Genomic DNA, 278,883 nt, shown 5'->3' with positions numbered 1-278,883 from the left:
ACCTGATTGGGTTCAGGCTGCAAGTTCCTATGAGCATTGTATGGGGTTGGTTTCAATGTCAGTTCCATTTTCAAAGTGTGCTGCCATGCAGTGTTCTCTCTGCAACTTGAAATGTCCCACAATTCAGTTCTCAAGGCCTATAGTGTGCTGTTTAGGGTCATATCCATAGGTGTGTAGCTTTGAGTGAGATCAGTGATTTATAAACAACTTTGTGGGGTTGCATTCCCAAGTTCCTTCCTCTGTGCAATCTCACTAATATTTTCTAGTTCCCTAGGACTCCCTTTTATTGTTTTTCTAGCCCCAAAGCTGGGATTTTATTCACCTCTCTCTGCCACACACTTTATGCAACTCTGTACATTAAGGGCCCAGTATCAGGAGGACAGAGAGAGGAAAAAATGGGGTTGTCCTACATTCCAGAGATAAGGTTCCCCTCAGAGTTTTAGGCCTCTGCCATCACTGCTACCAATCTCGTTGCCATGGAATTGCTTGGGGGCTGAGCATCAGCAGAGAAAAGGAAAAAAACAAAAAGCAAAAACAGAATTTCTCCCACTGTCTCTGAGCATCAGGAGGCCCTTTTCCCGTTGCTCAAGTCAACAGTAGAAGGGCTTCAACTAGAGCTACCTGTCCTTGCCAATACCCAGTTCAGAGTTTCAGGCTGCACCAACCAGCCATTCCTCTGTGCCTCTCTATCTCCTCAGGCCTCCCTATTCCCTGAGACACAGCAATATTGAAATTAGGCCAGTTAATAACCCTACAGTGGCCTCTAAGTGTTCAAGTGAAAGGAAAGGAAGAGTTGTACATCTCTCACTTTAAATCAAAAGCTAGAAATGATTAGGCCCAGTGAGGACAGCATGTCAAAAGCTGAGATAGGCTGAGAGCTAGGCCTCTTGTGCCAAAGAGATAGCCAAATTGTGAATACAAAGGAAAAGTTTATGAAGGAAGTTAAAAATGCTATACAAGTGAACACGTGAATGGTTCACTGAAAGTGAAATAACTTTATTGCCCATATGGAGAAAGTTTTAGTGGTTTGGATAGAAGATCAAATCAGCCACAACATTCCCTCAAAGCCTAATCCAGAGCAAGGCCCAAACTCTTCAATTCTATGAAGGCTAAGAAAGGTGAGGGAGCTGCAGAAGAAAGATTTTAAGCCAGCAGAGGTTGGTTCATAAGGTTTAAGTACAGAAGCTGTCTTCATAACATAAAAGTGCAAGGTGGCCGGGCACGGTGGCTCACTCCTGTAATTCCAGCACTTTGAGAGGCCGAGGCGGGCTAATCACGAGGTCAGGAGGTTGAGACCATCCTGGCTAACATGGCGAAACCCCGTCTCTACTAAAAATACAAAAAATTAGCCGGGCATGCTGGTGGGTTCTGTAGTCCCAGCTACTCGGGAGGCTGAGGTAGGAGAATGGCTTGAACCCGGGAGGCGGAGCTTGCAGTGAGCCGAGATCACGCCACTGCACTCCAGCCTGGGCAACAGAGTGAGACTCCATCTCAAAAAAAAAAAAAAAAAAAAGTGCAAGGTGAAGCAAGTGCTGTTGGAGAAGCTGCAGCAAGTTATCTGGAAGATCTAGCCAAGATTATTGATGAAGGTGGTAAACAGCAGATTTTCAATGTAAGCAAAACAGTCTTATATTGAGAGAAGATGCTATCTAGGACTTTCACAGCTAGAAAGAAGTTGATGCCTGTTAGACCTAAAACCATAAAAACCCTAGAAGAAAACCTAAGCAATACCATTCAGAACATAGGCATGGGCAAGGAGTTCATGACTAAAACACCAAAAGCAATGGCAACAAAAACCAAAATAGACAAATGGGATCTCATTAAACTAAAGAGCAAAAGAAACTACCATCAGAGTGAACAGGCAGCCTACAGAATGGGAGAAAATTTTTGCAATCTTTCCATCTGACAAAGGGCTAATATCCAGAATCTACAAAGAACTTAAACAAATTTAAAAGAAAAAATTAACCCCATCAAAAAGTGGGCAAAGGATATGAACAGACACTTCTCAAAAGAAGACATTTATGCAGCCAACAGACACATGGAAAAATGCTCATCATCACTGGCCATCAGAGAAATGCAAATCAAAACCACAATGAGATACCATCTCACACCAGTTAGAATGGCGATCATTAAAAAGTCAGGAAACAACAGGTGCTAGAGAAGATGTGGAGAAATAGGAACACTTTTACAGTGTTGATGGGACTGTAAACTGGTTCAACCATTGTGGAAGACAGTGTGGCGATTCCTCAGGGATCTAAAACTAGAAATAGCATTTGACCCAGCCATCCCATTACTGGGTGTATGCCCAAAGGATTATAAATCATGCTGCTGTAAAGACACATGCACACATATGTTTATTGTGGCACTATTCACAATAGCAAAGACTTGGAACCAACCCAAATATCCATCAATGATAGACTGGATTAAGAAAATGTGGCACATATACACCATGGAATACTATGCAGCCATAAAAAAGGATGAGTTCGTGTCCTTTGTAGGGACATGGATGAAGCTGGAAACCATTATTCTGAGCAAACTATTGCAAGGACAGAAAACCAAACACCACATGTTCTCACTCATAGGTGGGAATTGAACAATGAGAACACTTGGACACAGGGTGGGGAACATCACACACCGAGGCCTGTCGTGGGGTGGGAGGAGGGGGGAGGGATAGCATTAGGTGAAATACCTAATGTAAATGACGAATTAATGGGTGCAGCACACCAACATGGCACATGTATACATATGTAACAAGCCTGCACATTGTGCACATGTACCCTAGAACTTAAAAGTATAATATATATATATATAATAAAAAATAAATTGCCACAGCCACCCCAGTCTTTAGCAGCTACCACCCTGTCAGTCAGCAGCCATCAACATCGAGGTAAGACCCTCCATCAGCGAAAAGATTGTGACTTGGTGAAGTCTCAGATGATTGTTCGCATTTGTTAGCAATAAAGTATTTTTAATTATGTACATTGTTTTTTAGACATAATGCTATTATATACTTAACAGACTACAGGATAGTATAAACATAACTTTTATATGCACTTGGAAACCAAAAAATTCATGTGACTCCCTTTATTGTGATACTTACTTTATTGTGGTGGTCTGGAACCAAGTCCCCAATGTTTTCAAAGTATGTTTGTAACTTCTAGAAGAAAACATAGGAGAAAACCTTCATGATCTTGGTGTAGACAAAGATTTATTAGATAACATACAGAAATTATGAACTATAGAATAAAATAATGATAAATGTACTTCATCAACATTTTGAAAAAGTCATTGAGAGCTTTTATGAAAGAAAAAGGCAAGCCACAGACTAGGAGCAAAATATTTATAAAATATAGATCCAACAAAGGGCTTGTATTTGGATTATGTAGAGAATCCTTACCAGTCAACAATAAGAAGACAAGGAACCCAATAAAAAATGGGTAAAAGATTTGAGCAGATGTTTCATGTTTGCCAATAAAAGTGTGCATTTAGCAAAAATAGCAACATAAAAAGATGCTTAACATCATTAAGTATAGAGAAATTCAAATTAAAAATACAGTAAAATACAACAACACACCCATAAAAGTGGCTACATTTAGACTGACAATACTAAACGTTGGTGAGAATGTGGAGCAATAAGAACTTTCGTACATAAAGGGTAGAAATAGGAAACCACTTTGCAGTTCCTTGTTAGGTTAGACATACACTTGCTATGTATGTTTAACTTACTATGTACTCTTACTATATATTCCCATGATTTAACTCCCAGGTAAAACACAAAGACTCGTGTGAAAGGCAGCTTTATTCATAACGCCCTCAAATTGGAAAGAACCCACATGTCCATCAGAAAGTGACCGGATAAATACATCGTAATACATTCATACAATGAAATACTATTTGGCAATGAAAATGAGTAGATCACTGACAAAATTCAGTAACATGGGTGAACCTCAAGATCATCATGCCAAACGAAGCCAAAAAAGTCCATACTATTTGTGTATGTTCATAATACGTGTATGAAGTTCTAGAAAAGACCAACCTAATATGTAGTGATAAAAAGCAAATCAGTGGTTGGCTGGGGTAAGGGTTAGTAGTTATTGGGAAGGGACACAATGGGACTTCTTAGAGTAACGGGAAGGTTCATTATCTTGAGTGTGGTGATGGCTACAGGACTGTATGAATTAGTTGATTCATCAATCAGTCATAAATCAAAATGAATACCTATTTGGTGCATTTTATTATATGTAAATTATACTTCAAAATTGATTTTTTTTAAAGAGACGAGGTCTCACCCTGTTGCCCAGGCTGTGTAGTGGTGCAGTCATAGATTACTGTAACTTCTAACTCCTGAGCTCAAGTGATCCTCATGCCTCAGCCTTCTGAGTAGCTGGGACTACAGGCATGTACCACCATGCCCAGCTAAATTTTTTTTAACTTTTTGTAGAGTCGAGATCTCGCTTTGTTGCCCAGGCTGGTCTCGAATTCCTGGCCTCAAGTGATCCTCCTGCCTTGGCCTCCAAGAACGTTGGGATTACAGATGTCAGCCATTACACGTGGCCCAAATTGATATTTAATTAATGCTCAAAGTATACATTGAACAGATACCAAATGGTAGACACTGGTTGGGTGAAAAGTATGTAACAATAGAGACTGGGGATGTCACATGTTTCTAGCTAAAGTGGCTGAAGACAGGATGAATGAAGGGAGATGAGAATCTAGGTAGAAGAGCAGGTCTGAGGGGTGTGTGTGTGTGTGTGTGTGTGTGTGTGTGTTTATCCAGAATTAGGCATCTGGGATGCAGTGTCACAGAATTTGCCCATTAGCAGACTGTGATTTTATTAACTCTCCTGATTAATCAATGTTTCCCATTAGCACTGGCAGACTGTATACTTGGGTTTCATTCTTTAGTCCCAGCATGACACTGCCATGTGAACAGTATGCAGGAAGAGATGTGTAGGAATTAGCTTCCAGCACTACTGATGGCTTTATTTCTGTGATTTGAACCACCTGTCTTGGGCTCCTATGGGCTGTACCAGGTCATCTATGACCCTGGCCACCCAGGTTTCTCAACTCCTTCAATTTCCCTCCAGATTCAAAGATGATCCATGATTGTCGCATTTGAGGAGCAACTCAGTTGCTCCGTTTCACTTCTGTTGTCAAGCTACCTGCCACATGAGTGGGGAAAACATTTCATCATATTATGGCTTTCTTGGGAGCAGTTTCTATCTTAGGAGTGAATGCAGAGTGGCAGTTTTGTTCTTGTTTGGGGGCTGATGAAAATCCTTGGGTGAAGTCACTGCAGGATGTTAGCTGTGCAGGCTGAGTGGATGTAAGTGAACATACTCGGTGCACCGCTCCTGGCAAACATGCTGTGACTCTATTGCCCCAAATTGTCTTCTTAGAGCACAAAATGTTTTCTTAATATGTTTCTTTTGTGTGATATAAGTGACTATGGACTACTGAAGACTTCAGCTGTTCCCTGGAGGTTGCCTGATTATACTAGGTAGGAAACATTCTCTGCCTTGTTAACTTGCCTTCATCCCTTTCTACAGCAAGAAGCCTGTGATGATTTTATAAGGTGGTATATGTGACTTCTTTAAGCTATAAGTCAGTGAATTCATTTAATACCATTGACAGCCTTAGCTAGTCCCATGCTATGGTGTTAGGAAGTCACCCTTGTTTATTCGGCCATTGTTGTGACACAAGACCCAGTCCTGCATAGGGGATTATGTGTGGTCTGCACCCTCAAAGAGTTTATAATTGACTGGGAATACCAGGCACAGGTAAACAGTCAACTGCACAGATTAGTTTTGTCATGTGCAGGGAAGGGAATGAATATTGAATTCTGCAGTAAGCTGAAGTCATGCTGGGTTTATACATTCATCTAACCATCTCAACAACACTACAAAATACAGATGAGGAAACTGTCCACAGGGAGAGTGGCCCTCCTTTGGAGCCATGTTTCACACCTCAGCCTGTTGATTCCAAACTCATTCTTTTTCCACTTTATCAAGGCAGCATGAGATAATGTTAATAAATTAATAGGTAGGACTCAGTTTATATTTCATGTGATCAGAACATTTTACCCGTTTTTGGACAGGTTTAATTTGTCTGCCATCTTTTGCTCATGAAAATTGCCATAAAAAATAAACAGTTTGAAAGGTATACATATTTAAAAGCAGAGACCTATCCTCACTTAGTATTTCTTCTACTGATGGAAGTCTCAAAGTGATCAAAGACCATGCTGTGGGTTTTACAGCTCTTCATACAAAGCCCTCAGGCATAACTTCTCTGCCGTCTGTTCTGGTTGTGATCTTCAATATAAAGAGCCAGGACTCAAGTCATTCCCCAGCTGCGACAGATGTCCAGGGAATGCACCTCTTGCTTATTGGGAGAATAGGGGCTTGCCCCATCTGCTCTCGAGTCACTCACTGCTGCAGGTTGCTGCTGGATCTGTCTGCTTCTCTTGGAACTCTCGGAACTCATATTGCTTCCCTGCTGCCCTCTGCATGGCTCTCTGTGCCACCTAGCCACTTTCCTCATGGCCAGACATCTCTTTCAGCTCAGTGCTAGGACCCATATTTATATATTTTAATCTCTAGGAAGTTAAGCCATTTTCCATCTATGTTGTAAGTGGGGGGAAAACCCACAAGAAACAAATGAAAAGAAAATGCCTTAACTCACTTTTATCTGTTTTGGGCTTCAGCCAGAAGAACTTGTTTTAGCATTTCTCGCAGGTCTGGTAGAGACTGATTTCCTCAGCTTTTGTCTATCTGTAAATGTCTTTATTTCAATTTCATTTTTGAAGGTTATTTCTGCTGGATAGAGAAGTCTAATTTGACATTTTCCCCCTTTCAGCACTTTAAGGATGCAGTTCCTTCATCTTCTTGTTTCTGTTGTTACTGATGAGACATCGGCTGTCGCCCTTATTGTTTTCCTCTTATGTAATGTATCTTTTTCCCATTCTCTGCCAGCTCTTAAGATTTTTCTTCTTTATTTTTAATTTTCAGCAGTTTGGCTCTTATGTACCTATAGATGTTTTTCTTTGTACCCATCCTGCTTGAGCTTTACTGAGCTTTTGGATTTGTAGGTAGATGTCTTACACCAAGTTTGGAAAATTCTCAGCTATTACCTCTTCAAACGTTTATTCTGTCCATACTGTCTCTCCTAGAATTCCAGCTGCAGATGTGTTAAACTTCTAATGTCCTACATATCTCAGATTTTTAGTTTTTTCCTCTTTGTTTTTCAGTTTGGATAATTGTAATTCAGTTTGGATATACTGTCCTGTCTTTAGGTTCACTGATTATTTCTTCTACTATATCCAATCTTCTGTTAAAACTATTAAATGAATTCTTTATTTATGAATTGCATTTTTCCTTTTTAGCATTTCTGTAGGTTCTTTTTTATATTTTCATTTATCTGCTCAAATTCCTCCTCTATTCTCACATAACATCCACCTTTTCCTTTAGACTATTTAACATATTTATCCAAGTTCTATAGCCCCTGTCTGTTCCCAACACCTTGGTCATCCCTGTCTGCTTTTATTGAACGTTTTGAACGTTACCTCTTATTGATGGGTTACATTTTCTTGTTTTTTGACATGTCTCCTAAGTTTGCATGTCAGGCATTATGTATGAAAGGATAGGCTGAAGAAAGGGCAGGCTCTGCCCTCCACAGGTAAGGTAAGGGAGGGCTATCCAGGACCCTGGGGTTGGCTGCCCATTGAACAGCTTGAAGCCCAGCGCTCAGGGTGTTAGTGATTCTCACGACCTAAAGTAGAGGCTGAAGTATTAATAAATAACATTTACCCTCCAGAAAAAGAGTGTTCCTCCTTTTCTGCCCATGTGTTAGTGTGGGTGGCTCAGTCGTTCCAAATGTAGCCAAGCTGGGCTGGGCTTTTTTTGCAGTTTTAGTCAGACTCTTCTCCACAAACCTCACATCTTGAAAGTGTGATCAGGACTGACCCATCGGCAGGGCTTAGGATCTCAGCACTGGAAAGACTCCAGCCATCTTCATGCTTTCCAGCCTGCACCCAGCATCTGACCACAGGAGACTTTTCTCTGCCTTACTGAGAGCCCTCGGCCCTGGGGACTGCTTAGGCATTCTTGTTGCTCTCCAGTGCTGCCTCTGGGGTCCCCTTGTGCCCTGCGCCATGCCTCCAGTCTTTGCTGCATTGGAGGGATGCCTCTTATCAATCCTGTTCCGCCCTGTGCATGGGTGGAGAACCAGGGTGGGTGGGTGCCGACCTGTCCTGGGCTGGGGCTCCTGGGGATTGGAATCCACACACCCACTCCCCATGCGTTCTGCTGTGAGCATGGCCGGTTTCTCCTCCCCATCCATAGTGGGCTCCTCCACTTCCAGCCCTTTACCTGGAGGAAAGCAGCTTCCGGCCCCCTCCTTCTGAGCAGGCTTGTCACTTTTGGGGATTTATTTTAGTCTGCCTTGTTTTTGCTTTTGTTTTTGTTTGCATTCTCAGCTCTCTGGCGGGTTACAAACAAACAATCATTTTGTCACTTAAGCAGACTGTTTGTCTCATTAAGGCAGGATTGAGGATTTCCCTGTGACTTCCTCCATTCAGCAAATGTTTACTTGCCAGAAATACCATGTTTCACATAAACTGCTCCTTACAGAGCCCTGGGTTTCATAGCAGAATCCTAGCCCTTTGGTTTGCAGCTGTGTGTCGGAGGCCAACCTCTCACTTCTCTGAGTTCTGCCACCTTTTCTGAGGAGCGCAGGCAATGAGAGTCACTAACACCCTGAGTGCTGGGCTTCAAGCTGTTCCGTGGGCTTGAACAGGGGCCTGGCTAGCCCTCTCATACCTTACCTGTGGAGGGCAGAGCCTGCATTTTCTTATCATGGGAAATAACAGAATGGCTCACACTAGTCCGTATGTTTTATGGTAAAATACCAGGAAAACTGCTTTTAAAATCAACAACAACAATAGCAACGATGTATTGAGCTCTGTGCCAGGCACATTTTCTGCGTCTCATTTAACCTGCACCGCAGCTCTCTGAGGCAGGGCCTGTATTTAATTGTCAACTCCATGAGACACACAGGAAGCAGATGAAGATTTATAAAACTTGCCCAAGGCCCAGAGTTAGTAAGCGTTGGGACTGGGATTTGAACCCAGGCAGTCTGTCTTCTGAACCCAGGATGCCAGCCTGTGATCAGGGACTGCCCACCTTAGCTCTTGGTTTGCGGGAGGACAGGAGATGCCACCACACACAAGAGAGGGAGAGGATGGAAAGGAGGGTCCCATGTGGCATGCTGCTGATCACGGATCCAAGCCAATGGGGACCACCAAGGGGAGTGTCGGGGGTGCCACACAAAGCTGCTTCTCTGCTGGGGTTAGTGCAGGCTGAGTGTGCAAAGGGGAGGACATGGCGTGGACAGAACCCCAGATCTAGTGGTGGCTGTGTCTGGCCTGCAGAAAGGAGCAGGGCATGTGGGTGGGGCAACAGCTCTCTGTGAGCCCCTTCTTCTGTGGCTGGTTCCTGCTCTACATGTTTGTCAGGGTGAAATGTGGTCATGACTATTGCTAAGATCACAAGGGAGAGACCCCAGACGAAGCAGTGTGACTGAGCACCTGGAGAAGTTGGCCAGGGCTGGAGCCCATCCCCTGGGAGGGCACAGGTGTGCAGGGACTGCTTGAGGGCAGTTTGGGGATCATCAGAGGCCCAGTGAGGGCAGCCCTTCTTCCCCCTTCATCCCTTTGCCCTGCGTTGCAAGGGACTCATCTAGCAGGTGTGTCGTCTTTAAGCCCACAACAACCCTGCCAGGAGGCATGGCTTAGTCCTGGCCTCCATTTGAGGAGACTGAGGGTCAGGAGGTGAAGGGCCTGCCCAGAGTCACACAGCACGAGGCACAGAGCAGGACCAGGCCCCAGGTAGGGGGACCAGAGCCCAGGCCTCTCTTCCTCTAGGTGCAGCTCTCCAGGGTCGCCCACTCAAGGATCGTGTGGCCCTGGCACTGGGTTGTGTGTTGTTAGATTTTGTGTGTGGATCCCTTACCTGCTGCCCAGAACCAGGCATGGGAGGCCAGGCTTTGTTCAGGGCAAGGGGCAGGGCACCAGAAGATAAGGTAAGGACATGGGCGTGGGGCTGCCCTCACCCCCACCAGGAGAGCAGTTCCTGGTGCACAGCAGAAGAATTAGGGAGTGGGGGGTGTGGAGGTCACTCGGGGCAGGAGGAGGGTGGGCAGAGCATTATGGGATGGTAGTGTGGGGGCTAGTTCGTGGGCTGGTACTTTGAGGATGGGCTTTTGAAGACAGAGCCCAGGGGCTGGTGGGGTCAGCCCAGTGTGTTGGGGAGGGCGGACTTGGAGCGCAGGGCTGCCCTCTGGGTGTTGGGCAGCCTTGAGACCTAGAGCACTGCCTCCAAACTGCAGTTGTGATGCCCCCCACTCCCCTCCCACCCTGCCCAGGGACACTTGTCAATGTCAGAGACATTTTGGTCACCACAGCTGGAGAGTTGGGAGCTGCACTGGCATTCGGCTGGGAGAGGCCAGGGATGCTAAACATCCCAGAAGCATGGGCGGCCCCACACCAGGAAGGCCAGCAGTGTGGAGGCAGAGACCCCAGCCCCCCCGCTCCACAGCCCCGGGTCCTCCTTAGGCACTGTTTTCCCCTGGCCACCCATCTAGGCCGCAGCTCCCAGCACACACCCTGCCTCCTAGCACACACCACATCTACAACCCACATCTCAGCGATTGGCACCTCCATGCTGCCCTAGCAGAGGCTCGTCCTTGACATTTCCTTTGCCTCCCCTCCACATCCAACCTCTCAATTCCACATCCTAAGTCCCCCTGTCATGTCCACCCCTCCCATCTGTCCTTCCCATGTCCACAAATCTGATGATACTCTCCTGCTTAAAACCTTTTAAAGATACCGTTTCTTTTGGATTGCATAAGAATAGCAAACACCCACCCAGCCTCCCAGTGTGCAAGTACCATCTGAGGACCTCCACAGCCATTTCATCCTCCCTGCAACTATGATTGCTTGCATTTGACAGGTGAGGAAACTAAGGTGAGAGAGTAAGTAATGCATCCAAGGTCATGCACTGGTGAGTTGTGGATCTTGACTTTGAGCCTGTGTAAATGACCACCAGTACTCTGATACCACAGACCAAAGTCCCTAGCATGGCTCAAGGCCCTGTCTAGTGGGGGGCTGCCCATCTTCCAGCTACCCCCAGCTCCCTGCTCTCCAGCCAGGTGCCCAGCCAGCCAGCTCTGCACTTTCTCTGCCCACAGCCCTTTCCCTTCCCCTTTATCTAATCAATGTGTACTCAGCCCCCACCCACAGAGAATTTCCTTCTTGGTTATTTGGTTCCAGTCTGCCTCCCCCAGGAGGCTGCATACTGCGTGGGAGGAGGGCCTGTGTCTGGTTTGCTCATCACTGCATTCCCAGCTCCTGATACACTGCCTGACTCCTAGTAGGTGTGCAACAAATATTTGTGGAAAAGAGTTTAATGAATTATGTAGAAAGAACCTCTAACCCTAGGAGAACAGCTGCTGGGCACACACCTGCAGTGGTGTGTGGTGAGCACAGAAGAGGGTGCCTCCCACCCTGGTGACTGCAGCACCTGCCCTTGGAGGGGCTGCCAAGAACCTTCCCCAAGCTGGACACATCAGTGTTCGTAGACCACATTTAATAACAGGCAGAACGGCCAGGCACGGTGGCTCACACCTGTTATCCCAACACTTTGGGAGGCTGAGGCGGGCGGATCACGAGGTCAGGAGTTCGAGACCAGGTTGGCCAATATGGTGAAACCCTGTCTCTACTAAAAATACAAAAATTAGCTGAGTGTGGTGGCGTGCATCTGTAGTCCTAGCTACTCGGGAGGCTGAGGCAGAAGAATTGCTTGAACCCATTGAAATTTCTAGTTTTTCCATATCCTCAGCAATAATTCTTTATAATAGGCATTAATGGGTAGAGAGTGGTGTCTCACTGAGGTTTTAATTTTCATTTCTCTAATGACCAACAATATTGAGGGCCTTTTAGGTACTTCTCAGCCAGTCATATACCTTCTTTGGTGACATGTCTTTTCAGATCTTTTGTCCATATTTTAACTGGGTTGTTTGTTTTGTTATTTTTGGGTGATAAGAGCTCTTTATATTATTTGGATACCAGTTATTTACCATATATATGATTTGAAAATATTTCCTCCCCATTTGTGGCTTGTTTCATTTTTATAATGGTGTCTTTAGAAGCACAAAAATTATAATTTTGATAAAGTCTGACTGTCAGTTTTTCCCTCCTTTGGATTATGATTTTGGTATCTTATTTAAGAATTATGCCTAATGCAAAATCATAAAGTTTTTCTCATTTTTTCTAGAAGTTTTATAGTTTTAGCTCTTATATTTTAGTCTATGATCTATTTTTGGTAATTTTTGTGTATGATGTGAGCTAAGTTTTTAAGTTCATTTTTTTGCCTGCATATATCTAATTGTTCCAGTACCATTGGACAGAGTACCCTTGAAAGACTGCCTTTTCCGGCCGGGCATGGTGGCTCATGCCTGTAATCCCAGCACTTTGGGAGGCCAAGGTGGGTGGATCACGAGGTCAGGAGATCGAGACCATCCCGACTAACATGGTGAAACCCCGTCTCTACTAAAAATACAAAAAAATTAGCCAGGCGGGGTGGCAGGCTCCTGTAGTCCCAGCTACTTGAGAGGCTGAAGCAGGAGAATGGCTTGAACCTGGGAGGCAGAGCTTGCAGTGAGCCGAGATCACGCCACTGTACTCCAGCCTGGGCAACAGAGCGAGACTCCGTCTCTAAAAAAAAAAAAAAAAAAAAAAAAGATCGCCTTTTCCACATTTAATTGCACAGCACCCTTGTCAAAAATCAGTTGGTCATAAATGTAAGTCCAGAAGGACTCTTAATTCTGTTCCATTGGTTATTCTTGTGCCAGTAACACACTGTCTGTCTTCATTACTTCATTACTGTAACCCTGTGTTACATTTTGGAAGTGGGAAGTGTGAATCCTTCTATTTCGTCCATTTCCGAGATTGTTTTGGCTATTTTAGATTCTTTGTATTTCCATATAAATTTTAGGATCAGCTTATCAGTTTCTGGGATTTTGCCTGGAATATATAGATCACTTTGAGAGTATTTTATCTTAATGATGAAATCTCAGTATGTATGATCATGGAATGTCTCCCCATTTATATAAGAGCTTTTTGAAGTTTTCTCAGCAATATATTGTAGTTTTCAGGATACAAGTCTTATACTTCTTTTATTAAACTTAGTCTCAAATATTTTATTCTTTTTGATGCTTTCGTCAATGAAATTTTCTTAATTTCATTTTTGGATTGCTCATTGCTAGTATATAGAAGTACACTTGATTTTTGTATATTGATCTTACAACTTGCAATCTTGCTGAACTAGTTTTATTAGTTCTGGTAGTTTTTCTAATGAATTCTTTAGAATTTTCTAGGTACCAGATCCTGTCACCTGCAAATAAAGATAACTGTACTCCTTCCTTTCCAATCTGGACAGGATTGTTTCTTTCTTCCTGGTTGCACGACCTAGAACCTCCAGTGTAATGTTGAGTGGAAGTGGCCAGAAGAGACCCCCTTGCCTTCCTCCCAATCCCAGGGGAGGCATTCAGTCTTTCATCACTGAATGTTCTATTCCCTGTGGAATTTTCACAGCCACCCTTTGTTGAGTTGAGGATGTTCCTTTCTATTCCTAGTTTATTGAGAGTTTTTATCATTTAAAGAGTGTTGGATTTTGTCAAAAGCTTTTCTCAGTCTACTAAGATGATCATTTGGGTATTTCAGATCAAACAAATTTGGAGATTTAGGTATCTTTCTTTACTTTCCTAATAGTTACAAAATCATTAAATTTCAGAAATATCTAAGGAACCTTAAAATTCCTTAAGTGCTGTGTTTCCCAAACTTCCATCACTCCTGATTTCTACCAGTCACTTTTCACCTATACTGTTTACCTAGTAATTTTTTTTTTTTTTTTGACATGGAATTTCGCTCTTGTTGCCCAGGCTGGAGTAAAATGATGCGATCTCAGCTCACCGTAACCTCCACCTCCCAAGTTCAAGCAATTCTCCTGCCTCAGCCTCCCAAGTAGCTGGGATTACAGGCATGCACCACCACGCCCAGCTGATTTTGTATTTTTAGTAGAGATGGGGTTTCTCCATGTTGGTCAGGCTGGTCTTGAACTCCCGACCTCAGGTGATCTGCCAGCCTCGGCCTCCCAAAGTGTTGGGATTACAGGCGTGAGCCACTGCACCTGCCCTACCTAGTAATATTTTTATAAATCAACTCACATTTTATGAATATGTACTTAAATACATGTATTTTAAAAGGAAACAATATTGCTATGTGAAAGGTGTCAATGAAAAGAGTCAAACTGTAAAATATTTGAAGAGATTATTCTGAGCCAAATATGGGTGACCAGTGTCCAAAGAGATCCTGAGAACATGTGCCCCAGGTGGTCAGGACACAGCCTAGTTTTATACATTTTAGAGAGACAGGAGACATCAATTGAAAACATGTAAGATATACAGAGGGGCTTCCAGGTTATAGGTAGATTTAAAACTTTTCTAATTGGTAGTTGTTTGAAAGAGTTAAGTTATTATCTAAAGACCTGGGATCAATAGAAAGGAGTATCTGGGTTACGATGATAAGGGGCTGTGAAGACCGAAATTTTAACATGCAGATGAAGCCTCCAGGTAGCAGGCTTCAGAGAGAATAGAATATAAATGTTTCTTATCACACTTAAGGTCTGTGTTGATGTTAATGCTGGTCAGCTTTTCCTGAAATCCAAAAAGGAGTGTTATAGTATAGGTAGCTAGTCAGACATGAGCATGGCAGGAAAGGGCCTCCCCACCAGGAATGTCAGGCCACCATCAGGTGATGGTCAGGCAGTTGTGAAACTGTCTCTCTAAAAATAATAATTGGTCGCAGCCAGTGCCAGGAAAAGGCAGTCTCCCAATAGATAGATACAGTCTGAAGCTGGTGAGCAGCAGCTTCCCGATAAGGTCTCTGGAGTTGGGCGAGTGGATTCAAGCATGTGCACTAAGAGGCAAAACGGTGGAGTTTAAAACACTTGACTGGGAGGGAAGAACACCTCAAGCGAGCATGCGCACGGTTTCAGTAAACACACCACACCCGTGGCCCCTCCCAAGTTCTGGCAGGCCACTGCTCATGCAGACAGCCCGTCCCAAGGGAAGAATCAGAGAAGGGATGCAACCCTCCGGGAGCCTGCCAACATGTAAGCCCCAAGTCAGTGGTCAAACCGTGCACTTGATCTCTCAAGACACCCACTTGTCCTCTTCCAAGTATACTTTACTTCCTGTCATTCCTGCTCTAAACCTTTATAAAAAGTATATAAACCTTTTAGTGAACTTTCACTCCCGCTCCAAACTGCCCTCTGTCTCTCCCTTTGCCTTATGCCCCTCGGCTGAATTCTTTCCTCTGAGGAGGCAAGAACTGAGGTTGCTGCAGACCTGTACTGATTCGCCACCGCTGCTAACAGGAAGATGGTATGATGAAGCATGTTCAACGCTCCCTTCCCATCATGTCCTAAAACAGTTTTTCTGGTTAACTTTGGAATGCCCTGGTGGAGAGGAGGGGTTCATTCAAATGGTTGGGGAGCCTTAGAATTTTATTTTTGGTTTACAAAGGAAAATAAAACTGGGACCCCAATTCACTCTGCCTAAAGGAAAAAATTAAGCTGAAAGCCGAGTCGTGCAAGAAGCAGCCTTTCCTTTTGTTCCTGATCAGACAGTAGCAGATAAAAGTTAAAGAGCTTCACTCCATGTTCACCTTATCTTATAGTGAGCACAGGATGAACACATAATTGACCATTCCCCTACCTGCTCCTTTTCTCTTGCAACATGTGGATTCAGTAATGAGACCATACCCTCCCTCTGTCCCCTCCAGCAGGCTTTTCCCCTTTAAATATTGAAGCTGTTAAAACCATCTTTGGAGAAAGGCACAGACCTGTCTCCCGGGATGTGTCCTTAACCTTGGCAAAAATTGATTGGGACCTGTCTGAGATACTTTTGGTTTACAACTACCGTAAAATGAAACCAATCTTACTGCCTTAAACAGAAAGGAATTATAATAGTAACGGCACAGAAGAAAAGATATATAAGATAAAGTGGACCTCTGGGTTAAGAAGGTGGATTGAAAACAAATGTAATAATACTGTCTACCGAAGGTCCTCTCAGATTGCAGCAGGATGTTTCATGAAAGCCTAGACCCGGAAGAATAGGAGGATAGGAGACTGCAGCAGCTGACCTCTGGAAGCCAGAGCTGGATGAGGGACCTGAGCGAGAGGAGACTTGGGCAGCCGGAGCTGAAAGCTGAGCAGCAGATGCCACCGGAGCCTGTGAGGGCACGATTGAGCGTGGGGCTGGCTTGCTGCTGCTCCCACACCACTGCAGAGGCGTCCTCTCTGGAACATGGAGACAAGGTTTTTCGACAGGGGTTTCCCAGTACCCTGGAAGAGATTAAGAGACTACTGAAGATCTCCAGGGCACTGCAAGCCAGATCTGTACCCTCCACCCAGGAGAAGGCAAAATGTCTTTCTGGAGAGCCTGGGCGGCCAGAGGGGAAAGGCCAAGAAACCTATCCTGGCCCTGGGAAAGTGGAGGGTAAGGCAGAGCCAGCCATGAGAAAGGATGATGTTTGCCCAGGCATGAAATGTAAGTGATGAATGCTGATTTATCCAGAAGTTCTCCTGTAATTGCTTTAGGGGATGAGATAGGGCATGGAGGCCAGTTTTTAACAGCTGAGTCCTCATCTCCCATAACAGGTATCAGCGGATGATCTCTCACATGGAAGAAGCCAAGGCAGCTACACCCGATGGCTTAGCAATAAGAAACACCAAACCAGACAAACACCACTGCTGCTGGGAAAGGGACCTGGCAGAAGGAAAAGGCTGTTCAGAGAGCAGAGGTATTTCGTGTGAGCCTTTTAGGGCTTCTTGTCTCTTTAGACCACATGCACATATTACTTGTATAAAATAATGCACCAGATACAAACAATGAAATGCAAGTGCTGAGTTCGATAGACTCATACATCCCTGTTTGAGAATAATGCTCCCCTGTGAAGGATGGGAATGTCACCATTGGCCAGCTATCAGGGGATTGTTGGCAGGCATGGCCTGAGACAGTAGGCACAGAGGGTATGGCCTTTGGTTTTGGTGAGCAGCGGGGAGCACCTGCCGCAGTGCGTGGTGGGGCAGGGGACAGCATGCCACTCACTATGCTGAGCTTGAGTCAGAAAAGTCATTCCTGAAGCAAAGCAGTGTGCTGGAGGTTCTGTTTGCTCCTGCAGACACCCCCCACCGCCCCCACCACCAGCCCTCCTCCACCTGCTTTGTGTCCCTGGAGATGACCTCCAGGACTTGTCAGCAGGACTCCAGCCTTGACCTCCACTCAGGTCCAACCCATGGGAGGCACCAGCAGGAGACCAAATGGGGTGGGAGCCCCACAGCCACCCCACAGCCACCCCAGGTGGGCAGAGGCTGTGACCTCCACCCAGGCCGCAGCCCTCAGGCAGCTCCTCCCCGCTGACATGGGGTGCTAACATTTCCCGCAACTCTCCTGGTGAGTTCACCCTCAGGAGTGGGCCACCTGTTGCCTCCTGCCGGACCTGACAATGGGACGATGGGGGAAGAGCCCCCTGCTCGTGGAGGGTTATTTCAGGAAGGCTTTGCGGCTCTGGGCGCTGCTGCTCTGCTTGTATCAAGTGATTCAGTGAGAGCCGCAGAGTGGCACTGGCTGCTGTTGTCCAGTTAGGAAAGCCAGGGAGGCCCTGTTACCAACCCTCTCGCTTGAGCAGCTGCCTCCAGGAGCCCTGCAGCTGACAGCCATGAGCTCCTTATATGTGAACTGCTTGACTCTTTAAACCGCATGAAATAATGCGACGACACACAGTGATGGACCAGCAGAGAGTAGCGCGTATGGGAGACTTACGAACATTGAAGGGACGGAAGGGTGAGGCGGCTCCAGGGCCCAGTGTGCTGTCAGCCACCAAGCAGGGCCCTGAACACAGTTCGTCCTTCTAGTAGCCCCAGTTGACAGGGCCTATGAGCTGCCAAGGAGCCTCCCTGGCCTCTGAGCCCGTGAAATGAGTCTGCCGCCATCTCTCCAGACTGCTTTCAAGACCCAGGCCTTGGCTGTGGATGGTTTCCCCGACCGCTTCTGCCAGCCCAGCCCCTTCCAGGAGGCCCTGTGCTGTGTGAGGGGAGGCAGTGAGGGTGTGTGTCTGGCTTCTATTCCTCCCTTGCCCTCCCTTCCGACCCTTGTCCTCCACCCCAGCCACATGTCCCTCCAGTCCTTGTCTGACGGTGTCCAAGAGCCCATGTAGGCCACACACAGGTCTATGAGAGCCAAACCAAGAGCCCAGCACTGCAGGCTGCTCTCCTGCTCTCTGGCCACCCCCGGTGCCCTCTGCAGGCCAGGATGGGCTGTTCTGCTTCATGTGTCAAGACTGTCCAAATTCCTGCCTGGCTCACACCCCAGCCGGTTGGGCGGTGAGGTAAACCTTCCAGCTCCCCTCACCCCAGGAGGAGCTATTTTCTCAGTTTGCTGAGGAAGGGCCTGGCAGGGCACAACCATGGTGGCCTCCTGGGTGGTCACGGGGTGGCGGTGGGGTTGGGCACTGAGAAGGGAGGTGCCTGGACCTGGTATCCACATGTGATGGGACTAGGCAGGGCACAAGCTGCAGGAGCAGAGCAGGGCTCAGGGCCCATGCCCACCCTGCCAGAGGGTGCAGACAGGCGGGAGCACCCAGCTTGTGTGCTTCAGGGCATGGTCCCCCAACTAGCCTGGCTGCAGGACCCAGGGCAGTAAGGGCCTGTCCGGAACCAGCTTCTGCTCTGTGTCAGGGCATGCTCTGCTCTGCTGGACACATAGCACCAGCATTGGCGAGGACCCTCGAGCCACCAGTCTGTTGGGGAACTAAAGACCAACCTGCTTAGAGAACAGGCCTCTCATCACTTTAGAAGAGCTTCCTGCCAGTTCCTGCTGAAGCCAGTCCCTGCTTCTTCCTTTTAGGAGGAAAGTCTCGGCTGGGCATACAATGCCAGCTAGAGACCATATGTCCAATGTCCCTTTGCAGCTGGCATGGCTGCCAACCATGTGACTAGGTTTGGGACATGATGTTGCAGCTTCCACTTCAAGTCCTTATATGTGAAGTTTTCTGCCCTCCAGTTCCTCTCCTCTTCCAGCCCACAGGCGGGAGTACAGGTGTGAAAGGAGCCAGCTGCGGCCATGCACCTCAGGGAGAGGCGAACCACAAGGAAGGACCAGGGCTACTGAGTGACCTCACTGGGCACAGTCCCACCAACGTGGGCTGCTCATCTTTAGAGGGTTAGGAGAGGGAGGTGCCAGCTTCTGTGTTTCGGGGCCACTGCATTGGAGGTGTCTTTGTTGCAGCAGGTGAGTGCTGACCAACATGCCATCTCCGTGTGCCAGTTTAAAGGGCATTTCCAACCCCAGGCATTTGGAAGACAGACTAGCCTCACAGTCAAGCAGTCTGAATTTCTTCCTGCAGCACCTTGAATGCACCTGTGGGAACCTGGGGCTCTGTTTTCTTGTAACCCCTTGGATCACCACCAGCATACCAAGGACGGCCCAGCCAAGTGCAAAGGCAGCCCGGCTGCCTGCACTGGAGAGCTGCTGCCCTGGAGGAACAAGCCTGGGCCTCTCCCAGCCCTGTCAAGGCCCCTTCCTCTGGTGTTTGGGGAAAGGGGTTGGACTCACATCTTCTTGGACAGCTGCCTGACCCCAGAGCTGGTGCCCTGCTCTCATTCCCTCCATGGAGATGAGGCCAGGACTCAGGACCACCCTCTGCCTCCAGGGGACACAGCTCCCACCACAGGCTCTGGCACAGGGCTGGCGCCTTTCAGGTCACAAAAGGACTTCACATACAAAAGCTGTCAACAATATCAAATGTCCCTGCTCCTACAGCCATGAGCCACGCTCTAGTCTGGGAGGGGCTCACTCATTGGTCCCCCCTGCCGCCTCTGTGGTCCCCACTAAGTCCCCCACTGCACACAGAGCTGTCTACTCTCAAACTTGAATCTGTTCTCTGTATTTAAAAATATGCAATTTGAGTTTTCTCTTTAGTGGACTCACAGGCCCCAGGTTGGACTTAGGGCAGAATTCAAAGCCCCACGATCTGATGTCCCTGACCCCTCCTCCCCAGCAGCCTTGTATGTGGTGAAAGGAGGGGATGGAAGAATGACCTCTTACTGTTCCCAAAGCAAACACCATTACCCAGGCAAAATCCTGGGTCACAATTGTAATGTGAAAAAAAGAATGTAAAATAAGAAACATTGAACAGGACGGAGAGGGTTTGTTCTGTTTTATGAAGGACACAATCTACACTGGAGTCATAAGCATCCTGAACCTCTTTGCACCTGTGCCGGGAATGATGCTCCAGAAAATCTGAGGGGAGAGGTGGTTTCAGCCCTCGCCCACTCGGTTCATCACTGCACCACATGCATGCCTCATCAGAGAGCGCAGGCCTGCTGGGCCACCCCCTCCCTCTGATATTCAAAATCTCAAGGGCTGCAGTCCCAGAGCGGGGTCAGCCAGTCTTCCTGCCAAGCCTGGAGCCCGTGCATCCACCTCTGCTGTTCCCTTTTGCCAGCACACGATGGCACCAGGGAAAGCAGAGCCCATCATGTGGCTGGGAGGGGCTGGGATTCCTGCACTGGCCACAGAGGCTTCCAGAGAGACAACAGGGTGCTATTCCTGCAGATGCTCGCAGGCTGCCTCCAGCTCAGGCTCCCAGGACACAACCCTTAACCCCAGTATCACTTCCCCCCTTCTCTGTCCTGTAAGCCGTTTAGGAGTCAGGCACAATTTCTTTCTGCTCATACACCCTTGGAGTCCAGCGCTGACACAAATGAGTGAAGCAGCCCAGGTGTCCAGAGAGCACATGGGCCTTGTCAAGGGGCAGTCTCCACTCACCTGGCCCCCTGTGACCACCTGGGTCATGCGGGCCATGGCAGCTGGGTTCCCTGAATAGTGGAGAAATGTGAAGTCTCTTTCAAACATGGGCAGATAGTTCTATTTCCTATCCGCTTTATTGAGGTAGCCACCATGATGGTTATATAGAATAATTCTATAACCCCAAAAATGTTCCCTAGTGCCTATTTGAAATCAGTCCACTCCCCTTCAGTACTGACCCCTGCCAACCACTGGTCTGTTTCTGTCACTATAGTTTTGCAAGTAGAATCACATGGTATGTAGTCTATAGTGGCTCATTTTGTTCATTTAGCAGAATGCATTTGAGACCAATCTACATTGTTGTGGACATCAGTAGTTCGTTTCTTTTTGTTGCTGAGTTAATAAAATACAGATTGTCCCTGATTTGACCAATTCAAGCTGGTTCTGGGTCATTTTGAAGTGTCCTCATCACTCTTTGATCACTGACTTGCTTTCTGGCAAACAAGATGTTCTAGGCTCATCTGTGTGTAGGGGGCGGTGGGTGGAGTTGTGTTTATTGAGATAAATTCACATGAATTAATCATTTTAAAGAGTGCAATTCAATGGCATTTAGTACATTCACAATATTGTGCCACCACCACCTCTTGTCAAAATATTTCCATCATCTCAAAGGGACACCCCATACCCATTAAACAGTAACTCCCAATTTCCCACCTCCCCAGCTCCTGACAAACTCTATTCTACTTTGTCTCTATGAATTTGTCTATTCTAGATATTTCACAAAATTGGAATAATATATGACCATTTGTGCCTGGCTTATTTCACTTAGTTTAATGTTGTTGAAGTTTATCCTGTTGTAGCATAAACCAGCACTTCATTCATTTTCATGCTAAATAATATTCCATTGTATGGCTATAACACATTTTGTTTATACATTCATCTGTTGATGGATACTTGAGTTGTTTCTGCCTTTTAGCTATTATAAATAATTCCGCAACGAATACTAGTGTACAAGAATCTGCCTGAGTCCTTGTTTCAATCATTTGGTAAATATACCTAGGAGTGGAATCGCTGGGTCTTCTGGTAATCCTATGTTTAACTTTCTGAGGCACTGGCGGGCTGTTTTCCACAGCCACTGTACCATTTTCCATTCCCTCCAGCAATGTGAGAGGGTTCTGATTTCTCCACCTCCTCGTCAACACTTGGTTTTTCCTTTTTTTCGGCTAATAGCCATCCTAATGGATGTGGAGTAGTATTTCCCTGTGGTTTATTTGCATTTTGCTGATGCCTAACAATGTTGAGCATGTTTTCATTTGCTTGTTGGCCATTTGTATATCTACCTGGGTAAAATGTCTATTTTAGTACTTTGCACCTTTTTAAATTGGTGTTTTGTTGTTGTTGTTGATTTGTAAGAGTTCTTTATATAATCTGGAATGTTAAACCATTATCATATTTGCAAGTATTTTCTCCCATTATATGGGTTGTCTTTGGCTTTCTCGATAATATCCTTTGAAGCATGAAAGGTTTTAGTTTTGACAAGGTCTAGTTAATCTATTTATTATTTTGTTGCTTGCACTATTGATGTTATATTTAAGAAACCCTTGTCCAATGAAAGGATATGGAGATTTAAACCTATACTTCCTTCTAAGACTTTTATAGTTTGGAAGACTCCTTTTAAGAGTGTTATATTCAGACTTTAGATCTGTTTTTAGCTAATGTTTGTGTGTAGTACAATGTAAGGGTCCAATTTAATATTTTTACATGCAGATATTCAGTTGTCCTAGTGCCATCTGTTAAAGAGACAATTCTTTCCCCGTTGAATGGTCCTGGTACCCTAGTAAAAAGACAATTAATGATAGATTTATGGGTTTATTTCTGGACTCTCAATTCTACCCTATTGATCTATGTCTATCCTCATGCTAGTATCACAATGTTTTGATTAGTGTAGATTTGTAGCCTGTTTTCTAATTAAGAAGTGTGGGTTTTCCAACTTTGTCTTACTTTTTCTAGATTGTTTTGCCCATTCAGGGTCTCTTGCCTTTCCATACGAATTTAAGGATCAGCTTTTCCATATCTGCACAAAATGAATGGGATTTTGATAAGTATTGCACTGAATCTGTTCTGATAGGGATGACATTGAATTGGTGGAACATTTTAGGTAGTATTTCCATCTTAATATTAAATCTTCCAATCCATAAACACAGGTTGTCTTCCCATTTACTTAGGTATTCTTTAATTTCTTTCAGGATAGGAGAAGAGACAAACAGTCAAGCAGTGAAATTTTGGAAAGAAAAGCAGTAGATGAGTGGAAAATAACCCAGCATATAAAAGAAAGAAAATTCTGAGATGGTATGGGGAAAGTCAAGAACCCATTCTGACTTTATATCAAAGTAATCAAAATCTCAAAGTGCTGACACCATGTGCCTCTGGAAAAGGAAGTGAACAGGTTGGGGTGTGGTGGCCAGCTGAGATAAAGTAGATTCTTTGAAAGTTTACTTATGAGACAATGGGATTCCCACCTCCCACCACCTTTCAGGGCATTTTCTGTACTGTCCAGAAGGTTATTTTCTGGAGAGGGTTAAAACCAAGGATCTCTTGACTACAAGGCACTAGGCACAAATGGAGACATGGATGCTACACTAGCACAATATTGAGATGAACAAATACTTCCTGAATCCTCAGACCTCTTCTCTCACTCACCTTCCACAACTCTGGCAATGAGCCCTTCACCCTTGCTCTAGCCAGAGATTGGTAGTCTTATAGGCCCCTAAGGGAAGACTTAAAGATACTGAGTAAACGTCCTTAAGTAAACTTACCCAGTTAGATTATCTGACAAGGAAGCTCAAATTCAGTAAGCCATGAACGCATGCTTAGAGCCTTCAAATGCTGTTTTTCTTTTTAATTTTTAAAAATTAAGACATAATTTACTTATAATCAAATTCAGTTTTTAGGTGTACAGTTCTGAGTCCAGAAAACACAATTGTAAAACTACCATTAGAATAAAGATAAAGGACAGTTCCATGTCCCCCAAATCCAAACATCTTTTTAATCTCCAACATTTAATATGAGTAGAGAAAGATCATCAGACTTGAGAGAAACAGGGACTATTACAGAAATCCTCAGAGAGAATGTATTACAATCATGACCTGAACATAGAATATATTATCAAAAGTAGCATTCAGAGACCCAAAGATAACTATTAGAAATATTAGAAATGTGAATTTTCTCTATGGCCATACCACCCTGAACACACCTGACCTCATCTGATCTCAGAAGCTAAGCAGGGTCAGTCCTGGTTAGTACTTCGATGGGAAAAATGTCAATTTTGATGGTAGAAACTAAAAATCCAATGGGTGGGCATTTATCCCAGAGAAATGAAGGCTTATGTTCATTTCTGTGTGTATCTGAATGTTTGTAGCAGCCTTACTTATAACAGCCTCAACCTGGAAACAACCAAAATGTCCTTTAACAGGTGAATAGTTAACCAAACTATGGCACGTTCATGCCAAGAAATTTACTCAGCAATAAAAATGAATGAACAGAAATGACATTATGGGAAATGATGGCATAGGACATGCCAGGAATCCATCCCTCTACTGAGATAACAATTGAGCTGTCAGGAAGTTTCCAAAGCAGCTATTTTGGAACTCTGGAGTCTAGTTGAAAACTTGCATCATCCATGGAAGAACCTGATGAAGAAGCTGGTGAATTTCCATGTTTCTAATAGTGCCTAATATCCTCCATTCCCTAGCAGTGTGGCAGGCAGCCATGGGATGACAGCTTATGTTCATGGTGTGACCTGCTGGTGCCAGAGTGGGCCATAAGGACCTTGTCCTTCACAAACCAGGATGTGTGTTTGACTGCTGATGGCTGCATTTGGTTGCTGGGGGGATGGCTCAGAGGCTGGTCATTCTTTCAACTCCCACAATCTGAAACAGCTTCTCTGCCACAAGGGTAATTAGAGAAATAGTAATTTTTAAGAAGAGATATTTTATTTTTATTTTGCCCTTTTTGGGAGCCAGACATTTAAGGAAATCTTTGTCAAGTCACTGGCTGACCACAGAGAACAAACTCCAGCAACCACACTCCACAATGAATACACACTTTATAAAATTTTCAAGAAGTCACAAATAGGTGGCTCCAACCCTCAATAAACAAAAATAATTCCTGAGGAGTGGGAATATGTGGTTTCCAGAGTTTCCACATTACAGTACTCAGAATGTACAGTTCTCAGTAAGACAAAACCAAAAACAAAGCATAGAATTAGTTTGCTAGGACTGCCATAATGAACACAAACACATTCAGTAGCTTAAACAGCAGAAATTTATTGGTTCACAGTTCTGGAGGCTATATGTCCAAAATGGCAGGGTTGGTTCCCTCTGAGAGCTGTGAGACAGAACCTGTTCCATCCTTCTCTCTTACCTTCTGGTGGTTTGCTAGCATTATTTGGCATTCTGTGGCTTGCAGTTCTCTGTCTTTATCTTTAAACAGCATTCTCCCTAAGTGTGTGTCTACATCCAAAATTTTCCCTTCTTATAAGGACACTAGTCATATTATATTAGGGGACCATCCTACTCCAGTGTGACCTCATCTTAACTAATTTGCAATGATCTTATATCCAAAAAAGTGATACGGTGAGGTGCTGGGGTTTAGAATTTCAACATATAAATTTCAGAGGGACACAATTCAACCCATAACTTGAAGATAAGGCAATAAAAATTATTGTTTGAATAATATAAAGAGAAAATATGAAAAATGTGAATAGAGGCTGAGATACCTGTGGGACACCATCAAGCATAACATACACAGCATTAGAGTCCCAGAGGGAGAAGAGAGGGAAAGAAAGGGACATAAAAGAATATTTGAAGAAACAATGGCTGAAAACTTCCCAAATCTGATGAAAGACATAATAATACACATTCAAAAAGCTCAGTTCATGCCAACACACATTATAGTCAAACTGTCAATACTCAAAGACAAATGGAGAATCTTGAAAGCAGCAAGAGAGGAGCTACTCATCACGTACAAGGGATTCTCAATAAGATTAGCAGCTCATTTTTCATCAGAAACCATGAAGGCTACACAGGAAAGGGATGCCATGTTTAAAGTCCTGAAAGAAAAATAAGGTGTCAACCAAGATTTCTATATTTAGCAAAATGATACTTTAAGAATGAAGGAAAACTTCAGACATTTCCAAATAACGAAAGCAAAAAAGGGGGGTTGTTATCAGTAGACTTTCCCTATTAGAAATGCTAAAGGGAAAAGGGAGGGTTTTAGCAGAAATGAAAATATGCTAGACAGAAACTTGAAACTATAATACAAAATAAGAACACTGGTAATGGTAGTTACATAGCTAAATATAAAAGTCAGTATGACTGTAATTTTAGTATATAACTCCTTTTTTACCTTAGGAATTAAAAGTTAAGTGCATAAAGGAATAATTACAAATTTATGTTAATGGGTGCACAATGTATAAAGATGTAATTTGTGACAATCAATATAAAGTGGAGGAATGAAGAGATATAGGAGTAGAGTGTTTATATATAATTTTAACTAAGTTGCTATTCATACTAGGAGGTTATAAGTGTAAGGTGTTGATTGTAACCTCCAAGTTAAACCACTAAGATAGTAACTAAAAACTATACTGAAAAAGACTGAAGAAAAGACTCAAAGTAGTACGCTACAAAAATCAAGTAACTTTACAGCTTAGGCAGTAATTGTGAAATTGAGGACCAAAAAACACATGAGACATAAGGAAAAGAAATACTAAATGGCAGAAGTCAGTTCTTTCTTCTCAGTAATTACTTTAAGTGAAAGTGGATTAAATTATCCAATTAGTAGGCAAAGATTAGCAGAATATATAAAAGACCCATATATGTGCTGTCTATAAAGAATCACTTTAGATTCAAAACTCATATAGATTGCAAGTAAAAGGGTGGAAGAAGATATTCCATTAAAGCAGTAACCAAAACAGAGCTTGCATTGATATGTTATTGTCAGACAAAATAGACTTTAAGTCAAAAAGGTTACAAGAGACAAAGAACATTAAACATTGATAAAAGGGTTGATCCATCAAAATATATAGCTATCATAAACATATATGCACCTAACAACAGAACCCCCAAAAATATGAGGCAAAAATTGATAAAATTGAAGGAAGAAATAGTTCTACAGTAATAGATGGAGATTTTAATACCCAAATTTCAATAATCGATAGAACCAAACAGAAGAAGATCAATAAAGAAATAGAGGCTGGGTGCAGTGGCTCACGCCTGTAATCCCAGCACTTTGGGAGGCTGAGGCAGGTGGATCACCTGAGGTCAGAAGTTTGAGACCAGCTTGGCCAACACAGTGAAACCCTGTCTCTACTAAAAATACAAAAATTAGCTGGGCGTGGTGGTGGACGACTGTAGTCCCAGCTACTTGGAAGCTGAGGCAGGAGAATTGCTTGAACTTGGGAGATGGAGGTTGCAGTGAGCTGAGATCATGCCACTGCACTCCAACCTGGGTGGCAGAGTGAGACTCTGTCTCAAAAAAGAAAAAGAAAAAGAAAAAGAAATAGAGCACTTGAACAACACTCTAAACCAATTAGACCTAACAGATTATATAGAAAACTAAACCCAACAATAGCAAAATATACATTCTTAAATGTACATAGGATGTTCTCCAGGACATATTAGGCCATAAAATAAATCTTAATAAGCCTAAGAAGATTCAAATCATACAAAGTATATTTTTTATCACAATGGAATGACTAGAAATCCATGACAGAAGGAAAACTGGAAAAATTACAGTATTTGCCTATTAAATAACACACTTTATGCAACCAGTAGGTCAAAGAATAAATCCACAAGGGAATTTAGAAAATGCCTTGATGTGAATTAGGCCAGGCATGGTGGCTCACTCGTGTAATCCCAGCACTTTGGGAGGTTGAGATGGGTTGATCATTTGATGCCAGGAGTTTGAGACCAGCCTGGCCAGCATGGTAAAACCAAGTCTTTACCAAAAATGCAAAAATTAGCCAGGCGTGGTGGCACCTGCCTGTATTTCCAGCTACTCGAGAGGCTGAGGCATGAGAATCACTTGAACTCAAGAAACAGAGGTTGCAGTGAGCCGAGATTGCGCTACTGCACTCCATCCTGTGCAACAGAGTGAAACTGTCTCAAAAAAAAAAAAAAAAGAAAAAGAAAAGAAAAGAAGGAAAGAGAAAGAAAAAAGAAAATGCCTTGATATGAATTAAAAGAAAAACTCAACATACCAAATGTTATGGTATGCAGAGAAAGCAGTGCTAAGAGGGAAACTTGTAGCTATTAATGTCTACATCTTAAAAATAAGAAGGATCCCAAATTAATGATCTAAGTACACAATTTAAGGAATTAGAAAATGAAGAGCAGACTAAATCCAGAGCTAGCAGAAGTAAGGAAATAATAAAGGTTAGAGTAAAGATAAATCAAGTCGAGAATGGAAAAACAATGGAGAAAATCAACAAAACCAAAAGGTGATTTTTGAAGTGATCAAAATTAACAAAGCTTTAGCTAGACTGACTAAGGAAAGAAAAAGACTCAAATTAGTAAAATAAGAAAGGAAAGTGGGAGGTATTACTACTGACCATACAGAAATAAAAAGGATTATGAGAGAATACGCCAAAAAATGTCACGCCAACAAATTGGATAACCTAGATAAAATGGACAAATTTCTAGAAACAAAAAAAAAACAAGACTGAATCAGGGAGAAATAGAAAATATGAATAGACTCATAACTAGTAAAGAGATTGAATCAGTAACGAAGAAAAGCCCTGGGCCACATGATATCACTCGTGAATTCTAACAAACACTTACTAAAGAACATACATAAATGTTTTTCAAAGTTTTTCTAAAAGTTGAAGAGGTGGGACCATTTCCTAACTCATTCTGTGAGGCCAGCATTGCCCTAATACCAAAGTCAGACAAAGACACTACAAGAAAGGAAAACTAGGGGCCAATATCCCTTATGAATACACATGCAAAAATCCTCAATGAAATATTAGTAAATGAAATTCATCAGCATATTAAAAGTGTTACACACTATTAACAAGTAATATTTATCCCTAGAATGTAAGGATTATTTTTTCATAATGAAAATATCAATGTACTACGCTACATTATTAGAATGAGGAGGAAAAGACATGATCATTTCAATTGATGTGGAAAACACGCTTGACAAAATTGAACACTCTTTCATGATAAAAACACTCAACTCCTTAACATGATAAAGGCAATATATCCAAAAATCCCACAGCCAACACCATACTGTATAGTGAAAAACTGGAAACTTTTTCTCTAAGATCAAGAAGGAGACAAGGATGCCCACCTTCCCCAGTTCTATTTAACACTGTACTGGAAGTTCTAGCCAGAGCAACTAAGCAAGAAAAGGAAATATAAAGCATTCGAATTGGAAAGGAAGAAGTGAAGTTACCTCTGTTCACAGATGGCATATAGAAAACCCTAAATAAGCCATAAAAACCCTGTTAGCACTAATAAGTAAAAAGCCGTAGGGTATAGCAGACAGTGGCACAGGCGAACAGCACTAATAAGTGAAAAGTCGTAGGGTACAGTAGACAGTGGCACAGGTGAACGGCTGAACCACTTCCAGTTCAGCTCCTTCACTGCCTTCTCCTTCCTCAACCCCCTGCAACCTGGTGTCCACTCCTCCACAGAAACAGCTTTTCTGCAGCCTCAGTGTCTTTACCTATTTCTGGGCGTCTCTTCTGTATGCAGAACCTGAACAGGGAGAGGTCTCTGCTATGAAGAGTGCAGATGTGGATGCTTCTGTCTGGGTGCGTGGAGCTGAGAGGCTGGCCAGCCCTGGCCCATGTGCTGCTGACTTTGCAGTCACTCCCTGGGCCAGAGGGGCTTCAGGCTGGAGTCTGAGCCTCATGGGTCAGCAGCTGTGATGTCACCAATTGTGACCTCAAGGGCTTCTGACCTTGCAGTGAGCTTGTTGGCACTGCCTGTCCGGGGACCCTGGGGCTGCTGTTCCTGTGGTAATGTGGCAGCTGGGACCATGGCCAGCTTCAGTCTGCCTGGCGTCACATAAGCCAGCCCACAGGGTCCTGCAGCTTGTCCTTTCTGGCTGGAAGCTCTGGGCATAGCCTGGGACTGGGTCTCTCCAGAGAGGGCTGTAGCCAGGGCCCTGCCAGCCTCGGGGGCCACAGCGGCTCTCACACCAGCATCTTGCTGGATAGGAGCAGTTCCAGGACTCTCTGATCACACCTGATCATCGTCACTGCCAGAATTCAAGGTAGCTGCCTGGTGAGTGTTAGCAGCCTGTGTGGCTGGAAAGGACAGTCCCCAAGTTGGTTAGGGACTTGGGAAGCAGCAACAGGGTGGCGGAGAAGAGCCTGGGAAAGGGTCATGATGGCAGAGGGCAGCCCTGGACTCTGCAGCAGCCCTGTCCCTGTGGGGCAGATTCAGCAGTCAGCTTACAGGGTCATCTCCATGACCTAGGGGTCAGGTGGGAGGGTATGGGGTGGGGCTGAGGGGCGCTCCTGTCTCCCTTGATCCCTCAATTCCTGTGGTAATGCTGCTTCCCCGGTCCAAGACTGTTTGAGGCTGCGTGGCCCAGCAGGAGGAGCACAGGCCACCCATCCTGAACCTCTTCCCCGACTCACTGTGTGAATGCAGGCAAATCAGTTAACTTTCCGGAGCCTCAGTTTCCTCACTTGAATTATGGGGGTGAGCATAATACGTTCTCCATCAGGTAGAAAAAAAATGAAGTGAGGTTATGCATAGAATGTAGCAGACACTTAGAGGCCACAGGCACCATTCTGCAGCCTTCTGCTGTGGCCCTGCTGCCTGTCCCGGCCCAGGCTTCCCCTGCCCCACACTCCTCAGGGTTGAGCCTGGGCTGGAGGTGACTCACCCAAGTGCACCTGACAGGAAGGGGCTGAGCTGGGGCCTGGCCCAGGCTGTGGCTGCAGGACTGTGGGCTTAGGCCCAGCGAAGGCATCCCAGTGTCCTCAGAACAGCCAGGGCTGCAGGGGCGGAGGCCACCAAGACCCCCTTTAGCCAGCACTGGTGTAGAGAGCTGCACCCTGTACTAGACTAGTGGGCAAGTCAGTGGGGAAGCCCGCCCTTCAGGGCCCAGGGACTTCTTGGTGTGGGCAAGGGACAGGTCGTGAGCAGGGCTGGCAGTATTTCTGGGCCAGGGCAAAGGCCCTCTGGATGGCTGATCTTCCAGAGTCAGAGATGGGGCACGGAGGCGGTGGGTGAGCGGGTGTGTTCTGGCTCACAGACAGGCTGGTCTCCCATGCCATGGCCATGGTCCCAGTGGCCTGTGTTCAGTGTCCAGTATGCAGCCTCCCGCCTCGGGCCTTGAGTGATTCCACACTTGGCAGCAGGCAGCCTCCCAGCTAGCCCAGTACCCCGCCCTCAGAGGGATGGATGAGCAGCATGGCACATTATGGGATCACTGCCGAGCAGTCTTGCCCGAGCCCACCGGCTTTTGGAGGACTCCAGAATCCCAGATTTGGGAAGGGCTATCCGTGTTCCCCAGGGGCTCCTCTCCAGACATCATCGGATTTTGAATCATGCCAGGTGTGGTAGTAGGCCACGCCAGCTGCTTTGAATTGGGAAGGGAAGCAAGGTGCGTTATGGGCTGGTGGGGGCAGCCTCTGCCTTGGACCAAGGAAGCGAGGAGCTCCCAGGTCACGCAGCAGAGGATAGGGACAGAGCTGAGGCCAGCCACACCCAGATGGCCACCTGCCTGTGTGTGGGGGTGTGTATGAGGTCAGGTCTGAGTGTGAGTCTGTAAGAGTGTCTGTATGTGTGTGTGAGTGTGAATCTGTGTGCGTGTGAATCTGTGTGTGAATGTGTGAGTCTGTGTATGTGAATCTGTGTATGTGTATGTGAGTTTGTGTGTGTGGGTCTGTGTGTATGTGTGTATGTGTCTGTGTGTGTATGTGAATCTATGTGTGTCTGTGTGTATGAGTGTGTGAGTGTGTATGTGTCTGTGTGTGTGTCTATGTGAGTCTGAGCATGTGTGTGAGTCTGTGTGTGTGTGTGTGTATGTGAGTCTGTGTGTGGGGGGTGTCTGTGTGTGTGTGTCTGAGTGTGTATGTGAGTCTGTGTGTATGGGTGAGCCTGAGTGTGTGTGAGTCTGTGTGTGTGAGTCTGTGTGAGTGTGTGTATGTGTGAGTCTGTGAGTATGAGTCTGTGTGTGGGGTCAGTCTGTGTGAGTGTGTGTGTGAGAATGAGTGTGTGTGTCTGTGAGAGTGAGTGTGTGTGGGAGTGTGTGTGGGAACGGCAGTCAGTGAGGCGAGGTGGGAAACCTGCTTAGTGGCCGCCTTCTTGGCCTGGGTCCTCTGAGGCTGGGGCATTTGCAGCGGTTGCTGGGCATGAGTGTGTAGATGTGCAGTCCCCAAGCAGGCCCTGGACAGGTGCAAGTGCAGAGCTGCACTTGGGAGCTGCACCCAGGAGGCGCTGAGAGGAAAGTGGGATGTGGGGAGGGAAGGGGAAAGGAGGATGCACTCTGGGGTGTGCTCACCATGGCTGCAGCTCAGCCAGCCCCCACAGGCTGCTGTGGGTGACTGTGCAGAGCACAGCTCCGAGCTGCCCCCGAAGAGGGGCAAGGGAGCTGGGGTATTTATCCAATTCCCTGCCCTCATTGGTGAGGGGCTGCTGTCACTCTCTGTGCATGGCCTAGTGCATCTCTGCAGCCGGAGGGAGTCAAAGGCCTGGCCTCCAGGTGTGGAGGTGAGGGCAGAGGTGCTGTGCGTGGGCCCCTGACAGCATCTGCTGCAAATCTCAGGCTGAAGCCAGGTCCTCACTGGCATGCAGGCTCCCTGCTTCTGGGGCATCCCCACCAAAGCAGTGCACAATCCTCTAGGCTGAGGGCTTTCAGTGGAGCACCAGGTAGGATGGGACAGGGTGTGATGTGGAGGGGCTGGCAGGCCTGTGAGCTGGGCTGTCCCGATGTTGCCCACCAGATGTGGGAGGAGGCAGACATTCCTCAGGGCCACACCCCTGCCCCTGCAAGGCACACTACATGGCCCTGTCCATCAAGGGACCTCCCAGAGGGCAGTGGGGCTGGGGGAGCCTGCGGAGACAAAGCTGGCACAGCCCTGGAGGGGCAGGGTTATGGAGCAGGAAGGTAGGGGGTGGCTGGCAAGGGTGTTAGAGGGTCTTTGAGGCCAGGGGGTGGCTCTAGTCCAGTGGTCCCTAACCTTTTTGGCACCACGGTTTCATGGAAAACAATTTTTCCATGGACACTGTGGCAGGGGGTGGTGGCTGGTTTGGGGATGAAACTGTTCCACCTCAGATCATCAGGGATGAGCTAGATTCTCATAAGGAGCATGCAGCCTAGATTCCCCACATGCTCAGTTCATAATGGGGCCTGCGCTCCTATGAGAATCTAATGCTGCTGCTGATCTGACAGGAGGTGGAGCTCAGGTGATAATGCTCACTCACCTGCCACCCACCTCCTGCTGTGCGGCCCAGTTCCATGCTGGAGCGGGGTCTAGCCTGCACCGTGTCAGGTCTCCTGCGACTGTACCGTCCTGGCCTCAAAGGGCGATGGCCCCCAAAGGCTGCCCATCTCTCCTCTGAATGGGCAGGCGATGCCTCCTCAGTGTCATAAACACGGGGCTTCGGCACAGCATGGCTGGTTGAGAACCCCCAGCAGCCAGGGAAGCACGCATCAGGGGTCACCTTGACCAAAGGGCTGGCCTTCCTGAGAGAGGACAGGAGCCAAACACTCAGGCCTAGGGTTCTGGTGAAGTGCAGCCTCCAAGCTTGTTGCTGGAACCACACCCAGGGAAGCAGCAGACTTCCTCCGAGTGGCCAGACCTGTGCTGTCCAATGCAGCAGGCACTAGCCATGAGCAGCTAGCTGTTCACAGTTATTAGAATTAAATACAATTGAAAACTATTCAGTCCCTCAGTCATGCTCAGCTGATAACCTCATGTAGCCAGCAGCTGCCGTCTCGGACAGCACGGACCTAGGGCATTTCCATCATCTCAGAAAGTTCTACTGGATGGTGCTAGTCCCAGAGAAAGGCCACCATCTGGCTAGGCCACAAGGACCCAGCCCCCCAGACCAGGAATCAGCCCCACTCCCTGACCAGGGCTTCACTTGTCAGCTCAGGGGACAAAATGTGGCACCTGGGGAAACTAGCAGGCAGTCGGCATTGTCACAACATGCTTCAGGGTCCCGTGTGGTGGCATGCTGGCTGAGGTGGCTACCATGAAAACACACCAGTGAGAAGGAACAGGTGACATGCTGCCACAAAGGACACCAGGGGTCAGACCTTACCCTCCAGTAGCCTCAATGCTCACCTAACTCTGCTCACCTGGGGTGCTTTAAAATGTATGTACAGCCGGGCCAGGCGCGGTGGCTCACGCCTGTAATCCCAACACTTTAGGAGGCCGAGGCGGATGGATCACCTGAGGTCAGGAGTTTGAGACCAGCCTGGCCAACATGGTGAAACCCCGTCTCTACTAAAAATACAAAAATTAGCCAGGCGTGGTGGCAGGCGCCTGTAATCCCAGCTACTTGGGAGGCTGAGGCAGGAGAATTGCTTGAATCCGGGAGGCAGAGGTTGCAGTGAGCCAAGATCATGCCATTGCACTCCAGCCTGGGGACGAGAGCGAGACTTCGTCTCAAAAAAAAAAAAAAAAAAAAAAAAACAGAAAAACAAAACAAACAAAAAATGTATGTACAGCCTGGGCAACATAGTTAGACCCCATTTCTACAAAAATATATAATTAGTGGGGCATGGTAGCACATGCCTGTGCTCCCAGCTACTCAGGAGGCTGAGGTGGCAGGATCACTTGAACCCAGGAGGTTGAGGCAGCAGTGAGCCGTGATCAACCACGGCACTCCAGCCTGGGCGGCAGATCAAGACCTTGTCTCAAAACAAACAAACAGAAAACTAGAGATGGACTTACCATATGAGCCAGCAATATATCTCAGAGAAATGAAGACTTATTTTCATGCAAAAACTTACATCTGAATATTAACAGTGGCTTTGTAAGTGCCCCAAGCTGGAGGGCTGAGAAGCTGCACAACCACACCCTAGAACAGTGCTCAGCAGCAGGAGGGACAGACTGTGGGTGAAGTTTGGGCTGATCTGGAAGAAATGGATGAGAAGGAGCCAGTCTCAGAAACACACCTCGTGTGCAGTTCCTCTGCATAGCGCTCCTGAAATCACATGGCTGCCCCATGATGAGGACAGATCAGTGGCTGCCAGGGTTGGGGAACCGGGCTGTGGACAGGCGTGGCTGTGGAGGGGTAAGCGTGAGAGAGCCTTGGGGAGAGCGTCTGGTGAGGACCTTGATTATGGTGGTCACAGGAAGCTACACGCAGGAGAAAATTGAACACAGCGGTACATGCACAGGGCAGTGATGCAGGTCATTTGGCGGCCCGCAGGCACCCCCAGCCCTGCTGGGTACTCATCACTCTGCCTTCTGCCCCCCACCACCCCTGCCCCCTCTGACGCCTCCTCTTGTCTTCCAGCCATGGCTGAGAGGTGTGCCTCAGCTTAACCCACTCAGTGATGGACTCCAGTGCCTGCAAGAAGTTTCACCAGAGTAAGAAGTGGAGGATCCAGGCCCAGGAGAATTTTGCCAAGAAGTTTCCGTACAGGTGCGGGAGGCTCACACCTCTGGAGACAAGCCCTGCCTCCCCCAGGTCACCCCAGCATCCTGGGAACTCAAATGCATTCTGTGGGGCTGCAGCTGGGAGGGGGTTTTGTCCACAGGGAGTCCCTTAGCAGCCCTTGCCCAGCTGACAGTCTGGGGTCCGCCTTCGTTACCCCCATCACAGCCTAAGCCGAGGGGCCTCTGGGTGGGCTCAGGCCTCCCTGGGTCATCCCAGAGCCCAGGCCAGCTGCTTCCCCAAGTCACGCGAGGAGCATGGCCACAGACGACTGCCCCTCCTGAGCTGTGTTGGAATTGGTGTGCTGGGCACCCATTGTTTGTGAGCTCCTGGGACTCACAACTAGCCAGGATAACGGGCAGCCCGAGGGGGCCTGGGCCAAGTCTCCACAGGGCACTTCACATAAGGACAGAGCCACGGACCAAAGAGGCAAAACAAATGCAAGGGAAATCTTGCCAGCAATGCCTGGGGCGCAGGGCAGCTGGCCTCCCACCCGCAGGACAGCAGGCAGCACCTGGCACTGGGGCTCAGCTTGGCACCGTGCAACCTCAAGCTTCCCACTCCATGCTCATCCCCCACCCCAGAAACAAGTGTTGTGCGCCCAGAAGTGGCCCTGGATGCTTGGCAGGGCTACCCACAGGGACCACGGGGGACCACGAGGGCAGCCACGCTTGAGGGAGGTGGGGACGATGAGCTCCATGCTGTGTCCCTGTGCCGGGCCAGCTGAGCACCTGTTCTTGTCCTTGCCCCAGGAGACTGTAGCCATAACCTTGCACCCCATTCTGTCCCCCACCGCAGACACCATCACATGAGGCCCAGGTCGCAGGTACACACCACACAGAGTGGCCTCAGGTTGAAACCAGGGGAGGCCAGCACCCAGGGGCTCAAGTGCTCTGCACCGTTTGGCTGCTGTGGCCATGACAAGGCTCTGGAGCAGGCTGCAGCTTAGTTCCCACCTCCTGGCTGTGGAACCTCTGTGCCTCAGTTTCCTTGTCTGTAAAGTGTGGGTAACACCTGCCTCACAGCATGCTTGTCAGCTGACATATGGGCTAATATTTGTGAAGCACTTAGAACAGTGCCTAGCAGATGGAAAGTTCCAGATGAGTGAGAGTTACTTCAGGAGGCTGGTGGATGGTGGCCATGTTGACATTCCAAGTGCTGTTGCAGGTTGTCGTGGCTGACAGAGCCCGACCCTGAGCCCCTGCAGCCCTGGGAGGTCACAAACGACTCGAACACGGTGCAGCTGCCCCTGCAGAAGAGGTTGGTGCCAACGAGGTCCATCCCAGTCCGAGGGTAAGTCCCTGCCCTGATGCCACCGCCCCCACTGGCTGTGTGCATGCTGCCTGGCTTTCTGTCCCCCAGTTTTGCATGCAGAAGTTCATGTTATCCTCCCAGCACGCGCCACTTTAAAGCTGAGGAAACTGAGGCAGAGAAGGGGGACGCTAAAGCCTGATAACTGTTCCCACAGCCAGGCAGCATCCAGGCAAGGGCACACAGAACCTTCCCTGGGCAGGGCCCAGGCCACCGGGGTTAGGCCTAGTTGGAGGAGTGGTGGAGAAACTGGCCTCAGTGCAGCAGGAGTTTAGCCAAGTCCTTCACATGGGAGAGCAGCAAGGGAAGGAGCCAGGAGCTTCTGCACTCAGTGCGGCTGCACTGGGCCGGCTAATGCTGTACTCCAAGGGTGGAGGCCCTGGCAGGGACCTCTGCACTGGGTGGCCCTCAGCTGACCACAGCACAAACTCTCATGCCCCCTTGTCACCCCATGCATGGGGCGCTCAAGGAAACCCTGCACACCTTTGGAAAGATCCAGCCACGGAAAAGCAGACCCTCAGGCACACCTACTCCCTCCTAAACAGATGTGGAGAAAGAAACAGAGCTTCTGACCTGGTGTCTCCTCAGTCATGCACGGCACGGGGAACAGCTGTGTGGCACTGAAGGGCTTCCTCCACCAGCAGTGCAGGACCCCTAGCCTCCTGAATGCCCCGGCCCCACTGATGCCTTGGCCCCCCGCCCACTCCAGTTAATGTCAGGGGCAGGGCGGGGTCTGTGTTGACTTTTCCATGCCCATTGTTTGATATAGTGCCTGTCAACTCTGGCCAGCCATGAGGATGCACACGCGTTCCCCTGAACACACACCTGGAGAGACAGTAGTGCCACGCACACACACACACACACAAAGAACAGACTTACACGCACACCCAGCACACAAACGGCCCTGGCCTTTGCTGGGCCTCACTCCCCGTAGTTCGGCTACAGGAGCATCAGATCCCCAGGCTTTTGCCCCACATCGCCGAGCTGAAGCGATGGGGCTTAGCAGCCAGGGCTGGGCTCTGAGAGCTCAGATGTTCCTGGTCTCAGATTCTACCCATGCAAAATGGACTGGCTTAGCGTCAGGGGCAACTGTGGGGTCAGAGCAGAGGCCTGGGGCTGAACCCCTGCTGCTGGGAACATGTCAGGGAGCTGAAGGGGGCAGTGGGCTGAGCCAAGGCTGGGGAGAGATAATTGACCAGGGACCAAGCGGCTCCCAGGGCCCAGCCACAGCAGGGAGTTGGTCCCATGCCAGGGCTGGGGGAGTGGGCATTGGTGGGTTTCCACATCTCTACGGCTGGGCCCATGAGCACAGGAGGTAGGGAGGGGGCTGTGGGTGTCAGCCTCAGTCAAATGGCAGCAAAACAGTGGGGAGCAGGCAGAAGGGAGCTTTCCCACGCCATCCTGTGGGGGAGCTGCGGAGACAGTCAAGCCTGTGGGTGGCATGCTGGGTCCTGCATGTAGCTGCTGGGAGATGGGCTGGAAGGAGGAGTGGGAGACAGAGGGTGGTCTCACAGTCAGGTTGGCATGGCAGAGAAGTATGCCTCTGGCAGGTGCTAAAAATAAAGCTTGCTTAGTGGATGGGCAGGACTTGAGACCACGTCCCCAGCCACTTATGGGCTGGGGCTCAGGAGGCACTGGGGAGGCTCCTAGATTCTGGCTTGGATGTCAGGTGGCTGGAGGAGCCTGTGTTGGGGGGTGAGTGTGCGGTGCCCCCATGGCTTCCTGGGACATCAGGTGGCAGAGCCTCTGTGTGGAAGGGGCCAGGTCAAGCCTGGTTGGGAGTAGATCTCAGTTGGAGCCCTCCCAGATGTGGCCCTGGCTGACTTTTCTGGGCTGCAATGGCTGCAGCCAGCAGGGGTCCTGAAGGCCAGGCGTGGCTCTGTGTGGCTTCTCTAGGCTCGGGGCTCCAGATTTTACATCACCGTCTGGCTCCTGCCCGGCACCACTACCAGCACCATCACCACCTCCACTGTGCAACCTTTGGGAACTCAAGTTGCTGAGTCGCCGCCTCCCCAGACAACTCGCCTTCCTGCTGTCCACCCAGCACACTGAGGCTGCCTGCCCCCAGACCAGCGAGGCGGCAGGGCTGTCCAGGGGCCTCTCCTAGAGACTGGGCTCTGTGTGTGGCCTTCTTATTGGCCACCTTCTCCTTGGCAGGCTCTGGGCAGTAGCCACAGAGACTTTAGTAAAGGGATCAGCCTTCATGGCCATCATAGACCGGGAGTGGTTTGTGGTCCCCCCAAAAAGCTACACCAAGCTAATAAACTGCGAGTTCCCACCCCACTTCCAGCTGGAATGATCACTTTGCCTCCCTGAGCCTTCATTTTCTCATCTCTAAAATTGTTGTAATAATGTTTAATCTTGCAGGGGTGGTGTGAGGATTAAAAAGAGTATGAATGTCACTTCTAGGACTTTATCCCAAATGTACACTCACACAGGTAAGTAAATGCTGTTCACTCCAGTGCTGCTGGAAACAGCGAAGGATTGGAAAGCAGCTAAACTGTTTCCTAAACACTCACAGGAAGCTGCTAAATTATACGACTACTCCCGGAAATCTTAGGCAGCCATTCAAATGTAGAGGCAGATCTTTATAGACTGATCTGAATGATGTACAGGTCTGTTACAATTTTTGTTAAAAAGCACAGCAGAAGAGTGTGTCTGATATGCTGCCATCTTGTGTTTACTAAAAACGGTGTGTGTGTGTGTGTGTGTGGTGGATGAGGAGCAGGCAGCAATCATTACCTTTGAGGAGGAGAATGGGGGACCTGGGGACGGGACCGAGAGTGAGGCACACCATTTTGTGGGTTGTCATACATGAGCCTAATGCAATATTCCTGTATTACAACATCAGTAGTGTAAGGAGCGTGGTGTGGCTGCTGGAGGCTGGTGATGCCTTTGTAAAGCAAGACAGCAGCACTGGGCAGTGGGGTGCCTGCTGAAGATTTAAGGGTCCCCCCACTGTGTTCTACAAATACAGGGGCTAGAAAGTCACCTTGGAGTCCTTGGGAGGGTGAATAAAATCAGGACACTTTGCAGCCTTCTCCCTGGAGTGGGCTGTGGCTTTATTGTCTTCTCCCCAGGTGGGCAAGTGGCTTTATTGTCTCAGAAAGGAAGTGAAGTGAGGACCCTTGTGATGAAAAGATTGAAGGGGGTTGGCTTCCCAGGCCCTGGGGGCAGGACAGGGATGGGTTCCCAACCTGCACGAAGCAGACCCTGGAGTCACATCTGTGGTGTTCGGGGAAGGGTGACCGGGCTGCACTGTGCCGCCCCAGCCAAGACTCCAGGCTCCCTCCCCAGCTGGGACCCCAGGTCCAGGCAGGGGACTCACAGCATTTGCCTGGGGATAGAGTACAGCTTCCAGCAGCACCCACAGACCTGCAGGAAGCAAAGACCCCTGGGGTCCCCTCCTGTGAGGGTGGGAGCCAGGCTGATCTTCATTTGGACTGTATAAGCTTCAAGGAGGTTGTCTCTGAGGTTTAAGCTATGCACTGTTTGATATAAGCAAAATACAGCAACGCATGTTTACCATGCAGCATAACCAGGGACACGAGACCCACTCTTATCCCTGCTGGGTGCTCCTTCCCCCACTTCACCACACCCTGAGTCCCTCGTCCCCTGCCCATCAGGTCACCACATCTTTCTCCCCACTTAAAAAATGTTATAATTTGGCCAGACATGGTGGCTTACGCCTGTAATCCCAACACTTTGGGAGGCTGAAGGCAGGTGGATCACTTGAGCCCAGGAGTTCGAGACCAGCCTGGGCAACATGGTGAAACCCCATCTCTATTAAAAATACAAAAATTAGCTGGGCATGGTGGCACACGCCTGTGATGCCGGCTACTCAGGAGGCTGAGGCAGGAGAATGGCTTGAACCCAAGAGGTGGAGGTTGCAGTGGGCTGAGATCGCACCACTGAACTCCTTGAAATAACACATTGTTTGCTTTTTTTCAATTATATAAGACTGTATCAAACTCTGTGCAACTTTTTCCCCTCCACAGCAAGTTGCTAAGAGTCATGTGATGATGATGCTACTGCTGTAGTTCCTTCATTTTCCACTGTTTCTCATTCCATGATGTGTCCATTCTCTTTTGGGTAGATGTCTGGGTTGTTTCCACTTTGTGCTACTGTGGGTGCTGCTGCTCTAGGCATTCCTGTCCCTGTCCCCTGGGGTGTACTGTCTCCCCTCCCCCACCCAGGATAGGATTTGCTGGTTGGTTGGTTGGAGGGCTCCTGAACACCTCCTTTATCAGCTCGTGCCAGACCAATTTCCAGAGAGTTCCCAGCCTCTCCAGGTTCCCTCTGGTCCACACCTGCACTACAGGCAGGGCCCAGAGCTTTTGGGACTGGAGCAGGAGGGGTCGCTGGCTGCCTGCTCTTCCACTCATGATAGCAAAGCTGGTGGTGGTTTGTAGAAAAAGTTGGTAACTCATTACCTGAATCCAGAGTCAATTATAAAAACGTACATGGTCTTTAATTCGTGCCTCCTCTCCTGGGCGTTTAAAGGAAGAATCTGAGGGCAGCTGGGATGTGTTTGCAGCCCCTGCCTTGTGCACTGAGTTTAGGTTTATGTGCATGTTATTCCTGCAAAGAAGAAAATGAGCCCCCAGGAAGCTGCACCGCATGGAAGCCCTTGCAGAGGAGCGGGTGACAGCTGAAATGTTTGACAGGAGAGAGATGGTGCAGCAATACTCTCTAAGCACAGCTACTCCATAAACTTTAGAAATGCTCACACAGTGGCCCAGATAGCAACATGGGCCCTGTGCCCTGCATCTCTGAGGCCATCTGGGTCCCCATGTGCCCTTAAGCTGTGAGCAGTTACAGTCAAACACAGATCCACAGGTGGAAAGGATGAGGCACGGTGGAGGTGCATTGGGGAGTGTGGAACCTCTCCCAGGAGTTTATCCTGCAGTCACACTCACACCTATGCAGGAGGAGGGTATGCAACAACATTCATGTTGGCACTGCCACAGAAAAGGATCCAAACTAACCTAGCATTTAAGAGCAGTGGAACAAAAGCAGCATGTCATCATGGATTTATGGTTGATTCCCTCTTTGCCTCAGTCCCGCAGAACCAGCTCTGGAGGCAAGGATGGAGTGTGAGTAGTTTTTGTGAGAGGCAATCCCAGTTAGCCCATAGAGAAGTAGGGAGGAGACAGGGAAGGGACGGAACCAGACAAGGAATGTACCCTTGAGCTGGCAACCACGGCTTAGTCTGCTGGGACCACCGTAGCAAACACCACAGGCTGGGGGGAGTTAAACAATGTTCATTTTCTCCCAGTTCCAAGGAATGCTGGACGTCCAAGGTGAAAGTGCTAGCTGCCTTGGTTCCCTGATGGGGGCTCTCTTCTCTCTTCTGGGCTTGTAGATGGCTGCTTTCTCCCTATGTGAGAGGGAGAGGCGGGGAGGGAGAGAGAGAGAACTGTCCAGTGGCTCTGCTTATGAGGACACTAATCCCACCATGGAGACCGCATCCTCATGACCTCATCTCAACCTGATCACCTCCCAAAGGCCCCATCGCCAAATAGCATCACATTGTGGGTGAGGGCTTCCACATAAGACTGGGGAGAACATAATTCAGTCCACAGCAGCCACTGAGGGCATTTGGTGCCCAGTCCCCGTGGGGAAATCTGGGGCACCATGCAGATTGTGTCTCAATGTCCTTCATGCAGGGATAAAAGCTGGAGCATTTATCGCCCGACTTCCAACAGATGTAGGTGAGGACTGCTTCCAGGGGGCACTAACTCCTGCACACCCAGCCTTCTTGTGCTCAGGCCAAGAGGCCTGGTGGTCAGAGGGAGCCTGCGGGAGGGTTGCAGATGCTAGGGAGCGCATTGAGGCACCCGACCTAAAACTGGCTGTCAGTTCCCAGACTCCCTTGCCACTGGGAATACAGTGGGCTAGGTTCAGGCCGATGGCATTGCACTGGAAATGGAATGGACTGTCCAGTTTGTGTCTTTAAAGCCAGCTTGGGTGCCCTTCTTTTCCCTTTGACATTGGGATACTTGAAAAGTGAATGGCTCACTCTCATGGAAAAGGGCCAGGCCCTAGGTACTAGGGAGCAACAAAAGAGAAGGATCCTGGGCTCCAAGTGGCCCATTGGAGCATCTGTCCCACCAGCCCTCAGCCCCCTTCCTCTGGATAACAGAAAACACCTTAAACGACTGTCATCAAGCCTTTGTCCCAGGCAGCCACACCTTTATCTTCATGCAGGAGCCACAGCATGATGGGGAAAGGTGGCATCCTGAGATCTGGGCCCACTGACCCCTTGGAGTGTGCTGGTGACACACATTTGGAGCTGCATGCAGCAGCCCTGGGCCTTGCCTTCACCCTGCTACTGTCTTACTCGTTGCTGAAGCCCACAGATGCATTCGGCTGTGCTTCCAAAACAATAATGCATTACATCTCGCTGTTTGTGAGAAACCAGGGATTTATTTTAAATTTTAAGCATTGGAAACATCCCTCTCAGGAAGCTGCCTGAATGACAAAGCCACAGAATAAAACTGAAAAGAAAAACAAGCCCTACCCCATAACTGCAGAAAGTTGGTTAACATTTTCCTGACAATGAAAGCCAGAAAAAAGCAAAAGAGCACTTACACTTACTTTAAAGAAGTCTGTAACCCAAACCAGCAATGGCACCCCATCCTGGGAGGTGTCCTGCCAGCACTATCCAACTTTAAGAGACTGAAAACCTGGGAAGTAAAAGACAATTTCAAGGAAGTTAAAATGCCGCGTGACCTTGGGTTTGTGCCATCAGCCCTTGTGGGCACTGGACTATGGTTTTAACAATCACTTACCTGAAGGAGGTGCCAGATGGAGAATCACCTGGGCACCCCCCTGTGTTGTCCAGCTCTGCACATGTGACCCTGTCTTTCTTGGATCCTCTAGTGATCCAGCTGGGATCCCACAGGGTGGTCAGCCTGTGATCTGTGAGGACACAGACGTTCTGGCACCAGCCAGAGAGGAAACAGACCACAGCAGGCCAGAGCAGGTGGAGTTCCCCAAGGACAGCCTCCAGAGCTGCCCCAGCGCCCTCAGTCCTCGAGGGCCTGGGCTGTGGCCCTGCACATACAGCAGAGGGTACAGGGCTGCATGTGGTGGGCACAGCGTCTGGGTGACACTGGGTGCCTGCAGCGTGTGCACATGGGGGCATCAGTGGGGAAGCAGTGGAGTAGCTGCCCACACAAGGGACTGTGAGTGTGATAACTGCCAGCATGTCCAGGTGCTGAGGGCATGACAGCAGGAGGCAGGGCACATCTAATTGTGAGACACCTGGGAGTGAGACATCCAGATGGGTGTCAGTTTCAGCAAACAGGTCCCATCGGGGGCTGTGTGGGAGCCGAGTGAGCTGGGAACAAAGGCATGTGTCATCGAAATGGGTGTGCAACAATTGCACACACAGTGGCCTAGAACACAGCATGTGTGGCCTCTAAGGGAGCATGTGAGGGCCAGGGAGCCCCTCACAAAGACAGTGGCCCCAGTGTGGCCAAGGCCCCACCCTTCCCTCCTCAGCCTGTCTCTAAACAGTGGGGCTCTGGCCAAGTACCTTAGTCCCTTTTCTGTTACTTGTAACAGAGCTCCTGAAACTGGGTAATTTATAAAGAAAAGAAATTTACTTTTTACAGTTATGGAGGCTGAAAAGTCCCAGCATTAGGGACTGCATCTGGTGAGGGCCTTCTTGCTGACAGGGGCTCTGGACAGTCCGGAGCTGGTACAGAGCATCACGTGGTGAGGGGGCTGAGTACACTACCTCAGGTCTCATTTATTCTTCTTATAAAGCCACCGGTCCCACTCCCATGGTGACTCATTAGTCCATCAACCCATCAATCCAGTAAACTACCAATGGATTAATTGATCCGTGAGGGAAGAGCTCTCATGACCCAGTCACGTCTTAATGGTTGGGTCATCTCTCAAGACTGCCACATTGTGGATTAAATTTCAACATGAGTTTTGGAGGGGACAAATATTCAAACCATAGCACCCAGGGAACGCTGGAAATGGTGCAAGGCCCTGGGCTTTGTATGTCCCTCCAGTGGGGGAAGGGCCCAGGCTGGGGGAGGCCTCATGGGGAAACCAGTGGCAGCTGCAGCCCCTTCCCAGGTCCACTGGAGTTGGCCACCCCATTCCTGCTGGCAGGGCCTCTGGACACAGCCCTGGGGGAGCTCAGAGACAAGTGGCCCAAGACACACCAACACTCACACATTCACACATACACATACACACAATTCCTCTCACACACTCATGCACACATGCACACTCTTACACTCATATACTCACTTATGCACACTCTCACTCATATACTCACACACTCATGCACACTCTCACAGTCACACATGCACAGAGGTGGGAGGCAGCACAAGGCCCAGGGCTTGGCTGAGCTGGTGTGGGCTTCAGTCCTTGGCCCAGGTCAGGGTGAAAGAGTAGATTTTCCCCAAGTTGTCAGTGCCAGAATTTAGCACCTCCTACACAGTGCACTCTCTTCACCTTATGCCCCATGTAGCCCCTCACTCCTATATGCACCACTGGGAGGTACCCAGGCTCTGTGGGCACTCTCATCTGATCTTCTTATGCCACTTGGCAACAGGGAAACAAAGGCTTGGAGACGGAGTGGTTTGAGATCAGACAGCTGCAGTCTCCCAGAGAAAATGGCCCAATGAAGCGATAAACTCCAAAAAATCAGAAATTAACAAAATACATTTATTTCAAAACCATGACCGCCCAGCTCACCAAAGTCCCATAAAACCTGTGACTGCATTGCACCAGGGGCTCTGTTGGCATGGAGCCTGAAGACCCAGCGTCTTGCCAGACTGAGACCGAAGGTGGCGCCTGGGCAGGGCCAGCCGCGTGGGAGAGGAGAGGAGACCCGATGGCAGTGGAAGGCAGCTACCACCTGGCTCCTGGGACGGCCCCATCGTGAGGCCAGCCAAGGGAGGGCTTTTGTCCTTGGCCACAGCTGTCCTTGCCGAGGTGGGGAGGACACAGGCTCGGGCCACACTGACACCGGTGTCAGCATTCTGTTCTGATGCACCATGAACAGGTTCAGGGGCAGGGCTGACCCCCAAAATGGCCTTTAAAAGCCTAAAACCCTGGTTATCAAGTCCTTGCCCATCTACGGGGCCTGGAGAGGTGCCTGTCAGCTGGAGCAAGTGGAGGAAGCAGGCCTCAAGCGACAGGCCGAGGCAGGCACACGCGTGCAGGGCCACCTGAGATGGGCTGCCCCTAAGCCTGGCCAGGTGTGCCCTGCGCCCGCTGGCCCGGCGGCCAGGTGAGTGCACGCAGTGGCTCTTGAAGAGGGGTCCTGGGGCCGGCAGCACCTGCATTCCCCGGGGGTCTTGTCGGAAAGGCACTTGCCCCGCGTGGCCACAGGACCTCCAGGACCGCTAGAGCAGCCGCAGGTAGGAGGGGGCGGAGTAGTTGAAAAGCAGGAAGTCCATCTTGTAGAGGTCGAAGAGGCGCCGCTGGTAGAAGGGGCTGATGTCCCGGAAGAGGCGCGCTGCCAGGTCGCGGGAGGCGGCGGCTCCCCGGGGCCGCGGCGGCCCAGGGAAGCTCAGGTCGGATGCGCCCGCCAGGCCCAGCACGAAGGCCGCGTCCTCCGCCAGCGTCTCGAACTTGCCCACGACGTCGTAGCGGAGGCGACACGGGTGGCAGAGCGCGTGCGCGCGCTCCCAGTGCTCGTTGAAGGGCTCCTCACGCCGCGTGCGCGGGTCCAGCAGGTAGGCCAGGAACTCCGCGAAGCGCACGTCGTGGCCGCGGGCCCGGGCGTCGGGGAGCGCGCGCGGCCGCAGGCGCTGAACGATGCGTGCACCGTAGCGCCTCTGGAAGGCGGCGCTGTAGGGGCGCGCGAGCTTGTTGCGGTAGGCCGATGCCAGGCGCTCGAAGGGCTCCCGCACGAACAGGAAGGCCAAGTAGGCGCGCAGGCGCCGGTTGATCTCGGCGGGGCTGAAGTCGGCCAGCGAGGGCAGGCGGCCGGGCGCGTGCGCCTCTTGCGCGGAGATGGCGCGCGGGTCGCCGCGGGCTTGGCCGCTCAGTGCCAGCAGCACGCGCTTCCAGTTGGTGCAGGCCACCTTGGGCACGTAGCAGTAGAGCAGGCCATGCGCGTCGTCCACCAGCACGTGCCGCAGGTCCTCCGGCTGTAGCAGGCGCTGCCGGCGTGTGTGGCGGCTACAGGCGCTGTTCAGCAGGTCGCGCCGCTGCCGGTGTACCTTCGCCAGGGTCGAGCGCGGGTCCTGTGGGCGACAGGAGACGGGACAGGGGGACGCGTCAGGGCAGCGCGGGCTCCCTGACTCTGGCGCTGCCCCGGCGGGATGCGTCCGGGAATTGGGAGCAGGAGCTGGGCCGGGCACCCAAATTCGAACCCCAGGGCTGTCACTGATCACTGTGTGGTTTAGGGCCCGGGCATCTGTCCTGGGCCTGGATTTGGGAGAAACGGATTCTGACTTTGCTGAGGTTGGGAAAAGGACGCGCTGGGTATGTATGCCGTGGGGCACTCAGAGGAGGCACTCTGAGTGATAAGGAATTGTGGCATCAGAGTGCGCTCCGTGTGAGTACGGGCACACATGGACTCTTCAATGTTTACTAAAAGCAGGAGGCTGCATAAGAAGCAGCGCTGTTTAATTCCACACCCAATTGAAAACTGCAGCCGCTTGTGGGCTGTCGGGCTGCTTTGGCTCAATAATAAATGGGCTGATTCTGTACTTACCAATCAGCACTCTCTTTTGCACCTTCACTCCTTTTATTCCCCCAGCAAATTCTTATCTCAGCACTGGGACAGGAAGCCTGCCCCTTCTGAGCCTGTCCCTCCTATGAGAAGGAATACCGACTGGCTTTAACCTAGCACCTGCTGCGGGCCAGCAGCCTCACCGCTCTCCGAATTAGGTCCAGAGCCCCTCGCAGCCTCAGCCATGTAGAGACCCAGGCCAGCGCTTCCATGCTTCCAGCTCCCCTTTCTTCAGATCCCTCCTGCCCCACCCGGGGTTCTTATCTCCAAGATTAACACCCCTGCCTATGATTTTTTGTGTAAGAGTTCATAAAAGAAAGTGTTTTAACTTCTTAAAATTACATTAAGAGCCTTCAGGATATAATTAAAAAGACAGGAATTGGTGAGGATGTGGAGAAAGTGGAGCTTTCACGAGTTGCTGGTGGGAGTGTAAAGGGGTGCCGTTGCTGTGGAAAGCAGTTTGGCAGTTCCTCAAAACCAGTAAACATGTGACTCAGCAATTCCGGTCCTAGGCATATTCTCAAGAGAACTAAAAACTTGCATCATGCAAAAAACTTGTCCATGAAGTTCATAGCACCAGTATTCACATTAGCCAGAAAATCCAAGTGTGCACTGCTGAGTGGGCAAATGTATGCGGCCATCCATGCAATGGAATATGACTCAGCCATGAAAGGAATGCGGTGCTGACACATGCTGACACATGGGCTGACCTGGAGGGCGTTATGCCAAGGGAATAGTACAGTCACAAAAGGACGAGTGCCAAACAGTCCCACTTAGTGAGGTCCCTAGAGCAGTCACATCCAGAGAGACCAAAACTAGAACCTGAGTGAACTGTGGAGGACTGCTGATAGACACTGGGCTGCTGATGGACACTGGGCTGCTGATGGACAGACACTGGGCTGCTTTTGAGGGTGATCACAATGTTTGGAAATTAGACAGCGGTGATAGTTACAAAACCTTATAAAAATGCTGCAAACCAATTGTAGGGTTTGAAAGAGTTGTATGGTATGTGAGTTCTCAGTTAAGAAAAAAGGCTTCAGGTGTTTCCATTTCAGAGGAGGCCAAAGCGGCCTTTGGAGGAACACCAGAGCCAGGGCCTGCTTGGGAGGGTCTGACGCCAGTGGGGTGGGAATGTGTGTGTGTGGTGTGCGTGTGTGGTGCACGCGTGTGGTGTGTGCCTGTGGTGCATGATCTCTGGTGTGTGGTGTGCATGTGTGTGGCATGCGTGTGTGGCATTTGTGTGTGTGTGTCATGCGTGTGTGGCATTTGTGTGTGTGTGGCATGTGTGGCGGGTGTGGCATGTGTGGCGGGTGTGTGGTGTGTGTGGTGTATGTATGGTGTATGTGTGGTGTGTTGTGTGTGGTGTGTGTTGTATGTGTGTTGTATGTGTATGGAGTGTGTGTGGTGTGTGTGTGGTGTGTCTGTATGGTGTGTGTGGTGTGTGTTGGTATGCGCGTGGTGCGTGTGGTGCACACTTTTGGTAGGTGGTGTGTGTGTGCATGTGGTGTGTGTGTGGTGCACACCTGTGGTGTGTGTGTGTTGTGTGTTGTGTCTGGTGTGTGTGGTGTTTGTGTGTATGGTGTGTGTGGTGTGTGTGTGTAGCGTGTGTTGTGTGTGTTGTGTGTGGCATATATGGTGTGTGGTGTGTGTGTAGTGTGTGTCATGTGGGTGGTGTGTTTGTGGTGTGTGGGAATGTGTGGCATTTTTGTGTGGTATGCGTGTGGTGTGCTTGTGTGGTGTAGTGTGCTTGTGTGGAATGTGTGGTGTGTGTGTGGTGTGTGGGGGGGTCCATGTGTGGTTTGGGGTGTGTGTGTGTGGTGTGGGGTGTGTGTGATGTGTGGGTTGTGTGTGTGTGATGTGTGTGGTGTGTGTGTGGTATGTGTGTGGTGTGTGGTGTGGTGTCTGTGGTGTGTGGTGTGTGTGTGCTGTGTGTGTGGTGTGGAGTGTGTGTGTGGTTGGGTGTGTGTGGTGTGTCTGTGGTGTGGCAGTGTGTGTGTGGTGTGGGGTGTGTGTGTGGTGTGGGGGGTGTGTTTGGCATATGTGTGTGGTGTGTGTGTGGTGTCTGTGGTGTATGTGCTGTGTGTATAGTGTGGGGTGTGTGTGGTGTGTGGGGTGTGTGTGTGCTGTGTGTGTGGTGTGGAGTGTGTGGGGTGTGTGTGGTGTGGGGTACATATGTGTGTGTGTGTGTGCAGTGTGTGTGGTGTGTGTGCGGTGTGTGTGGTGTGTGCATGGTGTGGGGTGTGTGGGGTGTGTGTGGTGTGGGGTACATATGTGTGCGTGTGTGCAGTGTGTGTGGTGTGTTTGTGGTTGTGTGTGTGTCCATGTACGCTCCTGCACACATGTGCACACTATGCTCCTGATGCCTTTCAAACTATCCCACAGCTGTCTAAGATACACTAAGTGGGAAAACCAAAGTGCAGAACAGGGCTTAACATTTATGTTGAAAAAGGGAAAGAAATAAAAAACGTTTCACAAAGGGTGGGTGGAGGGAGACTTATTATTTTAGAGATACGTTCAGACATAGTCACAGAATCCACAAGGCTGGGACTGGCTTCGCAGTCATCCCAGGTGGGAGTAGGTGGTGGGAAGGTGGGGGTTCCTTGAACTATTCTCCCTTCTTCTTGCATATGTTTGAATTTTTCAAAATGAAAAGACAGAGGCAGACAGACATAGGACATACATGCCTGTAGGTGAGATTCTCAAGAAGTTACTGTAAGCACACGGCAAAGCAGTGGATACTACTTACACGCCTAGAGCATGTCTGGGAGGACACCCAGGGACCTGGTGGCCTCCGAGAGGACAGGTGCTGGACAAGGAGACCTACTCTTCACTGTGTCTACCCTTCTGTAGTGTCAAATGCCATGTCATGTGCTTACATTTTTAAAATCTCACCATTTTGAGAAAGAGTGAACCCTGAGGACATCATGCTAAGTGAAATAAGACAGTCACTTAGCCACCCTCACCATGGGAAGGCTGCCAGGTTCAGCTATGCCGTGGGGGTATGGGGACACCAGGGAGACCCTGTTTCCACCGTCAGGACTGACCTTAGAAGCCTAGCTCCACATGGTGCCAGGAGAGGCTGTCCTCCCGGGGCCCACAGCCGAGGTCTGCTTTCAGCTTTTAGATGACCCATTTCTTGTGGCAGGGAATGTTGGCCATCCGACCACCTGTCAGTCTTCCTCCTTCCTTGCTGGCCGACCCCAGCTGTGTCAGGGCATGAGCCCCGCTTCAGGGAGCCAGAACTTCAGCTTCGTGTGTTGTTGCTGAAGCACGGGGTCCGGGGGTTCAGGGGGAATGTGGCCTGGCTCTGCCTGAGGCGATATCAGGGGATTAGCCAGATGACTCCCAGGAAAGACTCCCTTAGGGTGAAAAGTCAGGGGAAACCCTTACCCCACCACTCACTTTCTGCCTGGGATGCCCTCCTGTGAGGTGTCTGCAGCCCTGGCAGTCCTCTTATAGCCAGGAGGCCAGCTCTATGACAGAAGTCAACATCTGGAGGACGATGGTGGGCAGCTGGCTGCTGCTGAACCATGGGCTGCCAGTCTCCGAGCAGCTCAGGAATGGGCACTAACTGTCCTCATGGCTGGAAGCAGCTTGGGCTGCCACTGCTGTTGCTCATAGGCACATGAATACCCATTTTACAGAAGAGAAAACTGAGACTCAGGGGAAATGAGTTGCCTGAGGTCACACAGCTCTCTTTGGGGAAGCCGGGGCTCCAACTCAGGCCCCTTGGGACTCTAAAGCTGGACCTATGTCCACTGTCCGGGGCTGCACCTACAGCTCCTGTCCTCACCCCCACAGTGTGGCTGCCTGGATTCCTCGCTGGCTCTAGTCCATAGAAGCTCTGTGACCTTTGCAGGGCACTTGCCTCCCCATGCCTGTGTCCTCGTCTGTAAACAGGGACAACGGCCCCACCTTATGGGTTGCCGTAATTAGTCCACAGAACTAAAGGGCCTGGCACGTGATCAGCACTTGTTGGCCAGATGGTTTTTACTATGTTATTTCTCCAGCCGCAAGGTGCTAAGCCTCCAGGGAGTTGACACCCAATGGTCACAGGGTCCCCAGGCTGTGAGGGGCCATCTGCCCCTCAGAAGCCGCCAGAGCTAGTGGAACCCAGGGCCCTACTGAGTGCCTGTCCTACCGTCAGCCTGCTGTGTGGCCCAGGGTCAGTCAGTCACACTCTGCGAAGGAAGGCCTCCCTACCTGCTTGTAGGCTTGGGCCAGATGAGCTCCACAGGCCCCTTCCGCTCAGCCCTCAGGATTTGGGGAGCAGCCACCTACCCAACACCACCCTGATCCTTCTCTACACAGCAGTAGGGATACCCCAAGGGTGAAAATCTGATGCTGTCCTTCCTCGCTTAAAACCTTGCATGGCTCCCCGCTACCCTTGCACACCTGCAGGGCCTGCGTGCTGCCCACTTCTCCAGGCTCCCCTTGTGCTCCCTCTCCTGTCCTCCACTCCCCGCCAGGCCTTTGGCACAGCTGTTTCCTCTGCCTGTGGCGCTTGGCCCTTCCTGTCTGCCTGTTGACTCTTGCTCTTCACCTCGGCTTCAATGTCCCTACCTTGGAGAGGAGTTGCTCTCCCCCATCTAAACTAGGATCCTCTCAGGAGAGCTCTTGTTGCACCTCATACTCCCCTTTAGAGCAGAATTAGTTAAGTATTAGTGTGGGTGGTGATCAGATGACATCTTCCCCTGCTGGACTGGTGGCTCCACTAGGGGAGGGACCTGGCCAACCTGCTTGCTGCTGGATCTCAGCATCCTGACCACAGCCTGCATGCAGTAGGTGCTCAATATGTGCTGTCCGAATAAGTACTTGTGTGTGTGTGGGGTGTGTGTGTGTGTGTGTGAGAGAGAGAGAGAGAGAGAGAGAGAGAGAGAGCCAGAGTGTGGGGTTCTTGGTGGTGGGGTACAGTTGTATGTGTGTGTTTGGGGTTGTGTGTGGTCCCTGCAGGCCCCCAGCTGAAGTTAGGTGTGTGGGCCAGCCAGCCCCGCCTGGTCCATCTGTTTGAGAATCACGCCGGGGCTTGGGGTCCCTGCACACCTCCCCACTGCAGCACGCACTGAGATTTAGTCTCCCACCAGACTGTAAACTTCCTGAGGGCAGGTACAGGATCTGTTTTGACTCTTTTTTATCTGCAACACAAAGAACTATGCCTGGCCTCAGATTGTTGATGGATGGGAAGATAGGTGGGTAGAGACCCCAGGTCTCTCATCTTACCCCCAAGATTTGCCCTTGTCACTGCTCTCTGACAAAGCCTGGTTTGGTTGGGGAGGATGCCCTTCTGTGCCCCAGTGTGGGGTCCAGTCTCATGCCAGCAGGTCTGCACTGTTGCTGTCAGGCTCCTGGCTAGGATGGAGGGGGGCATGCCTGGGTCGAGGGTCTGTCCACCTACCTGATCCAGGTCACAGAGCTTCTGCAGGGGGCTTCTCTTCTCCCCACCAAGCCAGCTGGAGCCCAGGGCTCTGTTTCCAAATGCTGTGGGCATAAGGAGAGAGATGTCGCCACCATATCAGAGGGACTTGCATGGACCTGGGGGTTTGGCCAACCCATCTAGGCACATTTGACCCACCTCTGGCACTCAATTTCCTTCCCGGATCTTGCCTACCTCCTAGGGGCTTGGTGGAGTGGGGGATGGCAGGGGGTACTAATGGGGCAGAATTACATCAGGGTAGTATCTTGTGTCATTCCTGCTCCCATGTCCTACCCTCCAAAGTTGGAGGGTACTAGGCAAGAGGGGACAAGTGGGAAGGTGATACCCAGCCCACCAACCCTCTAGGAAAGGCCAGATCACCCAAACTCACCCACTGCCATCTGCCCTGGCCTCATGCCCCAACCCTTGTGGGGTTCACCAGGCTGGCTGGCTGCCCAGCACCCTCAGATCCTGTGTATGGGCAGCCAGAAAGGTTTGGGCAACAGTGGAGATGGCACAGTGGGCTGTAGCCTCTCAGTGCCACCTTGCTAGGCTGGGTGACCCACTGTGGATGCCTGTGACAGCAGTGCTTCCCCATCAGGGAATATGCTGCTTCACATGGAAGCAGGTTTAGCTATCTCCAGATGAGAAGAGGGATGCTGTCTGTCTGTCTCCAGCTGAGGACAGTGATGCTGTCTGTCTGTCTCCTGGCTGAGAAAAGTGATGCTGTCCGGCTGTCTCCCGACTGAGGAAAGTGATGCTGTCTGTCTGTCTGTCTCCCGGCCGAGGAAAGCGATGCTGTCTGTCGGTCTCCCAGCTGAGGACAGCGATGCTGTCTGTCTGTCTCCCGGCTGAGGACAGAGATGCTGTCTGTCTGTCTCCTGGCTGAGGAAAGCGATGCTGTCTGTGTGTCTCCCGGCTGAGGACAGGGATGCTGTCTGTCTGTCTCCCGGCTGAGGACAGGGATGCTGTCTGTCTGTCTCCCAGTTGAGGACAGGGATGCTGTCTGTCTGTCTACCAGCTGGGGACAGCGATGCTGTCTGTGTGTCTCCCGGCTGAGGACAGGGATGCTGTCTGTCTGTCTCCCGGCTGAGGACAGGGATGCTGTCTGTCTGTCTCCCAGTTGAGGACAGGGATGCTGTCTGTCTGTCTACCAGCTGGGGACAGCGATGCTGTCTGTGTGTCTCCCGGCTGAGGACAGGGATGCTGTCTGTCTGTCTCCTGGCTGGGGACAGGGATGCTGTCTGTCTATTTCCAGCTGAGGACAGTGATGCTGTCTGTCTGTCTCCCAGCTGAGAAAAGCGATGCTGTCTGTGTGTCTCCCGACTGAGGAAAGTGATGCTGTCTGTCTGTCTCCCGACTGAGGAAAGTGATGCTGTCTGTCTGTCTGTCTCCTGGCCGAGGAAAGCGATGCTGTCTGTCTGTCTCCTGGCTGAGGACAGCGATGCTGTCTGTCTTTCTCCAGCTGAGGACAGTGATGCTGTCTGTCTGTCTCCCAGCTGAGGACAGGGATGCTGTCTGTCTGTCTACCGGCTGGGGACAGCGATGCTGTCTGTCTGTCTCCCGGCTGGGGACAGGGATGCTGTCTGTCTGTCTCCAGCTGAGGACAGTGATGCTGTCTATCTGTCTCCCGGCTGAGGACAGGGATGCTGTCTGTCTCCCGGCTGAGGACAGCGATGCTGTGTGTCTCCCGGCTGAGGACAGGGATGCTGTCTGTCTGTCTCCCGGCTGGGGACAGGGATGCTGGTCTGTCTCCCGGCTGGGAACAGGGATGCTGTCTGTCTCCCGGCTGGGGACAGGGATGCTGGTCTGTCTCCCGGCTGGGGACAGGGATGCTGTCTATCTGTCTCCCGGCTGAGGACAGGGATGCTGTCTGTGTGTCTGTCTCCCAGCTGAGGACAGGGAGGCTCTCTGTGTATGTCTGTCTCCTGGCTGAGGACAGGGATGCTGTCTGTTTTTCTCCTGGGTGGGGACAGGGATGCTGTCTGTCTGTCTGTCTCCCGGCTGAGGACAGCAATGCTGTCTGTCTCCCGGCTGAGGACAGGGATGCTGTCTGTGTGTCTGTCTCCCAGCTGAGGACAGGGATGCTCTCTGTGTGTGTCTCTCTCCTGGCTGAGGACAGGGATGCTGTCTGTTTTTCTCCTGGCTGAGGACAGGGATGCTGTCTGTTTTTCTGCTAGCTGAGGACAAGGATGCTGTCTGTCTGTCTCCTGGGTGGGGACAGGGATGCCGTCTGTCTGTCTCCCAGCTGAGGACAGCGATGCTGTCTCCCAGCTGAGGACAGGGATGCTGTCTGTTTGTCTCCTGGGTGAGGACAGGGATGCTGTCTGTCTGTCTGTCTGTCTCCTTGCTGCACTGCTCAGTTTTCCTAGAACTATTATAAGTAAAAATCCGTTTACCTATAAGTGTATTCCTTTACTCAAAATCTGTTTTAAGGAATATCTTTTTATGCATAGTCAATTAATATTAATATGTTCTCAGTAATATAGCCTATATATGATCATATGCTTCTGGATCCCATTTTCATGAATATGATTATGCATATTAATAAACTAATAAGGTGTTAGGCGATCTTTGAAAAGATCTCAAAAACTGGCAAGACTTTTGCTAGACTGACCAAGGAGAAAATAGAAAAGACTCAAATTACTAAAAACAGGAAAGAAAGAGGGGATGTTACTACTGACCTTAAAGAAACAAGAAAGGATTACAAGAGAACTCTGAACAATTGTAGCCCAACAAATGAGAAAACATACAAGAAATAGACAAATTCCTAGAATGACAGAAATTCTTGAAATTGACTCAAGAAGAAATATAAAATCTCAGCAGACCCATAACAAGTCAAGATGTTGAATTAGTAATAAAAAAAATTCCCACAAACAAAAGCCCAGGATCAGATGGCTTCACTGGTAAATTTTACTAAATGTTTAAAGAATTAACACCAATCTTTCATAAACTCTTTCAAAAAACAGAAGAGGAGAGAACACTTCCCAACTCATTACATGAGGCCAGTATTATCTAGATGCCCAAACCAGACAAAGACATCACAAGAAAAGGGAACTATAGAGCCATGTCCCTTATGAATATAAGTGCAAAGTTCTCAAAAAATATGGGCAAACCAAAAATAACATCCTATGAAAAAGTTTATACACCATGACCAAGTAGGATGGATCCCAGGAATGCAAGATTGGCTAAATATACACAAATCAATCAATGTAATACACTATATTAATAGAATCAAGAAAAAAGCCCACACGCTCATCAATAAATGCAGAAAAAGCATAGGACAAAATCCAATACCCTTCTTCATGACAAAACACACTAAACAGCTTAAGAATAGAAGGAAACTTTGCCAAACTGATAAAGGGCATCAACGAAAAACCCTCAGATAACTTAACAGTGAAAGACTGGAAGCTTTCTCCCTAAGATCAGGAGCAAGGCAAGAGTGCCTGCTTTTGCCAGTTCTATTAATTGTACTGGAGGTTTTATCCAGGGTAATTGGGCAGGGAAAATAAATAAAAGGCATCCAGTTTGGAAAGTAATAAATAAAACTTTGTCTATTCATAGATGATATAACCGTATATATATATAGAAAACCCTAAAGAATTCACAAACTGTAAGAGCTAATAAATGGGTTCAGCAAGGTTGCAGGATATAAGATTAATATACAAAAGTCAATTATATTTCTATATACTAGCAATGAATAATCAAACAACATCAAAAATAATAAAGTAATAAAGAAGAAGTTGGTAACAAAGGAAGTATAAGACCTGTCCACTAAAAACCACGAGACATCGTTGAAAGAAATTAAAGACCCAAATGAACAGAAAGACATTTCAGGTTTGTGGATTGGAATACTTACTGTTGTGAAGATGGCAATACTCCCCAAAGTCATCTACAGATTCTTTGCAATTCCTGTCAAAATCCCAGCTGCCTTTTTCTGCCAAAATTGACAGCTGATCTTTAAATTCTTGTGGAAATTGAAGGGATTCAGAATATCCAAAAGAATCTCAAAAAGGAACAAAGTTAGAGGATTCGCATTTCCTGATACCACAACTTTACTATACAGCCACAATAATCAAGACTGTGTGGTGCTGGCTAGGAGAGACATATAGATGAATGAAATAGCATTGAAAGTTCAGCAACAAACCCTTACATTTGTGGTCAGTTGATTATTGATGAGGGAGCCAAGACAATTCAATGGGGAAAGGACAGTCTACAATAAGTGGTGCTGAGACAACATGAGATATTCACATGCAAAAGAATGAAGTTGTACCCCATCTTCATACCACATACAAAAACTAACTCAAAATGGATCATAGCCCTAAACATTGAAGTTAAAACTATGAAACTCTTAAGTGAAAACACCGACATAAATCTCCATGACCTTGGATTAGGTGATGATGCATTAGATATGACACCAAAAGCACAAAACAACAAAATTTTAAAAAATAGATAAATTGAACTACATCAATATTAAAAAACATTTGTGCTTCAAAGCACACTATCAAGAAGGTGAAATGATAATCCATAGTTGGGAGAAAATATTTGCAAATTATCTCTCTGGTAAGGAACTAGTACCCATAACGTATGGAGAACTCTTACAATGGAACAACAAAAGACAACTCAATTTTTTAAATGGGCAAAGAATCTGAATAGACATTTCTCCAAAGATATACCTATGGCAATAAGCACATGAAAAGGTGCGCAACATCACTAGCCATTAGTGAAATAGAAATCAACACCATGAGGATGGTTATTTTAAAAGACAGTAAATAACAAGGATGTGGAGAAACTGGAGCCCTCATATATTGCTGGTGGGGATGTAAAGTGGTGCATCCATGAGGGAAAACAGTTTGGCAGTTTCTTAAAAAGCTAAGCTTAGAATTACCATGCAACCCAGCAATTCCTCTCCTAAGTATGTTCCTAGAACTGAAAACTTGTTCACACAAAAACTTGTTCACAAATGTTCCCATCAGCATTATTCATGATAGCCCCAAAATGGAAACAACCCAAATCCATCAGCTGATGAATGGATAATAAAAATGTGGTATATCCATAACATGGGCTATTAATTGGCCATAAAAGGAATGAAGAATTGGCTCATGCTTCCGTGTGGCTGAACCTTGTAAACGTTATGTTAAGTGAAAGAAGCCAGACATAAAAGGCCAGCTAAGACACGATTCCATTTATGTGAAATGGCTGTCTTAATATGTCCGTAAGAGTTCATAAGCACATTGAACATTCATAAGAAGAATATGTTCAAGAATTCAGGTACATGTGAGAAAAGAAGGATAAATGCTTCTGTGATCCTTGGCCTTCAATCAAATGAAGAGTCTATAAATGTCGCTAAGAAGAATCTATTCACTTGAGACAAACTTCTGGCACGCCAGTAAACTTGGGAAATCTGAGGAACAGGTCTTTTGGCAAACTGACCTAGAGCAGTTGTTCCCAAACTTCAGCTTGTGTGGGGCCCATTAAACTCAAGAATCCCTGGCCCCACCTCTAGAGTTTCTGGTCCAGTAGGTTGGGGGGTGGGGCCCAAGAATCTGCATTTCCAGCAGCTCCAGGTGAGGCTGCGGCTGCTGGTCTGGGAGCGTGCTTTGACACCAGCTGCGCCAGCGCAGTGCCTGGCAGGCAGAACATGGTCTGTGCTGAATAAACAGAGGTTCGAGGTAGGAATAGATGGCAGCTGGACGGGCCTTGCACTGGCCTCCAGAACCCTAAAGCCCATTGTCCAGAACCCTGCTGCGTGTACCTGAAGCCCACTGTCCAGGGTCCTGCTGCCCCCTGCCTGCCTCAGGCCCCCTCTGCGCCCAGGCCACATCCTGTAAGGCCCAGGAACAAGGGCCAGACTCCAGTGGCCAGGGCATGCAGAGGAGGCTGAGGAGGTTCAGGGCCACCTGTGTCTCCAGGCCACTGACCAGCCCAGCATTTGACCTTGCGTCTCCAGACAGAGTCAGAGATCTGAACTGCCGGACATGTCCCAGGAACGACACCATCATCAGAAAAGGAGCTGACAGGAGAGGGCAGCAATGTTGGCTGGTCATGCTGGTGCAGGGAGACCCAGGCTGGGTGTGGCCTGAGTCTAGCAGCAACCATGGGGAGCTCCGCTGGTGCCACACCAGGCAGGGCAGGGCCAGGCAACCCATGAGAGGAGGCCAGGCCTTCTCGCCGTGTTGCAGATGAGACGTGTCCCTTTCCTGGGGACTGTGGCTGGGGACTGAGGAAGAACTGGTGCTCAGCAGCCTGTGTTCTGTGGGCAGGGGGTGGAGGGGCAGTTGCAGTGACTGAGAAGCCGACCCAGGCCTGTCTCCGCCCCAGGGCCCTGCTACTCGGAGGCTCCCAGCCTTCCGGAAACGCCAGCCCTTGCATAAGGCCTCTCATTTCCTGGCCAGACCACAGCCTGCTGGAAAGTGGGTACCATAACAGCCCCCAGGGGCCAGTGGGTAGAAGGGAAAAGGGAGCAGGTACCAGAGAGAGGCTCAGAATAGCTGTGGCCAGTGATTACAGGGCTGGGCCGCCTCCATCCAGCCCCACCCTGCCTGCCACCCTGCCCTGAGGAGCCTGGGCCCTGCAGATGGGCAGGCTGCCATGGAGGGACAGATGGGCACAGGAGGTCAGAAGGGGGGTATCTTGAGGATCCCTGGGTCCAATCCTGACTTGGCCAGCTGGGGGCTGGCCCCAAACAGGGCCACACTGGGGCATCCACCCCCTCCACCCCCATCATCCCAAACTCCCTTGTCTGTGTCCTCTGTACCCCCGCCCCTCCACTGGGCCGTAGGTCCCAGGCTCCCTGCCACCCCCTGCCAAGGGGACAGAGGAACAGACAGAACAGGGAGAGCCAGGCAGTGTAGCCCAGGAGGGCCCATCCCAGAGCAGCACAGGGAAAGCCACGTGGTGACTGCTTAGAAAAAGGAAACAAAACCAGCAGGAGGTTAGGGAGACAGGAGAGAGAAGGGGGACAGGATGATGGGAGGGGAGGAGGGATGGGAGGAGTGCCAAAAACAATGACAGAGACAGGGAGACAGTGATGGACGACAGGGCCCGAGGCTGGGAGAAAGAGGAGGAAGAGACAGAAGGAGACAAAGCATGGTGGGGAGTGCAGGCCCCTGCACAGTGCCGGGTGCTTAGTGCACACTGACATGCTTACCCCTCTCATGTAGAAACTATCATTATCCCACTTGACAGAGGGGGAAACTGAGGCAAAGAAACTTGCCCGAGGCCTCACAGCTTCCTTGCTGTGCCAGAAACAGAATTTGACCCCAGGCCACCGGTGCCAGCATCTGCACCCTTAACACCCATGCTGCCCTGCCTCTGGGTGCCCCCTTGTCCTGACACCTGTCCCCCCTTGCGGCACCCGTAGGCAAGTGGGCCCCATTTCACTGACCCATGAGGAAATACCAGCCCAGGGAAGGAGAGCAGAGAGAGCTGCTCAAGGCCATGCGATTGCCGCACACAGGACACCCGCACACGTCATGTTGCAAGGCCTCCTCTGCCAATCAAGATACCGGGTGAAACACCACACTAGAAACCTACAGCAGAAGCACGACCATCCTCCTCTGCACACCCACCTCAGCCAAAGCAGGGCTCGCGCCCTGTGCAGGGTGAGGGCACAGCCATCATGTAGGGGGACGCTGTTTGCAGACTCCCTAGTCCAGCAAGCAGAGATGATGACACTCGGCTTCTGGTTAATAAGTTCCAGCAGGTTACAGTGTTGCAAGAGGAGATAAGCAGGGCAGCCAGGCCCCAGCAAGCTCCTGCCAGCAGGCATGGGTTCCCACGTGGCCTCCGAGGGCCTCTGTCCTGCCCCATTCCTTCCCCTAGGGGCTTTCTGGGGTGGCCTGCATGTCTCAGAGACAGGGACATTCCTTCTGGGGATCAGGCCCAAGGGAGGGACACATTGGACAAGCCCTTCATGTATTATTATAAGCAATTCTGTTTAAGGGAGAGAACTAGAGATCTCTCCACGTGTATTTAGTTCAAACTCCATTTGCTGAACTCCACAGGCCATCTAGAATGGAACCCCAGTCTGCCTGGATCCCCCCTGGGCACAGTCCCGTCGGCTGTGCCTCCAGAACCCTCCAGACCCCCACTTCCACCTTCCCTGCCCATGGCCAGCCCCGGGTAGGCCCCAGGGCTCTCCCTGGGACAATTACCAAGACTGGAGGGAGACACCTCACCTGTCTCCTATTTCTCCTCGCCCCACCTTGGTGATCTCTAAACCCACAGGGCTTCTCACTCCGTACAGCAATCCCTGGTTCCCCCCCAGGCCCACCAGTGCACCACCACCCTTCCCGGTTCACTACTCAGCTCCAGCCACGGCACTCTTTATTGCTGAAATCTTTTGAGTTCTGTGTAGGTTGATCACTCTGGAAGGTCAGTTCTACATGGAAGGGGACTTTGCTTTTCTGTAACCCCTGCAACCTTGCCCAGTGCCAGTGACTATTTATTTAAAGACTGATGCCCTCTGACAGCCATAGGAAGAACACCCCAGCCCCTAGCATCCCATTCAAGACTATTCATGACTGAGCCCCAACTTAGAGTATCTTCCTGCCTTCCATCCCACCATTCTCTCTCAAGGACCCAGAGCCTCACCCACAGCACATCCCTTCACACCCCAGGCCATTTCACTCCTCCATGCTTTTCTCTGTGCCATTCCTTCTGCTTGCAGTTTCCTCGCCTCCTTTTCCTACCTGTTAAACTCCTATGCAGCTTTCAAAGCCCAACACAAATGCCCCTGCCCTGTAGAATGGAAAGAAAAAGGATTTGGGGTTTCAGCTGGGATTTAAATCCTGGCCCCATACTTCCTGACTTGAGCAAGTAACTTCCTCTCTCTTGATCTTTTCTTTTCTGCAAAATAGGATTGCCAATTCCTGTTCTGCAGAGCCGCCCACCTGCCAGCTTGCCTCTTCTCACGGTACTCTCTGGAGGTCCTCTGAACTCGGGACACTCCAGCAGTACCTGAAGATGGACAGCAGCACGGGGAGCATCTACCAATTTGGCTTCAGCAGCCACTCCCCCTCCCTTTGCCCACCCACCAGAGGAGGATGCCTGCCAGGCCTTCAGCCCATGTGATTCCGATAGGCTCCCCAACGCCTCCACCACCTGCTGGGATAGGCATGTGGCCTAGGCCTGTCCAATCACAGCCTCCCAGCCCTTCCCGCCACCTGACTGGCTCAGAGATGGGCACTTGAGACCCAGACCGGGCCAATGGATGCCTCCTTGGGACTTTGACTGGAATCAGTGGCAAAGGAGCCCTCTCTAGCTTTGGGTTGGAGTTGTCGAACTGGTGCAGCTGACAGTGAGGCTATGGCAGAGAAAAGCTAAACCACAGCTGGAGGTATGATCTGAACCCCAAGATCTATGCCTGTCCGAGGCAGAGGCACCTGGCCTTTTCAGTCACAGGCACAGACCCACTCCCTCCCAGCTGAAGGGAGTCTGAATTGGGTTGGATTTGTCCTCACCGAGGCTACCATTATGTGCCATCGGGTAGCCCACTCTTAGCTTCCTTGCCTGCCTAGGGGTGAGCAGCGGCTGGGATGGGATGCAGAGGCCCACCTGGCTCCAAGAGGAACACCTGTGACTCCAAACACTGGGACAGATGCTCAGCCCTGTGGCCGCGGGAGTGGAATAGGGGAAGGGGGCTGGCGCCAACACTGCTCTCGCCGGTGTCTCAGAGTCAGAAGACATAGAGCTAAGATCTTGGGTTTTCATATTAAAAATGTAAGCTCCTCGAGGCAGGGGTATTTCTAAGTTTTGTTCCCCACTGTCTCCCAGCACCTGCACGAGCAGGCAACCAACAGGTCCGTGGTCCGTGGTGTGCCAGCCACAGGGAAGCATGGCCACCATGCCCAGGCAAGAACACAGAGGGAGCCAAGGGGCCGCAGGAGACCCAGGGGTCTGCCATTGGGAACTGCCGCTGGGCACTGGGGGTGAGGGTGGGGTGATGAGGGCAGCAGTGCTCTGGGCAGCTGCCCCACCTTCCTGGAATCTCCTCCTCCCTGGGACCCTAGGCGGTAGGCCAGTGCTGGTGGTGGAGCCCTGGGGCTGAGGCTGTGGCTGTGGAGGGGCTGCCGCAGACCTCCCCCTACTAGAATGAGCTCCCTGGGGTAGCAAGAGCCCCAGGCCTGAGCCAGTAGCCCTTCAGTGGCCCCTTGTCCAACTTACGGCAGCACCTCTTGCTCTGGAGAAGGAGGGGACAGTGCTGGGCCTGCCCTCCTGGGAGAAGGGGCTGAAATTCCTCCTGAGTTCTGGAGCCCTCATACCCAGGCCAGAAGCCCTCACAGGGCACAGACCACATCCCTTCCAACTCATGCATGGCTGCAGAGACACTGCAGGCTCTCGTGAGGCCATTTCCAGAGGCCAAGGGCAGGGGATGCCCCTCCAGCAGGACTAGCCTGGCAGGAAAAGGCCTTTCCCAGCTGAGTGCCCTCCCTGTGTGCCACCTGCAGGCCCACAAGCATAGTCTCAGCCAAAGCTTCAGCTCAGGGCTTGGGAGAGAGAAAAGCCAGTGTGAGAGGCTGGATAGGTTGGTCTGATTAACTCTTGCTCGCCCAAGGTCACTCACAAAGCTGTGATGGCTGGAGACAGGCCATGGGAGAGGTACAAGAGCGCCTGACAGAAACAGAGAGAGATGCTGAGATGCTGGGTGAGAAGGTCATGGCCAAGAGCAGGACAGGCCAGGTGGGGAGCCCAGCCTGCGCAGAGGCTGGGAAGGGAGGTTCGGAGCCGTCCTCCTAACACCTGCTATCTCTTCCCGGGCTCTGCAAGAGAGGGAGGGAGGTCAGAAGGAACAAAGCCCAGAAGGTGACTAGTACCTTGGTTTGTTTCTAATCCCTCAAACCTGGGTAGAGTAGGTGACAGGAGAGAGGTGTCCCATGGAGACATGGGGACGCAGACACTCCATGCAGTCACTCAAAGATGTATGCTCCTTTGCAGACACTCCCCGGGACCCAGGCACTCAGGTGTCCTCTAACATCCCACGCTGAGCCCTGAGGGGCCAGTAGCCACCAAGTCCTGCCCTGTCTTAGTACTGGGTAAACATCTGTCTACTGAATGACTGGGTGGACAGAGGCTGTGGCAGCCACAGACACTGAGTCCACACCCCAGACTGCCAGGAGACTGTCTGCTCAACACCACCAGCCAGCTCACAGAAGGGGTTGTGGGGGTGCTAGAAAGAGACACCCCAGCCCTATCCCATGGGCTTGGGGAGGCATCCAGGTCTGACCTGCTGCGTCTGGACACACAAGGGGCAAGGGGCAGTGTGAGGGTCAGGGGGAGTGGGCAGAGGCCTCCCCAGGCCCTGATATCCTCAAGTCTTGGGCCACTCCCACCCCCACTGCCCAACATCCCCGCCCACCCTGGACCTAGTTACTTACTCCCTGGGACTGTGTCTGCCAGGTTCCAAGGGTGGGGCCCAGGATTCTCAGAGCCCACACTGGGGGTGGGGAGGCGGACTGAGTCGTCCCACCCAGCACACATACCACAGACAAGGAAAGGCAAACAGCCCTGAGGTCAGGAGATCGGGGCGCTGGCTGGGCCCCTCCAGCCCCAGGTAGGTTGTGTAGCCAGCACGTTGCCACCACACCTGTCTCCCCACTCTCTGGCCTGCTTCAGTTTGTGTGAAATGGGTTGATGGGAGGCTTCACATGAGCTGAGGAGAGACTCAGAGCAAAGACTCAGCACCGGTGGGGCCCAGGGCACTCAGCTCTGCGGAGTCATGACTGCCTCAGTTTCCCCAGCCAGACCACGAGTGGGTGCACAGGAGTCCCAAGCCCTACCCGGTGTGGATTTCAGGGTGGAGCAGGGAGTGGCACCCACTGCACAGTAGGACAACCAAGGGACCGGATCCAGTGGCCCAAGCTGCCCCTCCTATGCGCATGCGCCCAGCAGCGCTCATGTCCAGGGGCTGTGGGGTGCGCAGGGGAAGGGGGTGAAGGTAAGGAAGATGGCCTTCCCGGATTGGCCAAACGTCCTCTACCCCCCACAACTGACCCCGGTCTCCAGGCACCGGCTGTGGGACTCAAACAGTCACCGCTCTGGGAGTGGGGAGATAACTCCGGAGGAGGAGCAAGAGCCTTTGCTCGCGGGGGCGTCTAGAGCCTTTCTGTGCCGCACCAGCGCCCCTGCCCGCCACCCCTAGCCCCAGCCAGGAAGGAGACAACAGGTGTCCCCGCCGCTGTCGAGGGGTCAGGCCGCGGTGGAAAGCGCGAGGAGCCAGGTTTGGTTGGGGGTGCGCGGCTCGGCCGGCGGGCACTCACCCGGGCGCAGGGAGCGGGGCGCGGCGCATAGGAGCAGGAGCGCGGCGCCCAGACAGGCGGCCGCCAGCACGCGCCGCCGGCAGCAGCGCCTCCCCATGCTGTGCCGGGCGCGCAGCGGAGAACAGTCCGCTGGATCCGGCTGGGGGCGGAGGTGCACTGGCCCAGGACCCGGCCCCGGCAGCGCAGCGCCTACCAAGACGCGCGGCGCGGCGCAGGGCAGGGGAGCACGGCAGCTGGACCCCAGCCCTACCAGCCCCTGCGAGTCGCTGGGGACTGAGGAGGCGGGACACGGTGGGGCCCCAAGCCCGGTCCTCTTTTCGTGCCCCCACCCTCACCCAATGGAATGGGGCCGAAGTCCAGGGCGCTAGGGCGGAGACTGATTGGGGAAGCCCCTCGCCCCTGGGCCCCGCCCCTAGGGTTTGCCCAGGGGTGCCATTATCCACCCAAGGCCAAGAGGCATTGTCGCGGTGGCGTGCCCCACCCCGGGCGGTGTCCCCTTGCCTTTTTGCTGCCTTAGATGCCAGGGGCCCAAGGGCTGATCTGGGATGAACCAAGGAGCCTAGTAGAGCGTTGCCCTGTCCATGGCTCTCCGGGACCCCCGCCGTCAGTAAGAGGCCTAAGAGTGTCCCTCCCTCCCTGACCCAAGGCTACCCTGCAGCCTTGCTTTCCTCCAGGGTCTCCAGGTCCTGCCTGAATCTAGCTCATGCAGGTGGCACTAGCCTTTGCACAGAGAGGTAGGGTCTCAGCTTACATCCCCCCGGGGAATGGAGCTTGTGCCTCATCGTGTCACCCACAACTTCTCTGGGCACCACGTGAGCACTGAGGACTTGCCAGGGACTGTGTGTGTGTGCGTGTGTGTGTGTGTGTGTGTGTGTTGGGGGGTGGAGGGGGCAAGGTGAGAGTAAAGTCCAGCCTTTGAAAGACACACACATCCAGCTAGCCCTGTGGGCAGGAGCCCACGTCTAACCGCAGGGTCTTGCTGCCCAGAAGTCAGGCTAGCAGGGAACGGGAGGGTGCAGCTGGCACTGTGTGCGCGGATGAGTGCGTTGGAGACAACATTTAGCAGTGTGAGTGCATGGGATAGGGTACTACATTACACGGTAGGTTTTTTTTGGAGTTTTTTGTATAAATGTAAGGGACACAAGTGCAGGTTTGTTACATGGAGATATGCAGTGGTGAGGTCTGGGCTTTCCGTGTAACCATCACCTAAATAATGTCCATTGTACCCATTAAGTAATTCCTCATCCCTCCCACCCCGCTCACTCTCCTACCCTTCCAAGTCTCCAGTGTCTATTATTCCACACTCGAAGCTCCAGTTGTTAAACTGTTCTTGAAAAATGTGGTGACTCCAAACCCACCTGGTGCCGCTTACTGCTGTGGGAGATTAGGAAATTAACTGCACCTCTCTGTTTCCCATTTTCCTGTATGGGGGGATAATCCTAAACCTCAGTGCTGTGAAGATTAAATGAGATACAGGAAATGTTTGCAACAGTGTCTGGCACTCAGTGAGTGCCAGGAAAGTATTTGATATTAGTTTGATATTAGTATTTGATATTAATTTGTTTATGGTTACTGCCTGTTTCTGGCAAGTGGCTGGTTTCTGTTACAGTGGTCAAATAAAAATTTCTCCCTATTATATTTATTTAAGTTGTGGAACATCTATTTAAGGAAGAATATTAAGCAAATAATAGTTCTGCTGGTTTTGAGATACAGCTTTAAATGGTGATGATGTTCTCAAAGGACAGGGGTGGGAGTCCCGACTCACAGTAAGCTAGAAGCTTCTTATCATGACTTTTCTGGCCTTGGGGAACCTCTAGCCCACCCCCAGACTGGCCCAGGACCCAGGGATTCCAGGTCATCTGCATTCCCTGCCGGACCTAACTCGCATCCAAAGGTGCCTTCCAAATTTCCCCAGACCGGCATTCCCTGGCCTCACTGCCAGCCTGGAATCCTCAGCGCGCCTTGCCCTTATGTGCTGCCACCTGGTGGCCAAAGTTGGGAATAACATCTCAGCCCTTCATCCGGAGATGTCCCTGGAAATGGGGTCCCTGGAGAAAGGAAGAAATGGTCCTGAGTCTTGGGGTGGGAGGGTGCAGATGCCTGGCTAGACGCCCGGGGCCTAGGGAGCTTCCCTGCGAAGTCGCCCTCTCCCAGGGACTCGCATTCATTCATTCATTCGACAGATACAGAACACCCACTCCGTGCTGAGGCCTGGGTGGAGAGGGTGAGACCCATGCAGTGTCTGCCCTCACAGCATTTCCATTACAGATTGGAAGCACGGAAAATCAGGATAGAGAGATAGAGCGGTGAATGCTGCTGTGAAGAAAACACAGCGGGTACCAGGATGGAAAGTGTGTCCGGTGCAAGGAGGGTGCCGGGGCAGGCCTGGGGGAGGTGGCATTGGAGCAGAGATGTGACTCCAGGGAGCAGAAGCCAGCAGGTACCGTTGCAAAGGCCCTGAGGTGATGTTCCGGTTGCTGTTGCTAGGTAACAAACTGCCCTAAAATTTGGCCGCTTAAGACAACCATTTAAATTTTGCTCACAATTTTGTGTATCGGGAATTGGGGCATGGGCTTGGCTGAGTGCTCATGGGAGTCTCAGGCTGCCACAGTCAGAAGGCAGCTGGCACTGCATCACTGGGAGGCTCACCCAGGCCCAGTGTCCCACTGGCTCACACTGGCAGGTGGTGACTGTCTGGGAGCTCTGCTGGGCAGCGATCCAAGGATCCCCTCAGGGCACCCTTCATTCTGGGGGCCTCCTGGGGCACCCTCCAGCCCTCGGGGCACCCTCTGGCCTGGGGTCCTCCTGGGGGCACCCTCCAGTCTGGGGGTCTCCTTGGGCCACCCTCTGGCCTCCAGACATCCTCGGGGCACCCTCCGGCCTGGGGCCTGGTGTGCTGCTCCCACAGAGCCTGGCTGTGTGGCCATTTTCTGACCTGGCCTGGGGCTGCCTTTTGTTGGTTACCCAAAAATCACTGAGGCTGGACCAGACTCAGGAGTGGGGCCACACCAACCAGCAGTGCCCAGGAATTTGTGGGCATGTTTTAGAACCACCACCGCCTGTCCCAGGAACAGCAGGGAGGTTCTGGAGTGGGCGAGGGTGAATGGGTGAAGTCAGAGAGGCAGACAGGGAGTCCAGATCCCACGGGTGGGTTTTTCTAAGCACAGAGGGAAGCCGTCCCTGAAGAACAGCTGAATCACAGATGGCACCTCTGCTGCTCTGTGGGAGGCAGGGAGGAGGTGGAGGCCAGGAGAGGAGCCAGAGCTGTCTCTGTGAGAGATGATGCTTTTTTTTTTTCATGGAGGAAACCGTTAGAAAAATAATACTTCATCTTGTCTGGCACGTATTCTGTGCAAGGCACTATTCTAAGCCCTTCATGTGTGTTATCTCTTATGATCCTCACATGCATCCTATGAGGTATATAATAGACTTTCATTTTACAGATGAGGAAACTGAGGCAATGAGAGGCTCAGTAACTTACCCAAGGACACAGCTAGAGAGTGATGTAGCCAGGGTTGTTTGAAACTAGCAGTCTGCCATATTTAACTTCTGTGAGATCTTCATTCTCTCTCTTTTTTTTTTTTTTTTTTTTTTGATCTTTTGCCTAGACTGGATTGAAGTGGCGCAGTCTCGGCTCACTGCAACCTCCGCCTCCTGGGTTCAAGCAATTCTCCTGCCTCAGCCTCTCAAGTAGCCAGATTACAGGTGCCCACCACCATGCCCGGCTAATTTTGTCTTTTTAGTAGAGACGGGGTTTCGCCATATTGCCCAAGCTGGTCTTGGACTCCTGACCTCAGGTTATCCTCCCACCTCAGCCTCCCAAAATGCTGGGATTACAGGCATGAGCCACCACGTCCAGCCAAGATCTTCGTGCTTTTAAATAGTTAGGCAATGTTTGTTTGCTTTTAATTAAACTATTTTGGGGTCACTAGATTTGTGTGCAGTTGTAGGGAAGAAAGCTCCCATGTCCCCTTTACCCACTTTCCCCCAGTGCTAAGATCTTGCAGAACCACACTGCAGTAGCCCAGTGGGGATGTGACATGGACGCCATCCACACGACTTCTGCACAACGTTCACCTTTTCACAAATTGGTTGCTGATGTTTAAAACTCAGGAGATTTCAGAAAACCTGCTGGATTTCTGGCTGCTCTTGAGCCATGAGACACGGGGCGTCCTATGCAGCGGGCCCTGAGACCAGGTCTCGGTGCAGTTTGTTAAGGGTCTGTCTGTTGGGGAGTGCATAGTGAGCTGGGCAGGGGAAGCAACTGACCGAGGTACAATCTCCCCACCCTGAGGGGCAAGGGACCTGGGTGCTTAGGGGCTGTTCCCTGGGCAGGTGGGGAGGGGCTGCTAATTCTCCATCCCTTCCAGCTGCCCTCTGAGTGGGAAGAAGACACTCAGGGTCACCAGAAGACACCCTTGAGAAGACAGCCGAAGGTGCTGGCCACTGGCGTCCAGGCTGCACAACTTCTGTCTTGTGCACTCTGTTCCCAGGGCCTGCAACAGCACCTGTCATAAGAAGGATTGAGTGTGGGATGCTTAAGCCTGAGCACCTTTCTGCATGCTCTGTCCCAGGTGGCCCTGGCTGGTGAGGAGCAGAGATGCCACAGGCCCAGTATGAGAACAAACCTTCTCCTTCTTCATTCACACAACACAACACGCCCCAGTCACCAAAGTACATGTGGGCTTTTTCCAGCAGCCAGCTTTTCAGCTGGGTGTCTCCTCCAGCTAGGTGTCCCAGTGAGCTCAACTCTGACACCACCTGCTGGGGATGGAATGAGATCCCACAGGTTGAGGGCTCAGTCCCACAAGATCGCCCCCAACTTCAGATGCTGCAAGCACAGGTTGTGATCTGTGGACTGTGGTTCTAACCACAGTCTGGCTATAAACTGGGGTTTCCAGGGTTCATTTAATTTGCTACTGTGGCTCACAAAACTCAGAGAAACCCTTTATTATTGATGTGTACTGGTTTCTTATAAAGGACATTACGAAGAATATAGATGAACAGCCAGATGGACGAGATGCCCAGGAAGAGGTGTGGGGAAGATGCACAGAGTTTCTATGCCTTCTCTGGGCATGCCCCTCTCCAGGAATCTGCCTGTGCTCAGCTGTTGGGAAGCTCTTCTGAACCCTGTCCTTTTGGGTTTTTAGGGAGGCTTCATGAACTACACGACTGACTAAATCATTGGCCTTTGGTGATCAACTCAGCCTTCAGCTTCTCTCTCCTCCCCAAAGTCAGGAGGCTGCTGAAGGTTCCAACCCTCTAATCACAGGTTGGTTCCCTTGTCAACCAACCCCAATCCTGAGGATATCAGGGATCTGCCAAGAGTCCCCTCGGTAGAACAAAAGAGCTCCACTCCTGTCACCCAGGAAATTCCAACAGCTTTAGGAGCTCTGTGTCAGGAACCAGGGTCAAAGATCAAACGTTAGAACAAAAGATTCTCCTAGAGTTTCCATCTACCAGGGCCTCAGGAGCTTTGTGGCAGGAAAAGGGAAGAGACCAAAGCCTGTTTCTTATTCTATCACAGTCTCACATCGCCCCCATTAAGGGCACCCTCCCTGTGCTGCAAAAGGGCCAGCGTGGATGGGAGGGTGCTAGAGCCAGACCTCTGGGTCCTCAGGGCTCCAATCTCAGCTCCCCCCATGACTGGCTGTGTAACCCTGGGCAAGTCCCATCCCTCTCTCCACCTGTTTCTTCATCCTTAAAATGGGGGCAACGAACCCCTCAGGGCTGACCCACAAGATGCTCTCAGAGGAGCAAGCACTCAGAAGGCAGCTGGGCTTCCACGTGCGGGCCCTGCACTGGGGCTTGCCTAACGGCACTCCGCCGCCTTGCAGCTGAGCTGTCCATCGCCACCCACTTGTGTGGACAGGACATGGCCAAAGGCCACAGGGCTGGTCAGGCTCTGCACTGGGTACACCCAGGTGTGTTGCTTCCCCCGGACTGCTGGAATTCAGCTTCGGCCACTTCTTGGCTGTGTGAGGGAGACCCAGGCCTTGGTTTCTCCATCCATAGCATAGGGCTCATGAAGAGTGCTTTCTGGCAGAGTTGTTAACAGATTTGGGGATGAGGGTCATCCCTCAGGCAGGTCCTTCAAAAAGAGCTTTGGGAGTGGGTAGAGAGGTGTGCCCCCCAGCGGGAGCTGAAGAGGGCACACTTGCCACTGAGGGCCCCCACTGCACCTGTCACCCAGCCCTCCAGTGGGGAGCCAAGGAGGGCACACCTGCTGCTGGGGGCTCCCGCTCCACCTGTCACCCCACCCCCCAGCAGGAGGTAGCAGGAGGAGGGGATCTACACTCTGTGTCCGGTTCAGTGTCACATGGCTCCCCATCTCCTCATCATCAAGATGCAGATCCCCACATCGAATGTTTGGTGTGGTGCGCCAGAGGGCTGCCACAGCACACCCCAGCATTAGAGCCCCACCCACCCCCTAAAGCTGTCCCGGACAGCACAGCCCTCCTGGAAGGGAAAGTGAGCCCAGCCCCCCTCCCCATTGTGAAGCCTGCCCTCCCGCAGAGCACTGTCCTCCCCAGGTCAGCGCTGTAAGTGCCCTACCTGAGGCCAGTGACCCTCTGACCTGCACATGGCTCCCTGCACAGGCCAGGCGCCCAATGAGAGGCTGGAGGAGGTGGCCCTGGGGCTAGAGGTCCCCGCCCTGCTGGGCCCTATCTGCCCAGTCTCTTCCTGGCCTCCCCACAGTGCTGGCCTCTGCCTCCATCTCAGTCACACATGTCCAGCCTCCAGGCGCTGTGCTCTGGCCTGCCCCTGCAGCCCCTCCCAGAGAACCGGGGACGCCAGGCTGGGGTGCCCCATGCCCCAGTCAGGACCCCCGGCCTCAGCCCTGCGGAGAAACAGGTAAGCAGTGGGCCCGTGCTCCGGAGGCCTTGGCCTCTAGGCATCCTCCAGGTGGTCCATAGTGAGCACCCAGGCTTCCTGCCCTCTCGGTGGGAGCTGCTCAGCCGCCCACCCTGGACTCCAGGGGCTCCAGCCTGTGCGGGTGCAATGCATGGTGGACTCTGTCTCTTGGGTGCAGCCGCCCTTGGGTGCGGGATCGCCGTGCCTGTTTACAGATGAGGACCCTGAGGCTCAAGGTCAGCAGCCGGTCAGTGGTGGCACTTTGGCCACCTCCAGTGGGAGGAGGCCTTGGGCGGGTGTGAAGTGTCCCACACCAAGCACCGGGTCCGCCCCAACACTCAGAACGTTTGCACACAGGTCAGCTCTTATTTTCATTTGCAAATGTCCCTCCCGCAAATCTCTGGAGAACGTGCGGCTGCATGGCTGAACCCTGTAGCCGGCAGGCAGTTGCTAGGGAAAGATGGGCCGAGGCCAGTATCCCCTCATCTAACAGCAAAGCAGTCCAGGGATGGCGCACGCTTGCCAGTGGTGCCCTGTCTGGGAACCTCCCTTTTGTCATTTGTCAGCTTGAGATGAAAATGGTGACACCAGGGGGTTGTGGAGAAGAGTAATGAAATAAAGTAGGTGACATGGTTATATAGACTTTCCTCCTACTTTTTACTGGAAACTACTCAAGAATTTCAGAAACAGTATAGAAGTGGAAACTGCAAACAAGCATAAAGATTAAAAGAGGAATCCTACCTCCCCAGATAAAGATGGCTGCCCTTTGCACCGGAGCCCCCTGGACTTTTCTGGAGCCACCCACAGAGGCCTAACAGGACACAGTGGGGACAGTAGGGGTCGCTCAGGGCAGAGCTGGCGCTGGGGAAGGGGGAAAGGGGAAGCAGGTTGGTGGGTGTGGGGGTGGAGGGGAGTTGGGGGGCTAGGAAGATGCTGGGGGTCCTTGTGGGAGTGGGGCACTGGGGGCAGGTGGAGCGGGTGCTGGAGGGAAAGGGAAATGGGGTAGGGGCCAGCAGGGTAGGGTAGGTGGTGGGCACTGGGGGGAGGGGGGAGGGTAGGTGGTGGGCACTGGGGGTGGGAGGGTAGGCGGTGAGTGCTGGGGTGGGGGGAGGGTAGGTGGTGGGTGCTGGGGTGGGGGGAGGGTAGGTGGTGGGTCCTGGGGTGGGGGGAGGGTAGGTGGTGAGTTCTGGGGTGGGGGGATGGTAGGTGGTGGGTGCTGGGTGATGAGGGTGAGGGTAGGTGGTGGGTGCTGGGGTGATGAGGGGGAGGGTAGGTGGTGGGCACTGGGGGGTGGAGGGAGGGTAGGTGGTGGGTGCTGGGGGTGGGAGGAGGCTAGTTGGTGGGTGCTGGGGGACGAGTGGGAAGGTAGGTGGTGGGTGCTGGGGTGACAAGGGGATGGGTAGGTGGTGGGCACTGGGGGGTGGGGGACATTAGGTGGTGGGTGCTGGGGTGATGAGGGGGTGGGTAGGTGGTGGGCGCTGGGGGGCAGGGGACAGTAGGTGGTGGGTGCTGGGAGTTGGGAGGATAGGTGGTGGGTGCTTGGGTGAGGAGGGGGTGGGTAGGTGGTAGGCGCTGGGGAACAGGAGGAGGGTAGATGACAGGCACTTGGGGACAGTGAGGGTAGGTGGTGGACATTGGGGGGTGGAGAGGGTAGGTGTCAGGTGCTGGGGGACAGGGAGGGTAGGTGGTGGGTGTTGGGGGTGGGGGAGGGTAAGTGTTGGGTGCTGGGGTGGGGGGAGGGTAGGTGGTGGGCACTGGGGGTTGGGGAGAGGGTAGGTGGTGGGTGCTGGGCAGATGAGGGGGAGGGTAGGTGGTTGGTGCTGGGGGTTGGGGGGAGGGTAAGTGGTGGGTGCTGGGGGTTAGGGGGAGGGTAGGTGGCGGGTGCTGGGGGTTGGGGGATGGTAGGTGGTGGGTGCTGGGCAGATGGGAGGAGGGTAGGTGGTGGGTGCTGGGGAGTGGAAGGGGTAGGTGGTGGGTGCTGGGAGACAGGGAGAGGGTAGGTGGTGGGCACTGGGGGGCAGGGGAGGGTAGGTGTCGGGTGCTGGGGATGCTGGTAAGTGGTGGGTCCTGGACGGGGGCGGGTAGGTGATGGGTACTCAGTGGCGGATTGCAAGCAGGTGGTCCTGCCCCTTTGCTCCCCTTGGCCCATCTCCCAGTTGTCCAGGTGTTGTTAATGTTTCTTCCCTTTGGTCACCTCCCTGCTGGGTGCCAATGCCTCAAACTTCACCCCGGAGCTCAGGGAGGGCCCTGCGGCCTGCACATCCCCTGCGGCGCCCTGTGGCTGTGATCAGCTCCCTGTGGCTGTGATCAGCTCCCGGGGTGTCTTGTGCTGGGAGAAGGTGGCTCCAGGTGGAGGAGTGGCCACCTAGGCTTTGCTGGGTTATGTCCTTTGCTTGAATGTCAGGATGCCCTTGGAGTAGGAGCGGGTGCAGGTCTGAGGGCTATGGGCGGCTCCCTGAGTCCTGCTGCTTGACTTCTATTTTCTATTAAATGTGTTTCGTTGATCTTTAACATATGTATTTGAAGACAATTTTATGTGATAAGAAATCAAATGTATAAAAGTGTAAATTCCCCAGTTCACCTTCTGAAGTCACCGTGGCCTTATTTTTTGGCATTTGTAAGCTGAAGATGAAAACAATGACACCAGGGGGTTGTGGAGAAGACCAAATGAAATAAAGTAGAAGGAAATATAGACTTTCCTCCTACTTTTTCTTTACTGAAAATTACTCAATAATTTCAGAAACACATTCTATGCATCTATGCAGTGCAGAAGACGTCTGTGAACCCTCTTAAAAATACAAGCAGAAGCATCTATACACGTTAGGTTTTTTCAGATTGTTCCTTCTTGGTGCATTTAGAGGGCCCTGTCTTTGAATGGCTGCATAGTGTTTCATTATTTGGATGAACTAATGTGCGTGTCATTCTTTGCTCGTCTTTAATGGAGCTCTGTGACTGGAGTGGGGCCTTTCTTTGCCAAGTTAATCAGGACACTCTCAGCATGCGCCCGACACAGCTCTCACCATGCACAGGGAAACTTCAGTCACATGACTGGAGCAGTTCCCCTGTTAAAAACGTCCTCAGTACCTACCCCCAGGTGCAGTTTCTCCTGGTGACCTTTTCCCCAAATCGACCCCACCCACAGCGCCTGTGCCAGGCATCCAACAGCAGATCCGAAGATGGCCAGCGTCTGTGTCCCCATCACTACCAATGTACTCCCCTCCTGAGCTTCTTGAGGGGCAGAGCTCCACAGGGTTCATTTCCAGGTCTCCAGTGACAGCAGCAGGTGTTTGTAGAATGAATAAGAGTTGTACTGGGAGCCCTAACTAACATCCCATAAGATTTCAGCCAGCAGGAGAAACCTGACAGGACTTCTTGGAAGATGTGGCTATAGCAGCTTAGGCAAGGTTCCTAGCCTGGAAAAGAAGAAAGGCCATTTGGAGACAAGGGGAGGCAGTGTGCACAGATGTGGAGACGGAGCTGTCTGAGGTGTGTCAGGGTGAAGGAGGTTCTGTGCAGGCAGGGGCTTGGTATTGAGCTTGGAGAGCCAGAACCAGCCGGCTGATGGAGGACTCTAAATGCCAGGAACAGCATGGCCTTATCAAATGGGTAATAGGGAGCCCATGAAAGTCTCTGAATAGGGGCATACCTGCTGCTTAACTATGCCCCCCACAGAGTATAGAGGCTTCTATGGAGGTCCCAGAGGGATGGGGTGGGCAGAGGCCCAGCTGGAAGAAAGAATGGGCAGCATGGAGGCCCACGAGTGTGGGAGATGACAGTTTTGACAGCTGGGCACTCGCACACACTTAGGTGTGCCAGGGGCTGTTCTAAGTACCTCAATTCATTCAGTCTCCAAGGCAGGCCTCCGAGGTGGGTACTGTTATTATGCCCACTTTACAGATGGGGAAAGGGCAGTCAGAGAGCGGCAATGTGAATGTGCCATGTGGCAGGCCTGTGCCACAGCAGCCTCGCAGAGCCACTGCAGCCCATGCAACCCAGAGCGCTGTCCGCACCCAGGAGGCAGTGTGCACAGATGTGGAGAAGGAAGCCTGGCTGCAGCTCCTGGCTGTCAACGTATCCTCGGCCTAGAGCTGGTGGGGACCCTGCTGAAGGCTGCACTAGCAGGGTGCAGGAACAGGAGTGACTCAAATGAAGCCAAGCCATTTGGATAGTGGCCACGGTTTCTGGCAGAAATAGTGACAGTCAGAAACTTTCAGATGGGTGAGGTTTAAAAGTGAGCTACTGCCCCACAAGCTGACTGCCAGGTTAGAATGAAAGTAAGTCCTAGGCTGAACACACACACACACACACACACACACACACACACACACACACACCCTGCTCTGTGGGCTGAACAACGTTGCAGGCTGGCATCCCTTCATTTCGGTGCTCAGCCACCATGCGGGACAGGCGTGCGCCTGGCACAGGTGCCCTGATGCCCGAGGCAGAGTTCTGTTACTGCCTGTATTAGCTTCCCATGTCTGCTGTAATAAATTGCCACAAGTGTAGTGGCTTAAAACAACACATATTTATTCTCCTGCAGTTCCAGAGATCAGAAATCTGAAGTGGGTTTTACTGGACTGCGATCAAGAAATAGTGCAAGTGTAGTGATGTTGAATCATGCTTGCTCTTTGCTTTCTTAGTGTGTCTTGTAAGCCTCATTTTTTGGCACAACTATTACATACAAGACTATCCTGGTTTATGTTTACATGTTTGAAAAGTTCGTTTTATATACATATATATGTATACATTTTAGAGACAGGGTCTGGTTTTGTCCAAGCTGGAGTGCAGCAACGTGATCATAGTTCACTGTAACCTCAAACACCTGGGCTCAAGCAATCTTCCTACCTCAGCCTCCCGAGTAGCTGGGACCACAGTCATATGCACCATGCCTGGCAATTTTTTATTTTTCGTAGAGATGGGGGTCTCCCTATGTTACCCAGGCTGGTCTGGAACTCCTGGCCTCAAGTGATCCTCCTACCTTGGTCTCCCAAAGTGCTGGGATTACAGGCATTAGCCACCACGCCTAGCCTTATATTTTTCGTAGCATAAACATATAAAAATCCTGGGAGCGCCATGCTCCTTCTGGAGGGAGCTGGATGAAGTGCCGCAGTGCCACAGTGCCCACTGTTCCGTGGTCATCAGGAAGCTGTGGGCCCCATCACACCACACAGCCCTTCCTGGGAACAGTGGGCACTGCTCAGCCTGAAACTCCTCCTCTGCTGAGGTTGCCAGGGTGGGTGGAGGCACTGGGCCTCCCTCCAGGTCACCCACAGTCCTGTTGCAGGGCCTTGGCAGGTCACACGACCTGTGTGAGCCCCATCGTCTTGTTTTAATGTGGAGAGCTGCCTCCAGTCCAAGGCATGGAGGATTAAATCCAGGCCAGTGAGAGTGAGCCTTTCTTCCCCACTTAAAAGAATATTTATTGCATGCCTATTAGGTAACTCTAGATACAGAGGATGAAGTATTAAACAAAAATAGAAGACAACTTTCATGAACTAAATAAAAACATGAAATTGCAGAGAAACAGACAGTTTATCCTGGAAAGAAAAAAAACCCTTGATATAGAATAATCAGCATGAAGACATATCTAGGCTAAATTACTGAATTTCAGCAATAAAGAAAAATTCAATGGTTAGCAAATGGAAATTTTATACAAGGGGAAAATGTGGCAGACAGAGCTTTGGGGCTGTATTTCGGATTTGGAAAAATTGCCGGAATCTCCTTTGCTTAGGGCACAAGTTTGTGCTTCATTTCAGAACAGATTGAGCTTCTTACACATTTCACCTTTAAGAATGGCCGAGTCATTTCCATCAACTGACATGATTTTAAATTCACTAATTTTCACAGAACCTTTGTTGTACTTTTTGAGCTATGTAATTATCTGAACAATGTTTCTAATGCATTTGACACAACGATTATGAAAGAGGTCCTCCTTGTCTAGCACGTGAGTAAAATGTCCCGTCAAGCCCCGAGGCTGAGGCTGGCACTGCCTTTAGAATAGCGAGGACAGTGGTCTCAGGCTGCAGCTACCACCTACCAGCAGGCTGCGAAATCAGTTTAGGAGGTGCAGCAGTATTGACTTGAAAGTGAAATGAAAGGAGTTAGAAGAGGAGGATGTATTAGAACCCACGTGGGAAGGTTGTCTTGTTGCATGGAGTATGGGTGTATGTATCTGGGTAGCCACAGGAATTGCTTCCTGTGGCTCACGATCAAAAGAGTTCGTGTGTGTGTAAAATATATGTTGCTTTTGACAGCTTTTTCTTATATGTGCTTGCACTTGCACAGGGTACTTAAGGCCATGTGGGGTCTACTTTCCACCCTGGAGCTTCTGCATTCTACACCGTAGCCACAAGCCTCAGGCAGGCCCCTCTCTGGTGCCTGCCTGGGGGTAAGCAGCGCCATCCCCAGAACAGGAGATGGTTCACCGTAAGCAAGAAGAGAGAGGGATCAGTCTGCCTTCATGAAAGGGGCAGGAGGGGCAATCAGGGAAGGCTTTCTGCAGGAGGTGACACTGTAGCTGGGCCTGGTGTGAGAACAGTCTCTGGGTGGGCAACAGGCTTCTGAGTGGAGCAGAGACAAATCCATTTGGGAGGAGGATGGCCCATCGCGGGGCCTCAGAACACCGGGCCTGGAGCCCCAGCCCCCACTGCCTCTCTGCTCTCCTACCCCAGCTGGCGCTGAGGAACTCCCTGCGCTACTTCCCCCCGGATGTCCAGGAGCTGCTGGCCCCAGAGTTTGCCCAGGAGCTGCAACTGTACGGACACATCTACATGTACCGGTTTTGCCCCGACATTGAAATGAGGTCAGCCTTGTGGGTACAGCTTCAAAGGGACCCGAGGGGCAGGCAGCTCCCGCAAGGGACTGTGCTGGGGGCCAGGAACAAGGAGGGAGTCGGCAGTGAGGGGGAAACCCAGTCTGTCCAGACCAGGAGGCAGGGGAGGGAAGATTCTGTGTCATCGCCTCGGGAGCCGGAGCCCAGCGCTGGCTGCAGCCCTGAGCCTGCCAGAAGATGGGGGCAGCTTCTCAGGTCTCTCAGGCCCGGCCCATCTGTCCTGAGCAGCCAGTCCTGTGCAATTCTGGAGACAAATTGTATACAAAACCCCTTTTAAAAACCATGGCTTGTTTTTCTGCCAGAGGGCAGGGAGAGCTTTGGGGAGCTCTGGCAGTGACTTCAAATACCTCACGATCTCGATAAGAGTCTCAAACCACAGTGTGCACAGCACCCCTGGAGGCCTTGTGGGAACATGGGCTGCCAGGCTTCACCCCAGTTTCAGACCCAGCAGTTCTGGGGTGGAGCTTCGAGTCTGCATTTCTGCAGTTCATTGTTCTCAAAGATGCCAGCGGCCCAGGCTTGCCTTGAGTCATCCCAGGGTTGTTCCCTTTAAAGTAGGAGCCACGTTCCTCACTCCAGCCAGTACCTCCGGGCCTGGCACCTGCTGGAGAATTGGTGCCCAAAAGTGTTTGTTGAATGAATGAAAGAACAAATGAATAAACTCTGCTTACCCAGAGGGAGAGGCTTCTGGAGAGCAGCCATCAGTTCTGCTTTGCCAGCAGCTGTCTCCCAGGTGGAGTGTGCCAAGAGGGGAGGGAGAGCAGGGTGGGTTGGGGCCTGAACGCCACCTCCCTCAGCCCTAGTGGCTCTGGAGCCCCCACTGTACGTTCCTAGCTAGTTCTGCAGGCCCCGTGTCCGGCTATCCTTGCCTGAGCGGCCAGGGGCTGGGCGGGGCCAGGCTAGATGCTGTGCTTTGGCGGGAAGGGCAGCCTGGTGGTTGGGCTTTCCCTTGCAGGGCCTACCCGATTGAGCAGTACCCCTGCCAGACGAAAGTGGCTGCTGCCATCATGCACATGATTATGAACAACCTGGATCCTGCCGTGGCCCAGGTAATAGCCAGGGAAACCGAGGCCCAGCACTGTCCAGCAGAAACAGAACACGAGACACACGTGTCATGCTTTTAAGCTCTTAATTTTGAGATAATTATAGATTCACAGAAAGTTGCAAAGCTAGTAAGAGAGGTCCCTGGCCCTTCCCTCGGCTTCCCCCAGTGGTTGCATCCGTGTCTATAGTACGGCCTTAAAACCAGGACGTCACTGTGGCTGCAGTGGACACACGTCCAATTTTAAATATTCTAGCAGCCATATGAAAAAGTAAAAATAAACAAATTTACACTATATTTTATTCATCCTGATATATCAAAAATATTATTTTTTTACTTTTTTTGTTTTTTTTAGAGAGACAGGGTCTCACTCTGTGGCCCAGGCTGGAGTATAGTGGCTTGATCTTGGCTCACTGCAACCTCAACCTCCGGGGCTCAAGTGATCCTCCCACCTCAGCCTCCTGGGTAGCTGGGACTACAGGCACCCACCACCATGCCCAGATCCAAAATATTATTATTTTAACATGTAATCTATATAAACATTATTAATGAGATATTTTACATTGTTTTTCATCCTGAGCCTTTGAAATCAGGGGTGTATCTATGCAAGGAGCAGAGCTGAAAAGCCACTCATGACTGGTGGCCACCATATTGGGTAGCATGGATCTGGCCCCATGTGCCTGTCTCGGGCACCCTGAGCCAGTCTATAGAGCAGCTGCCCATATTTGAGAATGGAATGCCTCTGGGGTGTGTCCCTGCATTCCTTGGGGGTGATATGTTGCCAGAATGTGACCACTTCGCCTAGTAGGTGGGAATGCCCTAAACCCTGGCCCTGGCCCCAGACCCTGGTCACAGATCAACCCTGCCTTTGACCCCAGGCTGAGTTCCCAGAGTGACCCCAGACCCAGATCTGCCCCTGACCCCAAGCTGAACCCTTGCTCCAGTTGCAGCTGGGGCCAGTGTTCTTGCAGATGTGTCCGTCCCTGGGCCTCACCCTTCTGGCTTCTCTCCTTGCCCCATTGGGCCCCCAGGGGATGGGGGCCCTTTCTCTCCCTGTCTGCAACTCCATAGGCCCTTCCCAGGCCCTCATCTCAGATGACCCCGTGTCTTCCTCAGTTTCCCCAGGAGCTGGTGACCTACGGAGGAAATGGGCAGGTGTTCAGCAACTGGGCTCAGGTACTGCACACCGTGTGGCCTCGTCCCCACCCCTGGCCTTTCCTCTAGTCTGGTCCTCTGGCCTAGGAGCTTACAAACCCACAGCTCAGGATGCAGGCCTCTGCCTCCCTGGTGCCTGAGGCTCCAGCATTGGAGATTGTGTGGGGAAATTTCAGGTTATAGGAATGGGCGAGGTGGTGTTGAGGGAGGCACCAGGGCCACTGGAGTGGAATGGAGACCTGGGGGCCTGTGGGAGCTGTCCAGGCGTGGACGGTGGTGTGGGGCTGGGTGTGGGGTGCTGCTTCTGTTGACAGAATCCCCACGCTCTGCTCTTCCCCCAGTTCTGGCTGACCATGTTCTACTTGTCGAAGATGACAGAGGAGCAGACTTTGGTCATGTACAGTGGGCACCCACTTGGCCTCTTTCCCAGCAGCCGCAGTGCCCCACGGCTCGTCATCACCAATGGGATGGTGGGTCCCCAGCAGGTGGCACAGCACCTGCCCAGGGCTCCAAAGAGAGGGTGCAGACGCTGGAAAGAAAGCCCAGTGTCCCAACGCTGTGCATCATCCCCAGGGCTCTGTGCTCGCCCTCCAAGCCCTCAGCCCCTCTGTCTGCCCCCATCCTCTTCTCCAGGTCATTCCCAACTACTCCTCCCGGACGGAGTATGAGAAGCTCTTTGCCTTGGGGGTTACAATGTAAGTCACTATTTCAGTCTGTTTACACCGTGTTTCCCCGTTAGCCATGGGTCATTATAAAGCAAAATGGTGATATTAAATGCAAGTTTTGAAAGACATAGTCACAGAACTGTAGCATAATTAATTTTATTTTTACATATTCCCTAGTAGTTTTATGTATATGCTTACAAATTTTATATTCTTGAATGCAAGAGAACCTACAATTTTAGATCCTGCCTTTTCCCACATTTTATTATGAACAATTTCAAACATAAGAAAATTGACCGAATTTACAGTGAATACCACCGAATTTCTGTGACGAATGTGCTACTTACCATACTCACTTTATCATGTGGCTATCTGTCCCTCTGCCTATCCATCCATTCAACTTGTTTTGTTTTTTTTTTTATGCATCTCAAAGTCAATTGAAAATATTACTGACGGGAATTCAACGTTTGTTTATTTTTTTTTCTTTTGAGGTGAAACTTGCATGTAATAAGATGCACACATCTTACGTGCACCACATTTTGGGTTCTGACAAAGTGTGCATCTGTGCAACCAAAACCATTAGGCACAGAATGCGGCCAGTGCCCCAGAGAGGTCTCGCACAGCCCCTCTCAGGGAATGAAAGCTTTTCATTTGTTATAGAGGTAATGCAAACTATTTCTTTTTCTTTCCTTTTTGAGATGGAGTTTTGCTCTTGTTGCCCAGGCTGGAGTGCAATGGTGTGATCTCGGCTCACTGCAACCTCCGCCTCCTAGGTTCAAGTGATTCTCCTGCCTCAGCCTCCCAAGTAGCTGGGATTACAGGCATGTACTACCACGGCCAGCTAATTTTTTGTATTTTTAGTAGAGATGGGGTTTCACCATGTTGGCCAGGCTGGTCTGAACTGCTGACCTCAGTTGATCCACCCACCTCCGCCTTCCAAAGTGCTGGGATTACAGGCATCAGCCACGGTGGCCGGCAATGCAAAGTATTTCATCAAGCATTATAAATGGAGCTACACTGAAAAGGAGATCCCTCTCACATCCTAGATTCTCCAGTTGACAGTGTCTCCTGTGTTCTTCCAAACACTATCTATGCATGTGGGCTTGGCAATTTAGGTGGTTAGACCATTCGAGCCGGCCTCTGTGCCTTGTCTTTCCCACCTTCACAAGAGAGCTAGGAGATTGCTGCATTTCAGGAAGCAGATCTCATGTATTCTTCCTTTACCTGCAGTGTTCAATTGCACTAATTTATTTAACCCTTTTGCCTCCCAATCTGGCTTGCTTCCATGGGCACAGTGCAGGGCCCTGTCCCTCTCTGCCGTGTGGTGTTTCTGCCGCTCACTTCTCTCGTCTCCGGTGGAGGGGCATCTCAGCAGCTTCAGGTCTTGGCCCTTGCACCTAAAGTTGCGGTGAACATCCTTGTGTGTGTCTCTACCTGGCGTAAGCATGTAGTGTGGGCATGCTGCACACGTTCAGCTGGAGTCTATACAGCCAAATATTCCCCAAAACAATTCTTCACCAATTACACTACAGTTTTTAACAGAACAAAATCTGCTTGTAAAATGTCTGGAAGGCGAGAGGGGACAAGGGTGTCCATAGCCTTCTTGTGTTCTCTGTGCTCTCTCTCTCTATTTTATGTGAAGGAGAATATATTAATGCCTATTGGGTAGTTAAATACTAATTTTCAACCTCCTAAAAGGAGTGGCTGGGAGGACCTGGGCCTGGCACTGGCTGAGCCCTGGGCTTGGCTTCTCTCCCTGTGGTCAGGTACGGCCAGATGACAGCAGGTAGCTACTGCTACATCGGTCCCCAGGGAATCGTTCACGGCACTGTGGTGAGAGATGGGGCCACGCCTGGCTGTGGGCTTCCCAGCATGGGGGGTGGAGGGGGCGGGCTGGGAGTGGGCAGTGAGCCCCCACCTTTTCTCCCTGCAGCTCACCATGTTGAATGCTGCACGTCGGTACCTGGGCATCGAGGACTTGGCTGGGAAGGTCTTTGTCACCTCTGGGCTCGGCGGAATGAGTGGGGCTCAGGCCAAGGCCGCAGTCATCGTGGGGTGCATCGGTGTGATAGCAGAGGTGAGCTGGGGGGCTCCTGGCCTTCACTCCTGCCTGCCTCCCTCCCTCCCTCCCTCCCTCCTTCCCTCCCTCCCTCCCTTCTTCCTCCCGGATCACTTACACCACAGACCCCCCCTTCTCATCCTTCCTTGCCCAGGCCACCCTTGCCTCCTCCACAAAGCCCCAGTGGACCTCACTGGGTGGGTTCCCATGGGCGGCGTAAGCTTCCTGCCTTCAAAGTGCCCATCACCCTGCATGGGCAATGCCTGTCGACTGCCCTCCCACAAAACTCTGACCGTCTATTTATGGGTATAGCTTTCCTGTATCCCACCACATCCTTGGAATACAGATGGGAGGGAATGAATGTGTGTGAATAAATGAACTCATAGACTCCCCACCTTGAACAGGTGGGGAGGCAGAGAGGTCACCCTCCATAGAGGTGAGTGCAGGCAGCTTTCCCTCAGTGGCCGCATCATCTTAGTTATTTGAGTTTCTATAAAGGAACACCTGAGGCTAATTTATAAAGAAACGAGGTTTGTTTGACAGTTCTGCAGGCTGTACATGAAGCATAGTGCCCCCATCTGCTTCTGTTGAGGTCTCAGAAAGCTTCCACTCATGGTGGAAGGTGAAGGGGGTCTGGTGGGTCACACGGTGAGAGAGGGAGAGCAGGGAGAGGAGAGGGAGGTGCTGGACCTTTTAAACAACTAGCTCTTGTAGGAACAAACAGAGCAAGAACTCAGTCATTACTGCAAGGACTGCATCAAGCCATTCATGAGGAAGCTGCCCCATGACCCAAACACCCCCCATCAGGCCCCACTTCCAACACCAGGGATCAAATTTCAACATGAGGTTTGGGGGACAAATATATCCCAACTATAGTAGGCTCTTGCATCTTTCTTTGGTGGGTGCTAAGGAGAGGACGGGAAGTCGGAAGTGGAGGAGGCAAGGAGCCTTGAGGCAAGCCTTGGCGATATGTGCCAGTGGGATTTGCACTCAGTTGATGCCAAACCTACATCATACGTACCTGTGCTTGTTAGGAGTGCACCAAACTGCAGGTAACAAGAAACCTACCTACAGTGGCTTGTGTAAATAGGGTTTTATTTTTCTCACGTAACCAACAGTGTTGGCATTGGTTTGGCAGCTCAATGATGTTAATATCTCTAGATTCCTTTGCGCTTCCCTTGTAGAAACAATGGCTGCCCCTACCCTAGCCATCCTATCCATGTTCAAGACAGGAAGAGGTGAGAAGGGAAGTGTCTGCTATGACTCTATTTTTTCAGGAAAGTCATGTCTCCAAACCTCTCCTTTTATCTCATTGGTCAGTCTTAGATGAAATCGATGTTCTTATCTGCAAGGGAGGATGGAGATCGTGGACAGGTCCTTGTGATTAGCTTGGACGTAGACCATCTCCTGGGGCTGAACCGTGTCACCCTGAACACTACCTGGGTTCTGCTTATAAGGGAGGCGGAAGAAGGAATAAATAGAGGGAGGGCAGCTCATGGTGTCTTCCCTGAGACTGTGTTATAGAAAAGCAAGGGACCTACAGGGGATGACACCTTCCTAGTTGAGGATGATACACTTAGGGAAGATTTGTAACCGGGTGGCCCCATGTCTCATGGCCCCAGGTGGATAAAGCAGCCCTTGAGAAACGCCACAAGCAGGGCTGGCTGATGGAAGTGACTGACAGCTTGGACCGCTGCATCCAGAGGCTCAGGTACCGCTCCAAGCTCAACTCCGGACACCTGACACCTGACACGTGGCAGCAGGAGGCCACGAGAAGACCCCCATGGGGCAGCTTGGTGTGGGCCTGTTTAATGCCTGACAGCTGGCTACATGTGGGCACCACACATACATGCACATGTACATATACATGCACACACACACACACACGCACACAAGGGCTGACCCGTGGGTGGTGATAGGGCAGAAGCCTCTGGAAGAGCCTCCAACATTCCGTCATTGCCGGCTGCAGCCACTGGGCTGTGGGTTTGGTGTCAGACACTTGGCTTTGATGGGCTTCAGGTAGCCTTCTTGGGGTTCCCATGCTCTTACCTGGTTCTGCGAAGCATGAATCTTCTTTTCCCTGCTGTGTGGGCTCGCAGAGCCGGCCCGGCCTGTGATAGGGGCTGCCCTGCGCTGTTGCAGTGGCGAGCCTGTGAGGCGTGCACTCCCTCCCTGTGCTCCAGGGCAGAGCTTCGCCCACGGTGCTGAGGGGCAGTCGGTGGGTTTCTCCACCTCAACCCTAGGCAAAGTCTTCAGAGGTATTTCAGTGGGATGGTGGGAAGCCTGTCTTGGGGGCTCCTGCTAGGATGCCACTTTTGAAGCATTCTCTCAATTAATTTACTGCGCAGAGCAGAGTCCTGTTACGGGAAGACACATCGGTGCAGTGGTTGCCCACCTGGCTTCGACTAGAATCTCCACAGGGGCTTAAAAGCTGTTTCTGATGAAAATGTAAACAAAATTTGAGAAATGATGCAGTGAACTATTTTGACCTATCATTCTAACATACCAATCCAACCACATTGCACCCTCTTTAGAACTCTCAGATAATTTTTCATCAATGATAGAAGAAATTCCACACTCCAGGTGTGCTGTGAGGGGCTTCCCCGACCTAACTCCCATCCCTATTCAGGCTGTTTAGCATCCTGAGTGTGTGCATGTACACACACACACATAAACACACACACATAAACACACACAACATGCATGCACACACATATAACCACACAGACACACCCACATACATAAACACACATATAACACACACATAAACACACAACACACACATGCACATACATACACAGAGAACGCAGCACACATGCACGCAAGCTTGCACACACAAACACAACACACATGTAACACACATGAACACACTTAACACACATAAACACATACACAGAGAACACAGCACACACATGCGCACATACTTGCACACACAAACACACACAACATATGCATGCACATAAACAGACACATAACACACAACACATACATAGACACACACATAAACAGACACACAACCATGCATGCACACACAGGCACACACAGAGTGCACACATGCACACACATAAACACACACATACACACACATAAACACAGACACAGACATACACACATGCACACACAAACACAAACATGCATAAATACATAACTCATGCACAAACATAAATACAGACATAACACACATGCATACACACTAACATGCATAAACACAATACGTATGCACACACATGCACACACAACACACAATGCACATATACATAATAAACACAAACACATAACACACATACATGCACACACAACACACATAAACACATGTAAACACATGTACACAAACATGCATGTAACACAAACACATAAACGCACACAACACACATGCACACATGCATAAACGTGCACAGAGACACACAGCACACACAAACACAAACACATAAACACGCAGGCGCACACACACATAAACACACAGACACATGCACACACCATAAACACACACAGACACACACACACATGCAACACACACACGCACATGCCCATAACATATATTCTCACACGCATACATACACATATGCATATACACGCATATATACATATATATGTACAAATGCATGCACATCCACACATGAACACACACACATACACATACATCAAAATCAGTTTAAGGAACTGCCTGGAGCAACCTGTCTGCCACACTTCCGCAACCCCTGAGCTGAGGAAGACCCATGGGAATGGAGTGAGCTCTGCTCACGGTTCCCACAGGGTCCTTCAGCTGGGAAGGCAACAAGCCCTGGGCTGGGCCGGCCTCCCTGCTGCCCTGGGACTGTGTGTCCTTTCCTGCTTTGTCAACCTTGCACCCCTGGGGGAGGGGAGGTGCCTGGCTCCCTCGGGCTTCTCCAGGCCACTCCTGGTAAGCATTCAATCTGCTCTTTCTTGGGGGCCATACCACCTTCCCTGCGTATTGCTGCTTTTTGATATCTCTACTACCTGCAAGGCCTGTTCACATCTTCTGTTCCCCAAAATATGCTTTGATTTTTCCTGTCCTATTTTTCCGAATAATTTTGGGAATCATCTTTAGTGAATCCTGCAACTCTGGGACCACCTTGGGTGGGTTCTGTAAAGACCCCTGTGGAGGTCCCACATCAGTAACCCAAATTCCATGGATTGCCCAGGCAGTTTTGCCACTGCCATGTGGGTTTTCTGGTCTGGGGCATTTGGGTCTGGATTTTCCCTTTATAGTTTTGTGTCCTGGACAAAAGTCGGGGTCCTGCAGGCATGCTTCATGGCCCAGCCCCATGGCCCCCACGCTTGCACACAATACCTCTGGTGGCCTCCTGCGTCTGCCCCTGTGTGCAGCTGGGGTGCAGGTGTGTCTGGGGCACCTATGCACAGGTGCGGGGGGCACCTGTTCTGCTTTTGTGTCCTTCCAGGGAAGCAAGGAAAAAAAAGGAGGTGCTCAGCCTTGGTTACCATGGCAACGTGGTGGCTCTTTGGTGAGTGGGGGTTGGAAGTTGATGGCCAGCTTGGGAACCCAGATGGGGCCCCCTGAGCAAAGACCTCAATGCTGACCAGGAGCTGCCGGGACACAAAGCTTTGAGCCCCAGTTCAGCGCCACCCTTGTTGGCCCACACCCTTACCCAAGCTTGAGGCAGCCATCCCTGCCCTGCCCACAGCCTTCCCGTAGGTTCTCTTTCCAGGGGGAAAGCAGGGTCTGGCTCGGGCTGTGCCTGCTGGATTTGTGGGTGGGAAAATGTGCTAGGGTCCCCACCTGGCTGGCCCCAGACTCTGGGCCCAGGCTGTGTGTGGCTTGCACTGACCACCGCATGGCTTCCCCAGGGAGCGCCTGGTCCACGAATTGGACACGACGGGGGAGTGCTTGGTGGACCTGGGGTCAGATCAGACATCCTGCCACAACCCATTCAATGGCGGCTACTACCCTGTGCAGCTCAGCTTCACGGAGGCCCAGAGCCTCATGGCCTCCAACCCTGCTGTGTTCAAGGACCTGGTCCAGGAAAGGTGCTACTTGGAGTTGGGGGTGGCAGAAGCATTTGGCCTGGGCAGACCACCTTGTCCTGCTCTGGCCACCACCTAGTTCTCCAGCAACCAGCTGCTTGGCCTTGGGCAAGACCTTAACCTCTCTGAGCCTCTGACTCCACCCGTCAGACGGAGTCATGACACACTTACCTCTCGGCAGTGCAGGGGGACAAGCTGAAGTGACATTTGCTGAATGCCCAGTGTAGTCCCAGCATGGCGCCAAGTAGATGCTGGGGTGTGAGACCTCTCTGGGGCATCTGTTTTTCCCCAGGGCCTGATGGGGTTGGGGACCAGGAAATGCTTGTTTAGGGAGTTGCCAGCTGGGCCTTGAAAGGTGCAGAGGTTCTAAACAGATGACAGGGGCAGGGGTACTCCAGGTGGGTGGGGCCGACCCGAGGAGCAGGAGCAGTCCAGGCAGTGGGGCTGGAAGTTGGCGGGGAGCATGGCGGGTGCGACTGCGGGTGCCACATTGGGGAGGCCCCACGGCCTCGCAGCGGTGGTGCTGACCCATGGCTTGTTGCAGCCTGAGGAGGCAAGTCTCAGCCATCAACAGGTTGGCCGAGGAGAAGTTCTTCTTCTGGGACTACGGCAATGCCTTCCTCTTGGAGGCCCAGAGAGCAGGTAGGAGGGAGGAGGAGGGAGGGGCCACCACCATGGGCCCAGCCTCTCGGGCCAGTGCCACTGGCTCCCACCTCACTCGGAGGTGCCATGGGTGGCCCAGTGAGTCCTGACCGAGGCTTCGCTGTGCCTCTGCCAGGCCTTCTGGATGCTGAGGCCCAGCCAGGTAGGTCAGCCTCTCTGGGCCTCAGTTTCTCCATGTGCTTTAGGAACATAAAGTCCCATACGGAGAGCAGGTACAAGAATCAGGTGCAAGCTCCAGTCCCAAAATTGCAGCTTTCCTTTTCTGTGATGGAAACTTCCTTCTGTAAAATGGGCAATTCTTTCATGGGGTATGAGGTTCAAAAGGCACAGTGTCCGCAGTGGGAAGCCCCCCCAGCCCTGTCTACCTCCCTGCAGCTGGCGGGCTCTGGCGCGCTGGAGGCTGACACAGCGTCCATGGCAAGCGCATGCATCCTGCACCTGGCCACACAGCAGCGTGCTGGCCACGGCTGCCCCTGCTTTTCTCTTCTTTTACATGAAAAAGACCTTGTGCATCCTTCCCCAGCCTCCCTCTGGGCCCTGTGTTTAAGTTGCCATCTAGGGTGGCCATGGGTGTCCTGCCTTGGGTGGTGACTGTCCGGGCTCTGCCCACAGGAGCGGATGTGGAGAAGAAAGGTGCTGGCAGGACAGAGTTCCGCTACCCTTCCTATGTGCAGCACATCATGGGGTGAGTGATGGGCGGCTGCCACATCTAGTGTGCCCAGTGCCACCCCTGCCCCCTTCAGGGTCTGCGTCCTGGGTATTTAAGTTGGAGAAGCTTCAGCCTCTGACCGCCCCTGAGGTCATGCACTGAGACCTCCACACTGCCCCAAAGTGGCCAGGCTCCGTCCATGGGTTTTCCACCGCAGACAGGCAGGTGAGGAGGAAATGCAGACGAGAGACACCTCCTGCAGGGCCTCAGTGAGAACAGTGGGCTGCAGGATCTAGAGGCTGAGGCCACTTCCTGGCAAACAACTGCACCTGAATGATATGTCTTCACAGGCCCTCGTGGGTGGCTGATGGCTGGATCATGAAGCCCAGCACCTGCTGTGGCCCTGGGGGTCATGGGCCTCTCTGGCCATGGGGGTGCAGGTCTAGGGAAGGCCAGCAGCCCAGGACAAGCAGGGGATGAGGGTGGGAGCCAGAGAGGAGCCTGGGCCAAGCTGAGAAGTCTGGGCTTTCTGCTGGGGGCAGGAGGGACCACATGACTTTTGGAAGATGTGCCAGTCCTCAGTGGGTGCCACATGGGACGAGAGAGAGATGGAGGTGAGAAAGGCAAGTGCCACTCACCGTCAAGCTCACTGTGGGGTGCAGAGGTGGGAGGGGCTGAGCACTGTCAGCTGGCACTCTCCGGAGAGGGAGGGCTGCCCAGGAGGAGGCACCCACTGGCCCAGCAAGTGCAGCAGCCCAGGGAGGGCCCAGGCCACGGCATCCTCCCCCCAGGACAGCCCTGTCCTGGAGCCTGGCTCCTGGGAAGATAAGCTCACCTAGGGCGAGTTCCCCAAGGCTACAGCCCCAGGTTGACTCTCCTCTCAATATGACTGTCACTTTTAGGTGATGGATTTTCTTGTCATCTGTAACAGCAATTGGGGTCATTTCTGTTTGCCCAGGTCCCAGCTCCCCACTCCTGTAGCTAGAGATGGTACAGCCAGGAGGCAGGGATGGAGGGCTGGGGGCACTGGGACACAGAGAGGGGACAGGGAGGCCCCTGGAACTTTCTGTCCAATGACAGCTTTGGGGGTTCCACCCCTGACTTCCGGATGCTGAGCCCTCCTCCCTGGCATGCTCACACCTGCACCCCCTCCCCCAACAAGCCAGGGGGCCCAGGGTGAGGAGGCATCTGTGCTTGCAGGGACATATTCTCCCAGGGATTTGGGCCTTTCCGCTGGGTCTGCACATCGGGGGACCCCCAGGACCTGGCGGTCACAGACGAACTGGCCACATCTGTGCTGGAGGAAGCCATTGCTGATGGAGGTGATGCCGTTGGTGGGGATACCCATGGGTGGGTGGCCACCCCAAAGCTTCTGCCTCCATAGAGACAAGCTTCCATAGCAGGCCCACCTAGCTAATTCTGGGAGGGGACCTGGGCGCAAATGACTTTGTGAGTCTGGTGGGTGCTCAGCTGGCAACACAAAGGGACTTAAAGAAACTTGAGTGAGTTGCAAAGATCCTGGTCCCCAAGTGTCGTTCTCAGCCGTGGAGGCACAGGCCCCACCCACACCAAGCCTCTGCCCTCCAGAGCTGTCCTGGGCTCTGCCAGTGAGGACCTCTGGCTGCGAGTGACAGAAAGCCCCTCAAAGCGGCTGAAGCAGGACGGTCCAGGGCTAGGGTGGCCAGGCAGCAGTGGCCGGGGCCAGGGTTTCTGGGCAGCCCGCAGCACACCACAGTCCCTCTCAGACCCAGCCTCCCCCTCCACGTGGCCAGGGCAGTGCTGACAGCAGTGCTTCTAGTTCCTTCTTGCTGTCTTCCATGATGAAGCTGCCTCCACATGCTCCCACCAGCCTTCCACGCCTGCCAGGTCCACAAGGATCTCCTCTGCATCAGGGTCCCCCATGTTCATCCTGGGTTTTGCTGATGCTGAGTGTTGGTTCTGCCAGAGGGTTGTGTTTTTCCATGTCTACATGACCTGCCTTGTTTTTAACCAACTTTTGCTCTCGTTGAGTGGGTCTGACGTTGTTGTTTCATGGTTATTTTATGACACTTCCTCTGTTGTTGCAGTTCTTACCCTGGTCTCTCTGCAGCTTTCCTGCAGGTCGGGTGGCTTTTCTGTGTGGGTCACCAGCCTCTGCTGTGTGCTTCACATCTCTAGGGCCCTTACACCCTGCTGCTGGCCAGGTTCGGTGGGCTGGGCAGGGGCCCAGGTTACACAGACTCAGAGTAGGAGAGCCAGGCAGAGGGGAGACGTGGTCACCTGTGGAGGAGGAGGCGGGCAGGGGCCCAGGCAGGAGGTCAGGGGAAGCAGGGGCCTTCTCTTGGGGGTCTGGTCAGATGTCTCCTGGGCTTCCCTGGTGTGAGAACAGCAGGCAGCCAGTGGGGAACGACCAGCCCTCCGGAAAGAAGCCCTGAGCTGCTGCACCCACGAAGACCCTGGAGTAAAGACTCCAGGCCTGGCTGGTTTCCAGGCATGCTGACCCAGCTCCACATGCCCGCAGCACACGCCCTGCGGCATCTCCACCAGGCAGATACTCTAGTCGAAGGCTGTGAAGTCACAGGAGTGAGGGATTTCTATTACCTTCATTTTAATATAATTTGGTAAAAGTGTAAGCTTATTTAAAATTTTAATGATATTTATGTTAACCACTGGCTCCCACAATTTCTGGAAAATTACCAGTCTGCTTTCACGAGCTGGTCAGGCTGGCTCCTGTGCCCCCTCACATGCACACATACTCCGTGAGCTTGGCCAGCTAGCTCCTGCATAGGCCAAGTTTATTTTCACCTCAGGGCCTTTGCACTGACTGTTCCCTCTGCCTGGAAGGCTGTTCCCTCAGAGCTTCCTTGTCCGGTTCCTTCCCAGCCTTTAGACTCAGCTTGATGGCCACTTCCTCAGAAAGCCCCCGCATCCACCATCCTGGGGAGCCCTCAACACAGTCCTGTGTTCCTCACGGCCCACAGCGGTCTTTGTTCCTGGTGCCTTGCTCAGTGTTGGTGTATAGTAGGCACTGAATAGCTATTTGTGGAGGGACCGAGTGCATCAGGCAGTGCGCTGCACGGCTGTGCATTATTAATTCATGGGGCCATTGGCACTGCTGGTCCCCAAGTTCACAAAGGCAGGGGTGGGGTGGGGTGGGCTCCCTCACCTTGTGTCCTAGCTCAGTGGTGGGCTCGGGGCAGGGTCTGTGCTGAGCTGAGCAGCCTGCCTGAGGGCAGGTCTGTGCCCCTGGAGGGTCTCTGACGCCTACTGTCCTCTCTCCTGCAGTGAAGGTGTCTGTGAAGCTGCAGTACATGGACAACATCCGCTGGATCCAGGAGGCCGCCAGGCACCGGCTGGTGAGGGCCCAGGCCTGGGGGAGGCTGGGGTGGCTGTGCTGTCAGAAGACTGACCAAAGGTGAGGTGCTGCCGACGGGCGCTCAGCCTGGTCCACAGCCTCCAGCTTGCCAAGCCCTGAGAGGGTGCACACACCAGATCCTGTGTGACTGTTTGTGCCAGCCCCATGGTGTCCACACTGGGAGGGGAAGCAGCCCAAGGGGCTGCTGGAGAAAGAAGCCAGGGACCTTTAAAGGGTGGCCTGGGAGAGGACACGGAGAATTTGGAACCCTTGTGCATTGTTGGTGAAATGGTGCAGCCACATGGAAATCAGGAGGAAGCTTCTGCAAAAAATCAAAAATAGAATTACCCTATGACCCAGCAATTCCACTTCTGGATGTGTAGCCCAAAAAATTGGAAGCAAGGACTCAGAGAGATACTTGCACGCCCATGTTCACAGCAGCACTATTCACAATGGCTAAGCTGCGGAAGCCACCCAGGTGTTCCCTGATGGACGAATGGATAAACAAAGTGTGGGTTAACCATGAGATGGAATATGACTCGGCCTCAAACGGAAGGGAGTGCTGACACACGCGACAACATGGATGAACCTGGAGGACACCATGCTAAGTGAAATAACCCAGTCACAAAAGGACAAATACTGCAAGGTTCCATGTCTATGAGGTCCCTAGAGCAGTCAAATTCATAGAGACAGAAAGCAGAATGGTGGGTGCCAGGGGTTGGGGGATGTGGAATGGGGAGATGGATGGGGCAATGGTTTTACATTATGAATCGACTTAATACCACTAAACTGTGTACTTAGAAATGGTTAAGATGGTACATTTTATGTATGTATATTTTATAATTTAAAACGTAGAGGGGGAAAGTGGCCTGGGGCTCTGGGGCAGCGACTAGAGTTGGGCAGGTCGTTCTTCATCCTGTTACTCAACAAATAGAGGCAGCCCTGCAGAGGAAAGAGTTTGGGCTCTAGAGCCAGGCTGCCTGGGCCTGAGAAGCCTCCCATATCCTCAGCTGTGTGACCTGGGGTGAGTGGTTCAGCCTCTCTGAGCGCCACGCCCTCATCTGCAAAGCGGAGACGGTGGTGGCAGTGTTTGGAGCAGGCCCCTGTGGCCCTGCTTGTACAGGGGGTGTGTTGTGAGGCTGAGCTAACAGATGTGTCTTGCCCAGTTTCTGCTGGGTGTGTGTGCAGGAAAGCACCAGCAGGGAGGGGTGGGTGGGGCTGCCTCACACAGAGTGGCCAGGGAAGGGGTCCAGCATGTGCATCCAGGTCTACATGCTGAGAGGGTTGCAACCATGTGACAATCGAGGCAGAGGGACCAGCCCGTGCACAAGCCCCAGCCTGTACACAGGCCCCACGGTGGCAGTAGACTGGGTGTAATGAGGACAAAACAGAAGAAAAAGTGGGCATTTGGTTCATACACCTTTGGCCATGGACCGTGTCTGAACTAGTGGGTCTTGGCCCAGGAGTCCCAGGGCCAGGAGAGGCCTGCCCCTGTCCTGGGCTGTCTCATCCATACGCAATGGTTTGCATTTGTATCCAGCCTAAGAGTCCCCGTGCCAACAGCATCTCTGTGACGGTGCTGAGTCAGAGATGCCAAGGCCAAGACTCGGCGGCTGGAGCTGCAGGGTCAGTGCAGAGATGGGGTGGAGAAGAGAGGGGGGATAGCCTGAGAGGATGGATGCCAGCATGGCTGAGAAGGGGCCATGGGAGGTGCCAGAGTTGAGGGTGTAAGGGGTGGATGCTGCAGCTGGAGCTGCAAGCAGGGTGCGTCTGCTTTGACTTAAAGTCCCCTGGAGATCGTGTGCCTCCTGATACTTACTGTTGCTTTCTCTTCTGAACGGTGACTGCAGAAGGTTGCCTTTTAAATTTTTTTGATTTATTTTCTTTTAATGTACCCTCTTGACAAAGTGGGCAATCCTATGTCAGTTCCTCACCAATTTTTTTCTGGATCCAAAAAATCTGAAAATCTCTGCAGTGCTGATTCACACGAGTAGTTTTTCTGAAAAGGATTTGAGGCAGCTGGTGTGAGTAAAATAAGCCTGTTCTCTAGGAACCCATGAGGGAGGAAGAAGCAGCTAGACTTATTGTCCCGGCCAAAGCTGAGCTTGCGGTCAGGTGCACAGCTGCTTCCGTGGCCCGGCCCTGCCGCCTTTTACCGGCTCCTGGTCGAGCTCACCAGCAACTGGGGCAGACACCTGCATCTTCTTTGGAGAAACCAGGGTTTCTCAGCCTCAGCGTACTCACATTTGGGGCTGTACAAATTTTCTTTAATTATGGTAAATTATACATAAACATAAAATTTACCATCTTAACCATCTTTGCCATTTTTGAGTGTGCAGTGCAGTGGCTTCAAGCACATTCATACTGCTGTGCAGCCATCACCACCATCCATCTCAGAGCTTTTTCACCTTCCCAAACCAAAACTCTGTCCCCATTAAACACTAACTCCCCATTCTACTCCCACGGCCCCTGGCACTCAACAACCTCATATAAGCGAGATCAGACAGTGTTTGTCCTTTTGTGTCTGACTTATTTCTCCTATCATAATGTCTTCAGGGTTCACCCATCCATGTTGTAGCATGGGTTGGAATTTCCTTCCTTTTAAGGCTGAATCACAATCCACTGTATGGACAGACCACGTTTGGTTCATCCGTGCACCGCGCTGGATACCCAGGTCGCCTCCACCTCTCAGCTGTTGTCATGCTGCTGTGAACGTGTGTGTGCACATATCTCTTGGAGTCATTGGGGGCTTCTTCATCATGGGGGCCATTGTAGAGTATTTAGCAGCATCCCTACCCATGCCAGCAGCACCCAAAAATGTCTTCAGTCATTGCCAAATGTCATCCTGCTTGAGGACCGCGGGGCTACACAGTGACTAATTTCATGCGCTGAAGCTGTCTCCCGGGGACAACCACCCATTACTGTCAGGAGATGCGATCACTGGGTGGCTGAGCTCGTGGGTGCAGCAGACAGACAGAGGGCCCAAGGTCAACCTGTAGACAGGTGGCTCCACCTCTTGGGGCCATTTCCTCATCTGGAAAATGGAGCTTGTGATGAGGATGACAGTATCTTCCCATAAGACTCACAGACAAGAGGCTGTATGGCACACTGAGAGTGGGGCAGGCCCAATGCAAACTTGCCCTGGATGGCGTTGATGTCATCACTGTGGGATGGAGCAGGAGCAGTGCTCGCAATAGGTAACCTCCCTGGAGCACAGATGGCTCAGGGGCTCCAAGGCCCCTCTGGGGATAATCTGGGATTGGGGGAGGTGTCTGGAGGCCCAGACTACAGTGGACATGTGGGGCCGGTATGGCTGTCTAGTGGGCTGAATGTGGGGGCTCACCTCAGGCCACAGATTTGAGAGCTACCATGCACCCTGGGGGTCCTCCTGGACCTTGTTAGAGAGGCGCTCAGGCTGCCAAGGGCCATGTCCCACAGTGGAAGTGCCACCCGTGTCTCCCTGCACCCCAGGTCCTGTTATTGCTGCCTGTGTTGGCTGAGATGCCTGTTGCCCTTCTCTCCTCAGGTGGTGGGCTCCCAGGCAAGGATCCTGTACTCAGACCAGAAGGGCCGCGTGGCCATCGCTGTGGCCATTAACCAGGCCATCGCCTGCAGGAGGATCAAGGTGAGGTGTCCTGTGCTCTGGGGGAAGCATCCCTCAGCCTCTTCCCACTGCCTTTCCTGCCTTGGGCCTTCCTGCGTGTGCCTCGGCTGCACCCCACAGCCTTCTGGGTGGGGAGACACCCCCGTTGGGCCTCAGCAGCCCAGTGCTCAGGAGCAGTGGACCAGCCCCTCCCGGGAGCTTAGCTCTTCCATGGCTGAGGCCCAAACTTCCCCCTCTTTAGGGAGATCAGGTTTTGCTGAAGGTTTTGGTCCCTGGGACCAGCTGAGTAGAAGGGCTCTGCTGGGGAGGCAAGGGTGAGGCGGCTGTGAGGGGGTGGTGGGAAGGAGGGCCTGGGGGAGCAGGAGCAGTGCTTGAAATAGGTAACCTCCCTGAAGCATAGGTGGCTCAGGGGCTCCAAGGCCCCTCTGGGGATAATCTGGGATTGGGTGAGGTGTCTGGGGACCCTGCTCTGTGTGTGTCAGGCCCCATCATTGTTCCCTGCTGTGTGACCTTGGGCAGGTCCGTAGCCCTCTCCGAGCCTTGGTTTCCCTCTTCTGTGAAAAGAGACTAAAAAGCATGTGTGTGAGGACTGAGTGAGTCAGCTTCCACAAAGTAACTTTAAACATCTTTATGGAGTTCCCTTTTCTCAAGCAATGGCAAACTTCCCTAGCTTTTGCTCATTTTGCCAATCGCCAAGCCCGTCTCGAGGATGGAACCCTGGGCATGCTTGCTCCGAGGGGCTCTGGCTCCTCCTGCCACAGAGTTCTTGCGGGCGTCTCTCTTTTCAGAAGTGCCAGGAATGTTACTGGTCAGGTGTAAGATAGACATTGGGACAGAGGTGTGAAGACTGCCCTGGCGTGATTCTGGGGCTGGCACCGGCAGCAAAGGCAGTAGCCAGCCCTGCTGGGGCACAGCCAAATGCACCCACCCAGTGCTTCCTGGAAGCCCAGGTGTTCCCGGGGACTGCTAGGAGGCTCCAGGCATACTCGCCCCGGGCTGCGGTCAGCTGGCCAGCAGAAAGGGGTCAGTAAGCATGTGTTCATTCACTGGACAGTGCTTGGCTGAGCATGGCCACTGTGCAGCGTGTCCTAACCACCAGGGACACAGCAGAGAACAAGACAGACCCGTGTAGTGTGGTGAAGGGTGACTGACATAAAGCTGAAGGCACACATTGCGACAGGGTTTCAGAGGATGAGGAGCGGCGTGCAGGAAATGAACATGGCGAAGAGCGGCGGTCAGGACAGCCTCTCTGAGTTGCTGACGTTGAGCTGAGACCTGAATGGCCAGAAAGTGCCAGAATATCTGGGGGAAGGTGGTTTCATTGCACAGGTGAAGACGTGGGAACAGGCCTGGCCTGTTGAAGGTGGGAAAGGCAGACCTCTTCATTCAAGAGCACAGGGCATCCCAGGCTTTTGTCAGGATGCATCTTCTGGCACGGGGGCCTGTGAAATTTTGGGATCCCCTGGAGAGGTTGGGAAGATCACGCCCATCAACCAGCGCTACCTGAAAAGTTTCCAGGGCCTGGTGATAGGAATAGGACTTCTTAGCTGAAACAGCTGGGCTGCTCCCTAGGTGCACTGCAAACTGCATACTGACCTGCGTGCTCCCTCTCCTGACTGAAAGGTGCAGAGCCAGGCTGACATGCTCCCTGTGCAGAGTGTCCGACGGCTCCCCCTACTCCTTTTCTTTAGTCAGGGTTCCTCCCAGTTCCTTCACTCTGTTTTTTAAATTGCCAGTTAGAACTCATTTTCTTTTCTCTCTCTTTTTTTTTTTTTTTTTTTTTTTTTTGGAGAAAGACTCACTCCATAGCCCAGGCGTGGTCTCAGCTCACTGCAACCTCCACCCCCCAGATTAAAGCGATTCTCATGCCTCAGCTCCCCGACGAGCTGTGATTACAGGCGTGCACCACAACACCTGGCTAATTTAGGTATTTTTAGTGGAGACGGGTTTTGCCATGTTGGCCAGGCTGGTCTCGAACTCCTGACCTCAAGTGATCCCCGCCTTGGCCTCCCGAAGTGTTACGATTACAGGAATGAGCCACTGTGCCCGGCCAGGACTCCTTTTCATAGCAGGCCTGCCCATGCACAGCATAAGGGAGTCAGCTGACCTCCCCTTAGCCATGGCCCTACCTGACTTCCAGGGCTGTACCACATCCATCTCGTGGGGGCAAAGCATCAGCTGGCTGCCTCTCCTGGGTATCTGAGCAGCCGGAGATTCCTGGGAAACAAGGAGTGCTGCCGATGAGTGTATTAAAAAATCAAACTCAGCATGAATGCTTTCTCTGTGCGAAAAGTCTTTGTCCTCAGAGAGACTGGCAGCACGAAAAGGCTCTTAGCAATTACCTCATCCAGGAAACCAAGAGCTATTCCCAGATGGAAGTGACCTGCCCAAGGTCTCATGGTAGGTACTGCCAAATACTCCCCCAGTGAGGCCCTCCAACACCTCCAGGCCATCAGCCAGCCACGTCTCTATTGCACAGGTCAGGGGCCAGGCTGCCTGAGGCTTGAGCCCAGACTAAGTGGACACTCGGACTTAACAATTTTTCTGCTTTACAATGGTGTAAAGTGACACTTGCTTAGTACTCTCCTCGACATACAATGGGGTTGCGTCCAAATGAATCCATCGTAAGTTAAAAATACTCAAGTCGTTTTTTACTTAGAGTACAGTGGGCTTATTAAGATGTAGCACCATCGTAAGACGAGGAGCGCCGGCATATAACACGTGTGGGGTTAAACCCCAGCTCACGACTCACTCACTCTGTGACATAGGGGAAATTTCTTCTCCTCTCTGTGCCTCCGCTTTCTCATCTATGAAGTGGGCATGATAACGGTTGTGCCTATCTGAACAGGGTGGCTGTGAGTGCTCGGTGAGCTCACACATGTATTACACACGAGTGCTGCTGGGCACACGTGAATCTATTCCAGGCTACAGATGACATCAGAAATAGTTGTGAAGAGGGTCTATTTTCCAGGAGGAGAAATCCAGCGGGTTCTGGTGTGACCTGCCCCTTGTCCTCAGCCTTTACCAGGAAGCCATGGTGGATACTGTTGGCTGACAGCTCCTGTCCTTCCATGCACAGGCGCCGGTGGTCCTGAGCCGAGATCACCATGACGTGAGCGGCACCGACAGCCCCTTTAGGGAGACCTCCAACATTTACGACGGCTCTGCCTTCTGTGCAGGTGAGGAAGATGAGAATGTCTTAAACTTTCATCTTAGATTTGGATTTTATTAAAAATTGATGCATTTAGTCAGTCACAATGTTTCAAAAGATGTTCTGGCACCTGAGAGGCTCGGCATAGAGTGACCAACCCAGGACTGAGGGGGTCTGGGATGTGGGACTTCCAGTTGTAAAACCGGTAAGTGCCAGGCACACCGGGCCAGCTGGGTGCCCTGGACGTGGGTGACCTACAGGCTGTGGGCAGCCAGCTGTTTCCTTACCTTTCCAGATCCTAGAGCTGCATTTCTTGCCTTTTTTGGCTCCTGGTCTCTTCCCCATCTTCATAGCCGAGAACCAAGAGGAGGGGGATATTCTTAGGGTTCTCCCTGATCTTCTCTGTGGCATCCATTGGGATTTTTGGGGGAAGAGCCTGCAAGAGGGTGCAAACGCCTTTACCGCTGTCCACCCAGGGGCTCACGGTCTCAGGCTGGCCTGCGCCTGTCCCTTAGCAATGTGTTGAACACTTATAAGGTGACTGGCTTGGGCTCTGTTTCTCTCTGCAGATGCTCTCAGTCCCCAGGTTTCAGGTTGGATGGTTGTCCTGGGACCTCAGTTCCCTAATGGGGTCAAGGGAAGCCTATTATTTGCAGTTTGCTCCTCTGCCCCCCTTTTTAAGAGTATGAGAGACTCTCTTTGGCACTCTACTTCTCTGAACTAACACTGGTTCCACATCCCTTTTAATTCTTCTGTTCCCTCTGCTTCCGGAGTGCTTTACCTGGTGCCCAGTGCTGGAGAGCGCCACCATGGGACAACTAGACGTGTGTCAGTTTCTCCCGCTCTAGCTCCAGCTCTGCCAGCACACACGACTGCTGCTGTGAGAGGCCCTGTCCCTAGGGCCTAGTTGCCGCCCCATCCTTCCGGCCTAGCAGTGCTGGCTTAGCCAGCCAGGCTGGCCTGACTGAGCCAGGTGCCCACCCAGTGCAGGGGGTGATGAGCAGAGGCGTCTCTATTTCCGCAGACATGGCTGTGCAGAACTTCGTGGGAGATGCCTGTCGCGGAGCCACCTGGGTCGCCCTTCACAACGGAGGGGGCGTGGGCTGGTAAGAAGGTTTCAGAGGACAGGGTGTGGGCTGATGTGGAAGTTTTGGGGGTTCCTTTGGGGCAGGGCCAGGCTGAGGTTCCTGAAGTCCTGGGCCCTACCTCCCTGGTCACCTCCCCTGCCCTCACCTTTGTGGAAAATGTGTTCCTTGCGTGAGCGGAGACAGTTGACAGAACTTCAGGAGAGGACTTGCATTAGCCACCCCACCTCTCTGGGTCTCCCCAGCCACATGGGTCTCAGAGGCCTCTTAGGCTCTGCAAGAATGGCAGCCGCCCTCGTCATGTCAGTTTCCAGTGTGCAGTTAGTTTCCAGCATGTCAGTTTCCATGTGTTCCCATGGAATTCCCGGCGCTTTCATGGCCAGGGTCTTCTCGTTCCTGCTCTGACCACCTCACTTGAGAGTGCAAAACCCAGCCAAGGCTCCCAGGGCAGCTGGGCTGGGGGCAGGAGACCTGGTGTCTTGGTTCCCCTCTCCTCTTGGCTCCCAGCTCTGCCCCTGCCCGGCTGTTCTCTATGAGAAAAGCTCCCCAGATCTGGGCTCCTGGTTGAAGCTGGATTCTGGGCTGCGGGGAGCAGCAAGGGGTGCTGCAGCTTCGGAGGGAGGACAACGCCCCCTGCCTGGCTCCAGTGGCCATCTCCAAACTGGCCTCTGAGCCTATTTTGTCCGGATCTAGTGGTCCCCTGCCCTCCAGAGCCAAGTCCCGGTGGAGCATTCCGACAGGCTGGCTTGGCCTCATGTCCTTGGAGGCTGCAGTTCCGCACTGCGGCAGTCAGGTGGCTGTAATTAGAGGAAAATGTGACTGAGGCTATGTCCTTTCCAACACAGGGGCTATAGAAAGCTCCTGGCAGAAAAGGGCTGCCTGGCCATTGGGTACCTGGCATTTCTGCACAGGGTTTTCCTGAGTCATTTCTGGAGGGGAAGAGAGTGGCTCTGAAGGAGGCTGAGCAGTTTGCCCAGGGCCACAGAGCTGGCGATGGAGCCAGGGTCTGACCCCAGGTTCCCCAGGATCCATTATCATTGCTGACAGACAGGCGAAGGCAGGAAGGGACGGGGCTGGGCAGGCCGAGGAAGAGTGCACACCCTCAGGGCCTTAGGGCAGGGACAGCAGGGCCAGAATTCAGGCAGCCCTGAGGGCAGGCCTCCCCAAGACAGGAAATGCTCCCTGCAGATTCCTAAGTTGCTCCCCCAAGGTTTCCCCCAGACTCTGTGGACAGGGACACAGACTGACCAGACACTGGGACCTAAAATCTTTTACCCTGCTGCCCTTGAGGGGTCTTTTGGGAAAGTGCCACAAATTCATCCTGGGACCCATCACACTTACACATGTACATAATCTAACCCGTCGGAAAAAATGTCTATCCCTCAACCATGGCTACTCCAAAGGGACGCCACTCCCAATTCTGTCTCCACCGTGGCTACTCCAAGGGGACGCCCCACCCCCCGCAACTCTGCAGCAGTTTCTCTTTCCTGCGCATTGATCCCTGTTTCCAGGCTGTGTGCTCACCCTCACATTCCTGGACCGACCTTCCCATGTTTCCACTTGTCTGTTGGCTCCACTCCAGGACAACCAGTGACAGCTGTGTGTTGTTTCTAGCCTCCTCTGTGCCACTGTCTCCTGCAGCCCCTCTTCCTGATTGCCCATTTGCCGTCTGTCTTTGTGCCATCTGCCCAGCGCTCACATTTAAACAGGGCACTGCTTGGCTGGCTGCAGCCCTGCATGCTCAGGTGGACGTTTGGACCGCAGGCTGCAGGACAGAGCCATCTGGCTGGGCCACAGAGTGCAAGAGATAAAGACAAGAGCCAGGCTCTTGTTCTTGGGTTGTTTGGACCTCAGAAAAGACTTTTCTGATCTCCTTTCCCTATTGGGAGGACCCAGTCAGAGGGGTGAGGCCTCCCTGTTGGTGCTGCGGCCTCACACGTGAGAGGGTCAGTTCCAGTGGCCACCGAGGGCCGACTCGGGCAGCCTCTAGGCAGCAGGTGGGTGGGCATCTGGGAGCCCACCTCAGGTGAGCAGGCTTCCAGCCGGTGTTTCCAACTTTACCTCTGCTCTTGCCCTCCTTCGGAGCCCCTTGGTGCTGACCACCAGCTCCTGAGGTTCCCTCGGTCCTGGGGCGCCGATGGGTTCTGCCGGTCCCTCCCATGGCCACACTGCGCTGGAGCTTTCTGATGCCTGCCTCCAGCTTTCAGAATCCCATCACCCATTCTCCTGTCCCTTTCTCCTCATCCTTGTGGGTTAAATAATTCCTCTGCAGTTTTGTTGGTGAGATGCAGGAGGGGCAGGGGTAAATGGCTGTGTTCTATCTACCATCTATTATATATCTGGATACTGCCACTTTTTCACACTAAACAATGTCTTACAGTGCATCTGAAACTTGAATGTGCACAGAAATCCTCTGGGGATATCATTAAAATGCAGATTATTGTATAGGCGTGCACCACCAGGTCTGAGTCAGGCCTAGTGGTGCACGCCTATAGTCCCATCTACTCAGAAGGCTAAGGCAGGAGGATTGCTTGAGCCCAGGAGGTTTGAGTAAAGCCTGGGAAACATAGTGAGACACCCTCTCTACCAAAAAAAATAAATAAATGGGGAACAAAGTAAAAAAAAGCAGGTGTGGGGTGGAATGGAGATTCAGCATTTCTAGCAAGCTACTGGTGACACTGATCCTCTGCCCCGAAGACCTCTCTGAGTAGCCAGGGCTTCCAGGGCCCTGTCTGTGCACACAGCCCTCCCCCACCCACCCATACGCCTTCTGCCCATGTGCAGGGGACGATGCCCCGATGGACAGCCCTGGAGTGCCATGATTGACAGCAGTTCTCAGGCCATCTGCCTGCACAGTGTAGCCTTGCTGTGCCTTTGTTTCTCAATGAGAAAATAAGCATAATAATAATAACTGCCTTGTAGGCTGGGGTGAAGAGGAAATGAGCTGATAATAGCGAACACTTGTAGAGTGTTAACATGTGCAAGGCCTTCTACACTATTCATGTATGTTAACTCATTGAATCATGCACTTTAATACATCTGGCATTTATGTTTTTCTACTTTCATGTTTTTCTCAAAGGTATAGTTAGTTGTTCCAACACCATTTGTGAGTTACCTCAAATTCACCATTAATAGCAATGTGTTAGCGTTCCCATTTTCCTGGGATCTGCAAGTTCAGAGTTCCTCTGTGGTCAGTTTGCCAAGGTCACCTGAAGCTGAGCGGCCTTGGTCTCTGACCCTCTGGGATGCAGGCTTCTAAAACAAAATCTGTAGTTCTAATCTCCAAGAGGCCTCTCTAGCTGCGGGACACTGGGAGTGCTCAGGCCTGGGCATGGCTGTTGCTCCTCTGACAGATGAATGGTAATGACCTTAGATCGACTTGGAGCACCTCTCACGTGGAGGCTGGTGGGAGGTGTGAGGGCAACCCACTGCAGGCCATGGACTGCCCAGGTGCAGGGATGCAAGTGCAGGGTGGTAGGCAGCACAGCTGGCTCACTTGCAGGAGGGGTGCAGCTTCTGGGACCAGGAATGGCGAGTGTAGGTGGCTGCAAGGGGCACAGGGCACCTCTCACTGGCTTCCTGGTGAGAACTGGCTGAGGTTGTGGTCAGTAGGATTCAGGCTGGGCAGAGAAGCAGGGAAAGCTGGATGGGCCTGAAGGATTTGAGACAAGGGAAACTAGATGCACATTTTGCATGCTGGAAGAAAAAGGAACAGATATACTGCAAGTGAGGAATAAGAGGCAGGAGGGACACATTTGCAACAACACAACGACAGGCGTTTACAAAATTAAGGGTGCTTCTTGTGTGTGACTGAAAGCTGAGAAGACTGAGCAGGAGCCAAGGCTGGATGCTTCAAGGGCAGCAGCTCGTAGGTGAATGGATGAGGATGGGGAAGGCCATCCCAAGCTGATGGGGAACAGCTCCAGTGCACATGCATGGAAGCAGCAGCAGAGCTTCAACACAGTTAATGAAGTTCAACTCATCTATTAGGAAACAAATGAAACCAAGAACATATCATGTTAGAAGGAGAGAAATGCATTAATTAGAAAACCAGAAATATTGAAAATAAAGGAACTTAGCCTTCAGATCAAGTAATCAGAAGGACCCCACCATACACTTGAGGCAAGCAGAAAGAAGAGATAAGGAAGATAAAGATCATAAGGATAAAATCAGGTGGGGCACAGTGGCCCACGCCTATAATCCCAGCATTTTGGGAGGTTGAAGCAAGAGGATTGCTTCAGGCCAGGATTTTGTGGTCATCCTGGGCAGCATAGTGAGATACCATCTCTAAAAAAATATTTTTTTTAAAGATAAAACCAGAAAGAGTGACGACTGAATTGAGTAATACAAGACACACCAAGGGGAGTGTGCTTTATAGGGCAGCACTCTGAGAATGCAGGGAGGGGGCAGCTACAGCCCACTGGGGGTACCCAGGAGGTTTCCATCAAGGGATGACCTCCAATGGGTGGTGGAAGTGGGCACAAGGCTGACGGGCCCAGCACAGGGGGCACAAGTGGGCAGAGAGGCGGCAGGTAACCACGCTGCTCCCAGCTGTGCTTGCCTACACGACTCCTGCATCCACCAGGTTGCAGAGGCCGGCGGTGTGGCGGCCCCAACCCTGACGCCGTCTCAAGCCAATGCTTCCAAAACATGGGCTTCTGCCTGCTCTGTGCAGTGTTGGGCCCCAGGAATGAACTAGAAACTCCTCTGCCTCCTGCAGGGGTGAGGTGATCAACGGGGGATTCGGCCTCGTGCTGGACGGTACCCCGGAGGCCGAGGGGAGAGCCAGGCTGATGCTCAGCTGGGATGTCTCCAATGGTGTAAGTCAGCCCAGTCCTTGCCACCTCCTGAAGGCAGGGCCTTCAGCTGGGTGATCCCCATCCACGTTTGCTGTCATACAGCATCTCCTGGGTGTGGGGATGGGGGCCGGATTCCTCTCATGACCACAGCACAGCAGCCAGGAAGGGGGAATCAGCTCAAATGGAGGTCAGGTCAGGTGATGATGGGGAGACAGGTGGGACCCAGAGAATGAGGGGAGGCTTGGAGCAAAGGCGGGAGTTCAGACAGCTTGGGTGACTGAAAGCCCCTGGGCTGGGCCCGGAGCGTGAGCATGAGGACAGAGAGGGTGCTGGCAGGAGACTCACCCCATCTCACTGGGAGCTGCAGGGCTTCTGGCAGAGCTGGGGATGGAGGTCTTCATCCCAGAGCAAGAGGTTATGTTCTAGGTGATGCCCCGGCTGTGGCATGGAAAAGTGGGTTGGGGGCAGGTGTGGTGACTGTGTGGAAGGCGGAGGCGGGGGTGGCAAGAATGGCAGAGGGGAATGGGGGAGGAGGCGTGGCATCATCCAGGGGAGACCAGGTGGAGGGAAGAAAGAGGACTGCAGGGACATTGTGAAGGTAGAGCTCAGGCTGAGGTGGATTCTAGAAGGGAGGGAGGTGCTGCGGAGGACTCAGGAGGCAAGGCCATTCTTGGAGCTGGGGGAGCAGGACTGAGTGTGATGACCGCCAGTTTCAGATCCCAGAGGAGGGCCAGAGACAGGGAGCCTAAGCTGGGGGTGGAAATGGGGCAGACACAAAAGGGCAGCTGTCCCCACGGACAGCCTCAGAGGTCCCGAAGGAGAGAGGCCCCAAGTGTGGGAGCCAGGACTCACGTGGGGAGCCCGGTTATGTTGACATGGACTGCTATCCCCCTCCTTGCCCTAGGTGGCCCGGCGCTGCTGGTCAGGGAACCAGAAGGCCTATGAGATCATCTGCCAGACCATGCAGGAGAACAGCAGCTTGGTGGTGACACTGCCTCACAAGGTGGAGGAAGAGCGGGTGCTCCAGCAGGCCCTGCAGCTCTGAGGGAGCCAGGAGTCGCGGCCCCTGCCTCCCTTCCTCCCTGGCGATCCTCACCTGCCCAGCCATGGCACACACCCTTCCTGCACACCCGCACTACCTGCACTTCTCGCACATCCTCACGTGGCCCTTATGGTGCCCTGTGCAGGGTGCCACCACAGCCTCATTTTACAGACAGCCCCCTGAGGCCCAGAGACATGCAACTCTCTGTCCACAACCATGCCACTTGCATGGGAGCCCTGAAGGCTGTCAAAGTCCATTTAGGGCCGAGTCCCAAGCCTGCCCGGGGGCCCTGCGGTGAACACTGGTCAAGCTCTCTCCGGCTGGGATGATCACACCCTCTGCTTCCTGGCCACCTGCCAGCCTCCATGCAACTCTGTCTGTCTGCTGCCCATCTGCTGTCTGTGCAAGCACTTTCTGGACCCTGGCACCCTGGGCTGCTGGCCTGGAGGACTTCGGGAAGGAGGATAGACCAGGAAATAAAGGGTCAACAGAGCTGTGTGCTGCACTGTGGGCTGGTGGGACGGGCAGGCCGGGTCTGCCCTAAGGATAAATGATCACTTACTGGGGAAGAAATGAGAGAGCAGGGGCACCCCCCTAGGCCAGCACAGCCTGAGGGGTACACCAAAGGGGACCTCAGGAAGCGTGTTGGCCCCTGAGGCTGGAGTCTGGCACCCCTCCCCCAATCCCACAGCCCGGCAATGACTGGGTCCAGAGCCTCGTGAGAGGTCACCGGGATGGGGGAAGTGGCCTCTGTCAGGGCCAGGGCTCATGAATCTCATTCTCTTAGCTGGGCGTGCAACAGACCAACAGATAACTCATCCTAAACAAAGAAATGAGAAAGAGTCTGTGGGTGGGCCTCTGAGGGCCACAGAAAACCAGACACCCCACATGTCTGTGGATTGGAGAGGGGCAGGCCACTGCCCTCTCCAGGACCAAGCCGGGTTCTTGGTCCCCACCCTCCCTGCACTCCGCATCTCCTCCCCAGCAGCCATTCTCCCCTTTCCCTTGTGAACAAAAGCCTAGTTTTGTGTGGGCAGCAATATAGGGTAAAAAAAACCACCTGATTCTCCAGCCTTCCTTGCTGTTAGGAGGGACTGTTGGCCTAGTCCTGGCCCACGAGATGAGGGTGGGGTCTGTGGGGCAGGGCTTCTTGAGAGCCGTTGTTTTTCTAATAAAATGGACAGATCCAGCGGGGTTGCTTTTTGCCTTCGCCCCTTCATCCTGCCAGAACCAAGATGTGGGGCCTGGAAACACAGCAACCAGGTTGGTCAGCTAGGGTGGCTGCCACATAATGTCTGGCACTGGGGCCCAAACAACAGAAATGAAACACATTTGCAGGCTGGAAGCCCAAGACCAGGTGCCAGCTGGTGTAATTCCTGGTGAGGCCAACTTCTCACTGCATCCTTCCATGGCAGAGACAGAGAGGGGAGAGTGTTACAGAGAGGGGCAGAGACAGAAAGACAGAGACAGAGAGGGGAGAGTGTTACAGAGAGGGGCAGAGACAGAAGGACAGAGACAGAGAGGGGAGAGTGTTACAGAGAGGGGCAGAGACAGACAGAGACAGACAGAGAATCACAGAGAGAGAGAGAGAGAGGAAGAGACAGAGAAAGAAAGAGATACAGAGAGGAAGAGACAGAGAAAGAGAGAGAGAGAGTAAGAGACAGAAAGAGAGAAAGACAGAGATAGTGAGAGAGACAGGACAGAGTGTGTAGGGACGCATCGTCTGTCCCCACATCTCCATGAAAGCACCCTGCTGCATGGATCTGTGCACACATCTTAAGAGCGGGCCACAGGGCCCTGGCATCACCCTTTCCCCATCCAGCACCTTCCCTCTTGAAGGACAGGCAGGGCTCTGATGGCTTCCAGCTGCACACAGACCCCAGACCCCCTCTGGGCTCCATACCAAGCCATGCCAGGGAGCAAGCTACTTCCCTGGCCCCTGCATGCCAACCTGCTGTCTGCTGCTGCAGTGGTAAGTGACAGCTGACTCCCACGGGGCTCACAGCGGAATTGGGGCAGCTGGTCACAGCTGTAGTGGCCATGGAAGGAACAGCATGGCTTCTGATGTGCCCAGTGCCATCTTCTTTTTCAGAAGGCAAGGATGTATAGTCCAGTTAGAAATGTTTTCATCAAAATGATTAAAAGAGAAACCAGTTGGCCATGATGAGTGTAGGGTTCAGTTGCCTTAAGAGTTGGAGGTGAGAAAGGCTCAGGCCCTGCAGTACAGCATTAGGGTCCTCCCCCTGGGCAGCGCCTGCTCTCTGCAAACCCAGGGTCCCTGGGAACTGTATGCTTTCCTTGCTGGCAAGCCAAGGTCAGGGAGGGAGGGCCTGGCTGAGTGATGCACTCTCCCATTCCAGTTTTCCCAGAGTAGACAACCACACAGGGGCCTGTGGGCCGGGCATGACCTGCAGTTATGTTTTATTTATATATTTTTTAGAAATAGGATCTTGCTCTGTCACTCAGGCTGGAGTGCAGTGGTGCAATCATGGCTCACTGTAGCCTTGAACTCCTGGGCTGAAGTGATCTTCCTGCCTTAGCCTCCCAAGTAGCTGGGACCACAGGAGCACAGCACTACACTCAGCCTGCAGTTGTGTTTTGTTTGGTCTGTCCTGTTTTTAAAAAAATTTGACTTTGTCACCAATGTTTACAAATTGGGAGAAATCCAGAGTTTATTTTTTGAAAATCAAGATATAAGGTAACACCATGTTCTCACCACCTCTGTGGCAGTGATTTACTGGGGGCCCCTCTGGGCTGGCCTAGCTCTCTGCACTTGGCCACAGTCCCTTCCAGTCCCTACAGAACCCATGGTGAGGCGGAGCGTGTATGCTGTTTGTCCCTTGGCATGAGAGTCTATGTTTCCTGTGCCCACCTGTCTCCCACATTTGTGTGACTTGTATGACCTCTGCTGGGATTTGAACTTGTGACCTTTGACAAAGAGATGCTCTTTTGCTCCCCGTGAACCTCATCCCCACTCCCATCAAAATTTGGGAATCCTGGACACTTCTCTGTTAGCAATCTCAAGATCCACATGATGCCTTTTAGCCCAAAAGAGGTGCTGGACATCCAGCGATACCTGGGCTGATGGGATTTCTCCCCACACACAAATAAATCTGAGCGTGCATGCGTGTGTCATCTGCGTCCCTTCCCCTGGCTTCTCCAAAATCCTTTCCACACAGCCTGGAGAGTACAGGTCTGGCTGGCCAAGGCACAATCTCTGTGGTCCTTGTAATTTGGGGCACTCCTTTGAGACTACCAAGTTCAAGTCCCTGCCTGAGCCCCACTGGATGACCACATTGAGCTGACTCAAGCCCACCTGGTGAAGTGGCGCGTCTGACCCTCGCCAGGAGTCCTGTTGCTCCTTTCAGGGTGTCTCAGCAGAAGGCTGAAACAACCTAGTATCTGAAACAACCTAGTATCAGATTTGAGCTTTGGTTGGGTGGGGGAGTCTTAGGAAGCGGGGATTTGCTCTGGATTGGCTCTTACCAGAAATCGGGTCAACACCATGACTAGGTTTCTGACTAAATCCTATATACAGAGAGGGAAGCACACAGATAGACAGGCTGTCAGGGGTACAAAAGCGGCGGTTGCTCACGTTAGCTGAGAGAGGGGCTGCTGGGTATATTGTAAATGGCACAGCAAGTGACCTCGCTTTATCTGGGTGGAGACACATCATGAAGTGGCCTTGCTTTGTCTCATGTCATTGTGTTTCAGTGACCTTGGCCTAGGTTGGTTTTCTGCGTGATGGTTCAAGTCTTACAGAACAGAGTGGCCCAGCTGTAGCACCCGGCCAGTTTCTGGATGGCAGGGGCTGCCCTTTTTCTTTCTCAGTCCCCTTCATTTTACACATGAGGAAACTGAGGCACAGAGAAGTTGTGATAGTTTAAAAATGGCTGCAAATTCTTTCCAGCACCTCCCATTGAGAGGTGGAGTACAAGTTCCCCTTGCCTGGGTCTGCAGTGTCTTATGACTTCTTTGATCACGAGAATGTGGCATAATCAATGCTGCGCAACAAGTTGGGCATGGTGGCATATGCCTGTAGTCCAGTTAATTGGGAGGCTGACCCGGAAGGACTGCTTGAGGCCAGTTGGAGGTCACACTATGACTGCACCTGTGAATAGCCACCACACTCCAGCCTCAGCAACACAGGGATGGACTTGCTGGGTCATGTGGAGATTATGTTTAGCTTTCTGCAGAACTGCCAAACTGTTTTCCACACCGCAACGTTATACATTCCCACCAGCCATATGTGAGAGTTCCAATTTTTCTATATCCTGTTTTTAAAAAAATTACCACTATTTGAGTAGGTGTGAAGTTGTATCTCACTGTGTTTTGATTTGCATTTCCCTAATGATTCGTGATGTTGAGCCTCTTTTTATTTGCTTATTGGCTGTTTGTATTATCTTCTTTGGAGAAATATGTCTATTCAAACCTTTGCCTTTTAAAAAAGTGGACTGCTTGTCTTCTTGCTGAGTTAAGAGTTCTTTATATATTCCAGATAGTAGATCCTTATCAGATATTCGATTTGCACACCCTTCTCCCATTCTGAGTTGTCTTTTCACTGTCTTATTGGTGTCCTTTTACCTGAGTAAGTTTTTAATTTTGATGAAGTCCAAGTTATCTATTTTTCTTTCTTGTGCTTTCAATATTATATCTAAGAAACTATTCCCTAATCCAGGGTCACATAGATTTACACCTACTTTTCTTCAAATAGTTTTATGTCTTATGTGTAGGCTTTTGCTCTAATTTGAGTTAATTTTTGCCTCTGATGAGAGATACACGTCCAAATTGGTTCTTTTGCATGTGGAGATCCAGTTGTCCCAGTGCCGCCATTATTGAAATGACTATTCTTTCCTCTACTGAATGGTCTAGGAACAATATGTTATCGGCATAAACTGATATATATAATAGATGTATCCTATTCTTTTTAATATTATAATTTGTGTTACTTAAAAAAATACTCTTAATAATAAAGCATTCATGTATTTAACAAATATGCACCAAGAGTCTTCCTGGGCACACACAGTGAATAGGACACAGTTCCTGGGCTCCAAGAGCCTACATTCCAGAGAGGGAGAGACAGTGAAGGAGCAGGGAAGGAACTCAACAAAACAACGGGTGATGAGAGCTCTAAGAGCAAACAGATCAGACAGAGGTGGGAATACGGGACTGGGTAAGCATGTGCTTTGGATCAGAAGGGCCGCAGAGTCCTCCCGGAGGAATCAGAGATCAGCTGCGCCAAGTCTCTGAGGCTGGAACCAGCTTGGCTTGCTGGATGAACTGGGAAAAAGAGGTGGGGTGCGGGGGAGGGGTGGGGGGGCAGCGGGAGAGTGGCGGGAAGTGAGGGCAAACAGGTAGGGGAGGGTAGACTAGCAAGGCCATAGGCGCCTTCGGGAGCAAGGTGGAGGTGAGCATAATTTGATGTGCAATTTTTAGATCATAAAACGGTGCCCCGTGGATGGGAGCGAGTGGAGCGGAGGGAGACTGATGATCAGCTAGTAGTTATTTTTCAGGTACCCAGGAATAAAGTGCGGGTTTGGATCTGAGTGGTGGTGAAGTTGAAGTGGAGGAGTCCAGATTGAATGCGGAGGTGTACGGTGAGGTGGGGGAGGGTGAGGACCGGAAACAGTAAGTAATTAAGCTGTTGCAGAGTGAGGTTGTGCCAAGTTTAGTAGGAAATACAGTTGGAAATACAGGCAGGGGTCCTGCGTATCAGGGAGGCCCCGTGTGCCGAGCAAGGACCTGGGCCAAAGCAAACGAGGTCTGCGCGCCAGCGGCGGCAGGCGAGCTTGCACTTAAGTGAGCTGGGGGTAGGCGTCCGGCCTGTTGGACAGGTTCGAATCCTGGATCTGCCGGCTGCCGAGTGACTCGAGCTCGCCGTCCCTGTTTCCTCACCCCTGGGTGACCGCGCACGCTTAATCAGCTCAGACAGGTACAGCCCCTGGGACGCAGTCAATGCTTACGAGAGGTTGCCTGTTAAGTGTCTGAAATATTAATACGATTCGAAGTCAAGACAAGCCTCGTCTTCCACGCCAGCGGGAACGAGAAGGAATCGCTCAGCGTTGGGAGCCTCACCCCGACCCCTGTCGGTCCCGCGCCCCGCCGCTCGCCCTCGTAGGTGCCGGCGCTCCGCCCCCCGACCCCGCGCCCCGCCCTCCGACCCCGCGCCCCGCCCTAGTCGGTCCCGGCGCCCCGCCCCCGCCTCCGCCTCCGGCGCCCCGCAGCTCAGCCCCACGTCACGTCGGCCCAGCAGGCCTCGCGCATCGCCCGGCGGCGTCCGCGCACGCGCGGTTCCCAGCCGGACTCTACGCCGGGGCTTGGCGCGGATCGCGTCCCGGGGCGGCGCACGCACACCTGGGCGGGGCGCGGGCCGCTCTGCGTCCGAAGCGGCTCCGACGCCGTCGCTGGGACCAAGATGGACCTCCCGGCGCTGCTCCCCGCCCCGACTGCGCGCGGAGGGCAACATGGCGGCGGCCCCGGCCCGCTCCGCCGAGCCCCAGCGCCGCTCGGCGCGAGCCCCGCGCGCCGCCGCCTGCTACTGGTGCGGGGCCCTGAAGATGGCGGGCCCGGGGCGCGGCCCGGGGAGGCCTCCGGGCCAAGCCCGCCGCCCGCCGAGGACGACAGCGACGGCGACTCTTTCTTGGTGCTGCTGGAAGTGCCGCACGGCGGCGCTGCCGCCGAGGCTGCCGGATCACAGGAGGCCGAGCCTGGCTCCCGTGTCAACCTGGCGAGCCGCCCCGAGCAGGGCCCCAGCGGCCCGGCCGCCGCCCCCGGCCCTGGCGTAGCCCCGGCGGGCGCCGTCACCATCAGCAGCCAGGACCTGCTGGTGCGTCTCGACCGCGGCGTCCTCGCGCTGTCTGCGCCGTCCGGCCCCGCAACCGCGGGCGCCGCCGCTCCCCGCCGCGCGCCCCAGGCCTCCGGCCCCAGCACGCCCGGATACCGCTGCCCCGAGCCGCAGTGCGCGCTGGCCTTCGCCAAGAAGCACCAGCTCAAGGTGCACCTGCTCACGCACGGCGGCGGTCAGGGCCGGCGGCCCTTCAAGTGCCCGCTGGAGGGCTGTGGTTGGGCCTTCACAACGTCCTACAAGCTCAAGCGGCACCTGCAGTCGCACGACAAGCTGCGGCCCTTCGGCTGTCCAGTGGGTGGCTGTGGCAAGAAGTTCACTACGGTCTATAACCTCAAGGCGCACATGAAGGGCCACGAGCAGGAGAGCCTGTTCAAGTGCGAGGTGTGCGCCGAGCGCTTCCCCACGCACGCCAAGCTCAGCTCCCACCAGCGCAGCCACTTCGAGCCCGAGCGCCCTTACAAGTGTGACTTTCCCGGTAACCGCGCGCTCGGGGGCGGGCGGGCTGCGCGGTGTTGTAGGCAGGTCCGGGGTGCCACGTCCGCCCCACAGAGGGGCCTGCCAGACCTTAGCAAGCCGGGGACGCAGGCTCTTCGGGATTTGTATTCTAGCTCCTTCCATGTCATTCGATTTGAGATCTTGGCCCTGCCCTGCCGCAGGGATTCCGATGGCAGGTAGCGCAGATCACCACAGCTGCGCTTCCCAAAGGTGGCGGCAACAGATATCCTTAACCTGCTTGCGCTTGATGAAAGCGGCACGCATCTTCACAGAGTGGCACGGAGCTATGTGTCAGGTCTTTATTTTTCTCAGTCTCGTCATTTGTTTACGGGGTGCACACTCCGTGCTAGAGGAGCAGAGATGAATGGCCAGATTCAGGACCTTAACACGCTGGGAGGATAGCCACAGGTGTGCGCACATCCTGGCTTTTTTTGCCTTTTGCACTTCGATTTCCGTTGAACCTCACAGTTTTGTGAAGTTTTAAAAATTAGCCGTCTGTGAAGGTTAAAAACTGTCCTCTTTTACAGACGAAAAGACAGAGGCCGAGCCTTGTGGATAAAGTCCACTGCTGGTGGCTGGGCGCGGTGGCTCACGCCTGTAATCCCAGCACTTTGGGAGGCCGAGGCGGGCGGATTACCAGGTCAGGAGATCGAGACCATCCTGGCTAACACGGTGAAACCCCGTCTCTATTAAAACTACAAAAAATTAGCCGGGCGTGGTGGCGGGCGCCTGTAGTCCCAGCTGCTCGGGAGGCTGAGGCAGGAGAATGGTGTGAACCCCAGAGACGGAGCTTGCAGTGAGCCGAGATCGCGCCACTGCATTCCAGCCTGGGCGACAGAGCGAGACTCCGTCTCAAAAAAAAAAAAAAAAAAGTCCACTGCTTGTTCTTTCTCCTCTGTGTTGACCTGCAGTTGTTGGGAATGTAGGACTCCAACACAGTGAGCTCTTCACCAGGATGGGCAGCTTTCCCTGCTTTCACAGGGATAGGGTTCCTCCAGAAGGGCAAGAAAGGATTCCTCCCTGGAAAGGCAGAAGAATGGAGTCGGCTGGGTGGCAGAGCCCAGGTGGAGATTGTGGTCTGTGGTGAGGGCCCAGGAGGAAGGACCAGTCATTCAAACAGAAACTGGAATGTGTGCCTAGCATGCCCCTAACCTGTATATGCACACGGCTCTCCTTATAATGTCCTTAAACAAGAATTTTTAAAGGATGAGATGAGAATTATGAACGGGTTTTATTATTTTTTCCCTCGCATATGCCTGTGGACTGTCTTGCGCATTCCTCTTCAGAGAGAATGTGGCTTGAGGCCACTAGCTCAAAGCCTTTTTCAGTCATACACTGTTGGGAATCTGATGGTGGCTGTAGACCCTTTCCCTGCTAAAAGAGTATCATTCTGTGTATGACACTGGGAAGGTCAGGGATCCCGCCTGCTTCCAGGCATGAGGTCTCTTGAGGGTTTTGTGTTGGCTGATCCATGAGGCTTCTTGTGTTGAGATGAGATTAGATGGTTAGATGAGATTAGATGTTTAGAAGCAGGAGCAGGACCAGGGAAGCATCATCAAAGGGCCCAGACCTGAGTTTTCTGAAGGCCTGAGCCAGGGAGTGGGAATGATGAGGGTCTCTAGCAGGTGAGATTGCAGAGGGAGAACCAAAGGGTGTAATTATCTATGGGGGTGTGGGGGGTTCTTGCCAAGGCAGAGAGAGTCTGTGTTCAGATTTACATGACCAAGTGTGTGAACACACCGAAGCCCAAAATACCCTGGAGGTATTTTGGGACCAGATTGAGGCCAAAGATCAGCATTTCTGAGTTAGATGTTGCTGGGGAAAGTAGGATTCCTTGGGCTGATACTTTTGGGCAGTGCTATGCCACGTACATCTGTGTGGCAGTTCATAGGCATGATAGTATCTCGTTAAAGGCTCCAAGAGGAGCTGCAGCAAAGACCCCTGTTAAACATCCTGCAGCCTCATGTTTTCCACCCTGTTGGAGCCCTGAATGTTTCTGTCGGAGGAGAAGTATTGCTGTGGAATTGTTGAGGCTTAGCTGCTTTGGCCAGGGGTTAGGATTGAGGTGAAGATTACAAAGCAGGGAACCTAAGGAAATTGCGAAAGGAAAACGAATCCAAACAGCAAGGGACAGGGCTGGCAGTTGGAGGGTGTCAGGGAGGAAATTTGGATATGTAGAGGATGCAGCATCACCCCCAAGGGGTGAAAAATCCTGGCTAGTAGGATGATTTGTAGCCTTTCAAAGATCAACCCTACCAGACAAAATCTTGTTCCTTAGTATTTGATTTCTCTCATGGGGTTCTTGGGTCCCAGTCTGTGTGCAGGATCAGTGCTCCGGAGCCGGCCAGTAGATGGCTGTGAACGGAGGACTTTCTCTTTATCGGTTGCTCCATCTCCAAGTCATGTTGCAACAGGTGGCCAGCGTGTGCCTATTGGCTGCCATTAGCTGCCTTCCTGTGGTGATCACAAAGCCAAGCATTAATGGTCATCCCTTTTTAGAGAGTGCTTCTGAGTCATGTTTTCCCTTGTCTGCTTCAGTGTGAACAGGGTCTGGTGGGTGTGACTAGCATTAGCTATGTTGTATAATTTTGGCCACGCTTTGAGCAGGTTTGTGTTTTCTTTGTTCAGGCTGTGAGAAGACATTTATCACAGTGAGTGCCCTGTTTTCCCATAACCGAGCCCACTTCAGGGAACAAGAACTCTTTTCCTGCTCCTTTCCTGGGTGCAGCAAGCAGTATGATAAAGCCTGTCGGCTGAAAATTCACCTGCGGAGCCATACAGGTAATGAGCTAGGGAACGCACAGCATTTGGACCCAAGATTTGTCTTCATCGTAGCTGTTGGAGTTGTAAATTTTATGCTGTATAATTTTTTCTTTTATAAGGTGAAAGACCATTTATTTGTGACTCTGACAGCTGTGGCTGGACCTTCACCAGCATGTCCAAACTTCTAAGGCACAGAAGGTAATCCTTACATTTTGGTTTGCATTATCAGGTTTGAAAATGAGTGGTTTGTCAGCAGCAGAAACCAATGAATGAAATATCTGTAGACATTTTTTAAGTTGTTAAAAAAGGAGCTCAGTGTTGATGATTTGGAAAATTCAGAAAACTGTAAAAAGAAAATTGCTCAGAATCTCATCACCTGAAGACAGTTTTTGCTGTGTATACTTTTTTTAAAAAAAGCTTAATTGGCATACTCTGTTCTTAAAAAAAAACAATTCCAGTTTTTTTTTTTTTAACTTAACATTGTAGAATAAGCTTTCTTCATGTAATTACAAGTTTTCATGGTGGTAATGACAACCCTGGAGACTGTGTCCAGGTGACACTCAGCACTTTATATGTGTGTCTTCTACCTTCCCAACAACCTCAAAGCTAATGTTCTTATTCTCCCTGTTTTACAGTGAGACTCGGAGAGATTCAGTGGTTTTTCTGTACTTGCACAGCTGGGCTCTGAGGATTTAATATAAAAATGTCACTTAGGAAAAGACACAGTCATTACAAGTTGGCTTAAGAGAGTCCTTTTGGCATTGCAGCTGATGCTCTGTGCACATTTCTCACGACCCTCTGTTGCTCGGAAAGCTTGTTGATCATTGGGGTTTCTAAACAATAGAAACACCTTCATCAATACATTTGGGACTCCACTGTTCTTAGATTAGCTTATATTAGATTGAAGTAGCATTAATTGTTTGATGTGTGACTCTGGGGTCAGCTTAGTCATTAAAGTAGAATTTTTATGGGGTAGCTAAATTGCAAATCTGCTCACATGGATTAAAGACAGAATTAAGATTTTCCGAAATGTACTGATCATTTTTGTAAATGCAAAGTTTGTGTTTTGGTATGTTTTGTAGAATTTTAAAGAATCATGGTGAGTTGTGTGAGGAATCACAGCTCCTTTATTTTTCTGTCTGGCAGGAAACATGACGATGACCGGAGGTTTACCTGCCCTGTCGAAGGCTGTGGGAAATCATTCACCAGAGCAGAGCATCTGAAAGGCCACAGCATAACCCACCTAGGCACAAAGCCGTTCGAGTGTCCTGTGGAAGGTAGATTTTAAAACATTGCTTTGAGCAGTAAACTAAGTGCCATGCCAACATTTATCCTGTTAAGTTTCCGTTGTTTAAAGGTAAATGTTAGCTGCTTAAAGACTGACTCAATATAAGTTGCAGCATTATGTTTACTTACCTCATTGAGTTAATTGTACTATTTTGGGAGCAGTGACTTGAGAATCAGACACAGTTTGACTCATGGCCCTGATCCTCATTAGATCTGTGGCTCTAGTTAAGTTACCTGTTTAATTTGGTGGTCATGAGGATTAGGTGAAATGTGGAAAATGCCTGTTTATCCATCTGGCATGGAGCTCGGACTCAGTAAATGGTAGGTACTTTTGAGATCACGTTTGAATTGTCGCTCCAATCATTTTGTAATTGGAGAGCAGTAAAGCTAGACTGACTTTTTCTTTTTTTGTTTAATTTTTGAGACAGTCTTGCTCTGTCACCCAGGCTGGAGTGCAATGGCGTGATCTTGGCTCATTGCAACCTCTGCCTCCCAGGTTTAAGTGATTCTTATGCCTCAGCCTTCTGAGTAGCTGGGACTACAGGCGTACGCCACCACGCTTGGCTGATTTTTATGCTTTTAGTAGAGACAGGGTTTCACCATGTTGGCCAGGATGGTCTCAAACTCCTGACGTCAAGTGATCCACCCACTTTGGCCTCCCAAAGTGCTGGGATTACAGGTGTGAGCCACCACGCCCAACCTGACTTTTTAAAAGGGATAGTAGAGTGGTTTTTTCCTTTAAAACACTGAAGGCTCAGTTCATTTGCCAGAAATTGGCTGCGTGACCTGTGCGTGACTTGTGTGTGCTGGCCCTACTCTAGTTCTGCAGGTGCACTGGGAGGCAGTGAGCCAGGACACGTCGGGTGGTCATGGATTCAAAGTCTGGCTCTACCGCTCCCTAAAGTGGTGGCCTCAGGCAAGCTTCTTCTCTGGGCCTTGGTTTCCTTACCTGGAAGAGAGAATAATAAAGACCCATTTAAAGCTGAGCCTAGCTCTTAGAACATAATGAACATATATACAAGTGGTGTAACTGAGAAACAGTTCCTCCTTCCGTCAGAGTTTCAGCTGGAGGTGCAGACAGGGGAGCAGGTAACATGTAGGGTGCTGCAGCGGCGCAGAGAGTTTCCCCAGACCGGGGTGAGAACGGCCTCGCAGTCAGCTGAAGAAGAGGGGAGAGCACCAGACACGTGCGTGTGGGTGTTGGAGGCGGAGTGGCCTGGGAGAGCCTCTCAGGGCCAGGAGTGGCAGGCTTGAGTGCTTGGGTGAGCGTATGATGTCATCATGTTTGAGTTGTGGCTTAGCCTGGCTTCAGGATTGAAAGCAGCCAGGGGTGTGGGGAGGTGGGATGGCCTGGACGGGGGCCTTAACAGTGGGAAAAGAGAAAAGGGCATCAATAGCAGAGGTGGGAGTTAGAAGTCACAGTATATGATGATGGATTTGGATTTTAGTTGATGTCAGTGTGTCAGCTGAGTGGATTTGGAGGAAGCAGAGTTTGGTTTGGACATGTTGTGTTTTTGGTACCTTTGTGCGTCTAATGCGCAGAGGGCAGGGGATGTGCCACTGGTGCTGGGGAGAGCAGGCCAGGCAGGGAGCGAAGCAGACAGCACCCGAATCATCATTTAAGCCACAAAAGTGGATGAAATTCTCAAAGAAGAGTATAAATGGAGGAGAGTCAGGGTAGTGTAGTTGATCAAAAGCCTGAATTCTGGAGTCAGACTGCCTGGATTCGAGTCCCAAGTTTGCCACGTAAGTAGGTCTGGGGCCTCAGACAAACACTTGAAGCTGTCTGTGCCTCTTTCTTATCTGTAAAGTGAATAAAACCTCCCAGGGTTGTTGAGAAGGCTGGATTGGTTACTAAGTTTAGCGCATATGGAAAACATCAGTATATATGTCAGTTACTGTCGTTGTTGTGATTGCTGTTAGATTTTCTTAAAAAGGACCTAGGACAGAGCTCTGGGGCTGCCCCAGATTCCGGTGGAGTGGCTGGGACGGGTACTGGCAGGACCAGCAACAGCACAGTGGGGGTGGTGCTGAGGTGAGAGGGGAATGTGTGGAAGTGGGGGTCACCTGGAGTGCTAGGGTGAGCCAGGACCAGGGAACACATGCCTCGGTGCCACTTGCGGGGTTGTCTTGGTGTGCTGATGGATGAGGTTCCGTGGGTCACTCAGGCAGACTCCTGCTCTGGTGCCCTGAGAGGTGGCCTGAGTGGGAGACGGGGATGGTTTGTGCTGACACTTCTGCCAGAGGTGACTGGGGAAAGGGGAAAGGTGGGAGTTGGCCGTGGAGGATAGGGCATTTGTTTCTGTAGAGCTCTGTTTCTTCCAGCAAGTCTAGGTGTTGTGCTGGGAGAGAAAGGGGGCACTCCCCACGTGGTGTATGGGCAGCACGTGGAGATGGAGTTGGAGCTGGTGGGAGGAGCCCAGAACCTCTTCTCAGCTGGACTGAGAGTTGATCATTCTTGGGGTTGGGCAATAGTTGGGGCTGATGACACCATTTTTTCCACTTTGGTAGGTGTTTGAACTGTTCTGTAATAAAAAGTAGAAGGCAAAACTACCTTTTTTGTAGTAACAGGAGGAGGAGGAAAGGACAAGGCCACAGACCAGAAGTATGTCTGAGGGCAGGTGTTGGGTGGCCTCGTTGCGGCCTCTGGGCTATGTGTGCTGGGGCCTGTGTCTCGTGTTGCCGAGCCTCGTGCTTGCCTGGCCGTCCATGTGAGCGCCTCACTGTCCTCTGAATGCAGCTTTGCAGACAGGTCTGTCAGTGATGGCTGCTTCTGCCTCTCCCTGGTTGCAGCTTGGATTTGTAAAGAATGGAAACAGATCTCAATATACTGGCAGAATTTGGAAAAGCCAGCAGTTAGTACACATGGAGAAATGATTACATTCCTGGTTGTCGCAGGAAATACAAACCAAAATGAAATATATTTTTTGCCTATGGAATTAGCAAATACTTTAAGAAATGGAAACCCAGTGCTGGCAAGAGTGTGCAAGGGTCCTGTTGTAGCGTGGCCCTGCCATCAAGAAGGCATTTGACAGAAGATGTGCTCAGAGCCTCTGCTCTGTGACCTGTCTCTAGAAATCCGTGCTCAGGACCCCCAGCTGGGAAAGGGGGTTCCAGGGTACCCTGTGTACCATGGTGAGCAGGGCATGCAGAGGAAACTGTGCGCTTGCAGGGCAGTCCTGGGCCGTCGGACTGTCTCCTGTGTTTCCCAGATGGTTTTTGATGAGCCTGACCTGGAAACGAGTTTGCAGCTGTATTAGAAAATGAAAAATGTAGTTGAAAACTATATTCATAGGCATCCAAGGCCCTTACTCATCTGGCTGTATCCTATCTTCATAGCCTCTTTCCTTAAAATATCCCTCCTCCAGGCGCTGGGCTCTGGCAGTACTGCCCCACTGTCTTAAGAAGGTGCCGCGAGTGCGTCATTGCTCGCACCACTTGCTTAGGCCCGTGCAGAGGCTCTGTAGGCAGGTATGGCTTTATTGGGCCCTCAGCACCCCTGTGAGGTAGGTGTCACTCCCGTTTCACAGAACAGAAAAAGGAGACCCGCAAAAGATAAATAATTTTGTCTAAGGCCACACTGCTGGTAAGAGGCTGAACTGGAACCCAGGCTGGGGTGCCTGCACTGCTGCCCTTCATGCCCCCATGCCTTGGCTGGGCAGCTCCTGCGGCAGGAGCACCATCTGCTCTGCTGCAGGGTGGCCCAGTCACCTCGAATGCTGCATATTCCTGAGACCGCTTTTCTGCCTTCTCGGTAGGTGTGTGGTTTCCTCTGCTGCTTGCATGTTTCAGTGTTGGCACTGACTTCCTTCTGCCCTTTGTTGCAGCAACTGGCTGTTCTACTTGCCCCTACCAGGTCACAGGCCTCTGACCGCCAACAGCTCCACGTCTCCTTCCTGTGTCCATATGGGGCAGAGCTCCAGCATAGTAGAAAGCCAGGGCACGGAGGGGAAGTGATTGTAACTTTGAATGTGTCTTGTTTTTCCTCTGATGCCTGTGTGCAGATCAGAGACATAAGTGGATTGGGAGTGTAAGCAAGGAGTTGCCAGCTCTGGGCTCCAGGACACCCGCTCAGTCTCCCTGGGCATCCATTGTCTCAGTGGGAAAGTGAAAGGACTGGCTTTGGTGATCTGTCAAGATAGTTTCCAGCTCTAAATGTCATCCTAGGATTACATTTTTTATGGTAATAGCTTAATCGAGATGACTAGAATAAATTGTTTGCAACTGAATATTTAAGCAGTTAATACTTAATTTGACTTAATCTTCCCAACATCTCCATGTAGTGGGTGAAGAAACAGGCACAGAGGTTGCTTAGGCATAGATGAGGTAGGACTTCAAATCTCCCTACGGGTTTCACTGTATCTCTTGCTTTTTAAAAACAGTTTGCTTTTGACTTGAATTGCTTGTGATGCTACTTCTAGAGATATTTGGTCTCTGTCCTTGCCAGTAGCCAGGGTGCAAAATGCAGGTCTGGTGGTTCTGATCTGATGAGGAAGTGTCACTTGTTCCTGGTTCCTTGGTGATCCTTGGGTTTCACACTCATTACTCTTTTTGTTCCAGGATGTTGCGCGAGGTTCTCCGCTCGTAGCAGTCTGTACATTCACTCTAAGAAACACGTGCAGGATGTGGGTGCTCCGAAAAGCCGTTGCCCAGTCTCTACCTGCAACAGACTCTTCACCTCCAAGCACAGCATGAAGGCGCACATGGTCAGACAGCACAGCCGGCGCCAAGGTCTGCACTTTCCACGGCCCCCATGGGGAGCTGCTTCCCTGTGAGAAACGGGAACAGTGCCAGTGCCGTCTGTTCCTTCTTCACCTCTTGGAAGGCGTCAGGCAGTGGGGTTGTGGGCGTGGCTGCCAAGCCAAGTGGCCTCTTTTGCACTCTTTGCCACTTTCTTGCCTTTGACCCTCTAATCCCTCCCATGTCTTTTGTTTTTTGAGACAGGGTCCCTCTCTGTCACCCTGACTGGAGTGCAGTGGTGTGATCATGGCTCACTGCAACCTCAGGCTCCTGCTCAAGTGATCCTCCCACCCCAGTCTCCAGAGTAGCTGAGCCCACAGGCATCCACCACCATGCCCAGCTAATTTTTGCATTTTTTATAGAGACAGGGTTTCACTATGTTGCTCAGGCTGGTTTTGAACTGCTGGCCTTAAGCAGTCTGCCCACCTCAGCCTCCCAAAGTGCTGGGATTACAGGCATGAGCCACCATGCCCGGCCCCTCCCATGTCTTTGAAATGCTTTCCTGGAAGAATGTTTCACTTTGTTGACTTTCCCTAGCATATGTCCCCTAAGCCTGTGTCTCTCACTGGGACTTTTGTCCTGAATTCTGAACCTGCCCCTCCTGTGTTTCCGTCTGCCTCAGCTATTCTCTCTCCAAGTAACAAAGGCTAGAGCAGAGTTGTGTTTCAGGAGTGGACTGGGAGTAACGAGGGCTGGAGAGGGCAGGGTTAGAGAGGAAAGTGACGGTGGCCTGGTGACCTGTGAGGGGAATGCTGAGTGTGTGAGTGCCTAGTCATTGGGCAGCTTTGCAGCATGGGACTAGGAAACCTACCCCACTAGGCCTTCTCCACAGTCCAGGATACAGAAGTGCCTGGCAGCTGTGGTGGCGGCCCCTCTGGGGAGCACGCCCATGTGCCCTATTCTCTGGGCCCTGGTGCGGTTGTCGCTCCTCACCGGGCCTGGCTGAGTTACTTCTGCTGCTCAGTCCGTGGAGGCTGTGTGTGTCACCAACTGGGTCCTCACGTCTCCTGTGTGACCAGCAGCACCACAGCAGAGCACCGGCTTTGGGGCGCAGCTGTGTCACAGCTGCCGCGTTGGCAAGGGACAGGCCTTCATGCCTCGCACAGAGTTCGGTGAGGGGTTGGGCTCAGGGCAGTTCTGTGGCCTTTGCTTTCTTGTGATCCTATTTAGAAGTGGTCATGAAGCCCCTCCTTGGGATCTTGGACACTGATCTTTCACAGTTTACAGCAGTTGCTGTTCAGCTTTATATTTAAATAAATTGCCCTTCTGGCTTTAGTAGTGTCTTGAGGACACGGAATGTGCGTGCCACCTGATTCATGTTGGAGGGTGTCACCTTTGCTCACAGAGGCCCACATGACCAGGCCCCTTTTCTCTGAGGGCTCTGTGAGACTACATCACTTAGGCCTCTCCCCTGTTTGGCCGTTCCCTCTCATGGCACACTTCCCCTTTCCTGACCTGGCCAATTGAGAAGTCTGCAGAGGCCCAGAGTTATACTAGATGCACTTTCCTTAAACTCTAGTGGGATGTGAGACCCTCTTCTGTAGCAGCCTATGTATCCCAGGATTGAATTTCCTGTGCGACAATGACTTATTTGTGTGGCATCCCCCTGCCAGCTGTCAGGGGTAGAAGACCAGGTGTCACCCTTTCGTCTAGTGAAAAACAGGCACTCGAGAACACCCAGTTACCGTGGGATTATGTCACGCCCTCAATGGGTTGTTTCAGTCCCCCTAATGGTGGTCCTGGGAGTGGGTTCCTCACTGCTTTGTCACTGATGAAACCAAGATAGAAAGGACTTGCCAGGGTCACACCTGCAGGAAGGGCTGGGGCTGGGCTTTGAACTGTGGTGATCATGACTGTTTTGCCAGATGCTCTGCTATCTAATGTTTATTTAGTGATTGTGTTAATATCTGGCCCTTGTACATGTCTGGTCTCTGGTAGTAAATGTTTATAGAATTAGTAAAGTGCTAAGTAAGAAATTTATTAATAAATGGGTATCATTTGCACTGAGATTATTCATGATCTCTTCACAGGGAGCTGAGTCCTCAAGAGAGTCAAGGGAATTTTTAGGAAGTTTTGAAAAACTGACATAGTTTTCCATTTTTAATTTCTCCAAAGGATCACTACCATTTTCTTTCAAAATGCTTCATTGGTACTAAGGGATATTTATTGAAGAAGTGATACTATATTGATACTTTTTTTAATCTTTAAAGTAATATGACAACTAAAGAGGATACATTCTGAATTTGATTTTCTTTTTGTCTAGAATAGATTTCTTTTGTAGATTTGCATTATTAAAAATATAAAATATAATAGACATTCTGGCCAGGTGTTCACAGCCTGCAGGTATGAGCTTGGGAACAGTAACAGCTGGCATGGGAGAAATAGGATCAGAGAACCGAGAGCAGCTTTTCCTCTGGGCCAGGTGCTGGCACAGTCAGGAAGCTGCTGGGGACAGTCCTATGGAAAGTGTGACATCAAGTCCTTATTTGGCTCTTTTGCCCAAATTAATTATGCTTCCATTTTACTGTTTGCTTGATGCTTGAAGCATCCTGTGATTTGGTGTAATTGGCATGTACTTGTATACAAACCCTAAACTTGCCTATGCATTAAAATTTTTTGGAAGTCATTATTCCCCCAAAAGTATGCTGATTATTTAAATTACGTAGTTGAATAACAAATAATCAAATATTTAAAGAGTATTATGACCAGAAATTAAGACTCCAGATGAAGAAGGGCCTGTTAGAATCATGACATGCTGCAGGCGTGGTGGCTCATGCCTGTAATCCCAGCACTTTGGGAGGCCCAGGCGGGCCGATCACGAGGTCAGGAGATCGAGACCATCCTGGCTAATGTGGTGAAACCCCGTCTCTACTAAAAACACAAAAAAATTAGCCGGGCATAGTGGCGGGTGCCTGTAGTCCCAGCTACTCGGGAAGCTGAGGCAAGAGAACGGGGTGAACCCGGGAGGCGGAGCTTGCAGTGAGCCGAGATCGCGCCACTGCACTCCAGCCTGGGCGACAGAGCGAGACTCCCTCTCAAAAAAAAAAAAAATAATAATAATTACATGCTGCACCAGGGCTGGGCACTGTGCTGGGGGCTGAGGGGACAGTGGTGGTCAGATGGCTCTCCACCCTCAGGAGGCTTGCAGTCCTGCTGGGGAAATGTGAGGCTGGAGATGCAGTAGTAGGGGAGGCTGTGGGAGGGAAAGCCCATCAGGAAAAGCTCCGTCTAGGGGGCCCCCAGCATGCCTGGAAGTCTTGTGCATCTGCCTAGAGCTGAAGCTTCGGGTCTGTCCTGGCTTTGCCAGGCAGCCAGTTTTATTTCCTTTGTTCACCCCTATATGGCTCCAGTCGGTTTTGGGGTGGCAGCTAGTTGTGGAGTGGAGCACAGAGTTTGGCAAACATGAGCTGACAAGCTGATTCTGAAAATATCCTCAGAGCACAGGCCAGCTAGCAACTGGCAGCTGAGTGGAAAGGTTCAGTCCTCTCGGGCAGCTCCGGTGGCACCTAGAGGGGAGAGGGTGCAGGCTTTGAAGCCAGAAAGACATGGATCCAAGTCTTACTTTGCTTCTTGCTGTTACCAGTTGGCCTGACCTTAGGAAATGTTATTTAATCTCTCTCCAGTTGTTTCCCCTGGAGAAAGCCCTGTCAGCCTGAGGATCCAAGACGCGTACGTAAAGTGTCTGATGTCAGCCAGTGTCCCTTCCTGTCCCTTCCTGGGGTGTGTGTCGGTTGCCCTGAGCGACCGGCCATGGGACTCTGTCGTGATAACCAAGCTTCAGGGTGTGGGAAGAGGACAGTCAGTGCTTCCTTGGGGCATCACTCGGTAACATCCTGGGCATAAACAAAAGTACTCAGTCTTCAAGGTCATAAAGTAACCAGAGTGTATTCCTTTTTTTTTCAGATCTCTTACCTCAGCTAGAAGCTCCGAGTTCTCTTACTCCCAGCAGTGAACTCAGCAGCCCAGGCCAAAGTGAGCTCACTAACATGGATCTTGCTGCACTCTTCTCTGACACACCTGCCAATGCTAGTGGTTCTGCAGGTGGGTCGGATGAGGCTCTGAACTCCGGAATCCTGACTATTGACGTCACTTCTGTGAGCTCCTCTCTGGGAGGGAACCTCCCTGCTAATAATAGCTCCCTAGGGCCGATGGAACCCCTGGTCCTGGTGGCCCACAGTGATATTCCCCCAAGCCTGGACAGCCCTCTGGTTCTCGGGACAGCAGCCACGGTTCTGCAGCAGGGCAGCTTCAGTGTGGATGACGTGCAGACTGTGAGTGCAGGAGCATTAGGCTGTCTGGTGGCTCTGCCCATGAAGAACTTGAGTGACGACCCACTGGCTTTGACCTCCAATAGTAACTTAGCAGCACATATCACCACACCGACCTCTTCAAGCACCCCCCGAGAAAATGCCAGTGTCCCGGAACTGCTGGCTCCAATCAAGGTGGAGCCGGACTCGCCTTCTCGCCCAGGAGCAGTTGGGCAGCAGGAAGGAAGCCATGGGCTGCCCCAGTCCACGTTGCCCAGTCCAGCAGAGCAGCACGGTGCCCAGGACACAGAGCTCAGTGCAGGCACTGGCAACTTCTATTTGGTATGAAGCACTCTATTCAGTCACCACCATATAGGTCACTTCTCTCATACTCGGTCTTGAGGATATTCTGGATTAATCCTTTCTATGCAGACGTTTCTGGTTTACAAAAGGACGCAGCCCTGGACTACAAGTCTGGAACTGACAAGTTCTTATGACCTTGACAAATCACCTTAACCCATCTGAGCCTTAAATTCTCATTTATTTCCTGCATAAGGAGATTTGGCTAAATGCTTTCTGAGGTCCTTTGGAGTCCTGTGGCTCCATGGTAATGTGCTCCTTTCCTTGAAGATTGGGGGTTTTGTAATGTTGAGATACTTTGCCTCTATGCTTCTCAGCTCATGACCAGTCCTAGAAGAGGAGTCGAGACATAAGCCACCTTCAGAGGTTCAATGGAAACTTTAAAACCATACCAAACTCTTTTTTAAAATTAGAATTAACAAGAAAAGAAAAAAAAAGGGTGGGGTTTATGAGCCTTAGTTCTTGGAGGATTATAAGAGTACTTCCCCAGGTTTGAGGCTGGACAGTTAATATACTTTATATCAATTATACATTTAATATAATTTAATTTAAAATAATTTAAAGATTCTTGGGAGATAGTCTGACTTTCCTGACCCAGATGGGAATGATCAGATAGGGATTTTTTTTGTGGCACAGGCTAAATTTGATGGTGACATTTATATTGTTGAGAATGTTACATCTTATTTTACCACAACTTTTAAAAAATGTTACATCTTTTGCAGTAGGATCAGTTGTGAGGCACATAGTAGCTGAGGCTCCATGGAGCCACCTTTCATTTCTTTCAGTCAGAGAGGAGGATGGTCTCTGTCTCTGCATTTCTGGTGTCTTGATTGTCGGTGGCAGAGCCATGCTTGCCGGCATTTGCTTAGGCAGCCATAGTAGTTGCTAAGTGTACAGGTGACTGGGCAGGGATGGGAGGTGGCCACAGGTCAGAGACAAGTGCTCAGTCAGTCCCTGGTGCTAGGACTGTGTGCCTCGGTGCCTTGGGAAATGGAAGCTCCCTGGTGCAGCTGCAGCTGTGGGTGGAGGTAGAGAAGCCAGCAAGACCTTGGTCCTAACCCCGTGTTCATTTTCTTGCTAGCTGTGTGACGTTGGGCTACCTCGCTTCTCTGAGTACAAATGGTGTGTGGTGAATGGGTCCCAGGTATGCTACGAGCTTTGAGGGCTGCTCTTTTTCTCTTCGTAGCGATAAGTGGTAAACTGTCTGTCTTAGGAAACGTTCACAGACTTGCAACAGCTGATGTCCTCTGAGTACTGTCTGACTCCTTCAGGCAAGTTCCTGAATTCAGTACCATCATTATTATTTTTGTGTAAGACTTTGACAAAGTATAGCCCCTGCCACCAGAGCAGCCTGTACAGTGGGTCTCTAAGGTGGGACCTGCCCCGGGCCTGCCATGCACATGTGTGAAACAGCGTGAAAAGTGTCGTGGTAAGGTGACCCTGGGTTACCCAGGCAAGGCTCGGTGTTTGTTTCAGAAAGCAGAGAAGTATGTAATTGATTTTAAAAGTTTCTGTGTAAAATATTTTACTATGTTTTAGACTATGGAGGAATGAACTTTGCTTCTCTGGATAAGAAAGTCACATACATTGTTCCAGCTCCAAGTTTGTTCGGCCCTCGCCACAAGTGGACGTAGCGTTTGGCCGTTTGTGTGCCTTGCTGGTGACTCTGGTTTTGGGAGCTCGGATATGTCCCAGAAGCAGGCTTATGGCACTTCTGTAGCTCCCTTGCTACCCTTCCTTTGTGTCTAGATAAGTGACTGACATGCTTTTCTTTGGTCTCAGGAAAGTGGGGGCTCAGCAAGAACTGATTACCGAGCCATTCAACTAGCCAAGGAAAAAAAGCAGAGAGGAGCGGGGAGCAATGCAGGTGAGGCCGTGTGTGCTGCAGCCGGACGAGCAAGGGCCTGAGGGTTCTCTGTCACTGTTAACTGGCAGAAGAAACACAGCAGGTGTTTCTGTGCTCTTGGTTTTACTTTTCTGTTCAGAATACCCTTTTATCAACTCCTTAGTTTTATTTGAACTTAAAAAATTAGTAACAAAATTCCCAGCATCAGTATGAACATATTTTATTTGCCTAAACAAGCTTTGTGAAAGTTAAGCGTTCAAACACCAGTGTCAGTTACCTGGAAGGCTACTAAGGTAAATAAGCAAAGCAGGCCAGTTGTCAGGAAAGCAGAGATTGTGCCTGGTGCTGAATGGCCTTGGGGCCTGATCTTGGCATGGCAGAGACCTGGGGACTGCCACTGTCCCCAGGTACGTGTACATGGAGCCAAACTGTGTGTCCTGTGGCATTGTCAGAGTTATGTTGAAATCTTATTTGAAAATGTTAGCAACTTACTTGCATTTTTAAAGACCAAACAAGAGCTGGTGATACCTATGGCCTCAAGCATCTGTCCTTCCTAAAAATGGAATAGTGGGATGTAGTGCTTAATGGAAACTGCTAAATCTTTTTCTAAAAACTAACAGTGGATTTTTAAAATATATTGTTTTTTGTGTATTTCATTTGTCCTTTGTATTTATCTAAAAGGGTTGATATGATTTTATATCTTGCTCTCTATTCCTAATAGTATTATGACTTCTTATTTAAAATAAATAACAATTGCCGATTTTCTGTTAATCAGTTTTCTTAAAGCCAGTGTTTCACTATAATGTATGCATCAGTGTGAATTGTGACTTAGGAAGGGAAACCTCAACAGTTCACAAAGTACCAGAATGGAACTTGCAGAGATAATAGAAGGAAGTGTGGTGGTGAAATTTGTAGAAAGAGTTGACCATATACCAAGTAAAGTTCATGAAGGAAAGCGGATGCCTTTATTGAACCTGGTAGATAATCTTGAAGAAAAAAGAGACAAACATTCAAGTATATAACACGTGTCCTATTTATTACATTGCTTTGGAGTACTATCTGTAAAGGAGGTTTGATGTTTTCATTACTGTTTTTGTAAATATTTCAGCATTATCTTTAAAAAGTAAGGACATTGGCCAGGTGCGGTGGCTCATACCTATAATCCCAGCACTTTGGGAGGCCGAGGTGGGTGGATCACCTGAGGTCAGGAGTTCGAGACCAGCCTGGCCAACATGGTGAAACACTGTTTCTACTAAAACACAAAAAAATTAGCCAGGCGTGGTGGCACATGTCTGTAATCCTAGCTACTTGGGAGGCTGAGGCAGGAGAATCGCTTGAACCCGGGAGGCAGAGGTTGCAGTGAGCCGAGATTGTGCCACTGCGCTCCAGCCTGGGTGACAGAGTGAGACTCCATTTCAAAAAAAAAAAAAAAGTAAGGACATTAAAAAAAATTATAGCCATCTAGTGTTGCCACTTCTTTAAAAATTAACAGTATTTTCTTAATGTCAGTATCTAGCAAATGTTCAAATTTTCAGTTGTCCCAGATGCCTCAAATATTTTGTGTAACTGTCTGTTGGAATCAGAATCCAGTGGGGTTCATATGTCACTACTGGTTGATGCATCATCTCTTGACTGTTTGACAGCTGTAGGGTTCTCTGCTAGGTCTTGCCTGGTTTTTGTTGAAGAAACTGATTGTTCTTTCGAGTGTGCCAGTCTGGACCTTAATGATCACATCACTGTTTTAATAGGTTCTTTCGTTTTTTTTCTTTTCCTGAAAATTAGTAGTTACGTTTAGTGGTTAGATCTGGTTGGTTGGTAAAACTCCGCTGCAGGTGGGAGTGGGCTCTTGCAGGAGACCCCCAGCCTCTGGTGGCAACCATTGTGACCAGATACTGGATCCACTCATTTCTTAGGGGTTACTCTAAACGGTGGTACTCTAAATGTGTCATTCCTTTCTTACTTATAGCTGGGACATGTCTATAAAGCGCAGCTTCTCGTTTTTTTACCCTGAGGTGCAGTTCATGATGTTTGAATCTGTGTGAGTTTCTTAGCATCCTGCAGTGATGGTCAGAGTATTTTAATGCACTCATTGGTTTAAATACTTCATACACTTCTAAGGGAAATGGAAACCTGGTACCTGCTAGGTCTCTGTGTGTGAGTGCAGCAGGAGAATGTCCTCGTGAGGGTGAGGCTGCTGTCAGTGCCACCCACATCCTTGAAAAGCCCCTCCAGGTGCCTCAGCCAGTGCAGGAAGGCCACCGTCTCTTTTCCAAAACATGCAGGGCACTGGTGTCTTCCCGCGCCCATGGGTCTGCTGTGGTTTTAGACACATATTCCTGCACAGCGCTCCTCTGTGTGTCTTGTCACAGTGTTGCATCCTCTGGCGGGGATGCCTTTGCCCGCCTCCCCTCAAAGCAGCATCCTGCATACTCATGCTGCATTTATCACAGCTGAGAGTCCCCTGTGGCCGCAGTCCTGGCAGCTGAATGGCAGACTTGATGTGGATGTGACCAGACTACCCCAGTGCCCTTCCCTGTTCCAGGTTCCATGTGCATTTAATTGTCACCCCTCCCCGTCTCCTCTGGTCTGGGTGAGGGCCTTGGCCCTCCCTTGTCATGATGCTTTCAAAGAGGATGGGCCTATTGCTCTGGACCGTCCTCCCTGTGGGCCTGCCTGATGTCTTCTGGAGATGAGACCCGGGCTGGGTTGCTGGAGATGGGGGTGAGGTGCCCTCCCCACACATCCTCCCTGGGCCATGCTGTCCACACGGCAGATGTGGTAACCTGGATCACTGGTTAGGGTGGTAGCTGCTAGGTTTCTTCACCATCAACTTCTTGTTTTTCCCTTTGTAATTAACTATCTTGCAGTAGATGCTTTGAGACTGTGTGCGGGGCTTGGGGGTCCCTAAGACCACCTTCACTTCTAATAGCAACTGCAAGCTTGGGGGTCCTCAAGACCACCCTTAGGTAATTCTCTAGAAGGACTCATGGAGCTCACTGATAGCTGTTGTACTCACGGCTAAGGCTTATTGCAGCAAAAGGACACAGATTAAAGCCAGCTGAGGGAAAAGGGGCCCAGGCAAGGCAGGGCCCATGAGAGTTCCTAGTGTGACGCTTCAAGTGTCCTCTCATGGAGGTGTGAACAGTGCCAACTTCTCCCAGCACGTGACAGCACACACAGACCATTGCCCCCCAGGGAAGCCCACCTGAGACTCACTGTCTGGAGTTTTGTTGGGTCTCAGTTGTGTGGATTGGCTGGCCTTAGTCTCCAGCCCTCCAGAGGCCGAGCTGGCGCTGTGTGCCCGAGGCCTCCACCACAGGGTTAGCACAGACTGTGGAAGTGGCCCAGGGCACCCAGTTAGACAGACATTCTTACCAGGCAGGACTTTCCGAGGGTCTAGAGATCTCCCAGGAGCTGGGGGCAGAGGCGAGGCCTCTCTGGCAGGGTTAACCCTTTGCCTTGCACTGCAAGTGCCCTGTTTCTCTTTAAGCTTTCCTCTCATGTAACACTCAGCAGGGGCTTTTGCCTGTGGGGTTTAATGGTGATTTTCCATTTCCCTTATTCTTGTGTACTTATTAATTTTGTAAGGAAGAGCTGTCTCTTCTCCCTCATTTACTTATTCGCAGTATGGATTCAATGATACTGATTCTTTTTTTTTTGTTTTTTTTTGAGACGGAGTCTCGCTCTGTCGCCCCGGCTGGAGAGCAGTGGCGCGATCTCGGCTCACTGCAAGCTCCGCCTCCCAGGTTCACGCCATTCTCCTGCCTCAGCCTCCCAAGTAGCTGGGACTACAGGCGCTGCCATGCCCAGCTAATTTATTTTTTGTATTTTTAGTAGAGACGGGGGTTTCACCATATTAGCCAGGATGGTCTCCATCTCCTGACCTTGTGATCCGCCCGCCTCGGCGTCCCAAAGTGCTGGGATTACAGGCGTGAGCCACCATGCCCGGCCTCAACGATATTGATTCTTTGGGCTGTAGTCAGTATTGGATTATGATCAATATTATCACCATTTATTTTGTTGCTCCAGTTCTTCCAGCTGTGGCCAATCCTTCAGTTGGATTCTTATGCCCCATCAACATTCTCCATCCTGGCTTTTTGTTTTGAGCACTTCCTTCCTTCCTAGCACCACCAGGCTCTTGTATTATCCCTGTCCCTGCCCTGGAATCAACTCCTCCTCCAGAGAGCCCTGGTTTCTTTTGTTAGAGGATGGTATATAGAATCCAACATGCAGACACTCGGTGGACTTATTGTTACTGGGGTTTTGTTATACTAGGGTTTCAGTGGTCAGTGCTAGTATTTATGTATGTTAACCCACGCTGTGCTTTGGATTCAGGCTATTTCAAATTTTAGATAATATGGTACATATATTATTAATACCACTAGTTACTACATTGGTACTTTTCAGCAAAATATATCTAAGTGGGATCAAATGAGACTGTAAATAGCTTTACATCAGTTCAGGTCAGTTATGTTGCTAAATTACTTTTGGCATTAAGTTTAGGGAAAAAAAATTGGGTTTGGGATTTTTTGGGTTTCAACATTTGTGATTGAGAGACTATGGACCTGTAATAAGTCCAAGAACAGCAGTTGCAGTGTAACAGGACTGTTAATGGAATCGGGTCATTTAGAAACAGTCAAGACTTCGCTGTTGTGCATGTGGTTAGGAGCCAGTGCACACGTCAGTTCTTAGGAAATGTACAGTCTGAGCAATAGCATCTGAAATCCAAGACTCTTCCCATTGTGTTGCTGTTGAGTGTAGAAAATAAAATGTGTGAATTTCTTTATCTTGAGTATTGAGATTCTCCCCTTAGAATAAAACAAGAATTTTTCTCTCAGTGTAAAAATGTCAAGTTTTATTCTTAAAATTAATAGCAAAGTTAAGCTTAAAAACGTGAACAGCTTCAGAACTATAAATGGGTATGTATACCTTTCTGCTGTCTAAGGGCAGAGAAGGGAAAGAAAGTGTGGTGCTTATCAGAGGAGACAGCAGCAAGACACATTGTGACAGAAAACCAAGGGTATCCTGTGTCACAGTGAAATGTAATGAGGGCACCTCTCCTTTCAAGAGACAAAGATTGAATACATCGGAAGTACACTCTCCGCTGTGTGTTGTCTAGGAGAGGTGCACCCTGTATGGAAATATTTGGGAAGGTTAAGATTAAGACGGGGTAAAATAAAGCAAAGGCAAATCACAAAGCAAGGGCTAATGTTAATATGAAAAGTGCAGAATTCAAGGAAAAAGCATGGGGACAAAGAAGATTTTTCCTCTTTTTGGTTGCTGTTCATGTGTAGCCTACAACAGAACTATAAGACCCATAGACATTTAGATGAATATTTATTTGAAAACGTATAATATCAAACAATGTAAAAGCCGATAGAAATCTCAGATAATTGAATGTATAGAAACTAGCAGTTTGAAAGTGATTAGTTCATTATTTGCTGATCAAGCAGAAAAAATAAGCATATGAAAGATATTTAAAATGGGATTAATAAAGTTGATTTAACAGATCCTATTCCATGTCCTTTGAATATTTATAGAAATTAAACGGAACAAATTAGGGCATCAGGAAAACTATACAAAAGTCTTTACCAAAAAAAAAATATATATATATATATGTATAGTACTGCCTATATATATACATAGTATATAGTACTGCTTATATATATATATGCCTATATATACACATATATATACACACATGTATAGGCAGTACTATGTTTTCTGATCATAATATGTTAAATTAGTAAAAATTACTTGGAAAACAAAACCTCTAGACAATCAGGTGAAAGAAGAAATAAAAGCGAGGCTGGGCGCGGTGGCTCATGCCTGTAATCCCAGCTCAGCTACTCAGGAGGCTGAGGCAGGAGAATCGCTTGAACCCGGGAGGCAGAGGTTGCAGTGAGCCAAGATCGCACCATTGCACTGCAGCCTGGGCAACAAGAGCGAAACTCCTTCGCCAAAAAAAAAGAAAAAAAATAAAAGCTAATTACAAATACAGGAAAATGGATAGGCCATGTGTTTATAAGTTTGAACTCTTGAGCCAGTGACTTCCCTGCACGTTCAGCTTTCTCCTTTGTGAAATGGTAATACAAGCACGCTGCACTTGGGATTCTTGTGGATTACATGTGAGGGTCTTAGAAACACTTGATGTGTAAGCCAACTATTATGTATTACTGTATATGGAACACAAGGGATGTAGCCAAAACTAAATGCAAGTTTGTGCCTCAGATGTCTTCCTATCAGAACAGAGTCAAATCCAGATTTTGATGCTTAAATGTGACAGCTTATTCAGATTTAGAAAAACTTTTGGTATGGGCCAAAGAAAACATATCCTTAAGGGGATACAGCCCCTAGGCCGTCATTTTCCTTTTCTGTCTGAGCAATTAAAAAAAGCATTAAGTAAATTCCACAAATTCTTTGGAATACCTAGAGATAAACAGATATCATGTTAACTGTATGATAATAAGTTAGAATACTTGCAACAAAATGCAGAGTTTTCTAGGAAAACAAGTAATCATTCAGAAATAAGAATATGAATAGTTCCTCAGTTCTCCCCCTTTGTGGAATTTGTGCAGTAAATGCTGCTCCAAAGCTCTGTGGAAAACAGAAGCTTCCCATGAAAAATCTGACAAGGGTATCTCTCAGAAAGAGAGCTGTAATCCCAGCACTGTGGGAGGCTGAGGTGGGAGTATTGCTTGAGGCCAGGAGTTCAAGACCAGCCTGGGCAACGTGGTAAGACCCCCATCTGTAAAAAAAATAATAATTAGCCACGCGTGGTGGTGCACACCTGTGGTCCCAATTACTGGGGAGACTGAGGCGGAAGAATCACTTGAGCCCAGGAGATGGAGGTTGTCGTGAGCTAGGATCTGCCACTGCACTCTAGCCTGGGTGACAGTAAGACCCTTGTCTCAAAAAAAAAAAACAAACTGCAGATTGGTGACTCTTACGAAGATAGATGAAAATGTTCTAAATAAAACACACTTAGGATCTGGCAATATATATATTTAATGTACTATTCTGACCAAATGGAGCTTAATCAGATAGCTTGAGAATGATTTAATGTTACGAAGTCTGTTAATTGCGTTATCTCAATAATAGATCGGTGAGTAACTTTATTATTTTCTCAACAAATCCTGTATTTGATTTACAAAATGGATGGGAGGTTTCAGGGAGAGCAGTTGGAAGCCTATGTGCTCACCTATTAGGAACGAGAGTGGCAACAGCAGTGGGGAGGAGTGCTCGGCTCCTGCACCTGTCTCGATGGCAGAGCCCACAGGCTTGGCTGACAGACGTGGGATGAAGGAAAGAGAAGCCTCTCGCTCTTCCCACAGCATTGTAGTGCGATTTCATGCAGAAGTCCAAGCAGGTTCCAGGACAATTGTGTAAGAAGCTATGGACAAGAATGTCTAAGAAAACGGAAAATGACATAGAGGATTTGCACTGTAGCTAAGACTTCACGCAAGGCTGTGGCAGCTGAAAGCATGTTCTGGTGCTGGGGCTGCGTGGCAGAGCCAGGAGCCCAGGATCCAGCGCACTGGGCACTGACCTGGGACCTGGTCATCTTTGCGTGTGGAAAAGATGGCATTTCCAGTTATTGACAGGTGAATGCTGGCCTTTTAGGGAAAAAAAAATATTAGAATTCCATACAGAATAAAGAATGAAGATGAGAGGTTAAAGGTTTTTCTAAGGCATGAAGAGCTGTGGGGGCAGCCTGCCCTTGTTCTTTTTGTCGTGTGTCCTTCACATGCAGTAACTCTGTTCACGCCTCACAAAAACCCTATGAGGTGGAGACCTGCCATCAACCCTTCCTGCACGGGTGCCACTGAGGCCCCAAGGTTCAATCATTTCCCAGAGTGTATCAGCAGAGGCACAGCCACAGAGACACGTCCGCACAGAGAGCTTTCCAGATCACCAGTAACAGCGTGAGATCATGGTGCAGAAGGTCATGAGGAGGATGGCAACGAGCGAGACACAGCCGGTTGGTGCTCACAAGGACATTGGTAGATCTGACTGAGGGCCAGGTCGGCTAGGCCTTCCCAGCTGACAGGAGCCCAGTGCCGGCCTTGGTGCACACAGCGCGTCCTTGTGCTTTCTCAGGAGAGCTTCACTGGGGACACTCTGTGATGTTTTTGGAGGGTCATTTGGTAATGTGTTCAGGAGCCAAAAAATATGCATAATATTCAGTCTTACAATTACATTTTTTGAATTTATCTCAAGGAAATCCCAGGGATCTGTGTGAAGCTGCACATGCTGCTGCTGCTCAGTGCGGGACTGTTTATAATATTTGTAACTCAAATGTCCAGAAGAACTGTACACTCTGTGCATGTTTTCAGTAAGTTCGTATTTGTAAGAAAAAGTGGGTGTGTTGAGAGACAAATTTTTGTGTACATTTACCTGGAAACAAGCAGTAGTACACATATGCATGCATGAAGTGGTGTTTTCCTGAGTGTTAAGATTGTGAATGTTTTATTATGATCATTTCTACTTTTTCTACTGGAAAATACTTTGTGTAATTAAAACATGAAGATGGAGCTACCATCAAAATGGTGAGCAATAGAGCACTGTTCCTCCTGGGGTGGCCTGGTGGGCCTGAGGGACTCAGGTGGTGATGAGGAGTGGCCTTAAGTCCCTTTCCTTTCCATGGGACAGTGGGGACAAGAGCTAGAGGGATGAGGCAGGTTAAGTGTGTGCCTACCTCCCTGTGGCTGGAGCACTGTTGTGGCCACCCCGGGACCCCCTGAGCCTGGTGTCACCCTGGCTTGCTGGTCCCAGCCTAGGGAGTGGGCCCCTATGGGCAGAGGGTGAGGTGGCTGTGCTGGCACTGCAGCTCAGGCACACACACACTGGAGTGTTCCAATGGGTGATCAGGTTGGATGGAGCCTTGAAATTAAGTCAGTGATGTAATTTTTATAATCTTTCTGTTTCACTTTAAAACAAAAATCTTTGCACACCTGGTCCAAGTTTTCTCCCCTTTCTTCCTGTTGCTGCCATGATGAAAGCAGAAGGGACCACCCTCCAGGGAGAGCAGCAGGAAGGGAGGTGCGGGTAGGGGCCCTGGGTCAGCAGGGGCGGTCAGTCCGGAGGTGCACCCCCATTTATTCCTCGTTCTGGAAGAGATTTCTAGTCACATGCATGTGGCTCCTGTGCCACATGTATCATGAGGTGCCCAGGTGGGTTTGGATTTGGATGAGGGCATCTTTGAGGATGCAGGGGCTTTGTCATACCCTGTGGGCCCCGTGTACACCCCTGGGGCAGATGTGGCCTCTAACAGGGGAGGGTGCATGGATCTCTAAGCCGGGGAGGAAAGCAGATTGCAGACTTGCCGAAGTGGGAGCTGTCTGCTCTTGTGTTTTCTTTAGGGGCAGGAGAATTTTGCCCAGCAGTCCATCGTGGCTCCCTCCACACCACTGACCCTTACGTGTCCAAGGTTGGAGCCCTGGCAGGTAAAGGGTGAGCAAGGTGCAGTTGCCCGTGAGCAGCTGTGGAGGGGCCTTTCCTGTTGTACACTTCCTGTGAGGGTCTCAGACCCCTTGCAGACTCTAGACATCACTTCCTAGAGGGGCCTGGGCTCCTTTAGTCCTGTGAGTAAAGCTTTGGTTTTGATGACTGTCTCAGGGAAAGGTAGAAAGGTGCTTGGTGGTAGTAAACTTCCTGCTGCAGAAGTGGGTGTGACCCCAGTGCTGGAGAATGGGCTGCGAGCCGAGTTTCCCGCACCTGCATGAGTGAGCGCCATGGTCCTTCTCCACAGAGCGTCCTGCTGTCACTTTGGTTTGTGTTAACTTTGACGCCTTTCTTGTTTCTTACTCTGCTTTCCTGCATGGAGCACACAGCCCCGGCTCCCTTTCAGTCTGCATGGCAGACACCTGGCCTCTGCAGGTCCAGTTCATTCTATGTCCCCTTTCGGTCGTCCCTATGTTGCCGTCAGGTGATTGAGGGTGAAGGTCGGCCTTGGCAGCCCAGTGGAAAGTCCCTTGACTCTGGCCGTCAGTGGCAGGTCTCCAGCCTTTGGGAGGAGGAAACTTCTATTTAACAAAGAAATGGAATTGACTTTGCCACACACAGCCAGAGCGATGATTTGTAGAGCCAACCTGCTGAGACATTCAAAGCATCAGTCGTAGGGTCAGGACCGCCAGGTGAGGTGTGGCTCCACCTGCAGCAGCCTGGGGCAGGTTGCCTAGCCTCTGGCTTTAGCATCCCCTTCTGTGAAATGGGGAAAGTGATGGGATCTGGCTTTGTAGGGTGGTTGTGAGGACCTACAGGGGTTTTTGCAAAATACTTAGCCCAGAGCTGACTAAAAGATTCAGAGACGCTGGGCATGGTGGCACACACCTGTAGTTCCAGGTACTCGAGAGGTCGAGGCGGGAGGATCACTTGAGCCCAGGAATTAAAAGTCCAGCCTGGGCAACATAGTGAGACCTTATTTCTTAATAAAAAAAGGTAAAAGCTTTGGTAATAGTTTTAAACATATATTTTATTCATTACATCTTCTTCTGTACATTCAACATTTTGTCAGAACAAAGTAAGAGAAAGAGTGGCAGGGCTTTGTGTGTATGTGGTTTCAGAGCTGCTTACCTCTAGGATGGGGTCCCGCTACATTTACTCTTCTGAGGCCTCCGGAGCTGGCCTTGGCTGCCCTATGCCATACCCTGTGCTATGTGCAGTGCCTGTGGACCTGCCCTGCCTGCGTGCTGCCCCGTCCCGTCTCCCCAGGCAGTTCCTGCACCTCCTGCCGTGTGGATGCTGGCCGTTGCTGTCTGACTCGCATTCTTGGAGACACTGACCCAGGCTCCTCTCAGCGCTTCCAGCCAGGTTTGGCAGTGGGAACATTAGGGGGAGATTAGAGGGTGTGTGGCGAGAGGCAGGGCCTCACTTGCTCTGCTTCCGTGGGAGTTTCATGGCGATGGCCGTCTACCCTCATGGCTGTGGCCCCAGTTCTTCCTGGGTGGCCCCTGCTGTAGTTCTGCTATACGCTGTCCCTGTTCTGGACTCTGGTGACGCCACACCTTCCCTAGTCCCTCCAGCCCTAGGGGTGGCAGCCCCACGACGTGCTGGTCTCTGGTGCTTGCTTCTTAGTGCATGGCCGTGCCATTCCCTGGTGCCTGCCCGGGATGCCTGTGTGGAATGCCCAGAGTGTTCTAGGCAGGGTCCCCTCTGTGATTAGCTCCTCAAGGGTGCTGTCTGTGTCACAGACACTTTGGGGTCCTGTCAGTGGCCTCTCGAGGCTCCCAGGGTACCCTGTACTTTCTCACCCCTTGTTGCTCATCTATTGTGGGTTTGTCTGTGTGCTGCAAAATGCACGGCTGTACTGAGCGCACCAGCCAGCAGCTGTAAGCTCCATGTGCAGGGCCACCATCGTGGCCGAGCACCTGCCATGTGGTGAAGATACAGTACATACTTGTTGAATGGATGATGAAACTTGTGCAGACCTCAAATAAAAGCTAATAATTTAATGTATAAAGCTAACATACCCTGGTTCTAAAACTTGACAAAGGTGTGATAACTATTGAAGACATACGGTGTGCCCTGCACAGTTCTAAGCCCAGCATATCTACATCTATTACCCCATTAGTCCTCGCAACAATCCTGTGAGGTGTAGGTCCTCGTGTCCCCACCTTTCTGGATGAGAAAGCTGAGGCAGGGAGAGTTCAGCCAGGGCTGCATAGCTGGTAGGGGCAGGGGCAGGGGCAGCGGCAGGATTGAACCCAAGGCCGGCTGCCCTCAGAGCTGTTACTGAGCCTGTTGGCCACGTGGTATGCAGGAACACTGTGTCTCACCTCCAGCAGGTGAAGCAGGCATGGGAATCCCAAGTGAAATACCAGCACATGGACAGCGGGCGAGGGTGATGTGGGGCGAGGCAGCCTGTCAGCATGATTTGCCACAGCAAATGCCACAAGAGACGTGCAGGGTCCACCGAGGCCGAACAGGGCAGTTGATGACATTCATCACCTGCTACTGATTTGAAAACATCACAAATATGAATCAACTAGGAACCCAGATTTCCCTAATACTAGAGAGCAGCCAGCTGTCAGCGGCATTTTCAGTGGAGAGATGTTGGCATCCCCCCAAAGCTGGAGGAATGGTAAACCAAACCATTGGCGCAATCTATTTGACACTTTTATGGAAGTCTCTATTTTTAAAGAAGCAGAATCAAATAGAAAGGAGAGAATGATGATTACTTAATGACAAAGTCATTGTCAGGCTTAGAAAACCCAGGGGAATCAACTCAAGCAATTAGAAATAAGAAGGATCAATAGATAGCTAATTGCACAGTACATATTTGTATATATAAAATTAATAGATTTTCCAATAAGAATAATTGTGAAAAACTGACCTTATTCATAATGACAGTAAAAGTAATAAAGTATGCCAGGCTCACTCATGACAAGTGTGCTCTGAATGGGTAAGGTCCTGTGTAGGGTCTGCCAGCTAGAGATGCCCAATTCTTGTTCACTTACATACTTTATTCAGTTCCTGTAAAATCCCAGAGTAACTTAAACACCTGTCCACTTTAAGTTCATCTGGGAAGGTAGCTTGGTGAGAATACCCATGAAGGCTGTGAGATGGGAGGAGGTAGTCGGGTACTCAGGGCCTGCCAGATGCCCTGGAGGAGAGAGTGCCCCTGCAGAACAAAGGACCTGTCGTGTGAGCAGCACATCCCTAAGCAAAGGGTGAGCACTCAGCACAGGCAGGGCTGGTCATGTGGGTTTACTCTGGAAGAGATCATTGTGGGTTCCTTATGCTTTCTCCCCTGTAGCTTCACCACCCAAGAAAAACTACTTACAGTGTTTCAGTGTTAAACTGAATGAAACCTACACAAATGTGAAATGTGAAACCTACACAAATGACTTGTTTTTGAAAAATGATAAACATTTTTATCTGCTTTTTGTTCTTAATATGAATATTTTTCCTTGTGGATAAGTATATTAACATATCATATCTTTCTAAGAGCTGTGTTGAACTAACCATGTCAGGGACCTAGTGAGTTAAGCCCCAGTGACCTCTGATCTTCCACCCTTGGGAGAATTGGGAAAATAGTCAGTTACCTCCTGTTCAAGTGAGGATGTCAGTAGAGGAAGCTCGCATGACCACCTGTGGTTATCAAGGGAGGGGCCTGAGCCTCATCTGTGCAGATCCTTTCTCGGGGCACCTGGCTGGCTCTGAACTCTGTCCTGTGGCAGGCACTGCGGTGCTACTGGTGTGGGGATGGCATGCTGTTTGAGCCAGGCCCAGTGCTGTTGACCTCACCTAATTCTCGTCATGGCACGGTGAGGTGAAAGCAGTGTGGCCATCTCCATTCACCGCAGATGATGGGAGCTGAGTCACATAGCTGGATCGTCCAGCTCCCAAGCCGGGGCCCTTGACCACTTTGCTGTTTACCATCATACCTAGATAGGACTCTTCCTTAAGGAGTCCTTCCTTGCTTCCCAGGAGGTTGCTTGGTGTTGGATTTATACTGCTCCTCTCCCCACTCCTGCAGATTCTCCAGCACAAGCAAGCATTTTGGATAATGATTGAAAATATTGAAGCAAAATGTAGTTCGGTGTTGTTACCTTGTTCTATAAGGGTTTGTGGTTGTCCATAGTGAGAGAGGAATTTCATTTTTCTTGTGACTGCTTTATTAATTAAATTGATCATATTGCATTTGATGCCATGGCGCCCTTTACTAGTGAGGACCCAGGGCTTCATGGTCATCGTGAGGACGTGGTGTGGACCCCATTTGTTTGCTCTGGCATGTCTTTAAGCATCCCTAGATAAACATACTTGCTTAGTTAACCCAGGAAGTTTATGATTAACTTTCAGCCATCTTAAATGTTCACGACATACCACCAGACTTCAGGGTGTACCGTCAGGGATTCTAGGACAGAACACCCTGCTCAGGCCTGGGGGACAACTCAGCAACGGGGGCTTGGCCCCTCCTCCCCTGGCTGCCCTGTTCTCTCACAGCTGTTGGCCTGGACCCCTGCATCCTTTCCAGGTTCATCTTCCGGGTGCAGTCCTTGCTGGAACGGACTCTCTGAGAAGGGGTGTCCGAGCTCATCTGTGGCAGGTTCTCCCCTTCACCCACAGCTGTCCTTCTGCTTGCCAAAAAACGGGGAGGCTGCAACTCTCCACCAGACTTCTACTGCAGTGTGTTGCCTTGGAGTGCACACAAAAACAGGATATCCTTCCAGAGCACCAAACCCAGGGGCAGTTCCAAATACTGGTTTCAGGGAAGCATCCTGTAGAGTAATACCGACATTAAAACTTTTATGAGCCGGGCTCGCCAGCTTACCCTTCCTGTGCAGAGATGTGTCTGGGGGTGGACGCTGAGATGTTCTGCTTGAGGTACATCAGAGAGGGGATGTGGGGCATGGATGGACATCTCTCGTAGAAAGTCCTCACCTTTGCCAGCCCTCTGCTGTTGTCAAAGAATGCATTACTTTTAAGGAATGAGCCCTATGTATGTATAAGCGTGAGCAATTCTTTTCAGCTATTGACTTTTTATCCCTAGACGAGTTGTTAGCTGGGAAGAAAAATACCTTCTGATGCAAATTAGTGGTGGTGTTTCTTCTCAGTGTAACTGGTGTCTACAGGACTACCTGAGACACTGAATTAAATGTGCGGATTGAAAAGAAATTCCTGTGATTTTTTTTCATATTGTATGCTGATACAGAAGTTGAAACCAATTTAGCTTGTCATGAGATATTCTCATTACAGCCTATCTTTTTTCCTGTTGTAAAAGTAATACAAGTAAATTGTTAATAAAGATAGAATCATTTTAGTTACTGGTTTAGGTATAAAAGGAAAGTGTAACCATGTCTAGCAACATTAGTGGAATTATTTCTGATTTTGCACCCAATTCTGATTTTCCCATGATTCGAATGGCACATACATGCTAGCACACATTTTGCAAAGGAATATTAGGATTCAGTCATATTTCTTGCTTTGTAGGTAACTTAGAGTGTGGCGTACACATTTGGCATTGAATCATGATGAATGGCTCAGTTTTATCTTGTTTATGTTATAAAACTTGATAATAAATACTTGATATACATCATTTAAAATCTTGCCTGCTTTTAAAAGAAATCTGGAGAGATACACTATTCACTGCCTGCCTTAATTTATTCTACAGTGGTTTTCATATTATTATTATTTTTTTTTTTGAGAGGGAGTCTTGCTCTGTCACCCAGGCTAGAGTGCAGTGGCGTGATCTCGGCTCACTGAGAGCTCCGCCTCCGGGTTCACGCCATTCTCCTGCCTCAGCCTCCCGAGTAGCTGGGACTACAGGCGCCCCCCACCACCACTGGCTAATTTTTTGTATTTTTAGTAGAGACGAGGTTTCACCGTGTTAGCCAGGATGGTCTCGATCTCCTGACCTTGTAATCTGCCCGCCTTGGCCTCCCAAAGCGCTGGGATTACAGGCTTGAGCCACTGCGCCCGGCCAATATTTCTAATATAATAACATGTTTCAGTATTTTTATTTGAATTTAAAAATGAAGCCAGGCCTTTTATTAGAAAGCAAGCATAATGCGACTGTTCTGGCTGCAGCACCGGCCCTGCTGCTGGGGCTTCGTGGGCAGGCAGTTCCCCCTCACTTGAATGAACTCAACCTGCAGCTGCAAAGTTGTGATGACACATGAGCATCTTATTTTTAAAAAGTTTTTAATTGACAGGAATAGATGCTGACCATGTCTAATTCTAGCAAGAAGTAATATTTAGACACAAATACATGAACCAACTGGGGAAGAAAACCACCAGTCAGTCCCACTCCTCTTGAAAAGCATTTTCAATATAATTTTGCTTTTAATATCATAATTATCTATCAAAGTTTCTGATATATTTTGTTTTGATTTGTTTTGCATTACTAATAATTGCAGTTGTAACAGTTCAAACCAAAAATGTTAATGCCTAGAAGTTAAATAAAAGTTAAGTTTATGTACATATTTTTATATGCTAGGGTGATAAAAGACTTGAAAGCATAGAAATGCATTCAGGTAAAATTCTGGAAGTAAGTGGGATAGTATACAAGCTCACGGAGGATATAGGCACACTTCATTTTTTGCAGTTGACTTTTTTTTTGCTTTTTACAAATTGAAGGTTTGTGGCAAACCTGTATCCAGCAAGTCTGTTGGCACCATTTTTCCAACAGCATGTTCTCACTTCATGTCTATGTCGGTATTTGTTAGCAATAAAGTATTTTTAAATTAAGGTATGCATTGTTTTAGACATAATGTTATTGCAGACTTAATAGACTGCAGTACTAGGAGCTGATGTGAAGTTTCCTCGAGGAGGGGTGAGTAAGTTTTGTGCCCCAGGCACCTCTCTTGCCCCAGACCCAGCCCTGCTCTTCTGTCTGAAGCAAGTAGAGCAATTAGAAAAAGAGAAACCAGGCGTGGAGAACAGTCAGAGATGATCCAGAGCGAGGGTTGCTGGGTTTTCTGGAACACTGATGGATGAACAGAAAGGAAGTATTTTGTAATGGAAGTGCATCTCCCTGCAGTGAGGGGGAACTGAATCTGTGTTACCCAGAAACCTCCTGGTTAGCATTTGCACTTCAAAGAAAAAGAGCCCTGAGGCACCCAGGAAAGACAGCAGGCTGTGCCTAAGTACAGAGGACCCAAGGTTTGTGCACCCAGTTGGCTTGCCTGCTGAGTGTGAAGCTCTCCGGGACCCAGGGCACTGTGGAAGACAGGAAGGGATCTGGAGTGAGGTGAGCAGGTCAGGGAGACAGCATATGCAGGGCAAGTCAGCTCTCACCCCATGGGCTGCTCAGAACCTTCCTGTCAAACAGCCTCGTAAAAACAGCCTGCCTTGGGCAGCAGGGTCACCCAATTGAATACTTTTATTAGGAATAACTTATATGATAGTCATTGTACAGTTGTTTTTTTGAAGCCGTTCATAGCTGGATCCCACACATCCAGGCAGGGACGTGTGGGCAGAGCAGTGACAGTGCCTAAACTCCTTGGCACTCGCCAGTCACTGTTCTAAGTTTTGATCACATATTTACTATGAAATCCTCTCCAAAACCTTCCGAGGTTGGGACTAGCATTCCCATTTTACAGGTAGAGAATGCTGAGGCCCAGAGCTTGAGTTCCTTGTCCAGATCCCTGGAGCAGAGTGGGTGGCGGGTCAGGGTGAGCCTAGCCGGGGTCTCTGTAGTGCACGCTGTAGGCTACCTTTGGGCCCTTTTGAAGCAGCTCTTGGGTTTGTTATGGGTGTTAAGATTTTTTCTTTTTTCTTTGTGCTTTACTTCATTTCTTAAGAAGCACATATTTGTAAAACCCATGGAGTAGTGACTTGGAAAGGAGCTGGACAGAGGCAGCAGTCCACCCACAGGTGGGGTGTGGAGACCGCCCGCTTCCTTCCTGTTCCATGATGCTGTGGCTCTGGGCTGTTGGCTGTCCTCAGTTGCGCTTGGGATTCCTGCCAGCCAGCAGCTGCTGGAGTTAGAGGATTCTGCTCTCCAAGAATTTGCAGCTTGTGTCTGATTACCGTACCGTCTGGCAAAAAAATACGTATGATGTTTTTACATTTTTAAAATCAAAATCCTGGTGTTTTTTTGTTGGTATGGTTGTTTGTTTCAACCTCTTAACTCTTGATTTTTTCTGTTGAGTGATTTTACGTCTCTTAGCTGTGCAGAATGACAATTAATGGGAAGGCTGTCTTCCCCATAGTGAGACCTTGGTAAGGGCAGACCTGACTGGTAGATTGTAGATTGGGTGTGCTTGTTTTTGTATTTCATTTTAGGAGCCTCACAGTCTACTCAGAGAAAAATAAAAGAAGGCAAAATGAGTCCTCCCCATTTCCATGCAAGCCAGAACAGTTGGTTGTGTGGGAGCCTCGTGGTGCCCAGCGGAGGACGGCCAGGACCAGCTCCAGCAGCTGGGGTGCAGTGCGGGGCGCAGGGCGTCCAGGTCCAGCTGGTGCAGGTGAGAGCTGGCCAGTCACACAGGCCAGCTGTAGGTGGGGTGGGAGGGTCACGCAGGTCTGAGCAGTGTGCGGCATGCCGCATCCCCTGCCCATCGCAGCACCCCCTGCCTGCCCCTCGCCCATCCTCCCCTGTAGACTGCCCCAAGTCCTGTCTCCTCACAGCCCAGATCCTCCCTTTTTCCCAGCCTGTCCTGCATCTGCTCAAGCTCTGAGTGTTGCTGGGACCGTGCATCCACTTCCTGACCCTGTCTGTGCACAGCCCTGCATCTAGCCCCAGAGTAGCCCGCCTCCCTGCCCGAGGCCCCCAGGGCTGTTTTGCAGCAGGATGAGATCTGTTTGAGGCCACCCTGCCCTTCTGCTGCAGGGCTGGGGCAAAGGGGCTCCGCAGGCCGTCTCAGCCACCCCATTTCTAGGGCGGCCTGCTTGTGGCGCACTAGCAGCCTTTCTATGCTGAAGGTGGTGGGGGTCTTTTCAGTGTTTTTCTATTTTCTTTCCTACGAAACAGAGCCCCTCCAGGGCAGGCCCAGGCCCCTCCCAGCCTGTCCGGGCCACAGATACCTGCAGCTGTGGCCAGTTTCCAGGAGGTCTTTGAGCACACCTGCTTCAGCAGCCCTGAGCACACCTGCATCTTCAGTCTCAGTTTGAGGGGCTGGAATGGGGAGGGAAGATGATTTGGAAGGATTTGGGGAGAGAAGAGATATACAAGCCGGGGCTGTCTGGGTTTGGCCCAGGTGTGTGCCCCTCTTCACCACTCCACTCTGTAGATTCCCTGTGGCAGGGGATGCGGTTGCAGGCCCCACGGAAGTGCGGAGGGTGGAGCTGACGCTGGCTCTGAGTTGGGAAACAGGCACGTTTGTGGGTTCAGAGTCCTGGGAGAGTCTCGCCAAGGAAACAGGACCAGGCCTGGGGCTCAGAGAGGCAAGAGGAGGGGCGGCCTGGGCAGAGGTGGGCTGGGAAGGGGGCAGGGAGGAGGCTGCGGGCAGCTGGGGGTGGCCCTGTGCTGGTTGGAAGCTAGCGGTGAGCGTCAGGTGGGGGCTGAAGCTTGTCTTAGAGAGGGGCAGGAGCACTGGTCCTTTGTTTCCAGCTTCTGAAGAGGTAAGAACTCCCCAGGAGCAGGGGCAGGGGAGGGGGAGGACCATCCAAGGAAACACTGCCTCAGCTGGCAGGGCAGAGGTACAGAGTCAGGACCAGAGGCTTGGCAATAGGGAGACGGTAGGGAAGCTGGTGCCACTGGCAGAACAGGAGCAAGTAGGGGGTATACTTTTAAGAGATGCCTGATTAAACCTGGGTTTGAGTTCTTTTTCTGTCCCTTACCAGCTAGCGTAGTCTTGGTTACTTAAGCACTCCGGGCCTCAGTTTTGTCATCTATGAAATGGGAACAGTAGTGCAGAGCTTGACACACAGGAGCTTCTCAAACAGAAGGAATGAGAGGTGCAGAGCAGCAGCACCAGGAGCTCCACTTCGGGGTGTGAATGGCCATGGGCGGACATGCAGGTGCAGGACAAGCGAAGTGTGGGACAGATGAAGTTTCTAGCCTGGACTGTGAGGGGCCTGGCAGCCTCCCCTTTCCGGAGCCCCTCTACCTGCCCTGGTCCTTCCAGCTGGCCCGTAGGCAAGCTGGGGCATGCAGGGAAGGCCCTCTGTGGGGCCCGAGGATTTGCTGGAGAGCACTGTGGGTACACAAGGTTGGTGGGGGTACAGGGCGTGCCAGGGCACCTGCAAGGAGTTGAGGAGCGTGCCTTAGGAGGGAAATCAGTATTTGGGCTGACTGAGGGGAGGAGCTGGACAGCAGAAGGTTCCAGGCCCAGCAAAAGCTGCTGGGATCAAGGTGACAGAATGAGAACCAGGTGGGAACAGGTAGTACCCAGCCCCCATAAACAATTCCTGCTGGGTCCTCGGGCCTCCCTTGGAATACAGGGGGTGGGCTGGTTCTGCCACGCATTGCAGCTGGAGGAGACTTCTCAGGTGAGACGAGGACCGTTGCTGCACTCTCACAGACATGTGACAGGCCTTTCTGTGTTGCCTTCCCAGGATGACCCCTCCGGCGAAGGTGTCCTGCCCTCGGCCCGCGGCCCAGCCGCCTTCCTCCCCTTCCTCACTGTGGACCTGCCCGTCTACGTCCTCCAGGTCTGGATGCCTTACTGCCGTTTGTTTTTCTTATTGAGACTCGCAGAGCCTTCGACTTCCAGAAGGCTGGCTTCACAGCTGCAGGCTGGTCACTGAGGCCGCGTGGCTTGGGAGGCTCAGTGGGTTGGTTGGTTGCCAGGATGTCTTGCTGCCTTCTGGAGAAGGTGGGTGAGTGGAGCTCAGATCTGCAGGACGCTGCAGCTCCTGCTGGTAGGCAAAGCAGGAGAAGTTAATATGCTCTTGAAAGTGTTGTGCTTATGAATTCCAGTTAATTCTCTGGGAAGAGGGCTGGCCAGTGCCCAGCCTGTGGGAGAATAGACTCGGATGAATTCAGTAGTTTGCTTACGTGGTTAAGCTAAGGATGGGTGGCAGTGAATGATTCAGAGTTTGATATGAAATAGCGAAAGCGTATAGCTTATCACATTTCTAACAGTTTGCCTTATGTGTTTATATATTTACAATAAGCCATGCAAATTGTGCTTTAGTTTTTTTGCATTCAAATTGGGCTATTCAGCATTTCCCTCACAATCAAAACCAAACTTGGACAGAAGCACTGGTGGGAGCAGAGGGCCGGGCACCCAGGCTGCAGAGGGGTGAGCTGGAGGGCAGTTTGGCAGCATGGATCAGAGAACTTCAGAAGTGTCTGCTCCATCCTGCCTGGCAGCCCCCTCCTGGGACTGCTCCTGAAAAAATAAGGTAGTGACATAATCACCGTAGCCCGGAGTCAAATGGTGCAACAGCAGGAACACTTCTTCTAGCAGGAGGAGACAGGCTAGATGGGGCCTCCATAGCCCTGGGCCACATCCTGGTCAGCTGTGAGGGCACAGGCGGACACCTAATACCTGGGAGAGTGCTCACCGTGTGAGAAGTGCGGAGAAAGGGTTGCAGAAGTAAAGATGATTTTGTTTCTGTAAAAAGGCATATGGGTGTATGAACATGTGAGGGTATACATCAGTGTGCAGACAGAACAATCTTGAGAAATTTACAGTACAGTATTGAGTTCATTTTTCCATCAAAGAACATGTGTTTAGAATAAGGGGAGCCTGTAGTTTTGAGTAAGAGAAGTCAGGTATCTCACCACAGGCCTGGTCAGTGTCCTGCTGTGTGGAGCCACAGGATCCCTCTGCCTCCCCTCCCTCCTCCCTCTTCATGACAATGCTTGGTTTTGCAGGAGGTGCTCCCCTCATCTGGAGGCCCTGCTGGACCGGAGGCCACCCAGTTCCCAGGAAGCACTATCAACCTGCAGGATCTGCAGTGACGGCAGCCTCGGCCTGGGCAGGCCCAAGGCCACGGTCTAGGACACACCTTCCCTGAGACTCATGACATGAGCCTGGGGAGACCTCATTTGGTTTCCATTCAGAAGACCAGCGTAGCCCTTTTGAGACTTTTGGGTACATTTATCAAAAATGTTTTCCTTTTGTTTTACCAGGAATGAGTTCAGGCTATACTCTTTGAAACTGCCTTTGTGAGCAAAGTGCTTTGGCAAGGCAAGGGTCTCCCTCAGCAGGGCTAGGTGCACTACAGCCCCTTTCCCCGTGTCCCGTTGGATCTGAGCTGTGTAGCACTTGTTGCATTACAAAGAAAAAGACTTCTGCAGGAAATAGGGTAGAGAACAGGCTGTCTAGTCAGATGCAACTTGATCTGTGGCAAAACCAAGTGTGGTCTTTCAGCTTCAGTGTGTTAGCATCCCAGCACCTGGGATGGGGTTTGTGGGCAAGTTGATTTTGCCACACTGTAGGGCCCAGGTGGTCCCATTACCACCGTGAAGCCAAATTCTAGCCCAAGTCTGGTAGAGCAGTCGGGCAGCTAGTTTTCGGGGGAGAATGATGTGGTGGGACAGAGGACCTCAGTGGCCTATTACGGAGCCCTCTTCCCAGACTAAATTCATAGCCGAGAGCTCGGGGGGATGGTAGAGTTAAAATTTAAAATAATTTTCTAAATTCTGTATTTGGATATTAGTGTTTAAGTGGTAATTTGGCAACAGTTTATAAAGTGATGTTCTGAATACCATAAATTATGTGTAGGACTGTGATGGCGCATGTATGTTTTATTATTGAGGTTGATGTGCACATAATACGTCAGTGTATATTTTTACCGAGTGAGGTCTGTCTTGTAAAAGGAGACAAGGTGATCACCTTGCCCATGTTTATTTGTAAGTCTGTCAACTTAGCAATGACACAGGGTCACTCCTAAATGACTTTTTTTTTTTGCCTTGTGCCTTTTGAAGTATGTGTTCATTCAGAGGCTGTTTTGATTCTCAGACTGAATCATTCAAACTCTGCCCTGTGTTTGTTTCTTGAATTTGGGGGTGACACCAAGTTTGAGTGAGTCCTCCCTCTGTCTTGTCCCACTCTGAGGTGCTGTCCCCAGGTGCTGTTCCACGTGGAAGAATCCACACCTCGTCGGCAAATGGGTCTTCTCCACAGACCGGCGCTCTGTCACCAACTAAAGGCGAGGGGAGAACTTGCCCACCTGGCAGGCTCTTTAGCCCCAAGGTGGCCCGGAGTCCTCCTCCCTCCATGGGAGCCTTTTGGCCACCATGGCGGGTGGAGCCGCACCCACCCCATCTCCATCGGGGAGGAGGGTCTTCCCCCAGGAATGCCCTCTCGGCCTCTATTTTTCTCCCATGTGCCTCCCTGGGAACGTCACCGTGAAGTGACTGGGACTGGCACCCAGTGTTCTGGGCACCAAGGTTCCCTGCCGGTGATGGGCCTAACTCCTAGTGCAAATGAATGAAAGTTTTCTTATAGTCATGCACCGAAGGTTTTTCACCTTGGCTTAATTCAAGTAGCTACATATATGGCATTCAGCCCATTGTTTCTCCTTTAGTTGGTAGTGCTGGCCCTGCCATATACCTAGCTGCCTGCTTGTATTTCTTTGGTCTTTGCACAGAGGCTGATCTCACACTACACTCAGCGTGGAATTAGCTTTTGTCTCGCAGAGCAGCTGTTTTAGATGGGAACCAAGGTGTCATGCTCTTGCCCTCAAGCATCTGCTTAGGGTTAAATGATGAACCGGCGGGGTGCTGAGATTTGGCAATGGTGGCTGCATCCTTAAGCAGGCCTTCAAGACTCCAGAGAGACATGAATTTATTCAGGTGAGGAAGGGAGCACACAGGAGACAGAGAGGACTCAGTTGGGCCACTCGAGACCCAGCCCAGTCTCTGCTTCCTCTGCCAACATCTTTGCTAAGCCTTCAGCCAGAACAGCTATGGTCTGCGAAGATTAAGTAAAGAAAAATAGCAGCTCCTCCTCCTCCTTGTCCATCAGTGTGTGCTCAGACTGTTGTTTGATCCTGTGGGCTGGGGGTCGTGAGCGGCATACCAGTGTCCTGCCTCTCTGCAGGGGAAACAAGCCCAGTGAGCCTTGCTGCCTAGTGAGCCGTATGCCCATATACCCCTGCCCCTGGTGCAGGGAGAGGCCCAGCAGCTCCAGTCAGCTCCAGGCCACTCTGGTCAGCCCTGCAGGCTGAGGGCTGGAGTTAACTCTGAAATAACTGGGGGTGTGAGTCTGCCTGGCATTTATCAAGCCTGGTCTCTGGAGCACCACCTATTAGATGTGGGGGCAGAGGGACCTGCTTCCTGTTGCCAGGGTCAGAAGGCAGGAAGGGTGGGGGCCTTGGGACACAGCAGTAGAGGGACCCCAGTGACGGGCAGTGAGCAGGGCTTGGGGTCTGGCCGGAGTGTGGGTAGGGTGGTGGCACCCTGCTCCTGAGCAGAGTGTACCTGGCTGGGGTGGGTGGGCATGGCTGAACCAGGCTCAGCCTGGCATGGGCCATGGGCTGGCAGCCTGGGGAAGAGCCCCCTGCAGGAAGCAGGTCCTGGGAGAGGCCTTGCTCCAAAGGCAGCCTGTCTCCCTCAGAGCCTCATTGAATGCCTTCAGAGTGGTAGCATCAGGGGCTTGGGCTGCAGGACCTCAGCTGCCATGCTGTCTTGGGACCCCCTCCAGCAGAGACCCCCCAAGGCGACCCTGCCTACCTTCTTCTTGATCTCAGCCTGGGCACGCGCCCGGGCCCGCCGTAGATGCTCCTCCTGTAGGATCTTTTGCATCTGGAGCTTCTCTTCTCGAAGTCTGGGTGGCAAGAAATGACATTGAAAACTGGGGGGACCTGGAAGGTGTTGTGTAATCTCCACACGGAGTCCCCAGGCCAGGCCGTGTCCTCCCTCAAGAAAACTCCCAGCTCCTCTTCACCTCTTTTGCCAGGTCAAGGCCTCAATACCTATCCACAGCCAAAGCACCGCTGCTTTTGGCCAAGGTGGCCTAGGCCCAGAGGAGGACAACCAGGGCCCTGCTGCTCCGAGGCCCTGGCTCTGGCCTCCTGCAAGGGCTGAATCTAAGGTTCATCCAGCAGACCCCTCCCAGAGGCACATTTCTCTGAATCTACACCCATGGCCTGATCTGTGCACCTGTGGCCTCCCTTGCCACCATGAAGGCCAGCATCCCCCTGGGGCGAGAGTCCTGTCTCCTTCCTATATATACTCTCAGTCATGAAAGCCTGGTCTAGTGCCCACTCTGAGCAGGGTACCAGGGACCCAGAGGAGAAGCCCCTGTGCTTGGGGGGAACGGATGGATGTTTGCAGATTGCGCTGTCTCAGAGCCCTGCACGGGGTGGATGAACCGGGCTGCCCACAGGCCAGGGAAGCCACAACCCCCATCTACCTTGGGTTCAGGCTGGTGTCCCGACAGATAGCAAGCTGCTGCCCATCTGCCCCCCTCCACTCCCCTCTGAGCTGAAACTCCCAAGGCTCTCTGAGCCTCTGCACTTTGTCTTCCGCTCCAGCAACACTGCTGTAGCCATGCCTTCTCTCCTGGGTGCTGGCAGCTGCCCTTGCCCTCAGCCTCCAGCCCCTCCAGTCCAGCCCCAGAGGGAAGAATCTAACCACACCCTACCTGGCCATGTTTGCCCCACTGCTTAAAGCCCTCCACTGCTGTTCCATGTATTTGAGGCTGACCGTGCTAGCCACACTCTAAGCTCCAGCTCTTCTATCTTCTAGACCCTGTCCCTCCCTGAGCCTCCTGGCCACATCGAGTCACTGTCGTTTGCTCTAGGAAGCTTTCCATAACCACCCCCCACTTGACTGTGATGCCCCTCTAGATCCCCCCAAGACGTGGGCTTTTGTCTCTCATAGCACAGAGCAGGAGGGGTCTGTCTCCTGGGAGTGCTTTGAGGGTGGGGCCTGTATGTGCCCTCTGCCCTCAGGGCCAGCCAGGACACAGCAGCTGGCAGGGAGAGCCTAGAGCTCACCTGATGCGCCGCTCCTTCTCCTTTGCCCTCTCGGCCTGCTCGATCTTGACCTGGGGCACGTGCTCCAGGTTCTCTAGCAGCTCATCCAGCTGGTGCTCAATGATGGTCAACATCTGCACGGTGCCCAGGTTGGCCTCCTGCTGGGTGCCGGTGCAGTGCCGGTACACATCCAGCACCTTGCAGTTCAGGCTCTCTAGCAGCTTATCCTGTGGAGGAGGTGGCTTCCAGCAGGGTGCTGGCAGGCGGAAACCCACCCCCATGCCAGTGCCTTCAGCGGTGGCCTGCTGACCTCCCAGGGTGGGGGCCACCGCTTGGCACACAGTGGGAGCTCTGAGAACATGGGCTAAAACAGAACTTGGGGAACTGGCTTTTCTTGGCCAGAGCAGCCTATCCCCCGGGCCCCCTGGAGTCAGCCAGATCCCTGGTTCCAGCCCCTCTCCCAGCTGCCTCTGGTGAGCCAACGGGGCCCAGTCCCCTCCTCCAGGGAACCCTGCACCCTGGGCACCCCACAGGGCTATGTCTTCTCTGAGACTGTTCTGACACTTAGAAAACAGATAACAGCCCCTCCATGTGGGCTATATGAGGAGAGAGGAGCAGCAGGCAGGCAGCTCAGCCCAGCCTGGGCACAGCCAGTGCCCATGGATTCTGGCTGTATCGGGAGCGCTGTCTTGCTCATGGCTGCGTCCCACACCCTTGGCCCTGTGCCTGGCACACAGCAGGCACTTGACAGTAGGAAGCCATCCCATGCCCGGGGTGGCCCCAGGCTGTCAGGTTGGGAGTGGGCTGAGCCTTTGTCTGGGTCCTGGCTTCTGCTGCTCAGAACACCACTGGCTTTCTCTTCTCTCCCAATTCTCTCACCCTCTCAGCCTGGCTTGAGGACACGCCTCTTCCCCCCCTTCAGGATCACCTTGCCAGACACAATATATGTGTTTAAGAAGCAGACACATTTGTTGAATAAAAGAATGAAGCAATGGATGAGGCGTGGGGGCAACCAAGCTGGCTGGCACAGGCATCAATACATGTGGTGGCTCCTGGAGGGAGGCAGGGCAAGGGCAGCTGCAGGGCACTCACCCGGGCCTTGTCCTCCATCTTCCCAAGGGCTGTCAGGGCTCCTCCAGTGGGTGCCCAAGGGTCCCTCCTTACCCTGGGCCTCTGGTCACCTTGATCCCCAGCCTACCTGCTGATCGCCCTTGTACTCGCCGAAGTGGAAGACTCGGGCTTTGAGCTCCAGCTCAGCCGCTGTGTCCTCCTCCTTGGTGATGGACATCATCATTGTGGTGACCCACTGCTTCAGCTGGTTGACCTCCCTGTCCCTGGAAGAGGGGAAAACCGGCAGGGCATCAGTCACTCAGCACAGCCCTGGGCACATCGCTTCTCTGAGCCTGTCTGTACAGTGCTTTGCCCCTACCAGCTGTCCTGAGGGCTGAAGGATCATGGGTGCCAAGTCTCTGCATGCCCAGGGGGTCAGAAATGCTGGTAGAATGTAGGGGAAAATGTAAAATATTTAACAATCAACATTAAAGAAAATAAACAGCTTCATTGAGGCATAATTCACAGACAATAAAATTAGCATAACCATCATAAAATATACAAGTCAGTAATTTTTTATATATTCAAGGAGTTTACACAACCATGACCATAATCTAATTTTAGAACATTTTCATCACCCTGTGTCCATTAACAGTCACTCCTCATTGTCCCCTCTATCCTTTGGTCTTAAGCCACCATGAATCTACTTTGTGTCTACCCTGAACACTTCATAAAAATGGAGTCACACAACATGTTTTCTTTTGTGACTCGCTGCTTTCACCCAGCATATTTTCAAGGTCCCTCCATGTTGCAGCATGTGTCAGCACTTCATTTCTTTTTATAGCTGAGTAATCTTCCATTGCATACGTAGGCCACACTTTGTTGATCCATTCATCCATTGATGGGCATTTGGGTTGTTTCCACCTTTTGGCTCTTGGGAATATTGCTGCTGTGAACATTCATGTGCAGGTTTTTGTGAGGACATGTTTTCAGTTCTCTCGAATATATATCTAGGAGCAGAATTTCAACATTCACCTTTCTTTTTTCCTTTTTTTTTTTTTTTTTTTTTTTTGAGACGGAGTCTTGCTCAGTCGCCCAGGCTGGATGGAGTGCAGTGGCACAATCTCGGCTCACTGCAAGCTCCGCCTCCCGGGTTCACACCATTCTCCTGCCTCAGCCTCCTGAGTAGCTGGAACTATGGGCACCCGCCACCACGCCCGGCTAATTTTTGTATTTTCAGTAGAGACGGGGTTTCACTGTGTTAGCCAGGATGGTCTCGATCTCCTGACCTTGTGATCCTCCCGCCTCAGCCTCCCAAAATGCTGGGATTACAGGTGTGAGCCACTGCACCCAGCCTCAACATTCACCTTTCAAGTGAAATAAGAAACAGATGCACAAGGGACATACTGCTCAGAGTTGGTCCTCAGACATCCTGGGCATCACCTGCAAGTGTGTCAGAAATGCAGAGTCTTAGGCCTTGACCCATGCCTATTGAATCAGAAACTTCATTTTAAGATCCCTGGGGGATTCAAGTGCACATAAAGTCTGAGAAGCACTTCAGTATAGGGAAAGTGATCTGTTTTCTTCAACAAATGGATGGCAAGGGGGAAAACAGAAAGGAAACCTATAGATTGATTTTATTGATAGAAGATTTTATAGATTGATTGATTGATTTTATAGATAGAAGTATTTAACGATACAACCAGAGGAATAGCATCAGCAAGATGGTGGAATAGGGGGTCCTCAGCTCTTGTCCTTCCACAGAAACACTAATTTGACAACCATCCATGGATGAAAATGTCTTTGTCAGAGCTCCAGAATTCAAGGGAGAGGTTATAGCACCCAGTGGTGCATAAAAACAGAGAAAAGCCATAGAGAGTGAGAGAATAGTTTCATTCTGCCTATGTCACCTCTCCCCCAGGCCATGGCAGTGCTGAAAGAGATCTCATTGGCCTGCAGTTTCTCCTGTTGGGGGAAGGAGAAAGCAAGGTGGAACCCCCAGGTTTCCATTCATTTTGGGGTATTTCCCAAGAGGCCCATTTCTCTCTCATCTCTGCTGGAGCCCTGGTGTAACTGTCATGGATGGATCACCTTGAGGGCAGCTAGGAACAAATAAAAGGCACAGGGGCTGATAGCACCCAGTGTGCAGACCTCACCTGTCTGTAGGCCCTGTGCAGACCTCACCTGTCTGTAGACCCACCACAGCAGGCCCCACCCACCTTGGACCCTGGCAGTAGGCCCTGCCCACAGACCCCACCAGCCAACACATGGAGAATCTCTGGCTGAGCTCTCTGGCTTTCTCCTTTGGCTTTCCTTGCTGAAGCCAGTCCCTAAAGACTGAAAGAAGCAAGTCCTTCTTCAAATGTGCAGATAGCAATGCAAGGCCACAAGGATCATGAAAAATCAGGGAAACATGACACCACAAAAGGAACCTGATAAGCCTCCAGTTATTGACCCTAAAGAAATAAAGATCTACAATCTGCCTGAAAAAGAATTCAAAATAATTGTCTTATAGACTCCCAGTGAACTGTAAGACAACACAGATAGGCAACTAAACAAAATCAGGAAAACAATATAAGGTCAACAAAGAAATAGAAACCATAAAAAAAAAACCCAGAAATTATTGAGCTAAGAATGCAATGACTGAATCAAAAATTTCAATAGAGAGCTGTAACAGCAGACTAGATCAAGCAGAAGAAAGAATCAGTGAACTCAGAGATAGGTCACATGAAATTAGCCAGCTAGAGGAGCAAAAGGGCAAAAAAATGAAAAAGAGAAAAAAGCTTATGGGGCTTACAGACATCATCAACTGAAACAGTATATGCATTATAAGAGTTCAAGGAAAAGGAGAGAAAGGGCAAAGTATTTTTTATTTTTATTTTTATTGATACATAAGGTACATATTTTTGGAGTACCTGTGGTAATACATTCATATAATTTATAAGATCAAATCAGTGTAATTGGGATGTCCATCACTTTAAATATTTGTCTTTATACTAGAAACATTCAAATTATTCTCTTCTAGCTGTTTTAAAGTATACAATAGATTACTTTAGACTACAGTCATGCCACTAATGTATCAAACACTAAATCTTATTTCTTCTATCCAACTTTATATTTGTACCTAATAATCAAGAGAACTTACTTAAAGAAATAATGGCTGAAATTTTCCCATGTCTGGAGAGGAAAATAGATATCCAGATTCATGAAGTCTAAAGATTCCCAAATAAGTAGAAGCTAAGAGATCTACTTTGGGACATATTATAATGAAATTATCTAGAGTCAAAGATAAAAAGATTTTGATAGCAAGAGAAAAGTGACTTATCATGTACAACAACTGCTCTAAGACGATCAGTATATTTCTCACCAGAAATCTTGCAGATCAGGAGAAAACGGGTTGATATATTTAAAGTACTGAAAGAAAAAAATGGCTAAAAAGAATACTATACGCAGGAAAACTATCCTTTAAAAATGAAGAGGAGATAAAGACTTTCCCAAACAAAACCTGAAGGAGGTGGTCACCCAGGATACTTGCCTTAGAGAAGTGCTAAAGAGAGTTCTACAAGTTGAAACAAAAAGTTACTAAATACCAACACGAAAGCATACAAAAGTATAAATCTCACTGGTAAATGTAACATCACAAAAAATGGTTACATTCAGAGGTTTCTGTATGCAATTGAAGTAAATTTGTTATCAGCTTGAAATAGACTATTATAAGATGCTCAATGTAAGTCTCATGGTAAGTACAAAAAAAAACCTACAGTAGATACAAAAGAAGATAAAGAGAAAAGAATCAAAGCAGATCACTGAAAAACAAAAACATCAAACCCAAAAGAAAGCAGAAGAGGAAGAACAAGAGAGCTGTGAAACAGACAGAAAAAATGAACAAAATGGCAGCAGTAATATAGACAAAATAGACTTTAAGTCAAAAACTGTCACAAGAGGCAGAGAAAAGAAGATTAACATAAAATCAGAAATTAAAGAGACATTACAATTGATGCACAAAAAGAAAAAGAAACATAAGGAGCTATTAGACAATCCAGAAAAAACAATGGATAAATTCCTAGAAACATACAACCTACCAAGACTGAATCAAGAAGAAATAGTCTTAACAGATCAATAACAAATAGGGAGATTGACATAGTAATCAAAACGCTCCTAACAAATAAAAGCACAGGACCTCATGGTGTCATGGGTGACTTCTACCAAACATTTAAAGAATTAACAGTAATCCTTTCTTTTTTTTTTTTTTTTTTTTTTGGATGGAGATGCACTCTATCACCCAGGCTGGAGTGCTGTGGCGCAATCTTGGCTCACTGCAGCCTCCACCTCCTGGATTCAAGCAATTCTCCTGCTTCAGCCTCCCAAGTAGCTGGAACTACAGGCATGCACAACCACACCTGGCTCATTTTTTTGTGTTTTTAGTAAAGACAGGGTTTCACTATGTTGGCCAGGCTGGTCTCGAACTCCTGACCTCAGATGATCCACCTACCTCGGCCTCCCAAAGTGCTGGGATTACAGGCGTGAGCCACCACACCCAGCCAGCAATCCTTTTTAAACTCTTCCAGAAACGGAAGAGGAGGGAACATTTCCAAGCTCATTCTATGAAGCCAGTATCACCTTGATAACAAAGACAGACACCACCAGAAAAGGAAACTTAGGCCAATATCCCCTATGAACGTAGATGCAAAAATCATCCCAAAACTATCAAATAGAATTCAACAGTGCATTAAAACGATCAAACACACCTCACCCTAACACATGCACAGCCTCTCCCACTATCAACATCCCCTTCCAGAGTAGCACATTTGATACAATCAGTGAACCTTCCTGGACACATTATCACCCACAGTCCAGACTTTACATGCAGGTTCCCTCTTGGTACTGTGTATTCTATGGGTTTGGACAAATGTATTATATAATGATATGTATCCATCATTATAGCATCATACACAGTGTTTTCATTGCCCTGCAAATGCTGTGTGCTTTCTCTCTCTTTATCCCTCTCTCCCTCTAAGTCCCTGGTAACCACTGATTCTTTTAGTTTCCCTACAGTTATGCCTTCTCCAGAATATCATAGAGTTGGAATCATACAGGGTATAGCCTTTCCAGGCTGAGTAATTCACTTAGTAATATGCATTTAAGGTTCTTCCATGTCTTGTCATGACCTGATAGCTCATTTCCTTTTAGCACTGAAAAATATTCCATTTTCTGGAGGTACCACAGTTTAATGATTAATATTGTTTGGATCTGTGTCCCTGCCCAAATCTCATGTTCAATTGTAATCCCCAGTGTTGGAGGTGGGGCCTGGTGGGAGGTGATTGGATTATGGGGGCAGTTTCTCATGAATGGTTTAGCACCATCCCTTTGGTACTGTTCTCCTGATAGGAGTGACTTCTCATGAGATCTGGTTGTTTAAAAGTGTGTGGCACCTCCCCACTCCCATTCTCTTGCTGCTGCTCCAGCCATGTAAGATGTGCCTTCACCTTCTGCTATGACTGTAAGTTCCCTGAGGCCTCTCCAGAAGCTGAGCAGCTGCCAGCATCATGCTTCCTGTACATCATCATATGCCCAGGAGTCACAAATTAAAACAAAATACCACTACACATCTATTGGAATGGCCAGATCCAAAATACTAACAACACCTAATGCTGGCAAGGATTTGGAGCAAGAGGAAGTCTCATTCATTGCTAGTGGGAATGGAAAGTGGTACAGACACCTTGGAAGACAGTTTGTCAATTTCTTACAAAACTAAACATACTTGTACTATATGATCTAGAAATTGTGCTTTCTAGTATTTACCCAAATGAGTTGAAAACCTACGTCCACACACAAAAAAATCTGCACATGGATGAGCCATACAGACACGGCACTGAGGGAAAGAGACCAGATACCAGTGAAAACCTACTATATTATTATTATCTTGAAGTTCTAGAACCAGCTACTTTGGTTATCCATTGCTCCGCAACAGGTTACACATAACATGCATTTATTACCTTAGAGTGTATGGTACTTATGTGGGTCAATTGCTGGGCTCTCTATTCTATTCCAATTATCTATTTCACTATTCTTTCACCGGTACCAAACACCATCTTCATTACTGTAGTTTTATTAAGTCTTGAGGTTGGGTAGTGTCAGTCACCCAGTTTTCTTGTTCATCTTCAGTGCTGTGTTGGCTATTCTGGGTATTTTGACTCTTCATATAAACTCCAGAATCAGTTTGTCAGTAACTACAAAGTAACTTCTTGGATTTTCATTGGGATTGCATTGAAGTTATAGATCAAGTGGGAAGAATGACATCTTGACAATACTGAGCCTTCCTATCCCTGAACATGGAATATCTCTCTATTTATTCTCCTTTGATTTCATCAGAGTTTTACAGATTTCCTCATATAGATCTTGCATGTTTTGTTAGATTTATACCTAAGTACTTCATTTCAGAGGGTGCTAATGTAAATGGTATTGTGTGTTTAATTTTGAAGTCCACTTGCACATTACTGGTATATGAGAAAGCCATTGACTTTTGTATGTTAATCTTGTATCCTGCAACCTTGCTTCTTGCTATAACAGCTTATTAGTTCCAAGAGCTTTTTATTTTTTATTATTTATTTATTTATTGAAACGGAGTCTTCCTCTGTCACCAGGCTGGAGTGCAGTGGTGCGATCTCAGCTCACTGCAACCTCCACCTCCCAAGTTCAAGTGATTCCCCTGCCTCAGCCTCCCAAGTAGCTGGGATTACAGGCACGCACCACCACGCCCAGCTAATTTTTTGTATTTTAGTAGAGACGGGGTTTTACCATGTTGGCCAAGATGGTCTTGATCTCCTGACCTCATGGTCTGCCTGCCTCAGCCTCCCAAAGTGCTGGGATTACAGGCATGAGCCATTGCACCTGGCCTTTTTTTTTTTTTTTTAAGATGGGGTCTCACTGTGTCACCCAGGGTGGAGTATAGTGGCATGATCATGGCTCACTGCACTCCTGGGCTCAAGTGATCCTTGCACCTCAGCCTGCCAAGTAGCTAGGACTTCAGATGTGTGCCACCATGCCTAGCTAAGTTTTTTATTTTTTCTAGCAATATGGTCTCACTATGTTGCCCAGGCTGGTCTCGATCTCTTGGCCTCAAGTGATCTTCCTGCCTTGGCCTGCCAAAGTGCTGAAATTACAGGCATGAGCCACTGCACTTGGCCATCAGGAGCTTTTTGTTGATTGTTTTGAATTTTCTACATAGACATTCATGTCATCTGTGAACAAGGACAGTTTTATTTCTTCCAATCTATATACATTTTATTTTTCTTGTCTTATTACATTAGCTAAGACTTCCAATACAATATTGAAAAGCAGTAGTGAGAGAAGACCTCTTTGCCTTATTTCTGATCTCATGAGAAAGCTTCTAGTTGTTGCTTTTTTTTTCATTAGGTAAGATGTTAGCTGTAGGATTTTTGTGTTCTTTATCAAAATTGAGGAAATTCCCTTCTATTCCACATTTTCTGAAAGCTTTTATTATGAGTGGATGTTGGATTGTGTTCAGTGCTATTTCTTATGATCATATCATGTGACTTTTCTTATTTAACATGTGGATATGACAGATTATGTTAAGTTTTGAATGTTGAACCAGCCCTGCATACCTAGGATAAATCCCATTTGGTTGTGGTATATACTTCTTTTCATATACTGTTGGATTCAATTTGCTAATATTTTGTTGAGGATTTTTGCATCTATGTTGAGGATATTGGTGTCTACTTTTCCTTTCTTGTAATGCCTTTGTCTAGTTTTGGTATTAGGGTCATACTGGCTTCATAGAATGGGTTAGGAAGTACTCCCTCTGCTCCTATCTTCTGAAAAGTGATTGTAGAGAATTGGTGTAATTTCTTCCTTAGATGAAATTCTTCCTTTGTAGAATTCACCAGCAAACCCATCTGGGCCTGGGGCTTTCCCTTTTGGAAGGCTATTATTTATTTAATTTGTTTAATGGAATAGGCCTATTATGATTGTCTATTTGTTTTATATATTTTTAAGACTATATTTTGATTTTTTTTCTGAGAAAAGATGGCTGAGTTCATGGAAGTTAAATACACATGGGCTCTGACTCCCCTGGAAACAAAGTATGGGTGCTCTCAGGGATGGCTTGGCTGGCTGAAGACCAGCTTTGGGATGTCACATCCAGCATTCTGCTATGAGGTTTACGTTTGCATGCATGTGTTGGAGGAGGAACCTGTCTTCTTGCCCAATTATCTGGAAAGCTGGAGCCTGTCCACCTCTCCCCAGCTCATCTTCCTCTGTGTCTGTCACCTCCCAGCTTTCCAGGGCACATAGTCTTGCCTGAGGCTGGGGATTTCAGGTCATTATGGGGACTCTTTGCCATACTGCACCAACGGGACATGGGTGCTCAGGAGCATGGTTCCCCAATGGGACACTTAAGCCTCAGTGGGCTCCCACCTCAGTGCCTTTGCACCTGCTGTTCCCGCTGCCTGGGACCCTCTTTGCCCAGCCTGTGTGGATGGCTTTCCTCCCACTCCTCAGGAAGTTTCCTGACACCTCCTGGAAGCCTTCCCTACCCCTCCCATCTGCTGTCACCCTCCATTTTAGCCCTCTTTCTCAAATTGCTTTATTTTCCCCCTAGAACACATCAGTATCCACAAGTCACATCTGTGGATCTGTTTGTTGTATCTGCTGCCATTAAGGTCAGCTGCATGAGGGCAGGGCCTTGCTTTATCCTTGCAGAGCTTAGACCCAGGCCTGACCCAGAACGGATGCACAGGCAGTGTGTGGGGAGTGAGCAGAGGATTCCCTGCTCTGGACATGCCTCACCAGTGCCTCAGGCTGACCCTGCCCTGCCCAGTTCTCCTGGAGGCAGGTACCCTGCAGGGGACTGAGTGGCCACACCCAGCAGGAGGGGCCATAATAGCCTCAAGTGGGCTCCAGGTGAGAGCTGGGCAGCCACCTGACTTCTCCTGCTGCCTCTCTGGCTGGAACTGGGAGGGCAGGATTTTCCCAAGGCCCTAGCCACTTTGCCATGCTGGACAAGCTGTGTTTTAGGCCTGTCCCCAGAGACCCCAGTCCTGGGTGGCCAGATGGCCCTCACCCATCCCTGCCCGTCTCAGCCCCACCTAGCCCCAGCCTGCAGGATGGCACAACTCGCCATGCCCATGTCCTCCTGCTCAGGGCTGCACCCACTCCCGTCCCCGTTAAGCTGCTGAACAACAGCAGGGGACACACTTCACAGCAGCCCACAGGTGGCTTGGCCTTCCCCAGTTCTGTGCCGCGAACACCCGCTCAGTGGTCTACGAAATATGAAGCAGCAGCAGCTTCCAGGCCCTTCTGAGCAAATGACTGCTTTCGGTGCCTGTGTGAAGCATGTTAGTGCTGCCATGAACTGGGGGGTCAGGGTCGCTGTGGACCTCCAGCCACTCCAAGGGCCTCCCAGGAGCTTGGCAGCAGCAGAAGGCGCCTAGGGCAGAAGGTCCTTGGAGAGGCCTGGCTCTAGCCATGGGCTGCTTCAGGGTGGGCACGGGTGCCTGGGCCCTGCCCACCCCCAGCTCCACCACCCTCTCTCCAGGATCCGGCCCACAAACGGAGCTTCGCTCGGAGCTTTTCAGACAACCTGGACCAGGCCAGGGCCACGGACGGGTGTGGGCTGTTTCCCCAACTTGGCTCCCAGTGCTAGGGGGATCCCAGGATGAGAGCGGCAGGGAGCCCCCACTGGCCACCGCATGGCACCTACATGCGGATCTGGGTGTGTTTCAGGGTGTGGCTCAGCTCCTCCAGGGTCTTCTCCGTCTCCTGGCTGTTCTGGATCAGCGACAGGTTCTGCTCCTCCAGCTCTCGGAAGACATCCAGGAGCTGCTGGGGCTCCGTGAAGTACAGCTGTGGTTCCTGCAACCCACAGGTTTTGGCAGGGACTGGACAGGGACAGAGCCAGAGGGGCAGGGGTGGGGGCAGGGAAAGAGAGGGGCGACTTCTGAATTCCAGCCCAGCACTGGGCCATTCACCTCCCCATCGCTGTCGGTGTCCTCCTGCGTGGGGGGGATGGGAGAGTTCGACCTGCGAAGAGATGGCAGGGTCGGGACTCTGGGACCAGCCTGAGCAGACAGGAGCCAGGGGAGGGGGCACAGAGGTCTTGAAGGCGTTGGCGGCATCCCCATCCCTCCTCTCCCAGCTGCCCACAAGTTGCCCAGAGGGCAGCACCAGCTTCCTCACAGTCCCCAGCTGCCACACTGCAGCCAGGGGATAGTTTCAATCCACTCATTTTCCCAAGGCCGTAGCCACTTTGACATGCTGGACAAACCATGTTCCAGACCTGTCCCCAGAGGCCCCAGTCCTGGGTGGCCAGATGGCCCTCACCCATCCCAGCCCCACTGCACTTAGAATAAAACCTGCTCTCCTCTTGGGTCATGCCAGGCAGCCCTCCCAGCACTCACCTTGCCTCCCCTTTCCCAGCCCCTCTGCCCTGCCTGGCCAGGTCCCATCTCTCTAGGTGCTGCCCTACCCCAGGCCTCTGCACCTGCGGCTCCGCTGCTGGGGCTGCCCCTCCTCCCTCACCCTCGTTTACTGAGTGCCACCTTTGAGGCCTTTCCTGCCCTGCCTCCCCCATCTAGGGTCAGTCTTGGCCCCTGTCCTGGGGGTCCCACTCACAGCAATAGAGGGACTCTCAGGGCTGCCTCCAGGTGATCCTGAGTGCCCAGGGGCAAGGTCTGTCCTGGACCAGTGGAGAGGGGCTGGGAACAAGCTGTGTGAGCTTTAAGCACTCAGTGTGGGCCCCAGAAGGCCCCACTCGATGGGGACCTCACCTCCACTGACTTCCAAACCTGCCCTCCCAGCCTGCTCCACCCAGGGCCTCACCTAGGATCTGCAGGTCCTGCTGACTGAGGTGGGGGGGCTGCGCTGGCTTGCCCCAGGCACCTCAGGGACCTAAGCTTGGGCTTGGAGATGCCAGCCCCTGATCCCCAGAAGCAGAGAGGCATCAGGGCAAGGTCCTGTGGGACTCTGACAGCAGATCCAGGAGGGCTTCCCAGGAGAGGCTGTGATGATAACTACAGCACTCGCCAGACCCACGCCTCACACTGCACACCGATGCCCATTTTACAGATGAGAGAGCCGGCTGCCTGCAGGGCGCTGCTGGTCCATACGATGCCTTTCTGATAATCCACCCTCCAGATGGATGTAGCCTGGGTCAGGGAGCCTGACCTGGCGGTTGGTGGGCATGGGCTGGACTTCAGCCCCCATGTTCCCTCTTGGCTGAGTGAGTGCCTTATATAGCTCACAACCTGCCCAGCTATACTCAGTGGCCCTGGTCACCTGGCAAATAGATGGAGGGGCCAGGATTGAAACCCAGGACAGTGTGATCCCCGACTCTGTTCTCAAGTCTCCCAAGTCAGGGCCTGTCTGGTAGGGGGCAGTCCATGGCTGAGGGGGCCCTAGGCGGAGCAGGCTGCCCTGCATACATTAGAACCTCTGCTCCTCAACGCAGAACTGGAAATGTCCCCCCGCCAGCAGGGCGTCATGGCGGGCAACGTTAACAGCAGCCTGTGCGTGGTGCAGCAGCATGCCCCAGTGGTGGCTGGTCTTCACCACAAGGCATGGCCACACTGGGCAGAAAGGAAAGCCAGCTTGGGTCCTCTTCCAACTGGAGAAGCATCAGTTTGGGCCATGGGAGGCTGATGTTGGGGCTACCCATCTGGGTGTGGAGTTCAGGAATAGGCAGCCGTGGAGAGGGGAAGACAGAGGGTGGAGAGCAGAAGGGCTGAGCAGCAGATAAAGGCCCCGTGGAGGAGAGTGGGTTGCCACAGACACAGGGCCCGGGCAGGGATGTAGGGAGCAGCCCTGAGCCCTACAGTGCCCACTTTTCTCCATCCCTGCTTCTGCCACCCTTACCCAAGCCGATAAAAAGCATCAGCTTCCAGAAGAAAACACAGGAGAATATTTTAGTGACTGTGATGTTGGCAAATATTTCTTAAGCAGGGCCCCAAATTCACCAATTATAAAATTAAAGATTGGTAAATTTGGCTTCACTAAAATTAAGAATTCCTGTTCTTCAAAAGACAATAGTAAACAGAAATAAGGTGGCCAGGTGTAGTGGCTCACGCCTGTAATCCCAGCACTTTGGGAGGCTGAGGCGGGTGGATCACCTGAGGTCAGGAGTTTGAGACCAGCCTGCCCAACATGGCAAAACCCCGTCTCTACTAAAAATACAAAAAATTAGCCGGGCGTGGTGGCACATGCCTGTAATCCCAGCTACTCAGGAGGCTGAGACAAGAGAATCGCTTGAACCTGGGAGGCGGAGGTTGCGGTGAGCTGAGATCACACCACTGCACTCCAGCCTGAGCAAGAAGAGCAAAACTCCATCTCAAAATAAATAAATAAATAGAAATAAGGCAAGATGCAAACTGGAAGAAGATATGTGTACCACACCACACCGGGCTGGTCCCCAGAATACATAGAGAACCAATAGGTAACCATAAGAACCAGGCCAATAATCCAACAAAAATGTACAGAAATCAGACACTTCACAAAAAAATGACATCTGAACGGCCAATAAGTATGAAATGTATTCAGATTTGTCATCAGGAAAATGTCCTGATAACCATATGAGACCACCTCACCCATGTAGTGACCGTGACTGATGTTCTGTGCTTTGATGCTTTTGACCCCTGTGGCCTTGCCGAGCCTGGAGGGACCACCTCTCTCAGGGTCCACCAATCCATGGAGACAGGAAATGACTCACCCTGGGCTCTGAGCTTGCCCTCAGCTCACCTTTCAAATGCAAACCACCCAATCCACTGTCCACACCCCAGCCAGATCATCTATCAGACTTTCACACTCAGGACCTATCCCCCCAGGGCCAGGACCAGACAACCAGGGGCAGGCCTTTGTCCAGAGCCCCAAAATTATTCAAAAACAAATCAGCCCTACACCTGCTCACCTGCCTCAACCTTAATTCCCATGGGAACCACAATGGAAACTCCTGCCCACAGGTCCTACTCCCTCTGCCTCCTGGCCGGCCTGGGACGTCCCTGTCTGGCCCTTCTTGGAGTAGGGACTGTGAGTAACACACTTTCTTTTCTGTGGCACTCAGACCTGACTACACATGGGTGCCACAAGGGAGGGCTCGCCGCTAGGCCTCAGCCCCTCCCAACCACCCGAGCCCACTCACCCTCTGGAGTCGCCACCGCTGGACTCGCTGGGCTGGCTGCCTTGCTGGGGGCTGCTCAGGTAAGACAGGCTCCGCCCCAGCCGCATCGTCTGCAGAAACCTCCAGGGCTTCTTTGTGCCCTGACCCTCTGGAGAAAGCAGAGGAATAGTTTCCGAGCCCTGTGCAGGGCAGAGCCAGGCTCCTCCTCAGGCTGGGGGCGGCAGCTCACCTTTGGCCCACATGGAGCTCGCCTTGCCCTTGATCCCTGGTCCTGCAGGAAGCAAAGGGGGGGCCCCGATGGCCTCAGCTGCAGCCAAGCTTCAGCAACGCCATGTGGCCCAGATGCCTGCAGGTAACCTGCCAGCTGGGCTCAGGGTCGCAGTGGGCCACTGGCAGAGCCCACCTGGGAACCCACATTCTCTTTTCTGCTACCTTTGTCCCCTGGTGTGGAGTTAACACTGCTCTCTTTGGAAGCCTCAGAGACCTCCTTGGCCTTTTTGAGAAACGAGTGTTTCTTTTCCTGTTCTTCAAGCCACTCCTTGGGCGACAGCTTGTATAGGAAATCCTTATAGACCTTGTAATGCTTCAGAGTGTCTTCAAATCTGGAGATCTCACTACACCGGGGCGGGGTGAGGGTGTGGGAAGGAGGAGGTCAGCCTCTGCCACAACGAGGTCCCCATGCCGGGGCCACCCCTCCATCCTGGCCAAGTCTGTGTGGGCTCCTTGTTTTCCTTGAGAAAAGGTGCAGGAATGCCACATGCTGGAAGACGGGCACCCACCCTGCAACAAGCAGAGTCACAGCCCTTTGTGACTTGCAAGTTCCTCTCCACCCTGGAGACCACACCTCTCTCAGGCTGTAGCTGGGCAAGCCTTTGAGCCAAGCTGCCAACCTCCAAGTGGAAGCCTTGAGAGTCACTGAATCTCTCTTGGTCTCACTCCCCTCGTCTATAAATGGGCAACAGCCTCATGGAAGCAGAGTCCCTGGGAGGTAAAGCCATGAGGTTCACATGGTGCTAGGCTTCCCTTGGCCAGGCAAAATGACTGAGGGACCAGGAGGTGGGCCAGCCAATGGCCAGCATGCCCTCTGACCTCACCTTTTGATATTAACAATCTGGGTGGTGAGGTCCCGGATCTCAAGGACCTTCTCTGTCTTGGCTTTGGTCTCCTTCTCGGCCCTAGGGGTTGGGCGGTGGGGAGGAGGGATGGGGGCAAGGGGCCAGTGGCAGCCTATTAAAGAGGGGTGAGCACACCACCCACAGGCCCCAGGGCTGGGCCCGGCTCCGGACAGGGCTGGAGAGCCACACAGTTAAGCCTTTTGACTGTAGTGTCCCCTGCCCTTGGCTCCCGACTGGCCCTGGTGCTTCCAGAGGAGTTGCAGGGGCTGGGGGCAGAGGCTGGATAAGTGGGTGTGCACAGGCTCAGGGACAGTGGGGGTTTGGCATTGCCCAGCCAGCCCCTCGGGCCTGCAGGCTCACGCTCTCATGGCCTGCACGGAGCTGCAGTCATTCTCCCTGACGAACTCGTCGAACAAGGCGGCGGCCTTCTCCAGGGACTTCTCGGCCCGCTCCAGCCTGGCCTCCTCTTTGGTCGCCAGCGTCTCCAGCCGCTGGATCTCTCTCCGCTTGACATCCAGGGCATACTGGGGGCCAGCAGAGTGGGGTCATGGTGCCTGGCCCGGGCCAGCCACTGCTGGCATCCATCGCTCTGGGGGCCACGGGACCTACCTGGAGGAGGAACATTTGCCGCTTCTGCTTAATGTAGCCACTCATGTTCTCAGGCTCCACATTCTTTTCTGCTGGAAGAAGAGGGAGGTGAGCAGGAGCAGGAAGCCCAGGTTGAGGAGGGGCCTGGCAGGTCTGCAGAGGAGGCTTCCACCGGCTGCTGGGCACTGCTTTGCGTCCACGCCCAGGTGACTACCGGGACCATGGAAGGTAGTGTTCTTGTCCTCTGTCTCCACAAAAAGAGAGAAGGCTCTGCCTGAAATGTTATATTCTCCATGGCCAGAGTCCGGCCGGGTGGGAAGTCCTTACTGTGTCTGACTTGCGCCTCTCTTGCTGTAGCACTCACTTGCAGTAAGGCTCTGGACACCCCACCTGGGAAATTTCACCCAGCTGGACTTAATAGCCACAGGCCTTCTAGCCAGGACCTGAATGGGGATGAGGACAGAAAAATGGGGAGCCATAATTGCTACTTGGGGCACCTAAGCCCCCCGAGCAAACTGGGCAGAGGCTGAGTCTACACTGCCAGGGTTTAAACCAGACAGGAGGAAGTTGAGGTGGACGTCTGGACAAGCTTCAGGAGAGCACGCAGAAGGACAGCGAGGCTGGGGCCAAGGGCCACAGGGGCCCCTTTCCCTGGCCTTCCTGGCATGGAAGTTGTAGGCTGTCTCTGATTTGGGAGCTGTGGAAAGGACCTGGAAACCATGGGGCTCTCTGGCCCTGTCCCTCACACCCTTTCCTCTCCAGGAGCAGAGCCCTGCTTTGGCTGGTGCAAGAGCTCTGTTCCCAGAGTCCAGATCCCGGCAGAGGCCCTGGCTGGGCCTCCCTAGGTAGCCACGGAGATGTCCCTACCCCTGCAGGAGACCCAGCTCCTGGCTGGGAGTCATAGTCCCGCCTCCCCAGTCACTTGCCTCTCCTCCAGGTCTTGGGAATAAGGGTGGAGGCAGGAAAAAGAACAGGCCATGCTGTCTCCCCGTCTAACCCCCATTCCCCCTGCCTGCCCCTCCAACTGTGGGGCCTAAACGCCCCCACAAGCTCAGGGCGCCACTCCCCAGGTGGAGGCTGGAGGCCCTTGTGTGTTTCAGAGTCACATGGTACACCTCTAATCCCCTGTGCGCCAGGACTCTGATCTGACTGACTGCTTCTAACTTTGTAATATACTTCATCATCTGGGTTGGTAGAATATTAATACATATTCAGTACTTAAGATTTCCACCGCTCACACACATACATAGTTCTTTCTTACTACAGCCAATGTATTAGCACATTCAATCCCCACAATCCATGAGGCTGGTACTGTTATCAGCCAGGAAAGGAAACTGAGCTGCAAAGGGCTCAGGTGACCTGGGTATGACCACAAAGCTGTGAAATGCTGCAGCTGCCACGGAAGCCAGGAAACCTAGGTCCAGCTCCATGCTCTTTCTTAGGAACCGCCCACTTCTACGATGTGCAGCCTGCGCCCACTGTACACTGCCCACCTTCCGAATCACGCAATACAGCAGCCTCCCTTATCCAGGAGCCTGTGTTCCAAGACCCCCAGGGGATGCCTGAACCCTACCCTATAGACACTAAGTTTTTTCCCACACATAGCTACCTATGATGAAGTTGTTTTATTTATGAATTAGGCACAGTAAAAGATAAACAATAACGACTAATAAAAATAGAACAATTATAACAATATACCGTAATAAAAGTTAGGCAAATGGTCTCTTTCTCAAAATATCTTGCTGTATTGTACTCACCTACTTTCAGCTCCGGCAACTGAAGCCAAGGAAAGAGAAACCAAGGATAAGGTGGGGAACTATTCTATTAGGATTGAAAAGCTCTTAGGTTTGCAATCCTGGAATAGAGCTTTGGGACCCCCCTGGAGAGGCCAAACACAGAAAGGGCAGGCCTTTCCGAAGCACTTGAAAAGCACTTCCCATCTGTGCAAGACGAGTGGCACGGAGGTTCCAGGCGCGCCCCCGAGCTGCGGTTGTGGGACGCCACTGGCCCAGGTCCCCCCCCGCGCCGGAGGGGACGCACCTTTGGTCAAGGTGAGCTTCCAGGTCGTGTAGTCGCGGAAGGCGCGCTGATGCTCGGCCTCGGCGCGCGCCTCCAGGTCCTCCTGCTTGTCCTCCAGCTGCAGCTGCCGCCGCAGGCTGGTGTGCTTAGCCGACACTTTCGAGGAGTAGGTCATCTTCTGGTGCACCCGCATCGTCTTCTGCTGCTGCCGTTCCTGGGGGCGTCGGGCCAAGTCGGGCGGGGCCCAGGCTCCCCACCCGCGTCCAGGCCTCCCCGCGCGGTTCCCCATTCCTAGGTTCGCGCGGACCTGAGGCCGGGGACGCGGGTTTGCGCGCGAGGACGCGGGGGCCTGAACACTGCTGTCCCGGGCTGAGAGCCAAGCAGGCAGGGCAGCTGTTGGGGAGGCCATTTGCCCCCGAGAAGGGCGCCAGTCAGGGTCCCTAGGTCAAACACAGGCTGCCCGGTCAGATGAGCACTCCAGACCCACAGAGGGGGCACGCTTACCCGAAAAGATGATGTCTCATTTTCTCCGAAATCCACATTTAAGTGAGAGCCGTGTATTTTGATGACCAACCCAGGGGCAGGGAACCTAGAGGCTCTGGGGTTCCCGAAGACTACGACTGTGTAGTGGGTGTAGCCTAGCTGGAAGGTCACCGTTGGTGGCCATCTCCACCTGCTCTCCACCCCACTCCAGCTCCTGTGCGGCCTGGGGGTGGCTTCCAGCCAGCCCTCCCTTGGGAGAAAACTTTCGGAGGAGCGGGAAGGCAGGACTCACCTCCCCACACCCCGACCCCGCCCCGTGTCCCTCTTGCTGTCCTGTTCTCACAGTGGGGACATCCCCTGCCAGCTCCACACCCCCTCCCACTTTTCTGCACCGGCCCCGGGAGTCTCTTCACGTAGACTTTCTGGGGTCACTTCCGCTTCCTGCTGGGACCTACCAGGTACACAAACGGCATCTAAGAACCCAGGCAAATGGGTCCAGCCTGAGGCCCCTGGAATGCACGTCCCCATCACTGCAGTCAGGAAAATGTCACCTACTATATCCTCAGGGTACAAGGTGGCCTTTAGAAGACATTGGGCAGCTGACTGAGGGCAGGGCCAGACTGAGGGGGACCCTGTCGGGAGGGGGAGGTTGTGAGTGGTGGATGCTGGGTAGGGGAGGGTATAAGTGGGAGAGCCTGCCGGGTAGGGGAGGTTGTGAGTGGGAGACCCTGCTGGGTGGGGGAGGGTTTGAGTGGGGGACCCTGTTGGGTGGGGGAGGGTATGGTTTGGTGATCCTGTTGGGTGAGTGAGGTTGGGGTTCGGTGACCCTGTTGGGTGGGTGAAGATGGCGTTTGGTGACCCTGTTGGGTGTGGTGGAGAGTGTGTTGGGTGAGACTCTTAGTGGAAGGTGGGGGAGGCCTCGAGCTAGGCTGGGCTTGAGTGTAGAGGAAAACCGAACGCCTCATTGGAGAAGATACAGTAGGGTGGCCAAGGCGTGGGTCAGAGAGTCTCTGGGTCTCAGCCGGTCTAGGAATCACAGCCCACAGGCCCAGCCCTGGTCTCTGATGTGGAGGCCTGGGCAGGGCTGAAGCCTGTGCATCTCCACCCATGCCCTACAGATGCCAGTGTAGCTGTTGCTGCCTTGGGAACCACAGCTGTGAGGAATCTCAGAGACGCTGAGCCCTGAGTCAGGGCGAGGTGATGGAGTCTGTGGGGTAGCCCAGGTGCGACCCTGGGAAGGCTGCCATGCCTGGCATGTGGGGCAGGGCTGGGTGCCCAAGGCAGCAAGAGTGGGCTGTCCCCACTCAGGGCTCACAGCTCTCAGGGCTGGGAAAGCAAGAGGACAGGCTGGGGTGAAGATGGGGCAAGAGTGGGGTCGGTGCTGGCCCAGGGACCCTAGGCACCCGGGGGAGCACGTGTGTGTGTGCCGTGGGCGACTGTGTGTGGGTCTGACCTGCAGGGGTCCAGCCAGAGGGACGGCACAAAGCCTGAGCAGCAGGGGGTGCCTGTGGGATGGGAGAGGGCCTGTGAGGGCTGAGCTGGGCCTTGGAGGACCCGGAGAGTGTCAGGAGAGGATGGCGTTTCACGCAGGCAGCAGTGGAAGTGGCGGCGAGGTGGCTGAGGCTGTTGCCACGGCAGCCCAAGAAGTCTATCTGACCAAGACCCAAGAAGAGTGGTGACAGACAGGGAAAGATGGGTGGGATGCTGTGAGTCCTGAGAGCCAGGTAAGGTTTCCAGCTGATTTTATAGGAAGTGGTGAGCTATTGACTATTCTGGAATGAGAAGGACCTGAGGAAAGTGCTCCTCTGAGAAGGGCAATGCGGCCACTCCAGGAAGCAGTGGGAGCAGGGAAGCTCCCGGAGGTGCTGGCGTCTGTCCTGGATACTCACGGCGAGAGCCTTATTCCGCTCCTGATCTCTGAGCAAGAAGAAATCCACATCCCCAGATAAGTGGAAAGGGTTCGCTGAAGGGTCAGGACCATGTTCTGGAAAGGGAGACACCTCTCTGGAAAGGGGAGCCAGCTCTTCCAGGTGGTGGTCTCTGTCTCTGGGGCCCCACTGCCTTCCCAGCCCAGCATGGAAAAGCATGAGTGAGTGGGAAGGTTCCTCTGGATCCAGCTGTGGCTAAAGTCCAACCCTGGACCTTCCACCTCCAGCAAGGCACCTCTGTAGTTTAACCTGGTTCAAGTTGGGCTTCTGTCCCTGGCCCCTGAAAGAGAGCTCGTGAGCACAGCCTTGTCTCACACGTCTGCCCTCAGCCAGCCCTCACTGCAGGCCTCTGGAGTCTCCCTTATGGAGAAGGGAGGCCGAGCCTGCTGTTTGTTAGTGATGGGCCTGGTGACCAGGGTCTGCTGACACTGAACTCATGGCCCTTGCTGTGGGCCTCCAGGTGAACTTGCATCTGTCTTTTCAGGCCTCTCCAGTCCTCCCAGGGAAGGCCAAGAACAAAGTGCTTCAGGCCTGGGGAGGGACCAGAGGCCCAGAGAGGGGCTTGTGAAGGTTTGCTTTGCAGGGTGGACTCTTGTCCCGCTCCTAATTCTACACACTGACTGCAATTCAGAGATGGAGCTGATGCCAGCAGCCTCCCTGTGAGCCTCAAGCAGCCAAGAAGTCAGGTGGAGAGGGTAAACTGAGCACATGGGCTGCCTTCCCCACCAGCCCAACCCCAACCCCCGAGAAATGTTAGAAAATAAATTTAAAACTCTAGGACAGCTCTGGAAGACAGGGAGGGTGACTCTGGTGTCACAGAAGTTCTGGGAGAGGGCAGGCAGGTGGGATGGGGTAAGGAGGCGCAGCCTGGCACAGCTGCGGGGACAAGGGCATGGAGGGCAGTGTGAGGCTCCAAGGCTCTGGGTGGCAGACACTGGGACACAAGCAGCTGGTGGAGGAACTGCCAGGCACCCGCTTCACCTCCCCAGTCTGCACTCGCTCTCCCTTCTGCTTCTGTCTAGCAACTCAACCAGGGCAGAGGCGTTTGCCCTCAATTAGGAATCATGGGACCTGGTGCTTGATCAGAGGGGCAGAGAAGTAAAATTCTTTATGCTCCCAAACTGGTGATGAACACGCATGGGCGGCCCATCCCATGTCCCCATCACAAAAGCAAATGGATAGCTAGCAAGCACCCAGCACTTGCCATGGCCCAGACTGGGGACTTTCTGTGATTTAATGTTCCTGACCACCCAAGGAGGTGGGAATCATGGTTACTCCCATTTTACCTGTGAGGAACTGAGGCTCAGAGCAGTCAGATACTCTGCCAAGGTCCCATAGCTGTAAGTAGCTATGGGGAGACTGGCTTAAGAAGTCAGACACTGCACCTGCAGTCCGGTGACTTGGGAGTGGTCAGAATTCATGTGAAGATGATTGATGTGTTTAGGTGAAGATGAGCCCACCCCAAAAATGGCAGTCATTTGAGGCTAATCATTCCAAAAATGCAGAGTTGGTTGAATATTTTTAAGCCAATCAATGTAATACCTTCCATTAACAGAATAAAGAAGGAAATGATATAATCATTCCAAGAGATGCAGTAAAATTATTTGATAAAATTCAAAGCTTATTTTTGAATAAAACTCTTAGCAACTAGGAATAGAAGGGAACCCCCCAATCTGATAAAGGGTATTATGCTTTGGTCGAGTAACAGCCCCCAAAGATGCCCATGCCCTAATCCCCAAACCTGTGATAGTGTCACCTTCTATGGCGAAAGGGCCTTTGCAGATGTGATTGAGCTAAGGATCCTGAGGTGGGGAAACTGTCCCGGCATGTCCAGGTGGGCCCAGTGTAACCACGGGGGTCCTTGTAATTGGGAGGCAGGAGGGTTGGGGCAGAACAAGGAGTGCAGGAAGAGAAGCCAAGGTGGAGTGATGTGATAGAAACACACGGAAATAAATAATCTGCTCTTGAATGACATCTGGGTTAACAAGGAAATCAAAATGGAAATTTAAAAATTCTTTGAATTGAATGATAATAATGAGATAAGTTATCAAAACCTCCAGGACACAGAAAAGCGGTCCCAAGAGGAAAGTTCATAGTGTTAAATGCCTGCATCAGAAAGTCTGAGAGAGCACAAACTGACAACCTCATGTCACACCTCAAGGAACTAGGGAAACAAGAACAAACTAAATCCAAACCCAGCAGAAGAAAAAAAATAGCAAATATCAGAGCAGAACTAAATGAAATTGAAACAAAAGAAATACAAAGGATAAATGAAACAAAAACCTGGTTCTTTGAAAAAATAAAATCTGTGTAGACCACTCACAAGATTAACCAAGAGAAGAAGAGAGAAGACCCAAATAAACTCAATTAGAAATGAAACTGGAGATATTCATCCACCACCACAGAAATACAAAAGATCATTTGAGACTACTACGAACATGTATGTGCACAAACAAAACCCAGAGGAAACTGGTAAATTCCTGGAAACACACAACTCTCCTAGATTAAATCGGGAAGAAATAGAAACCCTGAATAGACCAATAACAAGTAGCGAGATTGAATCCATAATTTAAAAATTGCCAACAAAAAAAAGCCCAAAAGCAGATGGATTCACAGCTGAATTCTACCAGACATTCAAAGAAGAATTGGTACCAATCCTACTAAAACTATTCCAAAATATTGAGAAAGAAGAGATCCTCATAGAATGAAGCCAGTATCACCCTGATACCAAAACCAGGAAAGGACACGAGCAAAAAAAAAAAAAAAAAAAAACCACCACCAACAAAAAAAACTACAGACCAGTTTCCCTGATGAACATAGATGCAAAAATCCTCAACAAAACATTAGCTAACTGAATCCAACAGCACATCAGAAAGATAATTCATCGTGATCAAGTGGGTTCCATCCCAGGGATGCAGGGATGGTTCAGCATACACAAGTCAATACATGTGATACATCACATAAGCAGAATTAAAACAAAAACCATATGATCATATCAAAAGATGCAGAAAAAGCATTCGACAATATTCAGCACCCCTTTATGATAAAAACTCTCAACAAACTGTGCTGCTACCTTCGAAGACGGAGTGAGAGGCTTGAGCCAAGTGATGTGGGCAGCCACCTCTAAAGGCTGGAAAAGGCAGGAAGATGTATTTTTCTCCCAGCCTCCAGGAGGAAGGCAGCCCTGCCAATGCTTTGGTTTAGTCCTATAAGACTTCTGACTTCCAGAACTGTAAGATGAGCTATTTGTGCTGCTCAAAGCCTTTGAGTTTGTGGTGATTTGTCACAGCAGCAATAGGAAATAAACACAGATATCTACAAGAAACCTGCAGATGACATACTGAATGTCCCTCCACCCATGTAGGATCAGACCAGGAGCAAGGCAAGGATGCCTGCTCTTTACATTGCTATTCTGCATTAAAATGAGGGTCCTCACTGGGAGAGTGATTCAAGAAAAAGAAATAAAAAGGCTGGACAGGGTAGCTCATGCCTGGAATGCCAGCACTTTGGGAGGCTGAGTGGGAGGATCACTTGAACCCAGGAGGTCGAGGCTGCAGTGAGCCGAGATGGCACCACTGCACTCCAGCCTGAGTGACAGAGTGAGACCCTGTTTCAAAAGAAAAAAAAAGAAAGACAGAAAAGGTATAAGGATCACAAAGGAAGAGAAAATAATGCCATTCAAGGTGACATGATTGTATAGTAGAAAACCCAAAGGAATCTATAAATGAAATGGTTACGATTAGGTCAATTAAGATGTGGTTTGTAGGTCTTATTGTGAAAGTAAAACAAAAAGTTGTAGAAGACACAATCAGAGGATATCATGACCTTGGGGGTCACTAAAGAGTTTTAAAATAAGACACTAAAAGCCATAATGAAGAAACGATTGAGCTGCATGAAACTGAACTACACTAAACTTAGGAACTTTTTTTTTTGAGACGGAGTCTCGCTCTTTTGCCCAGACTGGAGTGCAGTAGCAAGATCTTGGCTCACTGCAACCTCTGTCTCCTGGGTTCAAGCAATTCTCCTGTCTCAGCCTCCCGAGTAGCTGGGACTACAGGCTCCCAACACCATGCCCAGCTAATTTTTATACTTTTAGTAGAGACGAGGTTTCATCATATTGTTCAGGCTGGTCTCGAACTCCTGACCTCAGGTAATCCACCCGCCTCGGCCTCCCAAAGTGCTGGGATTACAGGGGTGAGCCACTGTGCCCAACCAGGAACTTTTTATTGGTGCCTTTTAGCACCACTCAGAGAGTGAAAGGCAGTCCCAGGAGTGGGAGAAGATATCCGTCATACTCAGAACTAGCAAATGACTTCTATCCAGTAAAGAGCTCCAAGAAATCGTTAAAATAAACAGGCAATGCAACAAACAAGTGGGCAGAAGATGGAAACAGGTACGTCCCAACACAGAATCATCAAATGGCCCAGAACTATATGAAAAGGCAATTGCTCTCCTGGGTTACCAGGAAATATGAGATACTAACATATACCCAGAGGACAAAATCATATTAAAAGGATCGATGGTGTACCAAGTTGGAGAGGACACAGAGCAACTGGAAGTCATATGCCTGTTGGTGGGACTGTGAATTGGTACAGTCCCTCTGGAAAACTTCATTTATCCACTAAAGTTAAACACACGACCAGCAATTCCACTCTTGGGTGTGTACCCAGGAGACGCAAGTGCTTATGTCCCCAAAGTGACATGTACAAGACTTCATAGCAGTATTATTTGTAAAAACTGGAAACAACCTAAATGTTCACCAGCAATGGAAAGAATAAATGGTTGGCATATGCACAGAAGGGACTCTGGCTAGGTGCAGCAATGTGGATGCTTCTCCCAGACGGGATATTGAGCGAAAACTGAAAGGATAGACAGTGTGCGATTCCATTTACAGGAGGCTGGAGAGGAGAGCCAGTGGTTTGGTGGGGATAGCTGAAGAGTGGCTGTCTCTGGGGGACGGATAATTTCTGGGGAGATGGAAATGGTCTAGATCTTCATAGGGTGGAGGAAACACATTGTACACATTTGTCAAAACTCATAAACTGGGCCAGGTGCAGTGGCTCACGCCTGTAATCCCAGCACTTTGGGAGGCTGAGGCTGAAGCACTGATTGAGCCCAGGAGTTCAAGGCCAGCCAAAGCAATATGGTGCAACCCTGTCTCTACAAAAAATACAAAAATGAGTCAGGTGTGTTGGTGCGCACCTGTTGTCCCAGCTACCCGGCAGGCTGAAGCAGGAGGATCGCTTAAACCCAGGAGGTTGAGGCTGCAGTGAGCTGTGATCGAACGACTGCACCTGCACCTCAGCCTGGGTGACAGTGTGAGACCCTGTCTCAAAAAAGGAAGGGGATAGATGGGTGATTGGGTGAATGGCTGCCTTGATAGTTTGTGCGGAGGGTCAGGCGCTTGCCCCCAGGACTTTCTCCCTCCCATGCCTCTGCACCCACAGCAGATGCGGGTGCTGCCTCTGCCCATGAGAAGAGCCTCATGACCAAGGGGAGCTAGATAGTCAAGCACCTGGGGCTAATGTCCAAGGGCAGGAAGGATGGGCACAGAGAAGCAGTCCCAGTGCCAGCATCAGGAAGCAGACACACAAATGCAGAATGGGGACACTGGGGCTTGCTGCAGGAGAGGCGACACCACTGCTCAACAAGTCAAAGGCCAGAGAGTGATGGGATGGGCCAGGGAGGGGGCTGCTAGATTCACAGAGACTGAAGGAGCTCAGGTCTTCTTTGAATTCTGATTAGAAAGAATCTTCTATGGAAAATGTTTCTGAGATTACTGGGCCAGTCTGACCATGGGTTGGGCTGGTTCACTTTGTCGGGTGTGGTGATGGTGCTTGGGTTTGTGTGGAAACACCCCTATTGTTGAGAAGTGCACGCTGAAGTGGATGAAATGACATGTCTGGATTTTACTTTAAAATGTCCTGGCAAAGAAAAAGAGAGAAAGGACAGAGGAAGCAAATGGCACATTTGAGTCAGTGGCAGAACCCGGTGGTGGGCCTGTGAAACTCGTTGGCTCCAATCTCTACATCTGGACATGTTTAAATTTTCATTTTATAATTTCATAATAATAAAAGAGAGGAAATGTGGCGGGGAGAGGGGTGGGAGCCTGGGCCATGGAGCACAGGCTGGGAGAAATGCTCACATCTGCAGACCTCTGCAGAAGGATCAGACTGGTCTGTTAGCCCAGGGGCAGAGTGGGAGACAGCAGGGAGTCCAGGCAAGGGAGGTGGGAGCCACAGTGCAGGTGGCAGCGATGCCCTGTGCAGGGCTACCAGGGTGAGGCACATGCAGCTAGCTAGCTACCTGCCCTCCTTCCTCCTAATGGTGGCAGAAGTGTGCCCTCCTTGTAGATCCTGATGGCCATATGGCAAATTTAGCTGCTGGAATGTGGGAAGACATTGCTGCTTGGAACTTTTGGGAAAAATCCTTTCCCCTAGAAGGCGAAGTTGGCTGGAGGGTAGTTTTGCCCTTCCCTTTGTTACTTTTCCCTGCCTGGAATCAGATGTGCTGAGGCTGGAGCTGCAGCAGCCATTTTGTAAGCATGAGACACTCTTGTGGTTGAAAGCCCTAATTCCTTTCTGGTGGAGCAGAGAGACTTGGGGACCTGGTCACCTGAGTGATTTTATGGAACTGCTGTTAGTGGAGACTCAAGAAAGTCTGCATTTTGTCCCACATTTCTCATTAACAGAGGGAGCAATAAATCCTACTTTGTTTACATGCGTGTTATTTCAAGTCAACCCAATTCCTAATGGAAAGAGAAGCATTTCCTTCTGCCCTTAGCTCTAGAGACCTGGTCTGAGGGGATCTGGGGGCAGAGGGAGAGGAGTTTCCTCCTGCCAACTTGGACTTTAGCCTCCCAGCTTGAAGGTTACCTTCGTTTTTTCTTGCCTGTTTCTTTGGGTTCTCTTCAGTGCTTGAAGAAGAGCTGATGTTCATGGATTCCAGGCTGTTCTCTGAGGAGACACAAAAGTGAGGGCCGCAGCAGTGACTCCCCGGGCCCATGAGAACTGTGAACACAGCCTGAGGCGGGGAATGTCTCAGACACACAAAGGCTCAACCTCAGCTCCCTCCCCTGTGAGACTGAGGGCTCTACATCCCAGAGATCACACTGACTTTGCTGGGAAGTTGTGAGAATTGTGCAAGAAAATAGCCTGAGAAGTCCCTGGCACCTGTGCCTGGTGCACGGATGTTTTGTGCCTCCCCTTTCCCATCCTTCAGTGTGTTCCTTAAGAGTAGCAGTGCAAGGCTGTTTTATAGATGGACATACCGGGACCCAGGGAGGACAAGGACCCCAAGCCTCTGACCCCGGCCTGGCCAGTGCCTTGCCTCCCAGGGGCTTCCTGCTGGACTTGGATGGAGGCCCCTAAGACCCCACCTCCTCAGGGAGCTGCCACCCCTATCCCACTGTGAGGAGTGGCCCTTCTGACCAAGCTGGAAAACTGGGGTTGTGCTGCCTGGAAGCTAGAGCCATTTTCTCCCCAAGGCCAGCAAGTCTCCGTCCCGCCCAGGGTGGGCTCCCCGGCACCCTGTTTCTTCAGGTGACTACTCAGGTGTTACTGCTGGGTCTCCAATGCCTTGCAGTTCTCTTCAGCTGATACCCATAGGGAAGGAGACATGTGGCCGGACACTTCCTCCACTCCCACCCAGGAATACTTTGCAGCTCGGAGATCCTGGTCGGTGCCTGAGGGGCAGGGGCTGCCAGAACGTGGTCTCCGGTGGGCTGCTCAGGGTGCCAGTCCTCCTGGGGCGGGATGGGGGAGGGACTGTGTGGTCCCGGAGTGAAACAGTGAGCGGGAAGACAGGGTTTCTCATGAGGTGGGGCTATGATACCAAAGCCTGGGCCCTGAGCAAATGGTCATGGGGTGAGGGAAGAGTGAGGAAGATGGCGGGAGTCTTGTGGGACAGGTGGGAAGTCCAGGCCTGGGCTGAAACTCAGAGGCCTTCGGGGCCACACAGAATCCATAATGTATAGTCGGGGAGGCAGAGGCGGTCGGGAGAGGTGAGGCTGGGGAGAACTCAGGGGCTCAGTTGCTGAACCATGATTGTCCTCTAACTATCTTAGTAGGCATGTGTTTACATTTCCAGATAGAATTTAATTAACCATATCATATAAATCAGAAGATACCACTGTTGTTTAAATAGACCAAAACCCAAACCACACAAACCAAAACTCTATTAGAAATGAAAAAGCAATGGATCTGGATGTGGTCCCAGTTACTAGGGAGGCTGAGGGGGGAGGATCCTTTCAGCCCAGGAGGTTGAGGCTGCTGTGAACCATAATTGCGCCACTGCACTCCAGCATGGGTGACAGGGTGAGACCCTGTCTCTAAAACAAGAAAGAATGAAAGAGCAATGCACATACATAGCACATATTTCAAACAACACAGGTTTGATATATTGATATGATGAAATAGCCTCACCTGAAGCTCTTGCTACCTATATACATTTTATTTATTTATTTATTTATTTTGAGATGGCATCTTGCTCTGTTGTCCAGACTGGAGCGCAGTAGCACGATCTCGGCTCACTGCAACCTCTACCTCCCAGGTTCAAGCGATTCTCCTGCCTCAGCCTCCCAAGTAGCTGGGACTACAGGTGTGCACCACCACCCCCAGCTTATTTTTGTATTTTTTGTAGAGATGGGGTTTCACTATGTTGGCCGGGCAGGTCTTGAACTCCTGACCTCAGGTGATCCACCCGCCTTGGCCTCCCAAAGTGCTGGGATTATAGGTGTGAGCCACCGTGCCAGGCCAAGATTTTTGCAGCTCTGACTAGAAGTATTTTATGCACACATACACTTATATGCCCTTGGTTTTTCACTAAAAAGCTCACCTGCTTACACACAAAAACAGAAATGAACCTTAAGGACATTACACTTAGTGAAACAAGCCAGCCCCAAAGGACAAATACTGTATGCTGCCACTCACAGGAGGTCCCTAGAGCATTCAGAGGCTAAGTAGAACAGTGGTCGCCAGGGCTAGGGGAGGGGGAATGGGGAGCTAGTGTTCAGTGGGGACGGAGGTTCAGTTTGGGGATGAGAAGAGTTCTGAGATGGATGGTGGTGACGGTCGCACAGCAGTGTGAATGTGGTCAATGCCACCGAACCATACATTTAAATATAGTTAAGATGGTCAATTTTATGTGTATTTCATCACAATTTTAAGACTTGAAAGAAAGTTCATCTGTGACCGGGCGTGGTGGCTCACGCCTGTAATCCCAGCAGGGAGGCTGAGGTGGGTGGATCACGAGGTCAGGAGATCGAGACCATCCTGGCCAACATGGTGAAACCACGTCTCTACTAAAAATACAAAAATTAGCCAGGCGTGGTGGTGTGCACCTGTAGTCCCAGCTACTCTGGAGGCTGAGGCAGGAAGATAATTTGAACCTGGGAGGTGGAAATTGCAGTGAGCCGAGATTGCACCACTGCATTCCAGCCTGCGTGATAGAGTGAGACCCTGTCTCAAAAAAAAAAAAAAAAAAAGATAAAATACACTCGACTGGGCACTCCACTCATGTGACATGAGTTCCAAACATCCTCTATCCATCAGAGTCTTTTGGGCTGTGTCCCGGGCCATTCTCTCTCCTTTCCTCCTAGACGCCTCACCAGTGCCATGGCTTCAGTTCCAGCCCCAGCGGATTTGCTGATGCCCTCACGTTTCCGCCTACTCTCCTGACCTCTGGGCCTCCATCCACAGCAGCCACTTCAGAGTCTCGGCTGGGAGTTTCCCACAGGACACTGACACCTACACATCGCCAACTGAGCTCCTGGCCTTCCCCCTCCTGCGAAACCTGCTCCACCCCTGGCCTTGGCCATCTCAGCAAACAGCACTGTGATGCACAGGTGTCACTGAGGAGACAAGGCATCCCCGACACCCTCTTCTCCCTCATTCCACACCTAGTCACCAGATCCCACAGACTCTGTCTCCTGAGGAGCACTGAACCCATCCGCCCCTGCCACCTGCACCCTCACCATCATCCTATTTGCTGGTTCTCTGTGATTGCCCCCACCTGGACTCCCCACAGCAAGTCTGGACTGCACCCCCCACCACCGACCCCCAGGCAGTAAACTCCTGGAAGGCAGGCATATTAACCAAGTCTTTTACCTTCTCATTTAGATGCTTTGACCTCTGGGGCCTTCCTGAGCCTAGAGGACCTTCCCTTCCCTCCCCCTCGGATTAGCTAATCCCTGGAGATAGAAAATGACTTGACCAGAGCACACCTTTCAAATGCAAACCACCCAATCCAGAGCCCACACCCCAGCCACAGCCTCTGTCAGTCTGTCACTCTCAGGACCACTGATGCCTGCCCTATCCCCCCAGAGCCAGGACCAGACAACCAGGGGCAGCCCTGTGCCCCAGAACCCCGAAACTATTCTAACAAATCAGTCCTACACCTGCTCACTCACCTCACCGTTCCTTCCTGTGATTCCACAGTGGAGGCTCCTGCCCATGTCCCCCTCTCCCTCGGGCTTTCTGGCTGACCCTGCAGCTTCCCCCGCACAGCCCTGCGTGGTGCACCCCCTTCTGTCCTAGGGATCTGTGAGTAAGCAGCCATCTCTCCAGTGACAGTCATCTCCTGCTCTGCTGGCCTCACCACACAGCAATAATAAAACCTGTGTTTTAAACCAGCAGGAGCCATGTTTGTCCCATCCCTCACCACCCCCAGGACTGGGTTAGTGATGGTGCCAGACAGTGGCCAGGCCTCCTCAGAGTGGCATCTGCCTGGCCACAGCTGTGGGCGCTTTCTCAGGGTCAGGTGTGGCTGGGGATGCTGCCCTGAAGGAGGTGCCATGCCTGCCTTCCTGCAGTCCACATTCTGGACCGGCAACAAGCACATAAAATAAAGAGAAGTGAGAGATATTCCAGTAGCTGGGGCAATCAGGGAGCCCACGGAGGAGGCACCATGGGAGCAGAGCCCCAAGGGGAGTGTGGTGACAGCGTGGGGTCATGGAGGCAAAACCTGCAGGCAGAGCTGAAGAGGAGCCACTGGGGCCAGCATGGCTGGCAGGGTGTGAGCCTGGGGAGCACAGGGATGAGGCCCTTGGGAGCCACAGAAGGACCAGGGTTTGGCAGGGATGTTCCCCATGGAATTGGGCCACGTCTCCTTCCCACTCACAGGTCAGTGTCCTCCCCTGCAGCTGGGCACACCCACACCTCCCTCCATCCCCTCCCCCTCCCACCTGCTGCTCCCTCTCCCGGGACACTCTCTCTGGGCTGCCCATCCCCATTATTCACCATCTCTACTCAAATGTCACCTTCTCCAGGAAGCCTTCCTGATCCCCCTGTCTAAATGCTTCCCACCACAATCACTGAATCAGCCTCCTATTTCGGCACTGCTGGGAACCATCCTGTCTATTTAGTTGTTTACTTCACTTATTTAACACATTTTAAGAACACATTTTTTGATTGCAGTAACATAATACTATATATATATATATATATATATATATATATATAAAATACGATTTGCCATTTTATGCCATTGAAACTTTTTTAGTATGGTAAAATATAAATATAACATAAAACTTGCTATTTTAATTATTTTTAAGTGTACAACTCAATAGCATTAATTACATTCACAATGTTGTACAACCACCACCAATATCTATTTCAAAAACTTTTCATCACCCCAAACTGAAACTCTGTGTGCATTAAACAACTCCCCATCCTCCCCTCCCCAGCCCCGGTGGCCTCCATTCCCCCTTCTGTCTCTATGACTCTGACTGCTCCACTCACTTACATGAGTGGAATCATACAATATTTGTCTTTTTATGTTTGGCTAATTTCACCAGCATAAGGTTTCCCAGCTCATTTGTACTGTAGCATGTATCAGAATTCCCTTCCTTTTTGAGGCTGAATAGCACTCCACTGCATGGATGCACCACATGTTCTGTATCTGTTCCTCCATTGATGGATACTCAGGCGGCTTCCACCGCTTGGCTATTGTGAATAACACTGCTGTGAACATGCGTGTGCTAATATCTGAGTTCCTGCTTTCCGTTCTTTTAGGTACATATCTAGAAGTAGAATTGCTGGATCATATGTTAATACTGTTTAACTTTTTGAGGAACTGCCTATTTTTCTTTTCTTTTCTTTTTTTTTTGAGACGGAGTCTCGCTCTGTCGCCCAGGCTGGAGTGCAGTGGCGCAATCTTGGCTCACTGCAAGCTCTGCCTCCCGGGTTCACGCCATTCTCCTGCCTCAGCCTCCGGAGTAGTTGGGACTACAGGTGCCCGCCACCATGCCCGGCTATTTTTTGTATTTTTAGTAGAGACGGGGTTTCACCATGTTAGCCAGGATGGTCTCAATCTCCTGACCTCGTGATCCGCCCGCCTTGGCCTCCCGAAGTGCTGGGATTATAGGTGTGAGTCACCGTGCCAGGCTGGAACTGCCTATTTTTCTCAGTGGTTGAACCATTTTACACTTTCACCAACAGTGTAAAAGGGTTTCATTTTCCCCACGTCCTCGCCAACACCTGTTATTTTTGTTTGTATTTTTTGATAGTAGCCATCCTAATGGGTGTGAGGTGGTATCTCATTTTGGTTTTGATTTGCATTCCCTTAATGACTGATGATGTTGAGTATCTTTTCTCCTGCTTGTAGATTATTTGCATATCATCTTTTGAGAATTATCTATTCAAGTCCTTTGCCCAGTTTTGAGTTGGGTTGTTTGCTTTTTGTTGTTCTTGTTGAGTGTTAGGATTTCTTTCTATATTCTTGATATCAATCATTTGTCAAAGATTTCTAAATGTGAGCTAATGTCAGATAAAAGTCTAGCTCTCACAAGAGTGGAGGGGGTGGGGAAGGACAGACCTTGATCAACAGAGCCGGGAGGTTGCTTTAGACCCTGGAGTTGGAACAATGGCCAGCCGCTGAGCCGGCCCCTCAGAAGCAGGCCATGATCAGCAATCAAACACACAGCCCAATTTTTGGAGGACAAGATCCTTATTTCCCACCCTGGCACCAGCAAGCTGTACCGGGAACACAAGCCACCTTCTCCCTGCTGCCTGCTGCAGGCTGGAGGCTGGTACAGCTGCTCCAGGAAATGCTAAAAATTCACTAAAATGTCCCAGCCTCCTCATCAAGATCTTCCCTGCAAGCTGCAAGCATTTCACTAAACTCCAGAGTTTCAGAAGAGTTGCTTCTGATAATTCACGCCAGCACAATTGTTTCAGGGCAGGGATTCCCAGAGCTTCCTACTTTGCCGTGATGTCACCCCTGCTGTCAATGAGTGGCTTCATTTATGGGCTATTCATTGCTGGTGAACAGAGACAAACTGGTTTTTCTGTGTTGGTCTTGTAACCCGCAACTTTGCTGAGTTCATTCATTTGCTCTAGTAACTTCCTTGTGGATTCTTTGAGATTTTCTATATATAGGGTTGTGTCATCTGTGAATAGTTTTACTTCCTCCTTTTCAGTCTGGGTCTTTTACTTCTTTTTTTCTTTTTCTTGCCTAATGACCCTGGCTAGAACTTCTAGTGCAATGTTGAACAGCAGTGGTGAAGGTGGGCATCACTTTTTGCTCCTGATCTTAGAGGGAGAGCTTGCAGGCTAACAGGTTTTGACTGAGGCCTGTGATGTTCCAGGCTCTGGGGGAACAAATGCCACTGCTGGATGGGAGCAAGACAGTAAGCAACACAAGTGAAGAAGGGTCAAGAGGCCAGAGGGTAGAACGTGCCACTGAGAAAATGAAACAGGGAACAGCAATGAGGGATGTAGGGCAGGTGGGGCACCGCGTTTTACCTTGTTTAGGGGAGGCCTCCCTGTGGAGCTGACATCTAAATGAGCTCCTGTGGGGTGTGAGGGAGGGAGTCCCAGGGAAACTGGGGAGAAGAGCATTCCCTGTGGAGGACACAGCAGTGCCAAGACACTGAGTGGGAGTGAACCAGGCCTGGCCTGGCCAGGGCTGCAGGAATGGATGGAGCCAGTGAAGTTGAGAGCTGTTTGCTGCACTCTACTAAATGCTCAGAGAGCAGGCGCCTCCGTCTCATGGCCCTCTGTGCCCCAGCCCAGCACAGTGCCTGACACACGGTAGGTGCTCCATGAACATTAGTGAAGTGACTGTGGGTCCCTGAGTGGCCTGATGTGGGCTGCATGTGTGGATGGCCCACTCTGCCCACGAGGCCACCAGGCCAGGCTTCGGATGTCCCAAGATGAAGGTTAGATTACTGAAGATCATGTTTCTCCACACTGCCAAATTAAACTCCTGCCTCCAGCCCTTCGCATCCCTCATAGCCAGAACTAGCAGGGGGAAGGCCTGGCCATCTGTGGTTTAACAACCTCTCTAGACCCCATGCCCTTCCTGAATGCTCCCATTGTGGGGGACGTGCACTTGAGAAGCAGCAGTGAGAGCCTGCAGGGCATCCTGGCCTGACGCGCGTGCACACGGCTCCTTCAGCAGGGGCAAGCCTCTCCCAACCTGCTCCTCCTGGAGTCTTGTACCTGGAGCCTGGTGACTTGGGAAATATATTTGGCCGCTCAAGGAACAAACTCTCCACACCCACAGTGAGGCTCAGGCAGGGTTCTGGCCCAGAGGGACCAGCCGCAGGCCCTCTCCTGACAAGTCCACGCGCGACCCCAGTGCCTCTCCTGGAACTGGCCCCGCACTGGGCTGGGTGCTGAGGGTACAGGGTCAGAGCTCCGGGCATTCCTGCAGCCCCCACCCCTGCCCGCCCTGATGCCTCAAAGGAGGCTGTGGCCAAACCAGCCCCTCTGCCAAGGCTTAGGGAACAGCGTTCTCGTCACAAAAGTCATAAAGCTAGACACTGAGCAGTCTCCCTCTTAAATCCTTCCCGTCATCTGGGCAGAGGCCAATAGTCCTCCCGGGCCACAGGCCCTACCCAGTTGGCCCATGCTGGCCTCCTGTCTCTCCCTTGAACACACCACGCCCACTCCCACCTCAGGGCCTTTGGGCCTGGCCAGCCACCTAGAATGCCCTTTCCCTACTTGGCCTCCAGGCCCCTGCCCTGGGCCCTCTGGTTGAGGCGGGGGTCCTATCTGTACTTGGCTCAGCATCCCCAAATCTCTCACTCCAGGTGGCTCAGTGTCATTTTGGCCCCTACCTTTGTCCCAGCTCCTGCAGCTGACCCCAGGACACAGAGCTCAGCAGTCCTCTTGACTGAAGCCCCTGGCCAGGTCCCCTGCCCACCTTGCCCATGCCAACCTCCCTGACCCACCTGACTCTGAGACCCCTGGCCCTGGGTGCCAATCCTGGCTCTGCCTGTCTGGCCTGGTTTTCTCACAAATGCACAGGCCCTCAATCAATCTCGAGGAATTACCAATGCCACAGGGTCATAGGGTACCCCAACTAGGCACTCCCCCTCATACCAATAAACAAATCAATATAGTTTACACGTCCTTCAACTGTCTTGTGGTAGCATAATTATCTGCATTGTTTTATGGGCATATTGAGAGTTAATTTGTTATCTATAAATATTTCAAAGCCATCTTTGTTTTTAAACCCTATTCCAGCCCTTATTCATTTTAAAATTTACTCTGGAGCAAAAAAAGAACGAGAGAGCGTGTGCACACATAAGTGTAATGGTGGGGGTCACTGTTTATAGCAGCACACTTTCTGAAACAAGCTAATCACCCATATGAACAGAGAATTGGTTAATAAATTATGATACAGCCATACTGAAAGATTACTATTCTACTCAAAAACACAAAAAGTATAAGGGGATTCTTGATGTATTGATAAGGAACAGTCTCTACAATGTATGGGTTAATTAAAAAAATCAAGGTGCAGACAGGGTTTTCATTGTGTGATCTCCGTGTAAGAAAAGAACAAACCTCATCTACACACATTTGCCTGTATGTGCACTGAGCTGGTAGCCTAGAAGAGACAGGTGACAGTGGCCATCTGTAAAGAAGGGGCACTGTATGCCTTTGACAGGGTGGGAGGGGCTTTTCACAATGAGGGGCTTTTAACACACTTTTGAATTTTGAACCATGGAATACTATGCCTGGTCAAAACCAAATTAAATTCCAATAAAAAAGCTGAAGGGCCCCAGGTGGGCCTGGGCAGCCTCCCTCAGCATCGCCCTGTGTGAGATCTTGGCAAATGCATGCAATTCCACTAGGGCAGGCATGTTTCATCCAGGGCCTAGCGCCAGCTGACCACCTCCTTGGAGCCCAGCCTGGCATTTGTGGTCAGAGGGGTGCTGAGAGAAGCTCACCGTCACGGTGACACCTTCCTCATGGTCTGTTGTGGGTTGAACTGTGTCATCCCAATTCGTATGTTGAAGTCCCAACCCCCACTGTCTCAGAATGTGATCTTGTTTGGAAATAAGGTCTTTGCAGCTGTAATTCACTAAGCTGAGGCCATTCTGGAGCAGGGTGGGCCTCCAATCCAATGTGATGGGGTCCCTGTAAAATGGGGAAATTTGGACACAGACACACACAGGCAGAATTCCACATGGGCAGGAAGGCTGAGATGGGAGTGATGCTTCTACAAGCCAAAGAGCACCAAGGATTGCCTGCAAAGCTCTGGAAACCAGGAGAGAGGCCCAGAATGGGTTCTCGCTCAGAGCCCTTGGAGGGACCTAGCCTTTTGGACAACTTCATCTCAGACATACAGCCCCCAGAGCTTGAGAAAACAAATGTCTGTGACTCCAGCCTCCCAGTTTGTGGTGGTGCTTTGTTACAGCAGCTGCAGGGAATCCATTTGCCTTGTTTCAAGGGAAGTGGGCAGATCTATGACTCCTGCCTAGTGTTTGGTTTAGAGCTACCTTAACCTGTGAGGGAGCTGGACAGGCTCCGAGGCTGCCCCTGACCTCTGAGAGTGCCCACCCTGGCCCAGTACTTACTGTCATTGGTCATGTTCTTGGAGACTATAGTGGACAGTATCTCAGACATCTTGGCTGAGGCCCAAGAGGTTGATGCAAGGCTTCTCCTCTTCTAAAGGAGATCCTCACCTGAGGAGTGACACAGTGCTTGAGCCTGGTGGTCCCCAAGCCCAGAGCTTCCTTCCCCCTGGGTGGCTGACAGCCACCGACATTTGCTGAGGGCTCACCTTGTGGGGACACCTGCCAGCTCCCTGCCTCTCCCACCCGAGGGTCCACTCTCACCTCCTGGACCTGGCTCTAGCTGCCTACTTTGTCTATGCTTAGAACACATCAATCTTGGCCTCAAGCCTTTGCATTTTCGGCCTCCTCGGCCAAAAAATATTCTCCCATACCCAGCTGGGGGTGCTGGGCTTCCTTCTCTTCAATTCTGAGCTCAAATGTCACCTCTTTAGAGAGACCTCTCACCATCCCATCCAAAGTGGTTTCTTCCTCCCCACCCCCCGTGTGGCCTTTATTTTCTTCTCTGCAATTCCCACTATCTGATTATCACTTTAAAAATCCATTCGTTGTCTATTTCCCCCTAAAATGTGAGCTCCATGAGAACAGGGGGTCTTTTCTGCTCATCCAAGCTCCTGACATACCCTTGGCACTTCTTAACTTCATCCACTGAATGAATTTTCATTTTTGCAGGGGAGGAAGCAGAGATTCAGCGAGGTGTCCAAAGTCACAGTCAGGAGGGGCTGCCTCTGGAAAGGGCCCCCACTCTAAGCTTGTGCCATTCCTGCCGCATTCCTGCTGCAGCCCCCTATTGGGTGAGCCTGGGGTTCGCAGGGTCGCCTCCTAACACCCGCGCTCTGCAAGGCCCCGAGCCACACAGCGAGGTGCACAGGGAAGGTAGGACAGATGGGATGGATGGTAGATGGGTGTGTTTCAAGCAAGTGGCATGCGAGCGGGGAGCCTTGGAAGGCGCCTTGCAAGTCCGCTCCCGGCCACGCCCGCCCCTCGGGCCCTGGTTTCGCACCCCTGCCGCCGCCCCCACGCGCCCTCACGGACCCCGCGCGCCCCCTCTCCCCGGACCGCGAGCGCACCCACCGACCCCGACTGCCCCGGCTCGCTCCGAAGCCTCCGCGCTGCAGTTCTCAGCTCCAGGAGCAGGGCTCTTGGGTTTACGTCTCCAAGGCAACCATTCTTCAGGCTGGCTGTGACGCCACAAAGGCCGCGGAGGCTGGGCGCTTGAGGGCTGGGCCTGCGGGCCGCGGGACAGGGAGGGCGCGGGGCCGGGCTGCTGGGTCCGAGCTCTGGGCACTATGTCCTCCCTGACGCCGCCAGGACAGCGCCTGGCCCAGGCCTGGGCCTGGTGAACGCGGGTTTCTTCCTCTGAGGTTCAACACTCCGCACTTGGGTTGGCTCCTTTCATCCTGATTGGTTTATTCGCCACGTGCCAAGCACTGAAGAGGGCGTGCAGGATGGATACTTTTGGAGCAAAAATAGCCCTGCTTCTTTCCTGGGGAGGGATCGCACTTTCTAGAGGGGCGGTTCTCAAAGTATGGTCTCAGGACTAGCAGCATCGAAAATGCTGGGAACTCGTTAGAAAAGCAAGTTTTCAATCCTCGCCCCAGAATCAGAAACTCGGAGTGGAGCCCAGCAATGTGTGTCCTGACAAGTCCACGCGCGACCCCAGTGCTGGCTAGGGTTGCAAAGCCACTGCTCTACGGAGCGAGCGAGATCCATCATAGTGGGACAAGCGAGAGGATGAGGCCATGCAGACCAGGGCAAGTTTTGAGCGTCCAGATCCACCAGCTGCTTGAAGCCAAGGGCACCAGGATGTCTGGTCCCCCAGCTCAGGGATCCTGTCTCCCCACAAAAAGCAGCAGCAGGAGACCCCTCTTTGAGTTCTGAACATGTTCCTAGATTTTCCCAGTATCTATGGGGATTGAGAGATTGATAAAGGCTGCTTGGAGCTGAAAGCACAGTCAGTGACTCATCTTTTCAGGGACATTTAGGGGCTTCTGGGGGGACTCTGGAGCAGTCTGCAGCCCAGCAATGTAGTCCCAGTGAGGATCCCAGCTGTGCCAGGCTCTGCCTAAGGCCAGTGTAGTGGGTGGGAAGACCACATCCACAACAGGAACTCCATTGGAGCTGGGGGTGGGAGTGAGGAGGAGCTCCCAAGATGGAAGGAGCAGGGATCCCTGAATCTTCGCTGGTAGAATAGTGTCCCAACTTGCAATATCCACAGTGGGCTTTGCACAAGGGAGGAAGAACATTGTATTGTGTTAAGCCACATATGTGATTTGTGCGTGTGTGCATGTGCACATGTGTGCACATGTAGTGTGTGTGTGTGCATGTGTGCACGTGTGTGTTCGTTACAGCTGCTATTGTCAAATGTGCTGAAAGACAAGTTGTCCCTTTACCCTTAGGAGAGAGGCTCCTTACACTGACATTCAAAGTCCTCAATGACCCGGCCCCAGCCTGCCTCTGCAGCCTTATCTCCCTACAAACCAGCAAAGCAGAACAAAAAGCTGTGCCTCCGATTTAGGTTTTAGCAAACCACAAGAAGCATTTCATAAACTTGTGACTCAAGTAGAAAAGTAAGTGTTTTTGAAATGGTTTATCTAAATACAAGGTGCTCTAATGAGACTTTTAGGAAGCTAGAACATGAGTGACCCAAAGAGAACAAAGGTACCCAGGCTCCTGCCCATTCATTGTCATCAACAGATCAGTTTATGAACGGTGGTGAATCTCCCCATGAACCTTACAGAGTGTTTTCTATGTGCCAGGTACTGTTCCACGCACTTGACACCAATCCACCCATTTCACCTGCATGATCACCCTGCCTTTGCATGAGTTGCCGGTGTGGACAGAGCAGGGACACAGTGAGACAGCGGATTCCAGCTTTGCTCTTACCTAGAACACACTGCCTCTCACCAGGAATCGTCCTTCCATTTTATGCAGTTATCCCAGACAATGATGCACAAGCTTTGGGAAAAAAACCTCACAAGTCCAAAGGTGTACTTCATAATAAAGGCAAGTTCTCTGTCAGTTTGTGTGTTCTGGCCTTTGTTTTTGCTCTTGGTAGCTTACAAGGTTAGAAAGAAAACCACCTAGAAAACATGACCTGATTTGGAACTTTTAGTCTTAGCCTAACAGGTCTAACTAGAAATACCATTTGCTGATTAAAAGCTAATTTTTAAAATCAGATGCGTGATTGGTGGAGCGATGGTGGCTGGCTGGCTGTGTGGTGAATCGTAGTGGCCAGTGAACTGTCCAGCCCAGGCAGTGGGCATGTGGATGTCTGCTTCAAAATCCTTCCAACATTTCTGTATGTTTGAAGCTTGAAAATGTTCATAATCAAACATTTTGGGAAAAGCTAACAATCTTCTTAAAGGAGAAATTCGTATTTCTGATTTCATATTTTCCTCCTCAAAGAAGGTATATCAGTCTGGGCTCTCGGGAATAAACAACAGAAAGCAACTATAGCCACTTGGGGGAGAAAAGGACATGGGGATGCCCCCAGACTCTGTAGGACGATAGGGAATCAAGCTGGGAGATGCTGTAGCCTGGAGCAGAACCCAAAGCCACCGCAGGCGCGTTCTGGCAGAGAACATGCTGTGATCCGAAGTCTGCTATGCACTCCTGACCGGTAGGCAGCACCTGGATCGCCTGCCTGCACCTCCCGCCTTCCACACAAGATCTTTGGCTTCTGCCGTGGGAGGAGGGACTCAGAAACCAGGGGGGTCAGGAGTAGTCCTGTACCCAGACAGGGTATTCAGAGGTCTACCAGAACGACAAAGCCTGAGAGAGCAGCTTGTGTTTCTTTCCTGCAGCACCTGGTCTCACCGTTGTTCTACAGCACAGCAGGCCAGGCTGGACTGGAGAGTCATCTTCAAGGTAAAATGCCTTAGATGCCCAGATCTCTCACATGGGGGTTTTCCTTTTGCTGAGAGGTGGTAGGTTATGGAGAATGACAGCCATGTCTACCGTGCTTCACGGTGAGTCAAGGGCTTTCCACAGGGAGGGCAGTGATATGAGCTCTTTGCACTACTTACACTGCCCTAGGAGCCCCTGCATGGGTTGTGGCCTGCAGTACCATGTTTCAGGGGAAAGCTGCAAAGTCCTTAAAGAGTGTCTGAAGCCCCATCCCCCCTCCCTCTCTGGGAACGTGTCCCCAACCAGTGCCTGCCAGGTGCTGTAGCCTGGCATGCTTTTTATATTTTGTGAGCAATCACATTAATCAGATTGCTTTCCTGCCAGCTCAGATGGACGGATAATTTGATTGGAGTCTAGGAAAAAACAGGGATGACTTTTGGCATCCACATCCCAGGCATATCACATTTGACCACAGTGTCAGAGAAACAGTGCTAGTGGAATAAAAAAGAAGGTCTTGGAGCCCAGAGTAAGACTGGGCTCATATGTGGTCACAAGAGACCACATATCCTATGAAGGCGCCTAGATGGAATTGGGGAAACAGGCAAATGGGCAGTGGTGGCTAATGGAGATGGGATTTTGCTCTTTCGGGTGATGAAAGTGTTCTAAAATTAGACTATGGTGAACATTAGATTTACTCTGAATATAGTAAAATGCACTTTAAGTGGGTGAAGTTTAGATATGTAAATTATATCTCAATAAATATTTTCAAAAGGAGAAGAAGAAAGGGGTCTACATTGCCAAGTGCTCTTGAGTGGCCAAGTGAGAGGGACTGAAGAGTGTTCATTGGATTTGCCAACAAATCGGTTGACCTTGGTGTGAGCAGTTTCAGGATCTCCTGGGGGACTGAGATGGATGGGTGACGAGGAAGAGGAGAAAGTGCCCTGGACAGCACTTTTGAGGGTCCTGGCAGTGGCTCTATCTTGCTCCCTTACGGGTGTGCAGACCCACAGCGGGCCTGGAGAAATGACCCTGGTCTTCCCTGCAGCTCTGGTGGAGGCTAGGTCATTAAAGCCAGACCCCCAGTGCCACAGTTCAGAAGGCAGGATGCTGGGGCATGCAGCATGGCAGGTGAGAAAACTGCATGGCACTGGCCTGGTTCCCAGGTGTGCTCCTGGGCGTGGTCTCCACAGGTGGGGGTGGGGTGCAGGTCCCAGGTGGTTAGGGGACTGTGGTCAGCCAGGAAGAGGGGTTGAGACTAGACCAGGTTGTGGGCGTAGAGGAAATGAAAGAGACATACAGAGAGAGAGACAGAGAGACAGAGAGAGAGTGTGTGTAGAGGCAGAAGGCAAGCTGGAGGGACCATGGTGCTGAGGAGGCTAGGGTGGGATCCAGATAGAGGAGGAAGGGTAGGAGATGTGAGCATCAGGGGTGCTCCCCGGGAGGGCGTGATTTAGCCCCAGGAGCCCGGGGAAGGTAGTCTTTACACTAGTTTCAGATATCATTTAGGTTGTATTTTGCTTCAAGAAACAGAAAGCTTCACCAGAAATGACTTACAAAGAAATTTCTCATGAGTAGCCCCTCAGAACACCTCTCCTCATATCTTAGCCAAAAAACTGCATGCCTAAACTAATCGCTGCCAGGGATAGAAGCTGGGGACTCTGTGGGAGGCCCCATCCCGGGGCCATAGGGCTGGTGCTTGGACGGCATCCGTTGTGTTAGGGAAAGGGATGGGGGGATCTGAATGGATTCTGGCTTGGCCATAGCACCCACTCCATGACATCCCCACCCAGGTGTCTGCAAGCCCTGAGGTAGGCAGCTCGCTCTGGGTTCCCCCGTCATCTAGCCCAGGAGCGCCGCTCTCCAGCGGATGCCTGGGGAAACCGCGTATGTGCACATACACCGAAAACTATGTCTGCGAGGCGAGATTATGGCTGATTATTTTTTTCCTATTGCTCGCTCTCATTTTTCTTTACAATGAAGTTGTAGACATGTATTACTTCTATAATAACAAAACAGTGAAAAGTAGAAGAAATTGCTGGGGGGCACCGTGACCCCCGGGTGATGCCCGAGCTTTGTGGCGCTGTTGACGAGGACTTTCGGGTCTGGCCTCTTCCCGCGGCCCCTCGGTGCCCTCTGCCTGGAGCCCACTTGGTTTCCAGGCTTTCCCCTCTGCCGAGCCCCTGCCAAGGGCCTAGCCCCTGTCCTCCTCCCATCTCTTCCGCAGCCAGTCTTTCCGTCTCAGCCCCAGCCTCGCCACCCCTGCGCCCAAGTCTCGGCTGATATGTCCTCTTTTTGCCCCCAGAGCCATGGTCACTTCACGAGGACCTCTGCTGGTGTCTCCTCTGCTGTCCTGGAGGTCCCAGAGGACAGGAGCTGTGTCCTGTGACCTGCTGACCGCAACACGTAGCACCCGGAAGGTGTTCACTAGATAGTTCCTCAAATGAGTCAATGGACAGTGAATGGGGAATGGAGTGGACGGTGGACGGGAGGGTAAGTTGTTTCCATGAAAGGAGGAAATTCCTGTGGAGGGAGTGGACAAGGCATGCCTGTTTGAGCCACGCGCAGATGAGTGAGTGGGTGGACGAGGCACGGACTGCGGGGAACCCGTGGGTGGGCGAGGCGTGGACGGCAGGATGCTGTGGGTGGGTGGACGATGTAAAGGGGGCTGGTGGCCGAGGCTACGGGCAGACTACGCGCCCGGCGGGAAGAGCAGGGCGCTAGGGGGCAGACGGGCGAACCGGCCGCGCGCTGTCCGCATCCGCCACGGCGTGGCGCCCCGCACCGTCAGCGCGCGGGGCGGCGAATCCCCTTTCTGCCCAGAAGGGACTTATAAAAGAGGAACCTTTTGTCCCAGGCGGCGGTGAAAGGTTCCCGGTGACGCAAGCTTGTAAACAAGTTGAAAACTGGCCCTGGTCAGGCGTCAAGACGACCGCGCAGGCAGTGCTGCCGCGACCTGGGCTCGCTCGCCCGCTGCCGGGTCCCCACAGTTCCTAGCTCGCAGGCGGGGCGCGGTACCAAAGGGGCGCCGGAGGGGCCAGAGACCCCTCCACAGGCCCCAGTGTCCCTTCCTTGAGTTGTTACAGGAATCCACAGAGATATGTTGGGCAGGGCCTCCAAGCCTACAGAGCCCCTCTGCCAAAATGCTAACACATTTTTCTTTTTCTTTTTCTTTTTTTTCTTTCTTTTTTTTGGCAGCGTTTAGCTCTGTTGCCCAGGCTGGAGTGCAATGGCGCGATCTCGGCTCACTACAACTTCCGCCTCCCAGGTTCAAGCGATTCTCCAGCCTCAGCCTCCTGAGTAGCTGGGACTACAGGCACCCGCCACCGTGTCCGGCTAATTTTTGTATTTTTAGTAGAGACTGGGTTTCACCATGTTGGCCAGGCTGGTCTTAAACTCCTGACCTCAGGTGATCTGCCTGCCTTGGCCTCCCAAAGTGCTGGGATTACAGGCGTGAGCCACCACGCCTGGACCACTCTCACACTTCTAACCCTGCCTGATTTCAAACCTTCAGCCTGATTTTATGCATAATTGAGATTTGTGTGTTTTGTTTGAGACAGGGTCTTGCTCTGTGGCCCAGGCTGGAGTGCAGTGGTGTGATCTCGGCTCGCTGCAGCCTCAACCTCCGTGACTCAGGCGATCGTCCTGCCTCAGCCTCCTAAGGAACTAGGGCCACAACAGGCATGCCACCACAGGCATGCCACCACACCTGGCTAATTTTTGCATTTTTTTGTAGAGACAGGGTCTAGCTATGTTGTCCAGGCTGGTCTTGAACTCCTGAGCTCAAGTGATCCTTTCACCTTGGCAAGTCCCAAAGGGCTGGGATTACAGGAGTGACACCTCCCCCCACCCCCCACCACCAACCACATCCGACTTCAAATCCAGCTCCACCCCAGCCTTGGCTTCATCAGATCCAAATTTATTCCAAATCCTGATTCAGGCTCACATTTTGAACCCAATCTTCCCCAAACCCTAACCTAAGGTGTCCACCCCAACTCTAATAAGGTCTTTTAGTGCAAAACCCGTTACTAACAGGATGCTAATTAGAGCACCTGGTAAACTTATAGCAACATACTTTCTTTCTTTCTTTTTCTTTTTTTTTTTTTTTTGAGACAGAGTCTCTCTCTCTGTCACTGAGGCTGGAGTGCACTGGCCCCATCTCGGCTCACTGCAAGCTCCACCTCCCGGGTTCTCCTGCCTCAGCCTCTGAAGTAGCTGGGACTACAGGCACCCGCCACTATGCCCGGCTAAATTTGTTTTGTATTTTTTGGTAGAGACGGGGTTTCACTGTGTTGGCCAGGATGGTCTTGATCTCCTGACCTCGTGATCCGCCCGCTTCAGGCTCTGGAAGTGCTGAGACTACAGGCGTGAGCCACCGTGCCTGGCCTATAGCAACAAGCTTTCACCCAACCCCAATGTGAACCAACTGCAAACCCAAACATAAATTGACAGACTCTCCAAAATGCTGTTTGCAAAAATAGACAAGAAATGCATGAATACATTGTGGGTGTAAAAAATCCCAGTGATACAACAATGAAGGTGGTAAAAGCTGGACGTTCCCCTTTACGAGCCACCACGTCCTCCTCCATGTATGTATTCTTCAACAGCAACTTGCTTGGCTTTTCTTACTGGCAAACCTTCATGGAATGGAATCATTTGCCCTTACTCTCCAGGGACTGGCTGCTTCTGCTCAGCGTTGTGAAATCCATCCACACGGATGCATGTGCCTGGGGCTGATCCTTCATTATTGCTGCATAGTAGGATTGCATTGTACCAATACAGCAAAATTTATTTGTTCCTTTTACTGTTGATGACATTGACTTGTGTCCAGTTTTTTCCTTTTTAAAAACAATGCTTCTAAAACCAATTGTGTACATGTCTCCTGATCCACAGAAAGAAGGATTTTTCTTGGGCACACATTCTTGAGTGGACCTGCTGGGTCATCAGAGGTACATGTGTTCAGTGTTACTAGATAACGCCACACTGTCTTCCAAACTGGTTGTACCTATTACACTTCACCAGCGGGGACTTTTATCTACTTCCTTGCCAACACTCTATTGCCAAGGCTTTTAATTTTTGCCAGTCTTTTAGGAGAGTCCTATCTCATTGTGGCTTTAATTTGCATGTCCCTGTTGACAATAAGGCCAAACATCTTCCCACCTGCTTATTAGCTTTCAGCTTTCCTCTTTTGTGAAGTGTCTCTTGAAGTCTTGTGCACTTCCTATTGGGTTATTTGTCTTTGCCCTGCTAATTTGCAAGAGTGCTTTATGTCCTGCGGATACTTGTCCTTTGTCAGATACATATCTTCATTTTCCAAAAACCTTACCGATTTGCCTTTTATAGTTTGGTCTTTAATTCACTTGGAAATTACTTTTGTGCATAGTGTGAGACAGAAGGTTAATTTCACTTTTTCTCCATTTGGATAAGCAATTGCCTATCATATATAAAAAAGTCTATCCTGGGGCCAGGCGCTGTGGTTCACACCTGTAATCCCAGCACTTTGGGAGACTGAGGTGGGCAGATCACTTGAAGCCAGGAGTTTGCGACCAGCCTGGCCAACATGGCGAGACCTGTCTCTACAAAAAATACAGAAATTAGCCAGGCGTGGCAGCACATGCCTGTAATCCCAGCTACTCAGGAGGCTGAGGCATGAAGATCGCTTGAATCCAAAAGGCAGAGGTTGCAGTAAGCCAAGATTGCACCACTGCACTCCAGCCTGGGCAACAGAGTGAGATTCCATCTCAAAAAAAAAGAAAAAAGAAAAAATGTATCCTTTGTCCTCTGGTATGCACTTTTATTGGTGCCATATATTAAGCATCTATGGATACATAGGCCTGTGTCTGGGTCCTATTTTGTTTGACTGTCATCTGTTCCATTCTGTATATTATTATCACTAATCCTCACGACCCTGTGGATATCATTTTCTTTTTCTTTTTCTTTTCTTTTCTCTCTCTCTTTTTTTTTTTTTCGTGAGGGGGACAGAGTTTTGCTCTTGTTGCCCAGGCTGAAGTGCAATGATGCAATCTTGGCTCACTGCAACCTCCGCCTCTCGGGTTCAAAGGATTCTCCTGCCTCAACCTCCAGAGTAGCTGGAATTACAGGTGCCTGCCACCACATCCAGTTGATTCTTGTATTTTTGGTAGAGACAGGGTTTCACCATGTTGGCCAGACTGATCTCGAGCTCCTGACCTCAGGTGATCCACCCGCCTTGGCCTCTCAAAGTGCTGGGATTACAGGCGTGAACCACCGCATCTGGTCAAATGTCATTTTCTAACAAACAAACACACAGATAATTCCATCAGTGCCATAAATGTGTATGTTTTCCTGCAGATATCCCGCCTGCATCTGCCCTCCCTCCCGCTCTCATCTTGACTGATCAATTTTTTTGGCTTCTTGTATAATTGCCATCATAGGACCTCCCTTCCCCTCCTTGTGTTAGATTCATGCAAGGAAGTGTCTTTTGCTTCCTTGACTTACTTTTATATTTTAGTGGATCATTCTTTGAGTAACTTTCTGAAAGAGAATCGCAGGAGGTAAACTTTAGAGAGGCAGCATGTCTAGAAGTTCTCCTGCTTGGCAGATTAGCTGGGCACAGGATTCTAGTTTGGAATAAGTTTGTCCCTGGGATGTTGAAGGTATTTTAGAGCTGTTTGTGACAGATAGTGTTTTCCACAAATAGCCAAAGCAGTATGTCCAGTCCTGCATGCTCTTTCCGAAACTTGTTATTCTCCATTAGGACGCAGAGACTGTTTCCCATGCCCTTGATCTGGGTGGGTCTTTGGAACTGCCTCGACACACAGAAGGTGGCAGAAGTGAAGCTGCGTGACTTTCTTTCTTTCTTTTTTTTTTTTATTATACTTTAAGTTCTAGGGTACATGTGCACAATGTGCAGGTTTGATACATAGGTATGCATGTGCCATGTTGGTTTGCCGCACCCATTAACTCATCATTTACATTAGGTATTTCTCCTAATGCTATCCCTCCCCCAGCCCCCCACCCCCTGACAGGCCCTGGTGTGTAATGTTCCCCGCCCTGTGTCCAAGTGATCTCATTGTTCAATTCCCACCTGTAAGTGAGAACGTGCGGTGTTTGGTTTAATGTCCTTGTGGTAGTTTGCTGAGAATGGTGGTTTCCAGCTTCATTCATGTCCCTACAAAGGACATGAACTCATCCTTTTTTATGGCTGCATAGTATTCTGTGGTGTATATGTGCCACGTTTTCTTAATCCAGTCTATCATTGATGGACATTTGGGTTGGTTCCAAGTCTTTGTTATTGTGAATAGTGCCGCAATAAACATATGTGTGCATGTGTCTTTATAGTAGCATGATTTATAATCCTTTGGGTATATAACCAGTAATGGGATTGCTGGGTCAAATGGTAATTCTAGTTCTAGATCCTTGAGGAATCACCACACTGTCTTCCACAATGGTTGAACTATTTTACACTGCCACCAACAGTGTAAAAGCATTCCTATTTCTCCACATCCTCTCCAGCATCTGTTGTTTCCTGACTTTTTAATGATCGCCATTCTAACTGGTGTGAGATATTATCTCATTGTGGTTTTGATTTGCGTTTCTCTGATGGCCAGTGATGATGAGCATTTTTTCAAGTGTCTGTTGGCTGCATAGATGTCTTCTTTTGAGAAGTGTCTGTTTATATCCTTTGCCCACTTTTTGATAGGGTTGTTTGTTTTTTTCTTGTAAATTTGTTTGTGTTCTTTGTAGATTCTGGATATTAGCCCTTTGTCAGATCAGTAGATTGCAAAAATTTTCTCCCATTCTGTAGGTTGCCTGTTCATGCTGATGGTAGTTTCTTTTGCTGTGCAGAAGCTGTTTAGTTTGATTAGATCCTATTTGTCTATTTTCGCTTTTGTTGCCATTGCTTTTGGTGTTTTAGTCATGAAGTCCTTGCCCTTGCCTACGTCCTGAATGGTATTGCCTATGTTTTCTTCTAGGGTTTTTATGGTTTTAGATCTAACATTTAAGTCTTTAATCCATCTTGAATTAATTTTTGTATAAGGTGTAAGGAAGGGATCCAGTTTCAGCTTTCTACATATGGCTAGCCAGTTTTCCCAGCACCATTTATTAAATAGGGAATCCCTTCCCCATTTCTTGTTTTTGTCGGGTTTGTCAAAGATCAGATGGTTGTAGATGTGTGGTGTTATTTCTGAGGCCTCTGTTCTGTTCCATTGGTCTATATCTCTGTTTTGGTACCAGTACCATGCTGTTTTGGTTATTGTAGCCTTGTAGTATAGTTTGAAGTCAGGTAGCATGATGCCTGCAGCTTTGTTCTTTTTGCTTAGGATTGCCTTAGCAATGTGGGCTCTTTTTTGGTTCCATATGAACTTTAAAGTAGTTTTTTCCAATTCTGTGAAGAAAGTCATTGGTAGCTTGATGGGGATGGCATTAAATCTATAAATTACTTTGGGCAGTATGGCCATTTTCACAATATTGATTCTTCCTATCCATGAGCATGGAATGTTCTTCCATTTGTTTGTGTCCTCTTTTATTTTGTTGAGCAGTGGTTTGTAGTTCTCCTTGAAGAGGTCTTTCACATCCCTTGTAAGTTGGATTCCTAGGTATTTTATTTTCTTTGTAGCAATTATGAATGAGAGTTCACTCATGATTTGGCTTTCTGTTTGTCTGTTAATGGTGTAGAGGAATGCTTGTGATTTTTGCACACTGATTTTGTATCCTGAGACTTTGCTGAAGTTGCTTATCAGCTTAAGGAGATTTTGGGCTGAGACGATGGGGTTTTCTAAATATACAATCATGTCATCTGCAAACAGGGACAATTTGACTTCCTCATTTCCTAATTGAATACCCTTTATTTCTTTCTCTTGCCTGATTGCCCTGGCCAGGACTTCCAACACTATGTTGAATAGGAGTGGTGAGAGAGGGCATCCTTGTCTTGTGCCAGTTTTCAAAGGGAATGCTGCCAGTTTTTGCCCATTCAGTATGATATTGACTGTGGGTTTGTCATAAATAGCTCTTATTATTTTGAGATACATTCCATCAATACCTAGTTTATTGAGAATTTTTAGCATGAAGGGCTGTTGAATTTTGTCGAAGGCCTTTTCTGCATCTATTGAGATAATCATGTGGTTTTTGTCGTTGGTTCTGTTTATGTGATATATTATGTTTATTGATTTGCATATGTTGAACCAGCCTTGCATCCCAGGGATGAAGCCAACTTGATTGTGGTGGATAAGCTTTTTGATGTGCTGCTGGATTCAGTTTGCCAGTATTTTATTGAGGATTTTCGCATCGATGTTCATCAGGGATATTGGTCTAAAATTCTCTTTTTGTGTGTGTGTCTCTGCCAGGCTTTGGTATCAGGATGATGCTGGCCTCATAAAATGAGTTAGAGAGGATTCCCTCTTTTTCTATTGATTGGAATAATTTCTGAAGGAATGATACCAGCTCCTCTTTCTACCTCTGGTAGAAGTTGGCTGTGAATCCGTCTGGTCCTGGACTTTTTTTGGTTGGTAGGCCATTAATTATTGCCTCAATTTCAGAGAGGCTGCATGACTTTCAAGGCTAGACCATAAAAGGTGATATGGCTTCCTCCTGGTGTTCTCTTGGGAAGCTTTACCTTGGAAACCAGCCTCCATGTAGTGAGGAAGCCCTGGCCACATGGAGGGGCCACATGTGGTGTCCTGGCTAAAAATCCCAGCTAAGGTCTCAGCCCACAGTCAGCATCGATTCCCAGACAAGTGAATGAGCAATCTCTTAGGTAATGTCAGCTCCCAGACTTTGAATCATCTCAGCTGATGCTGAGCAAAGCAGAAATCTGCTATCCCCTCCCAGCCCCATGCAAGTGGAAGATTTGTGAGCAAAATAAACATTGTCATTGTTTTAGCTACTAAGTTCTGGCACCTTTGTTATGCAGCCAACATGACTGGGACTCCCCTCTGTATGCCAGCTACTGGCTAACTAGACCCTGGGGAAATGGTTTGGTGAGCAGGCCATTCCCTGCATCTAAGGAGGTCAGAATGGATTCAATGCAACCTAAGTACACTTGTGAAGGCCAGGTGCAGTGGCTCACGCCTGTAATCCCAGCACATGAGAGGACTGCTTGAGTCCAGGAGTTTGAGGCTGCAGTGAGCTATGATCACACCACTCTACTCCAGCCTGGGCAACAGAATGAGACCCTGTCTCAAACAATAAATAGAAAAATACACTTTCAAGACAAAGTAACAAATGTCAGAAGCCATGTTTGTTTATTTTTATTTTAATTTTAAATTAAATTTTGCAGAATTTTACAAAGCCCTTGCCTCTATGATGAGTGCAGCCCTCTGGAAGAATGCTTTGAAGACAAAGCAAGGCAGAGCACATGGTCCCCTATGTCTCTTGCCTGTGTCACTGTATTCTTTAAAAGAAAATGACCCTAGTCCTTGCCTTTTTTCTCACATAACATCTGATGAGCTTAGTGATTATGCCTCTGTTATCTATAAGCAGATATACTCTTGCACCCAAACTCTGGTGGGACTGGATATACTGCACCCGCACCACCTGGGTATAAGCCATGCGCAGAATCACTGTGCAGAAATGGCCTGATAGAGCCTTTCAAAAGGGCTGCTCCCAGCTACAGGCCTCGGTCTATAGTCCTCAGTAAGGCTTCTACATAAAACTGACTTTAATTCTCTAAAAGCTTGACTTTTTTTAGTAGATACACTTAAAAATAATATAAAAGAGTGAGTGATTCCCTGTCTCCCAGTGCCTTAACATTTGTTCCAGTTTCCATCCGGACACTTTGGATAGCCCTGAGCTCACTGGTGTGCTCTCCCGAAAGGTAGAGGGAGGGATGGTGATAGTTTCAACCAGGCTCACCCGGCCCATGAGGAGGAATTGGTTAGTGATGTGGGGTAACAAGAACTTGGAGAACACTGCCCAGCAACGCTTTTGCCTGTGCTGCCCCCCGGAGCTGTGCTGTGGGGCCTGTCCTATGCACGCCTCTCCTCTGCCGGCGACGAGCCCAGCCACCGAAAAGGCTGTGAGCACAGATGGCTTTTTCCTCCTCAGCCCAGAAGAGAGTGAGAACTTGGGAACGCTTGTGGAGCTGAGCTAGAGAGCCACGTTCCTAAGACTTGAGGTGGCAAAGTTCAGATCGGATAAGGGATTGCCGGACCCTGGGTACATCCAGCTTAGTGACCCCAGAAACACAGTTGCCCTGTGCAGTCCCTGTCACCTCTGAGGAAGCCAGAGAGGTCTGTCCCTTGGAGAAGAGTGCAGCTGCTGTGAAGGGGACTCTGGCCAGCCCAGGACCAGCATGCAAAGGCCCTAGGGTCCAGGATGAGCTGCCTCTCACCTGCCGGCTGCTTCTCTACCCTGACCCTGCAGTGGAGCGAGGTGGGCAGGGGCTTGAGCTGCAAGAGGAGGCTTTGGGAGAAACACGGGGGGCAGGCCACAAGCACAGGTGAGAATCATTCCTCCCTCATTTGGAAAAGCCAGATGGAGCATCCCCCAGGCCAGGCACGCTGGGAATGTGGCAAGGAACAAAAAGAGCAGAATCGTCCCTCGCAGAGCTAACCTGATGCAGGGAGACCCAGGCAGCTCCTCCTGCAGGCAGCAGGCTGGGAGAAGGGGCCCGCCAGGGGCTGTAGCCACCTGGGTGGTGGGGCGTTCTATTTTACAGAGTGGCCACGGGGTCTCCCGGGGCACAGGGACCTGAAGGAGGAGAGGGCATGGGTCAGCCACTGCTTGGGAGAAGAGAATGCCGGGCAGAGAGCCAGCAAGAGGGCGAGCCCTGACCCAGAGCGGGGCCGAGGGACTGGGCAGGGTCAGTGTGGTTGGTGCAGAGCCAGTGAAGGGAGTGTGGTGGGCAGCCCAGAGCCCACAGGGTCGCTGGCCACTGCCATGCTCCTCACTCCCCAGGGAAAGGGAGAACACTCATAGGGGCAGGATCTCACTCATAGTTTTTTTGTTTTGTTTTGTTTTGTTTCTGGGAGAGGGTCTGTCTCTTTGGCCCAGGCTGGGGTGCAGTGATGTGATCACAGCTCACTGCAGCCTCAAACTCCTGTGATCCTCCTATCTCAGCCTCCAGAGTACCTGGGACTAGAGGCACATGCCACCATGCAACTGGTTAATTAAGAAAATTTTTAGAGATGGGGTCTTGCTATGTTACCCAGGGTGGTCTCAAACTCCTAGCCTAAAGTAATCCTCCTGCCTCAGCCTCCTAAAGTGCTGGGATTACAGCCATGAGCCACTGTGCCCGGCCTCACTCAGAGTTTTGAAGGGTCACTGTGGCTGTTGGGTTGAGAAGAGACAGGAAAGCAGGGTAGACACAGGGAGCTAACCTGATGCAGGGAGCATCACGTGCCTGGTGGAAGGCGACTGCAATGGTCTAGGAGAAGGGTGACAGTGACCTGAAGCAGGGAGGGGGGCTGTAGAGGTGAGGGAAAGTGACCAAACCCTAGCTATGTTGTGAACGATTTGCTAGATGCAGTTTATAAGACAGAGGAGTCAACGAGGACCCAGTGATGATTTTGGCCCTAGCACCTGGAAGGACAGAGCCGCCTAGGAGGGACCAGAGCCATGGGCTCTGGATAGTTTTTGTTTCCTGGCCTGTGGCCCTATTTGTTACTCAGCAGGGCTTCAACTGACCCATGCATCCCACCCTGAACTAACATATCCTGCATGTTGCAAGGGCTAGGTGTTGGTGAAAAAGATGACTCAGATGTAGATCCTCAGTTCAGTCAGTTCCTCACTCAGCAAACGTTCATGGAGCTCCTCCTATGTGCCAGGCATGGTAGAAGGGGCTGGGGTGTGACAGTGAGCAGAGACATGGCCTCTGCCCCCAGGGAGCTTATAGCCCAGCAAGGGAGCGAGATGGTAATCAGGCAGAGAAATGAGAAGGTGAGTGAGAAAAGGGCTTCTCTGCACAGGAGACCCTGCACGCTGGGCTGCTGGCTGCATGTTCTCCCCTCACAGAGGGAGCATGAGGAAACAAAATGAGACTTACCTAAAGGGAGGTCAGAGATGGCCTTCTAAAGAGCAGCTGTTGAAGGTGAAGTCTGAAAGCCAGTTAAAGAGCTGGCCTGGCAAGATCTGGGTATAGCGAACTCTAGAAGGGAAGGTGCAAGAGTGACAGCCCAGTGGTAGGGAAGGCCTTGGCGAGCCTGAAGAACAACAGGAAAGAGTCAGTCAAGTTTTGCTCTGGAAGAAAACACTTGAAAATATAGCGCTTAGAACAACAACAATTGGTTTTGCTCACGATTCTGTGGATCGGCAATTTGGGCTGGCCTCAGCTGAGACATTGTTCTGCTGGGCTGGGCCTGGCCCTGGCCCACGTGTCTGAGGTCAGCCACCAGTCGGCAGAGCTGAGTGGCCTTGGAGAGCCTTAGTTGGCATGGCCTGTCTCTGTTCCACATGGTCTCTCCTCCCCCATGGGTTTGTTACACACAGCTGGGCAGGGGTCTTAGGTGTGAGGGTGGAAGCGGCAAAGCCTTGAGACCCAGGCTCAGAGGGGTTCAACATAGCTTCTGCCACAAGCTGTGGACCAAAGCAAGTCACAGGCCAGCCCGGATCCAGGAGATGGAAGACTCCATGTCTGCACAGGAGGAGTTTCATGGAATTAAGGACAGACTGCATCTTCCCTGGCCCATGGGGCTGGAGCAGAGCAAGAGGAAGGATGTGGTGACGGCAGGGGTCCCTACTGCTGGGCTGTCACTCTTGTTCCTTCCCTTCTAGAGCCTCAGGCTGTCACTGTTGTTCCTTCCCTTCTAGAGCCTTGGTTACCCTGATCCTGCCAGGCCAGCTTTTTTTTTTTTTTTTTTTTTTTTTTTTTTTTTGTGACAGAGTCTTGCTCTGTCACCCAGGTTGGAGTGCAGTGGCGCAATCTCAGCTCACTGCAACCTCCGCCTCCTGGGTTCAAGCAATTCTCCTGCCTCAGCCTCCTGAGTAGCTGGGATTACAGGAGTATACCACCTCACCCGGCTAATTTTTGTATTTTTAGTAGAGATGGGGTTTTGCCACATTGGCCAGGCTGGTCTCGAATTCCTGATCTCAGGTGATCCACCCACCTCAGCCTCCCAAAGTCTTGGGATTATAGGCATGAGCCACTGCACCCAGCCCACCAGGCCAGCTCTTTATTGGCTTTTAGACTTCACCTTCAGTGGCTGCTCTTTAGAAGGCCTTCTTGCCATTGAGGTCACAGTGAGGAGTCTGTGTGTTTCCACATGCAATGGAAAACCACTGAATGGGGAAAGACAACTTAATTAACATTACAAAAATCCAAGCAAATTGGAGAGGACAACGGTAGATATGGAAGCCACTACTCTGTGGTCCGGTTGAGGAGGAGAGGACTGGGACAAAGATGGAGGCACTGGGGAGGGAAGAGGTAAAGGAGAATTTGCAGGAGAAGGCCATGCATCAGGCATGGGATCAGGAGATGAGAGTGTTGGAGATGAAGTCCTGGGTTTCTGGACTCCAGAGTCTCCTATGCAGACAACTGGGAACCTGGCTTCAAGATCTGCACAAGCCTTTGCCACTCATCCCCAGTATTGGAGTCTGCACCCGCTTAAGCCCAAGAGAAGCCAAGGGGTGCTGTTTGCCTGAGTGTGGTGGGGATGTGGACATAGCATGGACTCAGCCTGGGTGTCCGCAAATGTGTGAGTGAGGCCTTAGACCTGAATGTGTCCAGGGCAGGAAGGGAAGGGCAGTAGACTCCATTTTACTCTTGGCCTGAGTTCCACAAATATTAGGGGTGAGGCTGCTGGGGTGGGAGAGTGCCTGAGAGAAACCCATGTAGAGGTAGCAGACACGTGGCTGGATCCGTGATTGGAATTCAGCTGGCAGATCCTGGCAGGAGTCAGAAATTTGGAAGTCGCTACCCAACAGATGAAATAAAAGCCACAAACACTGATGAAGTCATTTGGGAAAGGCATACCTCAGGGCATGATATAGTGCCTGGCACACAGGTGTTTATCAGGGAAACAATTCAATGAGAGCAAAGAAAAAACACTTCTTTCTTTGCTAGGAACACCTATGCTGCATGAGTCAGAAGCAAGTATCAGAAGATGATGGATCTCATTACTTAGTGAGAGAAAAGAAGGCCTCAAACCCATTGCACATGGGTAGGGAGGATGAAAAGAAACACCCACAGAGTTAAGCCACAACACTGGGAAAACTGATGGATTTGTGAACATGGGAGATAAACTTGACAAAGACTCCAGATGCACCAGGAGTGGGATATGAATGGGAAGGATGGCCCTCCAGACAGCTGGCAGAGGACTTCCCCTTTAGGGCAAAACACATGGTTGAAATTTACCAGCTAAGATCCCATAGGGGAGTGAAGAAGCCGGCTGGGGTTGGAGAGCACCCTCCTCTGAACTGAGGAAATTGAACATGAAAGCTCAGCAGCAGCCACAGCTGGGGCATTGTTACAGATCTCAGAGAAAAACGCCAACCCTCAGAAGCTTTCTGGCAGAAAATAAAAGTTACTTTCAAAGATGCAAGCTTCAGATTTACAGCCTCAGAGGGACCAGAACCCTCGGGGAAAAAGAACAAGACAGACGGATTTTGCGTTTCACAGCAGCAGAGGGGCAGGTTCCCGGCTGGCAGAGCACATCTAGTGTTTGCAGCAGGAGGCCGTGTCCTGCTAGCCGTGCCCTGACCAGGAGGATTTCTGGTGCAGCCAGTATTTTGCTCCTCTATTCTGCAGATGAGGAAACAGAGGCCCAGAGAGGTCCAGACCTAGGAAGGCTGCACGCCAGCCGGCCTCTGAGCAGGGGGCTGGGGCCGCCTCCACTCTGTTTCCTCTGCTTCCCAGGAGGCCACTGTCCCCCCGGAGGCCCTTGATGCAGCTCCACTGCTGTGGCCACTCCTGCCTGTCACAACTCCTGCCGGCCCCGGGGCCCAGACCTCCCCAGCTCCTGTCAGGCCATCCCATCTCTGGCCTTGCCTCTTCTGCTCAGTCAGACCACCTCTGGCCCCTGCTGGGGGAATGGCGGGGCTAAGGCACCTTCCTGAGCACATGGTGCCCAGGCCGTCCCTTGCCCCCCGCCACAACTGCGAGGCAGCCCTGTCATGGCTTCAACTCCTGCAAGGTGAAATGGAGACGTGGGGAGGCCTAGGGACCTGCAGGAGCCCACACCGCCAGGAGAAGTACAGTTGGGACCGCCCAAAGTCAGACTGGAGTGGACCTCTTGTCCCCCTGATGGCCCCTCCTGGATCCAGGGCCCAGTGTTCTCTTTTCTCTACAAATGTCCTCCCTCAGGGCAGGGCAGGGTAGGGTTTGTGCTTTTGTCTCTGAAACATGTGGCTCTTTTTTTTTTCTTTTTGAGACAAGAGTCTCTCTCTGTTGCCCAGGCTGGAGTGCAGTGGCATGATCTTGCCTCAATGGCAGTGGCGCCATTCTCCTGCCTCAACCTCTGGAGTAGCTGGGACGACAGGCATCTGCCACCTTGCTTGGCTAATTTTTTGTATTTTTAGTAGAGTCAGGGTTTCACTGTGTTAGCCAGGATGGTCTCGATCTCCTGACCTCGTGATCCGCCCTCCTTGGCCTCCCAAAGTGCTGGGATTACAGGCATGAGCCACTGCGCCCAGCCAAAATGTGACTCTTTAAGGGCTTGGGCTCTGACTTTAGACTACTTGGGTTTGAATCCTGGCTCTGTCGTCTTCTGGCTGTGTGGCCCAGGGTGAGTTACTCACCCTCTCTGTGCCTCCATAACCTTCTCTATAAAACAAGTCAATGAGTGTGCCTGTTTTACAGGGCTGGGCAAGCATTAAATGAGTTATTACTCGGGAAGCACTTGGAACAGAGCTTGGCCTGGCTGAGCAGCCCATCCCAGGCAGGATCCTGTTAGATTCATGCCTTGGCTGTCACTCGCCTCACACACCCTTGCCCCAGTTACAGAAAGAGTCTCCAGCTGGTCTCTGGCTTCTGCCTTATCCTCCCCAACCCCACACCCAGATTCTGTTCTTGGTGGGCCAAGAGGGAGGGATCCTTGAAGACATGTTAGACCACGTCATCTCTCTGCTCAAAACCCTCCAATGGCTCAAACTCACTCAGCGTTGCATCCCCAGCAGGCTCTCTGGCCTCACTGTCTCTTCACTCTCCCTGTGCCATTGCAGCCGCACAGGCCTCCTCCGCTTCGCAGTTACACCAGGCGTGCTGCCTCAGAACCCTTGTACTGCCTGTTTCCTCTCCCCTTACTCTACCTCCAAGATTTCAGTCACCTCAATGAGGTCTGTTCTCACTGGCCTGCTCCACATTGTGGCCCATAGCTCTAGCCTGACACCCCCAGCACCGCCACCTGTCCATGATCACTTCTCATGTCTCCCTCTGACACTCCCTGTCACTTACTGCCTGAGTCTATTGCTTGCTTTCTGTCTTCCCCTCACACAATACAAGCTTCCTGAGAGCAGAAGTCATTGTCCATGGTGTTCACGGACGTGGCCCAAATGCCCGACAAGAGCTGGCACATGACCGTGACTCTGCATGAAGATTGACTGAATTAGGAATTTCAGAATTAGCCGAGTGTCTCCTGCAAATGCAGATTCCTGGGCCCCTGGCTCCCCCTGTCTGGGAGTGAGACTCAAGACCATCTTGTTAACCTTGCTGCCAATCTGCCAGTTGAATCTGATACAGTTACACATTCTCGTGTCATTGCATGGAAAGAGTTGCACTCCCGAGTGCAGAGACCACAGACCACATCTGACTTCTGAGGCTCTCTAGCCCTTCAAGTCCCTGAATTTTTCTGGCCTCTCTAACAGTGGCAAAATGCCCAGTGCTATATGAGAAGCATTTGCTTTTGCAAGAAGTGGCCAGAGGCATGGAACAAGTCCCAGCCAGGACCGGGACCAGATAAAGGCCCATTTCCAGGTGGCTGAAGAGGTCAAGGCCTTGAGGAACGAGGATGGCCAGCAGGCTGGTGAGGGGAGGTGGCCGATGACTCCCAGGCAGGATGATCCACAGGCCTGGGCAGGTCCAGAGAACAGCTGGTGACCCCGAGCAGAGTAGGGGGCCTGGCTCACAGGGTTGACCACCCTACAGGAGGAAGCAGAGCTGGTGCAGGGCTGCTGGCACGTCCTGGCATTACGGGAAGAAAGGGGCTAGAGGTTCAGCATGATTCTGCTCCTATGGTGCTCACATCAGGACTCGGCACTGTAGGATGACGCGTCGAGCCAGGGGAGGCAGAAACCAGAGGGAGAGGGAGAGATCGCAGGTCAGGGGCGCTGAGTAGGGGGAGTGGGTGCAGGGGGCTGGGTGCAGATGTTGAAGAGAAGCCAAGACCCCTGCCCACAAACACAGCAACCTCTCAAGGCACTAAAATGTTGTAACCTGAATTCAGAAACTTATTCTCTGTCCCAAGCCTGAAAGGAGAGTGGACACCACTTCTTGGCACCCGCAATGAGCTCTGCTGTGCTCTCCTTTCCTTTTCTATTTTATTCTTGTCTTTGTTGATTTTCTTGACAGTGCTAACTACACTTTCCTAAATGTGCAACTGGAAACAGCCCTGGCCTGGCCAGTGACATGTAGGGACTATGTGAGGTCCAGGCCCGGCCCCTTCCCACAGGCCTTTCCTTGAGCAGGCAAGGCAGGGAGAGAGGAATGTCCAGGTCTTCCTCCTCCCTGCAGGTTCTGGCTGGTGGCCTGACCCCATGGGCCACCCTGGGCTGGGCTCTGCCTCTGAGTTTTTCCTTTGTCTTTAGAATATTCGAGCACAACTTCCCCACTCTTTTGGTAGCACACCCAGGAGGCCCTGGCATGGATGGAGCAGCTGGGAAAATATTCCAGCCTGGGCAAAGGGCACGGCCTGAACACCCCAGATGCCCCTGACTCCCAGCGACTGCAGTCGCTGGCCCTCCTTGGTGACCTCTGGGCTTCTCTTGGCCAGTAACAGAGGGGACACCTCTGTCCCATCCCTCTGCGGCTCCTGCGCCCTCCCGTGGTTAGATACTGTGAACGTCTCTCACCCTTGGGCCTGTGCTGGAACCCGCTGGCTCCAGGCCTGTCTGCCTGAAACCTGGTCTCTCTCCACTCCACCCTGCCTCTCTCCAGCACAGTTTAGCACCTTCTGCCTTTCAGAGTTACCAAAGAAAGGCAAAACAAAACCTGTTTCTCAACCATGTCCAATGCACCTAGTCCTGAGGTTCTGTCTCCAAAATATGTTCTCAAGGCCATTTGCATCTCCACGGCCACTACTGGGTAGAGCCCCCACTCTCTCGACTCCCATCTGTCTCCTGTACTGCTCAGCTCCCTGTGCTGCCCTGTCCTGGCCCCCACAGTGTCCTGAGGCTGACCTCTAGGACAAGACACACTGACTTCTGGTTTGGTTTCATCAATAGGAGGCACCAGCACACTGGGGTAGAGGCAGCAGAGACAGCTCAGGGCACCTGGCTGCCTACTCCTCTGTCTGGGCGAGGTTCCAGCAGTGCCTGTCAGGTGGCTCCTATGCGTCCACCTACCGGCCCTGCCCTCAGCTCCTCCAGGCCCCTGGGTGGGGTGGGAGCCTCCACTCCCGGGAGCTGCACCCTCTAACCTGCCTGCCTCTGTCACGAACCCTGGCATGACATTTATTCTGTTCGGCCTGCTTGAGTGTGCTGGTTTGTCCTGGGGGGGCACCAGCTGATACATCCCGACAGCCCTTGTTTTATTTTAAATTGTGGTAAAGTATACGTAACATAAAATTACTGTCTTCATCATTTTTGAGTGTACAGTTCAGTACATTAAGCATATTCACATTGTTATGCAACAATTACCACCATCCATCCACAGAACTTTTTCATCTTGTAAAACTAAAACTCTGTCCCATTAAACACAGACTCCCCCAAAGCTTGGTGACCACCATTCCACTCTTCATCTCTGTGAACCTGACTGCTCTAGGGACCTCGTATAAGAGGAATCACATGGGACTTGTCATTCCATGCCTAGCTTGTTTCCCTCAGCACCATGTCCTCAAGGTTCATCTGTGCCTTGCATATGACAGATTTCCTTCCTCTCTAAGGCTGCTCATGTTCCATTATGTGGATAGAGCACATTTAGCTTCTTCATCTGTCGATGGACACTCGGATGCTTCCACCTTTTGGCTACTGTAAGCCACACCATGATGTGCATCGGTGTGCTCAGCTGTGCTTTTGCACATGGCAGCAAAGGAATCTTTAAAAACTGAAGTCAGATCAAGTCTCTCTCTTGCTTAAACACGTCAGCGTATTCCCGTTGCTCTGAGAATACCAACAAAAATCTTTATTATGGTCTACAACAGTGTTTCTGAGTTGCCAGTTGCAGCCCCTCCGTGGGTCAGGATGGTTAGCTGCATGGCTGCACCCTCGCTTCATAGAAGGAGGGCAGAGGTGCATGGAATGGAGCAAGAAGCTGTGCACCCAGGGCTCCCACCACCGCAGGAGCCGGCGAGCATGACGGTGTGATGCTTGCATTGCCGGAAGACACGCGCAGGTTGAGCCAGGTGATTGCTCACTGTGGGGCGTGTCCTGCTTGTTGCGACCCAGGCCCTCCTCGCAGCTTCCACAGCTCCCACTCATCGCCCACATCTGCTGCTCTCAGCCTCAGCGTCCTGCAGAGCCACCAGCGTGCTGGCACTTCCCCGCCCCCAGCCCATGCCTCCGCATGGCTCACCCTTCCCTGGTTCCTCTCAAGACAGCTCCTTCTCAGCTCCAGCAGGACCTCTGTGGAGAGGCACCCCCGACGCAGCCCACCTGAAGCAGCTTCCCTTTGCCTCCATGCTTGTCTGGTTGGAATGTTCATGAGGACAAAGACCGTGCTGTGCTCCCTGCCCTTGGGCTGGGCGCAGGCTGGGCTGGCACGCCGTGGGCCTCCACAAAGAGCTGTCCTAGCACTGAGCACCACTGGGACTTCTCCATTCTCTGCATGGAGCCCCTGTATATCCCGCAGTGGAATACAAGCTCCCAGAAGGTAGGTCCTGCCTCTGTGGCGAATGCTGTGTCCCCAGAACAGTACCAGGCACATAGTAGTTACTCAGTAAATGCCTGTTGGGTGAATAAGCGTATGAACTGCATCTGTAGCCAGGAACAGGGGGATGTCAGGGAAAAGCACCCCCAGGAAGGTGCATGCTCTGGGCTCTGGGCTGGGGGCTGGAATCCAGGAGTGGGTATGGGTGGGGGCAGCTGAGGGTCCCTGGGTCTCAGGCTTGCAGACTCCTTGCCTGCCCTCTGCTCTGGTGTGCCTGGCCAAGCTCCTCAGTCTCCCTAGGCAGCCCTGACAGCTTGCAGGGTCCACCAAGGCTCCCACCTGACAGCTGCGGCTCGGCTGCCCCCGAAGCAGAAAGTGTAGACGCTGTGAGAGCCTGGCCCTGCCTCTACGCCCTGTAGCTATGTCACTGAAGTCCCTCTGTGCTCTTGGCTTCTCTCAGCTTCTTCCCTAGAACTCAAGCAGCAAAGCCTCCTGTGAGGACTGAAGGAGGCAGTGGCTTTGTAATCGACTGGGTGCAGTTTGATATCACCGATAATGAATTGTCTCCAGGTGCAGGGAGAGCAGGTACTCACTGACGTGGCTCTTGGGGAGGCATAGAGCCCCCCATCCCATGGTGGCTCCTCCATTACTAGGGACAACAGTTGTGCCTGGAATCCCAGCCATAGGACCTCTGCACCTGGTATGTTCTTCTGGGTCCTCCTGTAAACAGTAAAGGTCTCCGGGCAGGCCTGTGCAGGGAGGCTCAGCCTTGGGCAGCGGACGGTCTTTCTCTTCTTGCAGGTGGGGACGGTGTAAAGGTCTCACACATTGTGGGGAAGGTGCTGAGGGAGGACAGGCAACTGGGGCTGGCCTGGCCATGGCTTTAGACACATCTGAGATCTGACCTCGGCACAGGCCCATCAGAATAAATTAAAGCTGCATGAAAGAGGCGGATGGTAACATTAAACCATGACAGTCCCAGAAGTCATGTGAACATGACTATGTGACATCAGTGAAAAATGTGACTAGATACACACACAATCTTGAAGCAGACGGGTTCTAAATAGAACACCAAAGGCAGAATCCGTAACTATATTTGGAAATACAACAAATTCTGCAACTCCCAAACGATTGCTGGCCATAGATCCAGGCAGAGTGTGAGGGTCCTTCCCATGCAAGTAGATCATGCACCTCAGCAAGGAAATGGGCAAGACTCCTCTAGGAAGCACAGGCCCGAACAGGCCCTGTAAAAGGAAGGCCCATCTGCCTGTCCAATATTTCAATAGTATGAACTAACCTTCAACTTCATCAAGTATCAAAGAGATGCAAATGAATACAATGACACTTTTTAACCTGTCATACTGACAAAAATTGGCAGAAAAAAGTGTCACTTTTTACAAAGTGAGGCCACCCAGTGGTGACAATGACCATGAGGTCAGGGAACTACTGATGCAGGGGTCTGCATGAATGTAAGGTTTAGAGGGCAACAGGGTCACAAATATCACCCCTTGAACATTTGATGCTCAAATCCCACTTTCAAATTCTCTTTAAGAGATAGTAGGATCAATATACAAAGACATATGCCCTAGGCCAATTACTGCAGTTTTGCATATGAGAGTAAGAAATTGGAAATAATATACATGTTCTTCAAGCATGGATTGGCTGAATCAATTATGAAGCATCTACCTCTATGGATCACTAGGCAACTTTTAAAAGTGATTGATATTAATGTATCATTATCGCCATAGAAAAAATATAGAAATGATATAATAATATATTATTCTGTTTTTAAAAGGCTTTGGAAGCAACCCAATTGTCCTTCAACGAGTGAATGGATAAACAAAATGTGGCCTGTCCATACAGTGGCATATGATTTAGCTTTAACAAGGAAAGAAATTCTGACACATGCTACAACATGGGTGAACCTTGTGAACATTACCCTAAGTGAAATTAACCAGATACAAAAGGACAAATACTAAATGATTCCCCTTATATGAGGTACCTAGAGCAGTCAAATTCATAGAGACAGAAATTACAATGGTGGTTGCCAGGGACTAGTGGGAGGGGGAATGGGGACTGGTTTAATGGGGACAGAGTTTCAGTTTTGCAAGATGAAAAGGTTCTGGAGATTGGTTGTGCAACAATGTGAATATAATTAACCCTACTGCACACTTAGAAATGGTTAAGATGGTAAATTTTTTAATGTGTCTTTAACCATAATTTTTTTTTTTTTTTTGAGACGGAGTCTCACTCTGTCGCCCAGGCTGGAGTGCAGTGGCGCGATCTCGGCTCACTGAGAGCTCCGCCTCCGGGTTCACGCCATTCTCCTGCCTCAGCCTCCCCAGTAGCTGGGACTACAGGCCCCCACCACCACGCCTGGCTAATTTTTTGTATTTTTTTTAGTAGAGACAGGGTTTCACCGTGTTAGCCAGGATGGTCTTGATCTCCTGACCTCGTGACCCTCCCGCCTCAGCCTCCCAGAGTGCTGGGATTACAGGCATGAGCCACCATGCCTGGCCTTTAACTATAATTTTTTAAAAAGCCTCCAAAGCAGTATGTATGATGTGTTCCCATTTTGGTAATATAGCAAGAAAATATTAATAATAATGTGGTTATCAATAATTGTTTTCTTCTTATACTTGTCTGTATATTCTGATAGTTTGGTCAGTGAGAAAATTTACAGAAAAACTATTGCAAAATAATAACTAAGTTGCACAATCAAAACAAACATAAAGCAAACCATTTTTTTTCTGTTTATAAAAGTAATACATGTTCATTGTAAAAAATCTGAAAAAGCAAAATATGTAATGCTAAAAAGAAAGAGCACTTGTCATCCCACTATTCAACATAAATATTTGAAAAATCATTAACTTAAATATTTCTATATTGATTTCTTTCTAATTTTTTTCTATGAATAAATTTTCCTTGCAAAATCATATCTAGAATAATTCCTATATAGAGTTTTAACTTTCATCAAGTAGTCTTAAAAACCTGATTTAAATAGATAAATGATGTTCCATTGCATGCATGGGACATAGTTTATGACCAGTTTTCCTTTTGTTGGTCATTAACTAGTTTCCATTTTTTTCTCAATGGCAAGTCATATCGGAAAGGACAAGTTTGTGCATAAATCTGGCTGCAAATCTGAATTTCTTTGAATCAGTTTCTGAACATAGACTTACCGGCTCAGGGCTCTAGTGCAAGGTTGTTTTCTGGAAATGTACCTATTTAACCTCTTTCCAACAGTGTTATAATTCCAGAATATCCCTGTCAATTGGATGAAAATAGCATCTTGTTTGCATTTGTGTTTCTTTGATCAATGGTGAGGTTGAACATTTCCCAGTGTAAGGACTGGCCGTTGGCATGCTCTGTCTTCATGTTACTCGGACTGGTGTTGTCCTTACTGTGTGGAAGTGCCTGGTATCGGGCTGGGTGGGTGGTGCCATCTCATTGCCCTCTGAGGCCCCTCCTTGTGTGTGAAGCTTCCCCCTCATGTGCTGAGCCATGGCCCACCCTTGGTTCCTTTTGGGCAGCTTGGAGCTGAGTGACAGCCGGTGACCCCAGTCTGCTGGGCTTACGGGACGGGCACCTTGGGGAAAGGGGATGGGAACTTCAGGGCCAAGGTTGGCCTGAAAAACATGTGTTAAACTTTGAGGACTTTAACCAGGCAAGAGTGACTCATTAACTCCCTGTCACCCATCAATGCCCGCCAGCCAGATTCATCTGGGGAGGGCAGGCTGGGGCTGGGGAGGTGATTTGGACCTGTCTTCCCTTCTGAATGGGAACTCAATTCATTTCCAGTGGACACTGAAGCCTTGGCTGTGGAATATTCTCATGATTTCCATCTGTCGTTTTTATTTGGCTCCTTTGGTGTGTCCATTCTGCTCTTCAGTCTTTGGATTGAGTTTGCATGGATATCATCAAGCATTACATTTCCAGGAATCATCTCTCGTTTTCTGAGTGCTCCTTTTTCATGGCGGCTGGTTCTTGTTTTATGGGTTCACCATGCCCATGGCAATAGCAATAGCGCCTGCCTCGCGGGAGATTATATGTTAGGTGAGGTGGAAGTTGTTGAGCACTCAGAACAGTGCCCGGCCTTCAGTAATTGCTCGAATGTTAGCTCTCAGCTGTGTGCCTGGGATACAGGAAGCACTCAGTAAAATTACCTATTATATTATCTGGTGGTCCACAGATGTTTTTCTAAGAAAGCTTGGAAGTTCCAGGGCTATGTCAATGGTCTGCCCCCTTCCTCATGCCATAGCCCAGGGAGGCCTAGCAGCCCAAACCATCTGTCCTTCCCCAAGGCATTGTCCCATCTGCCCCCAAAGAGCTGTAAGTTAAGAGTCCTCCACTCAAGACCCCCAAAGGCTGTTTTGGCTGAACTCTTGGTGCAGAGGAGAAAGCAGAGACCGGTGGAGGGTGGTGACTTGCTCAGATCTCTGCAGCCAGTTACAGCAGGGCTTAGCCTGCAGGTCTCCAGGCTCCCAACCTGCTGGCAGGGAGACATCACACCCTGGGCTGATGATGACTCCTTCTGCTGGATTCCCTTATAGAGTAGCTCTGTGCCTTCCCGCCCTCCTTCCTCTCCCCAGGGGCTGGAGCCCGTGTGTGTGTGTGTGTGTGTGTGTGTGTGTGTGTGTGTGTGTGTGGTTGAGTCATCTTGGGCCACGCGAGTGAGGGCTGTGACTGAGCAATGGCAGAGCCGCAAAGTGGGAGGAGCCTGGGCCCCACACTGGGTCACCATCCCCATCCCTGACACTCAGCAGGTGGGAGGCCAGAGGCAGAGAGACAGTCTCCTGTTTAAGACACTGTTCTTTTTTGTCTCTGTGCCAGCTTGGGGACTGTGTCCTGGCTCCTCGCAGTGGCTGGCCTATACCCACCTAGCCACTGGTCACTGTTGGGACGTCCAGGACCCTGACCCTACATTCCTCACTCCCAAGCCAGGGGGCAGCAGGCTCCTACAGTCATGCAGGTGCAAGGACAATAAGGACCCTGTGGCAGCCAACACGGGTACAGGTGAGTGCCAGGCAGCACTGCCCTCCGTGTGCCTCAGCTGTGTCCTGCCCCAGCTCTTCCTGCAGGCTCGCACTTCCCACCTTGTATTGGGTCCCTCTCTACCTCCTCCCCCTTCCTGGGGTCCTAAAGCCTTCTCTATAGAGGAGGTAGCAGATTCTCCCAAATTCCCACTACCTTGCCATTTTCTGGATTGGGAGTAGTTTTTGCTGCCAACAGACAGCAGGGCCTGGCTGGTCAGCACTCACAGTGCCGGCAGAGCTTTAGGCTGCCTTGCAAAGCCCAGCACCTCATTCACACCAGCCTAGGTGGGGGTGTCATGGACCCTGCCATGGGCTCAGTCACAGCTCAGGGAAACTGGGACATGGCCAACACGGTTCTGAGAGGCAAGTGTTTGGCGCAGCTCTGGAGCTTTGCTGGTCTCTGAGCAGCATGTCCTCATCTACAGAGCGGGGAGCAGACTGCGGCCTCTCAGCACATGCTGAGGGCTCAGGAGGCCTCTGCAAAGGGCTTTGTTAGCTGTGAAGTGTACTGCATATGCTGCCACTAACCAAATTGCTGGAGAAGCCTCCAAGGAAGGTTGCCCCAGACAGGGTGATTTGTGGTGAGGATGGGGCAATTAAAGGCAGAGGCAAAGATGTGAGGCCAAGGCTTTGGGAAGCTCTGCCAGACCGAAGCCCCTCCCCAGACTGAGGGTGTCAGTGGTGGAAGGAATTCCTATGCCACTTGCCGCCATCTCCATCCTGAGCTGGCTCCACCAGGGTGGTCTAGACACTGCCTTCTTCCCAAACCTCTGCCTCTCTTGGAAGACCAGCCTGAATCACAGCCCCAGACCTTGAGTCCCGCCCACAGGGACCCACTCCTCCACTGCCTGGGATCCTCCTCAGAGGCCCAGCCCTGAACCAGCGTGGCTGTAAGCGAGGAAACTTGGGTGTGAATTCTGCTCTGCTGAGGACCCAGCACTGCTTTGGGTGAGCTGCTCCGCCCTCTGCTTCCTCCTCTGCAGGCAGAGGTGGGGCGGGCTGCATGCTCACCAGTATCCTCCTGTGCCCTTCTGGTAACAATGACAACACTCTGGTTTTGTGCTGGGGACTTGCCTCCCCACTCTCTGTTCATGAGATTCAGCAAGGTCAACTCTTCTCCCTTTCCAGGGGTGGCCCAGGCCTGGCTGTCAGTGGCCCACCTGCCCCTGGCCACAGCAAATGGGTCAGAGATGAGCATGTGACACTAGCAGGACCAGCCAGCAGCCAGCCAGGGCCCCTGCTGGGCCCATCAGCATCAAGCAGTGCAGCCTGGAGCTGCTGAGACAGGCCCATGTGGAGGGAAGTGAGACCAAGAAGCCAAGGATCAGGGTCCCCCCAGCAGCAGAGGCCCTGGCATCAGCTGGGCCTGGAGCCCACATTGGAGGCTCCACTTACTTCAGCCTATCAACTCCATTTCCCCTTAGACAAATGTGGGTTGGACTGGTTTCAACTGAAGTGTGCTTGAACTAGGGATGGTTGTCTCTGAGCCTGGGGCTGGAGAGTGGCCTTGGAATAGGAGCCACAGTGAACAGGATTCTTGAAGGAGCAGGAGGGAGGCTCAGGTCAGAATGAGGAAGGCTGGCCAGAGGCTAGGAGGTACCCGAGAGCGGCACACCCAAACACACATCTGCTGTGTATCTGCTCTGGACTGGACACTCAGACAGCGTGTCTGTGCTGGGGGCCTGGCCTTGTGCTGGCGGCAGGGGATCTGCAGATGATGCAGGCCTGGTTCCCACTGCCATGGTGCTCATGGTCTAGGGGAGGGAGCAGCATGTGCCCAGCACACTTCATGGCTCACTCAGAGCTCAGTGGAGTCCTGGGAATGGAGGGCCCTGCGGCAGGCCACTGCTTGGGAGGGCCGTTAGAAGTTACAGGTAGCCAAGGTGGGGAGCGCCTGGGCCACAGGACCCTGAGGAAGCTCCACTGGACCTGTGGACAACAGCGCTCAAGTGGATGAAGCACCAGTGAGGTGGCCTCAGAGCACGGGGGACTGGGGAATGAGAATGGAAGAAAAAACGAAAAAAAAAGTAATATAAAATTTTTTCAGAGCTAAATAAAAGCATGAAGTCTTCTTCACATGCTGACCAAATAGAAGAAGAATGAATAAATGAAGCCAACACCAGGTAAGTCACCATAAAATTTCAGATAATCAAAGGTAAAGAGAAGATCCCAAAAGCTTCTTAGAGAAAAAAAACAGGTAGCCTCTGTCTTAGTCCACTGAGGCTGAGATAACAAAACTACTGTAAACTGGGTAGTTTATAAACAACAGAAATGTATTTCTATCAGTTCTGGAGTCCAGGAAGTCCAAGATCAAGGAGCAGGCAGATTCAGCCTAGTGAGGGCTCACCCTCGGGCTCACAGATGATGCCTGCCATAGATGGATGTTTGACCCTCCCAAGCTCTTGTGGAAATGGGGAGGTGGAGCCTGGTGGGACGTGTCTGGGTCAAGGAGGTGGTTTCCTCGTGAATAGATTAGTGCCCTCCTGGGAGAAAGGGGGTGAATTCTCACACTGTGAGCTCCCTAGAGACCTGGTTGTCAAAAAGAGCCTGGCACCTCCCCCCAACCTCGCTTTCTCTCTCACAGTGTGACCTCTGCACATAACGATTCTCCTTCACCTCCACATAATGATTCTCCTTCACCTCCACCATAAGTGGAAGCTTTCTGAGCCCTCACCAGGAGCAAATGCTTCCTGTACATGCATTTGCTGTACAGGTGCCATGCTTCCTGTACAGGTGCCATGCTTCCTGTACAGCCTGCAGAACTGTGGGCCAAATACACCTCTTTTCTTTATCATTTACCCAGTCTCCGGTATTCCTTTATAGCAATGCAAATGGACTAAGACAGCGTCTTCTCGCTGTGTTCTCACATGGTGGGAGGGAGGAGGGGTTATCTGGGGCCTCCTTTATAAGGGCATGAATCCGCTCAGGAGGGCTCTACCATGTGACCTCATCACCTCTCAAAGGTCCTACTTTCTAATACCATCACCTTGGGGGTTAGGATTTCAACATGTGAGTTTTGGGGGGACACAAATATTCAGACCATAGCACCTACAAAGGAATAAAATTCCAGTTGGTATCAAACATCTCATAGCAACACTGGATGCCAGATGACAGTGGAGCAATACCTTCAAGTTCTGAGCAGAAATCATTTTGAATCTAGAATTCCATAACTATCAATAAAGTGTGACAGCAAATTAAAGATGTTTTTAGACATGGAAAGTCTCAGAAAGGTTATCTTCCAAGCACCTTTACTGAAAAAAATTACTTGATGATGTACTCCAAATAAAATAAGAAGGAAACTCAATCATAATCATAATCAATTATAACCATAAAAATAGTGGTATTATGAAAGGAAATCTGAGGGCGGATTTTCAAAAGGTTTAGAAAACACCAGTTCAAATTAGAAAAGAAATGTGATTTGCATCTTGAAGTATGACAAGTCCATGCTCTTAAGGAGCTTGTCTCCTGGTGGGAGAGACAGGCAAGAAACAAATCAATAAATAATATAAAGATCAGGATCATGAAGCAAAATAAACAGAGGCCAGGAAACTGAGGGCAGCAGATGTGCTGTTTTAGACGGGATGGGTGAGGAAGGTGTCTGGGATAAGGTGGCATCTGAGCAGAGACCTGAGTATGCGATGGAGCAATCCATGCAGCTGTTTAGGGGGAAACAAGATATAATAGAAGAATGTTTCCCTGAACTGAAGAAAGACTTGAGTTTCCAGATTAAAAGGATACACCAAGCATAGAGTAGTAACAATGAAAACAGAAGGAGGCTAGAGTCAGACATATCCTGGTAAAATGTGTGAAATTCAAGCATGGAGAAAGATCACTCCAAAAAGGCACCAGGCCCAAATGGTTTTATAGGCAAGGTCATACAATATTTAACCAATATAATTTATATCCTTCCAAGGCCCTTTTCTATACTTGATTATGTAGAAGTAGGGAAGGAATTGCTTTGGAAGAAAAGAAACTTAGAGATTTTCACTGCTAGGAAGATAAATCTTTACTGTTTTTGGTCATCTGTTTTGAAGAGCACCACCTGACTTTGTTCTCTCCTTTCTGCCAAGGAATCTCAATGATAGATTCTCCCCACTATATTGAGGGAGCTTTTCTCCTTAGATATGGTTTGGGGTAAATGCTGTATCTAGCTGTAGGGCATTAAAGATTGTGGTGAAAACTTGGGCTTTACTTACTCTGAGTGAGTTGGGAGCTGCTGGAAGCTTCTGAACCCAGAAGGGACCTGATCTGACTCAGGTTTTAACAGGACCATCTTGGCTGTTCTCCAGTTTCTGGCCAGTGGGGCCTCCTCCCTGTGTGCTGAAGCTGCTAACGATGTGTCTTTGCTTCCAAGCTTTTTCTGACCTTTTGCTGCAGCTTTCACCAAGGAGATGGGAGGTACTAGGCTGAGAGTATGTGAGGAGTGAAGACTGAGGGCGGGCAGGGCAGATGGAGAAGTGCTGTGGCCATGCCCGATCCAGACCTGCACTGAGACAAAATGAGGAATACAGGCCTCTATCTCTTCTCTTATGAAAATGGGCAAATTCCACTGTTCTGCCCAGGCTAGCCAGGGCTGCTGTAACACCAGAGTGGTCATTCCAACTTCTGTGAACTAGAAAGCCTCTCACCATCCTCAACACAAATGTCCTTAAAGCCCTCTGGCCACGCATTGGTTTGGCTCCTAGTGGCAGCAGCAGCTGAATCCCTGGCACTGACCTGGTGCACAGTGTCCCCAGATCCCTGGTCAAGCAAGCCCAGACCTATAGCATTCCAGAGAGCCTGGAAAGGGTATAGTTAAAAATTCCTGTTCTAGCAATGTCTTCCAGAAGAAGCAGGAGAAAATGCTCCCCACCTCCCAGTGCCAGAAGGGGAGAGGAAGGAAGCTCAGTAGGACAGCTCTGCACAGGTAGCCTGGGGGTGTCTGCAAGATGACCTGGCTCTACCTCTCTACCTGCTCCTTCCCAGCTGTGTGGCTGGGGAGGGCTGGTGCCCTCTCTGAGTCGGTTTCTTCATCTGTAAAGTGCTTGGCTGAGGATCCAGCTGGAGTGTGGATTAAAGGTCACAGCAGGGTGCCTAGCACCGTCAGCCCACGTGTTTTTCTTGGGCAAGCCACTCTGAGCCTTACTCTTCCTGTCTCTAAGCGGGAACCCAAATGCGAGCCAGGATTGCTGCGGACTAAAGCAGTCTATGAACGCTTTTGTAGACTGCGAAGCATTGTTTGGTCTTCAGAAAGGTGCCCCAGAGACAAGGTGTCATTGGTTTAAGGTGGGGGGGGGGGCGGTCAGCAAACCTCCTCAGTTAGTCCTGGAGGGCAGGGTGGCAGCGCAGAGCGCGCGCGCAATTTCCGGAGGGTAACTGATTGTCCTGCTGAAAGCCCAATACCGTATTTATCCAAAAATACGTCCTTCTAGGCAAGTCTGATTTATCTGACACTCAGCGGGGGACAGAGCTGCTTGTACCGCGCTGGGGATGAAGGTGGGGGCGTGGGCCAGACCGGGCCAGACAGGTTCCCCAGCGCTTCCCGCTCAATCACGCAGACTGCACTTTGGGGCGATCTCAGAGCTTTTCTTAAGTCTTCAGGCCAGTCTCACGTTCTCACCTTGGGAACCGAGCTTTAGAAGCCGGCCCTCGTGGACGCCGCGAGACAGCGGCGAGGGGTGGGAAGCAAGGAGGTGGCTGCGGGCCAGGGACCAGGCAGCGTGTTGGGGGGCGTGCGCGTCTGGCAGCTCCGGGATCCCCGAGCATCCGCCGCGCAAGTCCGGGAGCCGCGCGGACGGGGCGGGGCGGGGGCGGGGCGGGGCCAGGGCGGGGCGGGATGTGTGACGCGCAGCGCGGGCCAATGGGGCGCGCGCCCGGGGCCGAGCCTCCTGCGAGCCTTCGCGGCGCCCGCTGCGTCACGTGAGCGGCGGGGAGTGAGTGCCCAGCGAGCTGCGGGCGGGCTAGTGCTCCGCCGCAGCGACCCGCGGGCCGGCGGGCGATCGAGCCAGCGCAGGACCCGCGGCTCGGCCCCCGGCCGCCGCCGGACCGAGAGTCTAGCCGCCGCCCCCAGCCCAGCCCGCCCGGCCGCAGGACCGCCGGGGCCTGGCCGCCGGTCCGGCGTGCGCCAAGTTCAGGTGGGAGAGGCGCGGCGGGGCCGGCCGGCCGCGTGGACGCGGCCCCGGGTGATCAGAGGGCTGGCCGGCCTCGGGGCGCGTGGCCGTGCGCCCGCGCAGCTCTCGGAGGCACCGCGCGAGTGCCGGAGGAATGTCGGAGGAGCGGGATGGGCCCCCGCGGAGGTGGGCAGGGGTCGGACTAGCCCGGGGGAGGTGACCCCCCCGCCCCGGTCGCCCACCAGCACTTTGCTGAGGCCCGCGCCGCCGCCTCGGTGCCTGGCCGGGCGATTCCGTGGCGCGCCTTGCGGGCCGGCCCTCCCATATGGTGGGCACCGGCGCGGCCTGGTGAGAGGAGGGGGCGAGCGGACGCGCTGGCCAGCCCGGGGTTGGGGGGCGGAGGGGCTGGAGACGGAGGGGTTACTGTCGGTCACCGCAGCAGTGTCGGGGGCAAGGGGGGGGCGTGGGACGAGGGCATGGTGCCCAGCGGGCAGCGGTCCAGGACTCTAGAAGGGGTCTGAGCCGGCTCTCTTCATTTCCCACGCACGTTTCCCCTCACCCGCCGGCACCCACGGCGGCTCCACGCGCGAGTCCTTCGCGGACAGCCTCCCGCACAGCCACAGAGGCTGCCGCGCACCACGCCCCGCACACGCAGTCACACGACAGGAACTCACACCCCTTCACGCACACCCGCACCGTTCACGCGTCTCATTCCACGCTGAGTCCCCGTCCGCTCAGACCGAACATTACCAAAGCCATGGCCTGACCGAGGGATGGCGGCGGCGGGGCAGAGAGGCCGTCCCCATCCCATATGGTGGTCCGGTTCACTCTTCCCTCCCCGCCTTGGTGTTACTCATGGAACCCCCCTCTCACGGAGGGCACAGAGGGGCTGTTTTCTCCCACGGCCCTCGGAGGTGACAAAATCAACAAATGTTTGAGAGCCTCAAATCTCCTTCCCCCTGTCCCCCCGGACCAGGTGGCCCCTGGGGAGACCCTGCCGCCCTACAGGTGTGAGGACGCCCGGACTCTGCGACTTTGGGGCCTGCGGGCGGCTCAGGGACCGGAGACTCTTATTTTGAAGGACGGCCCCCGCCGCCACCCCCGTGATTTGCACGCTGACCCAATGGCAAGCCCTTGGCCGGCGCTGGGCTTGTTATCAATTACATGTTGTTCCTGCAGCCGCTGTGTCCCCGGGAGGATAAACAGCAGGCCTGGCCGGGCCAGGGGAGGGGGCGGAGTCCGGCGGCCAGCCGGGGACTGTGCCCGGAACAGCGTGTCCCCTCCCCCTGCACGCAGCCTGCGCCTCTGCCCGCCCCACGTGCTGCTGTGTTTCAGGGGCCGAGCCAGCTCCAGCCCTAGAGTGTCCTCTCTTTAATGCCGGTGCCCTGGGACATCCCAGAGCCCTTTCTGGGTTCTCAGTGCCTGGGTGCTTCCCCCTTGAGACGTTCAGCCCAGCATTAAGACCCTGTTGGCTGACCTGAGCCACCCATTCCTAGTCTCCGACCTCCCCCCCGCTCCCCCGCACCTTCCATTCACTCATTCAGCAAATTTTGCCCGGTCCTGTTTTAGACTCTGGGATATGGCCTTGGAGTGAACAGTCAGGACAGCTGATATTCTGATGGGAAGGTAGACAGGGAGGAAAGTTCACAAACACATTACCAAGATAGTTTCCCACAGTAGCAACTGCAGGGAAGAGTATAATATAGGATGATGTAACAGAGTGGGCCTGCAGGCCCCCACAGGGGTGACTTCTGAGCCGAGATCTAACTAAGCAGCTCCCACCTGCAGTGCTGGGGGAAGAGCCAGGGCGGTGGCCCCAGGCTGAGGCTGAAGTGAAGTGAGCACACCTGGACTAGGAGAGGGGCAGTTGGTGGTGAGGTCTGCAGAGAGTCCCAAGGGCCCAGGTGCTGGGCTGCTGCGAGGAGATAGGGCCACCTGTCCTTGGGAAGCCGTTGGAGGGCGTTTCCTTCCAGCCCCCCTACTGTACTTTTTAGATCACTTTATCTGTCAATATCTGTTTATATCTTTAAAAGGTAAGGCCTCCTTTAACCACAATATGATCATCACAATTAAAAATATTAACAGTAATTACTTAATATCATGGGATGGCCAGTTAGTGATCACGTTTCAGGGGAGGGCTCTAAGGCCTGCTCTGGGTCCCAGGAGGGCTGGAGGCCCCTGATTCCTTAACATCACAGTAGAGGGGCAGAGGCCGCACGTTTGCCATGCCTGCAGGCTGACACCAATGGCTGGCACTGGCTGAGTGCTGCCGGTGTGCCAGATCCTGAGGGGGGTGCTTAGCAAGCGTCAGCTCACGGAATTCTCACAACACCTGAGGAACCAGGCACTGTTGGAAGCACCCCCATCTCACAGACTGAGACAGACACAGAAAGGCTGTGCACCTGCCTGAGGTCACCTGGCAGACAACTTGCAGACTCAGAAATGGAGCCCCTGCTTGGAGGGTGGGAAAGGGTTGGGGGAGGCCCAGGGTGGAGTGTGGGCTCTGCCCAGCCTTGTGCCCTTCACAGTGTCTAGCACTTTCATTCCTTCCCAGCACCTGATTTGGTGAATAGGTGCATTTTAAAACATATTCCAGGTTTAAATCCTTAGCTGAGTATTTAAACCAAAAAGCCAAATGTCCTCCTAGTAAAACTGGCCTGGGGCACAGACCTTGCCTTACTTTCCTGGAGCTCCGTGAAGCTTCCTGGGTAAGTTGGGAACTGGGGCTAAAGGTCCTGGGGTCCCTGAGCAGGAAGAGACTTAGAGATCTTTGAAGCATGGAACAGATGAGGAAACTAAGTTTTGGGAAGGAGAGCAAGGACTTGCTCAAGGTTGTAGCTGATGATGGTATTGGCCATTGGGCAGTGCCGGGTGCCAGGCCCTGAAGGGGTCCTGGAGACAGAGGGGCTGGGTGTAGAGGTGATGCTGGGCAGCAGAGAACCTCTGACTTTGGTGCAGAGCATTCCCCTTCCCCAAGCTTGATAAACACCCAGCCTGCCCTGGTCACTGAGCAGGGACAAAGGTTCACAGAGGTGGCCCCGTCAGAGCTGGACACTATTGACTCTCCTTGGCACCAGACCTAGCATGTCCTTTGGCTTCAGAGGATGCAGCTTTCCCTTCTCCTCTCTATCAAAGTTCTCTGAGCCCCTACTGGGCACCAGCGGCCAGTCCAGGCACTGGGGACGCAGCAGAGACATGGAGTGCACTGTCTCAGGGGGAGACAGGCATTAGCTGAACCTTCCCAAGGTGGTGAGTGTCCCAGATGGAGAGAGCAGTGGCAGAGAGTGCAGGGGACTCCACTTCCTTATTGGTCAGGATGGGCTGGGGGGGTGGTTGTCTCCTTTCCCACTAGATGGGTGTGAAGTCCAAGGCAGTTAGGCACAGCGGGTGCTCTGGGACCCCAGTGGTCGGCTTCCACTCCACGGATTATCACCAGAGGGGCAGGGCCTTGGCCACCAGGATGCTCAAGCATCAGGGTGCAGGTGAGAGGGTTGCGTTCAAGCCTGTGCCACTCACAGGGCAGTCAAGGCTCAGCAGGGTTTGAGGACTGGAGAGTGGAGGAGCTTTTCCCCTTTAGGTGAGGAAACAGCTGTGCAGGCAGGCACTTTTTGGTCTTTGACTGTTTTGCCTACATGCTACACTTGCCCAGTTAAAATGCAGGCGGCCTAGTTAAATTTGAATCTCAGGTGAAATAATTTTTAAATGTAAGTGTGTCCTATCCAATATTGGGAACATACTTATATTAAAAATAGTTTATTTTTTAAATCTGAAATTCGAATGTAACTGTCGGCTTGTATTTTTATTTGCGTAATCTGGCAACCCTCTGGAAGCCTCAGCAACATGAGGGTCAGAGGGCAAATGGCTGTTCTACCCCCATTCTGTGACTCAACAGGCGTGAAGCTGAGGTCAGGAGTCCTCAGATGTACAGTGACTCCTATGATGTTGACGGTGGGCTGATTCAGGGCTTTGGCCCTCCTGGGGTCCAGAGAGCCTCCTCGCGCATGCCCTTCTCTCATACTCACCCATACTCAGTTGTTCACAGACATATGTGCTATTTTTCAGGATAATTCTGGAAAATCTGTTTGAAACCAGAAGTGCCCCTGGTTGTGCAATGGGCTTGGAGAGGTCTCTTTTGCAAACAGGTGGTGCAATTTCAGAAAACACTCTTGCAGGCACAGCTCTCCTGGGGGATGGAAGCAGGATCCAGGCGTTTGGCAATGGGAGGCTGTGGGCAGGCAGCTGAGGGTGGGGTCAGAGGCCCACAAGATGGCAGGTGAGCACTGTCCTTCTGACCAGGCCTCCTGTGTTCCTTTCCTGCAGCCGCCACCGGCACGGCCAGGCCAGCATGGTGGACCACTTACTTCCAGTGGACGAGAACTTCTCGTCGCCAAAATGCCCAGTTGGGTATCTGGGTGATAGGCTGGTTGGCCGGCGGGCATATCACATGCTGCCCTCACCCGTCTCTGAAGATGACAGCGATGCCTCCAGCCCCTGCTCCTGTTCCAGTCCCGACTCTCAAGCCCTCTGCTCCTGCTATGGTGGAGGCCCGGGCACCGAGAGCCAGGACAGCATCTTGGACTTCCTATTGTCCCAGGCCACGCTGGGCAGTGGCGGGGGCAGCGGTGGTAGCATTGGGGCCAGCAGTGGCCCCATGGCCTGGGGGCCCTGGCGAAGGGCAGCGGCCCCTGTGAAGGGGGAGCATTTCTGCTTGCCCGAGTTTCCTTTGGGTGACCCTGATGACGTCCCACGGCCCTTCCAGCCTACCCTGGAGGAGATTGAAGAGTTTCTGGAGGAGAACATGGAGCCTGGAGTCAAGGAGGTCCCTGAGGGCAACAGCAAGGACTTGGATGCCTGCAGCCAGCTCTCAGCTGGGCCACACAGGAGCCACCTCCATCCTGGGTCCAGCGGGAGAGAGCGCTGTTCCCCTCCACCAGGTGGTGCCAGTGCAGGAGGTGCCCAGGGCCCAGGTGGGGGTCCCACGCCCGATGGCCCCATCCCAGTGTTGCTGCAGATCCAGCCCATGCCTGTGAAGCAGGAATCAGGCACGGGGCCTGCCTCCCCTGGGCAAGCCCCGGAGAATGTCAAGGTTGCCCAGCTCCTGGTCAACATCCAGGGGCAGACCTTCGCGCTCGTGCCCCAGGTGGTGCCCTCCTCCAACTTGAACCTGCCCTCCAAGTTTGTGCGCATTGCCCCTGTGCCCATTGCCGCCAAGCCTGTTGGATCGGGACCCCTGGGGCCTGGCCCTGCCGGTCTCCTCATGGGCCAGAAGTTCCCCAAGAACCCAGCCGCAGAACTCATCAAAATGCACAAATGTACTTTCCCCGGCTGCAGCAAGATGTACACCAAAAGCAGCCACCTCAAGGCCCACCTGCGCCGGCACACGGGTGAGAAGCCCTTTGCCTGCACCTGGCCAGGCTGCGGCTGGAGGTCAGTATAGCAAGTGACAGGCCTGGGCAGTGAGCACAGCCACTCATGTCTGCTTACTTGGGTGTGCAGCAGGGCCATTTTCCACCATTAACAGAAGGCAGATGAGGAAGGGGAGGGAGGGGCAGGCGGGTGCAGGCCTAGAGCTGGCACAGTTGCCTGGAGGCTTCCTTGGTCCTCCCGGTTCCTGAAGCCGGAAGCCAACTGGTGTCCAGTTTCCTGATTGCCAGGTAAGGCTTCACTGGCCTGTGCTGCCAGCTGGGTCTCCCCATCCAGTCTGACAAGGGTGGGGATTGAGGGGCTGGCGAGGAAGGATGAGTGAGGTCTAGGGGCCAGGCAGCGGCTCCCTTTGGGCCCACAGCCCCACAGGGTAAGTACCACCATCACTCCCAACTTACATCACAGGACACTAGGGCTCCGACTGGCCAGGTACTTGCCCAAGGTCACTCTGCTTTGTGAATGGGATTTGAACCCAGAGGCCGGATTCGAGAGGTCACATCCTGAAAATGCTGCTTCCCCAACCAGTGGGACTAGCTTCATTCACAGATGTCTCTGGACACGTGGGCTGGGCCTAGCCTATGCTTCCTCCCTGGGGACATGGAAGCATGTTTGGGAGGCTGCAAAGGCCAACCCAGAGGGAGGCTAGGCCAGCTGGTGGTGCTGTCACAGGTGGCAGAACCCAGGCTGTCTTGTCTGCATGGCAGTGGGGAAATCAGGCCTCAAATGGTAACTGGTAGTCTCCCAACCAGGGTTACCCAGCACCCTTCCCTGAGCACTGGGTGCTGCTCAACCTCCTTGGGAGTGGCTGTCCACCTTTTCCTGAAATGTAGGCTGCTTGCGAAGAGCTCATGTGCTCCGGGGTGCCAGAGCCAGCCCTCTGCAGTTCCTGATGCCCATCCCAAAGGAATCTCTGGCCTGCCTGGGGGGCGCTGTGTGCTGTTGGCACATTCCGCATATTTGCTGCTGTGGCTGCTGCTACGTGTGTGAGACGGGGCACACTCATCTGTATCCCTGGGGGTGTATACAGGCCTGGGCCTTGCCAGCAGGTGTGTGGCTGTGTGTGTGCACGCCCACATGTGTATGCATCTTGCTTTCTTTGTGTCTGTCTGTGCCGTGTGACCATATGTGTTTGCACACATACATGTCTTAGGTGTTTGTGCACCATGTATGGCTGCCTGTGTGTGCATGTGTTATGTGTGGGTGCAACACCCAGGGAGCAGTTTGCAGCTTTTGTTTTCTTGACCATACTCTGGTTCTGAGAGCTCTTGAGAGTTGTCTGGGGCAGAGGTTCTGGCCGGTGAGGCTGAGCCGTGGTCAGGGAGCTGTGAGTGGAATGTATGTTGTGGCACTGGTGCCACCTTTCCATTGAGTGCCAATCTGGCCAGAGAAGGGAATTTTCCTGAACAGTGTCTAGGTTTATGGAGGCCCCTCCTGAGTGAAGACATCACTCTGTCCTGTCTCCCACCCCATTCAGACAGACCGGAGAGGCTTCTGCGAGAGCCCACCCTGGGACCTCACAAGGTCTCCATCCTGGAGTCCCCACCTCTCTGAGCTTTGTACCTAGGCCTGCCAAGTGGGTGCATGGCGGACAGGTTGCTTGTGAGAGGAGGACACAGCAGCAAGTACACTGCATAGGAGGTTAGAGGAGCCGAGAGAAGGGCCAGGAGTGCTCTTGATTGAAGCAGGAAACTTGTGCAGAGAAGGCGAGGGCACAGGTGTGTGGGGGCTGTGGTCTTGAGCCTACGCCTGGGTCAGCCACTAACTTGTCATGTGCCTTTGGGGTGGTCCCCCTCCAAACCTCAGTTTCCTGTCTGCAGAGTGGAGGGCTAGCCCTTTGCAGCCCAGGGCAGGTGTGCAGGGCTCCGCAGCGGCCTCCTTGTTGTTTGTACATCACAAGGATACAAACTCATACAAGGCAGTTTCTGAGGAGGAACCCTGAAGGCATTCTCTCCAGCCTCCAAGAGGGTGGTGCCTATTGTGAAGGGACCCCCTACTCTCAGGGACCCTGTATGCACTCTCCTCTTGGTGAGGGCAGGCAGGGGCTGCAGAGAGGCAGGGAAGCCTCCCTCCAAGCACCAGTCTGGACTCCCTAGTCGGGCTCAGCTTTCAGCGCTGTCTCCTGGCCATAGTCGACCATTGGCAAGTAGCTCCTCTAGTTGCCGTGAAGCTGGGTAGGGTGATGGGGAGGGCAGGTGTGGTCCTCATCCAAGGCCAGCCTTCTTCCTGGATATCTTAGGGCCAGAGAGCTGATAGGCCCCTCAGCCCAAAGTGTATCTCAGTGAGGCAGATCTTAGTTCTCTATACAGTGGCTTCAGGAGGTAATGAGTTCCTCATGGCAGGGGGTGTACATGAGAGAGTGGGGACTTGTGGAGGGGATTCAGCTCTGACACATCTGAGCCCTGGCACTGGTCATGCTGCCCAGGACCCACTGGGCAAGAGAAGGTGTAGTGGTTGCCTGGCCCAGTGAGATCACAGTGGCACTGCCCCCAGGAGCTGTCCCTGCTGCCAGCCATGCCCCGGGCTTCCTGAGGGCTCCTCCAGCTTCCCCCAAGGTCCCCTGGAGTGGGTCTGGCCCTGGTGGGGTAACTCATGGCAGAGGCGCTGTTCGGCTGGGAGCTGAGGACACCGGCCTCTAGGGAAGGCTGTTTTTCTGAGGATGCGGGGAGTCCTCAGCTGGCTTTCAGGGATCTTGAAACCCTGGGGATGTGCCCAGTCTGCTTGTGTCTCTTAATGTGGTGATAGTCTTCAACTGAGAGGAAGCCCCTGCAGCTCCTTACAGCAGTCAGGAGGGAGGATGGACCCCGCTTTGGGGCAGCTGGGTCTGGACAGGACTGGAAGGGTAACGATGATGATGGTGAGATGGTGTATTTACTGACCACTCACTGTATGCTGGGCACTATTCTAAGTTTCTCAGAGCTGGAATCCCCTCCGCCCACTATTGTAACTTGCATACTTCCTGCCATGGGGAGCTCATTACCTTCTGAGGCCTTTAAGTGTACTTTGCTATGCTTCAGTTTCTATTCAAGCTTCTCGTTCTGGCCCATAGACCCACACAATGTGCTTACCTGTCTCTTCCCCTTACTGAGTGGGATCCAGCCACGCTGGCCTCCCTGCTGTGGCTCAGGCTCCCGTGTGGGCATCCGCCCTCTCTGTGCCCTCTGTCTCAAATGACCCCTGCCCTTGAGGCTGTAGTGACAGCTTAAGGTTTTCGCATTAGCTCATCAGGTCCTTGTAACTGCCTGGTAAAGTGTAGGCACCAATCTTCATTTCACAGAGAGGGAAACTGAGGCACAGACTGCTCACGTCACATGCCCACAGGGACATAGCTAGTGAGCAAGGATCTGGGTTGCATGCCTGAGCCCGAGCAGAGCCCTGCTCTGGCCACCCGGCGGTCCCAGCTGGTATCAGAGTCGCCATGTGTGCCTCCAGTCTCCCACCAAGAGGTCGGCCCAAAAGGCATTATGCTTCTGGGCTATGGGAAAAGAGCTAACGACCACAATCGAGATAATAACCAGGGCCTCTAATGCACACTTGGCACTGCTCTGAGCAAAATTCACACATATTAATTTACGTAATTCTCAAAATTAGTAGGCATCAGCATGTTGTCCCTATTTCACAGAGGAGAGAATTAAAGCACGGAAGAGTTAGGTAAATTCTCCAGTCAGCCAGCCAGTAAGCCCCAGAGCCAGGAGTTCAGCTGAGGCTGTCTGCCCAGAATCAGGGACCTCCCTCTGCACCCCGGTGTTGGGTGCTAACTCTGGTGTTGGGAACCTCCACCTCCATCTGCAGCTCAGCCTGGTCTTTGGGGTGGCAGCTCTACACACTCACCTACTCCCCATGGGGGAGCTCTCCACTCCCAGGCCTCGTCTCTTCTTCCTGGTGGCCTAGATGAATGGGATGCTCTTTCTGCCCCAGGCTGGCTCTGGCCTAGTACCGTGTCCTGTGCTCGGAGAACAAGCCAGGGCCCCTCAGCCCCCTCGTACCTCTGTGTAATGGACAGTGCCCTCCCTCCACTGCTGAGGTCGTCACCTGCCCAGGTACTCAGCCTCCACTTCCTTCTGCTTTTGGTCCTGAAAGTATTCCCTCTCCCTTCTCTGGTGACATGATTTTGGCATCCTCAACAGGGCTGAGAGCAGACTTTCCCTGTTCTGATCCAGCCGTCTGGGAAGTGCTGCTTGCCTGCCTTCCTAGAAGTTTCCTTGCCTCACTGTCAGACATAGGCATCCTTTGTTCCTTGCAGCAGAACGTCCTGTTCCAGAATGGCCAAGCCATTCCATCCAGAAAGAATCCCTTCTGCTGCAGTGAATATGAATATGAATAACTGTCATCAGCCTGTAGGATGGGTACCTTTGTCGTCCACAGTGGATGTGGTGGGGGACAGAGAAGGGGAGTTACAGGCTCCTCTTGAGCGTCAGAGCCAAGAGGTGGTAGGTGCAGGATTCAAACCTAGGGGTCTGGCTCCCAGCCTGCTCTCATGACCCCTGTGCATTGAGGCTTTTTCTGACCTCCTTCCCTCTGTAGGCAGAGGCCCCCAGTATGGCTGGGCAGGTTGTGAACTGCACAACTCTAGGGAGCACCATTTCCATTGCAGTTTCTGAGACTGGACTGTTTGCGGTGTTGTCTGGCAGATGAGGGTTAGTGTCTCAAGGAAGGGACGCCTTCATACAGAAGTGCTGTATGCACCAGCCCTGACATTATAGCTGCTCTAGAGAGACACTGGACCCCTGTGTACCATCTGCCCTACAGCTCAGCACAAATCATAGTGCTGCCCTGTCTGCAGCAGGACCCACCAGGAACCAGGCCCAACACTTAACTCCATGCAGGTGATAAGAGCTCATCATTCTTGAATAATTGCCACGTGCTAAGCAGGGCTCTAAACCGTTACTGGTTGCCTTGTACAATCCTCACAGTCCTCAGGAATAGGTCTTTTGTTCTCCCTTTGTCTGGGTAGAGAAACTGAGGCTCAGGGAGCTTGGTGACTTTCCTAGTTTGCCTGGTTGGTAAGTGGCAGAGCTTACTGCCTACAAGGGCTGCATCTTACCCACTGGGTTCCCACATCCCCCACTGTAGTCCCCAGGGCTCTCTGTTGGCTGCTGTTTGGGAGAATGTGGCATGCAGGGGTGAGGCAGGGGGTCTTCTGAGGGCTCAGTTCCCAGGGAAGTTCCTCTCAGGTGCCAGGACCCTGTGGCAGCAGGGAGGGAGTTCAGGTGAGGACAGCATGTTGTCCAGCTTGGTTCTATCTCATCTGCCTGTCCTTCCCAGGGTGTCACCATGACCAGAGATCTGTGTGGCCCCACGTCACCACCTGTGGCCTTTGAGATGAATCTTGGAAGGTGGGCAGGAATGCCAGAGTCTTCATTGGATGAATGAAGAAATTGAGGCCCAGAAAGGACCATTCAGGGCACCCAGTGGGGTGGGAACTGTCAAGGCAGGAGCCTGAGACTCTGTCCCCTGGGCTGTGTGACTTGGCCTCTTTAAACCCTTGCCATGGTCTTGCCAGTCCAATGGGGCTGGCTCATCCTGGTTCCCTGGCCAGTGAGATGCTGGGTGACCCCAGGGCTGCAGCCTGGGAGGCATGGCACTCTGTGTCTGCAGCTTTCTGCTTACCCCTGCCCTGGGCCAGCTCCTCTGCTCAGAAGCTGTGTGCCCAGCTGCAGCTGGGGGCAGGTGTCCTGCCCAGGAGCACAGGTGTCAGCTTTGACTGTCAGGGCACATTTATCCCATTTCCTCACTGGCACAGGGCCCTGTGACACACACACCCAGCCAGGCCTGTACAGGAGGCTGGGGGGCTCTGCTGACTGGGAGTCCAGGTCATCTGCCATCGCCAGGGCAGGGGGCTGTGTCAAGACCTTTGCTCCAGTGTCAGGGGCCCTGTCTTGTCAGTGACCTGGATCGGGCCCTCAGCACCCTGAGATTCAGTTTCCTCCTCTGACAGGCAGGGCAGTTGGGCTTCACCTAGTCTGGAGATGTGCTGAAAGCACTGCCCTGTGCCTGGTGCCACCACCACTCTGTGATGTGGGTCGGAGTTCCTGTCTCCTCCTGCAGGCCCTCCTGCCACCCCCTGTGCCTTGTCCAGAGCATGTTCTGCTGGGTCCTTCTGCTCCTCCACCCACAGGGTCAGGGCGCCAGGGCATCACCAGCCCTTACCAATTGCTGGGTGGGAACTGCTGCTCTGGGCACCGCCTCTCGCTGGGTGGCCCTGGTCCACGAAGGGGTGTTGGGCCTGGTGTCCCTGTGTGTGTGTGTGCGTGAGTACATGGGGGCATGAATTTGTGCCTGTGTGTGTGTGAGTATGTGTGGGCACATATTCGTCCATGTATGTTTGTGTGCCTGTATGTGTGGGCACATATTCGTCCATGTATGTTTGTGTGCCTGTATGTGTGGGCACGTATTTGTCCGTGTGTGTGTGTGCGCGCATGCTTTGGGACTGCTCCTTGACAGTGTCTGCCCCCCTAGGGCTGCTTGCTGTGCCCACTCTTGCATTGAAATCCACCTCCTCAGCACCTACCATATACCAGGCATTGGGCTGGTCATGGGAAGACCACCGGGAACCAAGACAAACATGTCTTTTGTCATGGAGCTGACAGTCTAGTGGGACAGACTGACAGTCATCAAAAAGTTGAAGATAATTTAAAATCAAAACAACAGCAAGAATGAGGAGAGAAAGGTGTGTAATGCCACGGGAGCCTAGAATTGGATGCAGTCCTGGAGGGATTTCCTAAGGAAGTGACATTGGAGCTGAGCTCTAAGGAATGGGTAGGAGAGAGCAAGGAGGGGGAGGGAAGAACATTCTAGAAAGAGGGAACAGTATGTGCAAATGGGCTGTGGCAAGAAGGACCAAGGAAAGGTCAATGCAGGTGGAGCACAGAGCGGGATAGTGTGTCGTGGGAGGGGTAGGTGGGGTGGGAGGGACCTGCTGCCAAGCCAGGGGTGGAGAGGGCCTCAAATCCCTGAGGTTGGTGGCAAGCAGTCCAGGCCCTCAATGCAGATTGGGCTCTTGACTGTCACATGAATGCCTGCTCCCAGGCCAGCAGGGCCAAGAAAGCGAAATGTCGGGAGCCACCTGAACTCCCAGATGCACTTTGCAGGGTCAATCTTTATTTGGGCCTGCCTTAGAGGGCCCAGCTTCCAGCACAGCTGGTTTCAGGAGTGGGTGGACTCAAGTCTGAGGACCTCTCTCCCTGTGCTGCTTCCTCCTCCCAGGCCTCCGTTTCCCCTCCGGATGGGCTGTCCTGTACAGACCTTCACAGATGCCCCTGTGGAGTTCTGGTCCAGTGGGGTAGATGAGGCCAGGGTGGTGAGAGGCTGCCAGCATCAGGGCCTGAGCGACTGAGTGCACCTGTGGCCTCAGAGACCCCTGCACACTGGGTGGGCTGTGGGAGGGAAGCCCTGGTCCCTGGTAGCATTGGGGTCCTTTCCTGTTGGGAGCTTTTACCAGCTGCTCTGGCAGTTCCCAACAGAGAATGCCCACTGTGCCAGCATGAGCCTTTACTGTAGTTCTTTCCATCTTGGAGGGGTGGCAGGGGCAGCTTGGGACACTGGCTCACGCCTTTAATCCCAGCACTTTGGGAAGCTGAAGTAGCCTGATCGCTTGAGCCCAGGAGTTTGACACCAGCCTGGGCAACATAGGGAGGCCTGGTCTCTAAAAAAAAAAATACAAAAATTATCTGGGTGTGGTGGGCACACCTGTAATCCTAGCTACTCTGGAGGCTAAGGAGGATTGATTGAGCCCGGGAGGCTGCAGTGAGCTGTGATGGCGCCACTGCACTCCAGCCTGTCTCAAAAAAAGAAAAAAAAAATGGTATTTTGAGAACTGGTATAGCCTTACCGACGTAGATGGAGGACGCTCCCCTAATCCTGTAGAGGCTGCAGGTCTGCGCAGCCGCCCTTTGGGTGAGTGCCAGGTGCACGCCTTGCATCCCGGCAACTTCGTGGGGTCGGGGCAGGCAGGGCCAGGCCTCGCTGACAACGCCATGTCCCGCAGGTTCTCGCGCTCTGACGAGCTGTCGCGGCACAGGCGCTCGCACTCGGGTGTGAAGCCGTACCAGTGTCCTGTGTGCGAGAAGAAGTTCGCGCGGAGCGACCACCTCTCCAAGCACATCAAGGTGCACCGCTTCCCGCGGAGCAGCCGCTCCGTGCGCTCCGTGAACTGAAAGCGCCCTGAACCCCAGCCTGTCCGTCGCCCCAGATCCCCACCCCAGCCCCATTTTTTAAAGCAATAATTTATTTGCCTCCTCCAGAGGGACATGGCAATGTTACCAGCCCACCTTCTGAAGCCTGGGAGGTGTGAACCCAGGGCCCGCCAACCGCTGCCTTTCTCGGGAGTACTTAGAGCCTCGAACCCGCGTCCCTGGGGGCTGGGCCCCCGGCGCACGGGGCTGGAGGCAGGCCTTCGTGCCTTCGTGCCTTCGTGCCTTCCCGCGGTGGCCAGGCCTCTGCTGCAGCCACTGGTTGCAGGCAGAGTTTTGGGGACCTGGCCCTTCTCCCACTGGGCTCCCCCATCCTGGGCCAAGGCCAGAACTTTAGTGCTAGGGGAAGATGAAATGTGCAGTTTTGAAATGTTGGGTTTCCAGAGAGAGTCATGCTGGAGGAGAAGGAAGTAGGCCAGAAGTCCAGGGCTGCACTGTGGTGTGAGGGTGGCTTTGTCTAAGATGCCTGCTCAGCATGATCACCAGAGGGTGTGGGCAGGTCCCTGGAGGGGGGAGCAGGACCGGGCCGCTGGGCCCTCATGTGGGAGAGAGGTGAAAAGTGTCCCCCACTAGGGGGCTGGCAGTGCATGTGCTTGAGTTAAATGTGCAGGGCAGGCAGAGCCAGAAGCGCCTGTACCCAGGGGCTCGTCCCCTCCTCCGGTTTCCCAGACAAATCCAGACACCAGCCTCTAGGGTGGCCTTGGGAGGAGAGGGCCAGGCTGTCCTGGGTGTGAGAGAACTAGATAGAGCCTCCCAACCCTGATTTAGAAATGCATTCCTTATTTTGTCTAGAAATTAATAAATGAACTAGCTTGTTTTGACAGGTTTATTTCACATCCTATGAATGTATGTAAATAAACTGTACATAGGTCCATCCACATAAAATATCTTTTAATAACATATCAACATTTGTGTAAATTTGAAATTTAAAAAAAATCTATGAAGCTGGTGTACATATGTTACAATTATGTATATTTTCTTTGGTCCTTCGTAAAAATATATTTACTTTGCCAATAAAAAGAAAAAGAACTCACAGCTTTCGGCATTCATGTGCTGTTTTCCTGTTTTGCCGGGATGTGGAGGTGACTCTGGGGCCGAGTCTATGTCTCCACCTTCGCAGAGTTCAGGGAACCCTGTTTTGCATTTGGAGGGATAGAAAGGCCCCTTGGGGTCCAGCCCTGGTCCAGCGGGGTAGGGTTCCCGTACAGCTCAGCTCCAGGCCAGCTGCTGAGATTCTGCTCATCCCGGCTCCCTGACCTGGAGCTCTGTAAACCCAAATCCAGCCCACATTCCGACAGCACCTGTGGGAAGCTGCCTCAGGCCTGGCCAGTCCTGCGAGGCTCACCTACTCTGCTATCGGAGACCCTTTCTTGCACTTCCTACCCCCATCCAGTCCACCAAACCTATTACACATGCCCTATATGTTTGCTGTGCCTTGGCAGAGTATTTACCCCCTTAGGAACGTGGCTGTGCCATTTCCCACTGGCGTGGGTAATTGTGAAAGTGTTAGGAATCCTGAGCAGGCAGAGGTGAGACTCGGAGAGGCCAGTATATGCAGTTATGCCCTGTCCTCCATCGTCCCTAACTCCCCGACATGCCTGGGGTCTTCGCTGTGTGGTTGCACAGTTGAGGTTGGACCCATCCACACGTCCTGTGCTGGCTGGAGCCTGGGGGAAGTGGGGGCCCAAGCACAAGGAGGGGCTATGAGCCCCACAGGGAATGGCAAGGAAATGGAGGCTGACCAGGGCCTGCTTCAGTGGCTCAGCTGGTATGAAGCACACACACACAGACAGGGCTGCCCTGGTTCACCCAGTCATGTGCAGTGGGAAGCAAGAACCTTCTAGAAGGATCCTTTGCTTTATAAGAACTGGATGCAAGTTGGGTCAAGTGTTTCTCGGTGAAAACCTTGGAGATCTGGAGGCTGAGGGTAGGGCACCCATGGGCTCCCAGCAGAGAGATGTCTGAATGTGGGGGTCTGTGTGAAGTCGTGCATCTCAGAGGGCAGAGGCCGTTGTTCTCACCAGCCGCCCAGCACACAGCACAGCTGATAGGAGGATGGACATCCTATCCTGACTGGCCATGGTCCTGAGGAGGAGGCTGGGCCTAGTGACCTCTGTCCTTTGCCCCTGACCAGACGTACCCTCTGTGGGCAAACACACTCTAGGGAAGCAAGGCATTGATTTCCAGCCTTGTTAACGTGGGCTTTCTTCATCCATAAACAAGCAGTTCAGCCCTAGATAAGAGGTACGTCAGAGGGACAGGGAGGATTGTTTTCTGGTCAGGATGATGACATGGGACGTGGAATAACCTCGGGAGCATATGCACCTTCTGTGCCAAGGACCGGCCGGACATGCTGCTCACCTCCCCTGGGTGTGTGTCCCAACATCCTGCTGTTGTCTTGCAGCAGGGAGTGTGTGTAAGGGGTGGTCTTAGTGGTCTCCTCAGTCTGGGCTTCCAGGCTTGCACCTGAATTGTGTGTACGTGCACACATATGGTGCACCTCCCCGGGATGAGTGTGCCTCCTGGAGGTCTTGGCTGAGTCGTGGAGAGTACAGCACAGTGCAGGGAGCAGGGATAATGGGGCCACACTGCCTGTTGATCCTGGGCTCCAGCTCTTTATGTGTGTCCTAGACCTCTCTAGATTTCAGCTCCTTCGCCCTGCAGAGCAGTGTGAAAGGCCCCGGGCAACAGCGTGGTGGCATGTGGTAAGTGACTCTGGATGCAGAGCCCAGGACGCAGAGCCCAGCTGTGTGGCACCCCCAGGGTTCCTGCTGCAGCCCCAATGTCAGCATTGCCTTGGCCCTGATGGGGGTTGAGAGTCTGTTGCAGCGCCTGGCCTGGCTCCTGCCTCAGAGACCCCCATGCCACCACCTTTCTGACCGTCTGTGATTTCTGTGGCTGGAAGGGGAGTGCTGTGTTGACCTGCAAGCTGAAAAAGCAGGTGGAGATGGGCCCTGGACTCACCATGGTGAGGAATAGAGGTGGAAGCTGGAAGGCTGCAGAGCAGGAACCCCAGCCATAATGGTGCCACCCACCCGCCTGCCCCTAAGGCACACAGAGAGGAAGGAAGTACCATTTACTGATCACTGTACTAGGTAGAGTATGAGTTAGGCTACTATAACAAAGAAATCCCCAAACTTTGTGGCTTAAACAACATAGCAGTTTATTTTCCTCTGCTTAGATGGTCTCAGAGGGAGCAGCCTGGGCTGGCACAGCAGACTGAGTTCAGGGCACCCAGCCTCCTTCGCTCTTGTTGCTCCTCCAATGCCCCTTGGCTCCACAGGACTGGGCCAGCTGGGAGAAGCAGGCAAGGGGCCATGTTTCTGCCCTGCCCTCCTGGGATTTGCACACTCACTTCCACTCCCATTCTGTTGGCCGGAACTCAATAACTCGGCTCATCCACTGCCAGGGAGGCTGGAAAATGCAGTCGTCATCTGGGCAGCATGAGCACAGCTGGAATGTGGGGCACATGTTGCAGGAGAAGGCAAGGAGGTAGGAGCAGAGGGCAGCCAGGAGTTTCCATTGTAAGCACATTGTTTTGTCCCAGCTGTGCCCACAGTGGGTCCCCCTTCCCACGAGCTGGCAGCATGGCTAAGTCTGGTGGTGCCAGGTGAGTTCAGCTCCCCATGGCCTCATCCACATTCTCAGAAAGGGCATCACTGATAAGTGTGGGATCAGCAGCCAGACTTCCAGGGCAGCAGATTATTAAGAAGGGAAACTCTGTGGGAACAGAGGAGCCAAAAGGCCCTACGTAGGAGCCAAGATGCCTTGGTTGGGAAACCAAGGCTGCAAATGACAATCTTGACTCCTGCGGACAGCAAACCCTTGCAATGCCATCACTGTCTGTTCCTGAATAGGGTCCAGAGTCTATGTGGGGCCGTGAGAGCCGGGAGGTGGAGAGGGGACATAGGCAGAAAGCCTCAGGATCAGGGCTTCCAGGAAAATTGTCATTTTCCTTGTGTTGTATTGGTTCAGGCTATCCAAGGCCTGGCAGGGGAACCTCTGAGGAATGAACATGTCAACCTGCACAGTGAAGGCATGAGGAGGTGATCTGAACCCACAAGAGAGGGCTGAGAGTGGGGGCCATGTCTGAGTAGGTCCCACTTCATTTGGTGATGAACAGAGATGAAAATGGGGCTTGTTCTAAAGATGCAGAATGAGGCAAAGAGAGCAGCATTCAAACACTCCTGGAAAGTGCACATCTCGATGTGCCCTGGGGGGCCGGGAGGGCACTAGAAACGCCTTGCTGTTTTCAATAAGGAAGAAATAGAGAGCCCAGGCTGTAGTGGGAGGGCACCAGGACCAGGTAAAAAGAGAGCTGGAAGGGATAGCGGGGGATTGCAAGAAAACAAAAGATGCAGGGCAGAGTTAAAATCCACATGGGAGAACATCAGGAGTGGGCATGAGGATAGGGAACTCCCAGCACTGCTGCAGAAGACAAATGATGACAGCTCAGGCTCTGGCTCGGCTCCCATTCTGTGAGGTCCTGCTCTTTGCCCCAAACAGCCGGGCCCATCAGGAAGGGACACCAAGGACCCCAAAGGTGCCCCTCCTGGAGGTCTGGACCCGGAGATGAGTGACCAGTCCCCCACTGTCAGCCTCCCTTGGCCCTGCTGCTCCACCCTGCTCTCCAAGCCGTCCTGGCGCACGGACATATCCACACCCAGCACTGATAGAGATCGCAGCCAGTCCCCAGGCTGTTCTCAGAACCCAGCCGGGACGTTCCCTGCTGTTTCCATCCTCTGGGTTCTGTGAATTTGGCCTCAACCCTGAGCTGAGCTGACACTGAAAGACAGCAAGAGCAGTGTCTGTAGCAGGTGGCTCCATCACGAGAGTGAGGCGCAAGGCTACGACAGAGCCAGCTGAGGGAGGCCAGGGACGGCAGTGCGCAGCAGGTGCTGGGAGCTGGAAATACCTGATGAGAAGAGTGAAAATACATTTCTGCAGAAATATGTCTAAATCATTGCAAATGTGTTTAAACCCTAAGTGCAAATGTCAAATATTGATAGAGAAAGAGAAGAAATTTGCGATGTGAAAGTAATAAGGCATTACTAGTCTGGCTGTAAATCCCCCATGATATGAACAGACAGGGAAATTGTGTGAAGGATTGAAGTGTGGCTCTCAGGGTCTCCTCCTTCCCACAGAATTCTTTGCATTACGCATGAAATAAAGAAAAGACATCGATGTCATTTCTGTAGGGTTAATTGGTGAGTTGTTGAACAGCTATCCCCAGAGGGCTCTGTTTAAATGCACGAACGTCACCTTGACAGAGGAATGAAGGACACCTGTCTATTTCCACAGCAAAGTGGCAGTGCTCTTCTCTCCCTGAATCCCTGGACAAGGCGTGGACAGTCATGCTGACGTGGCACTGCTGGGAGGACAGCTGGACCACTGCCCATCAGAGGACACCCTGGTGCCACACAGGAGTCCTGGTTCCCACCTTGGGCTGGGTGGCAAAGCCCCTCCCTGTCCTCTCCCAGCCTTCCCAAGCTGGTGGCCTTACTACAAATCTGGGCTCACAGCTGGGATTCCATCCACATCCTGGCAGAGGATGCCCTGCACAAAGCTGCCAAGGTGCAGTGGGTTCAGTCTTCCAGATGCCCGAGTCTCTTTGCCAGTCTCTCACACTGGCAAAATGCTTTCCAGATGGTCATGAGGAGCCACAGTGGCTGGAGTGCACTACACTGGGCATCCTATTTAAACTGTACACCAACACTGCCTTCTCTGCAAGGCACCCAGGGACTTGCTTTTTGCACCTTCTGCCGCCTTGAAAGCACCTTCATCCTCCTCCTGGAACTTCAAATTCCCCATCTGTTTAAATAAACTGAAGAATTTAGAGCCAGACTCCCCATAAGGGATGATAATAATAGTACCTTCCTCATAGGGTCATTGTGTGGACTAAATGAGTTAAAATATGCAACACACTTAGAATAGCATCTGGCAGAGAGCAACAGCTGTAGTTGTTGGTGGCAATTGTATTATTATCCATTGTTACTTGAGTATATCCTTAATATCCACCCTTCACCCCAGGAAACTTAATAAGACATTTCTTCTCAACGAATACAGCACTCTTCCCACTAGACATTTTATTAAATCAAATGCTTTCTAGCATCTGTGCCTTAACATATTACTTGCAAGTAGGTTTTTGGAGGATGAACACATTCCCTTACAAAAGGGTTGCAGGGCTCAGTTGAAGTTGCATCTTCTCAGGGTTCATTCACAGGTCATTAAATACTCAACTGTGGGAAGAACTGAAAGCTGATGTGTTCAAGCCACTTCTAATTGCATATCAAGCAATAAACGAGAAAAACCCAATCTGAAATTGTAGTGGTTTTACAAGGCTGTGCACATTTCCTGGGTTTGGTTTGTATTCCCAGAGAGGAAGCTAATCACTGGAGTGCTCTGTTCAATACCAGATGCCTGGGACTTATACCTAGGTCTCTGTCCTCTTATGCCATCACTCCTAAGACCTCCACAGAGGGGCAGGCCCTGCATCCAGAAGAGGGGCTCATGATGGGGGCTGGTGACTCTCTAGTTTGTGACCAGGGAGTTGAGTGTGAGGGGCATCTTATGTGCCTGATGTTTTCCTTCCCCACTACCCTGCCTCTGTGCTGCCCTCAGACTCCTGAGGATAGGGGCAGATTGCATCCTCAAGCCCCATTCATGTCAGTTCACTTCCAGCTTCTGCTGCCTGGGTACCCATGAGGCTCCCCCCTCCTCTGCTGCCCTTATGAGAGGGATTCTGGACAAATTTGTCATATCCAGAGAGATGTTCTCATTCTTTCAGAGACACTGGAGACATAGACATTCTCAGGCTTCTGGAGACACTGGTTATTCACATGACAAAAGAGAAAAGATAGAGCTTTTCCTAACATCGTCACATCATGCACAGAAAATTCGCTCCAGGTAGGTTAAAGAAGCAACCATAAACACACAATGCTAAAAGTACAAGAAATAATGAGACACAGGGAAGAGCACTGTATTCATCAAGAAGAAATGTCTTGTTAAGTCTCTCAAGGCAGAGGGTGAATAGGACACACTTATATTCACAAATAGCAGCATGCACCCAGAAGACCCACAAAAACAAACACAACTTATTATTTGCAAAGTCCTTGCCAATGTAATATGACAAGAAAAAAAAAGACTGACAAGGATAGGAAAGGAAGGGACAAGATGACTTTTATCGCATATGATGTAATTATCTGTCCGGAAGGGCTGAAAATGATCAATTGAAAATCTGCCAGAATTAATAAAACTGTTCAATCAATGGCCAGACACAAGATAAACCCACAGAAATACATGGACTGATTGCATGTCAATGTTTCAGTCAGCAATTACTGTGTAATTGACAGCCCACCTCAAAGCTCAGTGCTCTGAAACAGTCCTGATTTAGTACTAGAGCTATGATCCTGTGGGTTGGCTGGGAGTCTGCTGACCTGAGTTAATCTTGCTCCTGTGTCTGTGGGGAACGAGGGATTCTGCTGTGACTCAGGCTGGGCTGGCTGGGGCTCTGCTCCATGTTGCTCACATTTCACCTTGGGCCAGCAGGCCAGCTGGGGTATAGCCCATGGCTGCAAGATAGCAAGGCCCACCTTGCAAGCTCATTTCAGACCTCGGCTTGCATCCTGTCTGCTCTGACCCACTGGGAAGAACAAGTCATACGGCCAAGCCCAGTGAGAACATACAGCAGAGGGTGTGGATGAATGAGGGGCCATCACTGAGGGCACTAATACAATCAAAATCAACTAAAAACTGCAACAGTAAGTAGAGTTCATAACTTTTACGACAGGAAGAAAAATCACAAGCAACATGGCAGGAAATTGGTAAAAAAAAAAAAAAGTGTAATAATATGCTGAAACTTTAATGGAAAACATAAAGAAGACCTAACTGGAGTTGCTTACCTTTTTTTTTTTTCTGTATGGGGAGACTCAGTATTGTAAAGATCCCAATTTCTGTCATATTGATCTATAATTCATTGCAATTCCAGTACAAATCCAAAGAGGATTTTTAAAAATGGGACTTGATTCTAAAATTTATCTGGAGGAGAAAATGTATAAGATGCAACCCAATATGACACGACGATGGTGGTAGAGGTGGGGAGATTGCCTGACAAATTACTGAAACATCCTATAGAGGTTTAAATTGTTTGGTTTTGTTTTATTATTTAATTTATTTTATTAATTCTATTTGAGACAGGTTCTTGCTCTGCTGCCCAGGCTGGAGTGCAGAGATGGGATCATAGCTCACTGCAGCTTCCAACTCCCAGGCTCAAGTGATTCGCCACACCTCAGCTTCCTGAGTAGCTGGGACTCCAGGCACACACCACCACACCCAGCTGAGGTTAAACATTTTTTTAATGTGGTGTTATAACAGATAAAGGCAAAGAAGACATGAGGCAACATACAGATTCTAGAAAATAACTCAAGTACATATGGCTATTTAATATAAGGTATCAATACAAGGTTACTTATATGATAAGAGAGGAAATATGGAGGTTCTTCTCACACCATACACAGAAAATCCACTCCAAGTGGGTAAAAGAGCCAACCACAAACACACAATTATAAAGGTACAAGAAATAGCAAGATGCAGGTGCCATTATGGAAAAGATAGATATGCTTGACACTACCATTTAAACTCCTGTTTAAGAACAGACACCCTATGAGTGAAGTTAGAAGATAAATACGAGACATGGATAGAAATATATGAGTCAACAATCCGAATATATCTGGAATGCACAAAACTGTTCTACAAATTAGTGAGTAAAACATAAAAATCCCAATAGAAAAATGGGCAATAGATATAAACTAGCAACTTACAGTAAAAGACATGCAAATGGCAAGTAGGCACATGAGAAGATATCTAACTTTGTAAATATGCAGAAAAATGAAATAAAAAAACAATATATCTTGTGGAGGCTGACTACACTGCAAAAATGTAAAAGATTATATCCAAGCGTGGGGGAAAGAGTTACTCTCATTACTGTTGATTGTAGTACAATTATTTTTTTGGAGGATAATTTGGCAAACTTCATCAAAACTTAATCATTCTTTTGGCCATAATAAAAAAATCAAAAAACAGTAGATGTTGGCTTGGATGTGGTGAACAGGGAACACTTCTACGCTGCTGGTGGGAATGTAAACTAGTACAGCCACTATGGAAATCAGTGTGGAGATTCCTTAAAGAACTAAAAGTGGAACAACCATTTGATCCAGCAATGCCACTACTAGGTATCTACCCAGAGGAAAAGAAGTCATTATTTGAAAAAGATACTGGCCCACGCATGTTTATAGCAGCACAATTCACAATTGCAAATTGTAGAACCAACCCAAAAGCCCATCAGTCAACGAGTGGATAAAGAAACTGTGGTATATATATATATGATGGAATACTACTCAGCCATAAAAAGGAATGAATTAACAGCATTTGCAGTGACCTAAATGAGATTGGAGACTATTATTCTAAGTGAAGTAATTCAGGAATGGAAAACCAAACATCATATGTTCTCACTGATATGTGAGAGCTAAGCTATGAGGATACAAAGGCATAAGAATGATACAATGGACTTTGGGGACTTGGGGGGAAGAGTAAGAGGGGGGCAAGGTATAAAAGATTACAGATATGGTGCAGGGTATACTGCTCGGGTGATGGGTGCACCAAAATCTCACAAATCACCACTAAAGAACTTACACATGCAACCAAATACCACCTGTACCCCAGTAACTTATGGAAAAAGACTGCAGGCTTTCTTTGACCTAGCAAACCCATCATATTAAAAACCCACATATAAAAGTATATATACAAGTCTGTTCTTTTAGCATTATGACAGCAAACATTTGTGAACAATCTAAACATTTTCCAATGAAGAATCGAGTAGATAAATTATGGTAACCAGAAACTAGCTCTTTCATTTGGCAATGAAATGGTCAAACCCGCATAAAATTTACATTATGTAAACATGACATGCAGGCTTCAGTTTCTGGAATCATCCTATGTATGAAGTCTGGAATGCAGGTGTCAGCATCCTTGACAACGGTGCCCCCAGCAGCACAGGAGATGGGGAGGCTGGGGGAAGACTGCGGACCTCAACAGCAGGGGGGGGTCAAAATCCTAGGTGTCTTCTGCTTCGTCCTGAAAATACACCTGGAGTTTGACCCTGCTCCTTACCCACTGTGGCCCACAGCACCCATGATCTCTTGCCTAGACTACTGCAGAATCATCCACAGACATCCCAACCTGGCCTCACCCCTTCCAGCTCCCCGAGGGACAGCAGCCAGAAGGGCCCAGTTAAAGTCGGTCTGATCATGTCCTGCCTCTGTTCAGGAGCTTCCTGGGGGCTCCCTGTTTACCTCGGAGGAAAAGTGAAAACCTCTATGAGGTCCCACAGGAGTCTGCCCCACGCTTCCCACCCAGACCTCACTGCCTGCTACACTTCTCACTTAGCTCCAGCCCCACTCCATCCCAGAAGTGTCAAGGGCACAAAAGACAAAGAAAGACTAAGGAGCTGTTGCAGAGTGGAGGAGACCATGTGATGTGACCACAGAATGCAGTGAAGAATCCTGAACGATGTCCTAGGACCGGCAAGGCACCTCTGTGGAAAAACTGGAGAAAGCCCGTTCAAGCCTGGAGTTGAGCCAGCAGTCCTGCACCCATCTTCATTTCCTAGTTTTGATGAATGCACCCTGGCTATGTGATGTGTCGGGGAGGTTGGGGAGGGGTATTCAGGAATGTTTGCACTATCCGCAATGCTTGTAAATCTAAAATTTGAAAATTAAAATTTTATTTATTAATTATAATTAAATCAACTATAAGTTATTCAATCAATATTAATCGACTTAATTAAAATTATTAAAATAATTTAAAATTAAACTCTAGTTAATAATTAATTGATTTAAACTAATAACTTGAAATTTTTGAGGTAAATACAACAACAGTTAAAAACAAACAAAAGCCACCTCTGCCAGCACTCCTCAGCTCTCTCCCCAGCTTTGCTTCTCTCCCTAGCCCTTCCTGCCTCCTAGGCACAGCCTAAAGCACGGATTCATTCAGGGTGTGCGATCTGTCTTTCTGCACTCCAATGTGCTCCATGAGGGCAGGTTCTGCCTGTTTTATAAACAGTGCTGTAAACCCAGCAGCTGCAACCTATATCATCATATTCATCTATAAATTCTAGTTTCTGGGCACCACAATTTATTTTCCCAATTCTCCTTCAATATATTTTTGTTCTCAAACATTTGCTGTTATAAATAATGCCATAAAGAACAGGCTTGTACACATATCATTATATATGAATTTTTAACAGCAGGCTTGCAGAGTCAAAGAACAGGCACAATTTAAATTTTCATAAATTTTACCAAGTTATCCTCCAAAAAGCAATTGTGCTGAGAATATCATTTATTCATTTATCCCATGTATTGCCTGTCTTTCCCCACTGGAATATAGGCTTTGGGAAAATAAGGCTTTGCCTGGCTTGATCAGTTGTGCAAACCTAGCTCCCAGAACAAATATTTATCAAGCAAATGGCGTGAGCAGGCAAGAGCTACACTGAAATGGATGGGATAAGATACAGAGGTTTAAACCTATGATTTGAAGTTATGAAGGTACTATGGTGGACCTTCACAATTGAGTGGCTCCTCAAAGCTGTCCACATATGAATCCCCAGAACCTGGGAAGATGTTACTTTACAGGGCAGCAGGGACTTCCTTCGTGGATGTGATTAAGTTAAGGGTCTGGAGATGGGGGGAGGATCCTGGGTTATCTGGTAGATCCAGCGTAATCACAAGGGTCCTTATGCGAGGGGCAGTAGGAGGAACGAGGACCGAAGAAGAGGTCAGAGACAGAGACTGGAGGATGCCGAGCTGTGGCTCTGAGGATGGAAGAGGGGGCAAGGAGCTGGGGAATGCAGGTCGCCTCTGGAGCTGGGGAAGCACAGGAGACGGAGTTTCCGTTAGAGGCTCCAGGAGGAACCAGTGCCACCAATGGCACCTTCATTCTGGCACTTCTGATTTCCAGAACTGTAAGAAAATAACCAAGTGTTGTTTTAAGCTCCCAAGTTTGTGGTCATTGTTACAGCTGCAGTAAGAAATTTATCCAGGTAGAAGAATGAAAACAAACATGTAAATCACATACACAGAGGTGGGCAGGAGAGGGAAAAACACCAAGTCCCTGAAGCCTCAGCTTTTGTAACTGGGAAGCAAGAGATACAGTCTAAAATCGGTGACCAGGGACACAGGTTCTTCCACATTTCAGCTACAGTGATGGACAGAATGCAAGGATGAAAATCAAAACAGCTCCAAGCAGCTGCCAGAACCTGGAGGTGGAGGGGCTGTCACTTGCCTGCATTTGCTCTTCGGTGTAGATGAATTGGTCATCATGTGTGCATCTGACTTCCATAAAACTCTATGTTAAAACCTGCCTGGGTGCTTTGGCAAGGTGCAAGGACCGCCTGCAGCAGTGCCACCCCGGAGCCGACACACATACGGCACACTCAGGGCCCAGCGACCCACAACCGCCCACCCAGACCTCCAGTGGGGACACCCAGCAATTCAAGGAATAGGATGTCGAGTCAAAGAAGGAAGGCACCAAGTCCGTGGCCCGGCTGTGGACTGTGGACATGTCCGCTAGTGGACACTGCACCCCCACCATCCCACCATGCACAGGGGGCCTCCAGGGTTCTGTCCATCTTCACAGAGGTCATGAGGGCCATGGGGCAGTGAATGACCACTGACCTGGCTGCGGGCCACACAACGTGTCCTGCTGGTGCTCTGGACTGCATGCATGTGTGGTCCCTATACCTCCTGTAGCACTGCTGCAGATGGAACCAGGCACTCAGTGGTGCTGGGCAGAGCTCTGCCTGGAGCAGGAGCCACAGCCTTTGCAGGGGCTCATCCCCACCTCCTCCCCACAGCAGGCATGGCCACTAGAGCATGGCTCTGGCCCTGGGGACTCAGTTTCCTCATTTGTCAATGACATATTTGACAAAGGCTCTTACCCATTGAAGCTTTAGGATTCTGAGAGTTCAGGGGCGATTCTTCCTCTGTGGCCCTGGCCCCTTGCTGGGAATGGGTGTAGAGGGACTTGGTTCTGCCGTCTCCAGGGTTGAGAGCACTCTGCAGAAGACATCAAACTGGAGATCACATGTGTAGTACACATGCTACACCTGTGCCTGTGTAGCCAGATGTGAGGACAGAGACAGAGCCTGGGCCACCAGCTGATACCCTTCCTGGCTGTGTCGCCTGTGTGGATCAAGTCCCTGCCAGCCCCAGCTTCCTCACCTTCCTTGCTATGAAGCTCACCATGCCCTCCTGCCAGCTTTCCGGGACTGAGGATCAAATAGAAGAATTCCAGAGGGTCCTGACCCTGCAGCTGAGGGTGTTGTGAAGCCAGGGAAGCTCAGGACCACCCTTCCCCTGCTAAATCAGGCAGCTGGCTAGAGGCAGCCTGAAGTGTAGTTTGATCAGCGTCCTAGATTTTACTAGTGATCCTCCTGCTCTGAACTCTGCTTCCAGCTGAGTTGGGAAAGGCCAAGTGAAGTGGCCCCAGAGGGCAGCTCTGGCTTCCCCCAAGACTGCTGAGAGAGAAGGGCCCAGCATCCACAGGGCAGTCTGGGGACACCAGGGGACATCTTCTTAGGCTACTGCTGGAGGGTTCCCGTACAATGCTGCATGCATGTGTGCAATACCAGTGTGCTCGTGTGTGCATCTGTATGTGCAATACTTGTGTACATGTGTAGCCAGGTGAACTCAAACACATGTGCACAGGAAAGCACTCTTATCTCTATATGTGTGTATGTGTGTGCATTCAGGGATGTACTGCATGTGCATTTATACAGATACACATGAGTTTGCACAGGCCCTTGTGCAGGTGCACTGGCATTCACATATATGTACATGAGAAGCATATGACAGCCTTGCTGTCAACTTCATTCATGGCTACATTTTGTTTGGCTGGCATGTTGTGTTAAAAGAGTCAGAGCTGGCATTTAAAGCCAGAAGATTTTACAAATCCACATGTTCAGCCTCTTTTGAAAAATTGAGGCCCTGTTCCTGCAGGGCAGCCACCAATCATAGCAGATATGTTCACCCTGTCCTGCCCCTCTAAAGTGGTCATGTGATCTCCAGTTTGTCAGAGTCTTCAGCACTCCCTATCACCTCACACCTTACTTGCTTCACCCATTTATTTTACCTCCTTGGCCCCTCTAGGAAGGTGCGATCCTTGGATAAAGCCCAAAGTATGCTTAAGCCTGGTCTACACTGATCCCTCTGCTCCAGCCTGGCCAGCTTCCCCACCCACCACCTCCACTCATCTTGAACCACTTTGCCTGCCAGATCATTCTGTGCCTCCCTAGGCTTCTCCTGATCCGTGTCCCTGGTCTGCTCTCGCTCCGTACTCCCTCTCATATGGAGTCCTACTCTTCCTCCAGTTCCCCCTCCCCTGCACCCCACCCCCAGCCAGCGGGCTTGACTGTTGATCATGCCTCTGGCAGGCCACAGGAAAAGATTATTGTCTTGTAAGCTGGGACTAGAAATGCTCCCAAGGAGAGAAATAACTTTGTTTGAAAAAAAGCCTTGATATGCCCGTAGTGTTAAAGGTGAGGGTTTAATTGTGATCAGATAAATCACTAAAAACACAACAAAACAACTCTTAAAATGCAACAGTAAGAAAATGAACACCTTGATTCAAAAATGTTCAAAAGATCTGAACAGACATTTTGCCAAAGAAGATTTAGAGATGGCAAATATGCATATGAAAAGATACTCAACATCATATGTCATCAGGGAAAACAGCAATGAGCTACCTCCACATGCCTGTTAGTATAGCCAAACCCAAAACACTGACAATATCAAATGCTGGCGATGATGTGGAGCAACTCTCAGTCATTGCTGGTGGGAAAGCCAAATGGCACAGCTACCTTGGAAGACAACTCGTCAATTTCTTACAAAACTAAACATATTCTTATATGATCCAGCAATTTTGCTACTTGTTATTTACCCAAATGAATTGAAAACTTATGTCCACACAAAAACCTGCATGCAGATATTGATAGCACCTTTACTCATAATGCCAAAACTTGGAAGCAACCAACATGTCCTCCAGTAGGTGAATGGATAAACTGTGGTACATCGAGACGATGGAATATCATTCAGCACTAAAAAGAAATGAGCTATCAAGCATAAAAAGACATGGAAGAAATTTAAATGCTTGTTACTAAGTGAATCTGAAAAGGCTACCTACTGGATGATTCCAACTCTGTGACAATCTGGAAAAAGCAAAACTATGGAGACAGGAAACAGATCAGTGGTTTCCAGTGGTTATGGGAGAGGGAGGGATGAACAGGCAGAACACAGAGGATTTTTAGGGCAGTGATGCTATTCTGTGTCATACTACAATGGTGGATACGTTTGTCAAAACCCACAGAATGTACACCACTAGGAGTGAACCCTAATTTAAACTGTGGACTCCAGGTGATAATGATATCAGTGTCTGTTCATCAGCTAAAACAGGGACCACTCTGGTGGGAAATCTCTACTTTCTACTTGATTTTGCTGTGAACCTAAAACTGCTCAAAAAATAAAGTCTACTAAATAAAAAAAATAAGTAAGTAGAGCCATGTCTTAAAAGAGAGTTGAATTCTAAAACCAGCTCAGAAGGTGAAATCCCAGTTAACTAAAATTACTTTTGAAGATTTTCTTAAATCGCCCCTAGAGCACAGTATGCCACGTGTCGGCCAACACCGACGTTTTATCCCCCTGCACGTCCATCACAGATACATCACCCTTCCCCTTAGGTCAGATGAGTAGTTGGCTTGCATTCAGAGGCAGCTAACTTTATATCACAAATACCTACCCATCAACATTAGGATCAATGTAAAGGAAGCTAGAAACTAGTGCTACCATAACAGGAGTCAAGAAATGAAGTAGCAAATTTTAATCTCCTACCCCCAGGCTAATCCCTGGGCATATGGAAGGGAATGAGGGGAGGAATTATCCCACACAATTTAAACTAATACATATTTTCCTCCCTCATATTTTGGAAATTACTGTAGTTCAACTCATGTAGGTTAAAGGCATGTATGAGGTGAGTCCTCAGAGTGAGGTTGTCGCAAAGTTGCATAGCATGAAAACATGGGAGGAGTTGGGGGGAAAGGACCAAGTGCAAGAAGAGAGTGGGCAGGGTGAGAGCGGACAGGCAGCTGGTTGGAGGCGTCCAGGGAGAGGAGCTGTTTTCCCATGGGTCCAGGTTGGTGTCGTGTAGAACACAGAGAGCCAGCATGGAATCAGGAGCTCAGAGAACAAGATGACCGGAAAGATGTTATTGTTAGCAGCAGAATGTATGTGAGTCACCAACGTATGTTAGTGGCAGCAAATCTGTACGGGTTTGCAGCAACCCCAGTTCTAGTCTCCTCGGAAGAATCCAACCGAGGGACAGAAGACAGAGTGAGAGACACCCAGGCAAGTTTTTAAGCAGGAGTGAAAGTTTATTAAGAAAGTTTTAGAGCAGGAATGAAAGGAGGTAAAGTACACTTGGAAGAGGGCCAAGTTGGCGACTTGAGAGATCAAGTATGTGGTTTGACCATTGACTTGAAATTTATATGTTGGCAGGCTTCCAGGGGGTTGTGTCTCTTCTCCCCTGATTCTTCCCTTGGGGTAGGCTGTCTGCATGCACAGTGACCTGCCCGCACTCCGGGGTGCGCAGTGTGTTTACTGAAATTGTGCACATGCTCACTTGAGGCATTCTTCCCTTCCCAGTCACATCTCCCTGGAAGGTCATAAAGCAGTTCAACTCTGCCATTTTGCCTCTTAGTGTGTATGCTTGAGCCCACTCGCCCAACTCCTGAGATCTTATCGCGAAGCTGCTGATCACCAGTTTCAGGTTTTTTCTATCTATTGGGAGACTGCCTTTCCCTGGTGCTGGCTGCAACCAATTATTATTTTAGAAAGACAGTGTAACAACCACCTGATCATCACCTGATGGTGGCCTGACATTCTGGGGTGTGAGGCCCTCTCCTGCCCTGCTCATGTCTGACTAGCTACCTATTGCTTCTTGGGAAATGTATAGACATCTTTGGAGGGACATGAACACCACAAGGCATAGAAGTAGGGATGTAGAAGCAATGCTGCCCAGCCCCCAGGGCACAGGCAGGCCCTGTTCACCCTCTCTTATATTTGGGCTTGTGGTGCTGCTTGCAGTGTTTGACTTAATGCGTTTGCTGCTACCCAGAGAAGGAGAATGGATGGAACCCAGAGCATTCACAGTGGGGCTCCCAGGACTTCCACCTCTGGTAAAATATACCTCCATTGCCCTCAAGGTCAAAGTAACCTGGCCTGCTTAGCTTGCAAGGGTCTCCATCTCCTGGATGTTTCTGTGGCTTCCAGGAGCACATGTTCTCATGCCTTCCTCAGGGCTCCCTGGTCCTGCTGAGGGGGCACTCAGCCCCTGCTGCCCCAGGCAGTGCCAGCCACGAGCTCTGAGGAAGAGTCAGGCAGGCCCTGGGCTGCCCCCAGCCCCACTCTGCCTGTGCACTCCCTTCCCCACTCCGGCCCATGGACTCCCCTCACCACTCTGGCCCATGCATTCCCTTCCCCACTCCGGCCTGTGGACTCCCAGCCCCACTCCAGCCTGTACACTCCCTTCCCCACTCTGGCCCATGTACTCTCTTACCCACTCTGGCCCATGCACTCCCAGCCCCACTCTGGCCTGTGCACTCCCTTCCCCACTCCCCACTCTGGACTTCCTTCCCTACTCCAGCCCGTGTACTCCCTTCCCCACTCTGGCCCGTGTACTCCCTCCCCTACTCCGGCCCATGTACTCCCTCCCCACTCCAGCTCATGCACTCCCAGTCCCACTCCGGCCTGTGGACTCCCTTCCCCACTCCGGCCCATAGACTCCGTTCCCCACTCCGGCCCATAGACTCCCTTCCCCACTCAGGCCCATGCACTCCCTTCCCCACTGGCCCATGGATGCCCAGCGCTGCTCCAGCCGGTGGACTCCCTTCTCCACTCCGGCCCATGCACTCCCTTCCCCACTGGCCCGTGGTTGCCCAGCCCTGCTCCAGCCGGTGGACTCCCTTCTCCACTCCGGCCTGTGCACTCCCTTCCCCACTCTGGACTATGGACTCCCTTCCCCACTCCAGCCCGTGCACTCCCTTCCCCGTTCCGGCCCGTGCACTCCCAGCCCCAGTCCGGCCCGTGGACTCCCTTCCCCACTCCGCCCGTGCACTCCCAGCCCCGCTTTCCATATTGCTCTGGCTTTTTCTTGTGAAGGGCCAGATAGTAAATGTTTTAGGCTTTACAGGCCACACGTGGTCTCTGCCGCAATTATTTGTTTGAATTCTTGTCTCTTACAACCCTTTAAAAATGCAAATACAGTTCCCAGCTTGCACAGAGACAGACAGCAGTGGGATTTGACTCTAGAGTGCGGCTTGCCAACCCCTGTTCTAGAATCTCAAAAACCTCCTTCTCTTATGTCAGAATCAGCCATGACCTAGTTGTCAGAGGGTCCCAAGCCTTGACCCCTCTTTTCCACATAAGAATATTTTCCTTCCCAGAACTGTAGCATTTTCTTTGCCTCATAAAATGACGGCTTTTTATTCAGAAGTGGCACAGTCCAGGGAGGTGCAGGAGAGGAATTTCAAAGGATAGGTAGAAAGCCCACCTCCTTCTTGAAGTGATTTGGAGTCATGCAGGCCTGAGTTCCTGTCCTGGCCCAGCCTCTCACTCAAAATGTGTCTCTCTGAGCCTCAGTTTTCTGGTAAGATGCAGCCGGAGACAGCAGTGTTGCTGTGAGCTGTGAGAGTGTGTGCTGGCCCTTGGAGCCTGCCGGCCTTCTATCCCTCCCCTCCCGCTCTCCTCCTGTCCCCCCTGACTTCCCTCTTCACTCTTGTGTAGGGAGCCCAGGATCCCAATGTCTGGGAACTTCCCTGCTCCATATTGACAAGATGTGGCCCTAGGTCCCGCCCCTCCCCCATCTGGGGCACAGTGGGGTGGACCATGCAGCACAGGCTGGGCCCATCCTACCACTTAGCTTCCAAGACACAGTGCGTTACTGTTGAAAAGTGCCCCCACCAAGAAGAGATATGTTCTAACTCTAACTGTACTGGGAGTTACAGCCCTAACTCCCAGTACTTCAGAATGTGAACTTGTTCGGAGCTAGAGTTGTTGCAGATGTAATTATTTAAGATGAGGTCGCACTGGAGTAGGGTGGGTCTCTCTAATGCAATATGACTGGTGTCCTTATAAAAAGGGGACATTTGGACACAGACACACACATGGGGGAACCCCAAGTGGTCATGAAGGTGGAGATCAGGGTGACAGCCTACAAGATAAGGAACTCCAAAGATTGGCAGCAAACAGCAGGAGCCAGGAGGGGGACTTGGAACAGACGCTATCTCAGAAGCAGACATCCCTGGCCGCAGTTTCATTCTGGACTTCCTTCCCCCAGAACTGTGAGACAAGAGACATCTGCGGCCCCTAGTGTGTAGTGCTCTGGCAGCCCTAGCCAACTCTATGCAAGGTCTGTATCTTTCTCAAGGAAAGCAAGCCGTAAAAAGATGGCCTTGGGGTCCTGGCTGTCTGTCTTTCTTTACCAAATTAGTGGAATTTTCTGTGATCAGAGAGAACAATGCTGATGCAATAGACAGACAGAGGGGATTACTACGATATGGGGGCATAGAGGGCCCTCATGTCTAGCCCTCCCTGGACTTCGCCTCTGTTCTGCCCCAGGTGGAGCCCAGTATTCGTTTGCTGAGCTGTGCTGTGTGCAGCTGTGGGGTGAATGGCTCTGGGCCCTGCTGGGGTCACTGTGGGAAGTGTAGTCCTCAGTTCTAGTAGCAAGAGCCTGGGGCACAGAGGTGTGGGAGGCAGGAGGTACTGGTTGGATGGGAGGAACCTGGGAACACGTGTGGGTCCCTACGTGGGAGCCCTGAGCCCTAAGAACACAACTGGCCATAGGGAGGTTGCTCTGTGTTCTGATTCTCTGCTTCCCCAAGCGGTCAGTCAGGCTCTGTCAAGCATCATGGCCTTGACTTAGCTGTGCTTGGCCCATTCAAAGGAAGACACATGAATGACATTTGCAAGGAAGGTGGCAATGGCTCCTCCCACCCCTGTATGTGTGGTCCTTGGTGATGTGCTGTGACTCTCCTGTCAAGGGGGGACCCATATCCCCACCCTTTGAATTTTGGACTGACATTTTGTGAGCTATTGGAACCCCGAGAGCACCCCCAGCCCCCATGAGGAATCCTGGGCAGGCCTTGTGAGGATGAGTCCCTCTGGGTGACCGTTGGCCACCGAGCGAGGGAGTGACACAGCCTGAGACCAGGGCTCAGCAAGCTTTTGTATAAACAGCAAGATAATAGATATTTTAGGCTTTGTGTGGCCACATGCAGTTTCTGTCTCACCTCATCAACTGCTGTTGCAGCATGAAGCAGCCACTGGCAACACATAACTGTATGAGCCTGGCTGTGTGCCAATAAAACTTTATTTACACAAACAGATGGCAGACGGGTTTGCAGTTTGCTGAGTTCTGCTCAAGCCTCAGCTGAAGACATCCCTAGATGACTTTAGCCACACAACGTGCCCCAGTGTAAGGACCATGGCTGAGCCCAGACCAGATGGCCAGACCACAGGAGTGAGAGCAAAGATGGTGGTTGTTTTAAGCCTAAGTTTTGGGTAGTTGGTAAGTAGCAATAAGTAGCTCATACAAGGCAGGTCTGTGTGTGGAACCAGTAGGGAGGGCAGGAGAAGGTGGGGTTGAGCCATGCCAGGGACTGAGGATGACAAGTGTGAAAAATGACCCTCTGCAGGAAGTCCAGGGCAAGTCAGTATTCCCAGACATTGCTTGGGATGGGGATGCCAGGGCCAGGGCCCAGAAACACTAGGTTACAGGTTGAATCATGTCCCCCAAAATTTATATCTTGAAGTCCAAATCACCAGTGTCTCCAAATGTGACCTCATTTAAAGATAGGGTCACTGCAGATGTAATAGTTAGGATGTGGTCATCCTGGAGTCATTCTGGAGTAGGATGGGCCCTTGTATGAGTCAGCTGAGGCTGCGTAACAGAATGCCCCATATGAGTGGCTTAAACAACAGAGGTTCATTTCCCCACAGTTCCAGAGGCTGGAAGTTGGAGGTCAATGCGTCAGCAGGGTTGGATTCTCCCACGGCCTGTCTCTCTCTGCCGTGCAGCTGGCCGCCTTTTTGCTGTGTCCCCATGTGGTCATTCCTCTGTGCACTTGCATCCCTGGGGTCTCTTTGTGTGTCCCAACCCCCTCTTCTTAGAAGCACCCCAGTCAGGTTGGATTAAGGGCTACTTTTAATGGCCTCATTTTCACTTTATGGCCTGTTTAAAGGCCTAATTCCAAATTTGGTTCCATTCTGAGGTTCTGGGGGTTAGGACTTAGATATATGAATTTTGGGAGACACAACTCAGCCCATAACATCCCTGAATTCTATGTGATGAGGATCCTCATAAAAGGGGAGCTGGGAGCTGCCATGCACAAGGAGAATGCCACGTGAACATGAGCGGGAGGTCAGTAATGCTGAAGGGCTCCAACCACCAGCAGAAGCTAGGCGAGGGCCCAGGACAGACTGACCCTCAGGGCCTTAGAGGGAACCCGCCCGTCTACACACACTTTGATCGAGGATTTGCAGCCTCCAAAACTGTGAGAACGCAAATGTCTGTTGTTGAAGCCCTCAGGCTGTCGTACTTTGTTACAGCAGCCCTGGAAAACTCATAGATGCTGTAATTTAAATTTTAATTAGAGAGATGATACAGTATTTGGTGCCCTGCATGGATGAAGCAGGAGGGTTCTTGTGTTAGATGGGAAAAGCACTTAGCACGTTGCTGGGTGCCAGGCGGGCCCCCTAAGGGAGAGCCAGACATAAGAAACAGGAGGGAAGCTTACCAGTGAAATCCATTTATGGAAACATTGAATACTCAGGTTCTGGCTGGGCGCGGTGGCTCATGCTCGTAGTCCCAGCGCTTTGGATGACCGACGTGGGAGGATCACTTGAGTCCAGGAGTTTGAGACTAGCTTGGGCAACATAGTGACGCCCCATGTCTACAAAAAAGACAAAAAATTAACAGGGCATGGTGGCATGCACCTATAGTCCCAGCTACTCAGGAGGCTGAAGTGGGAGGGTCCCTTGAGCCTGGCAGGTTGAGGCTGCAGTGAACCTTGCATCACTCTACTCCAGTGTGGGTGACAAAGCAAGACCCTAACTCTAAAAAATCCCAAAAGACTCAGGTTCTTAGATACAAGGGCTTCCACATGAGCTCTGACAGCCACAGCATCTGCTGCACACTGGAGTCTGATGCCAGATTCTGAAAGAAGGGTGCTCAGAGGGTCTATAGCCTCTGAGCTATAGCTCAGGGGATTGCAGCCTGCCTGGTCTGCCAAATCAGCCAGGGGTTGGAGAGTAACTTCCCATCCTACCAGGAAGAGCTGGAGCAGAGTGTGCATAAATGTGGATCCAACAAGAGGGCTCAACCCAGTAATTTACGATTGATAGCCAACTGGTCAGACCAGTGGCCTCCCCACCTTTGAGCCAGTTGATGGCAGCAGGGCTGGGACAGGGCCGCCTTCCTGGCCCACTCCCGATCTCTTAGGAGGCAGGAAGGAAGCTTGACAAACACTGGGCAGAGGACGGCTCAGGGGGTGAGGGGAGCTATACAGTCATGTCATTCTTGCCTTGTCCAGTGCCCTTGAACCTGGCTGACCTCCCCAGAAGTTAGTGAAGGTTGGAGGATGTAGGTCCTCAACCTGGGAAGGAAAATGCCAGAGGAGATGGGGTGTTTTCCATCTGAGGGGTAGCTTGTGAGTGAGCTGGCTCCAGAGGAACTGGGAGGAATTCACTCTGTAGCCAGGTGCCTAGCCTAGGGCAGAGAAGGCCAGGCTGTCCCACCTCAAGCCCAAGCCCCTTTCCCACCTCCGGGTTGGACTGATGGGAGAGGATAGAAACCTGGAAGGGCTGCCATGACCCTATGTGCAGAGGGTTCACCCGAGGTGAACACCTCCAGCCCCCTCCAGGATTCAACTTCTACCCGCTTCCAGACAGCAGAAGCTTCGCCTCCCTCCTGAAGGACAGTAAGAGCTAGTTTTGGGAAAAGAATAGAGGAGGAGAGAGTGCCCTGGGACTTCTCAGCCCAAAAATTCTTGGCCTGGACTGTAGCTTCTGGAGTTTGGGGAGTTTCTTTTTGCCTGTCTCTGGATGAGGATGAGATTCCAGAGCAGCTGTGGTGGCTGGAAGTGGCCAACGTGCCTTGAAGGGACCTTGGAAGATGTTGGGCAGGTGAGCTGCAGGGGCCCAGTGGTGTAGGGAGAGTTGGGGTTTCAGGGAGACCCTCCCCAGCCCCAGCCTGGGACCCTGCTCTGCCCTCACCCTGAGGATGCTGGTGAAGTACATGGATGTGCCTGGCAGAAACCAGCCTCCAGAGTGGGCCGTGGTGGTGATGGACAAGTGGGAAGCTGAGCAGGTGAGAGAGAGCAGGGTGGAGATGGTTCAGGGACTAGCCCACAGGGGGGCTTGAGAGTGTGTGGAAGCCCCATTGTGAGCTACATTGTGTCCCCCAAAATTCATGTGTTGAAGTCCTAACCTCCAATGCCTAAGAAAAGGACTCTATTTGGAGACAGGGTCTTGCAGAGGTGATTAGGGTAAAATGAGGTCATTGAGGTGAGCCCTAATCCATTAAGACTTCTTAAAAAAGGGGATTAGGACACAGACACACACAGATGGAAGACCATGTGAGGACACAGGGAGAAGGTGGCATCTACAAACCAAGGAGAGAGGCTGCAGGAGAAACCAACCCTGCGGCACCTTGCTCTTGGACTTCCAGCCTCCAGAGCCGTGAGGAAATAAGCGTCTGTTGTTTACACCCACCCCCCCTTCTCTGATTTTGCTATGGTAGCCTAAGCAAACTAAGACTCCCTGCTCTGAGGACACTGTGAACTTAGTAGGGGCTCTTCGTAGGGGCTGTGATGTCGCCACATTGTGCACGGGCCATCTGTGCTATCCAATGCTGGGGTCATATTCATTCGGTAGCAGGAGTGAAACCTCCCTGAGTTTCTAGCTGGGGCCATAGCCTGCAGCCAGGCCTGGGCAAAAGGGCTGCCTGGAGCTTGGGCCCCAGGTCTCAGTGATGTGTATTTTATACTTCTGGTTTGCTATGGTTTAAATGTGAGCCTCCAAAATTCAGGTGTTGCCAATGTGCAGTGTTAAGAGGTGAGGCCTTTACAAGGTGATTAGGCCAGGAGGGCTCCTGCTGGGAAGGGATCTGTGCCCCCATAAACAGGCTTGATGGAGGGGGTGGTGTCAGGCTTGCCCCTCTGCCTTCTGCAGTGTGAGGGTACAGCACGAAGCCCTCACCAGGCCAAATGCCAGTGCCTTGGCCTTGGCCTTCCAACCTGGGAGAAATGCATTTCTGTTCTTGATGAACTGCCCAGTCTTTGGTGTTCCATTTTTGCAGGACAAACGGGCTCAGGGTTATAGTCCCATACCATGTTGTATACCTTGTTGCTCAAATGGCTCCTGCCTTGGCCATTGAGCACTCTCTCCGTTGGCTCCTGGGCACCCTTATCACTGGGGTTTTGTTTTCTGAGCACTTCCTGACGTTCTGGTGCTATAAGAGGCACCAGGATCATCTTGTACATTCTCTGCCCGGTGCTACAAGAGGCACCAGGATCATCCTGTACATTCTCTGCCTGGTGCTACAAGAGGCACCAGGATCATCCTGTACATTCTCTGCCTGGTGCTACAAGAGGCACCAGGATCATCCTGTACATTCTCTGCCTAGTCCCAGAACCAGCCATTTCCCTAAGGAACCCATCTCCTTTTATTTGGGGAACGGTGTTAGACACCAAGGTCAGGAAGAGCAGTGCTCCTTGCTAGGGAGTGTCGTTTCTTGTAGGCCCTCTCAACTAACAAGGCACAGAAACACATGTGTGCGCCGATTAATAAACACCTCTGGGGACATTTCTGCATGCAACCATCTGCACCTATGGTAAGCAGAAACATGGGTTCCCACTGACACCTCCAACTCGAATCTGTCGCCACATGGGTCATCCTGGGCTCTGCCCCTTGCTTATCTGTGACTCTCACCGCAGCAGGGAGAAGCTTGCTCCCACTGGCTGCCACCCACTTCCTTAATTAATCACTCAGCTCCAGGATGCACGCATTGTGGTATGAGCAGCGCTGACCTGGAGAAGTGGTTTCGCTGGCCAGAGCGCAGGGCTGTGTACAGTCCTTCCACTTTCCTCACAGAGGCTCCACTTATGTCCAGAGTTACTCAGCTAACCCCATTTCCCTGTCCCTTCAAAGAGGTTCTTTCATGCATTGTTTTGTTCTAGATTCCTTATGTAAGCAGTTCATTGACTCCTGACTTCATGGTGTCCCTCAGGCCTACGCCTTGCCTAGACCAGTCAGTGGCGCCCATTACTGGTGTTGTCTCACCTTCGATGCCTGCTCTCCACACATCTGAGGAGGATGTGAGTCTTATGGTGCCACATCCTTTCTCTCTCTCCCCTTTCCACATGCCCCAGCTGCCACCGCCCTCACCCTGGGCCAGCGATCCCCTCTCCCTGATCACAACCTCAGCTTGGCTTCCTTCTGGCCTCTTCCCTGGAGCCCAGCCTCCCTGCCGAGCTGTCCTGCCGTGAGGCCAGTGCTGTCCTTCTCTGTCTGCACACTTCTCAGCATGTGAATGAAGTCCTCCTTCTGCTTGGAGAACCCACGGAGAGAGCTCAGGCTGCTGTTTTTGGGGAAATGGTCCCAGAGCTTCCTCATCATGGGGGAGAAAGACTTCTTTCCACGTAGGAGTCTTACTCCACTCCCCAGGAGAGAGTCCTTAAACCGCTGCACCGAAAATGCCCCTGTGAGGCCTTCGCGCTGAGCCCTAATACCAGCCACACCAAGCCATGACTTACACAGACAGAGAACCAGGGCAGGCAGAACCCCCGAGCGCCAGGGTCGCACTTGAGGATTTCCTCTCAGCTCTGTGTCAGCACTGCCTGCGGCAGACACCGGGACGTGCAGCTCCCTCAGCTGGAATGAGGTGGTCGTCCCCCTGGCGGCCAGCAGGGCTTGGGGTAGCCTTTGGGGGATTTCCTTGGCTGAAGAGAACTGGCTCAAACAAGGCCATATGTCCTTCCAGTGACTGATGGACACCAGGGAGTGAGGCCGGCCCTGCCTCCCCATCTTGGGTCAATTCTGCAAGGCCGCCAGCTTTCCAGCTCCTTGAGGGTGGCCAAGGCCTGCATCAGGATTGTGCTGGACTCAACCAGTACCTCCACCAATATTCGCTTCCTGCCTGCCCTCCACCAGTGTGGGTTGCCAGGGCAGCACGCTTCCTGTACGTCTCTGTCCATCTCAGAGTCTGCTTCAGGGAGATCAATACCCTGCTTAGAGCAACGAGCTGGCCAGGAAGATGCCCCCGTCCCAGCCAGGCCACGGCGCTCCTCCCCACATGGTAAGGACCCAGCTTGGTAGCTGGGACACTGGCTCTCTGCCCAGCTCCCACCCAGACCCAGCCTGTGCTTAGCACCGGGCTGCGGGCACAGCCAAACCCCCATGGCTGGAGACACGGAGTCCAGACAAGGGGGGCTAAGGAGGTTCTCACCAGGGTCTGGAGTTCGGGTGGCCTGGCCTGGGGGGAACTAAGTGAGGAGAGCTGGTAGCAGGAAAGGAAATCGCTGGGCCTCGGGGCTCTGGCCAGCTGGGGACGCACAGCCCAGGCCAAGGGGATGGCTCCCCTTAGCCAGTGGATAGTCACCATGCAGCAGAGGCCCAACATGACCTGTTCTGGTTCTTAAAGACCAGCTAGAAATCCTGACCTTTATGTGAAATATCCTGGTCTTTAATGCTGGTTCCACTTCTCAAACACAAGCAAAGAAACAAATAAAACCCAAGTGTGGCTGAGTCTCCCACACGGCAGTGAGAGGAGAGGGAAGGTGCTGTAGCGCTGGCTGTGTCGGGGGTCATTAGCACCCTCTTTTAGACTGCATTCTAACAATTCCCCTTAGGACCTTGCCCATAGCCACCATCCCACTCATTTCTCTCCTTTGTTCATGGACACACGCCCTGTTGCACAGTCTTTGTCCTCTCCTGTGGTCCAGCTCTTCCTGGATCCACTGAGTCCCCAGTCCGCCTCCCAGAGGGAGTCCCTGTGAGCCCGCTGGATGGTGGCCCATTTCAGGCCCCATGCTGGAGGCTGGGCAGGGCTGATAGTGCCACACTGGACATGGAGGAGCCCGGTGACCCAGGAAGGGTGCTGGGTGGTCAAGTCCTTTGGGAGTGGGGGAGGGGAAGGAGCGTCTGCCCCGGCTGCTCAGGCGGTGTGTGGTGGGGCCTGAAGGCTGATGGGTACTGCTTGGGGTGCTGGATCTGTGCTGCTCAGAAGGGCCTGTCTCCCTTGGGTATGTAAGGGAGGTGACATCACCAGAAGTGCTCTGTGAGAGGAAGCAGCATTTACTGGAAAGATAGTTGGTTAAGAGCAGCCTGGAGTATGGGGGGCGCCTAAGGGTGTGGTGCCAGCAGAACTCAAGGACATGGCAATTGGCAGAGGAGAAACTCGCCTGAAGCAAGGCAAGGAGACAGCTTGGGTGGAGTGGAGGGAGAGTGGAGAAAGGGGCACCATTGCCAGAGATGGCGGCTGCCACTGGGGCCATAGGCCCAAGGCCTAGCAAGAAGCCATGGAGGAAGAGACCAAAGGGCTGCTTTCTAACCAGCTGAGCAGAAGACCAGGGGAACTTGCTGTCATTCTGCAGTGCAGACAACCTCCCAGTGGGCCTCTCACTCCCAAAGCTTCAGCACACAGGGCTTCATATGAATAGGCCATACACACATGAACATGTGTTTGTGCACTTGTGCATATTTGTGCACATGCATGTGTATATGTATAACATGTGTGCACATGCATGTGTGTATGTATTCACGTGTGCATGTGTATGTTAAAGAAAACAGCCATTTCATGCCAAAGTCAGAGGCCAAGGTTGCCCTGAGACCACAGACCCACGGATAGCTCACAGAGGCCTTTGGAGTTCTTCAAGGCACGGAGTGAGGTTCAACCAGCCAACATCTGGGTTACACATTTATTTTCTTAGAGTAAATAATCTTAGGGGTGGGGAACAGCTGACACAGTGTGGTTTTTTTCTCCATGTGATTTTGAAGTGATATCCACCAGGACTTCTGTCCTTAGGCTTCTTTTCTTTTCCCCAGTTGTCAAGGGGAGTAAAGACTCCAGAACTGTGTTTAGTCCTTCAAAGGAAAGTTCACCCCTGGGCGGAGAGAGAAGTGCTCTGTGAGAGGTGCTCAGAGCACCTCTGAGTGCTTCTGATACCAAAATAACCACCAGCTTCCCAGGCCTTTTTGTCTCCTCAGTACGATGCATGAGATGAAAGTTCCTTCTGAAAACTGAGCATCTGAGACCCCATGGGGATGAAGTTCCATGGAGAAGAAGTTGTAGTGCTGCCTCTGCCTCAGGGGTTAGCCTCCAAGTCAGTGAGTGAAGGAAAGAAGCTTGTGTGGTCAAAGTGATTTGCAGGAGCCTCTTCAGTCACTTGCCAAGCACAATTCTTCTGGACCTGTCCACACAACTCCATTCAGTAAATCTCCTGCACACTCAAAGCTTGAGAATCACAAAGACAGTCTAAAGAAAACATTTCTCTCTTCTTCCTTCTTCTTTCCCTTCCAGACCCCACCCTGAAAAGGGTCTGTGGTCAGACATCCAGCTTTTCAAATCTTTCACCTTTAAGATGGCTGTAATCCCTACTGTGTAGGGCAGATGTTGGCTGCCGAACCCAGCAGCTACTTCCAAAAACTTCCACTCTTGCCTTCCTCCCACACCAGAGGCTAGAAAAGCAGCTCATTCCTTTCCCAGTCTCCCTTGCAGTAAGTGTGACCAGATAGCCCAGCTCTGAGTAATGAAATGTGAAAGGGACTTCTGGGAAGGCATTTGTTTCATTTTGTTTTGTTTTACCTTGATAAAAGAGACAGATACCAGATGAGAATGGAGAGGGCTACTCTTTTCCTCCTATTTTCCTTTGAACATGGATGTGATGCTGGATTTGTGGCAGCCATTTGAAACCCTGAGTTGTCAAGCATGAGAGCAAAATGTCAACAGGCTAAGGAAGTCAGAACGTAATCATGAAAGGAGCTGAGTTCTTCACAGCACCCCTACATTATGGGCCAACTGGGAGACTCATCTGCCTCTGTGATTCTTGTTTATTTGTTAGAATAAGTTCAGACATGAGTGACAGAAAGCCTAAACTGATGATGTTAAAGAAAATATAAGTTTATTTCTTATAGAAATCCAGGCCATAGATGAAAACATGGCTCCACAAATTTCAGGGACCAGATTCAATATGTAGCTTTCATCGTGTGGCCTAAGATGTTGCTCAAGCCCCAGCCATCACACGTGGCTCCAGCCACCAAGATGGAGAAAAGGAGAGTTGATAAGCAGGACTTCTCTCTGTAACACACTCTGGAAGTTGCAAGCACCACTTCCATCTACCAGAACTTAGTCACCTGACCACATTTACTACTTGCGGGACTGAGAAAGGTAGGCTCTACTTGGACATCCATGTGCCCAACTAACATTTGACATGTTAAGGAATGACTAGTGGTGACTGCTGCATGAGTAAACATTAAAAGGTTTACATATAGTTAGTCACATTGTCTGTTATTTGCAGCCAATAGCTTTCCTAGCTCATACTCAGTGAATTTCAAAAGCATTTCTCAGATTTCCGTTTCCAACCAACATGGGAAAGTGGGGACTTAATTATTCTTCCTGCATGAAGCAATAACAAACCTGGGCAAAATACAAGAAACAATTACATTCAAAACTTTAGATGTCAAGCTGTGAAGGACAGTGATTCCTGAATGATGAAATCGAATGAGTGAAAGCCAACTTATTGCCTCGAGAGCATTTCCAGGCAGAGGTGCTGGGAGGAGAAACCCAGAGAAACACACAGAAGAGAACCCTGAAGATCTTCAGAGAGTTTCCCTCAAGTAATCAGCTGTAAACATGTCAGTGCTTGTATGTGAGGAAACGAACTGAGGTTAGGAGAAGAACCATTAGAAAAGATTAGAGGGAACAATGCCTGGGGTTGATACAGCTCATATAGGTCCATAGAGTGCCTGTTTCCACCAGCTAGTCTAGGAAACCTCTTAATTCACACAGCATTAGATACCATACTCAGGTTGTCTTTCAGATTTATTAGAGCAGCATTTATCTACCAATGGTCTTGCATCAATAACAAATCTGAAAGATGATACTTGAAATGATCAAACTGCTTCCCAATAACTTAACTGAGTACCAGAACAAAATTTAAGAATATTTATAGAAATACAAAGCCAGCACAAACATAGTAAAATTCACAATGTCTGGTACCCAATAAAATATCTTCAGGCATACAAAGAAACAGAAAAATACGACCGTTACTAAAGAAAAATCAAACAATCAAAAGCAAATCAGAACTGACACAGATGTTAGAATTATCAGACTAAGGCATTAAAACATTTATAGTTGCATTCTATATGTATAAAAGCTCAAGTAGAGACCTAAATCAAACTTCTGCAGATAAAAACTACAATGTCTGAGATGAGAAATTAATGGCAAATTACACGTTGCAGAAAAAGAGATGAATGAAATTGAAGACACAGCAAAAGAAATAATATAAGGTGATACACAGAGATAAAAAATATAAAATAAATATACAGTACATCAGAGGAAACTTCAAGAAACCTAATAAATGTTTAATTAGGATTCCCAAACAAGAGAGAGTTTAGTTAAAAAAAAAGATATATAAAGAAACAAGGGCCAAAAAATGACAAACTATGATATAAACAATTAATCTACAGATGCAAGAATATCAACAAACCCTAAGCACAAGAAACATAAAGAAAAAGACACCAAGATACATCATGATCAAATTGCTTAAAACCAGTAATTCAAAAAAACCTTAAAATGAGCCATAGGAAAAGGCATATTACATACAGAGGGACAAAGATAAGGAGAACAGCATATTTCTTGTTAGAAACAATACAAATGAGAAAACAGTGGAATATCATCTAAATGCTGAAGGAGTGGAGGGTGGGGGAGGATTGTTAACCTAGAACTCTATACTCAGCAAAAAACAAAGGCGAAGTAAAGAAACTTTCAACAATAGCTGAAAGAATTACCAACAGAACCACTCCAAAAAAATACTACCAGAAGTCCTTCAGGCAGAAGGAAAATTATACTAGATGAAAATATGAGTTTATACAAAAGGATGAAGAGCCCTGAAAATGGTAACTATGTGGGAAATGTTAATACTTCTTTCTTATTATCTGAATCTTTCCAAAAGCTAATTGATGGACCAAAAGTAATAACAAGGTATTTTGGCTAATGTAAAGGCTAATGTAAATGAAGGGGCATAATATCACTTGAAGGTGACCTGTGATAAATGATGTTTACTAAAAATTCTAAAGCAACCATTAAAATAACAGTTATAGATATAAGCCAACAAAAGAGATAAAGTGAAATAATAAAAAAATGCTCAATTAAACAAAAATAAATAGACAGGACAAATAGAGAACAAGTAGCAAGATGGCAGATTTAAACCTAGCTATATCAATAAATACATTCAATGCAAATGGTCATGACACTCCAGATAAAAGACAGAGATTTCCAGATAAGAAAGCAAGACTCAAGTGTATGCTACTATAAGAAATCTATTTCAAAAATAAAGTCACAAATAAGTAAGAAGTAGGAGGATGGGAAAAGATATACCATGCTAACACACATCAAAAGAAATATGTAGTAGCTATTATATATCAATATCAGACAAAGTAAATTTCAGAGCAAAGAATATTACCAGAAATAAAAAAGGTAATTTCATATTACCATTATTAATGGAGCCAACTCATCAAGAAAAATAACAATCTAAAACATTTGTGCACCTAATAACAGAACCTCAAAATACACTAGCCAGCAAGTGATAGAACTTCAAGGACAAATAGATAAATCCACAATCATAATCTAATATTTAAATACTCTGACCTCAATAATTGATAACAGATAAAAGAAATAAACAGAAAATCAGCCACAATATAGAAGCCTTAAATAACACTATGAACAAACTTGCCCTAATGGACATTTATAGAACACTCAATTCAATAACAGTAGATACATATTCTTTTGTAGTGCATGAAGAACATTTACCAAGACTGACTACATTCTGGGCCATAAAACTGTCCCAATAAATATTAAAGGATCCAAGGCCACATAAAGTCTATTTTCATATTATAACAGAATTAAATTAGAAATCAATAACTAAAAGATAACCTGGAAATCCCCCAAGTATTTGAGAAGTAAGTAGCATACTTTTAAATAAGCCATGGGCAAAGGAAGATATTTTTTAAAATTGTAAAGGTTTTTGAACTGAATAAAATCAAAATGTGACATATTAACACTTGCAGATGTTATTAAAGCAGTACTTAGAGAAAATTTATAGCACTGATGCTTGTATTGGAAAAGAGGAATGATCTCAAATCAATGTCCTTAGTTTTCACCTTAAGAAACTAGGAAAAAAAAAAAGCAAATTACGTTTAAATAAAGCAGGTCTGGGCACGGTGGCTCACTCCTGTAATCCCAGCACTTTGGGAGGCTGAGGCCGGTAGATCACCTGAGGTCAGGAGTTCAACACCAGCCTGGTCAACATAGTGAAACCCCGTCTCTACTAAAAAACAAAAATTAGCCGGGCATGGTGGCGGGCGCCTGTAATCCCAGCTACTCGGGAGGCTGAGGCAGGAGAATTGCTTGAACCCGGGGGGCAGAGGTTGCCGTGAACTGAGAAGGCGCCATTGCACTCTAGCCTGGGCGACAACAAGGAAACTCTGTCTCAGAAAAAAAAAAAAGAAAGAAAGAAAGAAAAAGAAAAAAGAAAGAAAGCAGAAGTAATAAAGATTAGACTGGAAATAAGTGAAATAGAAAACAGAGAGGGTGAGAGAGTGTGCGTGGCGGCATGTGAGTCCTGTTTTATTATTCCTATAGTGCTCTGTAAGCTCATTTTTCTGCAGCTCTTGTGTGTTTTCTTGTTTTATTTCTTCAATGTCTGCCTCTCTGCTCTCTCCTAGGTCTGCCAGCCAGAAGAGCAGATCTGATTTGAGGGCAGCTGGGAAGCCGTCCAATCTGGAGAGCCTCTACAATTAGCAAAACAAGGTCTGGAATTCCTGGACTTCACTCCTTGTTAGCGAGAAAGCGAAACACGTGATGTTCTGCTTTGCTCTCAGTGTCAAAACCTGGTGCTCATGGGCCCTGGCGGCTACACAGAAAGCCCTGAGGACTGAAACCTTGCATGGGTACATTTTGATGGGGCAGGAAGAAAAGTTCTGGAGTGTGGAGAGCAGAGGTCCAGAGCATTCACTGATTTAGCCACAGAAGAAACAGATGCGGAAACCGGGGCACAGCAGGCGAAGTGAAACTTCCCATGTTCCAGCAAAGCCCAGTCCATAACGTGAGGCTTTGTGAGGTTTGTGTGTGCGACCTTCACCCCTTCACCTGGACCCTCTCTTTGTCCTCCTTTCGCACCCAGTGATGTGTGGCCTGGATCACTTCCCTGCCCTCAAGTCTTGCCCTGGCCTGACGTTCAGCGGACCCTCCGTGCATTAAGGATGGAGGATGGTTCCTTGTGCTTTCTCTACCAGGTGCACTTGTATCTGCTCGGAATTCTGGAAGAGCAAAGACCCACTGGCCCCGCTAATCCATCTATTGATCCTGCCCCGGTCAGCAGGCTGGGTCTAGCCTCCACACTGCCGCTGCTCAGGGTCTGTGGAGGAAGTCGCTGCAGCCATTCAGCCAGGTGGGGCTTTCACAGGGGTGAGGGCAGCACAGAGCTCAGAACCTGGGGCTCTGGTTGCAGGAGGACTGCAAGTGATGAGCCCACAGAGCATGGGGACGGGGAAAGGGGAAGCCGGAAAGCCGCACATTGTGAGCAAGGAGTCACAGGGGAGATGGGGAGCCATGGGAGGATGCCTGTCCAGTTGTCACTGCCCACACCTACCGTGCAGTGGAGGAAGACCCCCGACGCTCTGGGCCTGCCTTGGGGGCACCCGGTAGTCCCCAGGCAAGGACTGACCTGTCTCCGCTGGGAGGACGCGCTGCACAGGGCAGATGGAAGTGCCTGCGAGGGCCAGCCTGAGCTGTGAGGTGGTGGGGTCCAGTTGTTATAGGCACAGGACGCCACAGCAAGGGAAGGGAGGGCAGAGGCCAGGAAAGGAAGCCGCTCAGGGGTCGGATGGCCTCGTTCCTGCCCACCACAGCAATTACTCCTGAAACTGGGACCACCCTGCTCTAATGTCCCCTGGCCAGGGTGGGGACAACCTGACTCATTGTAGCCTGAAGTCCCCGGGTCCCCAGAGCCCCCGTTGCTGATACACAGCAGGGTGATTCACCCCCCTGTGGGGCTCCTGGAGCCTCCCCTCATGGCAGCCAGCTTCTGAGGCCCATGCTACCGGTATGTCACCACATGTGGGGGGCACGTACACCCCATATGAGTTTGCCTGGGTTGACACGACAAACTAGCAAAGACCGGGGGCTCAAACAACAGACTTCTATCGTCTCTCAGTCACGGAGCCTGGAAGTCTGAGATCAGGGTGTCTGCAGGGTGGGCTTCTCCTGAGGCCTCTCTCCTTGGCTTGCAGATGGCCGCCTTCTCCCTGTGACCTCGCGTGGTCATCCCTCTGTGCATGTCAGGGTGGTCATCTCCTCTTTTTTTTTTTTTTTTTTTTTTTTTTTTTTTGAGATGGAGTGTCGCTCTGTTGACAGGCTGGAGTGCAGTGGTGTGATCTCGGCTCACTGCAAGCTCCGCCTCCCAGGTTCATGCCATTCTCCTGCCTCGGCCTCCTGAGTAGCTGGGACTACAGGCGCCTGCCACCATGCCCGGCTAATTTTTTGTATTTTTAGTAGAGATGGGGTTTCACTGTTTTAGCCAGGATGGTCTCGATCTCCTGACCTCGTGATCTGCCCTCCTCGGCCTCCCAAAGTGCTGGGATTACAGGCATGAGCCACCATGCCCGGCAGTCATCTCCTCTTTTTATGAGTATAGCAGTCATACCAGATTAGGGCTAACCAATGAGTTCATTTTAACTAAAAGCTCCTAGATACGATAAATGAATTCAGTAAACTTTCAGGATACAAAATCAATGTACATAAATCAGTAGCACTGCTATACGCCAACAACAGCCAAGCTGAGAATCAAATCAAGAACTCAATTCCTTTTACAACAGCTGCAAAATAAATAAATAAACACATACATACATACATACATACATACATACATACATACTTAGGAATATACTTAACCAAGGAAGTGAAAGATCTCTACAAGGAAAACTACAAAACACTGCTGAAAGAAATCATAGATGACACAAAGAAATAGAAATACATCCCATGGTCATGGATGGGTAGAATCAATATTGTGAAAATGACTATAATGCCAAAAGCAATCTACAGATTTAATGCAATTCCCATCAAAATACCATCATAATTCCTCACAGAAGTAGAAAAAACAATCCTAAAATTTATATAGAACCAAAAAAGAGCCTGCATAGCTGAAGCAATACTAAGCAGAAAGAACAAATCTGGAGGCATCACATTACCTGACTTCAAACTATATCACAAGGCTATAGTTACCAAAACAGCATGGTACTGGTATAAAAATAGGCATATAGACCAATGGAACAGAATAGAGAACCCAGAAATAAAGCCAAATATTTACAGCCAACTGATCTTCAACAATGCATACAAAAACATAAAGTGAGGAAAGGACACCCTGTTCAACAAATGGTGCTGGGACAATTGTCAAGCCACATGTAGAATGAAACTGGATCCTCATATCTCACCTTATACAAAAATCAAGTCAAGATGGATCAAAGCCTTAAATCTAAGAACTGAAACCATAAAGATTCTAGAAGATGACATCAGAAAAACTCTTGTAGACATTGGCTTAGGCAAAGAATTTATGACTAAAAACACAAAAGCAAATGCAACAAGGACAAAATAAATAAATGAGATATAATGGAGCTAAAAAGCTTCTGCACAGCTGCTAATAATAATAATAATAATCAGCAGAGTAAACAGACAACCCGCAAAGTGGGAGAAAATCTCTACAATCTATACATCCAGCAAAGGACTAATATCCAGAATCTGCAAGGAAATCAAACAAATCAGAAAAAAAAAAAAACCTAATAATCCCATCAAGAAGTGGGCTAAGGACATGAATAGAAAATTTGCAAAAGAAGATATACAAACAACCAACAAACATATGAAAAAATGCTGAACATCACTAATTATCAGGAAAATGCAAATCAAAACCGCAATGAGATACCACCTTACTCCTGCAAAAATGACCATAATTAAAAAATGAAAAAATAGTAGATGTTGGCATTGATGTGGTGAAAAGGGAGCATTTCTACACTGCTGGTAGGAATGTAAACTAGTACAACCACTACGGAAAACAGTATGGAGATTCCTTAAAGAACTAAAAGTAGAACTACAATTTGATCCAGCAATCTTGCTACTGGGTACCTACCCAGAGGAAAAGAAGCCATTATATGAAAAAGACACTTGCACACGCATGTTTATAGCAGTACAATTCAGAATTGCAAAAATATGGAACCAACCTAAATGCCCATCAACCAATGAGTGGATAAAGAAAATGTGGTATATAAACATGGAATACCATTCAGCCATAAGACAGAATGAAATAATGGCCTTTGCAGCAACTTAAATGGAGCTGGAGGCCATGAATAATGAATAAGTTAAGTAACTCAGAAATAGAAAACCAAATATCATATGTTCTCACTTATAAGGGGGAGCTAAGCTATGAGGATGCGAAGGCATAAGAATAATACGATGGACTTTGGGGACGTGTGGGGAGAGGTGGGTGAGGGAAAAAAGACTACATACTGGGTACAGTGCACACTGTTTGGGTGATGGGTTCACCAAAATCTCAGAAATCACCACTAAAGAACTTATCCATGCAACCAAAAACCACCTGTTCCCCAAAAATGACTGAAATAAAAAAAGAATATACTGGATTGTGAAACCATAAATGGATTCAAATTTATATGAAATTTAGTATATGATAGAAAGCAATATTTTACAACAGTGGGGCAATAATAAATTAATTAAAAAGTAGTGTTAGGTCAACAGGCTTATCATTTGGAGTAAAAATTAGATACATTGCATGATATCTTACATCAAAATAAGTTCCAGATTCATTACTTAAGCATAAA

General features: G+C 50.8%; 6 protein-coding genes and 2 long non-coding RNA genes across 18 annotated transcripts; 6 read left to right on the top strand and 2 right to left on the bottom strand.

Moving 5' to 3' along the window:
- Positions 1-29,878: 29,878 nt before the first annotated feature.
- C2H3orf22 (chromosome 2 C3orf22 homolog) lies at positions 29,879-39,171 on the top strand. 2 transcript variants are annotated; one of them, XM_003815237.5, is made up of 4 exons: positions 29,879-30,215; positions 35,418-35,546; positions 36,726-36,851; positions 38,766-39,171. In XM_003815237.5, exons 2-4 carry the CDS (start codon positions 35,458-35,460, stop codon positions 38,974-38,976), a joined length of 426 nt encoding a protein of 141 aa, XP_003815285.1. In that variant the 5' UTR covers positions 29,879-30,215; positions 35,418-35,457; the 3' UTR covers positions 38,977-39,171. The 2 variants fall into 2 exon arrangements, with proteins under 2 accessions (XP_003815285.1, XP_054966361.1); XM_055110386.2 differs by having other exon boundaries at positions 29,893-30,204; positions 38,766-39,170.
- A 6,371-nt stretch (positions 39,172-45,542) lies between these two features.
- CHST13 (carbohydrate sulfotransferase 13) lies at positions 45,543-67,516 on the bottom strand. The gene is made up of 3 exons (XM_034957288.3): positions 65,257-67,516; positions 52,979-53,061; positions 45,543-47,092 (listed from the first exon to the last, which is right to left on the bottom strand). The coding sequence occupies exons 1-3, from the start codon at positions 65,351-65,353 to the stop codon at positions 46,247-46,249; spliced, it is 1,026 nt and encodes a 341-aa protein (XP_034813179.2). The 5' UTR covers positions 65,354-67,516; the 3' UTR covers positions 45,543-46,246.
- UROC1 (urocanate hydratase 1) lies at positions 64,786-113,298 on the top strand. 2 transcript variants are annotated; one of them, XM_063602556.1, is made up of 22 exons: positions 64,786-65,216; positions 68,865-68,961; positions 69,627-70,528; positions 78,783-78,913; positions 79,899-79,992; positions 81,102-81,161; positions 81,482-81,610; positions 81,774-81,835; positions 83,569-83,635; positions 83,736-83,879; positions 85,484-85,572; positions 88,283-88,345; positions 88,689-88,868; positions 89,410-89,507; positions 90,141-90,213; positions 91,378-91,499; positions 93,442-93,512; positions 97,038-97,136; positions 100,195-100,294; positions 101,291-101,372; positions 106,072-106,171; positions 107,055-109,267. In XM_063602556.1, the coding sequence occupies exons 4-22, from the start codon at positions 78,882-78,884 to the stop codon at positions 107,193-107,195; spliced, it is 1,806 nt and encodes a 601-aa protein (XP_063458626.1). In that variant the 5' UTR covers positions 64,786-65,216; positions 68,865-68,961; positions 69,627-70,528; positions 78,783-78,881; the 3' UTR covers positions 107,196-109,267. The 2 variants fall into 2 exon arrangements, with proteins under 2 accessions (XP_063458626.1, XP_014199839.3); XM_014344353.4 differs by lacking the exons at positions 64,786-65,216; positions 68,865-68,961; positions 69,627-70,528 and adding exons at positions 71,875-72,111; positions 87,615-87,762 and having other exon boundaries at positions 88,245-88,345; positions 107,055-113,298.
- A 183-nt stretch (positions 113,299-113,481) lies between these two features.
- Positions 113,482-151,849, top strand: ZXDC (ZXD family zinc finger C). 4 transcript variants are annotated; one of them, XM_008968184.4, is made up of 10 exons: positions 113,484-114,514; positions 117,163-117,315; positions 117,417-117,495; positions 118,444-118,574; positions 123,145-123,315; positions 127,228-127,913; positions 129,714-129,798; positions 147,508-147,689; positions 149,722-149,817; positions 150,989-151,849. In XM_008968184.4, exons 1-10 carry the CDS (start codon positions 113,608-113,610, stop codon positions 151,073-151,075), a joined length of 2,577 nt encoding a protein of 858 aa, XP_008966432.2. In that variant the 5' UTR covers positions 113,484-113,607; the 3' UTR covers positions 151,076-151,849. The 4 variants fall into 4 exon arrangements, 3 of the variants coding, with proteins under 3 accessions (XP_034813174.1, XP_063458625.1, XP_008966432.2); XM_034957283.3 differs by lacking the exon at positions 123,145-123,315 and having other exon boundaries at positions 113,482-114,514; XM_063602555.1 differs by lacking the exons at positions 129,714-129,798; positions 149,722-149,817; positions 150,989-151,849 and having other exon boundaries at positions 113,483-114,514; positions 147,508-147,678.
- A 241-nt stretch (positions 151,850-152,090) lies between these two features.
- CFAP100 (cilia and flagella associated protein 100) lies at positions 152,091-193,509 on the bottom strand. 6 transcript variants are annotated; one of them, XM_055110382.2, is made up of 18 exons: positions 193,227-193,285; positions 192,780-192,884; positions 192,160-192,267; positions 182,228-182,308; positions 175,314-175,408; positions 172,963-173,155; positions 170,944-171,011; positions 170,695-170,858; positions 170,314-170,394; positions 169,652-169,833; positions 169,449-169,490; positions 169,241-169,367; positions 166,080-166,131; positions 165,812-165,963; positions 156,239-156,374; positions 155,062-155,267; positions 153,794-153,887; positions 152,091-153,155 (listed from the first exon to the last, which is right to left on the bottom strand). In XM_055110382.2, exons 3-18 carry the CDS (start codon positions 192,206-192,208, stop codon positions 153,042-153,044), a joined length of 1,836 nt encoding a protein of 611 aa, XP_054966357.1. In that variant the 5' UTR covers positions 192,209-192,267; positions 192,780-192,884; positions 193,227-193,285; the 3' UTR covers positions 152,091-153,041. The 6 variants fall into 6 exon arrangements, with proteins under 6 accessions (XP_054966357.1, XP_054966358.1, XP_008966430.2 ...); XM_055110383.2 differs by having other exon boundaries at positions 193,235-193,256; XM_008968182.4 differs by lacking the exon at positions 192,780-192,884 and having other exon boundaries at positions 193,235-193,285.
- Positions 155,327-156,246, top strand: LOC103785498 (uncharacterized). The gene has a single exon (XR_004670703.4). It is a non-coding gene; the product is annotated as an uncharacterized LOC103785498 (long non-coding RNA).
- A 1,046-nt stretch (positions 193,510-194,555) lies between the features above and the next one.
- LOC130541353 (uncharacterized) lies at positions 194,556-195,177 on the top strand. Its single transcript, XR_008955395.1, has 2 exons — positions 194,556-194,726; positions 194,916-195,177. It is a non-coding gene; the product is annotated as an uncharacterized LOC130541353 (long non-coding RNA).
- A 32,864-nt stretch (positions 195,178-228,041) lies between these two features.
- On the top strand, positions 228,042-242,650 carry KLF15 (KLF transcription factor 15). Its single transcript, XM_034957281.3, has 3 exons — positions 228,042-228,188; positions 232,323-233,429; positions 241,411-242,650. Exons 1-3 carry the CDS (start codon positions 228,157-228,159, stop codon positions 241,577-241,579), a joined length of 1,308 nt encoding a protein of 435 aa, XP_034813172.1. The 5' UTR covers positions 228,042-228,156; the 3' UTR covers positions 241,580-242,650.
- The last annotated feature ends 36,233 nt before the right edge of the window (positions 242,651-278,883 follow it).

The sequence above is a fragment of the Pan paniscus genome, chromosome 2 (assembly GCF_029289425.2).
Source record: "Pan paniscus chromosome 2, NHGRI_mPanPan1-v2.0_pri, whole genome shotgun sequence".
Lineage (NCBI taxonomy): Eukaryota > Metazoa > Chordata > Mammalia > Primates > Hominidae > Pan > Pan paniscus.
Note: the sequence above shows the minus strand (reverse complement) of the source record. Positions and strands in the feature narration are given on the sequence as shown.

Bases quoted from the DNA above. Each gene is read 5' to 3' on its own strand.
- CFAP100 (XM_055110382.2), bottom strand. From the start codon at position 192,208: ATGTCTGAGATACTGTCCACTATAGTCTCCAAGAACATGACCAATGAC. The intron at 182,309-192,159 runs GTAAGTACTGGG...GTGTCTCCTCAG, and splicing joins CAAGAACATGACCAATGACA to AGAACAGCCTGGAATCCATG. The intron at 165,964-166,079 runs GTGAATGGCCCA...TGTGGGTTGCAG, and splicing joins ACACCGACAGCGATGGGGAG to GAACCACAGCTGTACTTCAC.
- UROC1 (XM_014344353.4), top strand. From the start codon at position 71,986: ATGTCCAGCCTCCAGGCGCTGTGCTCTGGCCTGCCCCTGCAGCCCCTC. The intron at 90,214-91,377 runs GTGAGTGATGGG...CTGTGCTTGCAG, and splicing joins TATGTGCAGCACATCATGGG to GGACATATTCTCCCAGGGAT. The intron at 91,500-93,441 runs GTGATGCCGTTG...TCTCTCCTGCAG, and splicing joins GGAAGCCATTGCTGATGGAG to TGAAGGTGTCTGTGAAGCTG.
- C2H3orf22 (XM_003815237.5), top strand. From the start codon at position 35,458: ATGGACTCCAGTGCCTGCAAGAAGTTTCACCAGAGTAAGAAGTGGAGG. The intron at 35,547-36,725 runs GTGCGGGAGGCT...GTGCTGTTGCAG, and splicing joins GCCAAGAAGTTTCCGTACAG to GTTGTCGTGGCTGACAGAGC. The intron at 36,852-38,765 runs GTAAGTCCCTGC...TGGCTTCTCTAG, and splicing joins AGGTCCATCCCAGTCCGAGG to GCTCGGGGCTCCAGATTTTA.
- CHST13 (XM_034957288.3), bottom strand. From the start codon at position 65,353: ATGGGGAGGCGCTGCTGCCGGCGGCGCGTGCTGGCGGCCGCCTGTCTG. The intron at 53,062-65,256 runs GTGAGTGCCCGC...TTATGCCCACAG, and splicing joins GCCCCGCTCCCTGCGCCCGG to CATTTGGAAACAGAGCCCTG. The intron at 47,093-52,978 runs GTAGGTGGACAG...TGTCGCCCACAG, and splicing joins AGCTCTGTGACCTGGATCAG to GACCCGCGCTCGACCCTGGC.
- ZXDC (XM_008968184.4), top strand. From the start codon at position 113,608: ATGGACCTCCCGGCGCTGCTCCCCGCCCCGACTGCGCGCGGAGGGCAA. The intron at 117,316-117,416 runs GTAATGAGCTAG...TTCTTTTATAAG, and splicing joins TCACCTGCGGAGCCATACAG to GTGAAAGACCATTTATTTGT. The intron at 117,496-118,443 runs GTAATCCTTACA...TCTGTCTGGCAG, and splicing joins AAACTTCTAAGGCACAGAAG to GAAACATGACGATGACCGGA.
- KLF15 (XM_034957281.3), top strand. From the start codon at position 228,157: ATGTCGGAGGAGCGGGATGGGCCCCCGCGGAG. The intron at 228,189-232,322 runs GTGGGCAGGGGT...CCTTTCCTGCAG, and splicing joins CGGGATGGGCCCCCGCGGAG to CCGCCACCGGCACGGCCAGG. The intron at 233,430-241,410 runs GTCAGTATAGCA...CATGTCCCGCAG, and splicing joins TGGCCAGGCTGCGGCTGGAG to GTTCTCGCGCTCTGACGAGC.